The sequence below is a fragment of the Podarcis pityusensis genome (assembly GCF_964106645.2).
Source record: "Podarcis pityusensis genome assembly, chromosome: 8".
Classification (NCBI taxonomy): Eukaryota; Metazoa; Chordata; class Lepidosauria; order Squamata; family Lacertidae; genus Podarcis; species Podarcis pityusensis.
The window spans coordinates 22,666,708-22,909,851 of NC_138033.1; the positions used below are offsets into that span (position 1 = coordinate 22,666,708).

Below are 243,144 nucleotides of genomic sequence, written 5' to 3' on the forward strand. Positions count from 1 at the left end.
GATCAGACCTGAAGCCAAAATCGCATATAGTCAAAACACATTGGGTTCAATGCTGGGCAGGATTAAGCCAAATTATTTTTGTCCCAGTCGCCCACCACCTTTCAATTTTTCTTGCTTTCTCTTGGCAAGCACATAAAGCTGAATCCACATACGTTAAATGCGTATGATTTTAACGGGGGGGGGGTGAATTTCTTCTATTCAGTTATTGCATTTAATATCCCACCTCTTTCTCCAAGGAGCTCGAGGTGGTACAAGCATTCTTTCTCCACCCCCCAAACCCTCATTCAATCGCAGGTCATGCTGAAGAAGGCAGCAACTCCCACTCCGCCATTTCCCCACCCTTGAAATAAAAAACCACGCGGGCACCAGCGCCTCTGCAAGTCACGGGTCACTCCGCCCAGAGAAAGGAAAGCCCCTCCCACTCCGCGTGAGTGGCGTGAAAGGGAGGCGCGGCGATGACGCGCGTTGATACAGCCCGGCGAGAAACGCTGGAGCTGTCGTCATCGCCGCGCGCCACCCGCGGAAACGGTTGCTATGGGTTTAACGGCTGTGGCGGCGCGAGGGAGCCGTGCTCGGCCCTTACGGCCTCTGTTGAGCGCCGGTCTCCGCGCTCTGTCGGCGTCGGCTGCTCGGGCGCGGCCTCGCGGGCTGGTCTACGAGCAGCATGGGGAGCCGGCTCAGGTCCTAAAGTAAGGGAGGGAAATGTTTGGGCTGGGCCGGGTGTCCGCTTTGCCATGGAGACAGCAGGTGCGGTGGGGAGAAGCCACGTCCACACCGCCCAACGGCGCTATAGACGTCTGGTTGGATGTGAAAAAGTCCCGCTGTGTTCCGTAGGGTTAGTGGGGGCCTGCGTTATATATCTCAGGGCGTCCTGGGTTTGCAGCCTCAGAATGGGCAAGAATTAAGCTGGTGGAGCGGGAAACCACTACCGCACCAGTGCATCGCCCGGGCTGGGGGAGGCTGCACCTGTTGAATTTCTGCCTTTCGCGTAGGTATGGCATGGCATGATGGCAAGAAGCACCAGGGCGAGGGGAGGCTGGAGAAAGAGAATACAGTGGTGCCTCGGGTTACAGATGCTTCAGGTTACAGACTCCGCTAACCCAGAAATAGTACCTCGGGTTAAGAACTTTGCTTCAGGATGAGAACAGAAATCGTGCTCCGGCGGCGCGGCAGCAGCAGGAGGCCCCATTAGCTAAAGTGGTGCTTCAGGTTAACAACAGTTTCAGGTTAAGAACGGACCTCCAGAACGAATTAAGTTCTTAACCCGAGGTACCACTGTATTTAAGTCGTAGGGGAAGAGAGAGATTACATGCTTCGGCTGTTCTCCTACCTAGTGTGTTAAGTTTATTCAAAGCTAGAGCTTCTCCTGAGTGTAGGTGCATAGTATTTCATCACCTGTAATCATTACATCACTGAAGATGGCATAAAAATAAAATGCAATTTCAGAACTTATGGTTTTGTGTGTGCATTGGAACTGGCCTCTGTGTACTTAGGAATTTTCCTTTCCTCCTTGCACTCCCCGCTGCCCTGCTCTTTTTATTTGACCTTCTCTAAGATGTAATGGCCAAGGATATAGGACCTGGTAATTGGTGACCTAGCCTTGGTTTCTCCTTCTTTCGGGTAAGTGTCTGCCTTTGTGGCCGTGTTAAACTTGCAAAGCTTGATCAAGATTTCAAAGGACTTCCAAGAGGCCCTGAAGCTCCTGCACTGTCACAGCCATTGCCTTATATTCAAATTGGCTCTATTTCCTGAAGAGCAACAGAAGTAAAACAATTCAGAGGTATCCCCAAATACTTCCGTTCTCATGATGAGGACATGTGTGTGGAAGTTTCTTTCCACGCTTTGCAGTTGCAGATTTGCCCATCACGGATTGCTGTTTCTGAATTGGTAAGCTAAAGACCCCAACTGACAGATATTGCAGAGTAGTTCTCAGCTGCTGGGCATCAGCTCTCAGTGATAGTATGTGCAAAACATTTAAATAGTGAAATAATTGAAACAACCTTATGTAGCTTACGGTAAGATTTTACATTCTGGTCCTAGAACCTCATTCTTTAGCATCTTTTACTAGATTGTTGCAAACATTTTTCCATTCTTGTTGAAGGGACGTTGAATATACCGGTAGTAGCTTTGGAGATCACATCCTTTTGGAAACTGGACACAACACTCCTGTGCTGGATATGGGGATGTGTTTGCCATACCATATATTGGCCAAAATACCCAGCTGTTACAGTCTCCGTGACTATTTAAAGTTCAGGTTTTATTCTGGGGGTTTTGGGGGGTGGGAGTTGGCCTATATAAATGATTAGTCAACTACTGAAATCTTCCAAGTACGCAAGCAGGTAATGTTTGTGTTAAGTAGGTCTGACGTTAAGTCTGCCTTGTGTCAGATATAATACTCAATGGAGTGACATTTCTTCCTTCTTACTTTGAAGGAAGGCAGGGATAATCAAGCCTACAAGTATAACTTTTTAGGTGGGATTAAAAAGTCAAGGTCCAGCTAACTGTAGGATTTTAAATCCTTTTAGCAAAGTCATAGTAAGATGAATACTAGAGTGGCTGGGGAAACTCAGCCAGATGGGCGGGGTATAAATAATAAATTATTATTATATTATTATTGCTACATCTGATTTTGAGTGGGAGCTCTCTTGTTGTTCAAAATGCATGTTTTTGCTTCTAAAATAGTAGGTTAGACTTGTGGCAGAGAGACAGCTTGCTCCAAACACACAAAATCGTAGATATAAAGAGGAACTTCTGATTCTGCTCTAATGATAGCTCATTTCTAATTTGAGCCTGAGTTTTGAATTTCAGATTTTCTTACAAGATTATAGTATAGTATAGAAATTCTAGATCCAGTTGTAAAAAAATTAACTGCTAAATTTCTTTAGTTATCTGGAAATATGGATTTTAACTTCTGCTGTTTAAGTTGTAATGGCTTCAGGTTCCAAAATGTAGCATAAATAGTTTTTTTGAATCAGATCATACATTTTTGCTTTGAATATTTGTGGTTTTTATTACAACTAAAGTATGTTTTTAAATATTTAGACGTCACAAGGCTGAATTGGCTGCACAGCTGAGTTCAACATGGATAATTTGATCACACAAGAAGCAGGCTTGACGTTGATGGGTCTTTAAGCCTACTTCAAGCCTACCTTGTACAGGGATCAACGGTGCAATCTAGTCCCCACAGAGAGTCATCAGGTGATTGACAAGTGAATGACCTCACCAACATGTCAAATTTGGCCCACAAGGGGCAGGGGAAGATTGAGTGAAGGGTATCAGAACTATGACTTATGTCATATTGGGCTACTGGACAGTTGAAGTCAATAGAAATAAACTTTAAGAGGTACACTTGCTTAGTATGCAAGCATTCTAGATGCCTAGCAGGAAGGTATCTTACCTCCCACATGCTAGTCCAAGAGGAGGAAACATGGCTGATAAGGCAATCTGAGGGGCCTAGGGTGTAACTTGGGTTGTCATCATGGGCAACCTGCAGGAAGAGATTATTAGTGGTCTGACTGGGGATGAAGAAGGCTATAAATCTATTTGGGACAATAGGTGAGGAAAAATGGTGTCAGCAGAGGCTATGAGTGAAGCAGTGGAGGCTGGAGAAAGTTGTTGGGGGGTCTTGCAATGTTGATATAAAAACTTTGGAATGTGCTGCTAAGGATACTTATCCCTGTTTAGTTATGGTAAATTGATTCTGCACTCTCTTCCCCTGATTCCCGTGTTACTTCTTGAAAGTGCCACAGTGATATTTAATTTCTGTCCTGAAAGGAAATCAAATATGACAATTGGCCATAAAATTCCCTGCCCAGCATCTTGTAGATTAAGCAATGGATTTCTTACACAATTTACTTGATCAGTTGAAGCGAGTGACTATTATTCAGCTGAATGGCGTAATAAATTTGAGCAAATTTGGATGATTAGGTTCCTGCCATACTTTGCTGGCAATGTAGTAATTAATGGTCTGTCCGCATTTCCATTAGAACATCAATTTTTCAAGGGAGCTATAAATTTGAAAAAAGAAATCTGGTCTGTTCAGAAATGTTGAGATCAAGGGCTCAGACTAAACTGTCTTCTCTACTGGATTTTACTGTTCCTGGTTTTTCAGCACCAGCTACACTAGCTGCACATCTGGCATCTTATAAGATAAATATATTATTAACCACATGCCTTTAGTCACTAAAAAAATAGTGGCCTGAGAAGTCCCTTCTTGGTCCATGAAAGAACCATGTGTGCCTCTCAAAGTGCTATCTTGTGGTTTACAGAGGACTATGCTATGATAGCATCACAAAATGTTCTTTCTTTTCCTTTTAAAAGTTGGGGTGGCAAGCCTGTGGGATGTATTCAGTGCTGCCCCCCCCCATTTGCCTACTTTTTAAAATTACTTTTTTTAAGATGCAGACTGCTCACGTCAGTTCCCAACTGTACTGTTGTGGTGCAGAAAGGGTTCTTATACAACCACAACCCCCGCTCCAAATTTGTCCTGACAGGGATGTTACTGTGTGTCTTCTCTGTGTGCAGAGATACAGTGAATATTGGGTAGTATGTAAACCCTTCCTTCCTCTATTACGTTCTAGCGTGCAGAGAAGTGGAAGCTAAAATAGGAGTCTGCAAGTGAAGGAGTAAGCTTTTTTTTCAGTTAATCCTAGAGTTCTATGACCAGATGAACAACAGATGGCAAGACAGTTGAGGGGATGTAGCCTGCTGACATGCTGAAAGCTGACCTCCCAGAAGAATCTTTCTGTTCCATAAGATCGTATTCTGAGGTTTTAGGTGCCCTAACTTTCAGAAGTTAGAAGAGTCGTGTCCAGGGGTAGGGCCTCTTCTGTGTTGGCACTCTTAGTGTTGAATACATGCCCCCAGATAGCTGTTTGGCACCTGTCCTTTATATTTAAGACCCCTGTCAAACTGTGTTTCATGTTCTATTTAGGGCATTCAGTGGGTGATTCCTGCCCCTCTTATTTAATGCAGCTGCTATTTTTTTTTACTAGATTTTGCTGTTTGTTGGTTCTATAGAGTATTGGACTAGATAACTCTCAGGGTCCCTTCCAACTCTGATTTGGATTCTATGATAGGATGCATCAATAGGTAACAAGCAAGGAGGGTCCATCAGTTATTTTTGTGCTCCAGGAGATGATGCTATCTCTCCTTTCCAGGAAGGAAAAAGTCTTAGAGCTACACTCTCCCACAGTCCCCCTCCATCACACCACTGTGTGACAGAGTAAGCAAAGTCTTTACCCTCAATGGTGTCTCTGTGTACCCTACCCATGTGCTAAATGTAGAGTGCTGCTGTAAAGAAACCACTCCTATAAATTACGTTTATAAATCTTACCACTAATATAAACCCCAGATCTTCCTCTCCCCACCCCCTGTTTGAGGGCAGATAGGAAGTTGCTGTGTCTCAGTCCCTGTGCAAACCTGGGGAGCTAAAAATTAGAAAATCCTAAAGGAATTTTTGCTTTATCTCTGACATAGAATGAACAAGTCTCCAGGTGAAGGTGAGCTACTGCAGTGTCTGAGCAATTACTACGCTAACGAAACATTGCTGTGGTGCTCACACACTTTTTAAAAAGGGGGTGGGGCAAGGCCACCCCAAGTGTGTGACAACAGTTGAGAGGAAAGTTTGTGCATGAATCTGCAACAAAGGGAAAATGAAGCGGGCTCTTTGTGGGAGGAAGGAGATTAAATATCATGCAGGTAAAATACACTATGAATTTTACTACAGCACAAAGCACAAACAGAATGTAACCACTTGAGTCATGTGGATGATGGAGTCATGATGGATTACTCTGTTTCAGTTAAGTCCAAACACATGAGCAATAATTCCAAACAGAGCTAAGCTATAAAGCCTCCCTAACTGCAGCACAGATGCTACTTGCGACTTGAACAAGGGCCTTGGTATTTGTACTTAAGAGTCTATACACAAATTCCCCATGACATTAATGGCTGCAAATGAGCAATTGTGTTTGTGATCGGTTGTTTTAGAACACTAGGATCAGAAGCCTCTGAAAAGAGTTGTCATGCTTTCAGAGGAAACGGCTGGAACAGGTCTATTAAAACAGCCAAACCTATTTTAATTCCAACAGCTCCAGCTGTGTGTGGCTTGTATCTTTGTGGAAAAAGATTAAACAATGTTATCAGTGCTAAATCCATCAGTGATGGATAGCATTGTGGCAAACATTTCACTCTGTGTCTAAGATGTACCAAACGCTGCTGTGAAAGGAAATTATTTTACAACCTAAAAATGCATTTTTCAGAATCTGATCCCTATGATCTTATGTGGCAACATTAACTAAATGTATATACTATTTGTTAAGATTAAGGGTTCATAGTTTGGAGTGTGCCCTGTCCCTGCGCCGTATATGGGATCGTCTACATTGACCGTCATTGAGAGATGTAACAGATATATTCACACCTCAGTGGTTTATTTTATTGTAACTTCAGAACTTCTGACCTCCCCACAGTTTATTTTTATTAAGAATAATTTCCTGCCTTTTGCACTGATAGCAACCTTACAGTGGCAACAATAAAATGCCTTTCTAAACAACTGAACAGCAAAATAAAAACAGTCAGGACAACGTTATGCTGTAGGCTATATTGATTTACTCTGCAGTAGCCTGCCCTGCATTGGCTTCAAAGTAATGTGTGTTAGTAAACCGACCATAACATTTAAAAAAATGTTATTACCAAACTTAAAACCATGGAGAAACCTGGTTTGAACAAAGACATTGGATTCTTATCCCATTATACATGACTAAGCCATTTCTCACCTTCTCACCCCTTGCCTTTTCCTGTAAGACCCATTACAGTCGTTAAGAGTCGTCAGCAGGCTCATCCCAGCTATCTGCCTATCTCCCATTCCCACCACCCTTCTGAGTAATACCCCTCCCCACCTTCTCACTATATAGAAGGATCTGGCAACTTCTGTTTCAGTGTATCTGAAGAAGTGTGCTTGCACACGAAAGCTCATACCAAGAACTAACTTAGTTGGTCTTAAAGGTGCTACTGGAAGGATTTTTTTTATTTTAAAAAATGTAAGTCTGTTTATTAGAATGAACACTTGGTGCCTGACATGTTAACTCAAAAGTATGCGTAGGATTGTAGCCTTTGGTAAAAATGGGATGCATTGTCTCACTGCATTCATCCCAACATACATTTCATAGTTGTAATCTTATGTATGCTTTCTTTTAACTGTCTTATTTCTCTGCAAAAGGCAAAATCCCAAAGTGTTTTACCAGGGGCAGGCACCAGTAAATAGGGGCTACTCCTGTTTTAAAAAAAATAAAAAAATGAAGTGATTATGAGAGTTCAAGCTTGGAAACCGTGCCCAGAAATACCCACCAGGGAGCACAAACGACTTGGGGTGAATGAAAAGGGTTTTTTTTTCATCCTCTATTTACACAGAGGTTCAACACATATTTTCAGAGACCCTCCTCTGCATGATCAAATAATGCTAATGTCTAAAGTGCTAAAAAAAATTGAACATTTGTGTCTTCTGCTGTCTATTTCAAAAGTTACATTTCCAATATGTTTAACAGATTGCTGTACCTCAGATGCAGAGGGGGGAACCTGCAGTTCTCCAGATGTTGTTGCGCTACAGCTTCCATCATCTTATGACCATTGGCCATGTTGGCTGGGGATGATAGGAGTTGGGAGTCCAACAGCATCTGGAGAGCTACAAGTTCATCACCCTGTTCTAGCTGTTGAGATTCAACCTGCTTTCTAAATTGCCTTTTCAAGCATTTTTGTGTGTGTTTTTATCATGTATTTTATGGCTTTGTAGGTGAAAGATCTTGGTGTGATGTGGCTGCCTTTTCAAATTGTATTAGTCTGGTTTGTGATTTGTAATGTGGTAGTGTCATTTTTGTTGTGTTTTGCTATTGTGTGATGTTCTTACTGTGAGCTGCTTTGAAAGCCCTAGGGCAGGAAAGCAGGGTTAAAAAATCTAAATATAGACAAACTTTTTGCTGATGGGTTTTTATAACACTTCAAAGCCTTTAGGGAAGTCCCTTATTAGCTGGAACTAATTTTCATTATTGTGTTGTCGAATCTAACCTTTAATTACTGAGATGCTTTGGTCTCTTTTGAGGGCAAAAGAACTGAACTTTTCCACTCTGCTCTCTGGGGTAGCAATAGAATTGCTGACAGATCAGATGATGGACCAATTCATTGGGATGTAATGTTTGCCTGTTTGTGTGTCATTCTTCGATTCAGGAATCTAGTGTGTTGGGCAGGTGCTTCAGTGGAGATGCAGAGAATTAATTTGGCTGTCTACCGTGTCCAAGCAGCTGGAAGTCAAGGTTTCTTTTGCAAAGGGTATAAGGTGGCCAAAGCCAGTGCAGGGATCCCACTAATGCCAGGTAGCACATTTTAGGTCTTCCATGTGCATTCTTTAGAAGGATGTCGGTTGCTTCCTCACCGTAGCAATTTAGTGCTTCAGAGAAACTGCTTCTAACAAGTCAGCAGGAATTACAACATTGACTTCATATAGCACTTGACATAACACTATTTTTCCCCATGAAAAGTCTGTCAAATCCTAATGGATGAGAGCTTTAATATGGGTTTACTCAGAAGTAAGTCCCATTCATTAAAGATGCTGCTTCTCCCTGCCACTGTCTGCTTAAAATATGCTCCTGATTATTCCTTGGCGACTGGTGCCTTTTAAACTTGGTGCCAAATGCAAGCCCTGCTGGGATTGATTCCGCTCAGTAGCTCTGAATTGGAGTTCCCAAGTGACATCAATCTCTGCCAGAAGTGGAGCTTGAAGACAGCATCAATCAGCTGATCTGCATTGACTTCAAGCTCTGCTTGGATTGGCTGGTATCTTCCTTTGCAGCACAACTTGAGCTCAAAGAAAAATGGATCGCCTGACATGGTGATGCCACCAGATTGATGAGTGGGTAGCTGTGTCCACCTGTCAAAATGGCCCTCAAAGGGTGGGTGAGCTCGTGATTTAGCCTGCCAGCCAGATCCTGTTTCCCATCCCAGAATTAACACAGTATCCTAAATAGTGCTTTGCTAGTGTTATAGGGTGGTGCTGCAAATGCATTTTAAACAGAAACAAATGGCATAAGATAAAATAGGAGAATACAGAAAATACTAGAATGCAACAGGTTGGGAAAATCACTCAGTTTTCAGAAAATCTCAATGAATGAATGATACCCATTGGTCACATATAAAACTGGTTAGGAACCCACAAAGGGTCCACAACTGCTGCTGCAGAAGGATGCTAGCAGAAGGTTTGAATGGTACTTAAACAAGTTCTCTTTCGGATGAGAGGTTGAACCTGATGGATGAACACTTTAAAGACAGATTAAAATCCATCAAAATGCTTAAGAATCACATGGATGAGAAAGAGCCTTAAGCATAATATTGCATTTTTGTCTGCCTTTCCTTCCAGCCTAAAGGAGATAGATCTGGCAGAGCTGGGGGATTCTGGAGTCAATGTGAAAATGATTGCAGCCCCTATCAATCCATCTGACATCAATATGATTCAAGGTAACCTTGGCTTGCATGCAGACAGTTTCATTCTTGCTCCCCATATCATTTCTTCATATAATGCTGTCAGATGGTAATAAGGCAAAATAGATTGTCTAAATTTAATGATATACCCTGTGGAATATACCACAGGGGTTACATGGCCAACTTTCCTTCTTCTGCGCGTGCGCGCGCGCACACACACACACACACACACACAATTTGAGTCAGGTTGAATTCCTTTCCATCTCTGAAAACAATGTTTTCTAAGGGCCATGTCTGTCACTGTGTGCCATGCAAGTTATTAATGTTGTCTAAATACTTGGAATGATTTGGCCCCCAAATACATATAGGCAGCAAAGCTCCATAAAGTGCATAAATATTCATATGTGCTTTTCAGTAGTGAAGCTATCCACTTAATACTGAAGAGCGAAAGCAAGAAGTAGGAGGAAGAGATGTTCTCCTTACCCCTCAACTTTGCAGATTCTCTCCCAACATGCTCCCTCCCAGATTGGCTCTGACTGGTTTAGGCAGTAGCATATTCTAGAAGGCAGCAATTGCCATTCAGGTGTTTCAGCTTCCGCTCCCTGTTCAACAGCAACAAATTAAAATGATTGTGTAGGAATTGGCCCTTGTGCCTCTGGCATGGGGTGAAGGTCCCCTATGTGTTGTGTTTAGGAGCGCATGGAGGATATGAAGGTGCCAGAACATCCAAAGCAGGTGTGCAAAACCTGTAAACCCCACGCCCTCCAAACCCTCCAAACATTGGACTACAACTTCCATCATTCCTGACCACTGGCAATGCTGAATGGGACTGATGGAAGTTAAAGAAACCAATGACAGCTGGGAGGCAGCTGGAACCCCATCCCTGAACTAGGGACCTGGGAGAAGGATGCAACTTCATTCACAGAGACAGAGAGTGAGTGTTCCAACTGCTGCTGTGACAGATTTACCACCTTTCATTTACTTAAGTTGTAAATTGTCTTTTAGTTTATGTTCATTGTTCACCTTGTTCACCTTGGAAACTATTTTGATTGAAAGATGGCTGTTTCAGTCATAAGTAACGAATGCTCATATGCTTGTCACATGCTGGCATCTTGTTTCTGAATATGAAGAAAAAATGAAGCAAGTCTGAATATTGGCTTATTTCCAATAACTGCTTGGATGTTTTATGGTATAGTTGTCATCTTGCAGGGACGTATGCTACTCTGCCTGACTTGCCTGCGGTTGGTGGGAATGAAGGAGTTGGACAAGTGATTGAAGCTGGGAGTCGTGTGACTTCTCTGAAGCCAGGTGATTTGGTTATCCCAGCTGATGCAGGACTTGGTGAGCTTGAATAACTTTTTAAAAACAATTAACTAAGGAAAAATTGGCTCTGCAGCTAGATAGGAGAAAGGAAACATACTCATCAAGGGCCATAACCCGTCTGATAGTCTGATTCCCCAGTTTAAAGAAAGATGCCCTCTTTTGCTGTACATCTACAAAGACATGCACTTGAAAATCTCTGATGAAGATACAGTAGCGCCCACCTGCTTTCATCAATCAACTTACAATTTATGCCTAAGTGGGCAGAGTTTGCAGCATTTGGTGGATAGCCAAAAATTAATTATGTGACCTTCAGAAATAGTGCTTGTATTTTCTTCCCATGGGACAAAGAGAAACTTCTGAAGTCAGGGATTAATAAAATAGGGGGGGGGTGTTTTAAAAGTTGTGCACTGCAATGGTCATTGCCTGCTTCATAGATACCCATAGTGTGTTTACCTCTTAAACAAAACAGAAAATCAGGAGGTCCAATCAGTTCTCTTATCATACCTACTTAGGCCTGAAAAAAAAACAGCCCTGATGTTTGTGACCCAGCAACAGGCAAAAACTCAATTTATTTTCTTCTTTGCTCTTAGGCATGTCAGTAAACATTTTGAAACCACTAGCTTGCAGGAATTGAGCTATTCATAATTTTTGACCTATTTCTTGAACTGGAAGCTTCTAACTTAAGCTGCTTGTTTCTAGCTGCACTCTTTGCCCAAACTGGACTTTTTTCTTTAATCCCTCAAATCAGGAACATGGCGAACAGAGGCAATATTTGGTGAGGAGACCCTGCTGAAAATTCCTCCTGATATCCCATTAACGTGCGCTGCCACTTTAAGTGTCAACCCCTGCACAGCTTATCGGATGTTGTCGGACTTTGAGGTCTTGAAGCCAGGTGTGTACTGACAATGTGTTTTGTAGTATTTGTACATCATGAGCAACTTTACCAACTGGACATCATGCCCTGCTTTGGGGCTACACAGAGACATCTGGTTGACCATTGGAGAAACCATTGGCCCTTTGTTATAATCCAGCCGGTCTGTACTTGAGTCATAAGATGCATCACTAGACTCTCTAGGAAGGATGCAGGGAGGAATAGAGGTGAGGGATGAGCAAAAGAACTCTAACTTGCCTTGCTCATCTTAATTACCTTTTAGTCTGGACAGCATAATCATGTCGACAGGTATTCTCAATTATTGCTCCTTCATCGTGAATTTCATCCCCTGGGAGAATTTCCAAAGTTCAAGTCTGAGCCTGTTCGAGAAGCAGCATAAGATGAATTTTTGTTCTGTTTTTCCCAAATGACTTTATGTGGCCAGAAACAAGGAGGGGGAAGAGTGAAACTCGGGCAGTGGAATAATTGCAACTGAGGCTGTATGGTTCTTGTGCTTTCATTCCTAGGCCACCTCTGCCTTGCCACTCAGATTTTTGTCTTCATTCATATTTCATTATCATCCCTTCTTCCTCCACCACCAAACACTCTGTCTTCTTTGTTTTGTTTTGTTTTGTTTTGTTTTGTTTTGTTTCATTTATTACCAACCAGTAGTGATTTAGCACAGACATTGATACCAGAATCTATAGCTGCTGATGGAAATAACAAGATTTTAGCAATGTTCAACCATTTTAGCATTTCTAGAGCTAACCCTTCAAATTTGGACTGAAAGGGGTGATGGGTTCCTACTAATAACAACATGGATTGTGGCTTCTCAGAATCTGTTGTATTTATGTCCTGCTTGTGGGTTTCCCATAGACCACTGTGAGCAGAATGATGGACTAGAGAAGCATTTGGTCTGACCCAGCAGAGTTGCTCTTGTGTTTTATATTCTGTAACAGACAAGAATGAAAATTAGCAAACTCCACCAAAGGAAATGAAAGGGAATCTTAAACAGAGATGCATCTGTTTGTCTGCAGGAGATTCAGTCATCCAAAATGCAGCCAATAGTGGAGTGGGGCAGGCCGTCATCCAGATCGCAGCAGCCAAGGGGTTCAAAACAATAAATGTGGTCAGAGATAGGTGAGTGTACAGTGAAACTGCTCATTCTGCATATCTTTTCTATTTTGTTTTGGCCCAAACAGCTCCCCTAGTTGCTGCTTGACTTGGCTTGGCCAGGAGAGGATATTCTCTTGGTAGCAGTTCCCAAAGTTAGAGTTAAGCAGGTAAATGCATCACAGTCCTGCAACATGATCATAATGTAGGTTTTTTAAGGTGTAGCATAACTTTCAGCAGGTACAGACAAAACCAGGTGCAAATTAAGAGTTCCACAATTTCTTAAAGAAAAGAAAACTTTTAAGACTGCCACAGAGACTGTTTTGGAGGGGGTGTTAACTGGAGTGGTGTTGTGTTTAGTATGTTGGACTAGGACCTAGGAGGCCAGGGTTCAAATCCCTACTCAGCCATGAAGCTAACTAAGTGACCTTGGGCCAGTCAGGATGGCTCAGTTGGTTAAAGTGTGGTGCTGATAACGCCAAGGCTGCAGGTTCAATCCCCATTAAAGGGGGTTGGACTATATGATCCTCAGGGTCCCTTCCAACTCTATGATTCTGTGACTTCTCTATGACTGTTTCTCAGCCTAATCTGCGTCACAGAGTGGTTGTGTTGATGAAGTGGAGAGGGAGAGGACTATATATGCCACCTTGTGCTCCTTGGAGAAAAAGGTGGGATTAAATGTAACATAATAATAATTTAAAAAATAGAAGAGGGGAATCCCGTCTGTGCTTCCCCCCATCCCCTTCATTGAAATCTTTATCCTCAACCACTACTCAGAAATTGCTGTTATCCTCTCTGGGGGCAAAAGACAGTCACAGTTTAAGTATGTTATCTTTGTCCTTCAATGTGGTTAATGCAGCATGAGGAGAGGGCCAAATATATGCCCTACCCCAAGAATGTAAGAACAGCCTTGCTGGATCAGGGCAGTCAGGCCCATCTAATCTAAGGGAAGTGTTCTCTTCTCACAATAGCTAGCCAGATGTCTATGGAAAGCCACAAGCAGGACATGAGCACAATAGCACATTCCCACTAGTATTCTCCACAACTAGTATTCTGATACTGGAGGTCGTATGTATCCATCATGTTTTATCTTCCAGGATTTTGCCTAATCCCTTTTGAAAGCTGTTGAAATTAGCTGCCATCAATACATCTTGTGGTATCAGTTTCCATAGTTTAACTGTTTGCAATATTTCCTCTTCCCTGTTCTGAATCTCCCACCATTCAACTTCATGGGATGCTCCCAATGAGTTAGATGAGAGAAGAACAACTCCTTACCCACTAACTGTACACTAGGCATCATTTCATACATCTGCTTCACCTCTTTCCAGATTTCCCACCTCTTCACTGCTTCACATGCAGTGTTACATTAACCTATAGGTGCCTGAGTTTAATTAATAATAATAATTGCTATTAACTACTACATTATTATTATTTAAAGAAGCGTTTAATTGACTACATTTCTTCCAAACCCTCCCTTGTGTCTAGTCAATGAAAAGTGGGCATGTGGATGTCTGATTAAAAGGGATTTATTTTGGAGAAGAGTGGAGAAATGGAAGTGGCATGGCTGATGGCTCCCACATTATGGTTTCTGGATTGTAATCTACTTAGGTGTCTGAGCAATTGGCAAGTGGTTCCCTCAGCAACGTATTCTGAGGAAGCTGCTTCAGTGACTGACTGCAGGAAGAATAGCAGAAGCTCTTCCCTTTCTCACTAAATGAGGACTTGGGTTCACATGATGGCGAGTACAAGAAGATGTTCTCCCTCGCTACTGTGCAGCGTGGCATGGTAAACAGTGGGTCTTAACATTAACTAGATTTCTTTATCATTTGTCCTTCCTTCCCAGACCCAATCTCCAGGAGCTTGTAGACAGACTGAAGTCCCTTGGAGCAGACCATGTCATCACAGAGGAGATGCTGAGAAAACCGGAAGTAAAAGAGCTGTTTAAGGTATAAGTGAAAACCAGATTTCTGGGGGACAGAGATGGCAAAGGAAAACAGGGTTGCAACAGTGAATCACTACTGATTGATAATAAATGAAATAAAACAGACAGAGAAGACAGGGTGTTTGGTGGTGGTAGAGTGGAAGATAATGAAATATGAACAAAGACAAAAATCTGAGTGGCAAGGCAGAGGTGGCTTAGGACTGACACCACAACAAAAACCATACAGCCTCAGTTGCAATTATTCCCCTTAAAACTGAAGTCAGATTTTCTGCATTCCTTTCTGTTTCTCCTCCTGTCTGCCCAGAAGCTGCCTCCTCGTATTATGGGCCAAACCATGAATCTTTTGAAAAATTCAACTCAGTTGCATCCTAGAGATAAAAGATTCCAGCTCATAGGAGTCTTGATTATAGTTGTATTGAATGACACAAAATGAGCCAGGATCAGGTGTATGTGTCTCTTTGTGAGAATCCCTTCTGAAAGGTTGACATCTTGGAGCTAAAGCAGCAAACACATGCGGTGAGGGGGGAGGCAGTAAAAGAAGGAGCTTATTTTCTGTACAATCTCTTGTTCTCCAGAAAATCCCTAGGCCCATATTAGCTTTGAATGGCGTTGGAGGGAAAAGTGCCACTGAGTTGCTGCGTCACCTGCAGTAAGTTCAGCTATTTGTTGGGGGTGCATTTTAAGTGTTTACTAAATGCCTTTGTCTTACTGTTTTTAACTGCTTGTATATTTCATATTTTAAACATTTTAAATATTTGCATTGTGAACTGCTCTGGAATAAATATTTAAATAAATGTATTTAAATAGTATTGCTTGTGGCTGGAATCCTCTAGTTCACAGTGCAGATTTACAAAATCCTCTCTTGGGTGTCTGCACTCATGTTTCTTGAAGAAACAAGATTGTGGGTGAATTGAAAGTCTTTATTCCTAATGTAAAAAAAAGAGAGTTTTCCCAAGGATATGAGATTCCAGCTCCCAGCAGTCTTAATTGTAGTTATATTGATCATTATCACAGAGGTTCAGCATAGGTAACATTTAAGAGAGAAATTAAGATGCATTAAAAGACATAGAATACCTTACTTGTTGAGCTAGTAACTTTCAAATGTCTGTCAGTGCTAAAGGGTCTCTCCTGCTGAATCTTGAGCCTGCTTGAGTTTCATGTTCTGAGGGAATAAAGTTCTAAATCTGTATCTTCCATGAGAGACTCCTATGCCCAGTAGCTGTTTGAACACAGATCATGGAAGGACTGAAACCTACTCTTGAGCAAACTTAGCTGTCATCATGACTGGACACAGGAAGGGGGTTGGTATCCTAACTGGGACCCCACTAGTTTGGGGCTTTATTGATCAAAGCTGGCTTGTGTTCCATAATTTAGTGTAGCCGCTTGAAATTACCTTGAAGGCCTGCCAGGTTCGGCAGACGCACTGCCAGGAGCCACCCTATTATTTAAAGGCAGACAATTGCCCAGGGCCACAAACCTGCAGATGTTCTTTCTGAAAAGGAACAGATCTCTCTTAGTCATAGACTTTAGGCAATAGACAGGGTGGATTCTGAATGCCAGTTGCAGGAAATCACAGGTGAGGAGTGTGCTTCTGTGCTCAGGTTCTGTTTGCAGGCTTCCCATGGGCATCTGGTTGGCCACTGTGAGAAGAGCAGGATGCTGGACTAGGTGACCCTTTGACCTGATCCAGCAGGCTGTTCTGAAAGGGCCCCTATGCACTTACCCTAACTCACCTTCCCAATTTTTTGCTTGATCTAAATTTAAGACATTTTTCTCAGGAAAAGGAATGGCATTCTGGTATTTGTGCAGTACTGTTTACTGTGAACTATTGGGCTGTGCTGCTTACAAATTAATCCTGGTAAAATTAGCCAGATATCCAGGAGTTGAGAGAAGCTGGTCAACGAAGTAGACTTGAGTGCTGAAGTAAGAGGATATGCTTGTTGTCTGGAAATGGAAAAGCCCGGCCATTTAATCTTCTAATCTCACCGCTAATTCTTCCTATAGGCACAAAGGGACCATGGTTACCTATGGTGGAATGTCAAAGCAGCCTATAACAGCCCCTGTGGTGAGTAGCCATGAGATTTCTGTGGTTTACTTACTTTTTTTCTGCACGTTTCCATTTGTTAAGGGGCAATAGCTTATTCCTATTGTGTTTCTCCTTGCAACGAGTCATCTCTTTCCTTGGCAGAGTGCCAAATTCTTCGCATCTATGGGGCAAAACCATTCTCATGCCAGGTCATGTTGTCCTCCAAAATGTCCTCCAAACGAAAATATATTGCAGGGCTTTCATAATCTGTCTGCTTTTCTGCAGAGTGCACTGATCTTTAAGGATGTGAAACTTCGTGGCTTTTGGATGACCCAGTGGAAGCGGGACAACGCACAGAGTAAGTGATGGTAATGTGCAATGGTGAAATAGGGTTTGGAAGAAAAGAGCAGGGTGATGTGTGGTCCTGTATATTGATGAGAGAGAACTCTGCCTGAGACCCAGGAGAACCCCTTATCGTCAGAGGCATTAGCTGACCAGCTGGTTTCTGTGTATCTCTGCTATCCGGCTTTAGTGTTGGAATCTCTGATCTGTAGTAAAATGAATGTAAATGTGTAGTTGCACGTTATACCAGTAGTATGCTGTAGATAATTTGCTCTGCCCCCTGAGCCGCTCTTTGGCATCTTAGCCCACCTCACAGGCACCTCACCTCACCTCTCCACCTGACTCCAATTGCTCCAATTGCTGAACATCAAGCTCTAGTTTAAACAACGAAAGAAACCACTCCTGTTCTATCCAGCGCACAAAAGAGGTATCCTGAACTGTGTTAGAACAGAACATAAGAAGAGCCTGCTGGATCAGCCCAATGGCCCATCTAGTCCAGCATCATTTTCTCCCAGTAGCAAAACAGACACCTATGGAACTTGCAAGCAGGATCTGAAGGCAAGGGCCCTCTCCCCTTCTGTGGTCTCCAGCGACTAGTATTCAGATGCATTACGGCCTCCAGCTCAAGCTGGAATTTCAGTATCTCTGCCCTGAACAACATCCATGTGTTGTTTGTGTCGCTTTTGACTTCCATACTTCTAAACAATCAAAATCTGCTTATTAGTAGCAGTAGATTTATTAGCATCATTGCCTTTTTCATTCTCATGCCAGGACTTGTTCAATGTAAGCTCAGTTGTTTTTGAGAACGTTTTAATATATACTCTGCTTTGTTTCCTGTATACAGACAAAGAGAAACTGAGGGGAATGATTGAAGATCTATGTGATCTCATTCGTAAGGGTCAGCTCACAGCTCCAGCCTGCCAAGAAGTCCCACTGATAGACTACCAAGCTGCTTTGGAGTCTTCCATGAAGCCCTATGTATCAGCTAAACAGATCCTTGTTATGTGAAGCCGGTCTGATGGGGAAATTTGTACACAGCCTGTTCAGATGGAGGTCAGGCCCAGCTGGTTTGAGGGCTCCCAAGACTAGAGAACTGAACTTTTTCAAAGCTCCATGCCCTGCAGCTTGGCAGAGGGGGAAGTGTGGGGGGCAAATGGCCCAGACTATCCAGTAATAGTGGTGGTGGGAGCTCTTGTTTCTATATGACTAGGAAACACTGGTTTCATGGCAGAAGGTGGGGTGGAGGATGACCTAGGAAGACTTTCCCTCCGTGTACCCTGATCTAGATTTTCAGTGAAGGAACTGTAGAAAAGCTGCTGTGTGCTCAAATTTCTTCCTCCTATAGCACACTTTTTGCTGGCTTTTCTGCACTTCAGCTCTGCTTCTGCAGATCGATTGCATTTTCTAGGATCAGGTACTACTGCATAATTAGGTATTTGGCCTTCTTTAGATGGAGAACAGCTTTTGAATTATGGACAGCAAAACCTGTCCATTTCCTACAGATCTTTCTTTTGTTTCTTTTCCACTTGTAACACTTCCTGTGTTTGTCCTTGTCTTAAGTAGCAATGTGCTCCCACCATTCAAAATCAGGCATAAAAGTGATTGTACATTAGTGGCGTAGTTTTATATGGGAAGACAGATCTGGTCAAGACTTCAGGAAAAGTGAGGCTTGCCTACTAGCCCTCTTAATGTCTAGTGCGTTCTAATTCACATTGTTGGTCCATTAGCGATGGGCAACATGAGCTGTATCCAGCCTACCAAGGCTTTTCCCCTGGAGTTACCACTTACTTTCCGAGAGCGTTGATGTGTCAGATGCAGCCTGCAGTCCTCAAGTGTCATCCTCCTAATCTGTATATAACGCATAGAAAGACTAGTTTAAAATTGGTTATTTATATCAAGACTGTTGTAACTGAAATGAAGGCAAATTGTATTTGATTGCAAACCTGTTCTTGCAGAACCGTGTAATGACCGTTGAAATGCCAATGATTTTCGTTTCCAATAAAATTCTCTAGCTCTGATCAGTGATGAGATTTTTGCTGGAGCTTAGTAATAGCCTATGGCACTCTTGAAGCTGTTCAGTCACGTAGTGTTGCTATATCAGCCTCTGGGGTATTTCATGGTATTTTTTTAATAGCTTATATGGTGCTTTCATGCATTAGACTTGGGCAGTGTAGAAGCTTGTATGTTTATACGCATTAGCACACACACACATAAGCATAAAATGAGAACGGCTGTGCTGGGCTTTGATGAAAGTTATCAGTGCATGGACTAATTATGATGAGAAAGTATATCAGGCCCACAGAGATTGGAGATAAAACAATAGAAATGTTTTAAGCCCAGAGAGAAATTGTGTGATAGCCCTGGCAAAATCAGTCAATATTTCTTTTAATTCTAGAATATGAATTGATTTTCTAAGTGTTGGTGATACCATGAACTTGAAGAATTTGGGGTTTCAAAAGCGTTGTTTTTAGGGATCATTTTGAACATTTTGATTGCCCCTTTCCAGCTCTACAATATCTTTATTTTATTTTATTTTTTGCAGTGACCAAAACTACACCAGAGCTTTCCAAACTATGTGGCGCAATACGTTAGTGTGTCGGCTGCAGTGTGTAGGTGTGTCATGTGAACACTCCCTGTGCTCCTCTCAGGGCTGGGAAGGGGTTGGTTTAACCTCCGTTTGCTACTAAAAATGAATGACTGTGTCACAAAATGATGCATGTCTAAAAAGTATGTCACCAACGTGAGAAGTTTTGAAAGCTCAGCTCTACACAGTATTCCAAGTGTGGTCTCACATAGATTTTTATAATGGCAGTTTGCTTTTCCTAATGATCCCTAACATGGAATTTGCCACTTCCCACAGCTGCCCCACGTTTCCATTGAGCTATCCAATACAACCCCAAGATCTCATTCCTGGTCAGTTACTGCCAGTCCAGACCCCATTAGTATATATGTTGTAAGCAGTCCTGAGTAGTTGTTTTGCATCAGCAGGATATAAATGTTTTAATAAACAAAATACAGTGATATTACATATAGTTGTACAAAAACAGTAGTTCTAAGGGGGAAGAAACATTCATTGTTTCAGTATGTGTGTTTTGCAGCAGATGACACCATAGACTCCAGAGCCACCTCCCTTCTTGCACTGGAAGGAGTGCCTATATTAGATGGTGCTTGCCCTCTACAGTTTTTGTAAGGTATTTAAAATATTTTCTAAAGTTAGCAATTTGTTTGTTTAATCAAGGCCACATTGTAAGCTGATATTTGTAATTGATTAACAGCTAAATGCTGCCGTCTGCTTAGGCACCCTTGTCAGCCTGTCTTTTTCAAATGGAATGCTGGAAGAATCTGCCATATACTGCCAAAATCAGACTATAGGTCCATCTAGGTCAGCATTTTCTATTCTAGGGTCTCAGGCAGTGGTCCTTCACATTCCCTTCTACCTGGGATTCATTTAACTTTGGAATGGAAAACCTGTGATGCTCCAAGTGTTGGACTCAAATTCCCCCGATCTCTGACTATTGACAATGCTGGCTGTGACTGATGGGATTTGGAATCCAATAACAGCTAGAAGTCTGCAGGATCCCCATCCCTGATTTAACTGGAGAAACCTGAAATTGAAACTGGGACCTTTTGTATGCTCCATGGTCCCTTTCTGATGAGCAGGGAGTGCCTTGCGCTGCGTGTTGATGTGAAGAAGTGAGGCCGCTTTGAGCTTAAAGAAGGCTGTCTGTGTTGGAGCAGGCGAGGTAAGTCACGAGTTCTCCGCTGCAAATCATGATGAAGAGGCCGCTGGCTGCAGAGGGAAGGTAAATCAGCATATGAAATATTGTCTAAATTAACCTAATCCTCTGCTAATAATTTATTTAAGATTACATCATTCCTTTCTGACTGATTACAGGTTTCTAAGGTGGTTTACAGGAACTCGCAACCAAGTAAGATTGAGAAAAGAAAAAAGGCAGCTGGAGGGCATCACATACCCTACTGCAGGGGTCAGCAACCTTTTCCAGCCATGGGCCGGTCCACCATCCCTCAGACCATGTGGTGGGCCGGACAATATGGGGGGGGGGGGGAGAACGAATTCCTATGCCCCACAAATAACCCAGAGATGCATTTAAATAACCCAGAGATGCATTTTAAATAAAAGCACACATTCTGCTCATGTAAAAACACGCTGATTCCCGGACCGTCCACGGGCTGGATTGAGAAGGCAATTGGGCCACATCTGGCCCCCAAGCCTTAGGTTGCCTACCCCTGCCCTACTGCAAGATAGCCTAACAATACTCTTAATGTTGCTGCAGCAACTTCCTCCCTTTCAAAGCTTACCAATGACCACAGGGGGAAATCCCTAAAAGAAATGGACTACCTAGCAACCAGTGTCAGGAATTCTTAGGGCACTTACTCTTGGGCAGCTGGGTAACTTGTGGGTCCTGGCTCTTCCTTGCAGTGGTGACTGATGAGTGTATATTACTAGATGTTCTCTAACTTCTTTCAGGGGGTTTGATGAGTGGGGCACAGCTTTATGCAGATCCACTCTTTGCTCATGTTTTTTGTCCCTTTGCTGCCTGTTCATGGTCCTTTTAGTAGCAATTCCACCACTACTGGACATTGTTTTGCTCTCCTTTACCCAAGAGATGCCGGAATAAGACCAGGAAGCACTGCCCTTCTGAAGCTGACATAATCATATAACTAGCCAATGAGAGTTAGCAGATCGGAGTGAAGGCAGGAAACATGTTTTCAGGTTCTTCCTGACAAAATCAGCAAACTGGGTGGTCTGGGCACAGCACGGGGAAGGTGAGAGGGCCACCTTGACCCAGCCCTCAACACCCTGTCAGAGGTGTGAACTCCCAAACAAAGCAATGCATGTTGGATTGACTTGGAACACTGCAGACCTTACACTATCCCTTCGAAAGCAGAGTTGGCTTTTTGAAAATAATCTTACCAAGCGCCAGCCACCATTGCCAAACCAGAGGAAATTCTTTCATTACTGCAAAAGACAGGTCAGAAAAGTCAGCTGAAAAGTTGGAGATATGCCAGCGTCACTATACTGTAAAGCAGGGGTCAGCAAACTCTTTGGGGAGGGGGCCGGTTCAACATCCCCCAGACATAGTAACGGGCCGGACTGTGTGCGCAGGAGCACACGCACGCGGTGGAGGGGGCTTCTCTCTCCCCCAGCCCCTCCCCTCCCCCTGCCTACCTCCGCCGCCACTCTGCCTGCGGTTGGGAGTTGGCGGCGGTGGCGGCGCCTCTCCTTTTCGTGCCAGCTTTCCCTGGCACAGGGCCAGCAGACGCACCAAGCTCCAGCCCACAGCGCAGCCATGGGGAGAGGACGGTGGGCGGGCGGCAAGGCTTACTATCAAAGCCCAGCCCCCTTTCTCTGCAGGGTGGGGAGAAGCCGGGAGGAGGGAGGAGACGCTGCCACGGTGAGGGAGGAAGGGGGGCAAATCACCCAAAAATGGTGACCAGGGAAAAATGGCGATCGCACCAATCCAAGCAGCGATTGCAGAACCATTCACGGGCCAGATCCAGAGGGCAATTGGGCTGGATGCGGCCCACAGACCTTAGTTTGCCAATCCCTGCTGTAAAGAATAATTTATTTGGTAGGAAAGAACGTATCGGAGAAATGTGGCATTCCAGGGTCCAAGGTCCCTTTGCTGCCTCTACTACTAATGTTTTCAGTGACCTGAAGCACAGCTTTGTCTTACTGAAGGGTCAGGAAACTGTAGGCCTGAGGACCAAATGTGGCCTTCTAAGGTCCTCTATCTGGCTCTCAGAGCTCTCCTCAACCATACATCCTTCTGGTCCTGCTTTGAGTGTTTTTCCTAGTTGGAAAGAGTCCTTGAACTGTGACAGTGCATAAGAAGCAAGGCTGACTTCTGGGTTAGCATTGTTTGACAGCTGCCAAAGCCCATACCTCAGTGCAGGATCCACTACCAACTCTTGCAGCCTCCTGGCCTTGCTGCTGCTACCTATTCATCTTTCCTCTCCATCTTGAGTGACCCACCAGTACTCAGGATAACTGTACTTGCAACATACATACACAACAGAGGTGGGACGATTAGCATGAATGGGTCACTGCCCCACCTGTCTGCCTTCTTTTTTACAGTCAATCCTGAGGGTGGCACTGCCTCTTGGCTTCCTCCTCTTCTGTGTTCTCTGTCTCTGCCCTTTCGGAGGAGGATGGAGACAAAACTAGAGTTTATTGGTCCAGATCCTCCTCTTCCCTTCCAGTGCAGCATCTTCCAGCAAGGGGGCTGAGCTCCTTTCAGGTGTGTGCTGGACTACTAAAGTAGGTGGCTACCACCCTGTTCTGGCATAGCAAATCCAATAAACCTGACTCATCTATCTGTTTGCAAGTCCATTCATCTCTTTGTGCAGCTCTTCCCTGTTCCTCGCTTCGCTCATCAATCATCTCTTAATTTGCCTATCTTAGCCCTTTCATCCATCCATCTCAATCTTGGAGCACAGAAGTTTGCCTCCCTCCGAGTCACAATTTTAAAGGGGGGAGAGAGAGTGACTGCACCTTGCTTTGGCAGCAGAAGTAGCTGCAGTTTATCATGCCCGAGCCAGGACGCCAACAAATCATGCCCATGTTGGAGGCCGATGCAGTGGCCCTAATCGGAAAACACATGGGGACTGTGGCACGGGAGCAACACAATCCTTTCTACTAAAGCACATGTGTCTGGCTCCCATTTAGCAAAAATTGCTTTGCTTATGACTAAGCAATTAGTCTTTTCCATAGATGCCCCCCAGCAACGCAATTGACATGGGAAGCCGAGGGGGAGCGTTGCACCTCTCATGGTGACAGCGAAGTGATGGGTGCCTTTTTCCAGTCCATTAGCACCAGCAGGCTGCAGATGTCGGCGCCTGTCTTTCTGGCATTTCCACGTGCAAGAGAAATGGAAGGCTCTTCCCTGTTATCATTGCTGCCATGATGGGAGAGAAGGAAAGATGGTTCCACATGGCACAGGGATTAATGGGACAGAACAATAGCGGAGGCAGGGACATGAGAGAAGAGGCGGGTGCCAGCCATTTGCAAGCTATTTAAAAACAACGCTCTCTTCCTTGGTAATGTTCATATTTGCTTTAAAGCTGTTTTTAAATTTGATTTTGCAGGATCATTAGCTGTTACTGCTGCTTCTAGGGTGGTGGGGGCGGAGAGGATGCCTGTGGGAAGATGGGAAAAGTTGGCTTTGTCTGCTGGGTGAACTTTTTAGGCCAGGAGTTGGAGAACCAGTGGCATTGGACTACAACTCCCATCATTCCTCTGACTACTTGGCATGCTGGCTGGTGTGAATGGGAAGGTCACAAATTTACCCGTTTTGCAAAACAATCTCCCCTGATGTAACATATTTTATGTACCAGTAATTTTTGCTGATAAATGCATTTTTAATGCACACTTTACCCTAATACATTTTTGTACTCCTTGCTTAGCTGACAACCTGCACTGCAAAATTCGGATAAATGCAAATTTTGAAGGATGCCTGCCTATTGTTTTTCATCTTCTTTCATTAAGTGCAGCTTAGGTTAGTCTGCCTTTAAATACAAAATGAATTACATTTATCTCCTGCCCATAACCTGGATATATTTTGTTCTTTCATCAATAAATTCCTTTTGCAGTCAGTTCTTAGTTGTTTAATTATGTTAACTTAAAATGTGGAAGGTTCTAAGTCCTACTCAAGTAAACCCACTGAAGTGAAGACTATAGGTGGTCATGTTTATGTCAGTGGGTCTACTCTGAGTTGGACAAGCCTTAAATACCATCTGAAGTCATTATTATGATGGTGATTAGTAATACTGTTTTGCATTGCATGTGGAGTTTGTATTATACTCCCTTGTATTAACTTGCTTTGGGGGTGACTTATAAACTGCTTAGAAACGTTTGTAGAAATATGAAGCAGTATATAACTTAAATAAATAAACAAAAGATTTGAACATGACTGATACCATATTGGCCCAAATATAAGCCGCACTCGAATATAAGCTGCACCTTTAAAATTGGAGAGGAAAAAAGAAGAAGAAAAATATATAAGCCGCTCCATTCCTCACTGCTCCTGGCTGTTTATGGGGGGCAGGGGAGCCACACTGTGTTGCCAGTGGCCTTTCCCCTATCTCGCCCTCTCCCATGGAGGAGAGGACAGGGGAATACGCACGGGGCGGGCGCCACTTTGCCGTGCTCCTGGCACTGTTTGCCCCGTGCTTCTGGCTGCATACCGTAAGGTCACGAATATAAGCCGCACTTTAACTTTCCACGGTTGGAATTTGGGGGGAAGTGAGGCTTATATTCAGGCCAATACGGTAATATCTTAGCTGGACAGTTGGCTGTTACTTCACTGGTCCATGAAAGCTGCAATCCAGTGCCAAACGTTGCTACTTTTTCAATCCTTGAAAGGGTCCCTCCAACTTAGCACATGACTGCCTTGAACTCACCTGCAACAGTCAAGAGCACATGGACCATGGTAACAGTGATGGTATAATCCCAGACCCAGCGTTTCAGTAGCACAGCGAAGAGGAGGCCGCTGATCAGAAAGGTGGTCTCCATCGACAGCACGTTTGCTTAGGAAGGAGGAAAGGGGAAAGAAAGCCTTCAATGACCTGGTGTAATCCAGATATTCTGGATTATAAATTGGGGGGACGGGACAACAACAGCACCCAGCTAAAATTCTAAACTACAGTCGTTCTCCTGTATAGTAAAGCAAAATGTCTCTCTTTTTTTTGGAATAATTTTTTATTAACTGACCAATCACATCAAATCAAACCAAATTACATAAATTCCAAATTACACAGCCGAATTTTAAATTTTTGTTGGGGGTACCCATATTTCAAGTTCCGAAGGGGATCCAATCAACTTCTTGCTTCTTACTGCTGTTTTAATGTCCACAAATCTAACCTTATGATGTTCACAGTACTATCCAGTCCTTTCTTATTGTTTTTCCACATCTCTTGTTGTTATTTTCATATATTTTTCCTTTCTCTTTGTGACCTCTGATAGTCTCCACAAGCTGGTTAGAACATTTTGTAATCCTGCGTGGATATTTTTTTTTTTATCCAGTAGCCATATCCAGACGTTTTCCATATAACATCACTTCCATACATCAAAACAGTCTTAGCGTCATTAATCTTCACCAATCTGCTTCCTTTCTCAAAACCTCTGAGGAGATTCACCAGGAATGCAGTCTGAAAACAAGTCCGTTCTTCCTCCCGGCTATAAATCCTTTGGCAAGATGGCGACTCCGAATTAATTGCTGCACCATTCCAAAAGCTCTTATTGCTTCTCGATCTCCATAAAGCATACTTTTGGTTAAAGTTTATCTCCACACAGACCTTAATCATCCTGCTTGGGTCAGTTCAACCAACGATTCTAATGAGGAGGGGTTCTTGTAAATCACATAGAAGGAAAGTAAAAAAGGTTCCCCCCCCCCCCATTCAGTCCCGTTGTCAACATACCCAGCCTTTGGTGTATCTTCACCGTAAAATATTCCTGTTTCTCCAACCCGTCGTCTTCTTTCGGAGAGGTCACTTAAATTAGCAGACTTCACTCCCCTTCTTCACTTGAAATATGTGCATTTGCTTCTTTTGTAATTAATTATTCCAAATTGCTGCAGCTAGTGCACGATCAGAGACAGCGTCCAGGAGAGTCGAGGTCCACACGGGGGCATTCTGCCTAGGGCCCTCACCTCCTTCTTTCGAATTAGGGGGTGATTTATGGGCACAGCAGGCAAGGACAGTGTTCCCCATTTCCTTGGGGCAACAAGGGAGGCTGCCTACTCCCATAACAGCCTCTTAATTACCCCGTGTGGGTCGGAGAGATGGTATTGTCAGCCATCTTCCAATGTGCCCCCTAGTGACCCCCCTAGAGCAAAATGTCTTTGATGTCGTCTTCTATACAGAGGTCATTCATTTTAGACTTTCTAGGTTTTATCCAATGCTAGTCCTATTCAAAGTTCCTGTTTAGGGAAGTTTTTAATGTGTGATGTTTTATCTGTCGGGAGCCGCCCAGAGTGGCTGAGGAAACCCAGCCACATGGGCAGGGTATGAAAAATAACTTATTATTATTATTTATTATTAAAGTGAACCTAATGAAATTAATCGGCATGACTAACTTTGGTCCATTAATTTGAATGGGTCTACTCTGAGTTTTGCCTCATAGGCATACCTTGATGCTTCTGTTCTTCCCCCACCCTCAAAGGCACTGCCATCTCTATGAACACTAAAGGGTTTCCCCAACTCACCCAGATATTTGGGATTTGAATAAGATGGTTCCATGTTGAATTCAAAAGGGATAAGCATGCCAAAGTTGTTGAGCCTGGAAAGAAAAGTACTTGAGGTTAAACTTGGTAGAAGCTTCATGACAGTTATGATGGTGGCACTTGTAAATTCCACTGAATTCATCTAACTCTTGCTGATTCCGAGCAAGGTCCACTTTATCCTACATGATGTTTCCAAGTGCAGAAGCTGAGCATTTGAATCTCAATTCTGCAATACAGTGGTACCTCGGGTTAAGTACTTAATTCATTCTGGAGGCCTGTTCTTAACCTGAAACTGTTCTTAACCTGAAGCACCACTTCAGCTAATGGGGCCTCCTGCTGCTGCCGCGCCGCCGGAGCACAATTTCTGTTCTCATCTTGAAGCAAAGTTCTTAACCCGAGGTACTATTTCTGGGTTAGCGGAGTCTGTAACCTGAAGCGTATGTAACCGCTGTAAACTGAAACACCCCTCTTTAAGAGGTTAACAAATAAACTATGGTTGAAACGTGAACAGGTCAGGAAAGATGGGTTTACTCTGGTGTGGTTTAATTTCGTAACATATGCCAATATTCCAGAAAATGAATAACCTCGTCATCATTTGCTTCAATCGGATTTATCTAAATTTAATTTAAACATATATTATCTTCCCTTTGAACCCACCCCTCCACATTCCTCAATATACCAACTGTTTCATTGGTAACAGTAGGGGAGAAATGAATATGACTCATACTTAATCGAAGCACAACCACAAAGGCTCCTGATTAAACATTTAGCTATGCAATGTTGAACTTTAACTGTTAACTGTTCTGTCCTGCTCCCCTTTATTTTTGTTTAAAGCAATTCACAAACCAAGAACTTATACACTGACCGCTAATACTGAACCATATGCTGCAGATATCACTGAAGATTAATTATGCTCCTTTTGTGGTATACACATGGCATGAGAAGATTTGGTCTATTTATTTGTATCATTTATTATTCCTAAGATCCTTGTTTATAAACCCATTAAAAAGTTATAAAATAATAAGTAAATAAAATAAAAAAAAACCTCTGCAGCAAACTGTTAGTGACAATGGCAGTTTTAAGGGGTACAGTTTTATATGAGAGCATGGTGGGGAAGAAAAGATTCAGCCCTCTCCAATCCTGTATGACCCTGATCAGAGAGAGCGAGAGCTGCTATTTAACAAACAACAAGCCCAGATACATGAAATATAATTGTGCATTTAGCTTACTGTGTAGTTTGGCCCTCCACTATTTGCCTTAGGCCAGTGGTGGCCAAACTCACCCCTCCAGATGTTTTGGGACTACAATTCCCATCATCCCTGACCACTGGTTCTGTTAGCTAGGGATGACGGGAGTTGTAGTCTCAAAACGTCTGGAGGGCTGAGTTTGGCCACCACTGCCTTAGGCAAACTCTTCCCCCAGCTTCCACCCAGCCCTGGTGATAGGCTGTTGTAGGTACTGCAGAAAGGTAATTGTGTTCATGCACCCAGCTAGAACCCTGAAAAGGAAATTGCAATGTTTTGCTGTGGGTTCTGCTTGCTTCATGTAACTGTGATTGATTACTTTGTCCACTTTGCCCAAAGAGATCTACGGTTTCACCCAACAACTTTGTCAGATTGGACAACTTGGCAGAGCCACCCAGTACCCTTGAAGGCTTAAGTACCATTCTTCCCCAGACATTTTGTCTAAGTTATTACAGATCATTGCTCTTCTTGCCAGGCTGGGAGGTTAACCAACAATGGGAGTCAAGCTAAGCACTCATAAACCTGTCTATCATTGATGGATGAGTAATCACTTTGGTCTTAAATGTAGCTACACTTGGAAGAAAGCCTCATTGGTTTAAATCGGAGTGGGAAACCTTTGTTAGCCCAATGGCCAGCTACCTTCAAGAAGAAAGCTTTCCAAAAGAAAAAGTGTATTAGGCAAAAATGCATACTAGAATGTGTATATCAGGAGGAATGAGTCTTCACAGAGGGTGGTGAACATAGCACATGATATCATGGGCTGTCCCCTGAGCCCACTAGATGACATCGCAAGGGATTGTTGCCTTAGGAGAGCGAGAAAAATTATCAGGGACGATTCACACCCCAGCCAGCACGTTTTTAATCTACCCTCAGGCAGGAGATATAGAAGTATAATCAGTTGTACCAACAGGCTAAAAAAACAGTTTCTATCTGTGGGCTAAACAGAAAATAATATAGTGCAACTGACTTTCGGGGTTGGTGTGTTATGCAACAAGCACACAGAGTGCAATGAGATTTAGTGTTTGTGGGGGAGAGGCTTGGTTAATTTCATTGTACACAGGTTGTACATTGACAATAAAGGTATTATTATTATTATTATTATTACTAAAATGCTGGCAAACTTCTTTGAGGACTTAAAAAAAAATCACAGACTGAAGCAGAAGTGTGGCAAACTGAACTTAATGTGTGAAAATGAGAAACAGACACTAAAATTGAAAGAGATGTTTACTATTATTATTATTAATTTATTTTATATATTTATTTAAACAGATAAATACAATTAAAAAAACATAGAAAAAACCATAATTTTAAACAACCAGTTAAAAGACAATGGACAAGAATCAAAACTTTATGTCTGTCTGTGTGTGTTTATTCCTGGAGTACACCCACTGAAATTAATGGACCTAAGTTAATCATATCCATTAATATAGACATTAATAATATTATGTTCATTAGTTAATATTAATAGTTGCTTAATTTTCACAGGGTTGCTGTGGGAATTAAATGAGGAAGGGGGAAAGCCCTGTACTCTGCCTTCTGCAGCTTGGAGAAAAAGTTGGGATATGAATGAAATAAATAAAGGATGTCAATAGATCTACGCTGAGTGTGACTAACATTGACCACAAGCCTTAAGATTCCCAGGAACATGCTCTCAGGTGTGTTTTGTAACAGAACAAAGCTAAAGGGAAATTAAAATAAATGGCCTACACTGTAATTAGGCATTGTGTCAGGTGTGGAGGCGAAAAGAACATTCGCAAACACTTATTAGGAGCAGCAGCAGGAAGACTGAACGCTTGTGGGAGATGCTAACAGGAGAGGTTGAGAGTAACATCTGTGGTTCACAGAGAGCAGCCTCACCTGAATGCTCCACAGCAAATGCTTCCAGTCATGTAATACACTGTGTAGAAAATGAGGAGGCACAGCAGTATATGAAGAACAATCGTCTGGAAATCAAACCAGGAAAGAAGAAGAAATGAAATAGATTGGTACACATGGTTGGTACACATTATGTTGGTTTCCTGCTGAGCAAAGTTGAATGGTGCCACCTCAAAGGAGAGAAGTCATTCGAGAATTGGGTACCTATGTTAGCTGGCCCAATGCAGGTGATTGTTGAAGGTGCTTTGCAACCCGACAGAGCACTGGAAATGGTATTGGATTCGCCTGAGAAACAGCATTTCTGCAGCAAATAAATGACTTGGGCTTCTGTGTGGGAAAGCACAGCTTCATTTCTGTTGGATGTCCAGGTGCAACTCAGCTGACCAAAAGGGGATTCAGATTCCTAGACTATCCCTGTACCTTTGGCCTCTCTGCTGACCTCTCTCTCCTTTGAAGTTTAGATTGACAAGCCTTAGGTTGCATCCTGTTCACAACTTCCTCCTCCTCACTCTCTCAGACCTGCCTTTGTTTCCTCTATAGATTAGTAAACTTAGAGAGAAGCTTTTCTATCCAAGTTAAGTACTTCCTACGTGAAATATACTCAGAGTCGCAAAGTGATTTCATGCTCTTTATTCAGCTCATAGTGGTGAGGAGGAATGAATAATGTCCCCTCACAGTATCTGCTTTATATACATTATTTACACAATGGGCTGCACATGATTGGCTAATTCTGGAATTCTACTGTAAGCCAATCAGGTTGTGGATTCACTTCTATCTGGAGCAGGATTGGGTGGTTCCTGCCAACCAATCATACTGCTGCATTGTTCTAGGACCAATCAGACTGCTGCATTCTGAATCCTATTGTTCTAGGACCAATCAGACTGCTGCCTTTTGGATCCTATTGTTCTAGGACCAATCAGACTGCTACAGTTTGGATCCTATTCAACTCAGTACATAACACCCCTCCCCTCTAAGTTCCAGTCCTGCCCGGGAGGTCGCATTCATAGTCCTCAAGGTATGCCGGCGGCCTACGTGTGCGTTGTGGCCTGGGGTGTTCCCTGGTCCGGGCTCCGGGTTCTGGCTCGTGTTCCAAGGATGCTGGCTGTGATGCGGCTGTTTGGTCTGGTGCAACCGGCTCGCTCAGTCGTGGTTCTGGTTCCGGTGTCCTTTCGGCCTCACGGGTCCTCTCTGTATTTACTGATTCTGCCTCTCCTGCTGGCCCCTCCTGCTCTATGGGCCTCAATGCCCCGCTGTTCCCTTGGGACTCCTCTGACCTGTCCTCCTCCTGGTTTTCTCCCGGGAATCGTCGCCGTATCTGGTCGCAGTGGCGGCGCCAGCATTGCCCCCCATCCGTTAGCACCTCGTACGACACGGGGCCAGTGACCCTGGTGATTGTGGCGGGTACCCATGCTGGGCCTGCCCCAAAATTCTTTGCGTACACTGGGTCCTGGGCCTCGAAGGTCCGGGGGTTCCTGCCTTCCCCCACCACTACCTCATCCTGAGCTCTATCGGGGTGAAGGCGGTCCAATCTGATTGCAAGGCGCCGACCCATTAGTAGTTCAGCGGGGCTCCGGCCAGTCGTTGAGCTGGGGGTGCTGTGCTGTGCTAGAAGGAATGTGGCAAGGCGGTACTCCCAGTCCCCTTGCGTCATGCGGCGAAGGGTGTCCTTGGTGGTCCGCACCATGCGTTCTGCTTGGCCATTGGTGGCAGGGTGGAACGGCGCCGAACGGATGTGGCGGATGGCGTTCTGCGCTGTGAAGGTTTGGAATTCTCCTGACGTAAATGCAGTCCCGTTGTCTGAGACGAGAGTGTCAGGGAGCCCGTGGGTTGCAAACAGCCTGCGTAGTACCCGGATGGCTGCGGACGTGGAAGTGGACGGTACCAGTGCGACTTCCAGCCATTTGGTGTAGGAGTCCACCACTATGAAGAATGTTTTCCCCTGAAAGGGGCCAGCGAAATCCACATGCAGGCGTGACCATGGTGCTCGGGCGGACTCCCAGGACTGGACTGGGGCCCTTGGGGGATCTGGGCGGGATTCTTGGCAGGCCTGGCAGTGTTTGACCCAGGCCTCTATCTCTCCATCGATCCCCGGCCACCACACATAACTCCTGGCAAGGGCCTTCATTCTTACTACCCCTGGATGTGTCTCGTGTAGGGCTGTGAGGACCCTTTTGCAGAGGGGCTGGGGAACAACGACTCTGCTTCCCCATAACAGGCACCCCTTGTGGGCCGACAGTTCATGTTTGCGGGTTGTGTAGCCGGCGAATTCTGGCCCGGGGCTGCTGCTGGGCCATCCCCTCCACACCCAGTCCAGGACCCGGGAGATGACCCTATCTTTCTTGGAATGGTGTGCAACTTCTTGTGCCTGAATGGGGCGGTCGGGAAGCAGCTCCAGGCTCATAACCTCTTGTGCAGGTGCTGGGTCAGGGCCTGTTTCCGGTAGTGGTAGCCTGCTGAGGGCGTCCGCATGGCCCATCGCCTTCCCAGGTCGGTGAATCAGTGCATACTGGTAGCTGGCAAGGAAAATTGACCACCTGAGGACGCGAGGAGACAGCACTTGGGGGGTCTGCTTTTCGGGGGCAAACAAGCCGAGCAACGGCTTGTGGTCAGTCACCACGGTGAAGGGCCGCCCGTACAAGAAATCATGGAATTTTTTTACTCCCTTTACGATTGCCAGACCCTCCTTGTCGATTTGCGAGTAGTTCCGCTCGGTTGTGTTGAGTGTCTGGGAAAAGTACGCCACCGGTACCTCTCTTCCATCCGGGAGTTGGTGCCCCAGGACAGCTCCAATGCCATAGGGTGAGGCGTCGCATGCTAGCACCACCGGCAGCCTCTCGTCGAAGTGTGCCAAGACCGAGTTTGAGACAAGCAAGTCCTTGACTGCCTGGAATGCGGCCTCCTGGCGCTGGCCCCACACCCAAGGGGCCCGCTTGTCCAGGAGTCTGTGTAGGGGCTCCGCTACCGCCGCCTTGTGGGGAAGGAAGGAATGGTAAAAGTTCAATAGTCCCAAGAAGGCCTGAAGTTCAGTCTTGCTCTTGGGCGCTGGGGCATCACAAATGGCCCGTACCTTGTCCCCAGTCGGGTGGACCCCTTCTGCGTCCACCATAAATCCCAGAAAGTCCACCTGAGGCACTCCTAGTAGACATTTTTCCCGCTTCACCTTGAGACCCGCCGTCTGGAAACGGTGCAGAACGGTGCGGAGGCGGTCCTCAAACTCCTCTGGTGTGGGGCCGGCAATCAACACATCATCGAAGAAGGGGGTGACGCCAGGAATCCCTTTAAGGAGAGAGTCCATTATATTCTGGAATATGCCTGGTGCCACGCTGACACCGAATTGCAGCCGCTTTACCCTGAACGCTCCTCTGTGCGTCACAATCGTCTGTGCCTCTGCTGTGGCCTCATCTACTGGCAGCTGTTGATATGCTTGGGCCAAGTCCAGCTTGCCAAAAATTTTCGACCCAGCCAGGGTGGCAAGGACATGGCTGACCACTGGCACTGGGTATGCGTGGGCCGTGAGGGCCTTGTTTATGGTACATTTGTAGTCTGCGCAGATGCGGACCGAACCATTAGGCTTGACGGGTGTGACGATTGGGGTTTCCCAGGGAGCATTAGGCACCGGCTCCAGCACTCCTTGCTCTACGAGTCGGTCCAATTCCTCGTCTATACGGGGTTTCAAGGCGAACGGGACCCGGCGGGCCTTGAGCCTGACCGGTCGTACTGCGGGGTCAAGCTGTAGCGCAATGGGGGGGCCCGTATACTGTCCCAATTTCCCATCGAAAACCCCTGGAAATTCCTTGCATATGGCGTCCACGTCCACTTGTAAGCTAGTGTGGTTCACCCCGGTGACAGCTAGCCCCAGTGGTCCAAACCATGCCAATCCCAGTAAGCTAATGTAGGGGCCCTTGACCACAAGCAAGTCCAGTTGCCGCGTCCGCCCTCGGTATTGCACCCTGAAGGTCCCCACCCCCATTGTGGGGACCTTACGTTTCTGGAAGTCCCGGAGGGTGAATGGGGCCGGCCTGAGTTTGGGACCCCCAGTGGGACACAGTTTCCTTAAGGTCCTTGCCGAGATTATGGATAGAGTTGAACCCGTGTCAAGCTCCATGCGGCATGGGGCCCCCTCTATCTGTACCTCTACATAAATTTTCTCTATGTTGGGGTGGGGCAACTGGTATACCTGGAAGTCCGTGAGCTCCGTCGAGTTGCCTTGGTGCGTTGGGCCCCGGGACCTGGGGCTCTTGGATTGGTCATCTGATGCCTGGTGTCGGGTGGGCCGAGCCCGACACACCCGGGCGATGTGTCCCGATTTTCTGCACTGCCTGCACTCTGCGTTGCGGAAACGGCAGGTCCTCCTCTCGTGACTCTCCCCGCAGCTTGCGCAGTTCCCTCCTTCTCGTCGAGGCAGCTGTGGTCTGTGCGCTGCTTGAGTGCGCTGCTGTACTCGGTGCACCTCCTCCCTGTCGGATCCTGAGTCGTCGGTGAGGTCTTCATGGTGGACCCTCGGTTGGGATGGCAGGCTCGGCCGTGCCTCTTGGGTCGACCTCTCGGCAGCTTCTGTTGCCAGGGCCTCCTCCAGAGCGACCTGGAACGTTAGGTCCTTCTTAGCGTAGAGGCGCCGTTGCAGCTTCTCATCCTTCAGGCCACCGACGAGGCGGTCACGAAGCATGTTCTCCAGCTCTGAGAAGTTGCAGAACCGGGCGGCTTGGCGGAGAGAGGTCACAAACCCAGTTATGGTTTCCCCAGGGGCTTGCCGCTTTGCGTAGAAGGCATTTCGACGAGCCACCACTGAGGGCTGCGGCGAAAAGTGCCCCTTCAGCTGTTCCATTATTGTTTTGTATGGAACAGTAGCGACGTCTTCAGGCGCAAGGAGAGCCCGGGCGATTTCAAACGTCTCCTCTCCGCAGACGCTGAAGAATATCGCCCTCTTCTTGGCGTCTTCTTCGTCGGTGACCCCTTTGGCTTCTAGGAGGAAGGTGAAACGGGAGGCGTACGCTTCCCAGTCTCCAGATGCTGGGTTGAATGGCGAGAAGCTGCTGTTGGCTGCCATTCTGAGTTCCTTGTGCCCCGGAGCTGAAGCCTGGATACACGGTGCGAGGCAGCGGTGCGGCAGTTGGCGGTGCTGCGGTGCTGTGTGTGGCAGTCAGCTCAGCGGGATCCCACCTTCGTCGCCAGTGAAATATACTCAGAGTCGCAAAGTGATTTCATGCTCTTTATTCAGCTCATAGTGGTGAGGAGGAATGAATAATGTCCCCTCACAGTATCTGCTTTATATACATTATTTACACAATGGGCTGCACATGATTGGCTAATTCTGGAATTCTACTGTAAGCCAATCAGGTTGTGGATTCACTTCTATCTGGAGCAGGATTGGGTGGTTCCTGCCAACCAATCATACTGCTGCATTGTTCTAGGACCAATCAGACTGCTGCATTCTGAATCCTATTGTTCTAGGACCAATCAGACTGCTGCCTTTTGGATCCTATTGTTCTAGGACCAATCAGACTGCTACAGTTTGGATCCTATTCAACTCAGTACATAACACTACGATAGGCAACTTTATTATTTTTCTCTCCAAATCTCTCTGTGCCTGATTCCCATAGGGTAACGTCTACTTATCAGATTCACATGCCACATTCTGCATACAAATTTCAATAATGTAGGCTAGTAACAAGACTTTCCAGAACCATCCCTCCCTTCTTTCATATGTCTTTTGAAAGCTATAATGTTTAGACAGGCCTTTGAGATATGAATGTTCTCCTTTTTAACCAACTGGTATTTAATGAAGTTTATTTTAAATAATGTTTTTTTCACGGATACTTTTTGCTGATTTTATTCCTATAAATTGTATACCACCTTGATATATTTTAATGTTTGATGTTCTATTGTATTTTTAATATTTTGTTGGAAGCCATCCAGCCAGATGGGCACTGTATAAATAAATTATTATTATTATTATTATTATTATTATTATTATTCAAAATATAAATACAAAGATACATACATAGATAAAATAGGACTTCTGTCTTCCTGTAGTTTTTTCTCATACTACAAACCACTGAGAAATCTATCACTCAGTCAGGTTGCCACTTGCATTCGCTAAAATGCACCACAATATAATCCAAGTGATATTTAGTTAAGTATTTTTATTTATTTACTTGATTGGGGGGGAGGGTGAGCAGTTGCCCCCTTGCCTCCCCCGACTATGCCCATGGACCTTCTCCTGGCCCATGCTAGAGAATTCTATGCTAGAGCTATCTTTGGAATTATAGAGGTATTCTATTCTACAGTTATCTTTAGATACTGCAGTCTGACTTCAAACTGATAAGGAGCAGGTGGTGTGGGTGAATCCCTGCTTGACATCCCAAACCTCTCCGCAGCAGCTGACTCTGCTTCCCGCCCCCCAGCTCAGTAGAGGTACCTGTTCCCCAAGGGCTTTACCTTGATGGCTGCTGTATGGCTGCCTTGAGGCACCATGTAAGATTCATAACAGCAAGGGTAATATTTCGTGAAGCACAGCTGTAGCCCAGAAGAGAGAGCCTGGTCTTCTCCCGCAGAGGATTAAGGTCTGAGCTGCAAAGCCTGTTAGAGGCGAAGATCGGAGGTGGCAGAGAAAGAGGGAGGAGCAAAGGAAAGCAGCCAGTTCCTTGACTGGAAGAGTTGAAGACATTATAAGGACTGAGCAGAATCTTATGGACTGTGGCAGTCTGCCATGACAGTGGTCGGGGTGACTTACACCCACTGGGACAGTTATGGCAGAAGGCAGGAAGATCTACAGCAGAGCCTCTCTCTAATTGGTTGTAAGAAAGAAGACAGGCAGGTGGGGGCTGACTGGAGCTAAAGTGAGGTTGGTGGGCCAATGTCCCCATTCACCTTAGTAGAGTAGCCACCTGTGGTGGTGATTTTTATAGGCCTCAATATCTGTCATGGGATGGGATCACATTGTTCAGCGATGCTGAAGAAATTCCTACCCAGACATTCAAGAGTGCATCTATACTACCATAAAAGGTAAAGGTAAAGGGACCCCTGACCATTAGGTCCAGTCGTGACCGACTCCGGGGTTGTGGCGCTCATCTCACTTTATTGGCCAAGGAAGCCGGCATACAGCTTCCGGGTCATGTGGCCAGCATGACTAAGCCTCTTCTGGTGAACCAGAGCAGCGCATGGAAATGCCGTTTACCTTCCCGCCAGAGCGGTACCTATTTATCTACTTGCACTTTGACGTGCTTTTGAACTGCTAGGTTGGAAGGAGCAGGGACCGAACAACGGGAGCTCACCCTGTCGCGGGGATTCGAACCGCCGACCTTCTAATCGGCAAGTCCTAGGCTCTGTGGTTTAACCCACAGCGCCACCCGCGTCCCATATACAGCACAGATGGCACTAAACAGGGAACGGTAGCCAACACCTCAGAAAACAGAATAAAATTCAGAGTGAGCCTGACAGAATGTGAAGGGATGGCCTGGAACTATGAAAATGAAAATTCAACAGAAACAAATGCAAAAGTTCTGCATTTATGCAACAACATCAAGCGAGTGACACCTAGCTTGGAAACAGTGATTGTGAAAAGGGTCACAGCAGATCACAAGGTGAACGTAAGTCAGCAAAAAAAAAAAGTGAATGTGATTTTAGCCTAATAGAGCCAGAGTTCTCAAGTCATATGAAGTATTAGTTCCCCTTTATTCCATGCTGGACCTCCTACGTTCAGCTCAAGACACCATACTTAGAGAAATATGTGGGCAAGCTGGAATGGATTCAGAGGAGAGCAATGAAGATGGCAGTCAATACAAAAAGCAAGCTGACCAGTGGCAAAAATACCTTGGTGACAGGAGTGATCTGACAATGAAACTAATTGCTTGGAGGGAGATGGGATCAGAAGAGAAGACCGGGGGCATGGGGGCAGGATCATAGCACTTTTTAAATCCTTGAAGGGGCATTGCACTGAAGGCGGCAAATACTTGTTCTCTGCTGCCCCAGATAGCAGGTGTACATGTAATCGGCTTAAGGTACACGAGGGTAGATTTTGGGTGAACATCAGGAAGAACTTATTGATGGTAAGAGCATCCATGCAACCAATTGTCTAGGGTTAGTGGGCTCTCCCCTGATTGGAGGTCTTAAGCAGAGGCTGCACAGGAGGTTCCCAAGCCATGCATTGACTGCATGAAGGTTGGGCAAAATTGTCTTCTCCAACTCTCTGATAGGTGGGTCTACCATGGAACAACCCACTCACTGTTCACTCCATTTTTAAGGGGCATCAACATTTGCCGTCTTCATCAGATTGCCGTCCTCTGGTGCGGTAGTGGTCAGTGGGTCAGTGATGGCAGGGGAGAGTTTCGCACCTGACTTCTGAGGCATGAAGAGCTCAACTCAAGGTGAGCACAGCGCCAGCGCCAGGAACATTGGATTGGCTCTGACTCTGCTCACACCACCCTGAGCAGTGCCTGTCATTCTGAAGCCATATGTGCAATTCCACATCGCCTTCACTGCCCTGCTGACCACTTCCTGTCCTGTTCATGACTCTTCCAGGAGCATTGGTGATGTCATTTCCTGCCTCTTCCTCTCCAACCCTTCTTGCAGGGACAGTTGGCGTTGCACAGCTCTTGAGGAAGGCTAGCATAGCTTAGCCTACATTTCCTCTGCCCACATAGTATCTGGCTACTCTCAATTTATCTTTGACTTTTGCCCGCCATTTCATTATTATTATTTAGAAGAGGGAAAAGAAATCAAATCGAGAAAATATCATTAGTTAGAAAAATAGGTCCCTGGCTTTGTAGCTAATGAAGCTTGGTAGCCTGAAGCATTATGAAAGGAGATGGAAGCTTTTTACATATGAAGAAAATGGTTATTTCAATAGATTGCTCCCCCTACACATACATTAAAAAATGTGTCAAAAAATTAAGCATGCCAACAGAAGGCACAGCGCTCTATGCTCAGGGCCCAATACTGTCAACGTGTCAAGCTTAGGAGAAATGGTTTACTTGCGTGAAGACCAAAAATGAAGAGAGAATTTTTTACTCTGGAGTTTGGCAATTTCTACACGGTTGTCTGAGAACTCTTCACTGCAGAGGCAAGGAATTGGTGAGCTTCCAGATGTTGCTGGACCATCAGCCCTAGCCAGCCAGCTAGCGTAGCCAATAGTCAGGAGTTGTAGTCCAACAACACATGGGACTTAGCTACATAAATCAAAAAGCAATGATTTGAATGTGTTATAAACATGCAACACCAGATGGCACCAGAGAGCAGAAAATTTTTCTACACGATTTTCCAAAGGATTTTTATACTTTATTTACAGTATAGTGTTTCTTTCCTGTATTTCTTTCCAGTATAGTGTTTCTTTCCTCCCCTTGGAGTTAGTGATGGATGGCGCCAACTGGGGTGGAAAGCAAGGAGGTCAACTGTGGGTGGAGCCAGAGACTGGTGCAGCCAACTGATTTCTCCCAGTTGAGTTCTACAAAGGTAACACTGAGGTGGATCAGCAGCAGGAGGAGGAGGCTGACAGCCAGTGCCACCCCTTCAAAAGGCTGTAAGAAGGCAGGCAGATTGGGACTGGCTGATGGTAGGCTGAGGTTGGTGAGGCTGTGCCCCATTTGCCCTAACAGATCAGCTTCCACTGCCTGGAGGATCCACATGTCTGCTTTAGCACAAGCTTCAAGAGAGCAAGTAGTAATGCACAGTGAAGACAGTCCCTCCATTTGCTGTGTTAGCCTGATATGATATCAAGACTTGGCTCAGCTTCCTGTCCATGGAAGAACCTCTTAATGTGCAAGCTTTTTAGATAGGTCGTACTACCTGCAATGTTGGAGTTGCAATGTTTGCAACTCTGTCCATGTTGTGGAATCATCAGGGGATCATTTGCCCATAATACCAGGGATATTCTGTGGTACAAAATCCAGTTATACCCTTAACCATATTGAGAAGGGACCCCCTCAGATATGTTGTCCCTTGCAACAAAAGGACATATTGTGATGTTGATTGTGTGTGTGTGTTGACAATTGCTTGGTGTTTGTCGGTGAAAGCAATGAAAACAGAGCAACTACAATCTTTGGAAGCTGGGGCCCAAAACTCTGGAGCACCATTTCATTGGATAAACTTGGGACGCGGGTGGCGCTGTGAGTTAAACCACAGAGCCTAGGACTTCCTGGTCAAAAGGTCAGCAGTTCAATTCCCTGCGACAGGGTGAGCTCCCGTTGCTCGGTCCCTGCTCCTGTCCACCTAGCAGTTTGAAAGCACATCAAAGTGCAAGTAGATAAATAGGTACCGCTCTGGCGGGAAGGTAAACGGCGTTTCCGTGCGCTGCTCTGGTTCGTCAGAACTGGCTTAGTCATGCTGGCCACATGACCCAGAAGCTATACACCGGCTCCCTCGGCCAATAAAGCAAGATGAGCGCCGACTGGACCTAATGGTCAGGGGTCCCTTTACCTTTATAAGCATTTTGGGAAGGGAAGGGCTTATTGATTTTATACAATACTGGAATAGACCTACAGAACTTTCATTCCAATATGTCTTAATTATTACTTGCAATTAATTGAAGATATTGTGTTAAAGAAGGATGACCTTCCAGATGATTTTGGACTCCAAGTCCCATTGGCCAATGGTCAGAGATAATGGGAAATGTAGTGCAGTAACGGCTGGAGGACCAAAAATTGCCCAGCCCTAATGTAAAGACTTGGAAGACTAGATAGGTGCGTTAGATTTTGTTTGCCTTTTCTTCCTATTTGTGCGTTGAATAAGAGGAGAAAATAAAAAGTAGTATTCTCTTAGCCACACTGAGTAATTAGGGAAAGCTAATCTGGAGTAGTTGGTTAGAATGCCAGACTATGACTTAGGAGACCAGGGTTCAAATCTCTACGCAGCCATGAAGCTCGCAAGTGACCTAACTTACTGTGTTGTTGTAAAGATAAAATTGGGAGAGGAGAACAATGTAAATTGCCTTGACTTCCTTGGAGGAAAGGCAGAATATACATGTTGTAACAAATGAACATCTAAAGAACTTGACTGGATGCTACTGACCAGTGCTTTGAGCAGAGTAAGTGTTCCAAGTTCCCCTCTAGCCTTTATTTTAATATGGGCATTAGAAATTCAGAATCACTCCCAACAGATCACGTGTGCCGAGGAAATGTTAATATTATTAACACTTACTACAAAACAGAAGATCGCAGCCCTGTTAAAACTTATTCTAGAGAACGGCACACTGAGAACTAGCAATCATAGCTGGTTTGAGACATTTTTACAAAAAAAATTGCCACCTGCTCATTGCTAAAAATGTTAGTCCCCTCAAAGACTAGCCTGGAAATAGTTTCAGGAGATGTTAGATTATATGTTCTCAAGCCCCCTGGTAATAAGAGTAAAAGAACACATGCACTGTATCTTTTCCACCTTAAGTGTGATTACAGGGAGGACAGCTTTCTTTCAAAAGAACTCCAGCAAATCTGTCTGCACACAGCATTTATTTGCAGCAGCAGCAGAAATTAAGTTGAGTTAAGTGGAATCCTTGCCTGGTACATACCTTTAGTTGAAAGGTATTTACACTGAGCCTTGGTGTAAAATAAGCAAGCTTATGATCATTCAAGGAAGTTCATTCTTGAAAGGAAAGAGTTCTATACTCCTAACTATCTGGTTGGAGAAAGAAAGAAGCCATGCTTGTCCCTTGTTCTCAAAAGATAGATTCAAGATGTATAAGGAGCAGGAAGTTGTAAAACTGGATGCAACCTAAGATTTATTGCTCTAAATCAGAGGGGTCTGCATCACCCCTAGTGGCACATTTCTTAGGAGCCAGCTTTTTAAAAATGGCAGTGAACATGACTTTTTTAAACTATAGATCCCTCGAGTAACAAGTCTTATCCTTCCACCCTCTAGGTCGCTAGATGAGTGGCAACCAACAGATAAAGAATTAATTGTTGCCTTTGCTTGGGGGCCGTTTGTGATTTATATGATCAATCTCAGGGTTGGCACATTCCCACTAAATATGAATTTATCTGGCAACATTCTTGAAATTTGGTATGTTTCGTATTTCTGCCAATCTTATATTCCACTATGGAATTTATTTTATGCTATTCAAGCTCTCTATGATTATTACGATTACTATTTTATTATCTTGTTATACATTCTGCCCTCACAGATATAGGATCGCAGGTTTGGAAGGAGACATTGGGTTCCATCCAGACTAAACCCCCAAACACATAACAATATTTCATGCATCCTGAATTTGTTGTCAATAAAAAACTAACTTTACAGCCCTCTTTCTTCTCTAAACCATTACAGAACTTCTATACTTTCTACAAAGCAATGCAATGATTCAGAAACTCCTAAACTCTCTTCACTGGGTGAACGAGCAAAGTCCTGTTGTTGATTTAGAGGTCTTCTGATGTTTTTATTACGGCGCTGCCCGCTTTTAAGAGGCCTTCTGGTTGCCTTTTATTATGGTGCTGTCCACTAATGTGGATCATTGTCCGTGAGCACGGTAAATCAGGGGAAAGTGCAATAAATAAACGGCTAAAAACTGAAGGCCTCTACATCTGCGGAGGTACCGTTTGTGTTCTTAAGAGCAATTCTCTAAGAATAGAGTAACTGCTTTACTGCAGAGGTAGCCAATGTGTTGGCCTCCAGATTTTTCTGGACTTCAGCTCTCATTATCCTTGTCCACTGCCTGTTCTGGGTGGGGCTAATGGGAGCTGGAGGCACAAGCAGACCAAGATCAGTCTAATCTAGTACTCAAGAGTGACTAGCAAGATTTTCCAACCACCACTAGCAGCTCACAAAGCACACCAAGTGGGTATGGTGGTGACACACTTACTGGGAATAAGTCCCATCAGACACAAAGATTTTCTTCGGAGTACACATGTTGCACCTTAGTACCCAATTTCTGGCGTCCATAAAATCTCCCAAGATACAGTTTTGAGGTGCATTGATATAACCTCTATTGAATTCCTTCTTGCAGAAAATGTGGTGAATATATCTAGGGAAGAGTCATAGCTCAGTGGTACAGCATCTGCTTTCTATGCATAAAATCCCAGGTCCACCTGGCATCTCCAGGGAGGGCTGGGAATGTCTGAAACCCCAGAGAGCTACGACCAGTCAATGTTGACAACACTGAGCTAGATGGGCCAATGGTTGGATTCTGTATATGGCAGGGTTTTAAAAAAATGTTTCTATGATATAGATTGGTCTTAATATAATCAAGAGGGAACTGTCAGCGAGTGATTTCAATCACTATGATCTGGCAGATCACTTCTTGAAGTGAAGTACCATGTAACATTTTGATGCCTTAAATGCAAACACGGGTTTCTGGTGTCACAAGCTGTCACGCCTGTGAGCGTTATGGTGTGCCAGATCTTCTGCCTAGCGACAAAAGGGAAATTTAGTCTGCAAACTTAAACACATTTATTTAATCATTATATGCTTTTATTACGTTTTTAGATATGCTGTAAGCCATACAGAGTGGCTGGAGAAACCCAGGCAGATGGGTGGAGTATATATAATAAAAATAAAAATAAAAATTGGTCGCTTACTACATAAAATACCTTGGAGCAACTTACAGTGGTATTTATTTATTGTATTGTATATGTACACCACCCCATAACATGAAGTTCTCTGGGCAGTTTATAAGTTTAAAACCCACACAACTTAAATGCACAGGTAAGACATAAAAGCATTTTCTTAAAAAAGGAAAATCTACATAAATACAACAAAACAGAATTCATGGCACTCTCAGTGTGGAAGTTACTCCAGCATAAACTTCTGCTCTTTAATTAATTAGCATATGACACCCTATTGTGTAGATGAATAAATGCATATGATCATGCGGTTATATTGTAATCTTCAACATGCTTATTAGCAAGCAAGTACTTTTGAACTCAGTGGGGCTTAGTGCTCAGCAATGCACTCCAGCGAAGGTGCATCCGTTAGCTGCTTTAAAAATTAATGAATATAGCTGCGCCTGGTGGATTTATGCCTGCCGCCACGCATATAATGAAAGCACATGGGTTGCCTTCAGCTAAGTTCCGCTCCCCGAACACACCCACTGAAATTAATGGACCTAAGTCAGCCACGTCCATTAATTTCAGTGGGTCAGCTCTGGGGTATTACTAACGCGGGATAAAGCCCCGGCTCACCAAGCCATCATACTGGTGAAACTTTGTCCTTAAGCGATCGGAGGGAGCGAACCGCACCTGCCGAATGTCTGCCTGTTAAGACAAGCGCCTCCCCCCCGCCGGCTCATCTCCGAGCGTCCCCTTTAAGAGCCGCCGCCCATTCCGAGAGGCGAGCAAACTTCGAAAAGCGCCGCAGCGGACGCCTCTCGGGCCCGCCCGCCCCGCGGCGTCACCTGACGCGCCTACGTCAGCGCGCACGCCCTTGCGTTGCGTGTGTGCTTACGCCGGCGAGGGAGAGGAGGGAAAGAAAAAAAAAAGTCCGCTGCCGCCTGCCGCCCCTCCCCCGCCTTCTCTCTCTCTCTCTCTCTCTCTCTCTCTCTCTCTCTCTCTCTCTCTCTCTCTCTTCCCTCCCCCCCCGCCCTTCCCGCTCAGCGCTGAGCTCCGCAGGTCGAAGCTGTCGCTGAGGCCGCGTCCGCCGTCGTGCGCGGCGCCAGGCCCTCGCGAGGCTGTCGGCGAGGGAGATGCCGCGGGTCTACATCGGGCGGCTCAGCTACCAGGCCCGGGAGCGGGATGTGGAGCGGTTCTTCAAGGGCTACGGGAAGATCCTCGAGGTGGATCTCAAGAACGGGTAAGGCGTCTCCGCCGCCGCCGGGCCTAGTCCCCGGGATCCCTCGTTTCTTCCTGTCAGCGCGGCCGGGGCCTCAGAGCGCATGCGCGCCCTTTCCCCGTCCTTTCCCGCGCGCGCTTCTTGCTCGCCCGCCGCCTCCTCTCCCGGGAAGGGCCTCGCCGTGGCTGCCCCTGGGACCCTTCAGAATTGGCAGAGCAGAGGGGCTTCTCCCTCGGCTCCCGTTTTTAGGCCTTCCTTCTCCCTCCGTCTGGCGCCCCGCTGCCCCTTCTGCCCTCCCGGAGAGGTGAGGGGGCCGAAGGCCTTCCTCTTAAAATGAAGTTCGCTGCAGGAGCGTAAGGGAAGCCGCTACCACCGACCCCGGCCTAGCTCAGTATCGTGACTGACAGCAGCTGTCCAAGGTTTCAGGCGGGAATTCTCCCACTTGAGCTCTCCTGACAGTTAAGAGCTGTTCGTAAGGGAGACGGACTTCCTCGAAAGGTGGTGGTGGGCTTTCCTTCACTGGAGGTTTTCAAGCAGAGGTTGGGTGGCCCTCTGTCATGGATGCTTTAGCTGAGATTCCTGCTTTGCAGGGGGGTTGGACTAGATGACCCTAGGGACCCCTCTCAGCTCTTACGATGCTGTGAGGGCAGGGGTGCTTGAACCTAGGACCTTATCCATGCAGAGTGTGTGCTCCATAACAGACCCTTCCCCAAATTTGGCAGCAACTAGCAGTTCGAACAGGAGTGACTGGCGTGCTCTGGTTCATGGGGTCATGAAGAGTCGGACATGACTAAACGACTAAACAACAAAGCAGTTCAAAAGCACGTCAAAGTGCAAGTAGATAAATAGGTATCGCTCCGGCGGGAAAGTAAACGGCGTTTCCGTGTGCTGCTCTGGTTCGCCAGAAGCGGCTTAGTCATGCTGGCCACATGACCCAGAAGCTGTACGCATGGCTGCCTCGGCCAATAAAGCAAGATGAGCGCCGCAAGCCCAGAGTCGGCCACGACTGGACCTAATGGTCAGGGGTCCCTTTACCTTTTTACAGTATAGGGAGTCCCCCATATACAGTGGTGCCTCGCAAGACGAAATTAATCCGTTCCGCGAGTGTCTTCGTCTAGCGGTTTTTTCGTCTTGCGAAGCAACCCTGTTAGCGGATTAGAGCTATTAGCGGTTTAGCGGCTATTAAAGGCTTAGCGGCTTAGCTGCTAAAAGGCTATTAAAGGCTTAGCGGCTTAGAAAAAGGGGGGGGAGCAAAAAAAAATCTCAAGACTCGCAAGACATTTTCGTTTTGCGAAGCAAGCCCATAGGGAAATTCGTCCTGCGAAGCAACTCAAAAACGGAAAACCCTTTCGTCTAGCGGGTTTTCTGTCTTGCGAGGCATTCGTCTTGCGGGGCACCACTGTAATGTGTCTCAGACCATTTTGCAAATTCCTTCACTGAGGGGTCTTGGGAAATATGTTTCTGGGTGCAAGGAATTCAAATCTGCTATCCTTTTTTTGTGGTTGGACAGCATTTAGCTGGTAAGTCTACATGTGATGAAGCACATACAGTCGTACCTTGGATCTTGAACGCCTTGCAACTCAAAGGTTTTGGCTCCCAAACGCTGCAAACCCAGAAGTGAATGCTCCGGTTTGCGAACGTTTTTTGGAAGCCGAACGTCCAATGCGGCTTATGAGGCTTCTGATTGAGTGCAGGAAGCTCCTGCAGCCAATCAGAAGCCATGCCTTGGTTGTCAAACATTTTCGGAAGTCGAATGGACTTTCGGAGTGGATTCTGTTTGACAATCAAGGTACGACTGTAAAGTGCTTTTGGAAAACCAAATAATTTTAATTTTACCTTCTGAAAATTAGGTAGTTCTAAAGATTAATTAATAAATAAAAATGATAATAAAAAATATAACGGCAAGTACTTGGCAATCATTTTTAATGATTTCTATGCAGTTTAACACATTTTACTTACCAAGCAAAACTAAATTATATTAATTTAACAAAAACGTCTTTTGAATTTCCATGTTATGTTACAACTTTTTATCACTCACTTTTTTGGAAAATAGAAGTTGAAAATTTCAGCACATCCTAGTAGCAGTGCAGCCTCCACACTGGCTGTCAGCAGCTGTCTAGGATTTCCTATAGGGGTCTCCCTGAGCCCTGTCTAAAGATGCAGGAGAATGAACCTGAGACCTTATACTGTACTTGCAAAGCATTTTCTCTGCTCTGGTGCTCTGGTCCTGCCTTCCTTTAACACAAAAAGTTCAGTGCTAAGTTTGAATTTGAAATCATCGTCATCATCTTTTATTTATATCCTGCCCTCCCCAGCCAAAGTCGGGCTCAGGGCGGCTAACATCATATATATAACATTGGTATAAAATCAAACAATAATTAAATTACTTCCTAAAACCAGGTCAAAATCAAATTAAAATCTAATTAGATGGCTTTCCGTGGTGTTAGGGTTTTTGCACCTGTAAAGCAGCATAGTCCTATACATGTTTTCTTAGAAGTCCCACTATTAGTCCTTGCACAGTAAGTGTGTTTAGGATTGCAGCCTACGTCTTGAGATTGACACTTATATGTGCTTACTTGGGAATAAGCTCCATGAAATTCATTGGGACTCACTGTGTGTGTGTGTGTGTGTGTGTGTGTGTGAGAGAGAGAGAGAGAGAGAGAGAGAGAGAGAGTCTGCTGTGCTTAACAACAAAGTTCTAGGTGTATTTACTTAGGTAGAAAAGTAATAGCTGTACCACTGTGCTAATTGGGGTTCATTACCATGTAAGTGTGCAGGAGGGCACAGCTTTAGAACACTTTTTAAATGCTGCATTGTGGAAAGAATGATGCATCTGAAATGTTTCTGCTGTAAAGTTAACATGCTGAAACTCTTGCACAGATTTCCTTGCTTGAAATAGGCAAAGGAAGAGATTGGCCCTCATAGCTTATTGATTTAGAGATTGTTTCCCACGCCATAATGGGTATTCTGGGATGTGTGCATCCCAGGTTTTCTGATTAGTCTCCATGTGCTACATATGCAAGAAATGCAGTTTCTACAGGCCTTGTGAATATGGCATCATATGGGCATTCAGTATATTCCATGTATGCACATTTCGTCTGAAAACATTAAAGTACTTGCATGAACATCAGCTTTGTAGTATGGTATAGGTCAGGGGTCTGCAACCCGCGGCTCCGGAGCCACATGTGGCTCTTTTACACCTTTGCCACGGCTCCGGGGCAGATACTAGCGAGGGGAGGAGGCGCATTGTGCACCCCGACACTCCCCACTGTGGCGGGCGCTGTACTGGCTGTGACGTCGCATGGGGGCGGTGCGTGCGTTAGTCACGCACCGTCCCGACGTCACCTTCCCGGCTGCTGTCAGATCGGAGGGCAGCGGCGCGCATGCTTTAAATGTCGCAATGGTTTTGCGGCTCCCAGGTTTTTTTTCTTCGGAAACGGGTCCAAGTGGCTCTTTTTGTCTTAAAGGTTGCAGACCCCTGGTATAGGTATTACCTGGGTTGGGGAGGGAGAGTTCTTCCTTAATTAAGTGTATTGTTATTCATACATGTGGCTGACAACTGACAGAAATGGAAATTACTCCTGCCCTGACAGAATAATAAAAAAAAAAGCTTCTGCCCTGATGATCCGTCATAAATTTTCTGTGAGGTAAACTGTGAGGTAGCCAGTCATGGGAAACTTAATGCCTTGTTTGCTCACAGTGATGAAGGAGGTTTGTGTATGGCCATAAGGCTCCTTCAGAACTCAGCTTATTAAGCCAATGGGTTGTAGATCCTGTGGTCAGCATGGTCAGTGGTCAGGGATGGCAGGAATTGTAATCTATCAGCATCTGGGAAGGCCACAGGTTCCCCATCCTTGCAGTATCCAAATGTGGTCATTGATAAGCTCCAAAAAGACCCTTCCAAACTAATAAAATTAGTTTCAAAAAGCAAAAGGTGCATTGATGGATCTAAATTGGCTGAAACATACAGAACTTCATACTTTGGAACTGTACTGTTGAATATCTGAGAGTCATGATGGAAAACTTGTTCAAAAACTACAGTGCAGAAAGACTTATATGGTGCACAGTGCCATTAGGGATCACCCAAATTCAGGGGTAGCCAGTATTAATAGTCATGATAGCTAAATGGACCTTCTGTGTTAAAAACATCCACATAATCTTTGAACACCACATTGTCTGGCTTTGACTGGCAGCCGTTGAAAGCAGAATGCTAGACTTGACAGGTGTTGATCTGATCCAGCAAGGCAATTCTTCTGTTCCTAATAATTTGTTGAACAGTGGAGGTTTCTCAGCAAAGAGTTTAGGCACTGAAAAACTAGTTCTGTGACTCACTGCCAGGGAAAGTAATGTGTACTTTGAGCTGTAAGAATGATGAGTCTGTAATTCATTCTGTAGCAGTTCATTATATATGGGCAGACAGCAAATTGGCATTCTAGGAAGAGTTTATGGATTGATTCTCCTCTGGAACAAAAAGTATGTAACATGTAAGTTACACTTGTAAATGGTATCCCGGTGTTGATTTCTGGCATTCTTGGGGATAGAATGTGGATGGTTGACACCTGTAGATATGCTGCTAACCCATACAATTCATGCCCCTCACAAAACTCTTTCCCATTTTCAGAGATTGATGGCCCGTGCATCCGTAAACAAGTGGCTTAGCTGCCAGAGCCTTTGCACCACACGTAAAGGTGTTTTCATAGGCATGCTCTTGGCAGAAGATCTGGACTTGAAGCCCTTCTGCCTTGCCCTCGTGCCCTCTTCCTCCCCCCCCCCCCAAAAAAAAGCCCTCCTCCCATATGGAGGGCTGATTGGTGTCTTAAGGATAATTTTGTTGATCTGGTAACATGTAAACTTCCTAAGCCCCCTATATTGCTATAATATAGCTATCTGTTTCACAAGCTCACATTATCTTTCTTCTGTTCTCTGTCTTTGGCATTCTGCTGGGCTAAATTCATTCTTATATTGGCACAAAGAATCCTGTCTCAGTGCTGGAAGTAAAAGATGAGCTCCAGGTTTTGAGCACCATGTTATCAGTGCTAAATGCAGTAATTTTAAACTGATCCCACCTTTACTTTAGAATTCTGGAGTTATCTGCCTTTCTCTCTTTATATATGCTATTTCATATAGCTATCTAAAAATCTTTCAACAGACCACAGTTAATTTGCCCTGGATCTAAAATCACAGTTCTATACATTTTTTTTATTATTTTATGTAGCAGGTATGTTGTTGGACTAACAAGAACAATTTTCAGGTGTAGAACAATACTGCATTGTGGTTTTCCTCAGAATAACTGCGTTAGTTTTATTTGTTGGGGCTGTCATCTTTTTCATTAATGCTTAGCAAACAATTACAAATTAACTGCAAGTTGTAAGATATCTTGTTTTTCAGTTCTTCATTTTTCAGTTTATGCTCAGAATTAATGCTGGCCATAGGTGCTTAGTTTGCAGGAGATTTTAAATTCATTGTTTTAAGTTTGGGGTAAATTAAGCTGGAATGTGAAGCTGGAATGCTATACTACAGAGGCTGTAATCTGATGCCACACTAAGTGTGACAAGTACAAGCTGCAGTGAGGCTTAGGCTTGCACAGTGTTAGAAAATTAGATATGCATACTCCCCCTCTACCCTGAAACAGCTTTTAGGAACAGAGCACAAGTTTTCACTTCTGATTTCAGTTAGCCACAGTTCAGCATATCATCTGAATACAAACTCAGGTTAATTTTAATTCAGGTTTGTTTAAACAAGCCAGCTTCAAAACCCATGGTTTAAAGTTCGTCTGTTTCAAACAAACCATAGATAAACCAAACTATGCTTAATCTTGTTGGTTCGGAAAACCTGACAAGTTGCTGTTAATCTATGTGGAAGTGAAAGCTTCATAACTTATCACAGTCGTACGAGAAGAGGAGCAAAGGGCACACAAGTCTGAGGATCATTATAGCTTGTTTCTGTCATGCTGACCTATGGTTTAATATGATGTTCAAAGTGGGCCCATCTAAAATACTGTACCTATCTCGTCCAGAATTCTACAGATTCATCAAGCAAAAATTGTTAATCAACAGGACCATTCTCCTCTCTCAATGAATAGGGTCTAATTCCTGATCTCACCCATACCTTTGAAAGTCAGTCCAAGGTCAAGGACAATCACATACTCTTGTTTTATCTTTGCACTTGCCCTATAATCCATTCCTGAAAAGCACAGAGCAAAAACAAATCCTAGGTTTCCTCCAAACATTGGAGCTGCAGGGTGAGTGGGGACCACATTTCTGCAACTACAGGACTTGTTCATCAGAAGTTTTCCAAGCACTTACCATGACAAGTGTGGTGAGTGATATTGTGAATCCCTGATCCTAGTCCCATTTATTTTGATTAGTACTGCTGTCTTTACATTTGTGTGAACATAGACTCCTCTGAGAACAGTGAGACAGGCCTAGATCACACAAAGGGAAGATAATGGCAAGTAAGAGATCAGAAATTAGAGGAAGAGGAAATATGGGTCATACAACTAACAGACTGAGAGGAACTTTTTTTGACAAGGACTTAATTCTGTCCAATTAGTGACAGACACTTAACATTATCCTCCCCAATCAGGGGCTTGGGTAACATGCGTTTTTTTGTTCATGTTGTCAGTTGGGTATACTAGTATTTTTAATTGCTAAAATAGTGAAAGGTTGCCCATATTGATTAGAATTCAGAGTAATAACCCTTCTGTCTCTCTTATTCCACAACAGAGAACTGTGAGCATTAACAGTTGGGCACTCTTCTCTGCGTCACTAACCTCACAAGGTTGTTTTGAGGATAAACTGAGTGAAGGCACTTTGAGCTCTTCAGTAGAAGAGTGATATACATACAGATGTGACATGCAAGTCACTAAATGATAAAAACCAATCGTCATTTGGCTCCTCCGTAGTTAGAACTGCCTCTTGCAGTGGTAATGCCATCTGATCTTTATAGCCCTTAACTATGTTTAAGAAAATTGCCTCCTGGGTTTGTGTTTTTTCCTCTTCCCTCCCTTTCCCCTTTGTTGTTATCTTTATAGATTGCAAGCCTGCAGGCAAGGGTCTGTGTTTTTAAATAATTTATGTGCAGCACAAAGCATTAGGTGGTTTATAGATAAGAATAAAGTTCCTGGACTTCACCACTTCTAAAGCTTCCAGGAGAGGCCACTGGTGTTCACACTTGGAATGGGGATGCAACTCTTTTTGCACTTGACCCAACAGGCTTCCTCAGAGGAAGAACTGTGATATCATCCTGGAAAATGTAGTGCATTCAGTCTGTGCAAAGGCCTAAAAGGCTCGTTGTATGGACTGAAAATCATTTTCTTGTATAATGAGATAGTGTGCACATTGTGAAAAGTGTTTGCCCTATATTTTCTTGGCATTGGCAATGAGCTGAACTTTCCTGCAAAACCAAAGCATGTGTTCATCTTCTGTACCCACACTCTCACACTAGAGATGGATGCTAAACCTGCTGTTGTTTACACATTTGGACAATAACTTGTAAACTTGCTGCTTCTGGTTTTTTCCTTGTTCGTCTTTGGAGGCCATTGAGCATTTCATTTCTTTCCTCTTAATTATGTCTAGCAAGCATTATTAGAAGTTGCTTGTTCACTGAAATTGTTGATGCTTAGACATTGAGGGGAAATCTTACAATTTTCACTTCCTAAAAATCTTGCTGAATGAGGTCATTGTAGTAGTAAGTGTTTTGTTTTCATTGGCATGAAATAATTTAAAACCTCACTATATGCAAGCAGCAATCTGGATAGAAACACTTCTGCATCTGAATAATTCAGTATCAATATCCCTCCTGATTTGCAAGAGGAATATGTAAAATTCAGAGGTCTACAATGGAATGTTACTTGAATAAAACACTTAGGAATATGGTTTCTTCCAGATTTTCAACAATAAGAGATTACAATAGCAAAAAGATTACCAGCACAAAAATAAAAAAAAATCTGGAACAGTACAAACAATACCCTTTTTCCTGGTTAGAAAAGATTACTGCAGTTAATGTGATTATTCTCCTGAAAATTCTATTCCTTTTGGGAATGTTGCCTTTGGAAATAAAATATAATAAACTGACAAAAGAAAACCATGAAGTGTATGGTCAAGCAAACCACACAGAACTGCTAACACTAATCTTGGTGTTTTGATAGCCAGTAGAGGAGGCCTTGAATTTCCTGATGTTACAAGGTATAGTCAAGTGGTAAAATTGGCAATGATCAATAGTCGCTTTATCTAAAACTGATGCCTGCTCAAATTTGAAAATGGGGGAGCACCCATATACATGTATGCCTATAAATGTTACACATTATTTACAATATACTTCAAATAACTGGTGATGAATAATGAAGTCATGAAGAGATAGGAATAACACACTTTTGAGTGCTGTTATGGCAGGCAGTCATCATTTTCTACTATTTGCGACAAAGCTTTGCTTGAGGTATATCAGCCTCTTTTGCCCTATGGTAAGACTTGACAGCTATTCTTTTTTTTTTTTTTTAATCATATTTATTAAAATTTCCAATAATAACAGAATAAAGAAAATAGAAAAGATAAAGAAAAAGAAAAGAAAGAAAAGAGACCAATTTTAAACCCTTATGTTCATAACCTTCTTTCTGGGACTCCCTCCTTCCCCTCCCGACTGTATTCCCCTTTCCCTACGTTGGTTCCACAAGTTCTCATTCCCAATTTAACCTAATATGTTATGCCTAATAGCCAATTTAAATTACAATCTTAACATCACTCCTCACCTTTAACAAAGTAAAACAAAGATTTTTTTCCCCAAAATCTACCCCGTTTCCTTCCACGAATTCCCCCTTTTCTTTTTTTTTCCAAAACTTGTTAAATCAAAATACCAAAGTTATATATAAAAAAAAAAAAATTTAAAAGATAGAAAATAGAAGAAGATTCCAAAAGTTGATTACATAGCCTTTGGATTCTAGAATTCCCCCTCCCTTCCCCGGTTTAGATTCCCTATGTCCATCAGTCTGTATGTTGTCGGCCTGGAGGTCTCAAGTCCACAGCCAAACTTTCTCAATTCATCTTGCCGGTTTTCTTTAAATTTACTTATTTTGATAATATTTAATTTCAAAAGTCCAGTCTGATCGAGGCCTTTAATTTCCCTTGATCATTGTTACTCCTCCCATTGTTCTTGCCGTGGCGTAGTTGGTCCTTTACTCTTTTGTTTCTTACTTTCTCAGGTTTCTGTCTTGTTCAGCTGCAAAACCATTCTTATTCTGAAATCTAGTATCTCTACAGAGGTTTGTTATTCAGGAGCTTACTTAAATAGAAAGATTCTATTGTGTTGTCACCTCTGTAGACAAAACAAATATTTCAGTTTTGCTACTTTCCCAGGAGCTAAGACCAGTAATACACATCCCAGAGTAGTTTTCCATATACGCCGCTTGTAATGTCCCAAAGCCCCTCTAGAGGGATTGCAATAACTTTATGTCCTCTCATCCAAAAGTCAAATTGTTGTTTCTTTTTCCATCCGACATTTTGTATCCATATTTATATCCAATTGTATCAAAATCAACCAGCAAAATACTTGTAGCAAAGTCCTCTTTATATTCTCAAGATTTGACAGCTACTTTGACAGCTGTCAAACTCTCCATCTCTCTCCGCCAGGTTCTCTGAATCGCCCCGGTTCCCGGGGGGGGGTTGCCTTTTCCCTCTCACCCTCGACTCTCCTCCAGCACAATTCTTGTAATGATTCCATCGTGGAATTTGGTATTTTTAGTCAGCAATAAACTTCAGAATTGATCTTGGTTTCTCAGTCCTTGTTTTAGCATGTTTACAATCAGGGAGGGGACTGACTTCCTTTTTAGATCCCCCCCGCTCGTGCCGAATCCGAAAAAAAAATTCCTTTTTTTTCCCTCCTTTTGTACCCGGTTACCCAATTACTCACGGGTTTTTGTTAAATGTCCGAATTTCAAATGGAAGAAGCCAGCGCTCTCCGACGAATGGCATGCGGCTGCACTCGGCAGGGGAAGCGATAGACTCAAAGTACCACGCCACTCCCAGGCACCCGATCCGTAGCCTTTAAAAAGGCTCCTTCACGAGTCGGGAGGGCGCTGACGGTACCAGCCGAGTCCCCATGTCCACGGGCCCCGTGCCCGTGGTTTTTAAGGGTCCCCGCGTCGCCGGCGCGGTAGGACCCAGCCCCTGCCGAGCCGGCTCCCTCCGGAGCTCGGAGGGAGTCCGCCATTCGGCGATGGCGCCAACTTGGATGGGAGACTTGACAGCTATTCTTATGCCATACTTTTGTTGTTACCATTGAACTTCTAAGGCTACACTTGGAGAGAGATGCTTGTCAACAGCTCCCATTCTGCATAGATCTTCAAAGCCCATGCCACTGTTGGCCAGAATTGTGAAGGTAACTGTTGACGTGGTTGATGCTGGAACTGTTTTTGTCTCCCCTTAGGTATGGCTTTGTTGAGTTTGATGATGTGCGTGATGCTGATGACGCTGTTTATGAGCTAAATGGCAAAGATCTTTGTGGGGAACGTGTAATTGTTGAGCATGCCCGGGGCCCTCGCCGCGACAGCAGTTACGGTTCTGGACGCAGTAAGCACTAACATACCGTTGCATTGGTGCCTTTTATTCTATTTAAACACATTTAAAAACAGTATTTTTTAATTAAAAATGTAAAGTTTGATTACTGTAGATTTTATTAAAGTAATATTATTTAGATATTAATATATTCAACTTTTTAAACTGTAATTAACTAAATGAACTTTAATTTTCATTATTTTATTTTGTAAATATATGAATGGTTTATTTGTAATGTGATTGTTTAACATAGACTTAACAAAGACCTCAATGTTTCAATTAAGAGTCCTTTGAGGCTAAGATGACTGCCTGTTCCATTTGCTGACCCTGGGTTGCCTTTCCATGAGTGGCTCTTTGACCTTTGTGGCCCTTGGCTGACCCAAAAAGGAAGCCATGTGACGACCGCAACCTTTTCCCATTAGACGTGGGTGGTGAGGACCCCAAGGGTTAGAGACAGATGTGATTAAACTGAAATAGGTGCCTGAAACCTTTATTCATGTTATATATTCAGAAAGCTTTAAATCAATGTAAGTAACATTAGTAACTGACTATAGTGATTTGGTTTTTTTGTTTTCAAAAACATTATTTTTTATTAACTTAAACTTAGTTGCATGTTTAATTTTAATAGTAAATATAAAATATACAGTCTTTTAATTATGTGCTAATGTTCTAGACATATTGTATATAGACCTTTTTAAATGTCTGACTCTCATAAAATTTTTAACACTGAGAATGTAGTTTAGGCTAATGGGAGGGGGGAACTAAATGTATTTACCGGCTGTTGGGTAGACTAGTTTTTATTTTCTTTGGGGGTATAGATTAACCACCTGGCTCCACTACCTTACCTGAAGTATTCCATCTGCTTATCACCTCTAAAGGTGGATATGGTTATAGAAGAAGTGGAAGAGATAAGTACGGTCCTCCGACCCGTACTGAATACAGATTGATCGTTGAAAATCTGTCAAGTCGTTGCAGTTGGCAGGATTTGAAGGTATGCCATCTCTGTGCCTCTGCTAGTGCTGATAAAGGTTTGAAAATATAAATTGTGCTTCTCTTTTTAAGCCTTGCTTTTGGCCTGTGGTCCACGCAAACATATTTTCCATTTTTCATGGAAACCCTGGGTGGTATTCAGTTATGCTTTACTCAGAGTAAACCCACTGAAGTTTGTGAACATTACTAAGGTAATTAATTTCAATGGATCTATGCTTAGCTGAATACCACCACCTGTCCAGAATAACTGACATTGTGTTAACTCTTACTGCAGTCTACAAAGCACAACAGAGAACAGTAAAAGTGATAAGCTCCTTGAGCATGAGGGTTTCAGCCTGTGCAGTTATTGTGCACACTGAATATTTTACTATTTCAGATGTTTTATTTCATTTAGTTGTTTCATGAAAGTTATATAGACTGCTTGATGGTAAAAAAAAAAGGACCCTCATGTGCATAAATGCAGATAAGATGCTTCTGAAGTAATACAAGGTTTTGTACCTAAACTCACATGTTGCTATGCGTTTTGAAAACCTTCACAAACAGCCAGCTTGCAGGGAATGGGGGTTCTTTCCTCTGGTTTCCTGGCTCTTGTGGTTTACTGTCATGTTTCACATTGGCCTGCTTCCCTTGGAAGGCAGTGGACTAAAATAGTACTGCGGCCACTTTGAGGAGATTAAGGGTGATAGACCCCATAATGCAAACTGGGATGCAGAAGGATGTGTGCAGAGAAAAGGAAGGCTGAAAAGTCTGCTATGCATGCAGTCTATGAAGTCTTGGTTGAATTGCTTGAGCTAAGCAAATGCGTAAGCAGATGCAATAATATCCAAGCAGGATAGTCCCAGTTGAATTACACTATCTGCTTTATCCTTTCTGGCCATTTTCACCAGTAATTGGACAGTATTGTTCCTCCTTTGCCAGCCCAACAGTAACATCTTCAAACAGAATGTCTGAGGTTAGAATTGCTTCTGGTAATAGACCACTGTGCTCCTTGTATTTTAGACCAGAGGTGAGGCTTGGTGTAGTGTTCAGCTGAACATTCTCGCATGCACACTTTGGAAAAGAAATGCAGTCTAGTGTGCTTTTCAGTTGCAGCATCTAGGGCAGAGCTTTCCAGACTTTTCATGTCGGTGACACAATTTTTAGACATGCATCTTTTCACAACACAGTAATTCTGTGTTACTTGCAAACTGGAGGTTAAACTAAACCCTTTCCAGCCCTAGGAGGATCGCAGGGAGCCTTTGCACGACACACCTACACACTTCAGCCAACACATTAACATGTCATGACACACAGCTTGGAAAGCTCTGACCTAGGGGGGATGATAACAGACAGAATCAGCTTGAAAGCATAGGTGTATTCACAGGCAATGTTCTGTCTTCCAGGATTATATGCGTCAGGCAGGTGAAGTGACGTATGCTGACGCACACAAAGGTAGAAAGAATGAAGGTGTGATTGAGTTCAAATCCTATTCTGACATGAAAAGAGCCCTTGAAAAGCTGGATGGGACAGAAGTAAATGGTAGGAAGATAAGGCTAGTGGAAGACAGGCCTGGGTCCAGGCGGCGCCGCTCCTACTCCAGAAGTCGGACTCATTCGAGGTAAGTCTGTTCACAACACTCCTTGGCAGGGCAAACGTTTGTTAGAGCTGCTGGAAAGTAATGTATTGCACCCTTGCTTTGTTAACCTTGCAGGAACAGTGGTGAGTTGCAGAACTGTGAAGTTCTCTTGTTGGGTGATGGAAATAGAGGGGTGCTTTAAACTTAATTCCAACCATGATCAAACAGATGAGAGTTTAGGTTTACTCATTACTAATCTCCACCTCTGATCTTGGTTTGAGGCACAGCCAAAGTTAGCAATTTCATTCAAGCCAGCAAACTGTGTTCATGCCTTACAAATCACAGTTGGAAGCCAGAGTGAGACCTGGGTAGAGCCATAGCTCAGTAGCAGAGTAGCAGAATCCTTGACATCTCTGGATAGGGGTTTCAGGAGCTTTTTCTACCCCCATCTGAAGCTGGAGAGCTGCTGCATCTATTGATCTCTTCCCTGATATAAGGCAGCTTTCCATGGTCCTGTAGTTTGCCAGATTAGACAAAACAGCTACATATGCTTAGCCACAAGCCAGGATCAGACACAGGGAATTATTGTGCATGGGTGAAGGGAAGACAAACCTGAGGTATTTATACTTAATCAAAACAAAAACAAAAAGAACCCAGTAACCTCCCCCCACCCATTTGCTATGCCGTGTTTCATGAGTCTCCTAAAAATATGTAAAAACTTATAGCTACAACAATGATTTTTTTCTTTCTTTCAGGTCCCGCTCTCGAAGCAGACACTCACGTAAAAGCAGGAGTCGTAGTGGCAGTAGTAAAAGCAGTCATTCAAAGAGCAGATCACGATCCAGGTAGAGCAAACTCAAAGTTATATGATTTTCAAAATACTTCAGAGGATACTGATTAAGTGGTTTTAACCGATGTCAACATGAACAAACCTTGCGTACATAGCTGTGAAATCTAATCATTATAGATCCCTAATTTGCAGTGATTTTTGCTTTGATTTTTTTCTTGAATTCCAGATCCCATTATTACCCTCATTAGCTTTAAAATCTAGATACTGATCCCTTACTGTTCTATTTCTCTCCCCTTCCTGTGGGTTTCATTTATTAACAGCTTGTGTGATTTGTTTCTGTAGCAATAATACTCATTTGAGTGCTACAACACACAAGTCAGATTCTAGTTACAGTACAGTATAGGAAGTTCTTAAAATGTGAACAAACACTGAATGTCTCGCAGGGAAATGTGCAAGGAGGGAACATAATGAACATATGAGCGGAAACTGATACAAGTTCAATTATTTCAACAGGGTAAGACTTGCAAGCTTCTGTTTGAGTAACAAAATCACAGAGGCTAAATTTTATTCCTGCCGATAACTGCATGAAGATTTATATAAGAATTCCTTTGCTACTTTTGGTTTTGCTTCTTAGGTCAAGATCCCATTCCAGAAGCAAGAGTCGCAGCCGAAGCAAAAGTCGAAGCCAAAAAGCAAAAAGCAGGAGTCCAAGTAAAGATGATAAAAGCAGGAGCCGCAGCAGAAGTGCAGAGAAATCCCGAAGTAAAAGTAAAGACAAGCCAGAGGATGTGGTGCAGAATAATGACGATGTTGATGATGATGACCGAGCAAAAAGTAGAAGTCCTAGCAAGGAAAAGAGTAAGAGTAAAAGCAGGAGTAGGAGTGGCAGTAAAGAGAAAGCAGAAGAGGAGGAGAGGGGCAGTGTGAGGGGCAGTAGAAGTAAAGAGAGAGAGAAGAGTGTCAGCAAGGCGAGAAGTAGGAGCAAAGAGGGGAGTAGGAGCAGGAGCCGTAGCAAAAGTAAGGACAAGAGGAAAGGTAGGAAGAGGAGCAGAGAGGCCAGTAGGAGCAGGAGCAGGAGTCGCAGCAGAAGTGAGAAAAGCAAGAGGCGGAGTAAACGTGACAGCAAGTCTAGCAGCAAGAAGAAAAAGAGAGAAGACCAAGAACGGTCTAGATCCAGGTCTAGATCCAGGTCCAGATCTCAGTCCAAGGAAAAAGAGCATATAAAAGCAGAACCAGACACAAAGGAAGCAAAAAGTGAGGGTGAGGAAATGGACACCCGCTGTAAATCCCGGTCCAGGTCAAATTCCAATTCTAAACAAAATGTCAGATCAAAATCTCGCTCCAGATCCAAATCTGTTTCAAAGCCAAGATCCCAATCCAAGTCTAGATCGCGGTCTGCCTCTAGATCGCATTCCCGATCTAGATCAAGGTCTCGGTCCAGATCGTAAACTTGCTGCAACCACACTTAGAGCTCTATGAGAAGTCTTTTGTACATGTTTGGTAGTTGTAGCACAAGTGATTGGAGTAGAACACATGTCACTGCTGTACATTTTTAAAACCCCGCCCCACAATGGTGTGTCTTAAGTGTTCAGTCCAGTGCTCCCTCTCTGTCGCACATTCTGGAAAATGATACTGAGAGTCTCATCAGATCATCTTCCTGGATTTCCAGAATAGCCATAGAGAATGAGCACTGTGTTTCGATGGGCTTCTAAGATTGGAATGATGACTCCTAGGTAGGTATGGTAACTTCAACAATTTGCCCTTAAATTGATGCCCTTTGATGTACGCCATTTAGTGAAAAGTGCAGAGTCTTAAATTTCATATTACTTTTGTTTCATATTTTGGACTTGCAGAGTTTGTTAATAGCACAGTCAAGAAAAATAGATACCTACAGTAAACCATAGGAGGGGGGGGAGTAGAGTTCCACATTCTGGTATTGTGACAATATCCTTGTTTTATATTTTTTTATTTTTCCCCATCTTGCAAAGTACAGTGGCCCCTGTTTCCATTAAATTTGAATAAAGACTATTTTTGCTTGACCACACGTTGTAATGGTTTTAAGTTATGCTGATTTGTCCCTTTACATGTTCATAAGTTTTAGGCAAGATCTTCAGAAAACAGTATTTTTCCAACATATTAATTCCTGTTATCAAGACTCCATAGTACTATTATGTGGCTGCTGACAAGATCCCTGCACAACTTGGCTTACGGTTGAAACAAAGCAAGTATCTCTGACCTACACCCTTAAGGGGATATATGACCAGTTTATTATGACCTCTTTTTAAATGATTTTAAACAAATTCACTATCCTTACTTGCACTTCTCGTACAGCATTAGGGAGAGCAACAAAATCTAATTGACAACTATGCAATTGTGCAGGGGGCCTGTCAAGCGTGGTCCCTAAAGCTTTTAATAGACACATTGAAATGAAGTTGGTCTCGAGGGTGTTTGATGTTCTTATTTGTCAGTTGATGCATTGAATTGTACATGGATAAATGGTAACTGCAGTAAAGTGACTAATCCTTTATGTGGGACCCATTCAAGTTTAGATCGACGACACAGTGACAAGAAATGTGGGGTGGCCAGAACAAATGAACAGCTCCTCTATGAGGAAATGTTATGATATCTGGGGCTTTTTAGTTTAGGAAAAGGGTGAATTGGGTGGGGAGACATGGTAAGAAGTGTATACAGTTATACATAGTGTGAAGGAAGTGGAAAGAGAAGTTTTCCTCCATCTCTCAGCTTTCATTGGAAGACTCCCAAGTTCTAGTATGCTAGTATGAATGCTAGGAGATTCAGGACAGACATCAGAATGCATTTCTTCACACATTACATGGTTAAACTATGGGATTCACACACCCCGGCGCCACCCAAGATATTGTGATGCCCACAAACTAGAATGGCTGTAAAAGAGACAAATTCATGGGGGACAGGGCTGTCAGTGACTACTACCCATATCTTCTACGTCCCCTGTTGGAGACAGTATGCCTTTGTATGCAACTCACCAGTGAGGAAAGTGCTGTTGGCATTTAGTCCTGCTTTCAGGCTTCCCATAAACATCTGGCTGGCCATTGTGAGAATAGGATTAGGGCTAGATAGGCCTTAGTCTGATCCAGAATGGCTCTTATGTTCTTTACATGTGTGACAGTACTGCCTCACTGTTGGATACGGTGCTCAAGTGTCCTTTTGCAAAATTCACTTTTATCTGAACCCAGCAACCTGATCTGTACTATGTGGGTCTTGAATCGTTTCCAAGTGAAGACATACATTTGTGTGCTTTATTCACAGTTACAAAGACAAAAAAGCTGGCTGTCCTTGGGAACAGATGTAATCTGGCCACTGACAGCAGATAGTTAGACATATGAAGTGATCAGGAACTTAAGAGCATGCTGCCTAAACAATGATCTAGTACATGGCACAACTTCACCTAGATTTGGGATGTAGAACCTGTGGCCCTTAGACCAGCTTCCATCAGCCCCAGGAAGCATGGCCAGTGGGCAGGGGTGGTGGGACTTGTAATCATATCAGGAGAGCCACAGTTTCCCCATCCCTAGCTTGGATGCTGTTATGCCGTAAAACTGCTTGCCTACTCACACCTATTCATAGGGGAAGGTGATAGTCATCTAAGGCTTATTTTGTGCTGTGACACTGAACTGATGAGCTCAGGTGTCCTGGGATTTTTTCCTCTCTTGAGACTGATGAACACCTTTAGGCAATGTAATGAGCTAGCCTCAGCAACATGCTTTTCCATCTATTCTTTTTTACAAACATAGCTTGAAGGAGAGTTTTATGTGTCTACTCTGAGTAGAACTTAGTTGGATACACCTATTCAGTGGTGAGGCTTTTGGTCTTCTCTGGGTATGTTGCCATTGCTCCAGTGAGTGGATTAGGAGTGCTTCCTTGCAAATGCAACCAATGAAGTTTTGTTTAGGTTTTTATTCTACCTGGGAGCTCTTCAGCTTCTAAACAACCCATATGCTCAACTCCAGGTTTCAGTGCTTTGACGGCATGCATTTCTGGATCAAAGTAGGTGAACACATGCTACATCTAAAGCTCAAGAGTGCCTTAAACTCTTGGATACAGATTATTAAAGTGTGGAACTGCGATGATCCTCTGCAGTTGTGCTGGTAGGAATAGATTTTTTTCGGGAGGCACAAATATATATATTTCTGGTTTCATTTGTTCAGTTCACTTCTATCAAGGAACTAGCTAGAGTTGCAGTTCTGATGCAAAATCTTCAAGTGGATGGTGCAAGACATTAACAAGATTAATATATTTCTCCTGGACTATGGTAATAATATCTACACTTTGAAAACTGTCTGTAATGGAACTGAACTATCCTTTTATAACCTTGTGTATTTAGACTAGCAATAGAGCATTTGGAAAGGGATATACATGAATTTCTTGTCTGTCTCTGGACCAATACAAAAATAAACCATTTCCTACTGCTTATTGCATTGTAGTTTATATGCCAGATCTATACTGCATGGTGCACCACTAGGGGTTATTTTTTTTTAATGTTAGAATAAGCCTCGTAAATAAGTTTGCAGAGTTACCAGCCTGCTGGAGTGGCAGAGTAAGGATGGAGAGCTGCATTTTTATGCTATGTGCATCAGCCCCTTTTGTTTCTACACTGCATGCAGCAGAGAGCCACTGCGCCCTTTCCTTCCTCTTCCAGTTCACTCATTTGCATAGAATTCTGTTTGCCTACATGGAATTCCAGTCACCTGTGGCTACCAAACCAGTGTTTAAATACATGGCTGATTAAAATGTTTGCCCTGCCTTTCCTCCAGGGATCTGCCCATGGTCTTGTCCAGGCGTCCCCAAACTCGGCCCTCCAGATGTTTTGGGACTACAATTCCCATCATCCCTGACCACTGGTCCCGTTAGCTAGGGATGATGGGAGTTGTAGTCCCAAAACATCTGGGGGGCCAAGTTTGGGGGTGCCTGGTCTTGTCCTCTTACCCTTACCACAACCCAGTGAAGCAGGTTGAAGGTGAGTAACTGGCTCAGGGGCAAGATTTGTGACTGAGCAGGAAATTGAAATGGAGTCACCCTAACTGAAGTCAAAAGTTCCAGCCATTTCCCTGCAGTTGCTCAGTGGTTTGAAGAACGCTGTAACAGCAACCTGATGTGGCAGCCTTCCATTCCATGGCTATACAGGGCTGTGAGCAATACCTATCTAAAATCCAGACAAATTACTAGCAGTAAGTGTAAATACTGAGCTTGATGCAGGAGAATCATAGAGTTGGAAGGTGCCACGAGGGTGCAATGTCTCTGGAGCCTTTTCTCCCAACATGGATCTCAAAACAATGTCCCATGAGATTAAGAGTCTCATGCTCTACAACTGAGCTATCCCAGCTCTGTTTCAATATACAGAGCTTCCTATGATGTTCCAGCACATGGTTCAGCAGCCAAGTGGGATGTGTTCCCCTCCTTTCCTGAAGCAGCAAGACGATGGCAACAATAATGGTGCTGGACACAGTGGGCTAGAGGAGGCGCTACATTGGGGATACTGGAGACAAGAGGGTGTCTCAGAGAGGGAAGTGCATGTGAAAGAAAAAGGGGCCCTTGGCTTACGTTCCGTCTCCACCCCACTGGAATTTCATGTTACCCTGAAGTGGCAGCGCTATCAAGAGGCTTCAAGTGAAATTTTAGGAGAGACAGGATACATGTCATCCAGCCTTTCAAAGCATCTCTGTGTGAAAGACAGGAAGAGTGATGGATGGGCCAAATGAGTTTCAAGCAAATGTAATATTTGAGGAATTTAATGGGGCACAACTTCAACACATTCCCTTTTGGCATTCTCGGCAGCACAGCAAGTCTAGGTGTGAGCAATATTTAATCCTTTCTGTGAAAGCATAATGGGTCGCTGCTAGCCAACTGTTTTCCAAAGGGTCAACACAGCTACTTTGGTATTTTTTGGGGGGGGAAAAGAGGATTTTGCACCACCTGAAGGCGGGACTTGATTCCATTATGGGAAATCCTCTCCAGTCTCTAAGGAAAGCTATCCAATGTGGCTTCTATTGAACTTTTGCCTAGCACACCTCAAATTAATTTCTGACTTTGCTAATTGCAGGGCTACCTAGTTTGTCTTAATTCCTGTTTTTTGAGCTATCAAGGAACATTGATGTGCATCTAGGAATGGAGACACACCTGGGTAACAGCCAGCACTATGTTTTCAGGGATGGGAAATCACCCATTGTTAATTCTTCCTTTAAGCAATTCATATACTGCTTAATTACCAAAGTTTCCTAGAAGGCCTTGGCGCAACTTGATACCTGCATAGCAGCTAAAAGAACCTCACTTGAATGCCTGCTACCTCTTTGCCACCCTGCCTTTTTTTGTAAGACTGTGGCCGGCAGAGGGAGCACCATCCATCTGAGGCCAGATACAAGGAGCTCCATCCATCTTTCTCCAGGGTTCAGGCATGCTAATTAGCTTCTGTAGAGAGGAGCACAGGAGAACACAGGAATAAGATGTCCTCTGCATGATACCAATAAGAAGAGGGAACGCGAAGGAAGAGCTTCCCCTTAGGAAAACACCAAAAGAAGTATCAGACAAGTAGGAAGAGAACAATGTGAGGGCAGTATCAATAGATACAAAATTTAGAATGAGACTGACTTTCAAAATTAGCATCTCTAGGCACACTTGCGAGAGAGGTTATTCTGGCTCAATGAATTTGACTTTAAAAATAAAATGAAAATGATGCATTTGTTTTCAAAAGGGACACACTGATGCTTTGATCAAAGCACCTTCAAAAAAGACCGGTCTGGGGCTTAACTGCTAAATCACTTGCATTTGTTCCCTTCCTGTCAACAGAATTTTTTATCTCACCATTAAAAAAAGGTGAGGGGGATGAAAAGGTAATGCTTCCAAAAGACTTGCTGAAACGCCCTGATGAAGTGTATTTAAAAGGGTCCCAACCTTTCTGCCTTTTATACTATTCAGGACGTCACTTTCTTCCACTGCCACAAAGAAGCAAAATAAAGGACGGTATTAGCAGCCCAAAATCTCCCATGCGGGATTTAGCACATAAAAGACTTTATTTCTTTCTGTTTAAAGATTCCACAGACATTTATACACACACATATACAGGTGATTTTTTTATCATCATTTTTCCTCTTCCTTGACCTCTTATGTATTATGCAGCAAAATCATTCAGCGCAGCCTTTAATTCCCCCAGCTGATCTCCCACACCTTTGGGTCCCCGGCAGCATTTATCTTTAGTCCCATACGTTGTGCGCAACTTCATTCTCTTCCTGGGTTGTATTGAAATGCTTTTGGAAGGAAAATAATCCCTTTGTTACTCAGAGTTTCAGGCTTGGCAAGCTTAATCCTGGGGCAAATAAAGCAACTGGCTTCTCTATTCTCATGCTTTCTACCAAGGGACTTCCCTGTCTCAGGTTCATTCATTTGCCCAGGTCCCAAACTATCCTTCAGTGTGACAGAGGGCTCCTCCAGGTGTCCTATTAATTAGGAATTGATGACCATTTTTGCACATGATGGTATCAGGGCATTTGTACGTGACCCCTCTCTCAGTACTGTTTGCTCCTGCAAAAATTCAGATCGGGCACACTGCTTTGATTCCAATCGGTGTGTGCCCCTTAACTTCTTGTTGAAATACTATAACTATTTACACCACAGATGTTCTGTTTCTGTTTTATTTTGCCTTGCTTTTTGTGTTCTATTTATTATTGCATTTATATCCCACCGTTTTCTCCTAGGAATTCAAGGTGGTGTACATAGTTCTTCCCCTCCTCATTTAATCCCCACAACAAACCTGTAAGGTACGTAAGGTTGAGAAACAGAGACTGGCCCAAGATCGCCCAGTGAGCTTCATGGCCGAAGAGATTTGAACCCTGGTCTCCCAGGCTCTATTCCAAGAGGGCATCTCCAAACAGCAATACAGTCATACCTTGGTTTTCCTGATAAAATGTGTGTGCAAGCCAGTATAAATTCACCATTAATACACTATGATTGGGTCAATTATATGTTGCAACACACACACAGCCTGAGCTCATGCATGGTTTTCCTCAAGCATTTGCATTTTAGGTTGCGTCATAGTCCACCAAATCCATCTTTCTCTACCACCTTGTTTGCTAGTTGCCATTTAACACTAATTTAGTCCATGTATTTGGTTCATCGAGGTTTGTCTATATGGAGCAGGGGTGGGCAGAAAGGTTAGGTTCTGCTAGGAAACCTCTGGCCGATTGCAATTCGGGATAGAAAGATCTGCCAACTTTGGTTTCCTTGGTTTCTCATTTTATCAGCCTTAAATTTCTGTAAGCGCCCCACCTTGAGAACCGTCGCTCCAAACTTGGTGGTGATATCCAACGGGCAGCCAAACCTATAGATGTTACAGGACGGGCGGAGCTGAGAGACACCCCACCACCATGAGCCTTGCCTCACACATTACCAAAACCATTCATTTAGGCAGTGTTTTTTTCTAGGGGGGACGCAGGGGTACGTGTACCCCTAAACATTTTGTGAATCTTTGTACTTTTGTCCATTTAAAGTATTTATTTCTCCTGATTTGAACTATAAAATGGTGATTTTCTTGAGTCAAAATGAGAGTACCCCTAAACATTTTAGGGGGGGAGCACTGCATTTAGGTTCAAGACTCCGTTCACAAGTAAAGGTAAAGGGACCCCTGACCATTAGGTCTAGTCGTGGCCAACAGTGCCTGTCTAATCAGAAACTCAAGATCCCGACAGCAGCCCCTAATGTCAAGAAAATTAACAGCAACATATCTGCAAATCATTGCATCTGCAAGGGAAACTCAGCTCAGCTCAGCATGCAGGAGGAGCCCCAGCTGAGCCCCAGGTCTCCAACATAGGAAAACAGGGTAAGCGCCAATACCAAATGTAGCAATTCACTGATAAATGTATCCATGTACTGGCTCAATGGGAAAACTTTAGAAATTCATAAGATACCACTCGTATCAATCTTCTCAGTTCCAATGGCATTTAGGACCCAGGGAAGTGAGGTACAAGGTGAGGGGTTAGTGAGCCCACCATAATCCCTGAGATGTACAGTCATGTCAGCAGGTCCTTTGAAAGGAGTCATGACCGGGAGATATCCTGCCCCAAGAGCGTCAGACAGATAACCATCTCAATCACAATGCCTACTCACCCCATAATGGGATGAAGCCTGGACAAGACTAAGGGGTGTGTATGACTTAACTCAGGGACCAGGGAACTGTAAATACTTTCCTTTCTACTGTGATGGAGTACATGTGAAATACTATATTTGATTGACAGGGGCATTCCTGGAGACCACACCTTTTATGTGACATATCTATGATGTCTTGATGATGCTTCTGGAAATGTACTATGGGAAACTTTTAAAAAGCTGATGTAACAATTGATCAGGGCTTCTGCCTGCTTTGTCTTTGTGGTAGTGGGAAGTCTTGTTGCAACAATAAAGATTAGGCCGACTGGCCGCTGTTTTGCTTCAATCTCCTGGGTGAAGTCTCTTGCTTGTGATCCCCGATCTGAACCTGTGGGACTCAAGGTTAGGCAATTGTAGGACGGGGGTGGCGCTGTGGTCTAAACCACTGAGCCTAGGGCTTGCCAATTGGAAGGTCGGCGGTTCGAATCCCCGCGATGGGGTGAGCTCCCATTGTTCGGTCCCTGCTCCTGCCAACCTAGCAGTTCAAAAGCACCTCAAAGTGCAAGTAGATAAATAGGTACCCCTCCAGCGGAAAGGTAAATGGCGTTTCTGTGCACTGCTCTGGTTTTGCCAGAAGTATAAGAAGAGGAAGAAGAAGAGTTTGGATTTGATATCCCGCTTTATCACTACCCGAAGGAGTCTCAAAACGGCTAACAATCTCCTTTCCCTTCCTCCCCCACAACAAACACTCTGTGAGGTGAGTGGGGCTAAGAGACTTCAGAGAAGTGTGACTAGCCCAAGGTCACCCAGCAGCTGCATGTGGAGGAGCAGAGACACGAACCCGGTTCACCAAATTATGAGTCTACCGCTCTTAACCACTACACCATACTGGCTCTAAGAAGTGGCTTAGTCATGCTGGCCACATGACCTGGAAGCTGTCTGCAGACAAACGCCGGCTCCCTCGGCCTATAGAGCGAGATGAGCGCCGCAACCCCAGAGTCGTCTGTGACTGGACTTAACAGTCAGGGGTCCCTTTGCCTTTTAGGGTGCTCCAAGGACTCCCTTTTACATAGAGAACAGACAGACAGACAGACAGACAGACAAGCCGCTTTCCCAAATCTGTATTGGATAAAACAGGTGTATCTGTTTTCGCTGGAAATTAATGGAACAACAGAGAATGGGCTGCAAATTGAAGCGATTGTGCTCTCCCCAGTGCCTCCTGAGGAGCAAGAACACTGGAGGACATTTGCATCTGCCTGTTTATGTACTCCAAATCCCTGGGCCTATAAACGACCTGTGATAAGAATTTAATAGCTTCTGTACAGACAGATGCAAAGCTCACCCCTTATCTCTTGGCTCCAAAAATCCCTCTTTGAAAAAATATTGCTTGAGAAAGTACTTTCTCGATAGCGCCGGGAAGGTGCAGCAATACAGCTATGGCCAAAAATAAAAGGATGCCCCCCCCCCCCGGCAAAACAGAGCAAATCTGGGAGGAGGTAGGGAAAGCAAAATAATCATAATTGTGCTCATGTATCCCTCTACTGGGTACCTAATCTGCATTTAAAAGACTATATAAATATGTATTTTACGCTCGCTGTGCCTTCAAAAAACACCAGGAAATACTTTGCTATGGGTTCTATTTTTTCAACAAACCTGACATAATTTGGTATATTGAAAGAGCTGTTTCTCTTGGCTAGTTTGAAACATTTCTTTATGTGGGAAGAGGGTTTGTCATTGCCATCAGTTTAATTCAAGACCTTAGGCAAACTAGTTGAGCAAACATTTTCGAAAACACACAGGGAGTTCTGATCCTTGGAGTTCTTGATTTCAAATGGGGGTGTCCTACTGCAAAAAAAAAAAAAAATTCACAGCATGCAGCTTTAATGTTTAAGTGGCAACAGCACTTGGGGCACCTGCAGCAGAAATCTTCTAGTCAGTTAATCTGAAGGAGCCCTGGGCTGTTCCCATCAGTATACTGATGACAGACAGCTCTACTCCATAACATCTGAACCAGGAGAGGCTGTGCAAGCCCTGTACCACTGGTATGGCATGTCATCTTTATTTTTCAAAATTTCTTCAGGGAGGGGAGGGGTCTTAAGAATATGTTTTTGGGTGTGAAGTATTCAAATCTGGTATTATTTTTTGACTGGACAACATTTAGCTTGGTTAATCTATGTTTGATTAAAAAGCACCTAAATTGCTCTCGGAAAACAATAAAAAATAACAATTTTACCTTCTGAAAATTTCAGGTAGTGCTGAATTTTTTGTTTTGTTTTTCTGCATAAAGCATATCCTACTAAGCATGCAACATTACCTTGTAATCATAAAACAACATTAGAAAGCAATGGCACCAGTTAATTTAAACCAAACGTAAAAGAAATTTAAGCAACTTTCATCAAGTCTTGCTTTGATTCACTGACTTCTTTCTTGGCCTCTGATGTAGCCCTCACATTTCTAATTTCTCTTCATTTGACTTTTAATTTGTATGCCACCTTTCTATATTACTATGCACAAGACAGTTTACAGCAACAAAATGTATAACGAAAAGCACACACCGTATGTGTATACACCTACCTGCTTCCTTGTTTCGCACACCTCTCTATAGATTGAGCCTGACAGGGCCATCAGTTAACTTATTTACTTCCGCTGTTGTAAGTTTACATGTCAAAGGAGGTTCATAGACCCTGTCAGAACAGTCTATGAGCAACAACAGGGATGAAACACTGGAGTTGACGGAAGGTACAGGATGTACAGGAAGATCTGAGTTGGGACTTCAGAGAGCAACAACTCTCTGCCAGTTCCAATTAATTTGCTCATATGTGTGAATGTCCCCAGTCCTTAATATAACTGCAAGTACTTGGCAATCATTTTTAATGATTTTTATGCAATTTTTTCACACATTTTTTCACACAAAAATTAGTAAGACAAGTTTAAATTAATGGAAATTCCACAAAAAAACCCCTCAAAAAGTCACTATTTTAATGTAGTTATTTACCAAACCAAACTAAAATATGTTAATTTAACCAATACATCTTTTGAATTCCCAAGTCATGTTACAACTTGTTAGCACCCCTCATTATTGGAATTTGAAAGCTGAAAAATTCAACATGCCCTAGAAGCTGAAGACACAGAGGCGTGTCTTGCTATGTGCTGAACCTAAGCTGGGACTCCTCTAGAAACCTAATGGGGACGCAAGATCTGATGAAGTGTTCATGCTTTGAGCCCCTCCACCCTATGCTTAGGTTATACATATACATATGAATAAAACCATCTATCATAAAGAGGCTTCAGTGACCTTCATTCTAAAGAAACTGAACCTGAGGCATGTGTTGACACCCTGGAAGTCTTCCTCAGTTTGGAGATTGAGATGTGCATGACAGGATATTGAAAGGCGCAAGAAAAAGTGTCTTAACCTGTTGCAGATAAACAAAACTTTCAGTTGCCAAATATATTTCAACCAACTGAAAGCTTGCTTGTCTGGGAGAGTGTGTTTTCATCTGTCTTTCAATACATGCTGTAATTTGTCACTGTGTTCAGAAGCTGTTTTATCTTGCTGTTGAGCAACTGAAAGAGTAGTTTGCCTCATTAGAATAATTTGAAATAGTTTGCCTGTTGTATTCACTTCTGTCTTTTAATATACCTTGCATTTTATCATTGCGTATAGAAGATGGTTTACTGTGTTACTTTTTTGTGTGCACAATTATATATTGAATTGAATTTGCAGTGTTTGATGGTCCTAACTGTGCATATTGTGTTCTGGTCTGAATGGTCCTCATTCTTAGATTCTGCCTAACTTACACAGCACACAAGACATCCCTAAATCATGATAAAATCAAAAGGTCTCTGCATCACAATTACCATGAAATGAGAAACATCTCTCTAAAAATCGTGATTATTTTCCAGGACTGTGCCATAACATTCACATGAACCTTCCTGCAATTAATGGGAGATCCTTCTCTAGGTGCACCCCATGCCTGGGGTTAGATAGATGGGAACATGAATAGAAGTCCTTTCCAGTAGTGGCACCTAAATTCCCTCCTTTAGCATATATGTTCATGTCAACCTTTTAGGCAGTTTGAGGGTTTGACTGGCATTTGATTTGTTCTATATAGATTCTGGTGTGTTTTGCTGTTTTATTATGTTGTTTCATTGTAACATATTGTGGTATTCTTTTACAGTGGTACCTCGGGTTAAGTACTTAATTCGTTCTGGAGGTCCGTACTTATCCTGAAACTGTTCTTAACCTGAAGCACCACTTTAGCTAATGGGGCCTCCTGCTGCTGCCGCGCCACCAGAGCACAATTTCTGTTCTCATCCTGAAGGAAAGTTCTTAACCTGAAGCACTATTTCTGGGTTAGCAGAGTCTGTAATCTGAAGTGTATGTAACCTGAAGGTACCACTGTATATCCATCTTGACCCTTTGTAGAAACTGGGCTATGCATACATATATACTGTGACTTGTATCCAATGCAGTGTTAAGTATCTTGTCATCGCAAGAATTTAAGTGTGTGAGATGGGACATTCCCCTCTCCTCCCCCGTGTGCCCCTATATTTGTTCTGAGGTTCCCCCCAAACCTTTGGAGCAGATTTAGGGAAGGGGAAGGTGCAGGAATAAGTCCTGTTGCAGGAATAAGTCCTGTTGCACTAATAGGACAGTTACTTAGCACTGCACTGTATACAAATCATAATAAATACATGCATTTCTTGTTGTCTATTCAGTAATTTTATTGAAAGCATTTTTATCCTGCTCTTCAGCTGGAAAGGCTCCCAGAACAGCTTACATAAATAAATATATATTAGATTAGTTTGGAGAATGTTCCTGAAGAACTGTGATGTCTGCCATTGAAACATTTAAAGATAGAAGTGTATATCTGAGTATTATATCCCTACCCATCTTGTATCTTCTTCCATGTCCCCCCCCCCCCCAAAAAAAATTATCCCCCTTGATTGTGTCATAACGGGACAAAAAGGCAGGATACTAATCTTTCAAAACATATAAACAAATAAAATCTATCTGCAGATGTATAAACTGTAAAGCAACAGGAATGCTAAATCATCCGACAGACTTCGGTAGATTATGCATACTAGATATACTCATGGCAAGCCAGTTGTACTATTTCAGTTACAATCAATCCTTTCACTTATAGCACAAAAGATAAAGGAAGATCAGCTCCGGTCACTCCAATCAAAACAGGGCTCATTTGGGAATCAATTGGCTGGGGGAGAAATGGGCAAACAGAAGTTTGGACTCTAAAAGGAAGCTGCTTCTTTTAATTCAGTGATACCAAAGTAAAGGTTTTTTGCGGTAGCACCAGCTGAGGTGAGCGACACCGACTTGTCCATCAAATTGGATGCATTATGCTAAACTCTTATCACCACGCCACAGCTTTAAAAAGATGAAGCCTGAAGACATATGTGAGCAATTATTTCGAACAGCCGTTATGACATTGTTGCTACACCACTGTATAAAACCTCAGCAAGCACATTGCTTTGTACTATCCATAAAGCTGTCACTTTCCAGAAGATCTAGAATGGGCTATTTTGGACAAAATCATTACAACACACACACACACACACCACCCAAATTAAATTTTTCGTATTGTATTAACATAAACCACTTTGAAAACCTATCAAAGCTGTGCGAAAGTTCCACACGTTGTGAACTTCCTCATTAGAGTGGCTGCTGTTACGTACTTTGAAATGGCTTTGCAAACCTGGTTAGAAGGGTTGTACTAACCATAATCTGCAGGTTTGAACCACAGAATCATAGAGTTGGAAGGGACCCCTATCTAGTACTGTATAGGAAAATGCAGCTAAGTGGTTCTGTGGAGCAGGCAGGATGGAATATGGGGAAGGGCCATAATTCAGTGGTAGAGCATCTGCTGTAAATGCAGGTCACAGTCCTATCTCCAGGTAGGGCTGGGGGAGAACCCTATCTTAAATCCTGGAGAGCCACTACCAGTCAGTATAGAGAATACTGAGCTGGATGGCCCAATGGTTTGACTCGGACTGTGTATACACTAACCAGTTTGTAGAACAAAAATGTAGCTTTTTCTCAATCTGCAATCATTCATGCTAGTCCTCAACATACTGCTTTCAATCTAGATTGATTCTAGATCCTGCTGTCCACAGGGGTGGGTGTGGTTACTTGATACATACTTGAAATCCCTTCACAGGTGAATGAAGAAGGAAGTGGTGATTGTGATCTCCGCATGTGCCCAACCACAATGTCGTTGGCCAGGTATGAACCACATGCTTTTGTTTTCATCTGACTCAAGAGCCCTGTGGTGGAAAGTGGCACAAACCAACAAAACACACACAAATAGAAAAATGGTATAAACTGCCCTACACTGGGGAGATCTCTGTCTGGTTCAATGACAAATTAGCAACTTTGACATGGATAAGACTAACTCAGTTTGATGGACTTGACCGAAGGACACTGATGATAACTGCCACTAATAAATCCATTGTGGGTATATTTAAATTAATAAATGTTACAGCGCAATCCCACAGACCCCAGATAAACGGATACAGGATTGCAGCCTTAAGAGCAGAAGACACCATAAACATGTGTGCGCGCGCATGCAGATGTGTGTGTCTGTGTGTTGTATGAGTTACACCAGTGTGGTGCTATGCATGTTTTGTTGTTGTTGTTTAGTCTTTTACTTGCCAGTAATTCCTATTAAATTTGATGGGATTTTCCCCCATGTATAGGATTGCAACTAAAATGTACCAGCATGCTGCCTAACCATCAGCAGAATTATGATTCTAACATCAAATCAGATATGCAGATTAGGCAAAATATGTGCTCCCGTTTAGTGAATTTTAATAGCAGGTTTTAAAAGTATCTCACTCTAGCAATCAAGACTAGTTTAACATGTACTTCATGTGAGCCATTTAGCTTCTCATGTATCATCTTCCTTCGATCCCATTTTCATTTAAATTGTAACAGTTTCAGGCCTGCTTGAGGCTTTATTTTTCCCTGCATTATAGATGTGTCTTACAACTCCAATGGGAGAAAAATCTTTTTATTGGGGGAAAATATTGTTATTGTTTTAGCATTCAGACATAACTGAGCAATAAAGTGTTCCCAATTATGGAGGTAAACAACTTGAACAAATGGCAAGATAACAAAAATACTATGCATTAAAAGTGGCAAGACAATCATGACCGCATGACAAGACTTATTGAATCATAAAAGCTGCTGTAGATGCAAAAACAGCCTTGGGTGCAAATTTGGTAAGGGGCATTGGATGTGAACACATAAACCCTGCAAGTTATTTTCTTCATTATCAAATCCCAACCCTTTTAAAAGACAAGTAATACATCAGAACTCACAAGCATAACTGTATGACATGCATGTGGATACAATACCAGGGGAAAGAGGTCTAAACCAATCCTGTTGCCACATTAAAAAACTGAAAAAGGAGCTGCTGTTCTTGAAAGCAGGGATGTCGAACCTGCAACCAGAGCCGGCCTGCTCGTGAAGCAGCTGCTTCAGGCGGCAGAATCCCATGGGCTGGGGTCACACAGAGGCGGCTTCCGTGAGATCTTGCAGATCTCTTGCATAGGTGCCCATTCCTTGGGGCCCTGGGTGCCACAAAACTCCCCATGAAGGAGCTGGGCATTAACAATTTCAGTGCCAGGGCCATGCACGGTGCATGGCACCAACGACCCCAGGCACCCACGGTTGCGGGGCCAAGCCGGCACTCCTGATCTCTTGCAAGATTTCATGTAGCTTGCATGAGATCTCACCAGATCTCTGCCAGACCTCCCCTGAAAGCTGCCGCCTCATGACCCCAGTAAGTGAGGCTTAGGCAGGACTGGGCGATGGCACCTTCCCGTTTTGCCTCAGGCGGCCAAACAGGACGAGCCACCCCTGTGTGGGACACCCCCCCCCGTCTTAACACAAGATGCTGTTGGACTCCCAACTCCCATGAGCCCCAGCCAGCATGACCATGGGGCAGGAAGGATGGGAGCTGTAGGTCAGCAACATCCTATGGGCCAGAATCCCCATACCCACAAGATTCAGGGGTGTGTGTGTGTGTTTGTGTCGCAACTTGTGTCACGCAAAAAAAACTCCCCTCCCAAGTCGCCTGCCAAAAACATCCCCCTGCCGCCCCCCAGGAGCCGGCCGATGCGCGCGCTCCCGCCTGAGCCTCGCGCCCCTCCCACCCTCATCCTCTCGCTCGCGCGCCCCGCCGCCTCCACTCCGGGCCTCAATCCCTCGGGTTCCCTCACAAACCGGCCGGAACGGCCCGCGCCGCCCCAGTTATTACGCGCATGCGCCTTGGCCGCTCCGAGCACCGCTCCGGTAAGGGAAGAGTGGAAGGAGGGAGGGGGGGGGGCGGGTGAAGAATTGTTGTGGGAGTTTAAAGGAGAAGAGTCCAGCGAGGGGAGGAGGTGAGTAGGGAAAAGAGATGGGGAGTGCGGAGGGGGGGGGGGTGTCGGCCAGGAAGGAAAGAGCGGAGGCTCTCAACCCCTCTTTGTACTTCGAATTCAGTTTGGGGGGGGGGGTTGGAATGGGACGGGAGGAAAAGAGGATTACTTTGTGCATGGGGGGGGCGGGGGGCCCTCGTCTTTTGTCGTCGTCGTCCGTCCCCCCCGTCGCCGTCGCCGCTTCGCGTGCGCTGCACACACCGTTAGGCGGCGCTTCCTCCCGCCATTTTGAGAAGAAAGTGAGGAGGAAGGGGGGGTCTGTCCTATTAAGTGCGCTCAACACCCGCGCCCCCCCAAATCGGAGTGAGTCGGTAGGTAAATGAGCGAGCGACGGAGTGGGGGCTCCCAATCCCCCACCTCGACCCGGGACTCTGCCCCTTCCCCTCATTTAACTCTGTGGCCGCCTCGGACACCGCCGCGCTCCCCAAGTCCTGTGGGGAAGTTTGAAGAGGATGCCAAGTTGTCTTTCCTTTCAGCTCGCCACCCCCCCTCCCGGCCACCCGCCGCATCTTCCTTCTTCCCCATCCCATAATTTCTGCTTTGTGCTTGGGTGGGTGGGTGAGGTTTCCCCTCTCTCCCCTCCCCACCACCTCCGCCTCCCCACCCCACAACCACCCCAAAACAAAAACAAAGGTCTTGATGGGTGGCTGTGTTAGGCTTACCCTTGCTTACCTGCGAGTAAGTCCCATTGGAGTTCCCGGAGGTTGTTTTTGTTCATTTAAAGTTGAGAGGTGTCTAATGTTTCACAGTCAGGCAACAGCAAATGTCCGGTGGCATCTTCAAAGACTTATTGTGACAGGAGGTTTTGTTTACCCCTCCATCCCACCCACCCCCCGTATTTGCTTGATGTGTAAAAAAATATGGAGAGAAAACTATTATGTGGGGGGGGGGGTGAGAGAGAGTGTCTTATTCCTGGCTATTCCTGTGGTATGGAACTGTTGCAAACTGTGACCCCAGAAAGCTGCCTATATTCCTGGTCAGATTATACTGTCTGTTAATCTTGAATTGAAACCTGGGGCCTTCTACACGCAGCACTTGTGCTTTCGCTGAGCAGTGCTCCATCTCCTCCTACTTGCACGGATAATAATGCATATATGGCACAAACAGCCACAGGGCTGTTAGGAGGGGAGTCTTACATGCCCTCTAGACCAAATTGCTGCTCGCTGTAGGAAATCCAGAGTTAGAGCATCCCAATCAGAGGGCAATCCAGTCTTGAAGATCTCCAGTGAGGAGAGCTGCCCACTCCTCCATGTAATTAGTTCCATTATCCGACTACTTTTACCATTAAGAAGTTTCTCCTAATGGGTAATTGAAATCTATCCTTCTGTAACTTAAGCCCATTAGATCTACTCCTTCGGAAGAGCAGAGAACAAGTCTTTGTCCTCTTTTATGCGACAGCCTTTTAAGTATTTGAAAAGTGCTATCATTTTCTCCCTCCATCTTCTCTTTTTTAGGCTCAACATATCCAGTTTCTTCAACCTTTCCTCACAGGAGTTGTTTTCTCCAGTGCAATGTCCAGGACTGAATACAGTTCTTCAGATGGGATCTGACTAGTGCAGAGGTGTACAGAAAAAATGTAAACCGTGGGGCCAAACTGCAGAGCTCAAAAGTATACATGTCACAGATTGTACCTCTGGCATTTAATGGTCCTGTTGTTTACATTTTTTTTCTTTACACCTGTATATATGTATGTCTGCTAGCTGAGAATGGCAATTGATGAAATAAGTTCTGGGCCACAAAAGCTTATGTCATAATAAACCTGTTGGTCTTTAAAGTGTCACAGGACTCCCCATTGTTCACAACAAAGTGTATACTCTCTAGGGAGCTGTAGCCAATTCTGCATGGCTCTTTGATTAGTGTACAGTACTATGAAACATGGTTTTAAACAAGGGGTTGTCTTTTTCACATATTACATTATATGTACCCTTAAAGCATTTTAGATTTACAGCAAAAAAATATAATATATAATTTGTCCTTGAAGATGTCTCAGATGTGGATCCTGGCTGGCCAGCTGCAACAGTCTGTACTAATGCCACTGTGCACTTCTGAATTTCAGGAAAGGATAAGCAATGCATTCCTCATCCCCATCTCCTCTGCTGATAGGCCAGATAATTCCACAGAAAGGTCGCATTAACGCAGGATCTGAAGTAATGGGTGCAAATTTCACCAACTAACTTAATATGTAGTCATATACAAGTCACTATCTCTTAGCCCCCTTCCTGCAATATGATTATATGACTGGTGTACTTTACAAGGCTATTGTAAAGATTACTGAGAAAATATATTCTAAGCACTTTGAGTGCTTAATCCTGTCTTGGCAGGATTATTGACTTTTGGTGGAAGAAGTCAATAATCTTCAGCAGGCTCTGCTGAAACCATTGTAGTCCCTTTGGGAGTTAATATATAGCAGAATAAAACCTCTAATTGTACCTTTACACTCCGTAAGTGTACATTCAAAATGAATTACATTAAAGCAGGAGATAGGCCAGGAAAGCTGTTTTCTTTCTTGCAAAGATCTTTAGTAAGAATTTTAGAACTATATGTTTTCAGCCAAAATCATACTATGTTTTGAAATACTTGACCATGTTCCAGTATAGAGCTTCTGTGAAATCAAATCCTTAATTTCTATGGGGCTTAAATGCTCGTACATGTGCATTTGCATTGTGGCCATTTCCTCTTAAGGAGCCTCAATTGGCACTCTTTGGCAAGTAGTTACAGGGCTATGACAAAAATCAGGTGTAACTAAACTTTTCTTGAACTTCACTCTCATCCTGTAGAAATCATTCTTGCAATGAATGGGTTTACATGCATGCAGAAGTTCTAGTGTGGTGAAATAATTGTATAAGAATTAGGGTTGCAAGGGATAATAGCAGGTAGAGAGATGTATACAGGGAAATAGTAAGGCGCAAAGGCCATTCTAGCAGGACATTATTCCCACCCTTCAATCCCTATTGTTTCTGCCCATGTGAATGGCCTGTGCTAACAGAATCAGTACAGTAAATTGATTTTGCTGGTAGAATTGCCTGTTTGTGTATTTCCTGATTCTGTGGGAAGGGGTGGGGTGGGGGAATACAGTGTTCCTTGTGGCCTATGGCACAAAGAGCTGTGCAGAGGTTCCCCCTGAGACTTTCATTGAAAGAATATAAGAACAGCCCTGCTGGATCAGGCCAAAGGTCCATCTAGTCCAGAATCCTGTTCACACTGGCCAACCAGATGTTTATGAGAAGCCCATAAACAGGACCTAAGTGTGACAACACTCTCTTTTTGTGATGCCCAGCTGCTGATATTCCAGGGCATACTGCAGAAAATTTGATTTCAGAATTAAGATAAAAACTTCTTCACTTGTAGGATGGGCTCAATAGTACATGTGTAGGAGGAGCCTGTGTTGCAAGTTGGTGCAGGTAGCTACAATTTAGAAAAGTTAGTTGCAGAGTTCTCTGGATGGGGCCATGGATTGATTAGACACTAGTCTGATAAAAGTTTGGTTATTTAACTATAGCTATGTTAAGTTTCCCCCCCTCCCCCACGTATTGATGGTAGGAAGCATGTTCCTAGAATCCATGTTCATAGTGAAATACGCAAGTTACCTTCCGACCATGGTTTCAGATCATAGTTGGTGAGCTTAGTTGGGTTTGAATGTACAAACAATTCAGAATTAAGCTAAACAAATAATAGTTTAGCGTTCTGTCTGAAACAAGTTACTATGTAACTGCGTGTTCAGTCAGCACATCGTAATGTGGTCATCCTTTGTTCATATCCCTCACATAGTATGCTGTATGATAATTTCATCATTTCAGATTATTTCCCACCTATACAGTTATTTTGGAGACGTTAGAAGTATAGTTTCAGTGTTAGTTGTTTTTTTTGTCAGTGAATTATTCTTGAGAATAATGGATTTTTTTTATTTTGTAGCATATTTGTCAAACATTAGAAGAATGGAATACTGGACTGTGTAGTACAGGGATGGGGAGCCTGCATCCTCCATTATTTCTGACATCAGCCATGTTGGCTGGGGTTGATGTGAGTCCAACAGTGTATAGGGGGCCATAGGTTTCCTTCCTACCCCCACTGCAAAAGCTGAAAGACAGAGACTGCAATCCTTATACACACTTACCTGGGAGGAAGTCTCATTTAACTTCTGAGTAGACTTACATTGGATTGTGCTGTATGGCTTTGGCCCTTTATGTGCTTATCTGGAAATAAGCTTATTTCCCAGTTAACATGCATAGGATAGAATGGAAAGAGAGATGAGGCTTTGTGTTCAGTTTCTAATGTAACATTATACTGCTATTGTATCAGCACCTTCAAGTTATTCATAAGCAAAAATGGAAAAGTATACAGTGGTGGAAACTTGTTACGTGATAATGGGCATTTGTGATAAACAACTCATACTTCCTGTCAGGTTAACTTTTTTCTCTTATCTATCTTTTATGCTTTTTCTGATGATGTGACTAGGAAAAACCATGTTTCATCTGTTGATGGGCAATGGAATGTTTAATATGTACAAATCATAAATTATCAAAAGAATGGCCTTGGAACCTAGTGAGAGAGTTCTAGCAAAATAATTACATGTATAACTCAAAAGAGATGGGTATATGGGTGAAACTAACAGTTATTGCCAGTAAAGGAGTGCCAGTTTTCCCTCAGAAATAAATTGGATGAACAACCAACATATATATGTGGACATCATTGAACTGAGTAATTTCTCAATCTGCAAATGTTTCCTTCCAAAACTGACTACTTGTAAAATATGATTTTTGTAAAATATAGATATGGTTTCTATATTTGAAGCTCCAAAGAATTCCAGTATAAATTGTCAAAGTGCATGTTGCTTTTCATTTGCTCTGATTAGCAGGAATCCCTTACTTTATGAATGATATTATCTTTTATTGCCGAAGTAAATGACAGTGTTAATTTTAATGGGATGTACATGAGAGCACATTACATTCAGTTGTTATCATGGAAAGCATATTACATTCAGTTGTTATCATGGACAATAAGCATATTTCTCACTTAAATGTATTTTACCAGGTTACATTATTAAGGCTACTGTAGTAGCTGGTTATTTTACTCATTTCTCTATGACGAGATAAAGATATTGTCATTACTGGTGGCTGGGAAGTTGGTTGTTGGTTCAGTAGGCTCAGCAAGGGCTTCCAGGTAGCCTGAAGTATCTCAACCTATCATAAGCGACATGATTGTCAGTAGTTATATTGGGTCAGAAAGACCTTCAGACCTAGGGGTAGAGCAAAGAACTTTGTTCCCTTACTCAAAATAGTACAACTGAACTTTGGATAAAGAGTTATAATGACCTTCCAATCTTAGAATTATTTTAAGTGGACTGAATATAAGGTTATGTTAGCACATCAATTAGATGAAATAATAAGAGAATGTGGTGTTCAACTATGTATTAACTCGTGGTTTTAGTTTTTGGTGTAGCATAGCCCAATCCTATAACTGAGTTTTGTGCACCTAATCTCATTGATTTTAGTGGGCTATGACATGCCTAAATCAGTACTCTTACGTTCTTACTGTCCGGAAAGAAACATACTTTTGTGTTACTAACTTGCTTTCACATTAAAACCTGTCTGTTTCTGAAGTATGTTAGTAAGTGAAAGTCATCCCTTAACCTTAATGTTTGATCACTTCTGATAAGGTAGACAAACAAGTTTGGTGTGCATCAAAGAATACTATTAAATTTCAGCATTTTAATTATGTGATATTAAAATGTCAAGGGCAGTGAAATATGCATAGTAATGCATATATTTCTACCAACAGAAGTCCTGTAATATTTCCAAAATAACAATTGCTCTTAGGTTTGCAACTAAATCACACTGCCTCCTGTTGCAAACTATGTTTATACACTGTTCACATTTTGTTCTTAAAATTCCCAAACTCTGTTCCACTTCTATCCAAACCATTAAAAGTTGGTTAACTTCTATCCTTAACTGCTGATCAGCTGCCATGGAATCTTTTAGCTCCTTACACACATACTTCTTGTTTAACCTTTCTAGACTTTACATCCTTATGCTACAGGATGATGGTTTTTATCTGGCTGATTTGTATCCCAATAATCTTTTAGCCATGATAAACGTGTTAATGTCTAAATTGGAGATGGCAGGTTTTTTAGGGTATTTTCTGGTGGCATTTGTAGTTTTCACTAAAATCAGGAAGTGTCCGTTCATTAAGGCGCCTTGTAAATATTACCTGGTTGTGACAGCTGCTTAAAACACAAGTTTCAGGAATAAGCCAATACTTTTGTAATAATTTTTGTGGTAATAAAACAATGTTAAGGGAATTACTGTTGATTGAAACACTGATCATCATAACCAACTGGCCATTCTCTTAACTTACATTTTAACCTGCAGTTGGCAAAGATGAAATGATTGTGACCAGAGTGAAATAATAATTGTGTGAAGCTGGTTAATGCTGGATTACTTGATTACTTCTTCCCAATACCACTGATTAAATTTCCGTAATGCATATGACTAGGCTTCTCATTCACACCTAATTCCCACAACCACCTTTGTCATATTACCGTATTTTTCGCTCTATAACACGCACCCGACCATAACACACACGTAGTTTTTAGAGGAGGAAAACAAGAACAAAAATATTCTAAACGAAACAGTGGATGTATGAGTTTTTTGGTTCATGCTGTGGCCACAGACATGTGATCTGACAGTGAGTTTGGAGTAGCCCAATGCAAAAATCCTGAGGATCCATGTGGATCCATGCTTTGTAACCACGTTTTTGCACCACTGCGGCCCCAGGCAACAGTGGGTGCGTGATTTTTTTGGTGCAAGATGTAGCCATGGACATGCTATGTGATCTGATGGTGAATTTGGGGTGACCCAGAGCAAAAATCCTGAGGATCCATGTGGATCCGTGCTTTGTAACCACGTTTTAAGTGGGGAGGGAAGGGAAAGCACTCAAAGGACAAGGAGCACGCGTGGGGTGCGTGGAGAAGGATGCTGCTAATAATGCAGAAGAGGGGTATAAGGGGAGAAGGAACATGTGTGGGGTGGGTGGAGAAGGATGCTGCTAATAATGCAGAAGAGGGGTTTAAGGGGAGAAGGCTCCTCTCCTCTCCCACTTTGCTCTTTTAAAGCAAGCAGGCTCTGCTTTTCTCCCTCCTCCTCATCCCCGGCTTAGCGAGCTGAAAAACTTTGCTGCTATGTAGCGAGCTGAGTGGGGAGGAGAGAGGGACAGAGAGCCTGCTTGCTTTAAAGGAGCCAACCGGACAGGAGCCGCTTACACTTGTGTAAGCGGCTCCTTTCCTCTCCAGCTTTGCTCCTTTAAAGAAGCAGGCTCTCTGTCCCTCTCTCCTCCCCACTCAGCGGCTCTTCTCCCGCTTTGCTGTTTCAAAGTGAGCCACGGAGGAGGGAAGGAAGGGGAACCATGGATCCTCTGCTCAGGACTGCAGCAGACCCCCCCCCCGCCACCCATAGGCATTCCCTTCATAACACGCACAGACATTTCCCCTTACTTTCTAGGAGGAAAAAAGTGAGTGTTATGGTGCGAAAAATACGGTAATTGTGTGCCATCCAATGTACACTGTATGCATTGACTGTAAGGGCTTGAAAAGTCCCATGTAGATTTGTATACAAAAAGCCAATGCTTACATCAGAAATGGGGAACCCTTTTCAGTCTGAGGGGCATATTCATTTGTATGAAACCTTCTGGGGTCACATGCCAGTCGTGGGCACAGGTAGAAGCAAAAGTGGTCTGTCACTTTTACTTTTGTACCGTTCGGCTACATTCCAGCCATGTCAAAGTCAAAGTTTTACACCCATACAACACACACCTCTCCATTCTTCATTCATTATAACAGTTCAAACACATTACAGGCCAGATAAAAACATTTAAGAAGGTGCATAGCAGGACTAGAAAGGGTGTGGGGTGTGTGGGTTCATGGCCTAGGGAGAGTCTTGAGGGCCAGATAGGCCTGGAAGACTGCAATTGACCCCCAGGACTGAGGTTTCCCACCTCTGTTTTACAGGGTTGGTCAGATGCAGTTTGTGTCCGAACAACTACTTCTGCATGTGTTTATAACATGCAGTTTATATAACGTGTTTATAACGTTTAGCATAAGTGTGAGTATGACTATCATAATGGAAAAGCTTGTGAGTCATTCTGTTAGCAAACTGAGTATTGTAGGTATTATCTCCTTTTTCAGCAGTGAAAATAAGGTTATGATGTGTTGCCTTTCTAGTGGCAAACTGAAAAAATTGGCTGCACTATCAGTTCTTCTTTTATCACTGCACCGTGCCCTGGTCACCGAGTATATTTTTCTTCACTGATATTCCCATTTTTAGGAAGTGGAGGTTGTGGGGTACAGAAAAAAAGGATGACTAGAATAGAACAGAAAAAGAATTTATGCAGGTCTTTATTGAAAAGAAAGGTATTTTCAGATCATAAGTTCAAACAGGCAGTCTGCTACTAGATAAACAATATAAACAACCCTACTGAGGCATTTGAGAAGAAAGCATGTTGTTTGCAAGCAAGGTAGCCATCAAAGGTTTCTATTTCTGGCTTGAGGCAAACTCTTTATTCGGGGTAGGGGCAGCTGACTTTAAAATGCCTGCTATTTGCATTGGAGCAAAATGTTGATCCCTATCTTTGTGAAAGAGAAGGGTGCAAAAGGAAAATAATAGAAACAAGATCAATTGTGATATGCCGGAAATTCTGTAGCATACAGAGAGCATTTTATAGTTTTTTTAAAAGGAGAATAGACCCATTAAATCTCATTAAATATATCTTCATCTTTCAAGCAGCAGGCTGTTGTCTCTAAAGAAAGATTGTTCCTTCACAATATTCTGTTACAGATGTTGCAGGCTTCATTTCAATATATTGTCCTTGACAGAAACTCCATGATAACCTTTTCTGCAAAACATGGAGAGGTCATGACCTTGACTATATTCAGTGGCTACCATTGCATAAAAATGATGTATTACCATAGTTAGAGATATGGCTTGTCAATGTGGAAAAAGTATGTTACTATTATTATATTACATTGCAGTATCCCCTTATATGCCACCTTGGCTGTTAGCCCAGATCAGGGGTCAGCAAACTTTTTCAGCAGGGGGCCGGTCCATTGTCCCTCAGACCTTGTGGGGGGCCGGACTATATTTTTTTTGGGGGGGGGAATGAACGAATTCCTATGCCCTACAAATAACCCAGAGATGCATTTTAAATAAAAGCACACATTCTACTCATGTAAAAACACCAGGCAGGCCCCACAAATAACCCAGAGATGCATTTTAAATAAAAGGACACATTCTACTCATGTAAAAACACGCTGATTCCTGGACCATGCGCAGGCCGGATTTAGAAGACGATTGGGCCGGATCTGGCCCCCGGGCCTTAGTTTGCCTATCCATGGCCCAGATCATCAAAGCCTTCTGCCATAAGAATCCCCCCCCCCAGATGTTCCTGTTATTAGTTAGGTAAAGGTACCCCTGCCCGTACGGGCCAGTCTTGCCAGACTAGGGTTGTGCTCTCATCTCACTCTAGAGGCCGGGAGCCAGCGCTGTCTGCAGACACTTCCGGGTCACGTGGCCAGCGTGAAAAGCTGCATCTGGCGAGCCAGCGCAGCACACGGAACGCCGTTTACCTTCCCGCTAGTAAGCGGTCCCTATTTATCTACTTGCACCCGGGGGTGCTTTCGAACTGCTAGGTTGGCAGGTGCTGGGACCGAGCGACGGGAGCGCACCCTGCCGCGGGGATTCGAACCGCCAACCTTTCGATCGGCAAGTCCTAGGCGCTGAGGCTTTTACCCACAGCGCCACCCGCGTCCCTCTATGTTATTAGTTAAGATACTACAAATAAAAGCGGGAAATCACTCCATCATTACTTTGCATGTTTCTTCAAAAGTTCCTCTTCAGCACCACCTTTGACAGTACAGGAAGTTCCCGAATTGATGGTGATGCCACTAAGTCTCTTTTTATCAATGTATGTAGCATGAGCTGGCAACATTGTACAGTACTGATCCTAGGAAAACCTTGCCCACTGAGCTGGCATAGAGCTACCGCAAGAGAGTTGATAGGAAGCCTTCATGTTTGATCCGCTTCTAACAATTTGTGCATGTAATGTTAAGATAATGTAAAAGCAGAGCTTCCTGTTTCCGGTAGTGGGAAATGGCTGACTCCCATACAACTGGACCCCAGCTGTGCTGGTAGTTCAGGGCTGATATGGGAGTAATTAGCCCTGGCAGACTCCCCATGTTGGGGGAGGACTGTTTCGTAGACCTGCAGATTGTCCGAGAATGCCGACTTGCATCAAGGTGCAAGTGGCAGGACACTGGGTCGCAGAGCACGGTACGGCCGGCACTCTCCGATGCCATTCTCATAGCTGGGAATATCTGTTTGACAGATTATGCATTAAGATATATCCTTAGATACTATCAGCACATGGAGGAAGATAATATTGGCCATTAGATGTGCTAGTGGTTTGATTAAGTATGCCAACTGTTTTGTAAGTTTGGATTATGTTGTATAATGAGCAGTTAGTAATACAGATGGCAACAATTTTGCTCGTGTCCAGTTGATGCTCAATCCCTGATCCATGGGTCCTTTTGGAAGAGGGCATAATGGGGGCATAATGGGAGTTGTGAAGTGGGGATGGAGCACAGTGGGGCAGGGTGGGCTTGTTTGTGCTTCACTAATGTGTGCGATGGCCAGGAACAGAACCCCTGCATGAAACTGTCACCACAGGTGTTTTCCTGTTGTTTTGTTGAATATAAAGATACACTATGCCCATCAAGGGCAGTCAGAAACAGACTTCTGCATGTGAATTGCCATTTCAGATTAGAATTGATGTACATGAGGAGTTCACATATCATATGGTACACCACTGAACAGATGGCTAACTGTTAACTTAGAGGAAAGACCTTCAAAGTGTTGACAACTTGTACAGTACTGTATTTTAATGTGAGAGATGCTTATGCTTCCCCTACCCATAGAACTAGGTTTATTGTATAAATGTTGTTTTATAATAGCACAATATAATGGTATTGCTGTTGTAAATCAAAGGCTAGTGTTTCATTCATTTATTTAAAAGATTTAAATCTGTGGCTAGGTCAGTCTTCCCTAGGTAAGGCCATGGTTGCAAAACCAGCCCAAGCAACCTCCCATCAGTTGCATCTCCCTAGACAGTGCTGGGTCCAGGAGCATTCCCTGACCCTGACTGTGTACCTCATCGTTCAGAAAAAAAAGGACAGCATCTAGGGAAGTTAGATAATACCTTTTCTCCAAATGCAGCCCATAGGTTAAGCTGATGTGGACACAGAAGTGAATAGCAAGGCTGAGACACAAGGCAAAGGACAAGAATGAGGCAGAGTGAGGAACAGTATATGAACTGTACCTTGCGAGTGACTTTTTTTGGAGAGACAAGGGACTAGAAAGTATTTAACAGCTGTAACAGTATTTATTTATGCAGTGTTTATTTATGAGCTATTAACTATTAAATTAGGTAACAGTTAAAAGCAGAATTTGAGTGTTCTAAAATTTTGTATATAAAACAAAAATTGCTATGAAAGAGCAGCAGGAAGGTAGTTTTCTAAGCTTAAAAGCAACAGCAATTACTCAGGTGCTGGAATCTTTGTAAATAACTTGTGAGGAAGGGTTTGCTTGCTGATGGCATTGACTGTTCATATGACTGGTCTATAATTACAAGTCTAAATTGTTTATTTTACTTTTTTAATAATGTACAAATCTCTTAGATGAATTCATATCTCAAGTTATAATAATAATAATAATAATTTATTATTTATACCCCGCCCATCTGGCTGGGTTTCCCCAGCCACTCTGGGCGGCTTCCAAAAGAATATTAAAATACTATGATAATAATAATAATAAGTTAGTGTGAAATAAAAAAAAAACCCTACAGACTATAACACGTATTCATGTACATTAAAGAAAACATTTAGGTTTGCACTATTGAAGTGGATTAAAGCACTCTGGCACAACAAGCTGGACTAGAAAATACAGGATGACAATCAGGTGCCAGGAAGCAGTATAGAATGAATGTGTAATAAACAGGTAGTCTGGAAGTGATCCTAAAGAAACTTCGCCTGCCTCAGGATGGAGTGTGATGCCTTCAGATGCCCTTGCTGGAGGTGGTACTTGCTAGACTTATTAAGGAGTTATTTGCTGTGACTGTTTTAACTGTGTGTCCACAAAGGAGTTAATCAGAGAGTTCACTATAGCAGCTTGAATCATAAATGATTCTTCAAGGCAACTGACTTATTGCCTCTCAAAAGGTTTCCTTTATTAAATCAAATGGCATGAAGTTCTGCCAATGGATTGTTTTGTCTTGTATTTTTTTTTAAAAGAACCATACAAATGAAATGGCAGTGTGATTTCCCCAGAGCAATTTGTTTTCACTGGTTATGGGTTGAACTGAATTGACTGTCAATATTTTCCTGCCTAGATTAGTCTAGCATAGTTTTGAGGAGGAAAATGGTTAAAAATTCTCTGCAAAGGTATATGTTTTTTTAACCTTCATTGTTAAATGTTAGAAGTATTACATAATTTAATGTATTTTTTTGTGGAAAAGCTATGTAATTATTAAAGTAATCCAGCAGAAGTTCCCATTATGTTATAGAATTGGAGGGCCTTTATTCTGCAGCATGAAACAGCTGTTAGGGGGAAGTGAATAAAAATATAGCTGGAACTCCTGTTGGCTCCCCACATAACACAATTATCCGTGAGCTATAAAATTGAAGTTTGTGCAAATATGCACAAGTTCTTGCTTTGTTTATTCAAAAATATGAAATAGAGACCAGTATATCCATTATTCCCATACTCTTCCCATCCCTATTTATAGTTGGAGGCATATCTGAAAAGAATCTAAGAGTAGTGTTCACTGTTACGTAAAGTAGACTTACTGAAGTTTATCTATTTTTATTAAAGTTTTTCTTGGTTTACAAAAGTACATGCCTCTTTTCTCAAGTTGTACAGTCTTTTCTACAGATCAGTTACATTTGTTATGGGATATTAGTGTTTTCTAGATAGCTTCTCTTTCTGTTCGCTTGTTACGTTTCCTTGGTAGTGAGAGAGGTTGGGGGCCCAGGGTATGGTTAGTTGGCTGCAATGGGGTTTGTTTGCCTTTGTGAGGCAGGATGGCCTTGTTGGGTCAAGTAAGCCAAATTGATTTGCATGCTGTTAGTGGGTTCCTGTTTGGTTTTGTACGTGAAACAGGGGAGCCATACTGGGGTGAAGACATCCTCTTCTATTTGTCCCTGTGTCAGTTTCAGATTATTGGTTAGCTTTTCTAGTAAGGCTGTTTCCCACTGGTCCTTGTTCACCCCTGACAGGTCTCTCCAGTGTCTGACTGTGAGGCTTCTGGCTACTGAGCGTAGCTGGGTTATAAGCTCTTTATAATGTGAGTGTTCACTGTGATATTGGAAGATGTTCAGTAGGGGGTCATTCCATGCCAAATCACCTGGTGCCATGTGCTCTGACGACTCAGATTTTCTTAAAAAAAAATTAATGTGTAGAGATACCTATGAGAGAACCTTTTTTATTTTTAAAAGATTTTTTGGTCCAAAATTGGAGAAATTTTAATATTTTTTTTTTCATGTGATTTAGGCTAATGCAATTTCTGTGTCAGTTTAGAAAAAAAACCTCCCGTTTCGCTTATTTTTAAACCAATTGGGCTTATTTTGGTATCAAAATAAAGCTAATTTTTGTCTCTTTCAAACTAAGGTATAAAATGGTATTAAGTGCCACAGAAAAGGGTCACCGACCATTCAAAGTGAACTTTAGTCATTTCGTACCTTGGTAGGTTTGATAAGCCATAGCACGCAAACCACAACTAACACATGTATCATACTTTTTTTTGTAGAATGGGCTAATCATGAACTTGTTATGTTTTAAAAACAAGAAGGGTGTTTATCTGTGGTTATAAAATACTAAAAAAATAAGTTTTATTAATTATTTAATAAAAACAAAATACGTCTCGGAACCCTTGTTCATTTTATTGTGTGAAAAACAAAGCAATAATATGGTCAAAGCTATTTTGTTTCCCACACATATAATATGGTCAGTGATGCTGTTTTGGCCACTGTGAGCAATATGACCTTTCTGAATCAGCAAGAAAAAAATGTATTTTATTATTTTACTTTCCAATTACAGGGTAGTTTGACTATGGGAATTCAAGCACTGATAACCTAGACTATTATAATCCACTTGGTGTAAGGGGCTACCCATGAGATTAGTTTAGAAGCTGCAGATGATACAGAATTCTGAGGCCCAGCTGTTTCAAGGCATTTGCTACCAACTATATTCAAATCTTACTAATAGTATATAAAGCCCTAAGTAACTTGGGGCTGTTGTTGTTTAGTCGTGTCTGACTCTTCGTGACCCCATGGACCAGAGCACGCCAGGCACTCCTGTCTTCCACTGCCTCCTTAAGTACACTTGGGGCTAGTGTACTTAAAATATTTCCTTATACTTCTGCCCAATCTACAATCATTTGTTGGTGCCTAGCTGACCTCAACAAATTATGCATTTAGCATGGGAGCACCAGCATTATAGAACACTCTACCTAACATAATGAAGTCAGCATAGTCAGTAATGAACTTTGAGTGTCAGCTTAAGTCTTGGTTATTTCAGCAAGCCTTCTTATGAAAAAGATATATAGTTTTCATGTCATGATTTATAGTCAGATGAACCATTTTTGTAAACCCATTTCTTTAATGCATTCTGCTTGATTTTGTTATTTTGTTTTGGTTTTAATTGATATTCTCTTCACCACATGCATATGTTTTTATATGTGTTTGTGGTATAGAAATAACAACAACAACAGTAATAGTAGTACAGGTATAAGGATCTGCTTATACCAAGTCAGACCAACTGTTCAACTATCCCAGCACTGTCACCCTGACAGCAATTCCTCATCTAGATAACAGGCAGTGATTTTTTCAGGCCTGCTGCTTGAGAGCCTTTTAACTAGAGATTTGGGAGGGACCATAGTACAGTGGCAGAGCACAAGGTCCCTGGTACAATCCACAAGTCTCCATTTAGAAAGATGAAATAGCAGGTGATGTGATAGTCGTCTGCCTAGAACTCTGCAGCTAGTCAGAGCAGACAGTGCTAGGCTCAATGAACAAATAGTCTGACTAGTATAAGGCAGCTTCCTGGGTTCTGATATTCCTCTGAGATGTCACAGGCCTTCTCTCGGCAAAGCCTATGATTTTTCTTTAAGTCATGGCTATTTCCTAAAAAAATTAAGTATAGAGACCTCTTCTCTCACAATAAGGTAAGAACTGTACAAATACGCAGGTAGGCAGCACACAGTTAAGTCACAAAACACTCTGTTTCTTTTACACCAATTGCTTCAGTGTGAAGATGCACCTTATTGAAGGATGACATTTTTTCATGTTTCAAAGCCTCCCCCCTCCCTAAAATTGTTCATAAAATGTACACAACTGGCCTGTTGATTCTGTGCCTTTTTGTTTTGTTTTCAAGCCTAGTTTTGTTTCTTAATTTTTTTAAAAAAATCAAAGACTAAGCTGAAAGATGGAACAGAATATATCGGAGAAAAAACCAGCCATCGCCCAGACTGCAGACTTCGATGTAATGGGTGCCTTAGACTGGAAAGACGGCATTGCCACCTTGCCGGGTAGCAACATACAAGTAAGGAAAAAATATAAGGGATAGGGTAAGCAAAGGCCCTAACTTAGTAAGAGTTACCAAATGTTCTTTTGTCAGGGTAGAGAAAAGACGTGCTGTGAAATGTATTGCCCTCTGGCATTACGGTAATTGGAGCTCTGGTGGCAAAAGCAAACTTGAGATGCCATCACCAAACTAAGTTAAATTTTGCTGAGCTTTCTGCTTGCCTGCTGATTTAGCTATTTGTTTTTCCTGCTATGCAGTGAATCTGGAGTTTCTGGAAACAAAATGTCAGTGAAGAAGTATAACTCACTGTTTATGTACCAAAACAGAGAACTACTTTAATATATTTTCAGCCACATAAGTACACTTACTAAAGATAATCACCCTGTTTTAACTAATTTGTGAGACAGAGGAAAGCTCTCTTCTTAGCCGTGACTCCTTGGGTACCAGTATTAGACTGCAGAATAATAACTGTAGTAGAAAAAAACTGCAGCAGGGAAAAAAATAACTGCGTTACGTTGTCTGGACCTGGTGACATCTAAGCCTCTACCAAGATGTTTCCTTACACACCTGTGTATTATAAGAAAACTTGGAACCCAAGGCTGGTTGCTGGCAGCCAAAAGGACAACAGAGAATTGCATGGTGACAATAGGAAGGAGAGCAGAAGAAACTGTGGCTGGTTGTACTGATCAGAGAGGCTGGTCTGAAGACTGGTTTGGCTTGTGGGCCACCTGTTGAGGAACAGGGCCTTAGCTCCAGCTTTTGGGAGGAGAGAATAGCTCAACTTTGCAGTTAATCTGCATCTAATTTGAGAGTTTTAGGCAAATATGGTTTGTTGGAATGCCTCTTTTATATAGACTTTTTCATTACAGATTTATCCCCATCCCACCTGCTAACTGATCTCCATAATGTTATTTATTTATTTATTTATTAAATGTGTTAGCTGTCTTTTTAAAAATCTCAAAGTGCTATAAACTATTGAAGGATTTAATATGATAAATAGCTTTAAGGATGAAGACCCTGTGAAGTAATAACTGTGTTGCATCATGCTCAGAGGGCATTTTCCTTACCCCTGATCTTTTATTCTCTTTTCCTCTCTTGGGTTCTAGTGTGGGCACATAGCCCATGGGGTGTGATTTTAAAGATGATTTGAATTCTCTCTTTTCAGAAATTGAGAATGGGCAACATTGCAATCAGAAAATTTGTCAGTCATTGTTGGTATGATTTTTAAAGATACAAATTACATGCCCCCCAAGAGTAATGTTCTAATAAAATAACCACTACTTCATCATCAATATGAAAGTCTGCCCAGTATGTCATATCTAGGCCTTGGCGATATATCAATATATCTCCCAGGACCGGTATGAGGAGCTTCACTTAGTGGTATATCTCTGGTGGCACCGCCATCGCTCCTGAGTCTCTCTGCTACCAGTGTCCACTAGAGTTCCTGCCTCCAGTGGCACTGCTAGCAGAGGGACTCAGGAGTGGTGGCAGTTTCACCAGTGATATATCGCTGAGTGAAACTGCCATCACACTCTGCCCTCATACAATGCAGAGGGAGAAACTTTCCCTCCCTCTCCATCTTTAAACTGCTCGACTGAGGGCTGTCTCAGCTGGGGAGAGGGAACCTGTCCCCTGCCTAGCTGAGTTGCGCAAGCAAATTGCATTGTCCCAGCCCATGAGCGCCTGGGTGAATCCACCTCAGTTCCTGAGGTGATAGCTAGGGCAGTTTCACCAGGTGCCTCACGGGCAGAGGCCTATGCAGCTTGTTTTTCCAACATTGCAGTATATCACCAAACCACAATGTTTGGCTAGTGATACACCACAATGTTGAAAAGCTGATATCACCCAGCCGTAGTCATATCATCTTGCCTTTAATGACACATAACAACTGTAGTGAGGTTCACATTGTAACCACCTACGTTTGTGTCTATAAACACTTACATCATTCTTTTGTTGCTCTTCCATTTAAAAAGTAACAACATAGGTGTGACAATCTATAATTATTGATCAGCATGTTGGCTGGTTTGCATTTTTTTCTCAGTCAAGTAAAAACAATGCTGTATTATCCTCGGATTTGTAAGAATGGCTCAATTTGATTACAAAACAAATGATAAAATATTTTATTTATAAAATGCTTAAGAATGCTTAACAAATCTTCACTTGTTTTTTAAGGGTCTTGCATTATAGTCCTTTTTATGTGTTTTAAAATACTGTTCTGCCCTCTGTAATGGGTGAATCTCTAAATACATGGAGATGCAAGTGTACTGTGAGCAACATCCAGTCAAAAAGAAGCCCTTCTGACATCAGTGATTTCAGTTGGATAGTTAGGTACATGCTTAAATATTTCACACTGAATTCATTGGGATTTAGGGTGATATCCAGCTAAGTCATAAGGGTGCGGGTGGTGCTGTGGGTTAAACCACAGAGCCCAGGGCTTGCTGATCTGAAGGTCGGCGGTTTGACGGGGTGAGCTCCCGTTGCTTGGTCCCTGTTCCTGCCAACCTAGCAATTCAAAAGCACATCAGAGTGCAAGTAGATAAATAGGTACCACTCCAGTGGGAAGGTAAACGGCGTTTACGTGGGCTGCTCTGGTTCGCCAGAAGCAGCTTAGTCATGCTGGCCACATGACCCGGAAGCTGTACGCCGGCTCCCTCAGCCAATAAAGCGAGATGAGTGCCACAACCCCAGAGTCGTCCGCGACTGGACCTAATGTTCAGGGGTCCCTTTACCTTTACCAGCGAAGTCATACTTTGAGTAAGGTAAAGGGACCCCTGACCATTAGGTCCAGTCGTGACCGACTCTGGGGTTGCGGCGCTCAGCTCGCTTTATTGGCCGAGGGAGCCGGCGTATAGCTTCTGGGTCATGTGGCCAGCATGACTAAGCCGCTTCTGGTGAACCAGAGCAGCACACGAAAATGCGGTTTACCTTCCCGCCAGACCGGTACCTATTTATCTACTTGCACTTTTGACGTGCAGGGACCGAGCAACGGGAGCTCACCCCATCGCGGGGATTCGAACCGCCGACCTTCTGATCAGCAAGTCCTAGGCTCTGTGGTTTAACCCACAGCGCCACCCGCGTCCCATACTTTGAGTAGACCCATTGAAATTGCTTTGCAATTTGCATTGATTTTATTGGGTCTCCTCTACTAGCGGATATCAGTCTTGGTGTTTACCACTAACTGGATTGTACCCTGTCTGTTGAATAGTTTGGTGAATTGTGGCAGATACTGGTTAAGTGCTTATGGGGACTGAATAAACATAAACTGGATGATACAGCAGAAATGTTTACTAGTACCCATGTACCTTGCTTTTTTTGAAATTCAAATAATGTACACATCACTTCCTGAACTGTTCAGAGACATTCTCCTTCTAGGTTATAATTGCATGAACCATTTAGGGGGTTGGTGCTCTAGCACTATAGGTGTATACCAGTACCAGCTTGATGTGCTGAGACATCCCTCCATCCCTCCAAAGCAGCAGATACTGGCAACCATGGTTTTCACTTTTTAGATTTTGACTCTAAGCAGATAACATTATTAAGGAGTGCTTACTCTCCCTCAAACAGCACTATAGTTTTGTAGATCTTAGACTGTGTATGTAATCATTCCTCATTATATTTTTATATGTTTCATAGGTCTGAATCATGTTTACCGATGATGTCTTTCTGTATGTACATTGAAAGAAATGAGTACTCATTTAATCTGTGTCTGTGCTGTACTAACGATGCCCTAGAGATTATTGTCAATGCAGTATTTAATGCATTTTCTTTGCTATTAGTTCCTTTTTACTTCAGTCTACCTTGTTTCCTTGTTGACTCTCATATACTGTTTCCTTTCCTTCAAAAGGCTCTTTTGTTACATGTTTACTCCATTCACTTTTTCTTCCCTGCAGTTTCGTTTAACTGAGTTTGGGACACTGGAAATAATTACAGAAGTTGAAGCAAAGGCTACAAAAGCTCTCTCTGCATCATCAATCAATACCAGTTCAGCCCTTAACTTGTCTACCTCTTCTGTGCCCAATACCATAACTGCTTGTGGTACTGAAGGTGAGCCTTAGACTCATAGACCATATAATGGAACAAGAGCATGAAGCCAACATAAAAAAATTAAAATGCTTCAGTTACGTGTAGCAAGAATGGGTCTTTGTAGTAGCTTGCAATCTGGTGAAACATTTGAACTGCTTGTAATTTTTATTCATTTAGCATTATTTACAGTCACTGTTTATATTTGTCCTTAGGAACAGAAACAGTAAAACAAGAGCGCGACTTTGAACTTTGAAACATTGTGGTTTCAACCATCAGGACTCCTGTTCTACCACACGGGGGGGGGGGGGGACTGGAGTGCACAATTTCCCAAATTATGTCTTTTGTCCAATATTTTGCACCCAGAGCAATCTTGTGGGCAAGACATTGTTTCTGGAACAGGTTTGCTGGGATAGAATGAATATTTTATGTAATTATGGAATGCATTAACATCAACTCATGTTAGCAATCTTGAATTTTCACTGGAAAAGGGGAGAACATTAGCTAGCAACTTTCTGTTGTTTCTGGTGGTCAGATGCAGTTTCTTATTACTAATTCTTGTTACTTTTACATTTGTAAGACATTGCTAGGACTGTTTACTGCTATTAAATTCACACAAGAGGAATAAGTGCACTGTTTGAAAACCATTTAAGCTTATATAAATTTATGCAGTGGGGCAGATTCACCTTCCTGACACTGATATTGCTGCTACATGACACTGATGTCAGGAAGGTGACATTGCTGGACTTCTCTGGCCATTCCTGATACTTAGATTGGCACCATCTAAGTTAACCTGGTTGTATTGTCTCTATGCAGATTATTGAATATACTGCCAAGTTTTGTGATTTTAAACAAGGATTTATGAACAAAAATGAACTCATGCTGTATGATTACTAACTGTGTAATGCTACACATTTCCTCCTAAGCAAACTTTGTACAGTTGGGTACAATTTTCTGTTTTGTCCACATGCTATTGCTGAAGATTTTTGATCCAGAACAGAAGAATGAATCCAAGTAAAGTACACATGAAAATATGCTTAGATATAGGCATAATTTCTTTATTTTTTTATCAATAATTTTTTGTTATTTTCTTTAAACATACACATAATTTCTTTATAAAGTCATAGTTGCTTGCATATATTTACTATGTCTACACAAGTTTATTAAAATTTCAAAACAGATACACCTTTATCTGACATCCATGTAGAGAGTTACCGTATTTTTCCATCTATAAGACCCGCCCATTTATAAGACTCTTTTTTGGGACTCCAAATTGAGGAAATGGGGGGAATTGCCCCCATGTATAAGACAACCCAATTTTTAAGCTTAATTTTTCAGGAAAATAACCTAGTCATACACGGAAAAATACGGTAATTTATATTGTATTCATCATATAGTTAGACCAATCTCATTCTTTTTTGTTTAAGTAAGTAGATTATTATAAGACCAACATCATTATCAATTGATAAAATAAAAAATATAAAATTGTTCCCAAAGCCAAAACCAGTAACAACAAGGTGCATATAAACAATCTATATATTAAAATGTCATTTCAATACACATAGTTAATGACATTTTTAGCTGTTAATTTTTGTTTCTGTTTAGTTACAGCAAATCTGGCTTAAATGTAACCTATTCTTTCAGACAGAAAATACATTATTTTAATTACATCACCATATCTTTAAATCACTTTCTTTTATTGAATGTGGCCTTAAGGTATATGTTTAATGAGGTGCCTATAACTCATACTTTTTTGCCACAATACATTTTATTAGCCTATGGTGTTAAGACTCTTCTTGCTGTTTTTGCTGCAGCTAACATAGCTTCCCCCTCTGGAATTTGTCAATATAGATGAAGTTTTGAATTTGTCATTTCATGGGGTAGGTGCCTAGAGGCTTTATACATTTGACAAAATTCAAAACACTATTCTTCTCATCTCTAAAGTTCACCCACAGTTAAAATACCCACAGAGTCTTCATTTGTTTGTTGCTTTGGCTTAAATGACTTCACAGACTCTTTAAATACCTGCTCCATGGTGTTCAGTTTCCTTTCAGGAATGTAAAAAAATGTAAAAAGCTCCATGAAAGGTGTTAGAAGTCCCAAATAATTTTATTTTGAATTAATCAGTGCCTATCATCCTTTTTTTTGCAGTGTCCAAGGACAATATTCCCAGATCTGAACTCCAAACCTGTGAAAATATCAGACACCCTGGGAAAATGGACTGTTTTGAGAATTCCCGTCAGGAACCTAGAGACAGGTAATGTCTTTGGTCTCCTCTTTTGTTTCATGGGACACAAGTGGAATCTGGATTAATCTATATTTATCTCTGTATTAAAAGAGCAAGTATCAGTTTCAGTATTTTTTTTAAAGATGTTGGAAAACAGGATGGCTGGCTGCTGATGCAGTAACTAAATAGTAAGGCTGCAATCCTACACACTGAGCTGGGAGTCAATACCATTGAACTGAGTGAGGTTTACTTCTGAATGTAGGATTGCAGGGTAAATCACTTTATGAAAGAATGAGATAGCATTCAAGGTGGAGACTGGCCCCATGTATTGATGAGGCACTGACCAAGACAGATTAAGGGAGGTAGTGGTTTTCTCTTTATCAGTTAACATTATTCAAAAGAGAAAGAAATGCAGTTGTTGTTTTCTTTAAACAGTATTCTTTGATTAAATTTAAAATGTCTAATTATCTTTCAAAACATTTATTTCAGCATGACTGAAAGTTAATTCTCAATACTTTATTCTGAAAGCTAGAAAAAACGTATTCAGAAGGTGGAAAAAACGTATTGAACCTCTGATCATTTAACTGCCCTCTGCATCCCCATCTAATTTAAAAACACTGTAACTATATATAAAGAATACTCCAGTTTGTCTGAAATTCATTTTATTCACATATTTGTGATTGCTTTAAATAGATGAGTTATAATACTCAAAAAATTCATTAATTTGAGTAACTTCTCTAACTTCAGATAAATTATGTTTTGCCACCTCAGTTGTTTCCCACCATAACTTTCATACTCCAGTTTTGCATTTTTAGTAATGCTAAACATTGAAGTAGCTCATAAAAATTGTTAGGGTGGTAGCAAACCTGTCACTCAAATGGGGAAGTTATATTCCTATTTACCTCACAAGACTTCCTCTGCCACAGCAGAAAAATGAATACATATCCAGTTTCCTTAAAAAAGACAAAATGAAATGAAAACTCATCAAGCAAGCTGTGATAGGAAAACCGTTGGTGGTATGTCTGAAGCGTAAGAAGGCCACATTGCAGTATAAAAGTGTACAAGAGCTTTTCTTAAAGGAAATTAGCTCTGATGCTTTCATTGGCTCATATTGAATGAAAATGTAAGCATTGTTTCAACTTTGCAGTGCTTGTTTTCCTTGATGTGAAATATTCAGTGCTAATATGAATGAAGTTCAACATCAAGAAAACCTGCATGGTTGTGCAGTTGACCTGTGCTTCAAGAGAGGTCACTATTGTACATGATTTTGGTTTCCTGAAATTTGATTAATTGCTAATTAAGATGCCAGTTAGTACTAGCTATTAAAGCTTAAGTCCCGAACATACTTCCTAGGGAGTAAGCCTCATTGGTCTTAGTGAGACATGTCTGAGTAAACATGCAGCAGGTTGGTTTTCATTGAAGAAGCTGGTCTTTGAAGTATCCTTGCCCCAGACCATTTATACTGTATTGCCTTTTAAATCTGCCAGTCCAGATGCTTCACTGTTAACGGGAAGGGTAACTTTTTGTAACTTCACAGGGATACTTTGCACTTATTTTAGGTTTTGTCTCCTAGTAGAGTCTCTAAGGACACCCCAGCTGACTTCGGGAAACAGACAAGTAGCAGCCAGATGTATGAAACAGACAGACCTTCCAAGCGCCTACGAAAAAAGAGGAAGTTGCTTTTGGATTCTGAAGATGAGGAAGAAAATGCAGATGATGATGAGGTATTACAGGTTTAGTTGGAATCATAACCAAGAGGCTACACTTGAGTCGGGCAGTGATATATGTAAATCTTGAAAACTTTTTTGAATTAGAAGCTAATGTTAACATTTTACATTCAGAAAATATCACTCTGGAAAGTTTATAAATATATATATATTTAGTGTGTGTGTGTGTATCGTGGCAGGGATACACTATATGGCAGGTTATGCTTTCTTGTTTGTTTTTTTCATTTCTACCTTTCTACCAAGGTACCCAAGGTGAGTTACAATTTAAAATACTAAACCTTTTTATTTTTATAAAAGAATGAAAATGTCAATCATATGTATGAAAATCTCGGTGTATTTTCTTATCATTTAAAAAATATGTCTATTTCTAGGAAAAGAATAAATTGAATTTGAAAAACCGCAAGAATGCTAAACCAGTAAAGCAAGGTAAGCGGAAGGCTTAATGCTGAAAAGCTGCTGTATAGTGGATAATTTTGCAGCCCAGAAGGCTGGAGCTGTAGAACCCATAATATATCTAGAATAGTAGAATTAAGGGTTGCGAGTAACAGTATACCAACTTGCTCAGGTGGCCGCAAAGCATCTGGATCATTCATTCTGGCATCATCAAACTAGAGTCCCTCTTATGAACAACAAGCTGAATATGATAAATCCTGTTAAAATAAACACTGGAAGATAAAATTGAAATGAAACTGATAATGATTGATGGGCTCTTAAGGATCATCTTAAATTAAATTACATCCTCAAATATTGTTCATCTTTTGCATTAATTTGTTGAACGCCTTTACTAAAGTCAGAGCTGGAGACATTTACAGCACACTTAATTAAGTGGAACTTGGTAAATATGTATAAGATTGCAGCCTGTTCATATTCCTCATGATCTGTTGGCTGGCCATTTAATTTCTTTATTGCTGCTAATGGTTGCTCATCTTATATATATTTTGAAGGACTATGGGAATTTGTTGTTTTGTACTGGTCAGTAAGGGTCTGTTTGACCAGTGCACCATTTACAGCTATCTAGAAACAAGAAAACCATATTTAAATAGCATTAAAAGTCAGCCTCAGATATTTACAACACAGAAAATATTTTGAAATTTATGAGCAGACATTACAAAAAACACACCAATTCTGAGTATCCCCCCGCCGTTTCATTTAGAATTATTATATATGGTTAATTTTGCTGTGTTTTTGTATAAATAACTGTAAATGCGTAAATAATTAATTGTATGTGGTATGTTTGTAATTTTTTAAAAAGCAACACCAGAAACCAGATCCTTCCTGCAATTAGTTTTATTCATTTTTTAAATAGCAGATAGTTTTGCTTATTTTAGTTCCCTAATATATATTCTAGTAAGGGGAAGTTGATAGCATTTGAATTGTTGGACTGTTCTTGAAAGCTGCTTTCCATCTATTGTAGAAGAAACGGCTTACCTTTGGATACCCAATGTGGCAAATAGAAGCACATGTGTGTGGATCTCTGCTTCAGTGCTTTGCCCTGCAGAAATAATTTCCCTCTCATTCTGTCTTTGCTCAGTTACTCCTGGAAAGAAGCATGTGTGGAACTGGCTGTCATACTTAGAAGAAGAAAAAATGGCACCTGCTCCACTGAAACTCTTCAAAGAGGTTGACAGCTCTTGGATAATTTATTTATTTTGTTCATGTGACTATTTAATTACTTTGTGCATTTGGTTAACAGAATGGGGGGGGGGGGGCTGGTGTTGTTTTGGCATGTGCTGTGGTTCGTACAGGAGAAATAGAGTTTTCACCTTGTCAAACCAGCCTAGAGTTCTTGCACACAAAAGAGTTCTCCTACAGGGAGGAACCAGACAGGGTTGACTTACTTTATTTTGTGCTGCTGCAACACAGGCTAAAGAGCTAGATTTACTGGTGGTGTTGTGTTGGCTAGGTGGCTGGCTGGCTGGGTAGTTACATCTTGTCTAAAGGGTGGTTCCTGATGCCTTTCCGATAATATCCTAAAAGTTAACAAAGCTGCCTTTTGGGTCAATATGCAAGTTTGCTTGTTAAAAGGGAAAATGTGTAATCAAGCCCCACTTCTGTTTTGGTCTTAGGAAAAATGCATAAAAACTCCCTTGCTCCTTTCATTGTTTCCTCTTTGTAGTCAGGAATTGTTTGCCCATTTGGATAGGGAAGAGCTGTCACTACAGAGTGACCAGAGCTGTTGCAACAAGGTGCTGCTCCCCAAAACAGCTTGCTAATGAGATAGGTAGCCCCGGGCTTTCTCATTGTGAGGGAGTAGTAGACAAGAAAAGGGGAGAGCAAGTGCTGCAAGACAAAGGCCAACTGCCATGGATGCTTTTGCTGAGATTCCTGCATTGCTAGGGGTTGGACTAGATGACCCTTAGGTCCCTTCCAACTCTATGATTCTAAGAAATCTTCAATTACTGCCTATATTGGATGCCAGAGAAATGAACTAATATGGGCAGAGGAGGGTTTTATTTGTACTTGTTCCCCTGTTGAAATGGGAATATGTCAATCACTCACTAGAGAAAGTTTAATAGTTGTGGGTTTTTTTTAAGTTTGCACCCAACCCTTGTTTTAATTTGTGCCTTAAGTATGTGACATTGCTCAGCGCTAGGATCATATCTTAGCCAGTGACTGTGTGAAGCTAGCTTTAGCTTTGCTAATTAGCATAGTGCTTATATTAATTGGATCCTTGACTTTTAGCATGTTGTAGATTATCTGATTAAAAAATAATCATTACAAGTGAGGGTACAAGTAGCAACCAATTGGCATGTCTAAAAATATGCAAGAAGCCGACCTCTATAGAATGTGAATATAGCACGCATCCTGTCTGATACTGAATTCCCTCAATTTCCATTGAAATGAAAAAATAGCACCTTGTAACGCTGGGGAAATGTTCAGTCATCCTTTTTTTTCTAGCGGCACCTTTCAGCTTTGATCAGTTATGTCTATAAAGATCAACTTCTTGGTGGAAGTAAGCATTGGTTATAAAAGGTTGTTTCAGATTCCATCACCAGAATTCCTTTTAATTATCTACCTGTTCTTAGCCAGGGTTTGAGAGTTACGAGTCTTTTTATGTCAAAACTTGAAACTTTGTTCTTGGTTGATGTTTACAAAAGTCAGAAGAAGCTACGCATTTCAGGTATCGTACCAAGTCACAATTCAGATGTCAAACCAAATCAGTTTTGTGCTCACGATAGTTTAGAACTAAACCAATGGATTGAGTTTCCAAATGTTTAACAGTCAAATCATGGTGTGCATCAGGGTGGGGAACCTTTTTGACTGCATGGGCCAGACCCTTATCAGGATGCCTTTAGTGGGTGGGGCTGTCCATTGAATGGAAGCCACTTCTGTTTCCTTGATCAAGGTGTGCTCCTACCACCCATCATCTTAACATCAGGTCTAGGGCAGGTGGGCATTACTTCCCCCAAGTGGCTTTGTGGGCCAAATGAGGAGGCCTGGCATGCCAAGTTTGGCCCACATGCCAGATATTCCCAACCCCAGTCTACAGACAGTTTTTGCCTGCTTTTGTTTTCTGATCTGCTCAGCACTTAGCTCCTTAAGTTCATTTCTCTCTCCATAGAACAGCAGCCTCTGGAAGTGAAGTGAGGGCCATTACCATGGTTTGTCAGTTCTGATATCATACCGACTATAGCTCAAAAAATGGCTTGCAAATTAATTTCAAACCATGGTTTCCAATTCTTGTTTGCTGACTGATCACAAGCCATGGTTTTTCATTTCAGAGTTAGCTTAACTATAGCCAACTGATGTCTGAACTGAGCAGAGAAGCTGCTTGTCTGATGTGGCAGAACCACAATATTAGCTTTCTAGTAGTGACAGTGCTTCCAGTTGCCAGGAGATGAAGGGGTGGGAAGGTCAAGGTCGTGTGGGTGCACCAGCAGACCTAATCCAGTGCTCTCACTGTTGCACCCACTATGCATTGACCTCCCCACTGCCTCACCCCACTCCATCGTGGTAAGTGACAGTGACACTACTGCCAAAAAATTAGCATTGCAGCTCTGTCCCACTGGGCAAGCCATTTCTGATGAATCACTGTCTTCAAATCAATATATTTGTGAATATAATTCTGATATAGATGTCATTCACCTTCCATCTCTCAGTGTAAAACAAGTACAGAGTTAGCAATCTCTGAAGTTACCTCCATTAGAGAAAACAGATTACACAAAATAACTAGAGTTCATTTCCTTCTTATTTTCCCCATAGAGTATTAACACTGCAACAAGAAAGTCTTCGTTGAAATGTAAAATAATGTTTTCCCTCCATTATTTCCACTGCAGTCTCAGTCCTTTCCACAAAACAAAAATGGATTTAAAGTTGGAATGAAGCTAGAGGGCCTAGATCCTGAACACCCATCCTTATTTTGTGTGCTTTCTGTTGCCGAGGTATTTGCCTTTCTTTGTATTGAAATTAACAGTATTAACTTATTTTCTGAATAATAAGGGGGAGGGGAAAATAGACAGAGGGAAGGTCTTAAGGCATGCCCTGGATCAGTGAGTTAAAACGATGTTTAAAGATAATGCTTCACATTCTATTTAATTAAAAATATCTTCTGCCTAGATTTTGTTATTTTAAATTGAACAATTTTAATGGTTTTAAAGTCAGAAACAGATCCTGCCAGACTCAAAGGGTATTTTCAGGTAAACAAGACAATCTTTAGTGTGTGTGTGTTTTCTTGGGCGTTTACTTGAATTACTGTATTTTCCGTCTATAAGATGCCCCCATGTATAAGACACCCCCTATTTTTGTGGCAACAACCAATTGCTAGTCCACCCTCGGCAATATCCGTGTATAAAACGCCCCCATAATTTTTGACATTATTTTTAAGGGAAAAAACCTAGTTTTATACACAGAGAAATACGGTAATTTTGAGGCCTGAATGTGCAAAATGGATCTCCTGGTGGGTGGGTGGGAGTGAGTGAGAGAGAGACTCAACATCAGTGTGACTGGACACTGCAGCGTAGAGACTTGAGTTCCACTTTGACAATAAGCATAAAACAGACTTTGTGGAGGAGTCCCTACAACTATAGATAGTAAATTTTAAAAGAGAGCATTTCTATCTTTTGCCAAAGATTATAAGGAGATGGAATCAATCCAGAGTTAAGTTTAAAAAACAAACCCAAACAAACAAAAAACAACCCTAAGGTTCATTTGACTCATGAAAGGGATAACTTTGAATTGCTTCATGCTTACAGGTGCAAGGGTACAGAGTGAGATTGCACTTCGATGGTTATTCTGAGTGTTATGACATCTGGGTTAATGCGGATTCTCCAGAAATCCACCCTGTTGGATGGTGTGAAAAAACAGGTCACAAGCTGCTTCCTCCTAAAGGTACATGAACTTATTTTTTTGTTCAAACAAGTGCATTTGGATGTAATGCTATGCCACATTTTAGCACCTTGGGAACACACATGGATAAGCTTCAAGCTTTTATGCTCCCATCTCATGGGGTGTGTGTGTGTGTGTGTGTGTGTGTGTGTGTTTGAACAGAAAGTTAAAGGCATCCAGTTCCTGATTTGAGTTTGTTGTAACATCCACACTTGGAACTCTGCTTAGTTTAAACATAGGTTTGCTGAATCAAAGCTAGGATGTTTAATTTACTATATTGTGCCATTTCATATAAATTGTAGTTAGTTCAAACATGGATGTGGATGCTTCCAGTCTCCTTGCCAGAGGAGGGGGAAGTGAGGAGGGAGCTTGCAAACTCATGGCTCGCCTGTGCTCATTCTGATAGCACTAAAGTTAACATTGTTAAAAATGGGAAGAAGTAATTGAAATCTAAACCAATAAGTAGCCACTTCACAAAATAGAAATGGGTACATATTAAATATAACATTTGCACCTACCTTTGCTTGCTTGCCTTTACTTGTTTGTGTAAATGATATTAATATTTGTAAATAGCTTGTCAGGAAGGCAGTGCATAAGTGCAATAAATAATAAAATGAATAAATAATAATATGTGAGATGTTGAGACACCGTTTGTCCACCCTGTGTAGAGCATGGAAATAAGCTGCTGAAGCAGTGTATTGTTTGCAGTGGATCATGTATGGTAAACCTTAGAAGACAGAAATCTTACAGGACAGAAGAGAGTGCATTCACTTTTGCTGTAGTTTATGAAGCAGTTTTCTTATAAGAGAAAAGACAAACTTTTTTTTGATGGAGCCAAGCAATGGAAAATGTAAAATAATGAGAATTTCTTTCAGTAATGTGCAATATAGCAAATGCATTCACTACTTTTTCCCCCTTTTAATGTTTCCTAGAGACTTCTGAAGTTTCAGATTAATGATTAAGAACTGCAATAATGTATTTAAAAGACAGAAGAAAATGAGAGATATGTTAACTGAAGCCTGTAACTCCTGCCTATTTCACAGGGGCAGCTATTATGCAAAGTTCACATTCTTCCCACATCATTTCTATTTCTGAAAAACCAATCTGAATGTAGCAGCAGCCACTGTATAAAACAATACTTTTATCTCCCTCCCTCCCTCCCTCCCTCCCTCTCTCTCTCTCTAGGTTACAAGGAAGGGGAATTTAATTGGACATCATATTTGAAGAACTGCAAAGCTCAAGCTGCCCCCAAAGCTCTTTTCAGAGCCCTGAGCACGGTAAGAGGCAGTACTGATGTTTTAGTCTTTTAAATTCCAGCCATTTCTAAAGCTTCAGCCAGGATATTATTGTGCCTTTTTTAAATGCTTGGAACAGAGGCTGAATCACTAAGAAACAGGGGAATATCAGATGTCAAATGAGAAACCTATTTAATTTCTCACTTACATTTAGTAAACAGAGTTTATTGTCTGGCTTTTTATATATGTGCACATGGCAGACACCTACCCAAGCAAAGAAAGAATTCTATCATCTGACTACTTACTAGGTGATTTGGCACAAACTAGATTGTATTTTGTCATATTTCTCTGGCATTGGCTACATTTTACCAGAATACCAGAACTTGCTCAGTCCTTGAAGGGAAAATATTTGTTATATGTGTACTTACATCAAACACATTTCTGCTCATTTGAATAAATGCATTCATCTTCCCCATCTCCAGCATTTTTTAAATAGCTTTAGTTTGCTTCCCGTTCCACTCTGTCAAGTATCTTTGCTTGTACATTTGCATAGCACCTTGTCCAATCTGTAGCCTGGCAATGGTTGTCAAATTGTGTTGATTTCAATGAATGAGAAGGGCCTTTGTAACTCTTCCATGCAGAGTAGCCTTGTGGAGAAAGTAAGATCTGTTCCAGCTTTTCTTTGAATACAAGAGTCACTTTCCAGCAGCATTTTACATAGTCATATAATTGTAAGGTTGGAAGGGATCCAAAGGGTCATCTAGTCCAACTCCCTGCAATGCAGGAATCACAGCCAAAGAATCCCTGACAGATGGCCATTCAAGCTCTGTTTAAAAACCTCCAGTGGAGAGTCCACAACCTTCCGAATTTGTCTGTTCCGCTGTCAAAGAGCAAGCAACCCATTTTTCAGCCAAGAATTGTGCCAGGAAGCTGTAACTGTATTTGTGGATAAACTAGCCCAGACATTATTTCTTTCACATGATTGTGTCTGCAGGGCCACTCTATATGGAAACGTTTCATATATTTGAACAAGGTCAGGGTCTTTAGGTTTCAGTCTGAGTGATCCTCCTCTATTTATGGGGAACATCTGCTGTATTTCAGAGGATTTGTCCAGTAATGTGCCAGAACTTGCTGTTACCATAGTAGAATTGTCATAGGATTCAGCCTCTAGCACTGAATTTTGATCCAAGTGGAAAATAGCATTTGCATTCTGCTGTCTTGATGTCATAGCGGATTATAGTTTAGAGGAGGGAGAAGAGGTTTGGATCTAAAGGTTCTCCTCCTCTGGATGAATAAATCCTTCTATCGGAGAAAGGGAAAATTCAGAATGCAATACCACACATGTATTGCCAAGTTCGGTATTTAATATGTCCAGTTACAACAAACTCACGAACCATTCCTGGGAAGGATTTCTACCTGAAACCTCTTTAGATGGATAAATTTATTCAGCTGCTAGATTAACCTGCTAGTTTGACCTGGTATAGTTTGTTTTTTGATGAGACTTTCCCATATCTAACAAATTCTGGTCTTTAATGTCCACTGGAACATGTGATTTTTTAAAAAAAATACTTTATTAGCATTCATTATACTAATGAAGCTGTAATTTCAATAATCTAGCTAACTGCAATGTTTTCTCAATTTTCTCCTGTTCCTTAGCCAGTCACACCTTCTGGTTTTCGAGTGGGAATGAAGTTGGAGGCCGTAGACAAAAAGAATCCTTCTTTAATGTGTGTAGCAACCATTGCAGACATGTTGGATAATCGGCTGCTAATTCATTTTGACAACTGGGATGAAAGTTATGACTACTGGTAAGTAAAGAAATATCTCCTCTGTTCACGCAGCTAGGGTATTGCTTGGCATTGCCTAGATAGAGAATGAATTTGAGTTAGGATGAGGGGGGTGCTAGTTCTGAATTTAGAGTCATCAGGTCTTATTCACTTCCTGAATTTCTGAAGCTTAAATTTCATTTAGATGTGTGCACCTTTCCTCCAAGTAAATATGTTTGGGCCCAGTTGTTTGCTTGTGACATTGTCAAAACTTGCAGAACTGTGTACAGCTCACATCTCTTTGAAAATCTAGGGGGAAAATATTCTTTTACTTGCAAACTTATGCATGCTTACCATTTGTCATTATGATTTAATTATTTTAGAGGTATGTGTATGTATATATAACTATAGATAGGTATATTGTTGCAATTTTGAGTCACCCTGGGAGTCCTGTAAAGGACCAAAACCCAGAATATATATGTAACTGAATAAAATAAATGTAGTCAACATTTAAGTTTTTCTAGCTAGGTCTTAGCTAGTAGAGAAGGATTATACAACTTGCCTTAGGATCTACATACATCTGGAACTTTCTTTGTTTTGTAACACAGTTTTTATTCATTTTCATCTTTGAACTGTTTAACATGGTTGCATTGAGAAATATCTTTGTTAACATTAGAGTGTATGACATGCAACAATTACATAAAATTAAAAATTAAGCAATAAAGATACTGGGAACTTCTGAAGGTGCTCTAGACCCTCTAAAGGGCAGGCTGCCCTACAGTATAAGAATCATTGGCTTATCCCTTCCCATGCCTGCTGATTTCTCCATGAAAATCCAATCCCACGCCACAGCTGTATTTAGATCTGTTTCTCCCTGCCTTGTTTCTGACACCAGAAATACACCCAAATGGAGGAAAGAAGGTTACGGGAGACATTAGGAGGGGAGAATTGATAAGTATGTGAAAGGTTAAGCACTCTTTTCTCACATTCACCAATGCTTAACTACACATGTTCCTCATGCCCTTTCATTCACATTACTTTAGCAAGTGTGGGTTGGGAATGTTCCAAGTTAGGGTCGAACTACACATCAAGGTTTAGGAAATTAGTGAATAGTTGACAGGTGAAAAGGATAGATCGGTTGTTCCATGCAGTGAACTGCTACCCACTGAAGGACATCCAATCTATTCTCATTTCTGAACCTTTCTCATTGTATACAAATTTTAAGTCTTTTGCAACCTTGATTACTAGAAGCATGCTTGGAGAAAAAGAAAGAGCACTGAGAATCCCAGCATATCAAATTATGCTGCACATACCAGGTTCCTTAAAAAAAAAAAAATACATCCTGACTTTCTTCCAAGTGGAATTCAAGGCAGGTTCTTAGCACAGGTGTAAATGCTTTGTAGATCAATGCAAATATATACAGTGGCTGCTCACACGACAGTCACACCAAGAGAGGAGAGGAGGCAAAAAGAAAAGAAAAAGAATACAGGGGAAAGCTATTTAAAAAGGCCCGGAACCAAGTCTGAGAACCAAGCCTTCACTGACCACAGACAGTCTGGTTAGAGGGATGATTCCTCTCAATGGAAAGCAAGCATAGGGTCTGACTGATCCCTCCAGTAGGAGGCATCATCTTATTTTAGAAATGTCTTTCACCTGGATCTTCAAACAGAAATCCACATTTTTCCTGCCTTCCAAGCACTAGGAGGGATTATAACCCACTTGATACCTTCTTATGTTGAATAAGAAAAAACCCTTCACAGTAAGTAAGTTCCAGTGTTTTGGTCTTCTTGAAGACATAGTTTTATGACTTTTAAAGCAAGTGGCTTCCATGTGTGATCAGGTTCAGCAAAGAAACATCAGATTCATTCTTTCATGTACTGGCTGTGACTGGAACTAGTTCTCTCTGTTTGATCCAGGTGTGATGCTAGTAGCCCTTATATTCGACCTGTTGGTTACTGTCAAGAAACTGGAACTCCCCTTACAACACCAGCTGGTATGTTGAAAGTTCACAAGTCCCTGTCGCATTCTAAACATTTGCAAGATGTGATCTGCTCTATGTGATTCAGATGTCTATGTGGTCTGTTCTGGTTTCTCCTCTCCAACTAATTCTGTTAGATTTGTAGAATGGGAGACACCCCCTGCCCTGCCCAAGAGGATGGTCATATCCTAATTCCATTATGATAAGGGTAACTGCATGCTGGTGCTGGGTCACAAAATCAGGTCTTTGTTGACAACATGATGTATTGATGCTGGCTTAACAATAGGGGGGTACCTAACAACTCTCAGCACCCTTGGCAGCCTATAGTTCCCAGGAGTCTTTTGTGGGAGGCCATGACTGTTTAAAGTCGTATGATACGGCTTTAGACATAAAAGTACAGATGGAGCCCTAGACAGGAGTTGGGATGGGAAAGGAGAATTGAGAGCAAAAAGGCCTTGCTTAAAAGCTCAAAAGATCTCCACAGTGGGCTGGAGGATCTTGCTGGTGAGGACAGGTGTTATTACTCCTGACTGAGGTGACTGAGAACAGTGTGTCACACACTGCTTCAGGGAGGAACAACTGTAGATTCGGGCCATTTGTCGTGGATGCTTTAGTTTAGATTCCTGCATTGCGGGGGGTTGGACTAGATGATCCTCAAGACCCCTTCCAACTCTATTGTTCTATGATTCTATGAAGTCTGGAGGGCAGCTCATAACATTCACTTAAATCACCAAGTCTATTTTTGCCCAATCTCTAAGGGTGTAGAATTTCAACTTATAAGTTTTAGAGGTAATAAAGGTGCTTTAAAAGCCACTTTACATACAGAAAATGCAGTAAAATTAACTTTAAAATGAAAATGAAAACTAATGTAGTTATTGTTATGATGTGGACCCATTTAGTGAGTTTTCTGAGATTGCAAGAGTTATGAATGCTATACTAGTTTCTGTGTATTATAGACTCCATACCAAAGACTTTGAACTGGTTTAGGCTTGCACAATTACTCCCTCCCTCACACTTTCCCTAACTACTACTTTTGTGCCAAACCATAGTTTGCTTTTGCACAAACACTGGTAAACTCTGGTTTGTGCTTATCCTCCAGACCAGAATTAAAAGCCAGGATAAAAATTTGCAATGTTTGGAGGGCAAGAACAAGCTATCATTTGTTCATTTCAGATATGATGACAAACTATGATTTTCCATGAAAGGGATGGTATTGCAGTGCACATATGAAGGAGAGAGCAGCTCGTACACCAATTGATGAAGTAGCATAGATGTAAAACAAGCCTAGGCACATAACCTGAAGTGGAAGCTTACACTATATAAACATTTCTTAAAGTGATTTAATTTCTTATTTCAGTTCCCTTGCATAACAATGTATTGTTTGGTTAATGTACACTTCCTATCACTTACAGTTGTAGTTAAAGACTGATAATATTCCTAAACCTCTCTGCAGAATACAAGGATTTCAAAAGCTTCTCATGGGAGAAATACTTGGAGGAAACTGGTTCACAGGCAGCCCCAGCAAGAGCTTTTAAACTGGTTGGTCAACATCTTTTCTAGTTTTATATTGGTGAATCACAACATTAAAAGCTATGGTTTTACTTTTGTACAGCTCTTAGTTATAGATGGATGATTAGGATGATGATGGTTACTGCTGCTGCTATTTTATTTTATTATAATTATTTATGGAATATTGGGTGCAAGGCAAATTAGAAACCATGATCTAGATAAACTAAGTGGGTTACATGAAATGCTTTAAGGTAGCAGTATTTTTTAAAAAAAGCTGGTAAATGGAACTGGCTTTTTGAATTTTAAGAACCTAAGAAGATCAGCCCATCTAGTCCAACATCCTGTTTTCACAGTGACAAATCAGATGCCTGTGGGAAGCATGTGTGCAAGAGCATTCTGCCTACTGTGATTGCCAGTAACTGGTATTCAGGGAATTCAGATATTGTATTACTTATATGATGTTAGCCACTCTGAGCCCAGCTATGGCCAGGGAGGGTGGGGTACAAATAAAAACAGTATTATTTATTTATTATAGTGGAGGTAGAACAGGGCCGTCATGGTTAGTAGCTGTTGGTAGCCCCAATCCCCCATGAATTTGTCTGATCATCATTTGAAGTCATCCAAGTTGGTGGCCATCACTGCATTCCGTGGGAGCAAATTCCATAGTTTTAACTTCAGTAAGCCCACAACTTAATGGGGGTTAGGTTCTGGGGATAGAGCCTAAAACCAAAACTGCATACAGTGGTGCCTCAGTTTATGAACTTAATCCGTTCTGGAAGTCCTTTCTTAAACCAAAACCGTTCTTAAACCAAGGTGCGCTTTCCCTAATGACGCCTCCCGCCGCCGGTGCCCGTCCACCGTTTGGATTCTGTTCTTAGACCGAGGTAAAGTTCTGAAACCAAGACACTATTTCCAGTTTTGTGGAGTTTGTAAATTAAATCGTTCTTAAACCAGACTGTTATTAAACCGAGGTACCACTGTATAGAAAATAAAAATAAAAATGGGTGCAGTGGTGGGTGGGATTACTAAAGTTTCTTTCCCCAGACATCCACCCTCTTTTTATTTATTTTTTTAATTGCCAAGCACATACAGCTGAGTACACACAAGTTAAATGCACGAAAGTTGTGAGTGTACTGTATATGCTGTGTGAAGGAAGTATTTTACCTTTCGTCATATCGGTACAGAAACAAGTTAACAAAGACATATCTCAGCAGCTAAGCAAAAATTTTAACATGGATCAGTTAGACCTAGACTAATCTAGGCCTTCCAGACTAGAATTTCTACTCAGAGTTGGGTTAACTTCCAATTCTATATACAGTTACTTGGTAAGCTAAGTGATCATGTGTTGGATTGTGATTTTAATTGTAGTTACACACCCAGAGGTTGAAGGTGTTGATTACTTGGTTTGCAGTCAAAAGGAACGCTCCTGGAAACATGTCTGTGCCTCCTTCACATATAACAATAAACCATAGTTTAGCATTATGGGAACAAGTCAGCTTGAGCTCCACTCTCTTTCATGTCCTCCCCCAGTATGTGCCAGAGGACATTCACTTTCTAACTTAAACTAATGTCATTACATCTGAACCATGCCAAACTACCTCGTTTCAACTTTGGTCTATTGAAAAACGCCATTTGCCAGAAACCATAGTTCGAACTACAGTGGTACCTCAGGTTACATATGCTTCAGGTTACAGATGCTTCAGGTTACAGACTCCACTAACCCAGAAATAGTGCTTCAGGTTAAGAACTTTGCTTCAGGATGAGAACAGAAATTGTGCTCCGGCGGCGCAGCAGCAGCAGGAGGCCCCATTAGCTAAAGTGGTGCTTCAGGTTAAAAACAGTTTCAGGTTGGTTGGATAGATAGATAGATAGATAGATAGATAGATAGATACATACATACATACATACCTCCAGAACTAAGTACTTAACCCGAGGTACCACTGTAACTACAAGTTAGTTCAGATGTAAGAAATTGTGGTTAGTTAAACCAGAAAGCAACTTCTTCCAGAGACACTCTGGCATGCACTGAGGAAGCTGCTGATGGTGCTGCCCAAGCAATCTTACTTTTTTAATGCTAGGCTGTGGTTTATCATTACGTCCAGACTGCACCTTTAAATTATATATGGCTCACCTTACTCTCAGTAATGCTTGACTGCATTTGCAATGCATTCCTTTACAGCGCCCAGCTCATGGATTCCAGCCTAACATGAAACTAGAAGCTGTAGACAAGAGAAATCCCATGTTAATTAGAGTGGCAACCATAATTGAAAAAGATGACCATCGGGTCAAGGTATGTGCATTCAAATAAGCCATGGTGCTACTCTAAGATTATGAAAGGAACATTACATTTGAGCTTTCAAGAAAGAAAGCATCTTCAGCAGTAATATGACAGCTTGATCTTAGTCCCCCCATGAATTGCAATGCTCCTGCTCACTATTGCTGGATGCTATTGTAATGCCACTTATTCTGGAATGACATTTCTGAATTGATTTTTCTTCCCCTTGAGCAATTCTCTGTATGAATCTAACATAAATTTGCCATGTTAGAGCTCTCATACCTTGAGGGTGACTTGCAATACGAACCTCAACATCAGGTTAACCTCATTTTTTTTTAATGCTGAACGCCTCCACTCACCATCCTGTAATGAGTACATAAACACATCAACTTTGCATTCAACTCATTGTATAAAATGGAGGTTTGTCAGATACAAAGATTGAAAATCTCCCTCAGTTCACAGAATAGGTGAAGCAGCAGCAGATTTTTCTCAAGTGCTCCTTAGTGGGCTCCTTCAGTTTTTATTTATCAGAATTGGATTTAAGCTATAAGAGCCCTCTTGCAAGGTCAAAGCAATGATGCTTATAGACCAGCATTCTGCCTCTGAAAGTGCCTAATTCAAGATGCTCTAGAGGAAGCATATAAGAGACTAAGAAACTAAGAGTCTCCAGTTGAGCACCTACTGTGGTTTCATTAATAACTGTTGATATACCTGTTGACTATACATTTGTCGTTTTCCATTGTTGGATATCCACAGTAATTCTATTCTGTGTATCTGTCAATAAGGTTCTTCTAGTTCTAATGCTGTAGATTTTGTGTTATGGGTAAACATTCATTAGAAGTCAAAAGTGATGCCATAAACTATCGGAACCAACAACTTAGATTTACTGGGTAGTTAGCTTTACCCAGAATATTATTTTTAACCCAGGAAACTTAGCTTTACTGGGCAGTTTGTATGGTTCCCCCCCTACTTGGCTGACTGGCTCCAGAAGGCAGTTCTTGGGGTGCATTTTTTGACTCCATGAGTTTTCCAGTATGGAGTCCTGCAGGGGTCAGTCCCATCCGTCATGTTTAACATCTAAGTAGGGTCTTAAATAGTTTTGGAGCGTGTAATCAGTATGCTGATGACACACAGCTCTATTTCTTCTTTTCATCTTCTGCAAGGGAGGCAGTGGACATGCTGAATCAGTGCTTGGTTAAGACTGGATGAGAGCAAATAAACTGAAACTTAATCCAGGGAAGACAGGTGCTGTTAAGTGGGTGCTTCCTGTGTCTGGCTGAGTGGTGTGCAACCTGCTCTAGATGGGATCACACTCCTTCTGAAAGAGCACGTTCCTAGTTTGGAAGTTGTATTGGTTGCATTGCTGTCACTTGAGACACAGGTTGCCTCAGTGGCAGCATGGCGTTCCTTCCTCCAGCTTAGGCTGGTGGCCTAACTATGACCCTATCTGGACAGGGATAACATGGCCACAGTAATCTGCTCTGGTAACCTCAGGATTGGACTATTGCAATGCATTTTAAACGAGTCTGCCTGTGACATTTTATTTACTGGCTTTGTTTGTGTATTTATTAACTATAGGTGTATACTGCCTTTTTACACATATCTTCTCAAAGCGGTTTACATACTGTTTTAAATTAGTACATAAAATGATAAAACAGTTTCACAAATGATTCAAAAGCAATTCAGACTTATTTCCACGGAGCACAGTGGTGGCTAGTCCTGATGGTTATAGCAACCTCCAAGTTCAGTGGCAGTATGCTGCTGAATACCAGCTGCTGGGGAGCAAAAACAAAAGAGGGCTTCTGCCTTCATTTTCTGCTTGTAGACTTCCAGAGGCTCCAGTAGGAAACAAAATTGTAGACTAGATGTACCAAAGGTATGATTCAGCAGGGCTCTTATGTTCAAAAAGCACACATCCAGGTAAATCCCTGGTTGGGGGAGAGTTTCAGTTTTGTCTAAAGCAAAACTAAGGAAGATCAAAAGACTCTCCAGGGAATGTATTCCACAGCTCCAGAGCCACAACCAAAAAGATTCTGCTCCTGTTAGAAGCTCTTAGAGTTGTTACAAGAAACATTATCTTATGATAATGAAAATGAAATAAAGAGAGATGATGAAGCTGTTAAGAGGTATGGATATGAACATGCATAGAAGAATAAATAGACTATGTACGTAAATGTAGAAGAAAAGATGATGTCTATCTGTAAATTTTAAAATGCAATTAAAATTAATTTAAAAAGGGGAAAAAGAAACATTATCTTATGACTTTCATTCTTTCTTCCTCCAATATGGGTTTCCTCCTCTTTAGATACACTTTGATGGCTGGGACCACAGTTTTGATTTCTGGGTTGATGCTGACAGTCCAGACATTCACCCCATGGGCTGGTGTGCAAAAACTGGACATGCCTTGCAACTCCCACCAGGTGAGACAAAGAATAATGTTGTAGTTTCTTTCTCCCCTCCTTACCAAATTATTTAAAACAAGACTTTGAAATCTATTCCTGAACAAGTTTTGTTTTTCTAGGGACTGCGGACCCATCAGGGGCAGTAGGACAGGGATGCCCTACTCCTGGTTGTCAGGGATTGGGTCATGTCAGGGGACCCAGATATGGAACGCATTACACGTACGTGTGCCCAAGAGTTATGGGGTAATTGCCAGCAGATTGTAGGGCAATATGTACCAGTTGCCCAGCACCTGTTTATCAAGTAATGCAGCTTCAGTGAACTACAAATATGAATGCGTGTCTCAGTTATAAAATGCTGTGCTTCTAGCTCCCTCTTGTGCTTTGTATTTGGCTTCACTGACAAGCTTTATACTGACACCACAGAAAGGTAGCATCAGAACCTGGCTACATATTACAGCTACTCACATGAGAAGAGGCAGCTCTAGCTGTTTAGAATCTCATGGTTTCATTCCCGAAACTTTGCCAGCAGGAAGGGAAAGTTGGAGTGGCTTGAAGAGGTGTCCTACAACATTCTCAACCCACCCAGGAGAAAGTTGAGACAAAGGAGCAAAGCTTGGGAAAGGAATTGTGTTTCATAGCTGGCTGTGTGTGTGTGTGTGTGTGTGTGTGTGTGTGTGTTTAGGATTTCCAGTGTTTGTTGGGCAAAAAGCCATTAAATCGCTTCTCCCCAATAAACTCTGTAAGATTTAAAAATTAATAAGGCAAAGTCAGTAAGGCAAGGCAGGACTTTAAGCAAGGAGCTGTTTCTACTGCTTTGACTCATTGACACTCTCATAAGTCTTTCTAAACATGAAACTAAAACCAATCTGTGCAATGGGATTCTTGCCATTAAAATAGCTGACTGCAGATATAGGCTCTGGCGGGATACATGTTGCACAACCCAGGTGCAGCGCTAAAAAAGCACAAGATTACATGGACTCCTCTGCTTTGCATCTTGCTTTCTGCGTAATATTTCCTACATAAAAAAGAGAAGATTCATAGCCTACTTTCTCATGAATTTCGGGATTCTTAAAGACCTCCAGAGTGCTCCTTTCTGTTCTGTGCCACTAAGCTGGTGCGGGATTGCATATTAGAATGTTTCCCCATGTTAAAAACTCCTAGATTGTAAAAAGGTAGCATATTGGGATAAGGAGATTGTTTTTTCCTTCCTCCAGCCTTCTCCCTTGATGTGCTAACTGGCCGTTTAGAGGAAGCTCTTTATGTAGGGGAACAAACATGATGCATATGTTTTGCGGAGTGACAATATTGTTGTTTTGTTGGTTTTAGTTATTTTGAATTTTTATCCCCCCTCCACAGCAAAGCTTTCTGAGTGGAATTACATTAAAAATCATTTGAAATAAAAAAAAGTTTTCACCTGTCACCTGAAATCCAGAATGGAAGGTGTAAGTGAACTTTCTTGGGCAGATAGTTTCATGGCTGATACATATATACTGTCCTTTAATCCAAAGACCTCAGAGTGAGGGACAATTAACCTTCAGTAAATAATGGTACCAATAAAAATCAGGATACATAAACCAGCAGTAAAACAACCAGATTGGCATAAAATCAATCACACTTCCCAAATGCCTTTGTGAAAAGACACGCTTTAAGCTGGCATCTGAATAACATCAACATAAATGTTTGTCAAATCTTAAGGTGGATGAGATTCCAGATATGGGAAGAGGTGTTTGTTCAGATAGGCAAAAACTTGTGTTTATATTATTTCATTTCATTTTTGAGGGAGGCAAAGCTTGATTTACAGGAAGGAGAAAGAAACTTGTGTTTAAAGGTCAGAACCATTTGGGGTGGGGGTGGGGAAGAATAACCAACCTAAGTTTTCTCAGACCTGTATAATATGGTCCCAGTGTCCAGAACAAGTGATGCAATTCTATTGGAAGACTAGGTTGGCCTTGAGAATCTTAGCCATTGAAAAGGCCGCCGAAATGTAGGCATTTTTTAGCAGTTGCCTTTCTGTGTTTGTGCCAGCTCACATCCCCACCTGCTCCTTTTGCTTCCTTCTTTAATTTGTGTGCTTATTTTTATTTTTATTTCTTTATTTGTAAAATTATTTATATTCCACCTTTTGGGGCACAGCCCATCAAAGGTGGCTCACAATATCATAAATTGATGATTAAATACAGCGGCTGAAAACATGGACAAAGGCAGCAGCATTAACAATCATTACAAAAGTGGTTAAAACAAAGGCTAAAAAACAACTATGCAGAGCTACATTTTGAAACAGCTCCAAAGCAAAAGCCTTTAGGAAAAGGCAGTTATAAAAAAATGGGTGTTGGGTTTTTTTTTTTAAAGACTTGTTCTTTACATTAAGTCACTCTTCTCTTGAGCTGACCCACCTTACCCCCTGCCTCTGGCTAGCTTTTTATGTGCCCTGTTTCCTGAATTCTGGGCAAGATTTTACTTTCATTCATGTTGCCCCAAGCTCATTCAGCTACTCGGTGTTGTTGAAGAGCAGTCATTTTGGCAGCTGATGTCCTTCCCTCCTCCTTTCACTGAAAACTGCATCTCTCTGCAGAATTTCTGTTTTAGCCTGTGGCTGCTAAGCATTTACTTCCCAGGAGCCTTTATCTTACATGCCTGCCATTTGTTGCTCTTGCAGAGTTGCTGTATTATACTGCTTTGCTAGTTAGTATAGGCCTCGGAGGGAGAAGGTGGAACAATTGGGTTGCATAATATTTTTCTTGTGGAAACATTTTTCTGCTTTTGATGTAGATTAGTTGGCTGCCCATATTCTGAAATCAATCGCAGCAGGGAGAGTTCTTTACAAGATCGTCTTGGTGGAGAAAAACCTTCACCCAGTGCTAGTGTTCAGAAGCCCAAGAAAGCTGAGACTTCTGCAAGACTTACAGACCTTCAGGAAGACTCTCCACAGTCCAGGTGAAGTTTTAAACTAAACCTTAAGGCCTACTATAATATTGGGCACATTTATTAAGCTACTCTTACACTGGTCTTGCTTTCCACTTGCCCCAGACTCTCCAGAGAAGCTTGCCTAGTGCCAATATTGTGATCTTTTTGGTGCCAGGCAAAGATGTCCCTGTTCTCTCAGGCACTTGAACAATGATACTGTGTTGGTTTTGTGGCCTTTTCCTAACAGCAGTTGTTGTTAACCCTGTTGCTGGGTGGGGAAAGATTCTTGTTTTGTGACTGATTTTGGTGGGGAACCTTTTTGTGTATTTTTAATTGCCCCACAGAACTTAATTAGATTCACTGACAGCTCAGCCAGTCCTATCTGCATCACCACATCCTATCCTGAGGACTTTGCCAGGCTTTATCTGCACAATCACAACCCTTAATTTGTGAGGATTTGCCCTGAGTTCTAATTCATGGCTAGTTGGGAGTGTTGGGAAGTGGTTTTTATAGACATAAATATTGTATTCTTAGTAGAAAATCATCCACACAAGATGGGGAGAGATCGGGACGGAGCAGTGTCCACAGTCTTTCTGAGCAGTCTGAGACCAGCCAAGAGAAGGACTCAGTGGAAGGGGAATCATCTGCTGTTACTAAAATCAAATCAAAAGGGTAAGCAAAGCTGTTCAACTTGTTAAACCTACTCCCAATAAAGTTTCCCACTTGGACCATTTAGTTTTGAAGTGAAGGAAAAATGTTGGGATACTGATTACAGATGCAAGGGTAGCTTTCAAGGAGAATTAAACAAATTCATGGAGTATCAATAAATGTACCTGAACAATTCGAAAATCAGTTAAAAGTGACTGAGTCAATTTCCAAACCATTTTTTTACATTACAGTTGAGTGATCCTCAACTGGCATTGGACCCAACAATTTCTATTCCAAAGGGGTTAGCGGCCTGTGGCAGCATAAACTTAAAAAGGTTTAAAGGGTAAATTGTATTGTGACATAAGCATTTGTGAATCAGAGCTCATTTTATCAAATGCTGGCTAAACATGCTACAAAAAATATTTTGAAGCCTTTTATTCAGCTCCGTGATTTAAGCGTTCTTTGGAGAAGCATTTCTGTCTCTTCTGTATAATTGTTTGCCTTACTGCCCAAATCTGTGTTTTCAGGATTGGTTGCTCACGTAGCTATATACAGCTCCAGCTAGTGAAGCAGGAGGCTGATGGAAGAGGTTAGTTAATTTTGTGTTTGTGCTTTTTAAAACCATTGAAACAATTGTGGATTTACTGGAAATCTGGTCATGAAAATTATATATTTTGCTAAATGGGTGGTTTCAATGATAAGGTGAAACTATTTGTTTTGATGCTTGCTGCCGCTTACATTTCTCCCACCTCTTTTCTTCTGGCAAACCTGTTAAAATGAATGTTAATTGTTTCTGCAGAGATCGGATTACTCACTGGAGAGCCATAAGTGTTCCATCTCTTTCCACTGACCACTGGTCAATATAACAGAAAAATCTACAATCCATATAAAAAAGTGAGGGCCCACAACAAAAAAGTAGTGTATCCCCAGCCCGTAATTGCTCATCTTCTAGCAGGCTTATAGCACTAGCTCACAGTGGAGAGGTTTCAGGAAGTGGGAAAGGAAGAGGTTGTAGCTCCCCCCCTCCTTTCTCACCCTTCCAAAAACTTCAACCACTTGTGCTGTAACAGCACCAAACAGCTTTATTGTTATGTATTTGGGGGAGGAGTCATGTTGTTTCCCTAACAACCTCCTTGTAAAATGCAGGGAAGGGAGTTGTACAATCTCATCATAAGCAGCCCCTTTGAGCCCTAGTATTCCTCAATCATTTTTAAACTAGGGGAGGAGTAAGAACACATCATTTCGCAGACTGTTCAGTCCTTGCTCTCTTATAAGCAGTATATCTTAGTTATTTGAAAATGCCACTAGATGTCACTACAGACCTTTACAATAACCATGACTTAAAAGGTCCTGGTGTTTTGAAATACCTTTCTTTTTGTGTATGTGTCCCGGTGGAGGAGGGGGAGCGGCAAACATAATTAGCTAATGTTGTTAACCCAATAAATCATGCTAATGTTGTTAATCAAAGAAATTGTGTCACACGATGTTAATCAGTGGCTCCAGTATATGCTGCATAGATAGCCACAAATCTTTACTGCACCATGACACAGCAATAATCAGATGATCTTCTATATATGAGAGGGATAGAGAGGCAGGCAGGCGGGAGATGTTTTCTTGTTCTTAATGCCTCTATTGTTTGACAAATGGAGACTGATACTAACGTCTGGAAGGAACTGCCAACCTTCCTGACCTTGGAGTCATCTCTCCAGGGATGTGACCAGTGCTTGTCATTATCTTGTATGCAGAGTGCTCTGAACAGTAACTGTAAGCTGGAATGGTGCCATTAATTTCCATCTGAAGATGCAGTTACCCAACCTCCTCCTCCCTGGCAATCCCTCCTGTGTTAGCATCGGGGCATCTCTTCCCTGAGAGCATGTGTAACAGCACAGGGCTTTCTTCTTTACCTTTTTCGGGAGGGATGCTCTGAGCACATCCAGCCCTGCACTTCTAAATTGCACCTGAACAAGGACTGACTCATCTTCTTTCCTTCCCTGCCCTCCCTCTTCCCAGACACAGCATTTGCTCTGCAGCAGGCCCTCCACCAGTCTGTCTTCATGCCTTCCCTTTCTGCAAACCCTACCCACCGCCTCCATCTCTGCTGGGAGCAACACTGCAAGCTGCTGCCGGAGGTCTCTGGCCTCACCGCCAAGAATGTGGCCAAATGGAGTGTTGAAGAGGTGAGTTGTGCTTCCTGATTCCCCCCCCCCCCCGTCTAATTGGAAAGCATTTTTAATATAGTGGTAGTGATTCTTTTCTTCCTCTGCTTTACAGCTGTGGCTAATTCAGAACATTAGATCAAGACACATAGATTTGCACGGATCCTTCCTTGTGCAGCCGTGCCACTTTTACCAGCTGCCCCCTTTGGGGCCTCTTTCGACAATGGCCTTTTCTGTGCTTGTCTGCTGCTGACTCACTTTACATTGCAATTGTCCTGCGCATGCTTGCATGACTGTGACACAGAATACCCCCACAGTTTGCATGATTGCTGACAGACAGACCCATTCTGTTGAGACTATGGGTTTACAGTCAAAACTAACGTTGTGCTTTGCTGCAAGCCAATATGTTTCCCCTGCAGTCAGGGATTGAGTGACACAGCATATCTGAGCCGTGCGCTGTACATTTGCACCAGTTGCCTTGGGAGTTAGCAATCGCTATACCACAGGCTGAAAGTGGTAAAGAGTGGTTTTGTTTGAGCTGATTTGAGTGGGTAGATGAAAGTCCATTTGGTTTGACGGTCACTTGGCCCTATTTTGAAAATGTATAAATTATACTTTTTTCAAGGGTTATGCTTCACAGTAGTTGCAGTAGTTGTTCCTGTAAAATTTATTCATTTATGCTTCAAAATTTGGAGATGTTTGATATCATGAAAGACTGACACTTCAAAAGTTTGAGCCAAATGTTACTACTTTATCATTAACATGTTGTTATGATTATTATTTTGATTAATACAAATATATGAAGCCATCTTATACTGGTCTTGTTTTGATATAATAATATGATTTGCCATTACATGAATGAGACTCGAGCTCACACATTCACCTTTCTTGCTCCAGCAAGGCCATGAGGAGGAGATATAAAGCTTTCATAGAAACATAAAATTGCAGAGTTTGAAGGGGTCCCAAGGGTCATCCAAACCAACCTCCTGCAATGCAGGAATCCTGCCCACAGTCATCCCTGGGTGGGCTCGAACCACCAAACTTCTGGTTAACAGCCAGAGGCACTGACCCATTGTGCCACATTCAGTATTATGCCATACCCTCCAGATGCTGTTGTGCTGCACCTTTTATTGTCCCTGACTATTGGCCATGCTGTCTGGGGCTGATGGGAATTAGAGTCCAATGCTTGGAGGGCACCATGTTGGTCACCCCTGGGCTTTAACTATGATTTATTAAAACAAACCAAATGAGTATACTCTTGATTGCCATAGTTCTCCTTCCTAGGCCAGAGAGAAATTGATGTGAATATCCCTCTCAGTCCTTTTTAGCCAAAGAGAGGCAGCTGCAGTAGAACTGTAGCTTTCATTCTGGCCTAAGCCAGAATGCATCAGTCGGTCAAGCATTGCAAAAATATAGAACTCCAGATACAGTTTGCTTCATAGTTACATAGTGGTCCTTATTCTGGCCTGGAGAAAGAGAGTGAAGTGACTGGAGCTTGAAATATTTTGATTGGGAGGAGATTACTTCTTTGCATAGGGTACAGTCATAGTTAAACTGTGGAACTCACTCCCGCAGGAGGCAGTGATGGTACTTGGATGGCATTAAAAGAGGATTAGGCAGATTCATGGAGGATGAGGCTAGCAATGTTGGCTATGCTCTGCCTCCACAGTTCAAGGCAGTAATGTTTCGGAATAGCAGTTGCTGGAAGCCACAGGAGGCAAGTGTGCTCTTGGACTCAGACCCTGCCTGCAGGTTTCCCCCAAGCATTTGGTTGGCCACTGTGAGAGTAGGATGCTAATTGAGGGCCATTGGCCTGATCCAGCAGTTTCTTGAGTTGTTATGAGGGGGGAACACATGCTTGTCCAACTTAAAGCCTCCTCGACTAGTTTGACTTCTGAAGGAGAAAAGCTATGTATTCAGAATACAGCTCTTGAGACAACACTATAAAATAGTTGAGCTCTTTTTAAAATTGCTGATCAAACAATTCTTAACGATAATATTCTTTCTACCCACCATGCTCCTTTAATCCAGTTAAACTCTGTAATTGCAGGGGGAGAATATTAAACCCGCTATCATACTTCATTTATTTTCTTCACCTTAAATATCCTTGAGTTTATCTGTATTTTGGAGAAGAACATCTCATTCCAATTTCAAAATCCTGGCTGTAGAACTCCTACTTAGTGGGTCTGACTGCACAGACATTCCCTAGCCAATCATCATCCTAGGATAGGAAGTGAAATTCATTGGTATGTGGCACTTAATTTGCTTATCACAAATGCTGTAAGCTCAGAAGGAACAGCACTGTGAAATCATTGGGGAACTGCCCAACTTGCATTTTGATCTTATGCATGTTTTCTCAGATGAAAGCCTCACTAGGTTCAATGGGGCTTTCTCCCAAGTAAGAGGCAAAGGCTGCAGTTCTGTGCTCATTAGTATTTGAATACCGAATGTGTCATAGTGGTAGTGGAAGCAGCAGTGCTTCTGAATATCAGTTGCTGGAAACCACAGGGGGCAGAGTGCTGTGTGTTCAAATCCTGCTTACTGGTTTCCCACACGCATCTGGTGGGAAACCTGTAAGCAGGATGCTAGACTTGATTGGCTGTTGGCCTGATCCAGCAGCCTCTTCTTGTGTTCTGAACTTTGTTTATGAACTTAAAATTGGAACAAGGAACCCACAGCCTCTGTTAAAAAAGGGGGGGGAGGCCTCCAGCATTAAGTAGTAATACTAATGAAACCAAAGAGGACATTTTAAATTTAATTTTAGGAAATTGCTGCAGAAGTAGGAGTGTTTCTCCTTCATTGCAAAATCTCAAGGAAAGGCTCGTTCTGAATAATCTTTACCCTCTAGTGAGAACCTATCATTTGAGTGTTGATTATTTCTCAAATGCTTCTTAAAATGTTTTCTAAACGTAACTGGCTGGGAGGGTGATTTTGTATCATGTGTGACAGTTTTATCTCCCTTTTCGTTAATCCCGCAGAAGAAATTAATACATGGATGGGAATCCTGTCCAAAGCTTAGCAAGGCTGGTTCCTCTTTGCAGAATTTCAAAACAACAGTGTCAAATCCTACTTTCTTTTGTGCATTTTTTTTTTACTGCAAACAAACAGTTTAAAGCGTTTGCTGGGTGAACTGAGGGTCTTTTACAATAGGGGCACCATCTGCAGTGCAATGGGATGTGTTTAACAATGTCCAAATTCCTAGGTTTCACCTCCCCATGTCTTAATGGAGCATATGATGGAAATTACCCTTAGCAGTATCCATTGGAATTTAATCTGATCTTGCCCCCTACCAGCTAGGAGCAACTTTTCATTTCTATCCCTTCTTTTCCCTACATGGGCCTCCTCCTGGGACCATTCTTTATTCTCTTGTGCATGTTCCCATTCATACAAGAAAGGCTGGGGCAACTTTTGATACAGCCCTTGAGAAGGTGCCATAACTCAATGGCAGAGCACATGCCTTGCATGCAGAACATCCCATATTTAATCCCTGGCATTTCTAGTTTAAAATGTTCAGGTTGTAGGTGGTATGAGAGACCCCTGCAGGAGTCTCTCGAGTGTCTTCGTTAGTCACAGTAAGCTGTACTGTTCTTACTGGACAAACAGTCTGACCTGATGTAAGGCAGCTTCCTGTGCTCAATAATCTCATATTGTTGTCATTACTGTATCAGCCAGAGTTGCAGGTTTTTACTATATCTTAGAGTGAGACCTGCTTTCTGGCATAGGCTAATTCTTGTAATACCAAAATAAGGATATGCATAATAAACTAGGAAGGATCTTATGCAAAGAAACATAAGAGAGGAATTTATATTCATATCGGCAGTATACTTTTCTTATGCAAGCTGAGAGGCAAGGAGTTAGATAACCTATGGTATATAAAGGAAGAAATTGTTTCTGACAGTGTCCCTTGTTACTATTTGTCCTTTGGTATTGGTGATAGGAATGTCACATCTGTAACAGCTCAAGGTCTTTATAATAGAGTAAATCCCTTCAGGGAACATGAGGTTACTGAAAAATTGCCGGATCAGAGCATGTTTTATTTTGGGGAGAGCTATACAGGTTGAGAGTTGTAGTAAAATTTATACACTCCTTCCATTTTCTCCCATCTTCTGTCTCTTAGGCCCCAGACCATTGTGAAGATAGCCTGGCCTACACATGCAACAGAATGAGCCGGTAGAATACATTCTACTGTTACTCACCAAAGGTGCGGGGGGGGGTGCCACTTTTGTATGCCCCCCCATGAAAAGCTTTCAGAAAGAAAATTAGCAAAGCAGGGAGTGGATTAGGTTAAAAGCTTTGTCCTTGATTATTTTAAATACTGTCTACAGGGAGGTTTTTTCCAAATGGGGAGCACTGAAAAATGGAATCCCATTCCCCCTCATCTGCAACTTGAAGTGGTTAAGTCCATTCAGCTACCTCAGGACCCTACCTCATTCTGCTATATGTGTAAGGCGGGCTGATTATTCCTGGATTGATAAGGCTTTGTTGCTTCAAATTCAGTATTTGTTTTTAAACTCATCCTCATGTTGTTTCTCTTTGTGTTGCAGCTAATCTGCATCTATAAGTATCTGTAGTCCAATATATGTGTCCCTGCATCCTCTGCCAGAAAGCAAAGGATCCAGGAGCACATCTCTTTGACCGCATGCTGCTTTTCTGGTGTGCACCCATGCACAATTGAGTTGGCCCTAAGTTTGTCTACCTTCAAGGCTTCGCTTTCCTTAGTGCTTGCTACGCTTCTTGTCTGTGCTATATTACTGTACATATCTACGTCAAACCTTATATCAACTCCAGTGTTGTTTTGGTTAGATACAAAGAAAGAAAAATCTTAATGTTTGCAATATTTTGTTCGAATGAATGAAAAGTTGTTTTTTCAGACAGGACTTCTTTTATTATTAGGTTGCTGGACAGCCCTTTAATAATTCTGTCTGTTATTTCCCACACTTCATTAGGTGGCTGGATTTGTCCAGCGTCTTCCTGGCTGCAAGGATCAGGCTGCTCTCTTCCGACAAGAGGTAATCCAGTGCTGTCTATGTAATGCTAATGGCAGGCTACATCATCTTGCTATCTGTTCCATTTGGATAATTTGTGGCACTTGGAGGGGGATATTGAGAAGAAGAAAATCAAAACAATGCACCAAAGTTAGCCACAAGCCACATCAAGTTCTGAGAAAATTCTCATTCCATAAATGCTTTGTATTGTGGAAATTAAGTAGATTTGCATATTCTGGTCTTTCTATGTAATTCTGCTTTCTTAGTCATCGGAGGAAGATGTGATATAGAGCAGGGCTAGCTAACTTTATGCCATTCCAAAGCTGGGGGACTATACCTCCCACCATCCCTGAACTATGCTAGCAGGGACTAATGGGAGTTGGAGTCCAACAGGCATCTGGAGTCCAACAGCATGTTAGTGAGTACTGGCACCTTTCTTTCTAGAAGAAAAGCACTGCTCATTTGGCATGTACTGGACAGGTTTCTGATCAGGCTGAAATTAAACCAAATTGAAGAAATATCCTCTCTGCGAGACTTTGGCTAAGGAAAAGATGTTGGTGACAGAATTGCTGAAATCTGCTTTAATAGTCCATTAGCAGCAGTTGAGCTGCCCAGACACACCATATTTAGGTACATAATTCTAGAGATGGTAGACTGTTGTGCTTTTATTTTAATTTTTATTTACTAAATGGCCATAGTTGATGTGAGAACAAATTGTGCAAGCTATGTAAAAAGGTAGCCAAGTAGATTGGGTAAAGCTGCTAGCGATCTGCAGCCAGAGAATTATGCCGGTATGGGGGCCAACAGTCTGAAGAGATCTTTCTGAAACTTGAATAGCTTGGTAGTAGTTAGAACTGAAAGGAATGAAAGAATCCAAAAGCTTTCTGCATTGTTTTCTCAATATAAATAGAACTTGATCAAACATTCATTCTTTGTTTCTGAACACACACATTTTCATAGAATCATAGAATTGTGAAGTTGGAAGGGATCCCAGGGGTCATCTAGTCCAACCTCCTGCAATGCAGGAATCTCAGCTAAAGCATCCATGACAGACGGCCATCCAACCTTTGCTTAAAAACCTCCAAGGGAGGAGAGTCCACAACCCCCTGAGGGAGACCATTTCACTGTCGAACTGCTCTTAATGTCAGAAAGTTTTTCTGTATGTTTAGTCGGAATCTCCTTTCTTGTAACTTGAAGCCATTGGTTCAAGCCCCACCCTCCAGAGCAGGAGAAAACAAGCTAGTTCCCACTTCCTTGAGATATTTAAACATGGCTATCATATCTCCTCTCAGGCTTCTCTTTTCCAGGCTAAACATACCCAGCTCCTTCGGCCTTTCCATACGCTTGATCATCTTGGTTGCCCTCCTCTGTACGCGTTCCAGCTTGTCAACATCCTTCATAAATCATGGTGCCCACAATTCTAGAAACCAAGGAGCTTAAGTGACTTGCCAAAGGATAGTGTGGACAGAGAACTTTCTGACTCCTGGGCTGAAGCCTTTGATGCCCAGCTGTACTGTACAATTAAATTAGCATCCTATTTAGCTGATTACTAGTTTCCAACTTTTTAAATGCAAGTCAAAACTTTTTCATCGATCTGTTCAAAGCTTTAATCCTCTTTAAATAAATTAGCATAAGCTATCATTTGGGGGGCATTAAGCTCTTGACCTTCATCATATTGAGCTGCAGTAAAATTTCACTGTGTGTGTTGGGCAATGATTGTATGGATACTTATTTTTATATTACTGTTTTATATAAGCTCTTATATAAGAATTTTCATTGCTACTCTTCAAAGTCTTTTACAGTGGGTATTTTTTTTTTCATTTCCTCAGTATCATTTGCATCTTCCCATCTTTCCCACATATAGATGGAAAGTTGAGCTGGCAACTTAAAATATGTATTCGTACTCGATCCTGCTCAACTAAACCCCAATCGCACACTACCAACTTTAAATTTGCAGTCTTTGAATGTAACTATTCATAGTCTGTGTATTAAAAGAAAGAATTGCTGAAGATGTTATTCTGTTGTACCTCTCTAATCATTCTCTTTTGGGTATCTAACCTGTCCTCATTCCACCAGGGCAAGCTGCAGCCCAATGGTAGTTAAACTACACTGGTGCTTCTGTTGCTGGAAGACTAGTCACTGCTCTGTGCTTCCTGAGCAACACTTCAACAGCACATTAGCAACATGCTGGGCTTATATAGCTCAGTTGGTAGAGCATGAGACTCTATCAGGGAGTTGCACCAGATGACCCTCATGGTCCCTTTCAACTCTACAATTCTATGATTCTAACATTACAAACCAGTCATTTGTTTTGTTGTAAGCAATAGCCTTCAAAATATAGCATCAAACACACAAAACATGCATTATTTAGTAACAGCAGATAAAAACTAACCACACTGGAGAAGAAAAACGACAGGTCTTGGGTATTCTTCCTATCACCCCCACTGTCTACTACATTCCTGTCTACAAAGCTCCTTCTAAGTTTAGCCACTGAAACCGCAAACAAAGCTGCTTTGAAAATTATGCATTTGTCTACATCATTTAACAAATATGTAAACTTAACACTCCAATGGTCAGCCTATTATTCTGGCCAGAAAATGGATCCAGCAATTCCTTACTAGGAGTGATTTAGGAACAAAACAGTCCATACATGAACGGGCTCCTCAATAGCTGCTGCCTAAAAGGGCAAAGCTTTCCTTCACAAGTAGGGTTGCCATACATCCAGGATTTGGCTGTCGGAAACAGTATCTGGTCAGAAATCATTTAAATGTCCAGGAAAATCCTGATGTATGGCAACCCATGTCGGAAGTGTAGATTTTGGTGAGTTTCCTTAAAAATAGCTCAAAAACTTCTTTTTTGAGATCTTGCAAAAGAAAAGAAAGCTCAACTGCATGCACAAGGCGCATCACATTTCCGCCTTAACAATTGAAGATTGCATTTGAAAAGAGAGAGAGAAGACTTTTAAAAATAGCACTACAAGAAGGACAAATATAGCAAAAGTAGCAACCATTTCCCTGGACTCCTAAGCAATTGTACAACCACTGACAATTCATAATACAGTGGTACCTCGGGTTACATACGCTTCAGGTTACACACCGCTAACCCAGAAATAGTGCTTCAGGTTAAGAACTTTGCTTCAGGATAAGAACAGAAATCGGGCTCTGGCAGTGCGGCGGCAGCAGGAGGCCCCATTAGCTAAAGTGGTGCTTCAGGTTAAGAACAGTTTCAGGTTAAGAACAGACCTCCGGAACAAATTAAGTACTTAACTCGAGGTACCACTGTACAGTAGTACTTCTGGTTGCGGACGGGATCCGTTCCAGAGCTCTGGTCGAATCCCCGAGGTTTCCACTACTGGAGGGACCACTTCTGCACAAGCACGTGTGGCAAAAACCCAGAAATATACTTCTGGGTTTGCCACTTACGTGTCCCGAAGTTTACGTAAGAGGAGGTACGGCTGTATGTCTCATGGATAACGTTCCTATCAACTCTACATAGAAACCACCAATCAGCATCACAAATGTAGAGCGTTAGCAGCACATGTACTAAGGTTGAAACAGGGTTGTTCATCTGTGAAATATTGTTTCCTCATGTGGGTTCTTCCTCCCACTTGCTCTGGGGCATGAAAATTAGAAGATTTTATCCCTTCCACTAGAAAGCATCCCTCTCCATTTCTGAATGCTGGCAGAACTTGAGGTGAACTCTGCTTTTTGTTTCTTTTCAATGCGGATAGAAGTCCCACCCCCCCATTCCCCCTCCTATTTCCCCTGCTAGGTCCAACCATGGTCTGTCAGGAAAGCAAGGGGGTTATTGTTTAGGAGTAGTAACAGACATACCACCCAGTCACCTCAATGCAACACAGCCAAGTGGGGTGTGTAGTGAGGCACCTCTAAAGAGAATTTTGGGTGAACCCATGTACAACCACCTTAAAGTTAGCATAGTAATTTAGGGATGGGGAACCTTGGGCTTGGGGGCCAAATGCAAGGACTCTTCCCATGCTTCTGGCTTGCCTGGATGGAGGAGAGAGGAGTGTGTTTAAAGCTAGCCTACTATACAGAGGTAAATTTAATATTCGTTGCTCTGCCCACTTTAGCCTCTGGCCTGCCCACCACTGGTATATCACCCCTGGAAGGTTGCCCAGAAAGCATTGTGCAGCCCTCAGGCTGAAAATAGTTCACTGCCCCTTGCAGTAAGGGAAGGACCTTGAGACTGTTTCAGCATATACCATATATATAATGAAGCACCATTTCTCTGTTGAATTGTAAAGTACAAAAGCTTCTCAGACATTGGTTCTGTTCTTACCAAGCAATGTATGAAGCTCCCTTAAACAGGGTGGACCTATTGGTGCATCCAGCCCAATCTTGTCTGCTTTGACTAACAACTGCTTTCGGGTCTCCGATATATAGAGTTCTTCCCCAGCTTCTGCTTCAGCTGCTTTTGACTGGGGATGCCAGGAATTGAATGTGAGACCTATGGTGTGAAGGATGCTTGGACACTTCCCCACCACAAGAACTTTTTAAAGTAGCCATTTCTATTCAGGCGCTTAGAGTCTATATCCCTGTCCTCCCTTACAGAAAGCGGCCACCTGCAAAAGATCTGAAGTACACTAAAGGATACTGCTTGGAAAAAGCTTACCAAGGGTGTAATTGATTATCCTATCAAATGCCGTTCTTAGTGCCCTTCCCATGCTGTGTTAATTTTAAGCATATGGAAGCTGGATTGTCCCAGCTGTAATATTGACTTTCTTTTTATTTTTCCACCCACCAGCAGATCGATGGTGAAGCCTTCCTTCTCCTGAACCAGTCAGACATTGTTAAAATTCTGAGTATCAAGCTGGGGCCAGCACTTAAAATATACAATGCCATCCTCATGTTCAAGACTGCGGAAGAAGACTGAAGCAGCCCCTCCAGGACCAGTCTGAGCCAGGAGATCAGAGCTGGGAAAGGCCTTCAAAGAATAACTCAGCAGCAGAGATCCATGTTACTGAATATTGAGCAGGTCGGGACCTTGGAAAGGCAGTGGTCTAATTGCATTTCAGACTCTGGAACCTGCTGAAAGGATCCCAAAGAAGTACAATCCCTTCTGCCACTTGGAATGGATTTAGTGGCTTCCCTTCTAGGAAGAGATTATTAATTGTGTGTTTTTTCTAATTGAATATGGGTATGGTTAAATTGATCTTTTGTGAAGATCTTGATGATGCCTCCAGTTATAAGAGGAATCCTGGGTATTGCTATTGGTGGGGAGCCAAACTGACTAACCTGTTGATAGTGCCTAAAAGAGAATCCAAGTTATCACTGACGTCCATGACGACTTCTTTGTGTGCAGAACTTGGGGATAGGCTTTAAGGGAACAAGGAAAGAGACAGATTCTTCAAAGCACTGCTGTTGAAATCCTCATCAAACATCTGTGCTTTTTCCAAACTAGTTTTGATTTTTTTATTCTCTTTCAGCTATTCAAGCACTGGCAATTATTATTTTGGTCTAGCAGGATTTGGCAGGGAGTAAGGAGTGCCAGGAATGAAGTCTGACTCCATACCATTGATTATCAAGCTATTATACCTGCACTTCAAGCTGTGCAGTTGCAGAGGTTAAGAGATGAAATGAAGATAGGTCTAATAAAGGCTATTGGGAGATTGTTCCAACAAAAGATAAGTCAATCACTTGGGTGGAGGGCTCCCCTAATTGAACTGTAGGAAAACCTCTGGAGAGCCATAACGAAACTACTAGAGTATGTTTTAAATTTTTCCATCTCCCTGTGGCTCAGTGCAAGGAAAGTTTAGGGATGGCACATCCCTCTCTGTAGTGATCTTTCTGAGGCAAGAATTGTTGGAAAGAATCTGGAATCCCCACTCTGAAGCCTTTTGTTTTGAAAGCACAGTGGGTTAATAAACAGGAGTATGTAGTGTGGAACACTTAAGCACAAAGGAGCCAAACGTACAAGCTACTAAGGACTGCTGCCTCGCATCCTCCATTCAGTTCAGTAGTAGTCTTGGACTTTAGAATGATATCTGCATGCTTTGCTGTGCAGCAGACCAATCTCTGGGAGCTTTTGCTGAAATGTACAAGACCATATGGGTAGATGAAAAAATAGGCGGGGGGGGGGATGCAAGGTACCAAAAGAATATTAAAAGAGAGCAATTTGACACAGATCTTCACTGGGGAAGGCAGATTCTGAAAGTAAGCTCAGTTTGTCTATGGAGACATTGCCTTTACACCTGCAGCAGGTAATGGCCATGTAGTCCATATTTCTGTTGCTGTCCCCTAATTAGCAGCCCACACTGTACAATAATGTAGGCAGTCATTCTCACTTCTTCAACCCCTGGCCCATCAAAATACAGTATAACTTGGGAAGGGCACATGCTCTAATGTTCCTCCCTTCAGATGTGGAAGAGCTTATGAACCCTCTCATATAACTCCTCTCTCTTGCATGCACATCAAAGTTACCCCTCATTCGCTGCCCTGGTGTTTAGCAGACAATAGAATCCCTTGGACTAGTGTCTCATCTAAAGCAAGCCAAGCCTTCTGTTTATTTAATGTCAAGCCATTTTAAGGGTTGATAACTGTTTAAACTTGAGGGAGTAAAAGGGAACTTCTGTATAGCATAGCAAGGATACTGCTCTGTTGTTAGTGTCTTACATCGTTGACATGAAGAATGTGAGCTGGCAAAGGATGCTCTTCCTGTTGGTCAGTGGTGGTATGTCTTTCTCTCCTTTTAACTTACCTTATAAGCAAATGTGTGACATTTCTGTGAAGAATGGTGTCAAGCTTTCCGTTACATCCACTTCACATACATCTCTCCACTTTTGATCTTCCAACTATTTAAGAGTCTCTGTAACCTTCCTAAAGTCAAGATGACATAAGACTTGTAAATAGTCCACAATCCAGGCTGCTGAGTCTGAACAGTATTTAATAAATCTGCAGAGGCAATATGTCTCATAGCTTTCTATTTTTGTATAAGAAGCTAAGGAGTTTAAGCCTTCTACGTAGAAGAGCTATCATTGAAAGAGTGTGATAGAGAGAATCTCTATTAATACTTGAGAGAGACAACAGAAGACAGGATGCCACATGACTGTTGCTGTAAAAGAGATATTCCATATAACTTTTATGGTGCTGGGTAAGAGAGGCATTTTTAAAAAATACATAATCTTATTTTATAAGAGAGTATATTTTCCAAAGGACATTTTCATCTTAGTTTTCTCTATGTATACTTCTGGCAGATGAGAAGAAACAATGGGCACCTTTAGCAGGGCAAAACTAAGGCCACATATATGCAAATTGTAACTGCAAGTTGCACATTCATGCAGTAAAACAGTTCAGGATATTGGTTAAATGCAAGCAGAACTTTTGAGGGAAGCACTCAGTCTAACTGGCGAGCAAGAAACATGGAAACAGACTTCTTGGTTTTTTTCTTCTCTTGTTCTTGAACTGACTCTCAGGGCAACTGTGTACACCTTGTAATTTCTAAGCGCAGGAGCACTCCCACGGATCCCTCATGCAATTGGAAATGTAGCATGGAAGTATCAATTAATGAAAAAATGTGAGGACTGCCTAGCCGCTCCCAGTGATCAGATGGAACACTCCTGTGTTTGTCATGCAAGAGGAGAACAGCCCTTGATATCCATGACTGAGAAGATTCAGCAAGGTTCTGCAAGTTACTTCTCTGCATAGATGTGAGGAAGGTTTGTTTCTATTTGTAGGGCTCAGGAGCCAAGTGCTAATTTATCCAACAAAAGGGGGCTTTAGGTTGAGGAATGCTTCCTGTCTCACTTCTGTGGTCATTGCAGCAGTGCAACCACGTGGCACAAAAACCAAATCCAGGTTCTTTGGCAAAAGAGTGTGCTTTCCAGTCAGCACACACCAAAGCTAGTATATACTGAGCTTATACAGAAAACAAATATCAAGGTGTCAACATCTTTAAAGAGAGATGAATGCAGCAGCCAGAATCTAGGGATAAAATTTCACCAAACAGGAAAGGAACTGAATTGTTGGGGGGCTCTTAGGTAGGGTAGGAGAAAACATGAACCCTTTTATGAAGAACAAATCACAAGACAGGATGGTGAGCAGCAGAGGAATAGAAAAGCCAAGCGAGAATAAACCAGAAGGATTTTGTTCTACTCTGCTGTTAGCCATAGTTTTGCAAAATCAGACTTTTTAATCTGTTATTTAGTTGTTGCTCTTCTCATTTCTGTATAGAATTCAATTTACCCATATCTTGCCTATAATTCCTCTAGGCTGGAGCTGTCCTGCCAATGCACTTCTGGCATAGCATAGAATAAATCTTCTCCCAGGAGACACAACACGGAGAATATGTTGCCACATTATTCTTAAGCCCAGTGGCCACACAGTGGAGATAGGAAGTGATGGCACTGTCCTCATATCAGCCAGGGTGCCCTCTCCTTTTTATCTTTTTCTTTTTGTCAACCATCTGAATTAAGGTTTCATTCTCTACATGCTATTAATCCTATATAAATGCTAAGGTGGTTTCTTGTCAGCAAGGAAGTACTCTGGAAGTGTATATTTAGATTGCATGTCTCTACTTTTAAAACTCATTTGAAGAAGTGGGGAGACCTGAAAGAGCTTTTTCATAAAAGCTGCTGCTGCTGCTTGTTTCAAAGGTTTTCATTTCATTTCAGTCAGACTGGATCTTTGTCTTAAAGAGCAGCGATTTTTATTAATCCCTATGCATTCACTATGATACCTGTCACTCTGTAAGTGACACGGTTTAAGGATTGCTCTTCATGAGCTTGCTAGCAAGGACAGAAGGTCTCAATTCTAAATATTTATGTAACTGATGTGTCATGTTCTGCCATTCTAGCTTTGTTTTAGAAAACCAAACTTGGTTTCTTCCTTTATCATCACCACCACCCGTTCCCCCTCTCAGCAGGAAATTGTAGTTAAAAAATTTCCATGCCATCACAAACTATCATCCTCGTAATCCGACAGTAGTAGATTTCAGCTCAGGGTAATGAATCATACCAGAAGCCGCACAGAAGCGCTCAGTGACAGTGGTAGCCGAAACGTTACAAGCGAGGAATAAAAATATTCAGCCCAGGGGATAAGCGAGTTTGGCTGTGAGACTTCTTGCGTGCCACTTCCATGCCTTGGTAAGGGATTTATGCCAGAGAAAGCTTTAAAGTTTTTGACATTCTCTCCATCATGTGATGATGAGCAAGTTTATTTTTGAAACACTCTATTACTTGAATTAGACATGCATGCAAAAGCAGGGAAGCTCTTGGTGGAATTTTGATTTTCAGTGTTCAGAATTATTTCACTATTTTAAATCTTTTTTTTTAAAGGCCTTGAAATGTTTGCTGTTTCCCCCCCATCTGTGCATTGCTCTGAAGATGTGAATAAAACACATTGATTCAAAATGACTGTTCTGACTTGGACTTGTTCCATGGGCTTCTCTGGTCTCTCTTTCCAGGTCTGGGCCATATTTTGAGTGACCTGACATCACTTTTCTGCATCAGTATTATCTACACTCCTTGTACTTCTTACTAGTGGAAATGCAAGAAGCAGGGCCAGCCCTGGGGGCCAATATCCCCAGGTAGCTCCTGAGGCCCCAACATTTAGTTGCAACTCACTAGCACCATGCATCACTGCTCACCTGCTCACAACCTTCTCAAGCCACCAAGCAGTGAGTAGCAGCAGTGATCGGTTGGAAGCAGTGAAGATTTGACAGGCTTGTGGAATGGGGTAGCTCACTAGGGGCATCTTGCTGAGCATCCCACCCCCCTCTGCACTGCTGCCCAAACCCTGGAGCTTGACCCTGAGAAGCAACATCTCTAGAACAAGACTGTCACCAAACAACACGCTTTCAAAAGTTCCAAGTACGCCTCTACAACAGCAGGGTGTGAAATTACAGGCTGTGCACTGCATGGCCTGTTAGTGTCCATGTGTGCAATTAAGGATGCGGGTGGCGCTGTGGGTTAAACCACAGAGCCTAGGACTTGCCAGTCATAAGGCCGGCGGCTCGAATCCCCACAACGGGGTAAGCTCCCGTTGCTCGGTCCTTGCTCCTGCCAACTTAGCAGTTCGAAAGCACGTCAAAGTGCAAGTAGATAAATAGGTGGGAAGGTAAACCGCATTTCCGTGCGCTGCTCTGGTTCGCCATGCTGGCCACATGACCCGGAAGCTGTCTGTGGACAAACGCCGGCTCCCTCAGCCAATAAAGCGAGATGAGTGCCACAACCCCAGAATCGGTCACGACTGGACCTAATGGTCAGGGGTCCCTTTACCTTTACCTTACTGTGCAATTAAGATGTATCCTGACATTTTAGATCTTTAATTTTGAAATACAGTAGGGAGGGGGAGCTCAAAGTAAATACAGTGGTGCCTCGCAAGACGAAATTAATTCGTTCCGCAAGTTTTGTCGTCTTGCGATTTTTTTTGTCTTGCGAAGCACGGTGTCGGGAAAGTTTTGGAAAAGCTTCAGAAATCACCAAAGTCTTTAAAAACCTCAAAAAAGGCTACCACACTGCGTTCTATGAGTTGCTCCTCGAAGTCGTCGCAACTGTATTAACGGTGTTAAGAAAAAGGAAACAAACTTGCAAGACGTTTCCGTCTTGCGAAGCAAGCCCATAGGGAAAATCGTCTTGCGAAGCAGCTGAAAAAACAAAAAACCCTTTCATCTAGCGAGTTTTTTGTCTTGCGAGGCATTCGTCTTGCGAGGTACCACTGTATTTAAAAGGGAACACACATGCGCACCAAAGGCAAGTAATGACTCTGTTTACCAAGAGCAGTTACGGTTGTGGGGAACCTCAGGTTCATGAACCAAATAGTGCAGCTCTCTTTCTTTCTCTCTCTCCCTCTCTGCCTTTGCATCTCCCTCCTATTTTTCTCTCTTTCCCCACCTCCACCCCCTCTGTACTTTAAACCAAACTTTAAAAGTGGCTAGCACAATAATCCCTGGAGCTATCTGAAAGTTGTCAAGGCTAATCCCCTCTTGAGAGGTTACCATGTTTCCAAATGTCATACACGTGGGTGAAAAAAACAAAGTTACAGCTGTTTTGGCTTCCCAATGCTTGTGTGTACAATATTCAGATTTCCAGATCAGGTCTGGATCCAGATTGCAAACCAGCATTCTGTTAGGGGAAATAGCTTGCAAAAATATATATCTATAAGGCAAAAATGTATATATTGGGACAGGGGTGCCCAAACTTTTTTCAAAGAGGGCCAGATTTGATGAAGTGAACATGTGTGAGGGCCAACCAAAGGGCCGACCACAGTTGTTGGCCTTTCTTTAGGATTAAATTTGTTGAGCTTTTTTTTACAATTTTACCCCCAAGTTGCTGAGCATTTTTTAGGATTGAAGTTCTTGAGCTTTTTATAGGATTTTACCCCAGGAAATAAATTGCCACAGATTAAACCGACCGGCGAGATTAGGCCCCCAATTAGGCCCCCAAATGGACTTTGGACATGCCTGTATTAGAATATATATATTTCAGAACCTCATCCTCATCCTGTAAATAGCCCTCTGGTTTCTTTATGCTGTTTTCAATCAGTACCACAAGAGGGTATCTTCCTATTTTCTCCTACTGTACCTGCCCTCTGCACGTGTGGGCTCGACTTGGTGATAACAGAATAAACCATGCGAGGAGGAAACAGCAGTCCAAGATAGAAAAACAGGTGGTAAGGGGTGGAGACCCTCCTTCAGGTATACTGGGCCAAGGCTGTTTAGGGCTTTAAAGGTCAACACCAACACTTTGAATTGTGCTTGGAAACGTACTGGGAGCCAATGTAGGTCTTTCAGGACCGGTGTTCTATGGTTTTGGCAGCCACTCCCAGTCAGCAGTCTAGCTGGTGGATGTCATTTCCAAATGGTGAAAATATACCCCTAAAAAGCTTTTTAAAAAAATAATAATACATTGTGTGGTTTTGTTTCTCTTTTGTTGTTGATTATGATTATCATTTCCTTTCCTGACCCACATATTCTCCCAGCATCAAATCTATACTACTCTGGAATAAATCAAATACTGAGACATCACCAAAGTGCAAAGTGTGTGTAGCATAACAACTTATTTTCTGAAAGATGATCTGCATCCATAGGCTTTTATGAGCTGGGCCTGCAGCAAGCTAGGCTTTTATCCAAAATGGAACAATTCCACCCCCCGCCAAAAAATATGTCTAGACATTGCATCCTTGATAACTCATGTGGGAGTTCTCGGTTAAGAGTTCACTGAAATATGCTCAATCTGTGGGTGTTTCTAAGTTTGTTCTGATTATAACTGACTGGGGGGGGGGGGCTTCAATTTCTTTGTGAATCAATTTCTAGCATGCCCAATTCCAAACTGCCAACAATGGCTTTTGTCTTCTATGTAAAGAGACAGTCTGTATTTACTGGCTGGGGCAAAGTCTAGCAAGGGGAAAACCTTGTACAATGGTACCTCGGTTTACGAACTTAATCCGTTCCGGATGTCTGTTCTTAAACCGAAACCATTCTTAAACCAGCGCGCTTTCCCTAATGAGGTCTACCGCCACCGGTGCTCTTCCACTGTTCGGATTCCGTTCTTAAAACAAGGTAAAGTTCGCAAACCAGGACACTACTTCCGGTTTTGCGGAGTTCATAAACAGAATAGTTTGTAAACAGGGCTGTTCTTAAACCGAGGTACCACTGTATTACAGAATTGAAAGAAGCCCCAGACTGTCCAAATAATCTTTGATTAACAGGCTATGGCACCACCTTGGAAACAGAACAGGATAAAAATGCAAGGTGGATCCCACCCCTGTATATATGTACTCAATCCCACTGATACCATTTGAGCTTACGTTGAAGTGATTTTCACTTCACAACCTCAGTAAGGCAATTACTGACTCTGTGACAAAACACCAAGTATGGTTTCTAAAGTTTCAGTCTCGTTTCAACTTGTTCTCATGGTCTTCAGGTTTTTTCCTTTCTTCTTCTATCTCAGTTCTGGACTGCCACCTATCTATCGCATTTATATCCTATCAATCCTCAAAGTGTGCAAGGTGGCACACGTGGCTGCATAGGTGCCCTGGGTGCCCAAGCACCCACAAAATTCCCCATGAAGGGGCCGGGCACCCACAAATTTCAGTGCCAGGGCCATGCCCGCTGCATGGCACCCACGGCCTCAGGCACCCATGGTCGTGAGGCCAAGCTGGCACTCCTGCATGGTTGTCCCCCATATCATTTAATCCCCAGCAGCCACCCTGTGAGGTAATTTCGGCTGAGAGGCGGCAACTGGCCCAAGATTACTCAGTGGGCTTCATGGCCCAGTGGGGATTTGAACCCTGGTCTCCCAGGTCTTAGTCCAACACTCTAACCACTACACCACACTGGCTCTTTGTAACACAGTGTGCTTAATATATGGGATCATAGTCCAAAGAACAGTGGACACGTACCTCTTTTACGTACTTTAATATGTACTTGGTGTTTGACAAGTTTGACAAGTTTCTCTGCCCCATTAGGCTTTTAGTCTAAAAGCAGATGCAGGGAAGATGGAGCAAGCTTGTTTTCTCCTGCTCTTACCCGAACCAATGGCTTCAAAGTTACAAGAAAGGAGATTCCGACTAAACATCAGGAAGAACTTTCTGAGGGTAAGAGCTGTTTGGCTGTGGAAAGGTGATGGACTCTCCCTCTGAGTTTTTAAAGCAGAGGTTGGGTGGCCATCTGAAATTCCTGCATTACAGGGGGTTGGACTAGATGACCCTCAGGGTTGTTTCCAACTTACAATTCTATGCAAATATGCCATTATTTCAGTTAACACGGACTTTGCCAAGCCTGTCACTTCTTTTTTTAGTACACCAGTTGTGATGGCCTGGGACTCGGGCTCGGACTCGGAACCAGAGGAGTCTCAGTCTGCACCAGATCCTTTGTCTCAGGCATCATCTGAACCAAGTCTGGGGCCTGATCCTGAAGAGTCCCAGTCTGCACAGGTTGCCCTGCAACAAACACCAGCTAGGCCGAGTCAGGGGCCTGAGCCTGCCCTGGCTCCATATTACCTCGTTGCCTTCAGCTGGGCCATCACATACAGCTGCTCCATTACCGGTTTGGTTAGGGGAGGCTGAGGCGGCCCCTGGGTCTAGTAACCCACCGACGTCTCCCAAGCTGCAAAGACTAAGGTATGAGAGAAGGAGAGACCTGAGTACTTGCAGGAGGAGTGCTCGCCTTCGGGCGAAACAGGGAGGTGAGTCGCTGGGGGATCAGGACCGGCCATTACCCCGACAAAGATAAAAGGCTGTTGGACCCTGCCCCAGACTGTGGGAGCAACATTGCTGTATGCTAGATCCTGCCTGAGTTCCTGTACCTGTCCTTGCCTGGTATCCTGCCTCGTGTCCTGCCTTGGCCCTGTTGGACTGACTCCTAGTGGAACCTTTCGATTCTGGACTGGTCCTGTACCACGTTTCATAGGTTACCCCTGGGCCCAGCACACCAGTGGTGGCTGGTGGTCCATTAGGTCAAGTAGGACAGCCTGCCTTCCGTCTTGGTGTTGCCATGACAGAACTCAATATGGTAGAGGAATGGGGACAAAACTAGAATCAGATGGCTTTGCTTCTCATTGGTTCTGGCTCTAGCTCCAACTACTGTTGGGCTCCCTGCCTTCTTCTCCACTGATCCCAAAGAGTTGAGCCACAACCGTACACAGCACTTATTGTTCCCAGGACATGAGTCGAATTGTCCCTATCCAAGCTGATTATCTCACCCTTTCCCCTCACTGAAGTGGTTCTGTTTGCCAATATTCTACCACAAATGAGTTTGCCCTGAGCACGGTGTCTGCAAGCATTTCAGAACATCGCACCAGCCTAGCAAATGGTACCACTAAGGGCTGGGGGCATAGGAACCTACTTCTAGGGCTCAAGGTTCTTTTGGCCCCCCAATAAAATATTGGAGGGGGCTGCCCCCTCCTGAAGTCAATGGACATTGTCACTCAAATTGTGTGCATGCAGTGTCTTGTGATTGACTATGCAGGGTGGGGCTTACCTAGTGTCCCCCAATATTTTTTTCAAGGTGGCTCCTCTGGCTGGGGGAGAGGGAGTCAATGTTTGCCAACGACTAGCTTTTTGCCTATTAAGCAAGATGGCAATGGAAGGTTTTTTGTTTTTAAAAAGAGATCTGTTTGAAAACGAAAAGGAAAAGCCTGTAAATTCCCCATGAACCAGTGTTAGCTAGCAAGCTAATTTACATTTCCAATAAGCAAAGCATCTTGGGCTTGGGATCAAACTGAAAGCAAAGTTTGACATTATCTGATTAATAGTGAGACATTCTATATATACACAGGGGATTTTATATTTCCCATATAAAATTTAGATGAGAGCATTATATAACTTGCGCAGGGAGAAGAAATCAGACTTGGGTGCTGTTTCCCCCCCTTTTAATTTTATTTTAATACTGCATCGGTGTTATTATCTCAAAGGAAGTTTCAATAGAAGTTCTGCTTCTTCTATCTTTTTATGGCTTGTGAAACCTTAGTTATAGTACAAATTGCTAATTACCAGCCTTTACATATTTCATTTCTCATTAAATAAACAGCACATCTACTTTCTTTGCTGAAGAGATAGAAAGTGAGGTTAGGAAAATGAAGATGGGGAGGGCTGCATCTCTATCTCTCTGGTTCATAGTGGCTATGTAAGCTGGTTTTGGGTCCCATCTTGACCAGGGATGGGGAGCTGGTGGCCTTCTCGATATTACTGGACATCAACTCCCATCATCCACAACCAACATGGCCAACGGTCACGGATGATGGGTGCTGTAGTGCAACAGCAGCAGGAAGGCCCCATCCCTGATCTGGACTGTATAGAAAGCAAAAATATTGTTGTATTCACCCCACTTCTCCAAGTGGTGAGGAGGATGCCAGGTTTGGTTCCCCTTGGAAGGAGGCTTCTGAAGTCTTGTTGTCTTTTTGCAATATTTCTGCGTATGGTTGAGGATAGATGAAGGTGTGGCTTAAACCAGAGTTGGGGAACCTGTGGCCCTCCAGAAGTTGTTGGACTACAATTCACATCATCCCTGACCACCGACCATGCTATCTGGGGGTGATGGGATCTGGAGTCCGGCAACATCTGAAGGGCCACAGGTTCACACCACAAGTGTACACACTCAGATGGAGAGCCACTGCTTCCGTAGCAGAATCTCTCTAGTCAGCAGCACCCTAAGTTACTTATCCATGTAAGCCAAACTCAGGTCTCTCTCCCTTCCTCTCCCTCTCTTTTTGTCTGACGGTCATATATCTCAGCACTGGCGGAGGAAGAGGAGTGTGGGGGGAGCACACCGCCCTGGCAGCTCGATCCTGGCAGGGTGCCATCGTGGCTGCCCCCGCCCCCAGGACATACGGCATGCCCTGTGGGCGGCACGCCACTCCCCCAGGACGCACACCAGCCCCCCCACCTGCTCTCTGCCCCCCGGTGCTGGAGCATGAAGCGCCGCCACTGTCTCTCAGGTGGCTGGACCACAGCATCGTTTGCTGAAGCGTGATATAAGAAAGAGGCATCCTCTTTTAGGTCTCTCCTAGCAATTTAGAAGTCCAACTGCATATTAAAAAATCAGTCCGTCTCCCTGAGGTAGCTGGGAACGGGGCTAAGGTTGGTGTCAGGCCTTCTAAGGCAGTATGGCCAGCTCTATAAATCCTCTCCTACCCAAGTTTCAAATGCTAAACTCAATGAAAACACAAGCATTCTTTCAACTTTGCAGTGCCTGTTTCTCATATATCTCTCATTTTTTTGTCCTCAATTCAATTAAAGCTTTCAACACAGCCCCAAGCCAGGAAATATGCATGGCTATATGGTTGACCTGTGTTTCAAGGGATGTTCTTCTTGAGCATTATACTGGTATTCTCAAAAAACACGAAGTTGCTAAATAGTGCTGGTCAATTAATACTAGTTGTCTAAGGCAGCAATCCTGTTACTCACCTCCTAGGAGTAATCCCCCTTTGGACACATTGAGACTGCATTCTAACTAAACACTCATAGGATTGCACTGTAGGATTGCCTAGTCCTCTAAGGGGCACTTGGAAACCCAAAATGCTGACTTTCTTGGGCTACCATTTGAAAACGGCATCATTCTAAGAGACCTAGACAGTAAAGAGAACATCACCTCTGCCCATTACTGTGAAGGAATATTACACTGAAGTATGCATAAGCATCCCATATACCCTGCATTTATTACTGTGACACAAAATTACACGGGACGCGGGTGGCGCTGTGGGTAAAACCTCAGTGCCTAGGGCTTGCCGATCGCATGGTCAGCGGTTCAAATCCCCGCGGCGGGGTGAGCTCCCGTCTTTCGGTCCCAGCTCCTGCCCACCTAGCAGTTCGAAAGCACCCCTAAGTGCAAGTAGATAAATAGGTACCGCTTTATAGCGGGAAGGTAAACGGCGTTTCCGTGTGCTGCGCTGGTGCTGGCTCGCCAGAGCAGCTTCGTCACGCTGGCCACGTGACCCGGAAGTGTCTCCGGACAGCGCTGGCCCCCGGCCTCAAGTGAGATGGGCGCACAACCCTAGAGTCGGACACGACTGGCCCGTACGGGCAGGGGTACCTTTACCTTTACCTTATGCATAAGCATCCCATATAAAGGTAAAGGTAAAGGTACCCCTGCCCGTACGGGCCAGTCGTGTCCGACTCTAGGGTTGTGCGCCCATCTCACTTAAGAGGCCGGGGGCCAGCGCTGTCCGAAGACACTTCCAGGTCACGTGGCCAGCATGACGAAGCTGCTCTGGCGAGCCAGCACCAGCGCAGCACATGGAAACGCCGTTTACCTTCCCGCTATAAAGCGGTACCTATTTATCTACTTGCACTTAGGGGTGCTTTCGAACTGCTAGGTGGGCAGGAGCTGGGACCGAAAGACGGGAGCTCACCCCGCCGCGGGGATTCGAACCGCCGACCATACGATCGGCAAGTCCTAGGCACTGAGGTTTCACCCACAGCGCCACCTGCGTCCCAAGCATCCCATATACCCTGCATTTATTACTGTGACACAAAATTACAATGCAGGATAGAGTCCTAACTCCACTTATCCCACAAAGCAAATCCCCATGTTCATTTCTGGTATGATAAAGCCCTCATCTGGTGACTACCACTTGAATTTCACACAGTAAGATGTTCATCTGAAATCAACCGCGCATGAAAACCACCAGGCGTTACCCGTTGCTGAATGTTGGCTTGGTAGTCAAGACTGGCTGGAGGTTTCATTGACATTTCCATTGCACTGCTGAAGAGATGAGCCAGATTTCACTGCAAAATATGGCCTGCCTCTTCAGCATCACAAGTGACTTCATAGGCAACTGCAGAGAACTTCCTTGCTACATAAACCCACTCTCCCGTGCGTTGATGTCAGTCTTACAACACACAGAAGGAGATTCCACATGCAAAACCAAGAATTATGGGTACAAGTCAGGAACAAATTCAAATGTGCAAGTGAATGCAGGTTTCTCTGCACTATGTCCCATAATACGTGCATACACGTCCCGTAAGACGTGCTTGGCAGGGGGTTGGACTCGATGGCCCTTGTGGTCTCTTCCAACTCTATGAGTCTATGAAAGGCATGGATACTAATGCATTCCATTTAGGCTCACAGTTCCCGATTTAGCAAATGACGCATGACTGGAAGTTTGCCTTCACATGATGATCTTCCTCAACGGACTGGGGCATTTGGTCTTTATCACGCCGAAAGCCTTATTCCCAGCAAGACTGGTTGTTTTAATACAAAATTACTTAGAAAAACCACAGAAGCATCAGATAGGTAAAATACAGCCGTGGGCTGGACTGGCCCAGGCCAGCCATTTGCATTTGTTATAAAATATTCTGCATAAGAATGCAGAGCAAACAATCCCATTATTGTATTTTCCATAGCTTCACAACGCTGACACATAATTACATTATGTTATTTTCTTTTCTCTTTTTTCCTCTAAGTCATAATATAATTGAAAGCACGCCAGGGAAAGCAAGATCTGCTTGCCTCTCGAAAACATCCAAGTAGGTCTGGTCAAATGGTTCCCCGGCAAGAGTTTCCCAGCCCTTCCATTTGCTGACACTACTGAAAGCGATCTTTCATGAGGAGGTTCTCCACCTCTGCTCCTGAAAACTTAAATCTTCTGCCATGGCCAGTGGACCCCATTGTGCCCAACAAAGCTTACACACCCCTGCACCAAATTCATCTGAGTTTCATAAAAGATGAATAGCTTGGCTGTGTGCCAGGTTAGCCTGGGGCTGGTGGGAACTGGAGTAGAATTGTAGAATTGGAAGGGACCCCAAGGGTCATCTAGTCCAACCCCCTGCAATGCAGGAATTCTGTCCCTGTGTGGACTCAAACAACTAACCTTCTGAGAATTTAAGATTGAAAAAGGGACACGACAAGGTTGCCCAATCTCCCCATTGCTTTTTATTTCGGTCCTGGAGGTTTTGCTGAACATGATTAGAAGGGATCAGTTGGTTAAAGGTATACAGGTTGGAGCCAAACAGTACAAATTGAGAGCATTTGCAGATGACTTAGTATTGACGTTACAGGAGCCAGAATCTAGTACCAAAAGGGTTTTAGAATTGATTCAAGAATTTGGTCAAGTTGCAGGATTTAAATTGAATAAGGTAAAAACTAAGGTTTTAGAGAAAAATCTAACACCAATAGAGAGAGAGAGGTTTCAGAATGAGACAGGTCTAACAGTGGTTAAGAAAGTTAAATATTTGGGGATTAACTTGACAGCAAAAAATGGGAACTTATTTAAAGACAACTATGAAAGATGTTGGGCTGAAGTGAAAAAAGACTTAGAAATCTGGTCAAATTTGAAGCTTTCACTGCTGGGTCGTATTGCTGCTGTAAAAATGAATGTATTGCCTAGAATGTTGTTTTTGTTTCAAACATTGCAAATTGTGGACAAAATGGACTGTTTCAAGAGGTGGCAGAGAGATATTTCTAGATTTGTCTGGCAGGGCAAGAAGCCCAGAATAAAATTTAAAATATTAACAGATGCAAAGGAAAGAGGTGGATTTGCCCTGCCAGACCTTAAACTTTACTATGAATCAGCAGCTTTCTGCTGGTTGAAAGAATGGCTACTTCTTGAAAACACGGACATTTTGGATTTAGAAGGTTTTAACAACGTATTTGGGTGGCATGCATATCTGTGGTATGACAAGGTCAAAGCACATAAAGCATTTAAAAACCATATTGTCAGGAAAGCACTGTTTAATGTTTGGATAAGATACAAGGATTTATTGGAAAACAAAACTCCAAGGTGGCTGTCACCAATGGAAGCGAAAGCCTTGAAAAAGCTCAATATGGAGGTCAAATGGCCAAAATATTGGGAAATTTTGGAACAAGATGGAGACAGATTGAAATTGCAGAGTTTTGAAAAACTAAAAAACAAAGTGCGAGACTGGCTTCATTATTATCAGATAATGGAGGCATACAATTTGGATAAGAAAATTGGCTTTCAGGTGGAAAAATCAAAATTAGAAACAGAACTGTTAGAACCCAAAACTAAGAATTTGTCAAGAATGTATAACTTGCTGCTGAAATGGAACACTCAGGATGAAACGGTGAAATCTGCTATGATTAAATGGGCACAAGATGTTGGACATAACATCATGTTCGCTGACTGGGAACAGTTATGGACCACAGGTATGAAGTTTACGGCATGTAATGCCTTAAGAGAAAATATTATGAAAATGATATACAGGTGGTACATAACCCCAGTTAAGCTTGCAAAAATCTACCATTTGCCTGATAATAAATGTTGGAAATGTAAAGAAACTGAAGGTACATTTTTTCACCTTTGGTGGACGTGCTCAAAGATTAAGGCTTTCTGGGAGATGATATATAATGAATTAAAAAAGGTATTTAAATATACCTTCTTGAAGAAACCAGAGGCCTTTCTCCTGGGCATAGTCGGCCAACCGGTGTTAAAAAAGGATAGAACTTTCTTCATGTATGCTACAACAGCAGCAAGAATACTCATCGCAAAGTATTGGAAGACACAAGAGCTACCCACACTGGAGGAATGGCAGATGAAAATGATGGACTACATGGAATTGGCGGAAATGACTGGCAGAATCTGTGACCAGGGAGAAGAGTTGGTGGAAGAAGATTGGAAGAAATTTAAAGATTATTTACAGAAATATTGCAAAATTAATGAATGTTAGAGTGATTTTGGATTGAAATTAAGTGGCTTCTAGCTGTATAGGCTTTAAAGTTATAAATAGATTAAGATTAAGGATTAGGGTTAAAAAGGTTAAAAGAATGGAAAATTGGTTTTTAATAGGTAAAAATTTAATGTTATATTATATTAAGATTAAGGACTGGGATTAAAAAGGAGGGAAAGGAATTGCTGGACTAACAAACTGAATTGGAATACAAAAGAGGGAGGTATGAGGAGGTCCGGGAAACAAGTAAATGTAAAAGTAGTGATGAAAAGAATTGTTTTTTCTTTTTTCTTTTTGTATTTTGTTTGTGTACTTTTCTTTATATTCTTGAATTTTTCTTTTTTGTTGATGTGATTTTTTCTTTGTGAAACTTTAATAAATATCATTTAAAAAAAAAAAGGAAAGGCAAACAACTAACCTTCTGGTTATCAGCCAGATGCACTGACCCATTGTTCCACTCAAAGAACACGTGGACATCTGCAGGTTCCCCTAGGCTGGGTGATGCTCTCATTGGTGTCAGCAGCAGCTTCCCTCCTGGAACTAACAACAGCTTGGGGCAGGCATGGCCAAACTTGGCCCTCCAGATGTTTTGGGACTACAGTTCCCATCATCCCTGACCACTGGTCCTGTTAGCTAGGGATGATGAGAGTTGTAGTCCCAAAACATCCGGAGGGCTGAATTTGGCCATGCCTGGCTTAGGGAGATTTTGGTCATTACTGTGGTGAAGGTAAGGGTTAACACCACTTTCCTATGGTCCAATCTTGCTTGCCCCCCACCAACAGCTACTTAAATTTTACAAATATGCAAAGGAGTGACTTGCATATAATTAAACGTGGTTGAACCTGGGAGTAGATACAGACAGTGCAATGTGTATGCTGTCCAGGTCTTTGGTCTTCACAAGCCAGAACTGAGAGCACTGGTTAGTGATAAAATCATATTTCCCAGCCTGTCCAAAATTTATGGCTCACCAGGTTCAAAGTTGATGCAAACTGGCAGAGTTGCAGTAACTTCCCTGAAGCTCTGGAGAGTTTAAAACGACTCATGATCTTGGCAAAAGGCTGACTACTTCTCTGAACTGGCCAGGACCAAGTATGAAAACGCTTGTACTCTCCATCAACAAGCCAGGGATTGCAGGGCGGTTGTAATTTGGTCTGCATTTCACTTCCCAAAACAATACAATGAACTGAAGCACAGCTGTCCTTCAAAATACACACTTCTTTGCATTTTGTGATGCAGCTCTCCACCCAAAACATCTTTATCATGGCAAAGTACGTATAAAAATACTCCATGAAAATAAGACGCAAATATGTATGATATTGGAGAGAATTGCTTGCCGAAATGCCTACATAGGGCAAACTTGCTTACAAAAATCTTAGGGAAAAATGCACACGAGAACGTGTATGAATTTTCATGCCAATTGACAGGTTCATCCTTCCATCTAGCCTAGTATTGTCTACCCAAACTGGCAGCAGCTCTCTGGGGTCTCTGGCCCAAAGGTCTTTCTCAGGGTCTTCCCCATCACCAACCACCAGATACCTGGAAATGTCAAAGACTGAATCTGGGTCCCTTCTGCATGCCACATCTACTGACCCACAGAAATAGGCAACACCAAACACTTGTCAACCTAGCCTCATGTTCGTGGTCAAATGACTATGTAAAAACACTGCAAAGGACCAGACCAGTGCTGTCATTATTATTTTGTCTCATGTGATATTCTTTGCACGTTACCCGTAGTGAGTCGACCTAGTTTTGCTCTAGTTTGCCAAATTCCCCCTCGTCTCCTTTCTTTTGTTGGGATATTGGCAACTTGCCCTCTTTTGGCTGCCCAGCCTCAGCTGAAATCCAGCACCATTTGTGTAAGTAGCGCCTGCACTTCCTTTATCGCTTACAGGGCTAGAATGTGCTTGAAACTGGTCTGTTTCCATGGGTCAATATTCTGATCAATACAGAGCAACAGAGGTCCAGAGGCCAGATAAGCTGTTTGATTGGCTTCTCTTGCAGAGATCATTATGATCCCTCATTCAAAGCTACCTTTTATACCAGGTCAGACCATTTGTCCATTTACCCCAGTGTGGTCTACTCTGACTGGCAGCAGCTTATCGGGGGTCACAGGCAGAGGAGTTGCCCCACCAGCAGCTCCCTTATCCTTTTAACTGGAGATGCCAGGGTTGAACCCAGAACCACAAATCACTGGACAATGGTGCCATCACCGGGCAGACACATCAAGAGAAAGTGGGTTGCCTCTAGCATTACTAGTACAGTGGTACCTCAGGTTACATACGCTTCAGGTTACATACACTTCAGGTTAGAGACTCCGCTAACCCAGAAATAGTGCTTCAGGTTAAGAACTTTGCTTCAGTTTGAGAACAGAAATTGTGCTCCGGCGGTGCGGTGGCAGCGGGAGCTAAAGTGGTGCTTCAGGTTAAGAACAGTTTCAGGTTAAGCACAGACCTCCCGAACGAATTAAGTACTTAACTCGAGGTACCACTGTAAAGGTAAAGGGACCCCTGACCATTAGGTCCAGTCGTGGCCGACTCAGGGGTTGTGGCGCTCATCTCGCTTTATTGGCCGAGGGAGCCAGCGTACAGCTTCCGGGTCATGTGGCCAGCATGACTAAGCCGCTTCTGGCGAACCAGAGCAGCGCACTGAAACGCCGTTTACCTTCCCGCCAGAGCGGTACCTATTTATCTACTTGCACTTTGACGTGCTTTTGAACTGCTAGGTTGGCAGGAGCAGGGACCAAACAACGGGAGCTCACCCCATCATGGGGATTCGAACCGCTGACCTTCTGATCAGCAAGTCCTAGGCATTACTAGACCCACTCAAACTAATGGACTCAAATTTATCACGTCTATGAACTTCAGGGGGTCTGCTCTGAGCAAGATTCATGTTGGAGACAACCCAATGTCAATACAGAAGGGGGGAAAGCCATCTTGGATAGCTCAGTTGAAGGAGACTGGATCATTTTCGCTCTGCTAGGATCCAGATGACTCAGTAGCCATCTGGAGAGATCAGTTGTTGAAGCGCCTCGTTCCTCTTTTTGCATGACTTTATTCATGGCAAACTCCAAGAACGCCATAAAAACAACAACCCAGTGATTTTGAAAGCAGGACACCAGCACGCAATCTGCAAAACAAGGTGGTGGGCAACTTGGATTTGTAAAGCCATTCATTAACTCCCGCATGTGCAGCTCATTATCCATAAAATAAACCACTAGCTGCCCTAGGTCCTGGGCATGATAAAAGGCAGTTTCAGACTGTGCAAACAACCCATAATTGCTGCCATATGGGACCATTTATCCCAAGGAGATTGCCTTGCCTGAAACAGGCAGGAGACTTGTCCAAGTGGGGGGTAGCCAGTAAAACATACATGTGCTCAGGGAGGTGTGGGTCGCTGTCTCTCTCTCTTCGCCACAGCCTGGTTTTTTCCCCCTCCAGAATTAGGGTAAAATGGAATAACAGCTGCATCACAATGAAAAAGCACCTCTTGCATTAAAGAGTTGTCCATTTGCCCTGCAATCCTATGGAAAATGTGTGAGAGCAGGGAAAGAATGGATTATCTTGGAGTACACTGGGCAGGATCGACTTCACATTAACACTGCATTGCAGCTCCTATTTGTAAGATGTAAAATGGAACCATATCACCCTTGCATTTGGGGTTTCAGACATCAGTTCTTAGCCTGTCCAACTTGCTGAGTTAGCCTGTAAAGGGACCCCTGACCATTAGGTCTAGTCGTGGACGACTCTGGGGTTGCGGCGCTCATCTCGCTTTACTGGCTGAGGGAGCTGGCGCACAGCTTCTGGGTCATGTGGCCAGCATGACTAAGCTGCTTCTGGTGAACCAGAGCAGTGCACGGAAACGCCATTTATCTTCCTGCCAGAGCGGTACCTATTTATTTACTTGCACTTTGATGTGCTTTCGAACTGCTAGGTTGACAGGAGCAGGGATCGAGCAATGGGAGCTCCCCCCGTCGCGGGGATTCGAACCACCAACCTTCTGATAGCAAGCCCTACGCTCTGTGGTTTAGACCACAGTGCCACCTGCGTCCTAGTTAGCCTGTACATGATCACAAATCCCCTTATCTTCTCCATCCATTAAGAACATATTCAAAGCCCTACTGGATCATACATATATACACACTATTATTTGTATGCTGTCTTTCTACAGTTCAAACCATCCTCAAAGGCTGCTTACAACATGAAGAAGAAAAATGTTATGTTAATATTGCAGCTGTTGTATAAGGGATTATTATTTTGACCGGAATGTAATTGAAATTAATAAGATTTTGGAAAGCAGAAATAAAGCAAATCATCAAACCATCAAATCTAGCATACGAAGGACCACCTAAATTATACAATTCGGTATCTGAATAATTGGTATTAGTAACTGTATTATAATTTGGTATCATTATAATGAGGCTATTATTGGATTGCAATTGAAAATTAATAAAAAATTATTATCAAAAAATAAACATGAAAAAATGCATTACAGCAACATAATAAAAGTAGTCATAAGCAATAAATGAAAAATTTAAAAATACAAAACCAAATGCAACCATTTCCACATAAATCAATTTCTGCAGAATAAAAAAATAAACTGCATGGACTTTTAAACCCTGATTTTATTTAACAATGTGCTGCCTTGAGAGGAAGCGCCCAGTCCATGAAATACTTACCGAAACGTTTACTGCTGTTGAATTCTGCAGTTATATGGCAGCGCAAAATTACAGCTACATGGCTGGCCCTTGAGGAAGGAAATCAATCAATTTAGGGTTGTTGCTAAGTGGATTAAATCCAGCCAAACAAGTTTGGATGCTGTCAGCTAGCCATCAGGGTGAAAGGCTATTGGCTTCCTGCAGGGAATTTTCAAAACAGAGGCCTGGGATTGAATGAAGAGCCGGACTTCAGCAAGCAGCAATTCATATTGTTTAAAGTGGGCAGTGTGGTCAAATGCATACAGGTTAGAGCAGAGCTGGGGAACTTCAGTCTGGGGGACGGGGTGAATGTGGTCCTCCAGGCCTTTCTAACTGGACCTCAAAGCTCTCCTGATGCCACAAGACCCCTCACTGGTCCTGTGCCAGCCTTAACAATTAGGAATGGGTGAATTCGCCAGTTTCAGTTTCTCACATTTTTCCAGTCTTAAGTTTGGTTCTCTGCATTTCCACAACACTTTGTTGGGGGTTTTTGTATTAAAAATTCATTATGAATTTCTCATAATATGCATGAGTTTATATGCAATGTTGCCTTAAAAACACATTTTTGCAAAGCAATTTCCCCTGATAGAAAGTGTTTTTAAATGTTATTTTCATCAGTATGTACATTTTGTGCACACATAGCCCTACCCTACTACCTCCCCCCCCCAAAAAAACACACATTGCTTGGCTAAAGAACTGCATTGCAAAGAGGAGCAGCTTATAACAACAATAATTGTATTATTTATACCCTGACCATCTGGCTATATCCTGAACCCCTGGTTTACCTGGTGGCAATTCAGTATGTCAAGTCCCCAGTCCAGGGTCAATCCGAGTGTTCAAAGCCCTGCAAAAATCCTGGAGCAACCAAGCTGAGGTCCATCAACATGGGCAGTTGAGCAGACACAGCACCTCAGCTCTGCTTCCCTTTGGTTCTTTGCATGCTGGTTGCAGCATCTGGGCTTGAGGAGGCAGTTGACCCTCACCTGTTCTGAGCCTGCTCCATCTGAGGAATCACACCTTTCTTCCCAGAGCTAATGAGCCCCACCTGGCCAGCTAGGGAGCTGGGCTGTGGACCCTTGCCTGTCTCAGACTCCTAGAGCACCCTGCCTGCTGCTCCTTATGCCTCAGAGCCCACTGTGTTCAGGGAGACGGGGCCCCCTCTGGCTCTGGTGATGGGTCCTCTGCTCTGGTTCCTCTGCACTGACTCCCTCCCCTCGCCATCCTCTTTCACCCCGTGAGTACTTCCTACACCAACCTCTCCTTCCCCATCCCCTGCTTGCCCCGGTGTGTCCCCGTCCAGGCTACATCCCTTGCCGGGTTTCTCTTCCTCCTCCCCGTAGTCCTGCCAGTTCATGACAGGGTGGGTTGCTTTCGAAGGATAGCTATGTTTTGGTTTGCATGTTGTAGGATCGACATACATACGGAATTTACCAGACATGCCCAGAATACTGTAGTCAGAAGCAGTGTCCAGGCAGAAATCGTCCAAAAATGTCCGGGAAAATTTGGATGTATGGCAAGCCATGCTGACAGTGTTATTTTTGCCAATTTTCCTTAAAAAGCTCAACAGCTTTTGTATCTGGATTTTCACTTTTTGAAACACGGCAGCCCTAAGCGTATTGTTTCAGAAATCGCCAGTTAGGTACTTCCACCTTTAAATGTGAACTGAATCAAATTTCTCCCCCAACCCTACTAACAATATGAAACAAAACAAGAATGGAAAGCACAAAACGTGTGTACGCATGACAGACATCAAGCTAAAGATTGAGTTCCAGCCTGCGTTTGGTTTCAGAATTAATAAGCCCCCAGGCAGCCCTGAACCATACAGATTCCTCTGTAGACTCTAGCATCTTTCTCTCTCTCTTCCTGGTACCCTGGTGCTTTTACAACACATGGCTCGTGATGCTGGGAAGCAAGCCATTGTCTCCAGGAGTTCCTGGGCATGCCCAAACATCTTTAAAGGGGTCAAGAATCAGCCAGAAAAGGGAGGGGACCAGGAGGCTTGCCGGCCAGCAGTGGAGCAGGAAAGGGCAGAGGGAACACTCTGTTCAGTTCTCAGCCTCCCTCTGGCATGAGCATCATGGAATCTGCTGTGTGTAGTGGAGACGAGCCAATAGGCTCTGCTGGAGCCTGGAAGCATTTTCCATGATGTAGACTGCAGGAATGGGCAGGGGTGGTTTGGTAAGCACACAGGCAAATGCATTTGCCCCCCCCCCCCGGCTGAGCCCCTTTCAACGACTGAGGAAGGAGAACTGCAAGGGTGAGATGTGATATAGCTCACTTCTTAGCTCTGCGTGAACGCCAGTGCATAGGAAGGTGGCTTACCCTGAGTCTGTCTAGCTCAGATTGGCCTGAAAGCCTTTCATGTTGAGGAGAACTCATGAGTGGGTGGAGTTACTCCAGTACCCATACCCTCCAACATTTCTCCAATGAAATTAGGCACATCCTATTCAATGATGAAGGGACGCGGGTGGCACTGTGGGTTAAACCACAGAGCATAGGACTTGCCAGTCAGAAGGTTGGCGGTTCGAATCCCCGTGATGGGGTGAACTCCCGTTGCTCGGTCCCTGCTCCTGCCCACCTAGCAGTTCGAAAGCACGTCAAAGTGCAAGTAGATAAATAGGTACCGCTCCAGCAGGAAGGTAAACAGCGTTTCCGTGCACTGCTCTGGTTTGCCAGAAGCGGCTTAGTCATGCTGACCACATGCCTTAGAAGCTGTCTGCGGACAAACACCGGCTCCCTTGGCCTATAGAGCGAGATGAGCGCTGCAACCCCAGAGTCGGTCACGACTGGACCTAATGGTCAGGGGTCCCTTTACCTTTACTTTATTCAATGATGATGATATCCCATCTATCTGACTGGGTTGCCCCAGCCACTCCAGGTGGCTTCCAACACATATAAAAACACAATAAAACATCAAACATTTAAAAAATGCCCTATACAGGACTGCCTTCAGATGCTCGGGGGGTGGGGGTCAGATAACTCTGTACCCTCCATCATTTCTCCAATGAAATTAGGAACCTTCTAAGGAAAACTGGGGCATTCCGAGATGAAATCAGAAACTGGACAGCTTCTGTAAATCCAGGACTGTCCTGGGAAAATAGGGGCACTTGGAGGGTCTGAGTACCTAGGAACCATTCAGGCACAGGGATTGAATGTGGCCCCTCACACATCTCTATCCGGACCTTAGGATCCTGCTTGTACCGCACCCCTCAGTGGCCCCTCTCCTCTTGATTTCACCAGGCTAGAATGAGTCACTGAACTTTCACTTGTTTGGGATGGAGAGCAGTGTGGGTCCGCTCACAGCTACTTTTGTCACGTACCCCAATGGTATGCACACCCCCAGAAGATTGTCCATGAGAGCATGTGGGTTCAAAATGATAAAGGTTTCCCAAGCCTGCTTTGCTACTTGTGGCCCTGCTAACTCAGTACACGTGGCAATAGTGCCCAGAGAAGTAAGATCCTCTTTCCTATTGCAAAACCCTATAAGGGAAATGGTGCCCCCTTTGGTTATGTAATAAGATACCCCACCCTGGCTGGCTGGCTGGCTTGCTCAGGGTTCTGCCTTCCCTGATTTTAGCGCTGAAGTCATCTCAGACCCACAGCTCATTTTCCAAAGCGTTGACTCAGGCTTTGTCCGCGAGACATGATGGCCATGCGCTGCTGTGGACACAGCGATCTGTGTTTCTGCTTTAAGCGAGTGCCTTCTGCTTAATTAATTAACTGGCAGAAGCAGAGGTTGCTTCCACACATCTTCGACTTCTCCCAATCCGAAGTGACAGCTTAAGCCCCGACAAATGTATTTGAGCAGAAGTAACACAGAGGAGGAATCTGCTCTGTCACACAACGGCATGCCGTAGGCCACACTACTAAGACGGGAGAAGGGGAGCGAACGGAATCGATCCCCTAACCTAGCAAAAGGGCTGAGAAATTGACCGTGGTTTTTTAAAGCACGGTGCTACACACTCGGAAGTAAGTCGCACTGATTTCAGCAGGAACTGCTCTCTAGGAAGCGCCTGTTGTGTTGCAGCCTTTGGAAGAGGGCCTGTATTAAAGAAGGCTTTTCAGTATGTCGGAACTTCTGAATATACAAAGGAATGCTTAAATAAAAATATTTATTTATTTTTTTCACAAGAATAATATGTTACTTGATTGTCATGAAACCTCAAAAAATAAAACAATAAAATTATCAGTAAAAAAAGGGGGGGGGTTTAAACTACAGTTCCCTCCCTACTTATACATGGGTTACATTTTGGGCCCCTGTGCGCATAAGTGAAATTGCGTAACATGGAGAACAACCCACTTTAATACGGAGGAGAGAGAGAGAGAGAGAGAGAGAGAGAGAGAGAGAGAGAGAGAGAGAGAGAGAAGGGCAATATGCACCTTAAAGGCAAACATATTTATTGTAGCATAAACTTTCTAAAGGACTCAGGGCTTAATGGGCTTTGGTGACAGGAGGGTAGATTTTGATTTGATATTAGGAGACACTTATTGATGGTAAGAGCAGTTTGACAATAGAACCACATACTCAGAATGGGTGGTAGGGATGGGGGACAATCTCAATTCCATTCACATTTAAAAGTGGACCTACCTAATTCACCCTTCCCAACACAATACACAAACTGAAACACAGCCATTCTTCCAAATTTGGACTTTTCTGAATTTTGCAATGCAGTTATCTAGCCAAGTAACGTGTATAATGTGCTCAGGGCCTTGGCATTAAGCAATATATAGAATCATTTAATAATAATAATAATAATGACATTAATAATAATAATGACAATAAAATAACAACAACAACAACAACAACAACAACAACAACAACAACAACAACTTCAGAAGCAACTCTGGCTGAATTCAATGAGACTTACAGGACTCTTACCCATGCCTGCTCAGAAATAAGTCCTGTAGAATTCAGCTCCCAATGAAATGAGGTTAGGATTGCAGCAGAGGAATGGACCTGATTCTTACTTTTCCAAAATAGGCTGTGTTTCAACCACACAAATGTCAGTGGGTTCTATACACATACATGCCCATCCCTCCATCTGGGCAGGCAAGAGGCATTGCCACAGTTCAAGGACACATTTCAGCCAGGCAAAGACACTTGAGGTGTGTGTGGAACAAATGTGTGGTCTGAGGGGGGGGTATGAGGAGAGCCTGGGGGGCCACAAGTGGCCCCTGGGACAGATGTTCGTCACCCCTACTTTTTTCCATCAAGAAACACAGCAGCTGAGAGGGGCTGCCAGAAGCCACAAGGGACAGCCATTTCACAGGAAACTAACAACGTTGCCACCAACTTGGGTGGTAATCTGGAGCCACCTTCACAATTTATGCATTCCACTGAAGTAATCTGGCAGCGAGGCTCCTTACACCCCTTTTCCCACCCCACCTGGTGCTTCTCAGCTCCTTTCCCCCTGTACCCCAGCATTTGTCTTGCTGCACCCCAGAGGCATCTGTCTCCCTCTCCCAAATTTCTCAGTGACAAGAAGTAAATTCTGTTTCCTTAAAACTATGCTCAGCTAATTGAACCGTTTAAGCCATGGGTAGGCAACCTAAGGCCCAGGGGCCGGATCTGGCCCAATCACCTTCTAAATCTGGCCCGCGGACAGTCCAGGAATCAGCGTGTTTTTACATGAGTAGAATGTGTCCTTTTATTTAAAATGCATCTCTGGGTTATTTGTGGGGCATAGGAATCCGTTCATTTCTCCCCCCACCCGAATATAGTCTGGCCCCCCCATATGGTCTGAAGGACAGTGGACTGACCCCCCCCCCCGCTGGAAAAGTTTGCTGAACCCTGGTTTGAGCTTTCTGGTTGCAGGATGCATGTTTGGGGACCAGCAGAGTTTGCTAAGAATCTGCACCCTGATTTTAAGCGATTGACTCTGGACAACTTATCTGTCTCTGCTCGGCGGGCCCAAGATATCACTTGAGAAGCCATGGGCCACTGATGTGATGTGACATGCCTCCTGGGCATCCTTCCTGTATCCAGGACTGCGCTCCCCCTTGTTAAGGCATTTCCCTGTCGATGGTGCACATCCTACACTGATAACTCTGCAAGTATCGAGGGGAATGGGTGGGCGGACGTTCCCTCCATCAGCTTAGATTGAGCAACAAACTACGGTACTCTGATTATGAAGCCAAGTCAGAAGCAGGAGTTACATAAGGCCAGACGGGAATAAGAATCAAGGGGATCTCTAACGTTGTGTTTTATAAAGTGTATAAATTGTATCTTTTGAAATACTATTGGGGGGGGGGGAGTCTATCCTGCTGGGACTCTACCGGCTTCTCAGATCCTGGTGGGCTTGAAATCTGCAGGAGCTCTGCTGGCCATATACACAGCAAGGCTTCTGCAGAGCAGCAGCGATCAAGCCAGGAATCCCCTCTGATCATAAGCTGTACTAGTGGTAGCGGAGGAGGTATCCGGGCTCTGCTACTAGAATTTGGGGAGGGAGCATTAGCTCAGTGATAAAGCAGGCCTCTGGTTCAATTCCTGCTGTCTCTAATTGCAGACCCTCCAAGTGCCCGAGGGACGCTCCCATATTTACAGAAGCCCTCCCGGTTTCTGGTTTGATCCTGGAACATCCTGCTTTTCCTTAAAGGTAAAGGTAAAGGACCCCTGACAGTTAAGTCCAGTTGCAGATGACTCTGGGGTTGCGGTGCTCATCTTGCTTTACAGGCCAAGGGAGCCAGCGTTTGTCCATACTTTTTCCGGGTCATATAGCCAACATGACTAAGCCGCTTCTGGCAAAACCAGAGCAGCGCATGGAAGTGCCATTTACCTTCCCGCTGGAGCGGTACTTATTTTTGGCGTGCTTTCGAACTGTTAGGTTGGCAGGAGCAGGGACCGAGCAACAGGAGCTCACCCCGTCGCGGGGATTCGAACCGCTGACCTTCTGATCGGCAAGCCCAAGAGGCTCAGTGGTTTAGACCACAGCGCCACCCGCATCCCTGCTTTTCCTTAGGACTTCCCTGTTTCCATCAGAGAAATGTTTCAAGGTATGAAGTTATGCAATGCCCAATGTCAGCAGCATTTTAGTTGGCCCTAAGGAAGGCAATGCATTGCTGTGGGTGTTGACCAGCATGACCACTTTTTTTGTAATTAAAGGAGTGCTGCAATCCTGAACATGCTAATCCTAAACACCTTCCCTTGGAAGATTACGTTCTTCCCTTCACTGGAGGTTTTTCAGCAGATGTTGGAGGGCCATCTGACATCCATTTCTTCATTGCAGATGGTCAAACTAGATGACTCTTGGGGTCCCTTCCAACTCTCTAATTCAGGCATCCCCAAACTTGGCCCTCCAGATGTTTTAGGACTACAATTCCCACCATCCCTGACCAGTGCTCCTGTTAGCTAGGGATGATGGGAGTTGTAGTCCCAAAACATCTGGAGGGCCGAGTTTGGGGATGCCTGCTCTAATTCTATGATTCTATACTTATCTGAGAGTAAGACCCATTGGTGATAGTGGGACTTAATTCAGAGTAAACATGCCTAGGTTTGCACTGTAAATGCAACCCTCAACCTGTCTACTCAAGAGGTGAGACCTGCTGAATCTTAGCTTCCCCCAAGGCCATCTGCTTGCTGCTTATGCCCTCTGGCTCTAAGCCAGCCTTCTTCAACTCCATGCCTGGCTTCTGCTGTTTTGGACTACAAATCCCATCATGCCAGCCACCATGAGACTGCACTAGCTGGGGCTGATGGGAGCAAGGTCATTCCAACCAATATGCAGATTGACCTGCAGCAGGGGCTGGGGGCAGAGAGCAGGCAAAGGCTGGCCACAGGATGGGAGTTGTATTCCCAAGAGCACAAGGCTGGGAAAGGCTGCCGTTCAGAGAAATCGCTCTCTAGCGCCGCAAACAACTGCTGACATCTGTTCCCTATTAGAGTGAACTTTTGCTCCTTTTTCTTATGGGTAAGCTTCGTCAAGTGGCCACGCCAGGTCTTGTGACAGGCGTCAATGCCAGCTAAGAACACTTTGCTCATGTTTTCGCCTCCCCTTGGACTGGAATCGTGGAGATGTCATCATAAACCGCCTCTTCATTTGTTTCTGCCAAAGACACCCAGCACCAAGGACCCAGATGTCTCAGAGAAGGCTGTGGAGCAGCCTTGAGCAAGGATGAGGCACTGTTGAGTGCCTCAGCATCCCGGGGAGAGAGAAGCAGAAGGAGAAAGCCACTGTGACAGATGCCTGCTTCTGCTTTAGCTACCCTGGCTTCCCCCAACCTGGTGCCCCTCAGATGTTTTAGACTACACCTGATCAGAGGCACTGTGCTTCTGAATTCCCATTGCTGGTGTTATAGCATTGGGGTTGGCTCTTACAGGCCAACTCTCCATCAAGGGATTCTACGTCTTCTACGTCCATGATGGGTCAGAGAAGGATGGATGGAGGCAGGATCCAGTGAGAGCAAGGCAGCTCTTAATTTTCCTGTTGCAAAGAAGGTCCCCCTGTCCTCTTTGATAGGAGCTGAGGACACAGAACACAGCTGTGCAAGAACTTTGTCAGACTTTCAGAATTGCCCAGCCAAAGACCACCCCAAAAGCATCATGCATGTGTCACAGAAAGAGGCAGTCTACAATGGAAATTTGAGAGTGTGGCTTGTCTCCTGTCTGTGGCAATGTTTTACTGATTGCTTTACCTGGCCATGCTGGGTCAATCTTTTGAGATGGTAAATACCTTAGTTCTAGACTCCTGATCACAGGCCTACCCTATTCAAACACAAAATATGTCCTTAAGACAGGATTTGAGGGATTTGTAAGGGAAAGAACTATTGGGAAAGGTTTCCCCAAGATATTTCCTTCTGCAGAGGAAATATTTGGGGTCGTTAGGGGAGGCAATATGGCTTTGGGATGGTCCTGTGTGCTAAAGTATCTATTTATCAGGGAAATATTTCCTAATTCTGAAGGGTGAAGGATTGGTTTTCTGTGGAGTGCAGCCCACTATATGTGTACACCTTAAAATTGTATAACTCTGGAAGCCTTGAGAGGGAAGAGTGATTTTGTGCTCAGATCCTGCTTGCGGGCTTTTCAAATGGCATCTGGTTGGTGCCCCTGTGAGGATAGGATGTTGGATTAGATGGGTCACTGGCCTCATCCTGCAAGGCCTGCTTTTGTTTTTATAGAGCAGGCCTGACTCTACCATTAGGCAGAGTAAGGTGGCTCCTGAGGCTGCAGTCATTCTAAACATCTACCCAGGTAGCTCTGTTGGTTAGAGCATGGTGCTGATAATGCCAAGGTTGCAGGTTTAATCCCCACATGGGACAGCTGCATCTTCCTGCAAGGCAAGGGGTTGGACTAGATGACCCCCAGGGTCCCTTTCAACTCTACAATTTTATGATCTCACTGGGTGGAAGGAGTGCCCTCTGGGGTGGGGTGGGTGCAGGTGTACTGAGACCACCTGAATATTTCTATTTGTACCTGGAAAGCCCGTGTGGGAAAATGCCTGTGTGCATTGAGAGGAGCTGAAAATTAACAGCCTTGCAAAAAAAGGGGGGGAGCAGCTTGTAAGAGCAAATCATTTTAATCTCATCCTTGGAAGGCACAGATATTTGGATGACATTTGGAGTCCCTCCCAACCCCCCTCTTTCTTTCTCGCTTGTTGGCCGTAGCATAAAAATTTATCTACAAATAAATAATGGAGTGGTCCAAAGCCAAATAAGAATGAAATGCTTTATGCTGCCTAGAGAGAAATGCATGACTCAATTATGCCTCTTATTAATAATGTATCTTTTGCACGCTTTCCGCGATTATCTTGGGGGAGGTCTTTTATCTTCCCAAATAATGGCCACCGCCAAACAAAGAGCAAAAATCCAAACTGTACAGCCTGGAATCCTCCCAATCCTAGCCCAGGAGCTTTCAAAATGCGTTGTGGGGAGGTGGACTTCCAGCCAGCAAGAAAAACCCTATATTGCAGCCTGACAGTGGAGGCTGGTCTACTCAGGTGAGTAGCGCACTGGATCACCATCCTCAGTTTGCCCTGCAATCCCCACCTGCCTTCTTACTTACATCCAGTCCAGGGAGGTGGTCTGACTGTCATCTTCTTCTTCCTTAGCCTCGGAGTTGTCCATGTGGAGCTCAGCAGAGACCAGAGGTGTGTCGTCAGTGGACTAGGGGGTCTACGCCAGTCCCTTAAACATTCCCCTGGTGCCTCCTTCCCAAAGCCCATGAAGGTTCTGCCCAGTTTAGGGAGGGATGTGTGATGCTCCTACTGGTCCAAGAGCCCTCCCACTACCTGCCCAAAGCCCCCAAGATTTGGGATGGACGCAGGAGGGCTCCAGCATCCCATCAGAGACCTGGCACCTTCTTCCCAAAGCCCAGCAAACCTCTGCCCAGCTTAGGGAGGGAAATGCAATACTCATGTGTGCAATGTTGGGGCATTGCAATGTGCAACATTGCCCACGCCCAATTGCCCTTACAAGCTGGTGCCTCTGGCCCTAACTGTACCCCTATGAAAAATTTTGCCGCACGCCACCAGCAGGGACAAAGATGGGGACAAATCAGGCCACACTCCTGCCATACATGGGAAGCATGATGACACCACTTTAAACAGTCATGGCTTTCCCCCAAAGAATTCTGGGAGCTGTAGTTTGTCATGGATGCTGAGAGTCATTTGGCAGTGTGTCCCCATTCTCCTCGCCAGAGTTATAATTCCCAGGGTAGTTGAGCAACCAACTCCTCTTCACAGAGTGAGAGACTAGGGCAATGGCAGCAGGTTCCCTATTTGGGGTCAAATTTTATGGTGTGATCTGTGAGTTTGTTTGCACCCAGGGTGAGAGCCAGGAGGCTATTATTCTTATATATTAAATTTGCATACCACCCTTTATCCGTAGATTTCAGTGCGGTACGCAACATAAATTTATTGAGAGGTGTCGAGTGGGGAAGTGCGTCAGAGGAAGCAATTTGCCTCAGTTTTTATTTAGGGTACATAGTAAGCAGTGTAGAGGCGGTATAACAATAAATGAATAGTAAACTCATGAAGGTTAAGGCTACCGATGGCTATTAGCCGCAACAGCTATGTTCTGCCTCCACTACCTCTGAATCCCAGTTGCTGGGAACCACCAGTATATTGTGAAGTGCCCGAGATCTTTTGATGCAGGGAGGTACAGTATATATCAATCTAATAAATAATAATAATGACTAAGTAGGAGGGAGCTGCACTTGCTCTTGGGCAGGGGTCAGCAAACTTTTTCAGCAGGGGGCCGGTCCACTGTCCCTCACACCTTGTGGAGGGCCGGACTATATTTTGGAAAAAAATATGAATGAATTCCTATGCCCCAAATAACCCAGAGATGCATTTTAAATAAAAGCACACATTCTATGCATGTAAAAACACGCTGATTCCTGGACTGTCCGCAGGCCAGATTTAGAAGGCGATTGGGCCTTAGTTTGCCTACCCATGCTCTTAGGTCTTGCTTGGGGGAGTCTGGTTAGCCACTGTGAGAGCAGAATGCTGGACTAAATAGGCCCGTGACCTGGCCCAGTTGGACTCTCCTAATGCGCTTATGGTTCTTAGCAATCCTGCTCACGTGTCGCTTATGTTTGTGTGAAAGCAGCCTTCTGGACCCAAGTATGCTCATGACGAATAAGTCAGGCTGCGGCTACCAGCTGAGCTGTAGGTGTCCCTCCTCCTCCTCCTTCCTCTTCTTCTTCCACCTCCTCCTCTCTTTTCCTCCATTCCACATGACTCTGCCCACCACCGATTGCCATCTGCCATCTGCCATCAGCTGCCAGTCAAGATTCCACCCCTCCCCACTCTGGGGATTTCTAATTTGCAGAATAGAATCCCATGGACTTTCTCTCGTCTTCTTGCGGACGGCCGTTTCCGGGTAGCGAGTCACTAATAAAGTTAACCTTATATAATCGGCATAAGCCGCTGGTCCAGACCTCAAGCCAGAAAAGCACGAAGCGGGGTGGGGGTGGGGGCAGGGGCGGACAATAGGAGGCTGTCTCCTGCCAGCAGTAACAAGGGACATCACTTAAACCCAATCTGATCTGGCAGTGGGGCAATCCTACAACTGTTCTCCGTTTTGACATTTTCACAAGCGCACTCACAAATGGGAGGAAGAAGTACACATCTGCACTGTTGATTTAAAGTACAGCACATGGCTTTCCCAAAAGAATCTTGGGAACTGTAGTTAACCCTTGCAGAGCTACAATTCCCAGCACCCTGAACAAACTATCATTCCCAGGATTCTTGGAGACGTTTGCTTCAAGTGTGTGATTGGTATGCATCTTCCATATCTGGAGAAGGAGTTTCTAGGTTTGCATGGATTCATTGCTTTATGAGTTTGTGGGTGTCAGACCCACCCAAATTCATGGATCTGGTAAGTGTTAGAATTTAATCAAGGCTCGGGGTGTTTAGGTGGATGCCAGACACTTAATTCCTGGACTTGGCAAGTGTATCAAGCCAGGCGAGCTTCCTGTGTTCAGATGATTGCCTGGGTGATGAGCCATTAAGAGAACAAAGGAAATGTGAGGAGGCATTAAGAAAGCAATGGAGAGGAGGCTCTGTGCCAGATGGCAAATGGGTGGGCTCCCTCCTCCATAGACAGAGGGACACAAGTCGGAGTTTTAAAGCTGAAAGTTGGCTGTAATGTCACCTACAAGAAAAGCTGCAGGATGGAAAAGCCAGAGAGTCAGAGCACAATGTTCGATTTCTACCTGAATCCAAGGCTGTGATTATGGGAGAAACAAGACCCTCCAGCTCGTGAACCCCTCCATCGTAGGCTCAGATTGTATGCATGTGTGTGTGTGTGTGTGTGTGAATAAACCATATATCCTAAAGACACCACAGTCTCTGTTGTGCCTCATTCCCAAAAGGAAACACCTTATCTGGGAAAACACCTTGAACCCCTGGAATCTTGCACCGTTGGAGGTTGGTGTGGTTTGCAACAGTATGTTTGCCAGAGTTGCTGCAAATCCTTAGACCTCTGCTTTGCTTTCTATGGGCTTCCTCCATGAGAGGTCTGGAGGGTGGCAACACGAGAACGGGCTTTTTCTGCGGTGGCTCCCCATTTAGGAGATGCTCTCCCCAGGTAAGCTCTCCTGGTGCCTTCATTACATATCTTTAGAAGCCAGGCAAAAACATCCCTCTTCTCTCAGGCCTTTGGCTAATTAATCTGTGGCCTTTTAAGCTGTGTGTGTGGTGGTATTGTTTTTGTTTGTTATTTATGATATATATATGATATATATTTTTGTGTTTTTCTATTGTAAGCCACCCTGTGATCCATGGTTGATGGGCAGTATAGAAATTAAGTAAATAAATATAATATATAAATAAATAATACCCTAAAATGTTTAGCTGAACTCACTTGGGTTGTCCCTAGTGGAGAGATTTGGAGTGCACAGGTCCAGACATCAGAAATATTCCTTATTCCCAAAGCAAGCCTCATTTTGATCTAGAAATTAATGGGATGGAAACTATTCGTGTAAATTAATAACCATCTCGCTATCCTAGGAAACGTGTACGAGTTTCGCTCCACCCTACCAATCTTCTAGTATCTTGGGACTTTTAGTACCTGGGTCAGTTCCCAAGACTTATTAAAGTATTTAGAGATAATTATTTTCACAGTGACATAGAAAGAAGCTGTAGACTGTAATTGCAATACTCGGAAATAGCCAGAGCTTTCGGTTTTTAAAAAACACACAAAGCTATTTGCTACCCTTTAATATCAAGGAAATCTCTCTCTCTCTCTCTCTCTCTCTCTTTCTCTCTTTCTCTTTCTTTCCATCCATCCATCCATCTCTCTATCTCCCCTCTGCTTAACATTCAGTCCAAGGAAGAATTCTGGTGAACCTGAAAGCTCATACTTTGTGCTTCTTTTTGTTAGTCCTAAGAAAACCATTGGCCCTATTGTGGAGTTTGGATCCCTCCCCCCTTTTGGGTCAATGGGGCTACCATTGCCTTTGGGGCTCCTCCAAACCACCTATTTACTGAGCGTTCGCCCTGTAAATTTTCAAGGAATTTCCCCTGTAACTTTCCAAACTGTAAATAGCCCCAGGCTTGCTAGTTTTTAAAGGGCATTTGTTGTGCCATTGAAACGAATGGACCTTAGTCATGTTTGTCTATTCCAGTGGGTCTCCTCTCAATAAGAGCGAGTCACATGCCACCCGCTTTTCAGACAAATGATTTCCCATGCCTTGCTCAGAACTGTGGACTGCAAGTCCTGCCGGCGCCACCTGCTGGGGATCCTTCAGCCCCCAGATGTTGCAGCTGCTGTTGCGCTCATGTCCTGCTTTTGGGCTTCCCATTGTCATCTGGTTGGCCATAGTGACTGCAGAGTGTTAGACTCAGTGGGTCTTTGGCCTTTCAGAAGGGCTTTTTTAATGTTCCTATGACTTCTCAACTGCCATCATCTCTGGTTAGCATGGAAGCTCTGGTGCGGCAACATCTGGAGGGGATACAGGTTGCATCCCTATTTTCCAGGGATGGTCCCATAATTATGAAAGCCACCCAGTTTCTGATTTGATCCTGGAATTTCCCCATTTCCCTGCTTATACAACTGCAGCTGAGCTTGGGGAGGAGGATTGAGCCAGCATTTTCCCCAAGTGGTGGAAATGAGGGAGCACCCCATTGCCTCTCCCCATGGCTGCTGCTGCCAGCCTCCTCCCTTGGGCAGCTCCTAGCAGCTGCTGGAGACTGGGTGAGGATCAGGAGAAGCTGTGGCCGCCAAGGCCCAGCCCAAGAGACATATCGGCTCTGAGGGGCAGGCAGAAGTCAGGGCCGCCCAGGGTGGGAAGGGAGGGGGAATGAAGAAGAGCACAAGGAGTTTTGATTTTTTTTAAAAACCAAAAAAAAAACCCCCACAATGCTTTGTGCTCCTGCATCTAATCTTGCCCCTTGCTAAAATTTGTTGATTTATTGGTGTGTGGTTTTTCTTTTTGTAAATCTACCAAAGAATAAAACAAAATAAAATTGGGATGAAGGGGTTTTCTCAGGACAGTGTGCTGTGTCGCATTGGTGGCACTTGTCCGCCTTCTGAGAGGAAATGCTCTGCAGGGGGAGACAAAAAAATGGGGGTCAAGAAGGGGTCAGTTTGGAGGGACTGGAAAACGTCCGTACAGTGGTACCTCGGGTTACATACGCTTCAGGTTACATACGCTTCAGGTTACAGACTCCACTAACCCAGAAATAGCACCTCAGGTTAAGAACTTTGCTTCAGGATGAGAACAGAAATCGTGCTCCGGTGGCGCGGTGACAGCAGGAGGCCCCATTAGCTAAAGTGGTGCTTCAGGTTAAGAATAGTTTCAGGTTAAGAACGGACCTCCAGAACAAATTAAGTTCTTAACCCGAGGTACCACTGTATTTTCATCTGAGGAAAGTTGGAGGGTATGAGGTTGACCACCTCTTCTTTAAATCATGTGCCTCACTGGTTTCGTGCAATAGGTACACAATGGCTTTGTAGCTCCTTACTGTACTGCAGACAGCTAAATTTGTGCTCAGGGTGTAGTTGGCTCCTCAGCAATAGGATCTAAAAAAACCTCTGGACCATGGATTCCTGCAAAGAAGGAGATCTATGCTTCCCCAAAGTCAAAGCTCACTAGCAGCCATGTCTCTTTCAGCGCAAGTCATCTCTCTCTGAGCTTAGTGGCCTCTCCAGAACCGCATTCTTTCTCTATGATATAAGGACCTGGCTGCAATGAAGTGCTGTTTGCTTATATTCCTTACAGACATCCCACATTTGCAGGCTAGATGCCTAAAAAATCTCCAGAATGAAGTGTTACAGATTAGGCAGCTTAGCTGAGGTAGCCTGTTCCACTAAGGGACTGAAAAATGTACTGCAGATGTTGATTGACGGCCCTCTTTGGTTGAGGCAGGAGGGGGGGGCACCTGAGGTCTGGAAGCCTTCCACAAATTCTGTGCAGCTTCAAGCTAAACTGCCGGTTCAGAAATATCACACAGTGCACTTGGCCCCTTGGGCACTGGACAGCTTCACGGAAACTTCCAAACCGTAAGAGCTGTGGAACAGACTGCCTCAAAAGGTGGTGGGCAATCCTTGGCTGGAGGTATTTAAGCAGAGGCTGGATAACTACGTATCTGCCAAGGATGCTGTAGTTGCAGGCGGCACTGTGGTCTAAAGCACTGAGCCTCTTCGGCTTGCCATTCAGAAGGTCGGCAGTTTGAATCCCCTCGACGGGGTGAGCTCCTGTTGCTCTGTCCCAGCTTCTGCCAACCTAGCAGTACAAAAGCTCACCAGTGCTAGTAGATAAATAGGTACCACTGCGGCGGGAAGGTAAACGGCGTTTCCGTGCGCTCTGGTTTCCACCACGGTATTCCGTTGCACCAGAAGCTGTTTAGTCATGTTGGCCACATGACCTGGAATGCTGTCTGTGGGCAAACGCCAGCACCCTCGGCCTGAAAGCGAGATGAGCGCTGCAACCCCATAGTCGCCTTTGACTAGACTTAACTGTCCAGGGGTCCTTTACGTTTTACTTTTACCTAGTTGCATCCTGCATTGTAGATAATGCATTGAACAGGGGGTTGGACCGGATTAATAATCTGCAGAATATGTGTCCATTCATTTGTTTCAAGGTAATGTCCCATTGCACCAGATATATGGAACAAACTCATACAAAAAAAAATCTAGATCACTCACTTGCTCTGATTGCTTCCCCAGGGTCAAACAACAGTGTCAATGAAAGAGACCTGCTGCTGCAACTTGGGGGAGGGAAACAGTTTACCTCCTCTTTCCCTATATTCCATTGTATCACCATTCATCCTTCATTTTTGCTCTTCACTGATATAGGGAAATATTGATAAAGAGAGGCATTCAAAATTCTAGCACGCTCAGTATATTGTGTGTATTCTCCATTTCCAGGAGTTACCATATTTTTTGCTCTATAAGACTCACTTTTCCCCTCCTAAAAAGTAAGGGTAAATGTGTGTGCGTCTTATGGAGCGAATGCAGGCTGCGCAGCTATATACAGCTTTCTGTAATGTATGTTTATTGATAATACGCAAGCAGAACACAAGTGGTAGCAAAGAGATGTTGGGGGTAAGATGAGCAGTTAATGTGCAGAAAAAGCTGGCCACTAGGCACATTCACCAGGCATAAAGCAGAAATGGTCAGAGAATATACAAAACACAACTGAGAAATGCACATTCCCATAGTCCTGTTGGAGATTATGTACATTGACTGGGAAATGTGCACAATCACCTCCTCAATGATAGATCATGCACACATTCTCTATGAAGCCTGGTGAATGTGCACAATGACTGGTGGTCATGCACATTAACCACTCAATTTGCATTACCCTGAACAGAGACACCCCTTCAAGTCAGCAGATCCAATGAGAGACCCTGAAGGAGTCTTCACCTTCAGCCAACTCAAATCTATTTAACTACCAACTGTGACTTTTCACAAATACACACCCTACCTGCCCTTCTCCTCAACCTGAAGGTTGTCACCTTTCCCAAATCCTGCTTGGCAACTCAGTCAAAAACACAAATTTCCCCAGTCATCAGTAGACATCTCATACCATTGGCCTTCAATGACAGAACATCACCCAGTTATGTTGGGCTTCTAACCAGCAATTCGCTTAATGAAGGGATGATTGGGCAGATGTATGTGCATGTGACTAACAATATATCAAAATATCAATGCCACATAAGTAAAATTATAACTAAAATTGGTTTAGGAAAAGGACGAGGGGGTACGGTGCCACAGAGAAGATCCCCGGACTGCTTAGATTGCTTATTTCTGTGGAAAAAGCAGAAAGACCTGCAAACTGATCCATTTTAGCCCAATTGAAGCCGATCCCAGTGAACAGGCTTCAAGCCAAGTGCAGCCGTTTAATGCAATTGTGGCTCAAATTATATCTATAGCTAATGAAACCTGGAGCATCTCAGCACCTGAGAATGAAATCAAATCTGGAGTCGCTTGAATGCTGCAAAGAAGGGGCTGTCTGGTGTGTGCCTAGCGACCCTGAATATCAATCAACTTTCCCTTCCTTGAAGAACGGTGTTTTTCTTTTCCCTCCCTTGCAGCATGCAGAATGCAGACAGGTTCAATCAATAGAGGAAGGGGATTTTAATGTGTCTTGATGCTTTTTCAAGGCAAGGCCAGGGGAACTTGGAAGAGGCCAGGAATGCATTTCTTAGTGTGAAATGTACCAAGTGCCGTCCCTCTCTCCAAGCAGGGGGGGCTCCAGAGATTCCAAGTGTTTTTCTGGGGTTCAGTTTCCTTAGAACGTAGGTCAGTGCAGACAGTATATGTCTCTGGCATATAGGGTTTTGTTTACATATGTATACATCCAGAGGATAAGATGGAGGGGCTCACAGATTTAACACCCCAGCATCTTACCTCCCAATTTGGTTTGCAGGTGAGCCCCAGAGCCCAGCACAGAGCAAATATCTCCTTCTTTCTCCTGCTTCCAGCATCCAACTGTCCCACACACCACAACTCTAGCTATTCTCTTCCAAAGGAGAGGGGAGGGAAGTCCCACCCATTTGTTCTATGACACAGAGCTACTTCTTTGGACATGCCAAATTGTGGTACTTAACTAGCCAGCCAAAGCCATCACCTTGGCAAAGGAACTGTTCTGGCAAGCTTCCTCTTATGCATTCTACCCACGCAGATACAGGATCCTAAAAATTGGAAGGGACTCCAATCCAGACTTAGCCCCCCAACTCATAATGGCACAAAGCCTTCTCACCCACCCGCATTTATGATGGCACCCTTGTTTGTTCAGACTCTGCTTCTGTGTCTTCAGCATCAGGCTGGGAAAAAAAGAGAAAGAGAAGCTCTTTCTCATTCCTTTATCTCTTAACACCAGGAACAGCCTCACCTAGCAGTGGCTGGTGCCCAAGAGTTGGTGGAGCCAGAGGCAATGATGGGCAGAAAAATAATAATTCTTCTTTTGTTCCTGTCCGAGTTCTACAAGGGGCAACGCTGAGACTATAACAGGCTTCCTCAAACTTGGCCCTCCAGTTGTTTTTGGCCTACAACTCCTATGATCCCTAGCTAGCAGGACCAGTGGTCAGGGATGATGGGAATTGTAGTCTCAAAACATCTGGAGGGCTGATTTTGAGGAAGCCTGCTATGGAGGAAGAAACTGACAGGCTGTATGTAAGTAAGGACTGGGAGGGATGTAAATAGGAAGTTGGGCAGGTGGGAGTTGGATGAGGGTAGACTAAGCTTGGTGGTGCAGTACCCCACCAAGGGGGTGGGGACTAAAGATCTACATGGGGATCTGCTGCCCCTGTGGATCTTGCCACCTGAGGCAGTTGCCTCACCTTGCCTCATGGGTGTGCTGGCCCTGCCCGGAAGGCTGATTTGGCCCCTGGGACCTGAGTTCCCCACCCTTCTAATAGGCTATTTGTTATAATAATAATTTATTAGCTACTTTTTTCATAGAAAGTGGCTCAAAGCAACCTACAAAGTGTATGCATGGTGAACCTTTGACCCATCCCCACCCCAGATGCTGCCAAACCACAACTCCCATCATCCCTGCCCACTAGTTGCACTGTTTGGGGCTGATGGGAGTTGTAATTCAGCAACACCTGGAAGGCCAAATGTCCCCCACACTCACTCTAGTGACCTGAGCGAAGCAGGGAGGTCCAGGCTTTTTACAAAGGACTCTTCTTCAAGCATGTCCTGCCAGTCATTGCTGGAAGCAGAGAGAGCCTCTGCGCTTGGTGATGGGACCTCTCCGCTTTAGTCACCAAGGTAGTTCTTGTGTTGATATGAGGACGGAGAACTGGAATGCCAAACACTTGAGCTCTGCGGGAATGACGCCACAGACTTCTGCGAAGAATCTCAAGGGGCTTCTCTGAACAGCGCTGCAAGCGCACAGAGACAGACGCAAGGAGATAAAAATGAAGTGGCTGAGGTTGCTCACAGTAACTTGTGTAGCACACAGAAGGGGAATCTGGGGCTCCCCAGGTGCTGCCAGGCTTCCATCAGCCCCAGATTGCACAATCAAAGGTCAGGAATGATGGGACTTTGAAGACCAACAAATGGGCAGAACCACTCCATACATTTAAAACACATCTAGGCCAGGTTTAAAGGACATGACTCCATCCCCAAGAAACCTGCAAACTGTTGTTTCCTCCGCACAAAGCTGAAATTCCCAGCGATCATAACAAATGGCGATTATTTGGGAGAGGTCACGTGCATTAAATGTATGGCGTGCATCTGTTTACACATCTGGAGGACCACGGGCTCCCCATCTTTGTTACAGCAAAGTTTCCTAAATAACATATCAAATGAAAATTTTAAATTAAAAACTTAAAAGTTTAATGAATAGATTAACAGCAACAAAAAAGGCTTTCCAGCAATTATCAGGGCATTATAAGTTTTGAGGGATAGATGTTGAGGCAATTTCCCAGGGCTGGGGTAGCCAACCTTTGCAACCCCACGTCACATCTATTGCAAACTGCCCTGTGGGCAGTGTGTAAATCGTCTAAATAAAATATGCAAAGATATACATTGGCAAACTGGAGAAACTGTGGTGGGGAGCCACAACTCTCCCCAGCCCATCTGTAACCCCCACCGTACCACAGTTGGCCCCCTCCCATGCTACAATTAGACACTACACACATTCAAAGCACACACAGCCCTCCAAAAAAAGAAAGAATGAATTTTGGGCACTGTAGTTTGTTAAAGGGTGCAGGCAATTGTAACTCTGGGAGGGGTAAACTGCACTGCCTAGAATTCTTTGAGGGAAAAGATGTGCTTTGTGTGCCTTAAAGGTACAGAGCACACAAAGGCTTCTATTGGCTAAGGAAAGCTTCTTTCAAGCTCAATCTGAGCAGGGGTCAGGCAAGCCACAGGATCTTACACGCACCTGGAAAGACCTCTGTGGGCACATCTGCACCTGCAGGCACCAGGTTGGTGACCCATGTACTAGGATCTGTTTTGTTTTGCTTCTACGGATGCGAAACATGGGCCAAGGTGGTTTTCTTCATTTTGCATTCATTGTTGCCATGAATATTAAAGATCAGCTTCCTTTCAATTTAATAGCTTCAATTATTAATAATAGTTCATTACTCTTCTCATCTCTACCTACATCAAACTCAACCTGGCAGATTCCTGCAAGCTCAGTTAGCCTGGCTATTTGATGTGCACTAGCAAAGCATCCCGGTCCTGTCCATAGATCACTGCACTGATCGTAACTCTGACGGAAGCTGCTGTGATGTAAGGTTGTGGGTGGGTGCAGGGCTGTGAATGCTTCTATTGCTGCTATTTATAGGACGCCATTGTACATCTTGCCAAAGTTTTGGATCAAAGGCTCGCCATAGCTGGAAGCAACAGGGAGAGAAAACACTTGGGCACATTTAAGCCATTTAATCTGGCCTCCCCAATTCACCCTCGCAGGAAGAACAGCTTCCATCTGTAAATCGCAGGATCTGTTTCCATCGCCCAGTGGAAAAATAGGTAGGGCAGTATCCAATGAATGCCTCTCATCTGTGCAAGGGTTTATGCTTCTACAGTGGAACTCTTTCCAAATCTGCTATGGAAGGTTGGGAGAAACCCCTACAGCAGATGTAGGTAGTGTGCAGGCAGAAGAGAGGAGGAACCAGAGTAAATCCTTGCACTTACGGGATGCATTAGTTGGCTACTACCCCTAGATGGGCTGTAAAATAGCTTACACTGGAAGAGACAATTAGAGCCGATCCTACCGTTAGACAGCAGAGGGCAAGTGCTGCCTCCGGCAGAAGGTGCTGTTGGCAAGGGAGTGGCAACAAGGTGTTGGAGATTTGTGCGCCACATGTCTTGCCCTGCACCCTCTAAGCTTGCTTGCAGCCCCCAGGTGCAGTGCAGGGTGCTGTTCTGTTGCCGATACAAAATTCAGTTGCCAATCCGTTTGGTTTCAGCATCTCGAAGGAGGAAGCAACTTCTCCCTGTTCCCCCGTTTCCCCCCATGCTCTCCAACACAGAGAGAGCCTGTGTGGCATCGCGGTTAGTTACGGAGGTTGGTTCAAAAATCAGGCAGCATACTGGAGCGCGGGGAGAGGTTTTGTTTGTTGCAATATTTCAACCTGCTATTGTGGTATCTCAATCTGCTATTTTGCAGAGAATCAGTGTTTCAATCTGAGAATTGAAAAGACAGCTTCTGGGGTGGTGGAGTTGCGGGCAGCTTCCCTATCAGGAACATATACTTCCAGAAGCGGTTTAGTCATGCTGGCCATATGACCCGGAAAGCTGTCTGTGGACAAACGCCGGCTCCCTCGGCCTGAAGCAAGATGAGTGCCACAACCCCAGAGTTGCCTTTGACTGAACTTAACCATCCAGGGGTCTTTATTTTTCATACTGCCTATAATGGAATAGAGATGTTCTGCAGTAGTAGCTGGTGCCTGTTGAGATTGGTAGGGTGGGAAGCAGGGAGACGAACAGTAGATGGCGCCAGAGCCAATGACAGGCAGAGCCTTATAGTTCTGTCTGCATCCTCTTCTCTGAGAAATTCTATAAGGTCAACGTTAAAATTAAAGAGGAGCACCCTCTGCACTGGTAAAAAGAGAGAAAGCCAGAGGGTGGGGAGTTGGCTGAGGGCAGACAAAGGTTGGTGAGGCAGTGCCCCATTTGCCCTTAATGGACCTGCCTCTATTGTACTGCGGCCAATTATTTCCTCAATTACTGATATTCAGGTGGAAGTGCCAATAATTACCTAGCAATAATAATAATAATAATAATAATAATAGTTATATACCACCCTATACCCAGAGGTCTCAGGGTAGTTCACACACACGAAAGAGAGGTGAGGAACAAGCAGGGTCCTGTGAGCCGAAAATTCATGGAAGCAGAAAAAAAATGCACATACTCAATAGTTAGGGAATGCTGACCTGCTGTTGGGAGAGGAAGGGGAACTGGGTGACAAGGGGACTGTAATGGAAAGCTGTGGAGGAGAGCATGGCTGGCTGGCTGGCTGGCTGGCTGGCACACTGAACAGGAGCATTCCACGCAGCAACATTTTGTTGCAGCGCTCATCGGGACCCACTGACAGGCTGATGCATCCTATTTTTTAAGACACAAGAGCATTGTCTGCCAGCGAATCCCATATGTGAGTTATGTATTGAATGGAATAAAACCTCCTTGTGTTTATCCTGAGAGCACTGCCAATTAGTCTTATTGGACGGCTCCAAGTAAGCCACTTTGAAAGATGAGTTTGATACAAGCGTGAAGAGCAAACAGACAATGATTCATGTCCCTTCACTTTCTGCTCTAGAAAGTGTGTGGCTGCGTACATGGGTGCAAATAACTTTCTGGCAGTAAGAGCTGTTGGATGGTGAAATGGACTACCTTGGAAAGTGGAAGGTTTTAAACAGAGGTTGGATGGCCACCTGCTAGGGACCCTGTAGCTGTGATTTGTGCATTGCAGGGGGTTGGACTAGATGACCCCCCGGGTCCCCTGCAACTCCACACTTATATTCTATGAGTCTATTCTTTTCTCTGTGTGTTTGATTGCAACAGGTGAGGGCTGCTCTCTAACCAAGATTCACAGGTCAAATGCTGCTCAGTGTAGATGTGAATTTTAGATCAGATAGTACATATGAATCCCACTGACAGAACTTTGCTGCTGGTAGGTCTCTGTTGTTGTTGTTGTTGTTAAAAAGTTTGAAAACTACTGGAATATTCCATGTTCCTTGGACCTTTGAGGTTGCCCTTATTCCTTGAAGCATATGTTGTGTGCATGTGATGAAGAAGCATCTGGCCCTGAATGACTTGAGGCTGCTGTTACAGCACTGAAGGTCCCATAGAACAAAGTGGAATGTCTGCCATCCGGTTTCTGCGAGGGAAGGGGTGCTGGCCAGTTTGGCTGGGATTGAAAACCTTATTCAGCTTGGAGGGGTGGCAGCTTTGTAGGCAGACTGGCACCTAGAGAAGGGGAAAGGCAGACTGGCACCTAAAGGCAAGGAAGGAAGGAAGGAAGGAAGGAAGGAAGGAAGGAAGGAAGGAAGGGAAGAAAGGGGAGAGAATAGGAAAGGAACTAAGAAACAGAAACCAAAGTGCAAGAGAAAGAGACAGGTAAACAAGTGCCTAGGAAAGGGCTGGGGAACCTGGACGCCAACTCCCATCAGACCCAGCCAGGATGGCCAATGGTCAGGGACAAAAGGAACTATTGGCCAACAAAAGGAACTATTGGCCAACAACATGTGGAGCACCAAAGGTTCATCAGCAGTAGGATGGGAGATGTCTGTGTGGCAGGCCCAGCACCAGAATGCATTTTTTGGGGTACCAGCAACCTGATAGGGCCTTTTCCTGACATCTGCATTGGGTCCCCTTTAAAGCTTTAAAATGACCAGTGCATTTTAATCTCCCACAAATGTCCACACTACATGATGGGAAATTAAAATGTCAGCCACCTAGCACTGATCAGAGATCCTCAATGCTGCTGTCACCAGTTAAGCCTATTGATGTCTTCTTTTAATCTGGAGCCAAGCTCTGATGCCTGGCGTATATGAGTTTCATGTGTTTGGGTTGGATCCAGACTTAGGACTATATTCAACTCTAAGAGCTACCCAAAGCAGACCCACTGAAATCAATGGACCTAAGTCATGTTTATGGGTCTACTCTGAGTATTTCTAATGTTGGATACAACCGATTGTCATGCATAGAGTAGACCCAGTGAAATTCATGGGACTTGAGTCAGCTATGACCAAGTTTCACTGTTACTCTGAACAGGACTAGGTCTGCAGCGAGCCACTGGCTTGAATAGCCAGCCAATTATTTGGCTACAGGCTTTTGAGTATCCCCACTGAAATTAATGGACATTACTAAATGAGGACTATTAATTGCAATCGGATTACACACTGAGAGCCAGTGTGGTGTAGTGGTTAAGAGTGGTAGTCTCGTAATCTGGGGAACCGGGTTCGCGTCTCCGCTCCTCCACATGCAGCTGCTGGGTGACCTTGGGCCAGTCACACTTCTTTGAAGTCTCTCAGCCCCACTCACCTCACAGAGGGTTTGTTGTGGGTGAGGAAGGGAAAGGAGAATGTTAGCCGCTTTGAGACTTCTTAAAGGGAGTGAAAGGTGGGATATCAAATCCAAACTCTTCTTCTTCTTCTTCTGATTGAACTTAGTTGGCCACAACCCAATTTAGTTTTTCACCAGAATCTGTAACTTTGGTAGCATGCTGAACACCATACATTTAAAGTGCATGGCTTCCCACAAGGAATCTTGGGAGCTGTAGTTAGTCTCACAGAGCTACAATTTCCAGCACCCATAACAAATGAGGAGTGTTTTTGTATGTGGAAGATATGTGTCTTAAATCAATGGCTACTGGCCATGATGGTGATGCCCAGTGTCCAAAGTCAGAGTCTTCTGAATACCAGTTGCTGGACCCCGCAGGAGGGGAGAATGGTCTTGCTTTCCAGTCCTGCTTCCCATAGGCATCTGGTTGGCTTCTGTGAGAACAGGACACTGGCCTTGATGGGCCATTGGTCTGATGCAGCAGGGCTGTTCTTTACGCATGGTGTGCCTTAAAGAAGCAGATTACACACCTCACATCACAGCTACCATAGGAGCCAACGGTTCTAGGGGCCGAGGGAGTCTTTGCCCCCCACAAATAAAATATTTGAGGGGGCTGCCCCCCTAAAGTTGATGGGCATTGTCATTCAAATAGTGTGCGTACACCGCATCATGTGACTGACTGTGTGGGGCGGAGAGTATTTTATTCAAATTGGCACCCCTGACAGCTACACTTTCCCCAGTTCCTTGCCCTTTTCGTAAGGGCAATTGAGGGCACCCACCTACCCACAGAGAATATTTCAGAATCATTTCCCTAGGCAAGGAGTTGACGCACCTTCTATTCAATCCCACTCTGAATTCAGCTGCTCCGACACGTGTGTGTGCGCGCGCGCGTGGGGGGGACGCAACTCGGTTGATTCTCCGCCCCCTGTTTCTTCTTCGCCTTCCCCCTAACCCCTCCCCTCTTGGGCCACGAACTCTTTCCCTCTACCAAGTTTGAAGCGAGCGAGGGAGCGACCTACCTTTTCCAGTTTCAGCCTTGGGGAAGGAGAGCCTCTCGCTCCGCGAATGAACGCAAGGCAAGAAAAGAGCGGGAGCAAATCTCTTCCAAGCGCGATCGCGAGCACGACAATTAGACCTGAGTTCCGAGCAGAGTAACCCGATACGAGAGAGAGAGAGAGAGAGAGAGAGAGAGAGAGAGAGAGAGACTCCGGAGACAGAGCGTGTGCGTAAAAGCGCACGAGAGAAAGACTGCGGAAGGAGGCAAAGAACAAACAACGGACTTGGGCGCAACAGAAGCGGGATCTAGCAGAACGACGCAGAGGGATCCCCTTCTGGAGAGGGCAGAGCGGAGGCAGGTGGGCTGGGATCCAGCGGATCTGGCTGGGTCTCTGCGCCGCCGCCTCTCTCTCCCCCCTCCCCACGTGGTTGCTCCATTTTGCCCTAACTGCGCGAAGCCAGGAGGAGGGGGACCAAGGAGGAGGAGGAGGAGGCATCCACTGCGCTTGGGCCGCCGCGAAGGCGCCTTTGCGGGGGTGGGAAGAAGCCGGGAGCAGCTGCCGAGACTGTGGGGAGCCCGGCGGCGTGGCGCAAGGTAACGGGGGGAGCAGGGGAGAGTCCGCGCCGGGCGCTTCGTGCGTCCGCCCTCGGTTCCTGGGCTCGAACTTCCTTTGGCACCTCGTGGAGAGAGAGGGAGAGGAGCGGGCCGGGGCTTTGATGTGGGACGCGGTTTGGCGGAGCGAAGACGCGGCAAGGCTTGGCGACAGAGGAAGGGGGGCTGTTTTCGTGGGGAGGTGGGAGGGGGTGTCTTTGCCTCTTCCCGGCAACAGATCCTCCAGGCTGGGGAAACTCCTGCTGGGGAGCGACCCGCTTTGTGCCTTGCCCGCTATCCCATTATAAAAGGAGTAATAATGTTCATAATATGACCATATAAGCCCCAGAGAGAGAGAGCGCGCGCGACAGAGAACTTCGCAGGAAACTGGCTTTTGCGGAGTCAAACCATTGCTCTGCCCAGCTCAATATCCTCCACGAGGGCTCTCCTGGGTTTCAGGCGGAAGCCTCCCCACCCCCTCCCACCCTACATGCAGATGCCGGGATCGAACCCAGGAGCTTCTGCATGCGCAGCAGATGTCCGGCCGCTGACTTGCGGCCCTTTCCCCTTAATTTGCACGTGGGCGCCGTGGAACTGACGTGTATATGTGTGCATGTCTGTGTGTGTGAGAGAGAGAGACCACTTGGATACAAAACCACTGCTCCCAGTAAATCTCCATGGATTAAGCCCTCTTCCATTCCACAAACACCCCCCCCCCCGCAAAAAAGATGAAACAGGAATGCCCAACCAGGGAGGGGTGAACTCCCCTCCCCCCAAACAGTCAGCAACCCCCCCACTCCATCAGCCAATAAGGGGTTGTGTGTTGTTACACAGGCAGGGATATGAGAGGAACCTTGCTCATGTCAGGTAAGCCAAGGTCCCCATACATTTAAAACCCACTCAGCGTACATTTAATGTACATGACTTCACCCAAAGAAACCTAGGAACTGTAGTTCTCCCCCCTCACAGAGCTGCGATTCCTAGCACCCTTTATGAAACTATAGTTCCCAGGATTTTTTTTTTGGGGGGGGAGGTGCTTTAAATGTGCGTCAAAATGTGCTTTAGATATATATGGTGTGGATGGACTTCATTTTCATATGCACCCTTTTGGTTTTTCTTGCTGTTTTGTGCCCAAACAAACAAAACCAGAAACTAGTCTGAGAGAAACTCACAGAGGTTTTCTTCTCCCCCCCCCCCCCACTTTCAAGCTCACCTTCGCAAAGAGTCTGTGGCTGCAGCCTGCTCCCTCCCCCTTCCTGACATGTTTCTCTTCGGATGGCTCGGGATGAACCAGCAAGCTGGGATGCTCCACTTCTGAGCTCCTCTCTCTTCCTCCATCCTCTACGGGAGAGCAGAACCAGGTGCCGCTGGGGGAATAAGCCGAAGGCAAGGCGATCAGCCCACACACTTGAAGCAATGCGGTGGTGGACAAACGGTAGGTGGCTCTTTCAAGTTGATTCCCCTGTGGGTTGGGGTAGGTGGGTTGCGTCGCCGTTCGGGGGTGCAGCATCTCTGAAAGGGGTGTCGGGGGCATGCAAGATGTTTGGATGCGTTTGTTAGAAAGGGAACACCTTGTACTCGGAGGGAGTGTTAAACTCTGCACTTAATGTTCTTGCAGGGGGGCTCTTTCTTTAGATGCTAAGGTGTATTAATTACTCTGCTTACTTCAGAAGCTAGTAAGGCAACCCTACTGTGTTGGGGGGTATTTTGGGAGCAGGGCTGCTGGGGGGGGGGGGCTTTTTATGCTGCCTGCAATTCCTAGCCTGATGGCACCGCTGCCTGAATTCACTCGCAGAAAGCTTCAAATCTCTCCCAAAATGACATTCCTAGAAGTGTTATAAGGTCGGGGGGGTGACCCAAAGAGACCTGAAAACGGTTGAAGTTCTTGTCTGAACACAACACTGAGCTAGGCATTCATGCCAGACTCAGTGCAGACTCTTGCTTTCTCAACTGCTGTGCCTCAGATTGGCCAGAGGGCTAAAGTCAGACAGTTGGGGCTCCCCCCCCCCAGCTGTTTCTTTCATTGATCTAGGGATCCTTGGGGCAGTTCAGGAGGGGGGGGGGTTCAGGAAGAGAAGGAACATCCGTTGTTTGAAGCCCAAAGCTTAAAGCTCTGGAAGGAAGACTGGGGGTGGAAGCATGTCCATAAATCTAGATTCTTGGCGCGGTGACAAAATCATAATAATAATAAAAAACAACCCTCCCGGGTTTTATAGGACTGGTGGGGCTGCAGAAGTGCCTGTAGCATTTCATTGTTTTTAATCGAGGAGGCGGCTGTGTGCCTGAGCATGGCTATGTGCAGGGAGGGAGGGAGGGAGGGAGGGAGAGAAGCCCCTTGGCAGGTATCCATCCACTGTTGATAAAAAGAGATTTAAACGCAAGGAGACAGGCTTTACAGCCCGAGAGAGAGAGAGAGAGAGAGAGAGAGAGAGAGAGAGAGAGAGAGGAGATGCAGTGGGGTGAGAGTTCAAGACAGTGTCAGGCAATATCCTAGTAAAACTCGCTGGACTTATAATTCCTCCTCTGAAAAGGGCCATAGCTGAGTGGTAGAGTGTCTGCTTTGCATGCAGGAGGTCTCAGGTTCAGTTCCTGGGGCTGGGACTGTCTCTTGTCTGAAACCTCAGAGAGCTGCTGCCAGTCACTGTAGAATAGATCATGCTGAGCTAGATAGACCAATGTCCGACCCCAGTTAGAAATTAGCCACATGCGTTTTTCAACTGGCACGGGTCTAGTTGTGACCACCTGGAGATCTCTGGATGCCAGGATGGCGACCAGTGTAGCTAGTGATCAGGAACGATGGGAGCTGTAGTCCAAAACGTATGGAGGGCACCTGGTTGGGGAAGGATTATCTGAGCCACTGTTGTCAATTCTGACTGGCAGGAGTTCTCCAGATCCACTGGCAGAGAAGTCTTTCCCAGGCCGGTTATCTGATATCATTTTTTTAATTGGAGATGCTGTGGATTGAGCCTAGGGCTTTGCAAAGCATGTCCTGTGCCAATGAGCTGACTCTCAAGTGAGCATAGAATTGCAGCCTTAATTACACAGGGTGGGATTCAGTTAGGTGTTACTCAAAGTAGACCCACTGCAGTTATTGGACCTAACAGAGCTATGCCCATGAATTTCAATGGTTCTGCTATGAATTGCACTTCATTGAATTCCACACATACCTTAAAAGATCCATAGATGTCAAATATCCCCATTCACTTGGCACATTCTCACCTCGCTCCAATAATGTGACCTACTGTCTCCTGTTCTTTTACCATTGTTGGAAAAAAGTTATTAAGCACAAAAAACCCCTCTCTCCTCCCTTTGTGTGACCTTTCCTGTATGGAGTAGAGGATAATTTTCAATAGCTAATGGGGGATCAACATTTACAGTGCAATTCTGTATAATTGAGTTCAATGGGGCTTACTCCCTGGTAAGAAGTCTTTTCCCACAGTTTTGTTTAAGGAAACTCTCCCCCCCCCCCATGGGGATTTTAGACTGTGATGCAGAAAACCCCCACCTCATTTCAGAAGACTTTTTCTTTAGCAGTTGCTTAAGCAGAGCTCCCAAACTGTGCTTTAGACTCCTGTGTGTGATGCAAAACATGGATGAGCAGCGTGGAGGGAAATGGTTATAAAACCTCTTGAGAGATTATCTAGAACTCAAATTATGACTCAAGCCTTTCCCCACTGTTTATCGCACAGCAGAAATTATTATCGTTATGCTTCCATCAATGTAACATTCATTTGCAAACGTGAAAAGCAAAAAGCCACCTTAGCTCCATGCAGAGCACACACGTTGTGTTGAAAGGTCCCAGGTTTAGTCCCTGGCATGTCCAGCTAAGGCTGACAAAGGTCCCTGTCTCAGATTCCCTGGAGAGCAGCTGCCAGTCAGTGTAGAATGTGCTGGGTGAGATGGACCAGCTATCTGACTTGATAGTTTTCTGCATTAGTATGATACTCTTCAAATACATTTGTAATGTTCAGCTCTCACTTTAAGCAGTGCTGGTCCAAACTAAAAGTGGAGTTTCAAGAACATGTTGATGCCCCATCAAAGGGCAATCTCTTTTTTTTCAGGAGCAGGCAAAGGAATCCCAAAATGGAGTGGTGGGACGGAATATGTCCATGCAACACAGCAAGGCAGTGGATGTTTCCCTCGTGGCATCTGTTCTATCAGACTGCAAAGCAGGGGGAGAGAAGGAAGGCAGGACTATTATTCCACTGGCTCTGCTGAGAGACCATCTACTGCCTTGGGCTCTTCCTCAGCCTAGTGGTAGCATCCATTACATCAGGCTGCAGAGCAGAGAGAAGCAGGGTTCTTCCGTTGACTCTGCAAAGAGACCATCTGCTGCCTTTGACTCTGCACCCAAAAAATGTCCCTTAGCAGTAGCCATTCCATCAGGCTACCTAAATTGTTTCCTAGTTGTTACGAGAACGGTAACTTTCAGAACTTGTGCCTGCCTTTTTCCTTCTCCTTCTCCATCCTTGTTTCCTTTTGTGTTATGTCCTTTAGATTCTAAGCTTGAGGACGGAGGCTGTGTGACTTTGCAAGTCACCCTAGGAGTCTTTTTGCTTGTTGTCAAGGGAGCCTGTCTGCCATCCTAAAGGGGACCTTCCTTCCCACTTAAACATACATTCAAAGTAAGGGCAAAGGATTGGCACTGTTTGCTCTCATTGACATTGCCCTATAGCCGGACCTGATTGGCTCTGCGACACCGTGGTGCCATCGCGTTCACTGTGTGATCCCTAATTGGTTGGGATCACAGCAAAAAAGGAGAAAGCTTTTACAAATGGCACAGAAACAGCAGCATGGCATAAATCCCTAGTTGGAAGACTACTGCAATATTTCAGTAAAAATGAGATATGCCCCCTTGCGCCCATACTCTACTGTATCAAAGTAATGGCATGTAATGGCAGTAATCCTATACACTCGCCCTGTTCATTCCCTTTCCCTTTCAGTGCTTTGCATAGGAACATAGGAAGCTGCCTTATTTGGAGCTGGCAGACCATTGAGTCATCTAACTCATTACCTTTGTCATTGACTGGCAGCGACTTTCTCAAACGCCAAGTGGGCTTTTCACCCCCGTCCTACTTGGAAGTGCTGGACCTAGGGCTCTCCCACTGAACTATGACTGCTTGGTCTCCCTCGTGGCATTTTCCAGATTGTAAGCTTCTTGGGGCAGGGATCTGACCAACTTGGAATAAGTCTCGAATTCGTTCTTTTCCTAAGACAGTCTGCATTAGCAGATGGCATTTCATCAGTCCGTGGTAATACCAAGTGCTTTGGTGGTTTGGCATGGCAGTTAAAGGGAAATGCTGGGGAACAAATTGGCAACTGTTTTACTCTGAGGAACTCAGGCGACACACATGTAAGCCATTTGTTGAACTAGGGAGGCTGGGGAGTTCCATGGAGGAGAATTTAACATCATGCATTTTTTTAAAAAAAAAAATATGGATATGCCCAAGTGCAAAACATGTTGCTCTAGATTTCTGGCTTAATTATTAAGGATGGGAACCAGCTTCGCTTAAAGAATGCCAAAGTGCTGAGTAGAAATGCTTTGCAGGAGTTGGCCGCAGTGTGCTAAATGGTCCCACGGGTATGAGTCAGGGTGTATTTTTACTTTTTTGCTTTCTGTTATCCAGAGATTCCAATTACAGTCGTATCTTGGTTGTCAAATGCCCTGGAACTTGGACGTTTTGGCTCCTGATCGCCGCAAACCCGAAAGTGATTGTTCCGGTTTGCGAACGTTCTTTGGAACCCAAACGTCCGATGGGGTTGGAGCTTCCTGCAGCCAATCGGAAGCTGCTCCTTGGTTTCTGAAAATTTTGGAAGTTGAATGGACTTCTGGAATGGATTCTGCTCGACTTCCATGGTACTACTTTATATATATTATTTGTATTCAGATTTCTCGGGGGTCCCTTCCAATTCTAGAGTTCTATTATTTTCATGTCTCCTCTCCTCTCACTGCATGTCGACCCCTCCCTCACTGACAGTCTTAGTGAAGCGTGATGTGGGTTTTCAGAACAGAGCTGTGGCTCCATGGTTGAGCATCTACTTTGCACATGGAAGGTCCCAGGTTCAGTTCCCAGTATCTCCAAGTGGGGCTGGGAGAGTATCCTGCCTGAAACCCTGGAGAGCTGCTGACAGTCAGTGTAGGCCAGGCATAGGCAAACTTGGCCCTCCAGCTGTTTTGGGACTACAACTCCCATCATCCCTGGCTAACAGGACCAGTGGTCAGGGATGATGGGAATTGTAGTCTCAAAACATCTGGAGGGCCGAGTTTGCCTATGCCTGGTGTAGGTAGTACTGAGCTAGATGGACCAGTGAGTCTGACCCTGTATCTGATGTGCCTAACATTTCTGATTTGGTATGTCTGAATGATGTGCTTCTTCTGACTTTAAACCAGTACCTTATCTACCACCCCACCTATTTACAAATACATAGAATACATAGAACGTGTGTTTGCGCGGTGTATTTAAAATATTGCATCCAGCTACATTTTACTCAAGAGTAGACCTATTGAAATTAATGGACCTAAGTTAACCACACCCACTGATTTCAGCGGGTCTAGCACTGAAAGCAACCCTGTGCTTCCCAAAAAGGATAATTGCAACTCTGAAATGGGCTTTGCCTGTATCCATATAGGGTGTTGCAGGAATTAACGTTGTGAAATCGCGTATTTCTCTGACCCACATCACTGTAGAGTAGGGCAGCAAGTGAGGAAAGGGCTCCTGCACCTTTAATAGTAGTGTAGGAAGAGGGGGTTTCTACAGGCTGTCATGTGGCCCTCCCCTTATGTCTAGCTGCCCTGCCATTCAGTGCAGGGAAAAGGGCCATGGCTCAGTGGCAGAGCATCAGTTTTGCAGGCCGAAGGTCCCAGGTTCAATCCCCGACATCTTCAGGTAGGGATGGAAATGTCCCCCATCTGAAGCCCCACAGAGCCGCTGCCAGCTGCTGCTGCCGGTATGGAGGGAGATGAGCCCATGGTCAGACTTTGGCGTGATGCTGCATGAGGGTGAACAAACTGAAGCTTGATCCAGACAAGACAGAGGAGTTCCTTCGGAGTCAAAAAGTCAGACAGGCTCCCCCTGAAACCTCCGGTTCACTGCTTGGGTGTATTCCTGGATTCAGCCCTAAGGCTAAATGCCCACGTGATTGGGGGGTGTCAGCTGTACCCCTTTCTGAAGATGTCTGATCTGGCCATAGCGATGCACAGCTTAGTTACACCCTGTTTGGATAACTGTCATGTATTCTGCACTGGACTGCCTTTAAGAAGTGCTGGGAAACTTCAGCGGGTCCAAGATGCTGCTGCCAGATTGCTGACCAGAGCTGGTTATAGGGAAAACAGAAGCTCCTTGTTACAACAATTCCACTGTCCATTTCAATGGGCACAATTCAATGTGCTGGCTATGACCTACAAAGCCCTCTATGGCTTGGGTCTAAGCTACCCAAATAACCTTATCTCCCTGTATGAGCCTGCCTGAGCTTTGAGAACTTCTGGGGAGGCCTTTGTCTCAGTCTTGCCACCTTCACAGGCAGGTTGGTGAGGACACAAGACAGGGCATTCTCAGTGGCTGCTCCCAGATTGGGAATTTGCTTCCATGGAAAGCTAGACAGGCCCCCTCTCTGCTTTGCTTTCACCAGCAGGCAAAGACTTTTTTTGTACAGACACTAACTGGCTGTCTTCTGAGGGTGGGTTCTGTACATGTTGTCTTTTGTGTGTGCTTCCAAACAGTGTCAAGTGTATCTAAGGCTGTTTTTAAATAGGGCTACTTTTAAAAATATATATTTATATTGATTGTATGTTTTTAGCTGCATTTGTTTCAATTCATGCTGGGAGTCTCCTAAGATCCTGTAAGAGGGGGAAAGGTGGAATTTAAATAACATGAAACATAACATAGGCAGCTCCCTATGTAAGTTTAGCCAGATTTCTGTACAGTGGTACCTCGGGTTAAGTACTTAATTCGTTCCGGAGTTCCATTCTTAACCTGAAACTGTTCTTAACCTGAAGCCCCACTATAGCTAATGGGGCCTGCTGCTGCCGCACCGCCGGAGCACAATTTCTGTTCTTATCCTGAAGCAAAGTTCTTAACCTGAAGCACTATTTCTGGGTTAGTGGAGTGTGTAACCTGAAGCGTATGTAACCTGAAGTGTTTGTATAACCCAAGGTACCACTGTACATGTAAGTTTTCCCTTACAAGGCAAAATAGCATCTTTGGTGAAATTACTTTAGTTGGGGAAATGATGTAGGAAACAACAGCAGATCTCCCCTCTCTCAGTGCCACTGCCCTGATCAAGATGGTGCTCCCCTCCTTGAGGCAGTTTTTTGCCATTTTTAAAGAGACGGGAGATCAGATCTTCACCATCTCCTCTCTTCCTGCTCCCTTTTGACCTTTTACATCATTGTCACCAAAACCCAATGGAATATGGGTTGCGGTAAGTAGCTGGACGTTTGTAAGGTTTGTGCTTGTAGACTCTTTGCAGAAAGAGCTCTGAAAACATGGATGAGGAACCTGCGGCCCTACAAATATTGCAGAACTCCCATCACCATGAGCAATGTGTCATGCTGGCTGGAGCTGATGCGCAGTTCAACAACATCTGGACAGCCGCAGATTAGCCATCCCTGCCTTAAAATGTCTTCCCCTGTCAAGTATGGTTAACAGCATAAGAATTTGCAAGCTCAGAAGGACAAAGGACAAACATGGGACTTTCCAACGGTCCGATTCTCTTATGCCATCCCTCCAACTACAGGCCCATACAGAACTGGCTGTGCTATGAGTTACCCTAGCTTAGCGGTTCTCAACCTGTGGATCCCCAGATGTTGTTGGACTACAAATCCCATCATCCCTGAGCTCTGGCCTTGCTAGCTAGGGGTGATGGGAGTTGTAGTTCAACAACATCTGGGGACCCACAGGTTGAGAAAGGCTGCCCTAGCTTGTTGCAAGGATCTGCCCCATCGGTTCTATGCGTGCTCTGACCTTAAGCTCATCAGAACAGTTGAGCAATGCAGGTGCCCTGATTTCTGAAGATACTAAATGGCTGGAAAGTGTTCAGTGTGTTTCTGTAGTCTTTGGTAGAAACTGGATTGTGCCAAACGTAAAGGCTTCAGGCAGCCAACTCATTTGGTGACCCTTCTGCTTTATGAGAGACTGCGGTTCCCTTTCCTAGCTAGAGAGCTGAGTTTAATTAGCAGTGTGGAAATGGGGGCGGGAGACAGTAGACTCCGTAATCAGCATTTGGCCATTGCGCTGAATAGTTCAGCATGCCACTTCTGTCATACAGAAGCATTTTCACCTGGTGCCTAAAGATATGTAATGAAGGGCCAGTCGAGCCTCCCTGGGGAGGAGAGCATTCCACAAATAGGAAGCCACAGCAGAAAGTCTTATTCTAGTGTTGACACCCTCTGGACCTCTTGTGAAGGAGGCACACAAAGAAGGGCCTCAGAAGATGATCGTAGGGTCTGGGGCAGTTCACAATGGGAGAGACAGTCCTTGAGGTATTGAGGTCCTGAGCCATTTAAGGCTTTATGGGTCAAAACCAGCACTTGGAAACTTAAGTGGAAGCCAATGCAATCAGGCCAGGATTGGTGTAATATGCTCAAACCATCTCGTCCCAGTGAGCAACCTGGCTGCTGAATCCTACACCAGCTGAAGTTTTGAAACCTTCTTCAGAGGCAGCCCTATGTATAATGGTTTGCAGTAATCTAACCAGATACTCATGTAACTGTGGGTTTGATTCTGCAGTGATGCGCACACCTATTCCTATGCCAGGAACTGGTGCATGCACCCAAAATCAGCAGGATTTAACCTCCACTCATCAGCTGATGAGCAGGTATTAAATCCTGTTCAGTTTGACTGTCTGTGCCTATTCCTCTGCTGGTAGCAGGGGTGCCCAGCCAAAGCTTCTAAGGGGCTGTTTGAAAGCGCTTTTGCAAACAGCCTTGCACTGCTCTTTAAACCTCTGGGATTTTTTTTAAATTTTTTTGCGATTCAAAAAAGCAGTGTGGGATTGTTTGCAAAAGCTGTTTCAGAGAGTTCTGCACTGCTCTTAGAGCCCCAACAGCCGGGGCTTCACAGTGCTGTCAAATCTGATGTCGCTATGATGTCAGGTGTTTGACAGGAGAGAAGCCCCAACCACCTGCCAGATTTGGGCCTCCAGGGGTGGACAGATAAGGATCTGGCCTCCTGCCAGAAAAGGTTCTCCACCCTTGATATATAGTTTTGAACTAAGCATCTAGTTCTTCTTCTGCAGGCTTCTGGGATTAATGCACAGCAACGGTGCCAGGGCCATAAACTCTGACATTGTAACCCTAGTGGGCATTCTACCAGTTATTTGAGTTCATTTCTGTATGCACAATCTCTTAGCAGGCCTTCAGAATCAGTCTACGTGAAAGAGATAGATAGATAGAAAATGGAACTGAGCCCAGGAATTCTCGCTGCTTTTACGGAAATGACACTCTTCGCTTCCATCTCTCCTGTGACTCTGAGCTGATTGCTGCTGTGTGCCAACTTGTGGCTTGGGTCCAGCCCCATAAAAAGAGCAGTTCTGTTGACAGCTCTCTGGTGGAGAGAGCAAAAGTGCCAGTTAACGAAGGGCACATTCACAGATCACGAGCCCGCTGCCAGCTCTTCCAAACTGGAGCATCCTTACCATTTTCAAACTTCTTTTCGCATTCTTTTTGCTTTAATCTCATGCCACATCAGGCCTTGTTGCTGTGTTTCCTGAACAAGAGCGTTCAGTATGAAGGATGTGGCCAACATGACAGTCAAGTCTGGGCAATGGGATGGGCTTTCTTTAGTCCACAGCTCAGCGGTAGAGCAGATGGTTTGCATGCAGTTCCCAGGATTGATCTTTGGCATCTCGGGTTACAAAGAGCAGGTGGCAAGCAATGGGAAAGAGAACCTGAGACCCCAGTTAGGCTGCCAGTCAGAGTAGACAACACTGGGTTAGATGGACAAAGAAGACAGCTTCCTGTTTTCATGATTCTTCTGATTCCCACAATATCCATGTGCAGGATGCTCAGGACACCAAAATGTGGGGTGACAGGGTGGGGAGAGAAACAACCTTTTAAGTTTGTGTTTATTGTATATAATACCTTCCAACGCATGGTAGAGGTCAAGGCAGTGTTCATAGGACTCCTGAAAAGTCTCCCATCCAAAGACTGACCAGAATAAGACCTGCATAGCTTCAGCAAGGTGGCTGCATCATATGCCTTCAGACCATGTTGGCAAGTGCACATAGCTATACAGTGGTACCTTGGGTTACAGACGCTTCAGGTTACAGACGCTTCAGGTTACAGACTCCACTAACCCAGAAGTAGTACCTCGGGTTAAGAACTTTGCTTCAGGATGAAGAACAGAAATCGCTCGGCGGCAGTGGGAGGCCCCATTAGCTAAAGTGGTACCTCAGGTTAAAAACAGTTTCAGGTTGAATAAAGTTCTTAACCCGAGGTACCACTGTATTGACATAACTCCAGCTGACATAACTATAATGGCAGCAGTGTTAGAAACTGATATATAAAAGCTATTCTCCATATGACCCCTTACACCTAGCTTATGGCCACACTAACGGAATGTTTAGGCCCCTTTTGAAAAAAGAATATTACAAAACTGAAAATGAATTGTGTGTATTGTCAGCTCCAGCTAAAATCTGACTCGTGCCATAGCACAGCACCAAAAAAAATGCTGCTGTGTCCCAGCCAGTCAGATGGTGGAGATGTCAGGTGCCATCTTGGCACCCGGGCATCTTCACTTGGTTGCAAGTGACCAATAACCAGGTGCAAAATGCACCTGGCTAATTTCAAATACTGTTTGGCAAGGGGGGGGGGTTTCATTGGAGTGTCAGCGGCTGGCACGAAGTCAGTAGATGGCAGCGGGGCTTACCTGACCTCCCGTTGTTGCTGCTGCCTGCCAGGGGCAGAAGGGGCAAGGTTGGCACCGTGCAAATGCACTGGCAGAACCAATCCATATTCCTGCTGGTTCAATGGCACTGCTCCATCCTTGCTACTGCCTTCTCCCTGGCCCAGGAAGCTGCAGCAATGCTAGTGCTGGGTAGTCAGATAAGTGCCATCACCTCACTGACATCTGCTGTGCTAAGCCTACAGTCCTGTGCCAGCTTACTTGGGAAAATGCCTTATTGACTACAGCAAGACTACCATATTTTTCGCTCCATAGGGCGCACCTAGTTTTTAGGAGGGGAATAAAGAAAAAAAAAATATTCCCAGCCCCAAAGAGCAAAGAAGCCAAGACAGCGAGCGGGATCCATCAGGCTGCAGGCTGCCATCCACAAGCCTTCGGTGTGCTCCAAAGGCTTGCGGATAGCTGCCTGAAGCCTGCATTTGCTCCATAGGACGCACACAAATTTCCCCTTCATTTTTGGAGGGGGAAAAGTGCGTCCTATAAAGCAAAAAATATGGTAACTTCTGAGTAAACATGCATAGGATTTCCTTATAAATCAGGGTTCAGGGGGTGTAATAACATGCTCTTATGGGCTTTTTTTTTTTTTGCAAACAAGCATTACTGGTGTAATGGTGCACACAAAGGACATTTTCATGCGTGGGATTAAGGGGAAGAAATCTGACGAAGATCACTTGTGAAAGTGAACCTACGTAATTCACACATTTCGGAAAAACAGGAGAATTGAAACACAGCTCTGCCATTTTAATGAGTTATAATGTCCTGATGTAGCATCACTCCAGGCACTTTGGAAAAGTTAAACGATAGCTCTGAGCTTCTCACTGAGCATTGCAACGCTGCTGTTGTAGCGGTCTCCTCCCATTCTAGCCAGCGCAGGGGTTCACAAGAGGGCACTTTCCTCAGGGTCCTCTTAGTTTTGGAGCCCATCTTACTGAGAGCACAATGGGCTTCCCTTCACCTTCAGCACAGCACACGCTTCTTTTATCACTTGTGAGTGCACTTTCCAAAAGCTATGACTTGTTTGCTTATTATTGGCATTTTGTGTGTGTGTTTTACCAGTGGAAGGTTATCACCCCCCTTCCGTTCTCTGCAGATTAACACAGGTTACCATCCAAGCAGGAATTACCGTATTTTTTGCTCTATAAGACTCACTTTTTCCCTCCTAAAAAGTAAGGGGAAATGTGTGTGCATCTTATGGAGCGAATGCAGGCTGCACAGCTATCACAGAATCCAGAACAGCAAGAGGGATTGCTGCTTTTACTGCACAGCGGTTCTGGCTTCTGAGATTCAGAATATTTTTTTCCTTGTTTTCCTCCTCCAAAAACTAGGTACGTCTTGTGGTCTGGTGCGTCTTATAGAGCGAAAAAATACGGTATTTGCATGATGCAGTTAATGCGATTGTATCATTTTTATAAAACAGAACTGATGGTACTTTTTGTGCATGTCCATTTTCGAACATTTATGGGATGCATAATCTTGTAAGTCTGGTGAGGTGTTAAGGTTTGTTTCACATGCTTTCTTTTTTAAACAAAAAAAACCTGCCAGTGAGTGTGTGACAGGTCCTTTTTAGACCACATTCTGTTGAGAAACTCATGTGGCTGCTCTGACCTATTTATCTGTCTAACCTTGAACGCAAGCCTGGACAGGAAAGAGCAGTGGGAACAGAATTATAGGGATGACTAATAAGCAGCAGCGGAAACCTTGCTCCATGGGGTCTCCAGGTTTGGCTGCCCCCACCCCAAGAATAATTTCCTGGAGCTGAGAAAGGTGTGAGGAACAGGGTAACCAAGCTCACATTCACACCATCCAGTTAAAGCACATGACTTTGTGCCAAAGAATCACGGGAACTGTAGTTTGTTAAGGGTGCTTGGAATTGTAGCTCTTTGGGGGGGAGTTAAGCTAACATTCCTAGAACACTTTGAGGAAGTGCTCTAAATGTGCTTTAAATGTATTGTGCAGATGTGACTCTCAGATGCTCCAAGGTGCATTAAAAAAACCTCAACCTCTTCTACAAGGAAAAGTCAAATACTTTGGAGTTGGGTTTTTTTTATGTTTAAGGGGGAAAACCACCAGTAGAACCCTGTTGTATGTCTACTCAGAAGCAAGTCCTATTGAGTTCAATGGGGTTTACTGCCTGCTGAGTGTGTGTTCAGGGCCGCAGATTTTCAGTGGGACCTGCAACAAAATGTTGCGGTATGGAGTGCTCCTGTTCACTCTTCCAGTCCTCAAGCCATGCCTTCTCCCACAATCCTCCATTCCGCTCTAGTTTTCCTACCCCTCCACTGTCAGCATGCTCAGCCCTTTGAGAGTGTGCAGCCCTTACTGTGTTGCTTTTGGGGTAGCCCTCTTTATAAGTGTTTCGATTCCAGCGATTTTTGTATTTTTGAAAAATGTTGGGGTTTCTCCAAGCCTGCTGATATTTCCCTCCTGTGCATGGACAGTGCTGTTTTGGAGACAGTGCTCCAGTACAGAGAAGGTGTGTGTGTGTACATAAATATGGACAAGCAGATAGAAATCCTTTTTTCACTTTCCCATAATATTAGAGCATGGAAGTTACCCAGTGAAACTGATTCGTAGCAGATTCAGGATGAACAAGAGACACATACCTAATGGTGGGATTCATTGTGGCATTGACCACTAGCTGAGATGGCTGTGAAGTGGAGTGAGAGAAATTGGGGGGCGGGGAGAGAGAATCAAATTCCTCAAGGCTCTGTGGTGCAATGGGTTAGTGTGTCTTTGCTGTTTACCAGAAAGCTGCTGGTTGTGCCCACCCAGAAAGCCCAATGCAGAATTCCTGCATTGCAGGGGGTTGAACTAGATGACCCTTGCGTTCCCTTCCAACTCTATTATTAATTATTATTATTATTATTACATCTGAAGGCAGCCCTGTTTAGGGAAGCTTTTAATGTTTAATAGATTATTGTATTTTAATATTCTGTTGAAAGCCGCCCAGAGTGGCTGGGGAAACCCAGCCAGCTGGGCGGGGTATAAATAAATAATAATAATAATTATTATTATTATTATTGTTGTTGTTGTTTGTTATTGTCATCTACTGTTCTGTAGTTCTAACACTTACTAGCAGAGAGGGCAATATGGCGCCTCCATGTTCCTAGGCAGTATATCACTGTAGACCAGTTTCCGGGGAGCAGTTGTGGGAAAGGGCTATTGCACTCATGCACTTCTGATGGTATTCCCGAAAGCATCTGGTCGGGAAGTGTGGGAAACTGGATTGGGCAGACCATTGCTCTGATCCAGCAAGTTTCCTCTTATCACGCCTCTCATAACAAACTGGGTGGCTGAGTGCCAATCATCCAGGACCACAGAGGCTCTTCTTCTGATAGGTGCCACTTACAGTAAAGCCACATAACTGAGCCTGTAAGAGGTGAAATTACGCCAAAAGCAAACGTTCATTTGAAGGACCAAGGGAAAGCTGCTTACAGCGGACGAGATTTATCAGGGTTTGAGCCAGCGTTATTCTCAAAGCCAAAGAACCAGAATGTGCAGACAGCAGGGGATGATCTGGCACAGCCAGGCAGGTGACTCAGGTGACCCTTTAGGGCATCTTTATCCAAGAGACCCTGAACAGCCACAGAGGAAGAGAAAGCACATCAAACATTGTAGCTGATCTAAGGAGAGTTCCAGGTTCTTAGCTTCACTGGAGGTGGGGATGGGGGTGGTTCAAAGAGAGCCCCCAACTCCCTGGCCGAAAAGCGCCGCTGTTTGGTCTTTTGTCTGTAGACTCACTATATTCAGTCTCTGGACTCTCTATTCAGACACTGGGATTTCCCAAACAGGGCTTTGCTTCATAAGGTGCCAAGCGTTCGGGTGACCTTTGTGGCTTTGGCAGAACGGAGCCGGCGGTGCAGCAGGAAGGCGAGGCTCGAAGTGGGTCGGTTACAAAGGAGGCTCTGAAGAAGCTGGGCTTGCAAACAAAAGTTTGGCTCTGGGTGCCGGAGGCAGGAAAAATACGCAACCCTTTGATGTCTTACCACTCTCACAGTTTCTCCTTTTGTGCCTTTTCCCAGCCTGCCCTTAGCGCTGCCTCTCTGTTTCTCCCCCCCCCCCCCTCCAGCCACACTTTCTCTTTCTTCCCTGCTCAGCACCAGACTGAAATGTTTTTGGGCAGCCTGGGAGAAAAACAGGGAAGTTGGCCTTCTTAACTGTGGCCGGTTTGCGAGCATCCTGCTGGCATTTGCTATCATTAGCTGACTGGCTCAGACCATTGGTCCATCCAGCTCTAACTCATTAGCGGCGAATCTTTGGCAGAGTTTCAGTCAGGGGCCTCACCTGGAGATGCTGGGAATTGAACGTGGGACCTTCTGCATGCAAGGCAGTTGCTCTCCCACGGAACTGTGGCCCTTTCCTTTACTCTCACGGCAACATTACTCCCGTTGAACTTGACTAGAAGCTTGCATTCCATTTCCATCAGCTGGGTCTGTAGGTGTTTGAATCTTGAACTGCCTTCATATTACAGAAGCTATAAATAAAGCAATTACGGTTTTCCCTTTGGCTTAATGTGAGGCTGTAGAACACACAATTCAGGGCGCATTTAGTCTCTCTGGGTTTGCTTTGGAATCAGCCCCAGGGTGGCCCAATCAGGACTGTGCTGGGCTGGGCCAAGGGGATTAATTCTCTCCGCGGTCGGAAGCAGCAATGCTTCTGAATGCCACTTCTTGGAAACCACAGGAGGAGAGAGGACTCTTGTGCTCAGATCCTGTTGCTGGTTTCCTCACAGCTGGGCGCTCTGAGGACAGGATGCTGGACTAGATGGTCCATTGGCCCAATCCAGCAGTCTCATCTTATGTTTTTCTCCCCCCGTCTCCAACAAACCCAATGCTGACGAAAATCTCCCACACCTGAAGCTGCGGTTTGATCCAGGAGGGGATCTAGGCAGAGGACTATAGATCAGTGGTAGAGCCTTGCATGCAGAAGGTTCTAGGTTCCATCCCTGGCACCTCCAGGTAGGGCTGGGAAAAAGCTCCTTCCTGAAACCCCTGAGAGCTCCTGCCAGCAGGTGTAGACAAGATGGAGCTGGAGGAAGCAGGAGGCAGGTTCCTGGAGGGGTCCTAAAACTTGGCGTTAATGTCCAACAGGAAGTCGGAGGCTGCAGTGCATAAGCACCTCTCACTGAAACTCATCTTCATCTAAGGGGGGGGGGTGAATTGCAGCAATGGATAATACTGTGCACTGCATCATGTGGGCATGTTGTAGGAGACCCTGCAAAATAAAATAAAAAGAAAGCGCCATCCTTTGCATGCTCTATTTCCCCTTTTTGGAACACAAGACATTTTTGAAGCCAATTAGCAAAGTGAGAGCGCAGGAAATTAGACAATGTAGCCACCTATTTATGGAAAATCAGAGCATATTTGTAATGTGCTGATGTGATGAGCTACAAAGCGATATTCATCTCTGTGAATGTTGGAAGATTCAGGACGGATGAAGCAAAGTGCTTCCTCACACAATACATAGTTAGACTTGCTGTCCCAAAAGGTGGTGATGGCCGCCGGCTTGGACGACTTTAAGCAAGGATTAGACAAATCCGTGGAGGCTGTCAATGGCTACAGGCTATGTTCTTCCTCCACTGTTGCAGGAAATATGGCTCTGAATCACAGTTGCTGGGAGATCACGTGGGGAGACTGACATTTCGCTCAGCTCCTGCTGGTGGGTTTCCCGTAGACATCGGGTTGGCCCTTAAGAGAACAGGATGCTTGGCTAGATGGACCACAGGCCTGATCCAACAGCTCCTTTCGATTTTAATAGATACTACTGGCGAAAATGTTCTTTGCATAAGCAACTGATTTTGTATCTGTTGGTTATGAATTGCTTATGGATATTCTGCTACTTATTTTTACTTGCCTAAACTATTGCTAATCTCATCCCCCGCCTCCATCTTTTTCATCATCGTCTCCTTTCAATTATCTTCTTCTAAGTTGTTGCAGAACACTGAAATTAATGTCTCGTTTACCATCACATTTTTAAAAAAGATGGCTTCTTGCCACTACAGCAGTACAACATCGTGATCTTTTTCAGAACGTTCTCACAGAATCAGGAGAGTTGGTGGACCCCCCACCGAGGATACTGCAAAGTTAATCCTGTTTCTTGCCCAACACTGTTTACACAACAGTAACAGGGAACAGAAGGCAGCAGGAAGGATTTCAAAGCAAAGCCTAGTAGGGTGGATGGTAGCATTTTTACTAAAGAGTCTTCTGGGCACCCCAGCAGGTGCTGCATTTTTGGATGCCGTCCAAAATTAAAATCAGTGTGAATGTTGCCATTTACATCCTTTGGAGGTGATTTGCACCTTTGGGCGATTATCCTCTGAGCAGCTAGCATGGAGCTGAGGGGCTCTCTGTTCCTCACTTGCTGATTTTGCAGTCTGCTTGACATTCTGATCAAAATAAACCTCCTTTCAAGTCGGAACGTTGGGCTGTGTACACGTTGCGGTTCAATCTTGATCCAGTGCACACCCACTGCTGGTGTATAAAGCCGAGTGCGCTTGACATTGGCCACAATCCACCTGTATCCTGTAGTTTCTCGAGAAACGCTGCTGTTTGGTGCGTTCTCCCTCAAACCAGCTTCCGTCTGATTTGAAAACCTAAGCTGAGGTGTGTACACTTGAAACCGTGATTGCACATGTGCTGATGACAGCTACCATGAATAGACATTCAGACAGGGGAAGTCACAGGCACAGGAAACAGATCAGGTAATGTGCATCAAGTGAAGACACCGCTGCCTTCTCCTTGGTATGCATAGCAATGTAAAAATGTGACTTGAAACACAACAACCTCACTGTATTTGAAGCTGCCAAGGTGCACACAGCCTTGATCTCAAAAGGCTGGCTTTGAGCACATCCCACTGATTTCTCCTGTTTTGAAGTGAATGGGCAGGCCTCTACCTTAGGTCCTCTGGTGAACATGGCACCTAGGAGCACCCAGATCCTGTCCCATGAGCTCTCAGTGAATTTGACATGGTAAGAAGCAGCAGAAGCCTCTCAGTTTGCTTGGAAGAGTCTCCTTACATTCTCCAGACCCCAGCACAAATGTGAGGGAAAGCGCTTTATCTCTTAATGGCTTCTGACTTCACTAGAGAACTGGAGGGGGCTTGACTTCTTGGCTTAGTGAAGGGATGGAGAACTGGTGACTCCAACACCCATCAGCCATCGTCGACGTGGCCAGTGGCCACAGTCAACACAAAATGGCTGAAAGTCCTATTCCTTCACGGTGGGTGCATAGTTCCTCCATGCACGGAGGTGTCCTTGATTGGGCCAGGGTCCTCTCTCACACATGTACATTGCATGGGCTTTGGGAGGCATAGCCTCCAGGTGTGACCAGGTCATGCAGCGACATGGGATCTGCAACAAATACTGTGGCTTGCTATTCAAGATTCTAGCCTGCCAGTCACCCCTTCTACTTTATGTCACCATCCCCTCCAAAATAAACGCCCCTCAACATTCTGTGGCTACTGAGCATGCTCAGCCTTCACCAGGCTATTTTTGAATTTCCCCTCCTTAGTTTCTCCCTCTACCCCCAGTGTCTTTTTTTTGTGTGTGTGTGTGTCCCCCAAGCTTCCTGAAACCTCATTTTGGGCTATGGGCGGTGCTGTTTTGGCTACAGAAGCACTGAAACACACACCAGGACATCAGAAATTGATGGATTTGTGTCTGAGTGCTTAAGTAAATTATTGTTCCAAGAAGATCTGGGAAGGGCCTTCCATTTTTAGGATTTCTGAGGCATGGAGATGTAAAAGATTGGCAGGAATATGGGAAGAGGCAGTGGGGCAAGGAGTCCTTGAGGGCTGTTCCCTCCTTACCCCTACAGTGTAGGTGACACAAGAAGGCTGTGTTGAAAGGGGGCTATTTTTAAACCCCCCCTATCTCGGTGCAGCCTATGATTAAGATTCTTCGCCATCTCCACAGAAGGAGGTGACTGGAGAAATGAGTGCAGTCGCAGTCAAGAGTTCAGAGCTGCTGTTTCCTTTTCCATAGCTGCCAGTTTCGGGGGTGATGATGCCTCGCTAGAAAGTATGTTATCAGAATTAGCTGAGCCTGCAACAACAAGGGAGGAGTGTAAGGCCACCTTTTGACTCCTCGTACTTTTTAATATTTGGTCACATAAAGACATTTGGACAGGAGGTTTGCTGTTTTCAATCTGGTGGAGCTGCACTGTGACCTTTTTTTGCCATGTAGTTGAAAAATAATGTTTTCTATGTCCTCTGGCATGCCTTTGTTTCTGAATTAATGTTTCAGCAGTGTAGGGGATCAGATTTGACGATTCCATCCCCATCCCTGATGTAGAACCACCCACTTTCGGCAGCACGTTCCCCTCTCCTTTGGGGATGCGAATGATGCTGAGGGGTGTTATGGAGGCAAAAATAGTGGAAGCAGAGTTTGCTACCAGATTTGGATCAAGCAACACCCATCTCTGCCTCTTTCATGCTGGATGACGTGCTACCACTGCAGTAGAGTAGAGGATGCGGGTGGCGCTGTGGTCTAAACCACTGAGCCTCTTGGGCATACCAATCAGAAGGTTGGCGGTTCGAATCCCCGCAACGGGGTGAGCTCCCGCTGCTCTGTCCCAGCTCCTGCCAACCTAGCAGTTCGAAAGCACACCAGTGCAAGTGGATAAATAGGTACCATTCCGGCGGGAAGGTAAACGGCGTTTCTGTGTGCTCTGGTTTCTGTCATGGTGTTCTGTTGTGCCAGAAGTCGTTTAGTCATGTTATATATTCAGGCCACATGACCCGGAAAGCTGTCTGTGGACAAACACCGGCTCCCTTGGCCTGAAAGCAAGATGAGCGCCTTAACCCCATAGTCGCCTTTGACTGGACTTAGCCGTCCAGGGGTCCTTTACCTTTTTTTTTTTTTTTTACTTTTAGAGCAGAGGTGAGGAACCTGCCATCTTCCAGGTGTTGTTGCACTCCAGCTGCCATCATCACTGACGGATGAGCATGTTAGCAGGAGTTGATGGGAAGCTGCCTTATATTGAGTCAGATGCATTTGCCCCTCCACTTCAGTACTGTCTACCCTGACTGGCAACAGCTCTTCAGAGGTTCAGTCTGAGCTACCAAGGACGGAACTTGTGTGGTGTAGTGGTTAAGAGTGGTGAACTCGTAATCTGGTGAACCGGGTTCGTTTCCCTGCTCCTCCACATGCAGCTAGTCACACTTCTCTGAAGTCTCTCAGCCCCACTCACCTCACAGAGTGTTTGTTGTGGGGGAGGAAGGGAAAGGAGATTGTTAGCCACTTTGAGAATCCTTAAGGCAGCCTTTCTCAACCTGTAGGTCCCCAGATGTTGTTGAACTACAACTCCCATCACCACTAGCTAGCAAGGCCAGAGCTCAGGGCTGATAAGAGTTGTAGTCCAACAACATCTGGTCACCCACAGGTTGAGAATCGCTGCCTTAAGGGGAGTGAAAGGCGGGATATCAAGTCCAAACTCCTCTTCTTCTTGTGGCATACAAGCTCTGAGCTACAGCCATTCCCCCGAATTACACAAGTAAGGACTGGATTTTTAAAGGGCTCTGTGGGGGTCTGGCTGCATTGCTCCATGTTGCCTGTTTCACATTCTGCTGGTGCCCAGCAGGCAAATTCCAAAACCCCAAGATTTATTTATGTTTTCTCAACAGGAAAGATCACTGGAAATGTACCCTTTTCTTCCGACTGGTATAATTTATTCCGACTGCTGAGTTGGTATCTCGGCAGTCAGAATCACAAATGCGCACTTGCTCAACCTTTCTAGGGTCTCCACTGTATAACTGGTACCTTGGAGCAGTTTCGAGAATGGTTCGGTTCCAAGAAATCTTAAGTGTTTCCTTGTAGCTGTCATGTTGCAAAGAGGTCTCAGTTTTCCAAAAATAGCTAGCCTTCCCTCTTGAGAAGAATCTGCTGAGTATGCTAATGCACATGATCAGACGCAAGGCTAGTAGGGAGCGAAGGCTCTGTCGAGAACCCCAATGGCGTTGTATATTTTTCGTGCTCCTGGATACCTGATTAATGCCCATCAGCTTGGAGGAAACGTCTCCATTCCAAATGTAAAAAGTTAATGCTTTTTAAAAAGCAGAATACCGCACTAATTGCCCAGTAATGCAGTCAGGCTTTGGAGCAAAGGTGCAAGTAGTCGCTATAAAGCTGCAAACGTCAGTGAAATTGCACTTAAAAACTCCAACTAAAAACCCTGTTGAATCTCAACGGAGCGTCGGCCAGCACAGTTACCATTTTGCCTGGGATGTCCTGTGTTCATTACCTCCATCATTAGGCATACATTATGCTGCTTTCCGTAGCTACATTTATATATTTGCCTTTCTGCCAATGCACTCAAAGCCATTTGTAGCTCAAAATAAGACCTTCCCATTTAATAGATGTTAGATACATCACAAAATGGGGAAAGGATAGGGAGGGGAGATGGGATGGGATGGAGGAGAGGAAGCAGACGCAGGTATCGACCTTTCCATACTGTTACAGAAGTACTAGGTGGTGTTTATTAAATGTATCTCTTGCCCTTCCTTGCAAAGGAGCCCAGAGTACTTAAAACACAACCAAAGCTAAAACAGAAACCTATTTAAAGCAAACCATCTAAAAAACAGTAAAACTCAAGAAAACATATGATGTAAATTTAAGGACAGAGAGTACTAAATCACATGTCTTGATAGGCCTGCCAAAACAGAAAAAGTTTCAGCAGGTGTCTATAAAGAGAGGACGGTGATGACCGGTGGTGTGTGGTCTGTGGATTAACCATCAATAAAATCTCCTTAAAATGTGTTAGAAATAAAATGTAAAGCAAATGCTGCAAACAGCAGTATTTACGTATAGAAAAGTGCTGTTGCTTGATATGCTAATAATATTTTCCGTTTTTATTATTGGTATCATTAGCTAAGTAAGGTAAAGGTAAAGATACCCCTGCCCGTACGGGCCAGTCTTGCCAGACTCTAGGGTTGTGCGCTCATCTCACTCTATAGGCCGGGAGCCAGCGCTGTCCGCAGACAGTTCCGGGTCACGTGGCCAGCGTGACAAGCTGCATCTGGCGAGCCAGTGCAGCACACGGAACGCCGTTTACCTTCCCGCTGGTAAGCGGTCCCTATTTATCTACTTGCACCCGGGGGTGCTTTCGAACTGCTAGGTTGGCAGGCGCTGGGACCAAACGACGGGAGCGCACCCCGCCATGGGGATTCGAACCGCCGACCATGCGATCGGCAAGTCCGCGTCCCATTAGCTAAGTACCACGTTGCTAATGGCATCCCATGTGCTCCACATGATTACATTTGACTGCAACTTTTGATTATTATTTTTAAATTTCTGGCCGCTGTGCTTTTCAATTGAGTAGGATCACTATGGTTCAGACTGGAGACTCCATAGCGGGCACAATGCAACCATCCTTCTGGAATGCATTGCATTGACTCTGATCCACTTTTTGCATTTCTGCAAAGCGTGCCGCCATCATTCACACACATTAGTGAACTCTTAGGTCCTGCATGATGGTAACCACATCACAGAGCACAAGGAAAAGTCAAATTAGAACTAATTAGGTTAAGAAACTTCTTGGGGGTGGGAATGTCCTGATGTTGATTTTGGACATTCCCTTGGCCAGAGATGGGAAACCTGTTGCCTGACAGATGTTGTCAGGCTCCCATCACCCCCAGTCTCCATGGCCAGTGGTCAGGGATGATGGGAGTTGGAGCCCAGAAACATCTGGAAGGAGAACCAGGCTCCCCATCCCTGCCGTACAGCATATGGATAGATGGAGCTACCTGTATCCTTGAAATTTACACCAGCAGGCTTTGGAGACCTTTGGAGCTCTGCTATAGAATCCTAGAATTATAGAGTTGGAAGGGACCCCAAGGGTCATCTAGTCCAACCCCCTGCAATGCAGGAATCTCAGCTAAAACATCCATGACAGATGGCCAGCCACCCTCTGCTTAAAAACCTCCAGTGAAGAAGATTCCACAACCTCCCAAGGGAGAGCGTTCCACTGTTGAACAGCTCTTACTGTCAGAAAGTTCTTCCTGGTGTTTAGTTGGAATCTCCTTTCTTCTAACTTGAATCCATTGGTTCAAGCCCTACCCTCCAGAGCAGGAGAAAATAAGCTTATTCCCCTTTTTCATGTGACAGCTCTTGATCTATTTGAAGATGGCTGCTGTATCTCCTCTCACTCTCCTCTTTTCCAGGCTAAACTACATATCAAGTCTGTCTCCTCCTCTGACCCACCAGACTGTAAATATGGGATGTGCTTATTCCCCTTATGTCTTCCTTTTGTTCCATATCAAATCTAACCCCTACTGCTATTGATCTAGGATGGATGTAGGTAGGCTCGTTTCCACAGGCCAATGTCATCTAGGGGAGGAGGGATTCCCACGGGAGCATTTGGCTCATAGGAGCTTCCTAGGAGAGAAGCACTGTTTGAGCAGGCCTATCCCCTTAGCAATTCCTGTGTTCAATTCCAACCATTTGGCTGAGCAGCCATAGGATAGCAGCCTCAGTGTAATCAGTCCCGGGAGATAAGAGAAGCAACAAAGCAGAGGGAAAGCTTCTTGTCTACCTCTCCAGACTTGTTAAAAGCAGCATGGAGAACTAGGGGACACACACACATACAAACACTTACTGGCGAGCAAGCGAGAGAGATTCTTGCAAACCATCTTACAAGCGCTTCAGCTCTTTGCCTTTTTCTTGAAGCGCACTCAGAAACAGTGTACCCCAGGGCTCAGAACTTTGCTCACTTATTTCCAGGATTGCAAAACATTAGGTACAGTGGTTTTGAAGGTTTGAGGTTGGTGCGTTTATATGTGTTGAGAGGTGCACTGGAGTTAGATTAATAGTCACCTTCCTTTGTCTTGACCTCTGCAACAAAGAGCCACAGATGGATTTATGCAAGCATCAAAAGTCAGCTGATCTGTCAAATGTGGAGAGCGGAGGGGGGCAGGGATCAGGTCCGCCAGCCCAATCCAGTTCCCTTTGTCTTGCTATATAGAGCAGGACTGGGAAACCTGTGGCCCTCCAGATGTTTTGGACTTCAGCTCCCATCAGCCCCAGCTAGCATGGCCAGCAACATCTGGAGTGCCTGAACTTCCCCAGCCCTGCTGTTGAGGAATCTGAATAGCTATTAAACTCCTGCTTGGGTGAAATTGTTGCAAGTTCCAAACGCTCCTAGATCCTCTCCAGTTTTGTATATAAATCTGAAGGTTCTCCCCCACTCCAATGGTACGTCAGCTATCAAAACTCTGATACATTGAATTAGGGAAATAATTCCATTTTATTAAAAAAATTGAAAAATGCTATCTTACAAAACCTGAAAGCTTAAACTCTCAGAGTCCCAGCCAAGGCACTAAGCTGTCATAATGTTCTATGATGCTAATAACACATACATTTCTGGAGCATTTCTCTTCCCTTGAGCTGTCGCAAGCCTTAGCGCCACCCCCACCTCCCCAAAGCTGAAATGAGGTGGTTGGGGCAGGGGCGAGTGGAAGAGTACTTTTTAATAAGAGGTGGGTAGATTCTGGAACTGGATCACAAATGGTCATTGAAAGCAACCTCCTTTGCTGACTTTATATTTAGCTAAGTCGAATGTGCCTTGCTGTAAAGTATAGAATTAATCAGTTAACTTGAGCGACAATGTCAAAGAGTCCTAGACATATATATCTTACGCAACCTTTCTTGGGAATTCTAATAATAAAGCCATGCTCTTGAACTCCATACAAAGAACAGCCTTTCCCAGCTCTGCTTTGTGTTCCCTTTTTCCTCGGCTTTTTAAATTCAACTTTGGCTGATGCCAGACGAATCGAGGTTGTTTTCAGATGACATATAAACGCTGCCTTTTAGCACGGGGCCAAATTGAAAGTCTAGGCATTTCTTTTTATTTTTTGCACCAGAGTTAGCTAACTATATCCTTCCTTGATCTCGACCTATTGACCTTTGGTTTGTGTGCCTAGGGACCTGGTCTCAGCCCTTTCCATGTATTTAGACGTCATAACATTAAAGGAGGACCTTGAGTGGAGATCAGAGTACTTGGATTTGCCCTCCTGTTTCCCACAGTTCAGTACTACTCCTCTCCGTAGTGGAATAATGTAACCACAACTTCAATGGTCTACACGGGAAATAGGGTTGGGCAATAGCTGGTTTTCAGCATCGTGACATGCCACCAGCTAAATATCGCGATATGTTACCAATATATCACGATGTCTGAAATATGTAGGGACGCTGGTAGCGCTGTGGTCTAAACCACAGAGCCTAGGGCTTGCCGATCAGAAGGTCGGCGGTTCGAATCCCAGCGATGGGGTGAGCTCCCATTGCTCAGTCCCTGCTCCTGCCAACCTAGCAGTTTGAAAGCACAAAGTGCAAGTAGATAAATAGGTACCACTCCGGCAGGAAGGTAAATGGCGTTTCCGTGCGCTGCTCTGGTTTCGCCAGAAGCGGCTTAGTCATGCTGGTCACATGACCCAGAAAAACTGTCTGCAGACAAAGGTCGGCTCCCTCGGCCAGTAAAGCGAGATGAGCACCGCAACCCCAGAGTCGTTCGTGACTGGACTTAACAGTCAGGGGTCCTTTACCTTTTTTATGTAGAGGCATTGGCTGGCTTTGGGTTTCCCCCACATTGTGATTTTTGCATAGCACACACAAACATAATAATTCACAATATATTGCCAGGTCAAAAATTATGAAACCAATAACACTATATGGACTACAAACCAGTTTGGGACAATATATCAATCTATCACCCAGCCCTAGAGGGGAAATGGTGAAGTTGATTCATTGCTAGTTAGGAAAGGCAGAAATCAAGGTAGACTTTGACCAGAGCATGCAGGGAAACTTAAAGTCAAGCATTCAAGGCTGTTCTTCGCAAAAGAGGACCAGCTGATTGTGTGACGGCTAACAGCTGTACAACAGTTTATTGCCACAAGGCGTAATCCCAACAGCAAGTCCTCCTGAAACAAACGGGAATTGTGCCAGAGCCCGTGTGCTTTCAGCTATCCCGTTTATTTCAGTGGCTTGGGTAGTGCCCTGTGGCAAGCTCCCCTGCTCAAGCTCCATTGAAATGACTGGAAACGCTAGAAGACCATGAACTCTTCCACAATACCCTGGGGCAAAGGGTTTCTTTCTGTGAGTTAGTGCAGTGGTGGCTGATATAGTTGCCTTTTCTGTTAACGGAGGGGGGGGCATACCTGCATCCATTTTGTGGTCCTGCTCCCCCCCCCCCACTCTTTTAGATGTTGCAGTTATTTTGGGCACGGCAGCCATGTTGCATTCCGCTGTGCCCTGCCACGGCAGCCATTTTGCGTTGGGCCATAAACACCGCGGCAGCCATTTTGTGACCGGCGCCCACAGTTGGTGGCCGCTGCCTGAAAGGGCCCTGGCAGATTCTGGGATCGCATCCTCCTGCATGCATTTGGAACAGGAGAAAACTATGAGAGGAGTCTGAGAAGAGGCAGGGCAGTATAGAAGCAGGCACTGAGAGCTGCCTACACCAATGGGGGTGGCCTGTGAGTGGGCTGAATCTGAGCCCCCCCTCATGGCGATGCTTAGACCCTGACGCCAAGGACCCCTTGACAGTGAAATCTTTCAAGGAAGAGGCTGTCCCTGCTTGACCCAACAACATGTGATGGTAATTTGCAATGGCGCCTCATGGGTTTTGCAAAAAGAAAAAGTTTGGAAGGGCTGGTACCACCTACCTTGTCAGCAGGAGATTAAGCAGCTTACTGTAACGGTTTAAGGTAGGTCACATCTGAGATGGTAATTAAAGTGAGTTATTCTCAGCAGCAGGCTGACGGGACAAGCACATTTCAAGCCACTGCAGGCTGAAGTGGGGCAGGCAGCGGGAAATAATCTCTGGAAAATTTGAAGGCAAGCTTAGAAACGCCTGTTATGGTGGATTTTTTTTCTGCTGGCTGGCACCTGGAAGAGACAAAGGTTAGCTGCAGGGGGTTGCTCCGTCAAGAGGAAGGGCTTAAATTCATGTTGCCAAAAGATTAGCTGAGTTTGAAATGTTATCTTGCCTCTCCCCGACATCTTTTCTCTCTATATATAAATAAAAAAATCTCCTTCCTAGAAATTGTCGTAGGTTGACAGTTTGGGACAAGAACACATTTTACATTCTAAAGTTCAAACACTTAATTCCTTCCTGGGAGACTCATAATACCTTCAAATGAAGAACATGGAAAGGAGGAGTTTTCTGTTGGATTTTCTGGTACTCCTTCTGCCTCTTGAACAGAACAAAGTGGTGCCCCGATGGCTTCTGGCCTGAGATCCACTTTGAGCCCCCAACAACTAAAATAAGACCCACTCCTGAAATTTATTAATAAGAATGTGTTGGTTCAGAGGTAATACTTAACCATAATTAGTGTTATGTGAATGAGCCTAGGTAAACCCTGAGTTTACACACCCACCCACACCTATATCTTCTCCGGTACAGTTCAGATGCAAGGAGGTCTGAAAGGTTTCGTTTCTGATTTAGACCAACCGCAGCTTGCCATGTTGCTTAAGTCCCAACGCACTATAGTTCCTCTTAACTATGGTCATTGAATGGCATAGATATACGCCACCTGTTGAGTTGTTTTGGTACGGTTGGTTGCTGCATTTGGGAAGGACATTCCTCATAGGTTAGTTTGGCCAGTGACTCCCCTCACTTCCCTCCTGTAAAACGCAGCTTGGCTCACTTGCCTGAGCTCTTTTGCTATTTCATTCTGCTGGCATTGCAGCACCTCTTTTCTCTGTTTGTGCCACCCTTGGTGGATTGGGTAAATTGATGGGGGGGGCTGGTGGGCGGATGGCCTTATATGCAAAGATTCTGCAGAGAACTTGCCTTTATGTTTAAAACATAAGCCTAGAGAAGTTTCAATTTGTAAATATCTTCTTGGGGGATGCAGCAACATAAAAAAGTACCTTTTAAAATGGAGTCTATAACACTTATTGCACTGTTATTTATATATTATGCATGCTATGCAGAGATAATGTGTATATTATATCCCACGTTTCTTTAGTCATAGAAATGAAGGTGGTTTATGCTTTGTGTTCCACTGTGGTTTTCCCTCCAGGCAGTGACCAGTTCAGGACTTGCTTAGCTTCAAGAAGGTGGCAGCATCACATGCCTTCAAACCATGACCTGGGAATATTGGGGGAGGATTGTACTTTAGGGGCAGGGCACCTTGAGGACACCGTGTTTGGATAAACTTTGCCAAAGGAAAGGGAAGTGCCATAGAATCGTAGAGTTGGAAGGGACCATGAGGATCATCTAGTCCAACCCCCTGCAATGCAGGAAACCTTTACCCAATGTGGGATTCAAACCCACAGCCCTGACATTAAGATGCTCTATAGCTCAGTGGTGGAGCACCTGGGAATCCAGAAGGTAGCAAGTTCAATCCCTGACATATCCACCTAGGACTGAAAAAGACCCTAGGGGTTATTGGGTTGTTGTTTTTATTTTGATTATATATTTTGTGGTTTTATATTTTGATTTTGTTCTGTGAACCACCCTGAGACCTCCGGGTATAGGGCGATATATAAATTCAATAAATAATAATAATTATAACTGCTGCCAGTCAGTGTAGACCAAGGACAGGTCCCTCCAGATGTTTCTGACTACAACTTCCATCACTGCTTACCATTGATCACTCTGGCTAGGGCTGATGTGAGTTGTAGTCCAACAACATCCGGAGGGCCACACATTCCCCATCCTTATATTGAGCTAGGCAGATCAATCATCTGAACTGGTAGAAGTCAGATTCCTATGCGCCAGGAAGTAGGGTGGGGTGCGAGTGTATTATTGCTACTATTTCCCAGTGGAGGGAGAGTTTGGACAAGTGACCTCTGCTTCTTTCCCATGCCTCCCTCTCCTTAACACTTTCTCTCTTTGTTGTCAAGATGGCTGGCGGACGACGTGGGGATGGTGACAGCCAGAGGCCCTGCTGAAGCCACAAGAGCCATGAAGAACCAGCCCCCTTCAGGGAACGCACCCGCAACACCCGCCAGCGCCCCTTCCCGATGGCACCGGCGCAGGTTCCGGCGCAAGGCCCCCTCCGAGGTGACCGTGAAGGGCCAGCTGCGCATGCGCTCTACCTCGGGAGCCTTTGTGATGGTGGGCGTCTCAGTGGTGTTGGTGGGCATGACCATCGCTGTCATCGGCTACTGGCCTCACCGTGCCAGGTCCGCAGGAGGCAGCCGGCCGGGCAACGCCAGCGCCACCGATGAGATCAAGAAGGAAGTGAAGGCCTTTGCCCACCCCCGCCCCTTACCTCACAGCGAGAAGCTTAAGCTCATTGGGCCTGTCATCATGGGCATCGGCCTCTTCATCTTCATCTGTGCCAACACCATGCTATACGAGAACAGAGACATGGAGACCCGCTTGCTGATGCAGAGGGAGCTCTACTCCATGAGTCTGAGGCTCCCACAGGACACCAGCCAGGCAAGCAGCTACTTTCAGAGGAGGCCTACCTTGTCCTCTGTCCAGGCGAACGCAGACTGCGTGGAAGGTTGCTACGAGGTGGACCTCTCCTCCAGTGGCTTCCAGTCTTGCTCCAGCCCAGCCGCCAAGTGGCCCAATGCTTACGACTCAAACAGGCTACAGGCCACCACCCAGTTCCACAAGAGCATCTCGCCGTCCCTTTCCCTCCTGAGCGTCCGCTCGGATTCTGGCAATGCCGCGCCGGATAACCGTGGCCTCCCTTTCGCCCATGGCGCGGAGTCAGTCATCTCAGCCGTCAATGCCCTGTCTCTGCCTCTCATTAAACTCAACAACTGTCTCCTTGAAAGCCAGCAAGTTTCTCGAGCAGCCATCCGGGACTTGGAAGGCAATTGCCTCCGCTTGCCAGAGGAGAAGGACGAGGTGTTGAGGCTCTCGTGGACCGTCCTCCCGGGGTGCAATGCCACGGCTCCCCGGAGAAGCGAGCTCAGAGGCAGCCACGTGGTTATCGATATGGATAATGTTGAGCCTTCCTCAGCCACCTCGGTGGAAAGACTTCTGAACCCCGAATGCACAAAGAGGGGATTCAGCTCAGACACTCAGATCCCTAATGCGGGTCACTCCAAGTCCCTGGATCTCGGCCAGCCAGGGGTAGTGTTGGTGGCGCCAGTCAAAGACAGGAAGCACAGGAGCTGGCCTAGACTCGACCACATTGGCCTGGTCAACTATGCAAAACTGGAAAGCCGGGGCGAGTCTTCTGATAGGCTGTTGGAGCCAGCGAGGGAGCCTATCAGTGGCTTGAGCAGGGAGCCTTCCCAGGAGGTTGTTGCGGAAACGGGTTGCGGAAACTGACTCTGCATTGGAAGACTGCGTGTGCTGTTGGGATTTGCCATGTCATGCCTGGCGTTGCCAGGAGCGAACGTGTATATAGATATTTTGAAATGAATGATTTGCAGCAGCGGCTGCTTAGTCAGTCTGCCAGTGGCCAAGCCCAAGTCTCCTGCCAGAGGAGAGATGCCTTTGAGATGCTGCTGAACAGATTGATTTCCTTCTCAAGGGCCTGTTCAATTCTTGCCTTATAAAGATCCCCTCTTCAACTTCCCCCACTCTCTGTGTGAAAAGAACTATTTGCCTAGAAATGGAAAGAAGACTTAGGATTGCAATGGGGCGGGTGGGGGGGGGGGTTGGTGGGGGCTGGTACTCCTCACTACACCCAAACCCACCTAACCTCCCTTGGAAACACAGGTGGTAAGATTGCGGGGAAGAACGGAACGATTGCTAAGGTTTCAGAAACAATAAACTGGTGCCTCCTAAAATAGCACAGGTCTAGTTTTAAAAGTCACGAGATTATAATTTTTATACACAGATGCTAGTTTCAGAGCTCTTTGGGGCTAAACATCAGACCTTGCCTGCGGTATTTACCCCACCCCAACCCCGGTAGTAGAACAATTTTTATTTTTTTTAAAAGAGATTCTTATTGTTTTATTGCCAATCTCATGTTCTGGGCTCTGAGAAAGCCAAAACATTTTAAAGTCAAAATCTTGCAAGTTAATTGGTGACTTTTTTCTCCTTCCTGCCTCATCCTCTGTCCTGAATCACTGGGTATGTACATGCCAAACAAGGTTATTAAAAAAAAGTTTGCCTCACTGCTTTGAAGACCTTGAGTCGTTTGTTATGCCTTAAACATTGTTTGGGATTGCTCTCTTTCCGAGGGAAATTTATCAGCTGATTTCAGCTAGCCCTTGACCAAAAAATGATAAATAAGCTTTTCCCCCCTCCATGGATGGTGAGAATGTTTAGGGTAGGAGACCATCTATTTCCTTAACAACATCTGCAAACTGATCTGAAGGCTCAGAGAGATGCTTCTTCCCAACCACTCCAGCTGGGAACCCCAGTGCCTCAGCACACACACCCCCCCTCAAGTGCCGCTTCCCAAAAGCTGGAGAGAGAAAACTCTTGCAGTTCAAATATAGCCTGAGAACGGGATTCGGGCTGCAGGCATTTCCCATAACTATGAGTGGCTGTTGTGATGCAGATGCTGTAGTACAGATGCCAGGCACCGAGCCAGATGTGAAGAGGAGGCCTTACGGGGCTGGGTGGTGGAAGGCAGAGAATCACTGCCAAACAGCTGAGACCATAAATACAGGTAGCCAGATCCGTTTCAAGCAATCTCATTGTGCGGCTTCTTAATAAGACTTTGTAGCAGCATCCTGCCTGTATGGGTTTTCCTTGTATCTCCACAAGTGAGAGGGCTAGAAACTTACTTTAAAAACAAGGAGAGTTAACAATTCATAAGAACATCAGAGGGTGCTTTATAGCAAGTCTGACCATGGGGTCCATCTAGCTCAGTATTGGCTACACTGACTGGCAGCAGCTCTCCAGGGTTTTGGATAGGGTGTCTCTCCTAGCCATAGCTGTCAACCTTCCCTTTTTTTGTGGGAAATTCCCTTATTCCAGCGCCGTTTCCTGCTGCTTCCCACTGCTATCCCGGATTGTTAGATATCCCGTAGACTGTCCCCGGGACAGGTGAGGCTGCTGATCCCTTATTTTCAAATCTGAAAGTTGACAGCTATGCTCCTAGCCCTTCCTGGAGATGCTGAGGATTGAACCTGGAACTTCCTGCATGCAAGGCAGATGCTCTGCCGCTGAGCTATGGGCCCTTCCATACATCACCCTGGAAATCCTATGTAAGGAATAAGACTTATGCATGTCCAAAGAGAGAGAGCGAGAGAAGCATCTGATTTTCATTTTGCTCCCTTTGATTCTGAATGTCTTGCCACATTCCTTTCACATTTTTTCCAGTTCTCTGCCACGACCTCAGCTCCCCTCCAATACTGGGCGTGTGTTAAGCTGAACTTTTTGCCTCCTGGTTCGTTTCAAGAGGAAGTGACCCGAAAAGGAATACTCCTGCCGTTCTGACCCCACAGGCGAGCCTTTAAATAGAAAAATAAAGCGGTGGTGCAGGCTGCAAGCCAACACATCCCTAACCTGGGAATAAGGCCCAGGGGGCTTACCTCTGAGTAAATATGCATCAGATTGCCTTGGTGACTGATCAACGAGAAGTTAGAAACAGGGACATTCCATTGACATCAGTGAGATTTCAGGATCTTCTTCTGTGTACTTGCAGCAAGGTTTGGGAGCCACCTACCTGCAGTTGCACCCACACCATGCAGAGAATCCTTAATGTGGGCTAGAAACTTAAAAGCCCAAGTTTTGTCTTGCTAGATCATCTCGGTGTGTGAAATCCAGCTGCCGACTCCTCCAACACTGCAGACAACAGGTAGTCCAAAAAACAAAACAAAAAAATCACCACCTATAGATCTGTGGTTCCCAACGTGGGGCACACACCTCACAGGGGGGCAATTTGATTTTTAAGGGGGGGCAATTTGAGAATGAGTTATTAACAGTGAATGGCCTTTTAGGCTTCCTCCACGTGAACAGGAATTCACTTTTTGAATAATAAGAATAAAAAACGGGGGGAGGGGATCAGGATTTTAGAGATGCTTAGGTGGGGCATAGCCAAGAAAAGGTTGGGAACCACTGCTTATAGATAAACAACCAATCCAATAGCCCATATTCTCTTGCTGATGGGTGGGGTCAGACTGACCTCACACATCCAGGGCAAGCAAAGTGACTTCCCCGGGGTGTGAGCCTGGCCAGTGTGTATGGAAGTCCTGGTATGCCCAGACAAGGCCACCCGGGCAACATGACAGGCGGACCCTTGTGCTGGACAGGGACAGGGTGCGGAGAGTGCTCACCCTCTTCCCACCCAGCGGCGGTGGCGAGGGCAGGGTTAGTGTGTTCTGTCCTGCCCTGGGTGCCGGCAAATCGTGCTACGCCACTGCTCTCCTCCATGAATTTGTCTGATCTTTTAAAGCCATCTAGGTTGGTGGCCATTACTGCTTCCTATGGGAATGAGTTCCACAGTTTATGACTATGCACAGCATAGCCTTCCAAAAGTCAGCTTCCTTGGAAGTCCATGAGTGCTATGAAGCACGGCCATCCTTTGAAATTCACACTTCTGAACTTAAAAATGCAGACATTTGACCAAGAAATGTGTGCAAAAATGCATATGATGCAGTAAAGGGCATATAAATCAGTGAAGGGCATATATACAGTATATATATATCAGTGAAAATTAACAGACAGAAATGTATTGCATTATAAGAAACCACTTTGCAAAAATGTGCAAAGTAAGACTGCATACAAAAATGTGCAGAAATTCACACTAAAATGCTGGCAATTTTTTCTGTGGACTTTTAAAATGCAAAATTTTCTGGCTGATTTATAAAGGTGGAGAACGGAGCTTAATACAGTGGTACCTCTGGTTACAAACTTAATTCGTTCCAGTGGTCCGTTCTTAACCTGAAACCATTCTTAACCTGAGGCACCACTTTAGCTAATAGGGCCTCCCGCTGCCGCTGCACCGCCGGCGCACAATTTCTGTTCTCATCCTGAGGTAAAGTTCTAAACCCGAGGTACTACTTCCGGGTAAGCGGAGTGTGTAACCTGAAGTGCTTGTAACCTGAGGTGTTTGTAACCCAAAGTACCACTGTATAAGAAAAATGAGAAACTGAAATAGATTTGTCTATCCTTATCAGTTGCTCATACAGCCCTTCATTTTCATTTTCCCTCTTTTAAATGGCAACATCACTTTCCCATCCTTGGGGCAACCTGGCCAATTTCTGTGAACTTTGTTCCTTTGGGAGGAGGGCTTCCTCCCAGGGATCACCTCCTTCTAATATTGATTTCAGCAGGTGAGTGCCGAAAGGACCAAAAGCAGAAAAAGGAGAGGGAGAGATATCTGAATGCTAGGCAAATCACAGCACTGGAGAGGTATCAACAATAAATGGGGGAGGGGGTAAGGGAGAAACAAGCAAAAATGGAACTGGAGATTCATGGGAGCTGGCAGACTGTACAAGAGAACACTACACTTCAACATTTTGCTGCAGCCCCAGCTTCTGGTTCTTTGAATGCTGTGCCTTCCAGTTCTCCAGCACTGCGACAAACATGGGGGGGGGGGACATAAAACACAAAACTATGGTGATTTTATGAATATCCCACCGGCTCACCACAACACACCCCTTGTTTACAGCAAGATCTACCACATAGTGCTGCAGCCGTAATGTGGAGATGGGATATCATACAGCTGAACAGGATCATGGCTAGCTCAAGAGCCATGCCAAGGGGAGAACATCCATTTTATTTTTAAATCAGCAAAGCCCGTTTCATTTCATTTTAATTTCCAACCAGCAGCGAAAACCCTTCCCCTCCTGGAAGCTCAAGAGTTGGCTTAGGTAGTTGGGCAGGTTGCCAGCAGACTCGGGGGCTTCGCTTTACTCCATCTCGAAATCAAATAAAAACAGCGCAGTCAAAACACAGGAGTCCAGCTGCATGATTGCTTGAGAGTATAAACCACTGTAGAAAGAGGTTTGTACTCTTTTCTGTGAAGAATCCACAGCTACCTCCTTATTGCCTTCCCACCAAGGGCCCCCAAACACATCTTGTATCTGTATACCTTTAAATATCAAAACGCCGGATGTGAGTACCAACAGGACCCAAACCAGGGCCAATGAGAAGCGGAGGGATGTATCAGGTTGAAAAAGTGGGGAAGGGGAACTAGGGGAGCAGCCCCCCCCCCAAAAAAAAACACACACCTCAACCTACCGGTCATGAGAACTGAGCATGCTCAGTGACAACAAAATGCTTCTTATCTGTTAGGGGAAAGAAACAGAAAATCAAAGGGAAGGAAATCATAGAACTGAAGAGTTGGAAGAGACCATGAAGGCCATCTAGTCATGTGGAAACCAAGCCTTATGAGCAGGGATCAGCAACCTTTTTCAGCAGGGGGCCGGTCCACTGTCCTCAGACCTTCTGGGGGGCCGGACTATATTTTTAAAAAAATAAATGAATGAATTCCTATGCCCCACAAATAACCCAGAGATGTATTTTAAATAAAAGCACACATTAACACCAGGCAGGCCCCACAAATAAGCCAGAGATGCATTTTAAATAAAAGGACACATTCTCATGTAAAAACACACTGATTCCCAGCTTCCGGGTTGGCGCCTCCGGCAATGGCGGAGCTCCTCCGATTGGGAGGAACTAGCTCCGCGAAAATCAGGGTCTGACCGCCACGGCAAAGGCGGAGACCCACTGAAATCACAAGCGGGAGAAGCTTGTGAACTTGGGATCCGGCTGGCACCTTTGCGCCTCCCCTACTCGCGGGGAAACCCAGTTTCGGGGTTCCGGAGCGACGTGGGGTGAGTGGCGCGGTGCTTCGAATTGACTGCTTTTTTCGCGGAGTGAAGCCGCATTGCTGTTGCCGGAGAGCGCTGACTTTTTCCTGTGGACAATTGGACTTTAAACAACTATCCGTGAGTAGAACGTAAAATTGGATCTTCAAATAATTTAATTTGGCACCGAAACGGGGAAGGTTTTAAACAGGAAGTCCGCCTTCCCCTTTTTTGTAAATAAATTGAAGCAAAGACGTTATAAGCTAAAGTCTTTGGAAGCTTTTGGCAAAGGATTGAATTTTCATCGGTTAAAGTTACAAAAAAAACCCTGGAAGCAGGAGAAGGGGGGGGGGGTTGGACTTAGCGAGCCTGCAGGAGGGAGTGAAAAATCAAATTATCACTGCTCCGAACCTGGAAAAGGGCGGCCAGAAAAAGGGAAATTTTGGGAGAGTTCATTGACTGTGAACAGAACATTTTTGACAACTAGTTATATAAGAGAAAGATACTGTTTCCAATGACCTCTTCTGCGTTTAAAAAAGAGGAAAAGTAACTGGAAAGTGAAACTATTTTTATGGTCTGAATTGTGCTTGAAAGGATTGATACAAGTGGAGACTGTTTCCCTCTAGAGGGAGTTTTGAAACTGTCACAGGACTGCACCAGCTGTATGATAAGTAAGTGTGAGAACTAGAGTTTGACCTTGGACCACTCAAAATGTTGATAGGAGAAACCATTGTGACGGTATTATGTAAGATAAGCTATTCGCTGGAACAGCTCCATAAGAAGACAGATGACACTTCTTTTAAAATTGACAATTTGGACCAAAAAGTAACTAATTGGAGTCAAATAGTGAGCATCAATACAGGAACAATTCAGGACTTGGCACAAGAAACTACTTCGGTTGGACAGAATGCGGAGGAGAAAGAGAAAGCTGTGGTGACTGAGCCTAAAGTAATACAAGTGGGATTTTCAGCCACACAGAAGCAAATTGAGGACTACAAGTTGAGGCCTTCTACGATTGAATCTAGAAAAAGTCAGATTTTGAAGATTGGATCCCAGCTTGGACGGAAGAAAGAAAGTTGGAAAGATCCTTCTATGCAGGGATTAACTGACTTTTGGGACATGGACGTGGGTTTGGAGGAGACTGGAGTTTTGGGGGCCTTGGACTTGGAGGAATATTGAAACATGTCATGAAACATCTTATAGACCTCAGCCTTAACTATGGAAATTTGGCTGACTTGTCCGGAAGGAATAAAAGTATTGCTAGGTTGGAGTTTTCTCGAGATTTGCTTTTTGGCACTAAAGAATATGAAGAAGACCTGCAGAAGGGACCTGGAAAAGACTTAAGAGCCTCGGACATAAGATCTCCAGGTTGATGGACTATATGGATTTGACGGAAAGGACTGGCAGAATCCGAAACCAGGGAGAGGAGATGGTGGATGAAGATTAGAGATTTTAAAGTTTATATATAGAAATATTGCAAAATTAATGAATGATAGAAAAATGGTGGAAAGAAATTTTATGGCTTTAGTAGAAATGTTATAAGGAGTTAAGGATATATGAGTATTTAGTTTTTAATGATAAAAAATATGTTAAGATATTTATAATAAGACAGAAAATAGAGAAAGATGGAAAGGGTTTGCTGAAACAATTAATAGAAGTGGAATACAAAAAGGGAGGTGAGAGGAAGTGGAGGAAACAAGGGAATGAAAAATAGAGTATGGAAAGGGTGTGATTTATGTTTTTAAATGGTGATTGTTTTGTTTTGTTTAGGGTTAGGGTTTTGTTTAGTTTAGTTCAATGCGATTAGGTTGTGTTTTGTATTGTTATATATTGTATTGTATTGTTCTTTTTTTTCCTTTCTTTGTTCTTTCTCTTTTGTTTCTTTTCTTTTCCTTTTCTGTAATTTTTAAAAGTAATAAATATTATTTTTAAAAAAATAAAAATAAAAACACACTGATTCCCGGACCATCCGCGGGCCAGATTTAGAAGGCGATTGGGCCGGATCTGGCCCCTGGGCCTTAGTTTGCCTACCCATGCTTATGAGGAATGGTTGAGGGTCTTGGGTATGTTTAGCCTGGAAAAGAGGAGACTGAGATATGATAGCCGTCTTCAAATATCTATAGGGCTGACACATGGAAGATGTGCTTTTTCTCCATCTGTCATGGATGCTTAGCTGAGATTCCTGCATTGCAGGCAGTTGAGCTAGATGACAATTCAGATCCCTTCCAACTCTACAATTCTATGATACATAATAAATTAATAATAATAATAATTTATACCCCGCCCATCTGACTGGGTTTCCCCAGCCACTCTGGGCAGCTTCCAGCAGAACATTAAAATACAGTAGTCCATCAAACATTAAAAGCTTCCCTAAACAGGGCTGCCTTCAGATGTCTTATAAATGTCAGGTAGTTGTTTTTCTCTTTGACATCTGGTGGGAGGGTGTTCCACAGGGCAGGTGCCACTACCAAGAAGGCCCTCTGCCTGGTTCCCTGCAACTTGGCTTCTTGCAGTGAGGGAACCGCCAGAAGGCCCTTGGTGCTGGACCTCAGTGTCCAGGCAGGACAATGGGGTGGAGACACTCCTTTAGGTATACTGGGCCGAGGCCGTTTAGGGCTTTAAAGGTCAGCACCAACACTTTGAATTGTGCTCAGAAACGTACTGGGAGCCAATGTAGGTCTTTCAGGACCGGTGTCAGTCGGTCCTGCCAGTCACCAGTCTGGCTGCCGCATTCTGGATTAGTTGTACAGTGGTGCCCCGCAAGACGAATGCCTCGCAAGACGGAAAACCCGCTAGACGAAAGGGTTTTCTGTTTTGGAGGTGCTTCGCAAAATGAATTTCCTATGTGCTTGCTTCGCAAGACGAAAATGTCTTGCGAGTTCCTGCAGGGTTTTTTTCCTCCCCCCCCCCCTTTTTCCCAAGCCGCTAAACCGCTTATCAGCTGATGGCTAAGCCGCTTATCAGCTGATCTTTAAGCCGCTTAACAGCTGATGCTAAGCCGCTTATCAACTGATCTTTAAGCCGCTTAACAGCTGATGCTAAGCCGCTTATCAGCTGATCGTTAAGCCGCTTATCAGCTGATCTTTAAGCCGGCTAAGCCGCTAATACTGTAGCGCTAAGCCGCTAAACCTCTAATGGGCTTGCTTCGCAAGACGAAAAAAACCCGCAAGACGAAGAGACTCGCGGAACGGATTCTTTTCGTCTTGCGAGGCACCACTGTAGTTTCCGGGCCACCTTCAAAGGTAGCCCCACATAGAGTGCACTGCAGTAGTCCAAGCGAGAAATAACTAGAGCATGCACCACTCTGGTGAGACAGTCTGCTGGCAGGTAGGGTCTCAGCCTGCATACCAGATGGAGCTGGTAAACAGCTGCCCTGGACACAGAATTGACCTGCGCCTCCGATAGCCATGGACAGCTGCTTAATGATAGCCTCCCCACCTCACCTAGTGCAGAAAAACCAACTCCACTTGATCACAAAACAGAAAAAACAACAACAGTACAACTAAGTAATAAAACCGGCATAAAAGAGTTTAGCAGAACAGAAAGTGTTGTAATACATGCAGATCACAAAACAGCATGTAAAGAAGAAAGCCAAGACGGGCTTAAAAACTGCCGAAACTTAAAAATAGGAAGGCTTGGGAGAAAAGTTTCCAAGGCACTTGCAAAACATAACAATGTGGGAGGGCCTGCTTCCCTTCTAAAGGAAGAGCATTCCAGGGAACTGGAGCCATTGCTCTAAAAGCATGTGGAATGGCAGCATGTTTTACCGCAGGAACACGTGGCGTGGCGCCACCCTCCACAGATCTAAGTGACCAGTGGGCGGGAGAGGCGGCTTCCCAGATGCCCTGGATTAAAATCATCTAGGCAGCGGAGGCTGGTCCATAAGGGCGACTGAGGCGCTGCTGCACCAACCTCAGTCTGCTCTTAGTAAAAGCCAGTCCTGAGGGTGGCACCGGCTGCCAGCACCCTCCCTCTGCTGCCTGGTCGCAGGCCCCAGCAGCAGTTCCACATTTAAAGCTGCCTCATGCCACTCAAACTGTCATGGCTTCCTCCTCACAAAGAATCCTGGGAACTGCAGTGTTATGTACTGAGTTGAATAGGATCCAAAATGCAGCAGTCTGATTGGTCCGCAGGAGCCACCCAATCCAGCTCCAGGTGGAGGTGATTCCGCAACCTGATTGGCTTACAGGAGAATCCTGGAATTAGCCAATTGCGTGGGGCCCATTATGTAAATAATGTATATAAAGCAGACACTTTGGGGGGACTTGCATTCCTCACTACTATGAGCTGAATAAAGAGCATGAAATCCACACTCGACTCCGAGTATATTTCATGCAGTTTCTTAAGCAAGTTGTTGGCAGAACCCTATTCCTCTCAGCCCACTCGCTGGATCATCACCTTGTCGTGGTGAGTGGACTTGCATGTTCCTATGACCCTTGTGAGCGAATCCATCAGGAATCTCTTACTCCCTTGCAGGGTCACCCAAGGCGGTAAGGTCAAAGGGAAGGAGCCAGACAAAGAATGATTCAAGAAGTCCTCAACGGCAGAACAGGCAGATGATAACAAGCGGTGTGTTACAACGGCTGTGAAGGTGGATGAGGGCTGCAGCAGATAGGAATCTACCGGTTTGTCGTGACTACTTCATGCCATCAGAACAGAGCCCTACTGCGAAGACTGTGCGTTGGTCAGCGTGCACTGATCTACACACATAAAACAAATTCACGCACAGGCGTCTTCCAAAAACCCAACCCAAACAATCTTACTCGGCTACAAGTGATCACACTATACATTTAAAGCAGTATCATACCACTTTTAAAAAGCCCTAGCCCCAAAGCATCCTGGGAACTGAAGGGTGCTGATCCGGAAGGGTTTAACAGTCAACCCCTCTTCCCAGGGAACTCTTGAGAGTTGTAGCTCTGTGAGGGGATAGGGGTCTCCTGACAACTCTCAGCACCCTGATCAACTACAGTGGGGACATGGGAGAGGAGGACCTTCTTGGTGGCGGCTCCCAGACTTTGGAACTCCCTCCCCAGAGAAGCTAGGCTGGCTCCCTCCTTGTTGTCCTTCTGTCAGCAGGTGAAGTCTTTCTTGTCCCAATGGACTTTGAGGAACTGACTGCTTTTAACAGCCATGCTGTTTTTTATTGTAATTATTTGTATGGCTTTAATAGATTTTATGTATGTATGTAGTTTGACTTCTACCTCTGTTTAGTTGTTGCTGGTTGTTCTATGTTTTTAGCATTTTTATATGTAAGCCACCTTGGGTCCCGTAAGGGAAAAGGCAGGGTATAAATAAATATATGCCTATTATTATTATTATTATTATTATTATTATTCGCAGGATGATCTGGGGAAAGTCACAGCTGGTTAAGGTGGCATGGTAGTGCTTTTGGCGTCTAGGGCAGATGGTGGTCATGGTGCTGCCCCTGTAGAACTCAGCAGGAAGGAGGACAAAGAAAAACTAAAGTCTATTGACTCTGTCGTTTGATCTGGCTCTGCCTACAGTTCGCCTCCTTGCCCTTTGCTCTGATGGGCACCAGCTGCCACTGCATAGAGGGCTTTATACACCAGTAGGGAAACTTTGGAATTAGTTAGGTGGCAGATAGGCAGGCACCCAGCCAAGCCCGTCCCTTGATGCCAGCCCTGCCCTATCTCACAACAAAAGAAAACGTTCTTTTTCAAAGGTTCCCAGAAAAAGAGAGTTGCTCCTTCTGATTTCTCCTCCCTACTGCTGTGTGTCCTAATTAGACCCAGAGCGAGGACCATGCAAGAAGAAACAAATTATTTCATAATGACAGTTGTTTTCATGATTAAAGGTTGCACTAATTTTGTTACTTACTTGGCAGAAATTATGTTTTGTTATTATTAACTTGCTAAGAATCCATTTGCTTCCTTTCCATTTGTTCTTTGGTTCCCCCTCTCCCCTCTCCCCAACCCGTTTACCTTTATTTCTCCTTTTTTGCTGCCATCTGTATAGCAACAGCAGAGGGAATTGAATTCAGCAGCCACACCTAGCAACCACCCATTTCCGTTTCCCACAACACCCAAGACATTTGGGCTATGCACACACCATACATTCAGAGAACATTTAAGGCACATGATTTCCACCAAAGAAACCCTGGGGGCTGCAGCTTATCTCCTCACAGAGTTATAATTCCCAGCACCCTCCACAAACTACAGTTCCCAGAATTCTTTCGGACTTCTTACAGTCATGTGCTCTAAATGTATGGCGTGTGTTGCTCCAGTGCCTAAGGCCTTTTATTTCAGCATCCTGTGCTCACAGTGGCCGCCCAGATGCCTATGGGAAGCTCAGAAGCAGGACCTGAGCACAATACTCTCCTGCCTTGTGATACCCAAAAATTGGGATTCGGAGACATATTGCCTCTGACAGTGGAGGCAGAACATAGACATCATGGCCAATAGCCTCCCTGAATTTGTCTAAACCCCTTTTAAAGCCATCCAAGTCTGTGCCAATGGCTACATCTTCTTAGAGCAAATAATAATAATAATAATAATAATAATAATAATAATAATAATAATTTATTTGTACCCCTCCCATCTGGTTGGGTTTCCCCAGCTACTCTGGGCGGCTTCCAACAAAGATTAAAAATACATTAAAATGTCACACATTAAAAACTTCCCTAAACAGGGCTGCCTTCAGATGTCTTCTAAATGTCAGATAGTTGTTTATCTCTTTGACATCTGATGGGAGGGTGTTCCACAGGGCGAGTGCCACTACCAAGAAGGCCCTCTGCCTGGCTCCCTGTAACTTCGCTTCTCGCAGTGAGGGAAGCACCAGAAGGCCCTTGGAGCTGGACCTCAGTGTCCGGGCAGAACGATGGGGGTGGAGACGCTCCTTCAGTTGTTTAACTCTGCGCTGTGCGAAGAAGTGCTTTAATTTTTTGTCCTGAATCTTCCAATATTCAGCTTCATTGGATGGTCCTCAGTTTTATGAGGTGGGGTGGGGAATGTCTCCCTATCCACTTTCTTCACGCCATGCTTAATCTCGTGCACACCTCTCTCATGCCCCCTGCCCCCAATTTTTTCTAAACAAAAAAAAATCCCTTGTTGCTGCCTTTCTTCATGGAGGAGGTGGGAGAAAGATTGCAGCATTTACAGTGGTACCTCGGGTTACAGACGCTTCAGGTTACTGATGCTTCAGGTTACAGACTCCGCTAACCTAGAAATAGTACTTTGGGTTAAGAACTTTGCTTCAGGATGAGAACAAAAATTGCGGGAGCAGCGGGAGGCCCCACTAGCTAAAGTTGTACCTCAGGTTAAGAACAGTTTCAGGTTAATAACAGACTTCCAGAACGAATTAAGTTCTTAACCCGAGGTACCACTGTATCTCATAAAAATGTTATTGGCATGCTTCCAACCTGTCGCTGATTTCAGGTGAGATTCAGTCACATGCCTGCAAATTCAGGCTGTGCAATCTTAGTCGACTGGGAGGCCTCGAGCAACAAACTTGTTTCTCCAGAAGTCTGGACGTTTGTGGTAACAAAAGTGACAGGGGGGTGCACAGGAAAGTATGTGATCAGACTGCCTTTCATGCAGCGTCATCTAATCTGCCCACAAACAAATCAGAAGGAATGCTCAACTTAAGAGGACACTGGGATGCGCTCTTAACTTAAGCACTGTTTCTGCCATTTGCACAATATACAGCCTCTCTCTCAGGCTTGGATTCACTCCCTGCAAAAATGGGAGTCATGATTTACCTAATAAAGCTGTTATGAGGGAATGGGCAAGGGCTGGAAGGCAGCTGGAGCTATGAAAGCGTAATGTAAACTGTTCGTGGGACTTCATGTTTTTGGCAGAGTTTTGTCTGTCAGGTTTAGGAGATCGGAACATCTCAAGTGCTTTCCCTTGCCAAGCTTTCCAAATAAACTTCTAAGAGGCATTTGCCAAGCAGAAATGTGCTCAGCAACCCCACCTCCGCCCCTCAAAACAGGCAACCCAGTCAAGCAGCCTAACGGAACAGAGGGACAATGCGCTGACACCGCTCTGCAAGAAATTAATCCACTTGCGTTTACCAACCCAATATATTTTGCTGCCTGAGTGTCATGGACTGGCTGGATGCAGAGGAGCTGGGGGAGGCACCAGCTGGGGGACTCCAAAGGGAAGAAGGCACAAAGCCAGGGGAGTCATGGTGGGACGACAATGAGTGGTCAGAGGGAGAAGAAGGAGCAGACTAGGAGGAGGAGGTGTCGGAGGCAGAAGTGGTAACAGGGTTTAGTGAGCAGGAAGATGTTGTGGCAGAGAGCAGTTCAGATTCAGAGGCAGAAGCAGAGAGGGACCAAGAGGCAGAGTGGAGGCAGGCTGCTGAAGAAGCCAGGGAATCGCCCCGATCCTGCTGTGACCAGCCCCCTCCCCCCGGTCTCCCAGAACACGGAGAGGAATGAAGAGGGTGGAGTAAAGAGAGAAAAGACGAAGGAGCCTTAGGCTGCTAGGGAAGGAACCAGGGGAGGAGGAGCCTTAGGGAATGGTGGGAAGGCAGGGACCTTCAGTCCTTGCAGCTGCCTCATTGGGGGCAAGGCCTACTGCGAAGAGTTACTGTACTCACCAGGCCTTTTTTGTTTCATTGAATAAAGCATTAACTTCACTGGCAGCTTGTGAGTTGTTGCTGACCTGCTCCTGGTTCCCACCTAGAAACTGAGGTGAAGAATAGGGCACCCCCTTGCACTGCAAGTAAAGAAGCCGACCAACCTGGCAACAGGATAGGGCATCCAAGGACAAAAGACTCATTAAACAGGCACAGAGCACTATTCTCCAACACCTTCTCTACCTCCCAACACCTGCTGCACAGGTGGCTATCTCACTCCACCCTGGGTGCTAAGATCAGCAGAGGGTACCCTCTTGGCTGTTCTGCCACCTTCAGATTTGGCGGTGGCCGAGGAGAGGGCCTTCTCTGTGGCAGCCCCAGAGGTGTGGAGCTCCCTCCCCACAGAGGTGCGCCTGGCACCTTCAGTATACAGCTTTCGGCAAATGATAAAGACACACTTCTCTACCCTGGCTTTTGACACGGGGCATATGTTTTTAGGACACACTTTATGCCTTTAATTTTAAATTGTTTTAAATTTTAAATCTAATATTGTGTTTAAGTAGAACTTGTTTTGTTGTTTAGTCGTTTAGTCGTGTCCGACTCTTCGTGACCCCATGGACCAGAGCACGCCAGGCCCTCCTGTCTTCCACTGCCTCCCGTAGTTTGGTCAAACTCATGCTGGTAGCTTCATGAACACTATTCAACCATCTCGTCCTCTGTCATCCCCTTCTCCTTGTGCCCTCAGTCTTTCCCAACATCAGGGTCTTTTCCAGGGAGTCTTCTCTTCTCATGAGGTGGCCCAAGTATTGGAGCCTCAGCTTCAGGATCTGTCCTTCCAGTGAGCACTCTGGGCTGATTTCCTTCAGAATGGATAGGTTTGATCTTCTTGCAGTCCATGGGACTCTCAAGAGTCTCCTCCAGCACCATAATTCAAAAGCATCAATTCTTTGGCAATCAGCCTTCTTTATGGTCCAGCTCTCACTTCCATACATCACTACTGGGAAAACCATGGCTTTAACTATATGGACCTTTGTTGGCAAGGTGATGTTTCTGCTTTTTAAGGTTTATAATCACTTTTCTCCCAAGAAGCAGACATCTTTTAATTTCGTGGCTGCTGTCACCATCTGCAGTGATCATGGAGCCCAAGAAAGTAAAATCTCTCACTGCCTCCATTTCTTCCCCTTCTATTTGCCAGGAGGTGATGGGCCCAGTATAACTAGTGTGTTGTTATTGCTGTAACCCATCCCGGGACCTTAGGGTGAAGGGCAGGTAATAAATTTTAATAAAACTATAATAATAATATAGCTGTGCATGAAAATGCAAACTGGGGCACAATTTTCCTTCACCCCTGGCCCTAGCAGCTTCTGGGAAAGGGCAGTCCTTGGCTCCTATTTATATATTATTTATTCCTCTGTTGATCTCTTTCCCAAAACTCCCTGCGGGACAGAGACCACCTTTTGACATGTGCCTGGTTAAATAAACTTGAACTGCCACAAATCAAGCCAGATCCTCCTGCTTCTTCAGGAGTGGGAGAGACATCAACTAAAAATACACAGCTTTGGGATTTTACCTCTTTCAGAGTTCAAGATCTCCCCCTCTTCATCCGAGTGATGCATGCTGCTTGGCAGGGACCAGCAGTTTGTCTCTCTGGAAAAGCTGATTAATTTGCTTGGCTTTGGGAGCGGGGGCCGAATCATGGCTGCTTTATTAGCTGGAGAAGGAAGAATGCAAGACCAGGCCCTGCTTTGGTGCAAGGCGGGGGTCAGGAACCTTGGGCTTAAGGGGCAGAGGTCCTTTCTGGCCTTCAGGACTTTCCTTAGGTCCCACCTGCTTCCCAGGAAACATTCAGCAATGCGCCCTCTTCAAGCGCTTTGGCCTGGCTAGAATGTGGTTCTTGAGCTGTGATAATACTTCTTGCTTGGCTGGGTAGACAGTGGCATGCATAGAATCTGCTAGTTTTTCCCTACTATGCAGAGATTAAGAGTTACATTCCTTTGGGGCAGGTTGGGGGAATTGGGGGGAAAGGAGCAATGTCGAGATATCAATTACCAACCATCTCAGACCCTACGATTGGCAGGTGATGCCTTGTTGGTGATGCCAGCACTGGGAGCTGCCTGATTGCTATTGACCCATGACAGGGCCTTTTCAGTGCTGGCTCCCCAGTTGGGGAATGCGCTCCCAAGTAAGGTACACCTGTCTCCATCATTATTCGTTTTCAGGAGGAATTTGAGAATATTTCCTGTTTACTTAGGAATTTGGTGGCTGAAGAATACTATTCCCAGGAACTTCAAGATCATCGGATGGAAGAATGTTTCAACTGCAATTGCAATTTTAGAGTGTTTTTAATTGTAATTGCTTTTAGAGTGTTCCTGCTTTGCTTTTGTTTTTAAATTGTGTGTCTGTTTGTTGGCCTGGGCCCCTTGGGGAGGAAGGAAGGCAGGATATAAATTCAAGAAATAAATAAATATGGTCTCCCACATCAACTCTGTTGTGGACCTTATGTGCCATTGCTTAAGGTAGCCTTCCCCAACCTGATGCACACTAGATGTTTTGGACAACGGCTCCCATGATGCTTAACCACCAGGCCATTCTGGCTGGGGCTCATGGAAGTGGAGGCCACAGGTTCTCCACCTCCCTGGTTCAAGGGGACCAGAGGTAAAAGAGGCTGGGACCCTATTATTTTAATGGTTTCCTAGAAAAGAGAATTGGAGCTATTGCAGCTCACCATGCAAAGGTGAGATAAGCAGTGATTGCTGAAATCCTGCCCCCATGTGGAGCTATCATGACACCTTTAAACCTGGTAAAGGGTATGGCTAAAAGGTAAACGCAGTTCTAAACGCAGCATAAGGGGTCTCTATAGTACAGTGTATTTTAAAATGGGGTTTCAGAGTTTTTAGGGGTTTTTAAATGTTTTATGTAGTTTTTATGTAGTTTTATGTAGTTTTCAATTTCATTGTTCTGCATGGGACAATGACAATAAAGATATCGTATATCGTAAAGGGACCCCTGACTATTAGGTCCAGTTGTGGCCGACTCTGGGGTTGCGGCACTCATCTCACTTTATTGGCCGAGGGAGCCGGCGTACAGCTTCCGGGTCATGTGGCCAGCATGACTAAGCCGTTTCTGGCGAACCAGAGCAGCGCATGGAAACGCTGCTTACCTTCCCGCCGGAGCGGGACCTATTTATCTACTTGCACTTTGAGGTGCTTTTGAACTGCTAGGTTGGCAGGAGCAGGGACCGAGCAACGAGAGCTCACCCCATCGCGGGGATCCGAACCGCCGACCTTCTGATCGGCAAATCCTAGGCTCTGTGGTTTAACTCACAGCGCCACCTGCGTCCCCAGGGTATGGCTATCAGGAGCAATAAATGCAGCCCCTTTGCTCAGATGAGCCCAGCTTCTCCTTGTGCTATTTGCCGCTGTTTTTCTTAGCAGAGAGGAGGAGGAGGAGGAGGAGGAACCAGCCTTTTTAACCCTGCCAAACCTCTGCTGCCCGTGCCCTTCCCTACCACTACCCCTTTCCTCCTCCTCCAGCACGGGCCCCCCATGGAGATCTTCCCTAGAGTCAGACAGCTTGATCCTTGCAGCTGGCTCCAGGCCTACTCCAGACTGTACGCATTAAGCTGCAAATGACCCAGTTGCAAAGGCACTTGCAAACTGCAAGCAAAGGAAAAACAGTGGCTGAGAAGGAGGAGAGGGCTGCAGCCCCGAAGGCGGAAGGAGCAGCCAAAAGAGCTTGTGCTTCTTTGACTTTCTTCCCATATTTTTTTTCCAGGTGTGTTGGTGAAGTCACAGAGCCTCTTGGTCATGAATGAGGTGACCCACCCTACTCCACAGAGCAGGTGTAGAGAGTTTGGATTTGATATCCCGCTTTATCACTACCCTAAGGAGTCTCAAAGCGGCTAACATGCTCCTTTCCCTTCCTCCCCCACAACAAACACTCTGTGAGGTGAGTGGGGCTGAGAGACTTCAAAGAAGTGTGACTAGCCCAAGGTCACCCAGCAGCTGCATGTGGAGGAGCGGGGAATCGAACCCGGTTCACCAGATTACTAGTCCACCGCTCTTAAACACTACACCACACTGGCTGTGTAGGGAATCTTTGGCCCTCCGGATGTTGCTGAACTACAATTCCCATCCCTGCTGTGTGATGTGGGGTGGGGGGGTGGTCACATCTGTCAATGGACACAAGGCTCTGTGTCTTCAGCCATGATCCACTAGCCCAAACTAACAGGTGCAATTCCCCTGCATCCTTTTATATCACTGCTGCCTAACTAAAGAATTTTAAAATCTAATAAATGTAGATAAAACAGAAACACTGCTGGACTGTGAACACTGAATTTGTAACAAAGCCACTAGTTATTTGGCGATGGTGTTTTAAGATTTAAAAAAAAAGATTTATACAAACTGAATTAGGATGGAATCTAGGATTAATGAAGAGAGGGCTGGAAAAAGCTGAAACTTCCTTTTTTAGATAAAACAGCCATTCTCAAAATGAAAATACTTCCAAGAATTTTTTAATTTTTTTACTTTTTTACTACAGCACATGCTGAATGAAGGCACGGGGGTGGGGGGAGCCCAACTGAACAAATGGCAACAAAACATTAGTGGCTTTATATTGGATAGTAAAAATAAAATAGAACAAGAGTTAAATTAAAAATAATGTGTACCCTTAGAGAAAAGGGTGGATTTTCTTTCCTGGATTTAAGAGCTTATTTTTATGCCAATGGTCTGATGTGATTATCTGGCTTGATCAAGCTACAAGACATTGTATACACAAATTAGAACAAAGTTTTCTTAAAGAGTGATCAATGAAATATGTAAACAATCTTGATGTGAATTACATGCTCTATACTGCGTCGTATTTTGTACTATTATTTGATGTTATAAAAACGGGGGGGGGGGGGCTATTTTTTAAAAAAGGTTTTGTTAAAGAGCCTCTGAACAACTTATTATGGCTGAAGCCCATCAAAAGAAAATTGTCAACAGATATAATTTTTCAACAGATAGGCAAAAAAGGGAGAGGCAAAAACGAAGACGTTCTTCTCCAGATTTACCCCGACTCTGCTTTATACGATTGAGATTTAATTTGAATGACATTATAACGATATTTTCTTTTTAAACGACAACAAAAGGTAAATAACAAATACACTGACTAGATAAGAGAGATGGTCAGATTGCCAACAAATGACAGAGACGAAATGGAGAGTGCAGTACCCCTAATTTTTGGCACACCTATGTCACAGGTGATAAAAACCTTTTCATCCTGATAGCATCCAACAGCCATACCTGACAGATGTATTTGGTAAAAAAAGGTAAAGGGACCCCTGACCATTAGGTCCAGTTGTGGCCGACTCTGGGGTTGCATCGCTCATCTCGCTTTATTGGCCGAGGGAGCCAGTGTACCGCTTCTGGGTCATGTGGCCAGCATGACTAAGCCACTTCTGGCGAACCAGAGCAGCGCACGGAAACGGCGTTTACCTTCCCGCCGGAGCGGTACCTATTTATCTACTTGCACTTTGACATGCTTTCGAACTGCTAGGTGGGCAGGAGCAGGGACCGAGCAACAGGAACTCACCCCATCGCAGGGATTCAAACCGCCAACCTCCTGATCGGCAAGCCCTAGGCTCTGTGGTTTAACCCACAGCGCCACCAAAAGAGGCATTCTCTCCTATGTGAGAGAAAAGGGGAATGCCTTTTTTAGCACAGTATTATCATGTGCAGTTTTTAATAAGCGTTTACAGCCCTTCACAGCCTGTTTACTCTCATATTTCTCACACACGTGGGACAGGAGGTTTACATTTTAATTTAGTTAATCCTCAATCCATCTCCATCAATCACGAGGAAACAGAAGTGGGCAGTAGCGTACCCGAATATACCATCTGTTCTCCAATCAACTCCGAAAAGTTGGAGGACTTTCTGTTCCTGAACCTCCGAAAGAATTTTCCATTGGTTCAGACAAGGGAGGCAAACTGACGTCAGGTTCTCTGCAGCCTTTGTTGTCTAATGATGATCCATACATCTACCACACATTCTTACACAAGAACTACCAAGCAATCTTGTTCGCAATCTGGAACTGTCCAAGGCCAAAGCGGAGTTACCGGGATCAAGACTTCAGCAATGGAATCGTCAAGGAAAATGCCTGAGCGGCTTTGTTTCACGCTCGTTCTGAGCAGCTTACACCTTACTTCAGAGTGTAAGATGGCCTTGTATTCTGCTATGATGTAGATGGCCTGATGAATATCCTCGGAATCACACATGACCCACAAGAATGGTGACTATTCATAGACTCCTCAAAATTGAGTCTCCAGAGTCAAGGCGGTGTTGCTGCATAATGGAAACAGACCTCCCTCCATCCCAGTCAGACACACTGTCTACATGGAACCCACAGCAACCTAAAAACAGCTGTTACGGCTGTATTCAATACAGCAAGTAAGGCTGGCATCTCTGTGGTGACTTTGTGCAGCTGGAATATATGAAGTACGGTGGAACCTCGACTTACGTACGGCTCGACTTACGTACGATTCCAGTAGGTGCTTCGACTTGTGAACATTCCTCTAGATACGAACAGAGGCCTTGACAGCAGCCCAGAGCTCGGCTGGCTGGCTGCGGAGCAGTGCTGAGGCCTCTGCTGCCGGGGAGAGGGCCCCCATCCCACCCCCGAAGCTGTGGAAGAGGTGCCGCCTGCAAGAGGCATAGCAGGGCGCACTGCAGCCCCAAACCCCACCGAGGAACTAACCTGAGGAAGTCCAGAGAAGAACCTGGCAAGAAAAACAAGTGATCCTGGCCGAAGTGAATCAGCTCTTTACTGACCCTTGCCCCACCCCCAGCTTGTAGCCAGGTAAGCCCACCCACCCTCAACGCACATAAGAAAATGTTATTTTTTTAATCTACAATACTGTCTTATTTATTTTATAGTACAGTACATTGATTATTGCCTTCATTTTATGGATCTATGGTCTCGTTAGACAGTAAAATCCATGTTAAATTGCTGTTTTAGGGTGTGTTTTTCATTGTCTAGAACCAATCAATTCATTTTTCCGTTACTTTCTATGGAAAAGTGCGCCTCTGCTTATGTAAATTTCTACTTATGATCGGACCTCCAGAACAGATTATGGTTGTAAGTAGAGGTTCCACTGTTTTTATGGGAATGGGGCAGCCAAGCAAAGACTTTGCACTACATGAAGAGGCTGACCTCCAAAGGTCGGAGAGAAGAATGTGCAACAGCCAGCACTGGCAGAAATGCACAAAATCCTACTATTGCCCCTATACATCAAACTCAGTCTGGTGAAAAACTTTTTAAAAATCAATGGCCAAACTGGATCAGCTTTCAAGTACCTGGCTGACAAATTCTCTTGACTCAGCAAAGTGAAAATTAAAAACAGAGTTTTTGTGGGTCCTCAGATCAACAAGCTCCTCAAAGATGAGATATTCAACAACCTGCTTCAGAATGACGAGGAAAAAAGCTTGGTCTGGTGTCAACTAACTTCCTTGGGAATGTCAGGACAGAAAACTGGAAGGAAATGGATGAGGACATGTCTCTGTATCACAAACATGACTGCAAACTTGGCTTGGCTTTTACAGTACATGATGTATGTATGTAATCCTCGATTATACAATAAACTATTGCAGATCTCTAAGAATGAGTAGCCAATTTTGTGTTTTCAGTGTCATATTCGTGTTCGGCACCTCAAAATCTAGAGGCATGATTTTTGTCAACATTTGTTGTGCTGCGCTACCTCGTCCCTCCCAAGGTGAGCTAAATCTGGCAGGACAGCTTTCTCTATGGTTTTAACCCCTTCATGCATTAATTAGATGCATGCATGTTGGTTATGTGAGGCTGGCTATGCCACAGTAGTAATTGTGTCTTGCCAGTTTCACCAATACTGCACATTCCAAGACTGAGATGCACATAGAATGATACTCAGAAGGATCACAGTCTCAACAATATGGTGGTCAACTAAACCATCTCCAATAAAGAGGACAAAAGAGGATAAAGTGCTAATTCATTTGGAAAGATGCAAATGTAGACATAATTGCTATAATTTTATTGAGTACATCTCACTATAATGGGGAAAACTGTGACCAGGTAACCTGTGTACCTCCTCAGTCTGTTGTTCAGCTGCAACTTTGAAGCCCCTTCAGATCTTCCTGAAGATTAAGGTAAAGGTATCCCTGACCATTAAGTCCAGTCGTGGACAACTCTGGGGTTGCAGCGCTCATCTCGCTTTACTGGCCGAGGGAGCCAGCATTTGTCTGCAGACAGCTTCCGGGTCATGTGGCCAGCATGACTAAGCACTTGCACTTTGATGTGCTTTCAAACTGCTAGGTTGGCAGGAGCTGGGACCAAGCAACGGGAGCTCACCCCGCCGCGGGGATTCAAACCGTGGACCTTCTGATCGGCAAGCCCTAGGCTCAGTGGTTTAGACCACAGTGCCACCTTACATTTAAAAATTAGAATTGGACCAAACAGCCCTTCAAGTAGCGGTCCTAACCTCCATAACATAAGTCACATGGCTGCCCTACACTACTCATTGGATGACAAAAATTCAGTCTGACCGGACTCACTGCTCAGTACATATGTAAGAAGGTCCTGTTTTCCTTTCCATCCTGCATTCATTGCATGCAGCAATATTTTCATTCAGCTGCGGTTCACCTTCTGCCCAAAGCTATTATCAGTCTGCTATGACAAAACTGCATACCTTAAATATTTTACATAATTATTACTTTGTGTTGCTAATACTTTATTTCACCACAATCCTTTCAATGCAAAGGAAACCCTTTGCATGAATTGATTTTCATTCCAGACATGGGACAAATAAGCAGTCCCTGTTTCTTTCAGTATTCTTCAACATCTGTCGTGCTGAGATGAAGGAAAAACATTTAACATTGCTGAGTTAAGGGGGAGAAAAGATGGCTTCCGAATGAGGTGCTTGGTGGCTTCAGTGAACCATGTAGATTTCTCCCAGATGCTGAAGATAATTTGCAGGCTGCATTAAAAACTGTCCCCTTGAATCTAGGAGAAAAACCCTGACAAAGCATCACCAAAAAGTTAAGAGACAAAATGTGGAAACAAAGACTTCAAAACAGAAGTTTCTCTAGATTGTGGTGTGCTTTAGCTCTCGAAGAGGAGCCCTTTACACTATGGAGAGGAGACATGTGCACTTTTCCAGGTTTGCAAAGAACCATAGCATCCTGTTTGATAGATCCAAACTTTGCAGTGTGCTCCCCCAGGTGGCTCTGCTGTGTACAACACTGAACCAATTTGCAGCATTCAGGGTCGTGCATGAAATCTGATGTCTGCGCAGGAAACATCATTCAACAGTGATTGCTAAAGGGAGTGAGATTCTTAAAACAATCATTTTCAACTGCAGCAACTGGGAGAGCACTGTTGCGCTCAGGTTCCGCTTGCACGTTTCCCCTGGTCATCTGGTTGGCCACTGTGGGAACAGGATGCTGGACAAGATGGGCCTTTGGACGAATCCAGCAGCAGGTTTCTCATATTATTATGCAGCTGCAGAAATGATGACTGATACTACTGCATGACCTGTGGCATCATGCAGTGGTACTACTCATTTATTTATTATTATTTATAAAATTATTAGTTGCTTGTTACCTAAAATGTCTCCAAGCAACATTTATTTTAAAACATAAATCATAGAATCATAGAGTTGGAAGAGACCACAAGGGCCATCGAGTCCAACCATGAAAGATCTTAAATCTTTCCATGAAAGATCTTAAATCTACCATGCTGACCAAGAAATTGGAGATATCAGTGCTATCAACAAACACCCCTGCTCAAGCTGTATGTGCAGATAAAATAATTAAGATGCAACAATATATGAGTTCAGAATGTGCTGGAAAAGTAGAGCTTCAAAGGAGAACCAGAAATGCCATCTTTTATTTGAAAATTTATTGAAAAAATGCAATACAAGTAGCAAGATTGAACACGTCTAAATGCTACATCTACTTTCCCTTTGACTACAAAAGTTCAAAATAACAGCTACTTAAGCTATAAAGATTTGCTTCCCCACCCCCTCTGTTCCTATCCCCCACCCCCAAAGAAAGTAATAATCGGCTATTCTATACAATTCACCATTGTCTTAAAATTTTTACAAAGCTCCTTCATATCTGCAGTGAAATAATTTGTGACTGAATGTGTAAAAAAACAACAAAAACCCCGTCAGAACACAAATATTTAATTGTCCATTATAGGAAAATGGCAAAGCACAGTTTATGAACACTCCCCCAAATAAAACCCAGAAAACTTTTAATTGCTGGCTGCCCACTTCTGTCTGGCAAGTGAAGCTACAATTTTTATTCCCAGTTTGGTCAGTATAGATTACCATCCTGCTGCCCTTCCTTCTGTACACACATTCATACATAAATAGCTTTCATTTACTATACAGTTAAGACAGTTTCCGGATAATCTCATAGATGAGGGAGGAAGTTACTGGGAACATATTGCCATCTCAGCATTATAAATAAATAGACCATATTTCATTTACTGCCCTAATGGTGGCACTGGCCCCAGGAATTCCGAAGACCTCTAGAAACCAAATTTATTCTACAGGCAATTAATGTGATGGTGGTGGATTTGAGGGTGCCGGCAGCTCACTCACAAGAAACAGCAATTCCCCATGTTGGTGGCAGATAAATCAGAGGGATGCATCTCTGGTATCTTAGTCCTAAGTAAGGAATACAGAACCTGTGGTCCTCGAGAAGTTGCTGGACTACCATTCCCAAGAGCGCTGGTTATGCTGGCTGAGGCTGATGGGAGTTGGAGTCCAACAGCATCTAGAGGGCCACCAGTTCACCATCCTGGTTCTAAGTGGCCTTCACAGCACCGAGCTTGAAAAAGTAAGCCAGCTCAGCAAATAGTTCAAAAGAAATTTGTTTTGTTTCCACTGGTCTGTCTGCACCTGCGTATGTGGGTTACTTATGGCACATAAGCAGCCTGAAATGGAAAAGAACCAACTTTGTCTATTGACAAAGGGTACTCTCTGCCTGGTAGCCAGGTGTTCCTTCCTTACCACAGGTAACCATGTCAGTGGCTATTTTTAAGCACATATGCTAAGGGAGCCCTATAGCAAAGGGAGCATATTGAAGGCTGGGGGGGGGGGGCGTTATGTTGTGATTTTGCTTTCTAAGAAGCCCAATAATAATGTGTTTTTTAAAAAAGCAAGCTTTTGGACTTATGAACGCTAAGTTTACAAGTGTACGGGTAATGTCTGCAGAAATTTAGAAACCAGGGGAATCGTTGAATAGGTTTTCTAGTCATTAAAGAAGGGAGTACCTTGTAAAAGCATTGTGCTTCTCTCCCTACAATGATCAGAAGCAGAAATGATATAGTGTGAGAGTAAATAGCAAAATACATGGCACAAAAGTAATATGAATCTGCTTGATTTGCATAATTTATACAAGTAGCAGAATTCAGCATTTCTTGCCACAGAATTGGGTTACTTCAGTGCAGACTTATTTCTTCTGTTTTGTGCAGCGTACATACAGTCTTGAATGAACCTAAAGGAAGGTAGGGGATCTTCTGTTGGAGACGGAAAGCTTACTACTCATCAGACAAAGCAAGACCAACTTCCATCACCTAAGGCTGTTAGCTCTAATTGCCTTAGACTTTTGCCAAGAGGGTTTGTGATGGCTTAAAAAACTATTTCAAAAAGAAACTTGGGTGACCCTCAATGAGTTATTTACCTTCAGAGTTACGTCTGCCCAGTTGCATTTATATTGTCTCCTCCCAGGATTGTTTCTCACACTTGCTTTCTTCCCTAGTGATTCTGAATGATTGAGATTTGAGTAGATTTTTAAGCAATGCTAAATATTTACACCCTGAAGGGGAAGATGGGGATGTGCAAAAGAAGCTAACATCAGATGTCCATATAGGACAGGAGAGCATTGGGGTGTATGGAAAGTCGGAATCACCCCCACTTAAACACACTCTATGCGCAAAACCAGTGGGGAGGGGCAATGTGTCTGCTGGATGAGGTTCCTGCACACAAGGGGTGGTGAGCTCTTAAACTGAAAAAGCAATAGGTAGGTCAGTGGTCAGAAGAGACAATCTGAGATTCCTGTAGATTCCTGTTTAATGGGAAATCCAAACTTCATGCAAAAGAAGTGTCTGAAAGTAGAGTTTTAAAATAGAACAGGACTTCACCACCTAGTTAGCCACAGGATACAAAAAGTTAAAAATCATGCTGAGTGACAGCTCAAGGAAGGACAAGACATACCTTCAAATAACATACTGAAAAAGCAATAATTCCATTAATAAATGTGTAACAGTGCTGCATTTGTAGTAAGGTTTGAGATTTGATAAAGATGCCTTCTTTAGAATTATGGAACTATTTTATAGCTGGTGCTTAAAGCTTTTAATAGCAGAGGAAAAGGAAGCTGCAGAAGAATTATGCACTAGAGAAAGTGACACAACCAAAATTGTCTTCCACAATAAATACATTTTTAAGTGCTATGGGTTGATTTTTTATTTTTATTTTTAAAAGTTCAGTCGAAGATTTTTAGGACGGTAGCCCATTAGTTCTATTTGTAAAGAGAAGGGCATATAGAAACCCACAAACAGTGTTACAGCCCAAGTTTGTTCACTTGGAAGGAAGTCTATTGTTTCCAGTTGGGCTTTACTCACAGCTAAGTGCATCAGATGGCAACCACTGAAGGCTTGTTGTGGCTGACGGGACCCCAGAGCACATTGGAGCAAATTTGATTGAGCAGTGCTAAACTCTTACATGTCCATAATGCTTTCAAACTCTAAATAAGACTGTATTAACTCCCTAACTGAAAGCTACTAAAAACTGAGGGGGAAAGTAAACATGCGGTATGATAATATAGCTTCCACACAACTGCTCGTTTTCACTGAAATCAGATTCTTTTCAATGTGTGTCCTTGTTTTCTGTAAACTTTCTTTAAACAGAGGAGCATTCCTCTTCACTTAAATGCTAGAATCAGCCCTCATCCCACCCCTCAGCTATTAGATGGTACACTCAAAAGAATTTCAACTTCATACCTCTCAGAAAAAATATCACTCATAATTCTACAGAACTTTTACATGCTGCTGGAAGGAAAGAACAAGCCTGCAGTTTTTAGTGTTGCCAAGGAAATCTTTCAACTAAGCATGGAGAGGAAGTTCATCTTATTTGTGATGAACATGTTGCATCCCAATTTGGAATCCTTTCATTCTTCCTACATGGGGAAAACATTTAAAGGAAATGAAACTGCTTCCCAGTTAAGAGTACTGATACCAACTACCTTTCGCGAGATTTGTTTTAAAAGTGTACTTTTAAAGTCATAAGGAGAAAAAGTTATTTTGGATAGAAACAAACCCACACAGAGAAAAACTCACTTACATCTGCTCTTGTTCTGATTTGGATCCTTTTTTAAATGGCATTTGACATTCTCTAGTGATAGCCAACCAGAACACACCTAGGTTAAGATCCTGAGAACTGCAGCCAATCCTGGGGCTTGTTATTTCATTTAGCATGGTAGCAATGCAGCGTCCACCATTCATTTCAGCAGCCTTATGCAATAAGTTTTGTATGACCTCAATGACTCAAAGGAAGGAGGTGCAACAGTAGTATGCTCTATGGACTGTGCACAAGAAGAACTACAAATTATTATATTGTCTTATAAGGAGCATTAAGTGACTTGCAACATGTACAGGCTTAGTTTTTAACAGCAATCATTGGAAACAATCTACAATACTGATGATGCCTTTGTAATTGCCTGCTTAAAGAATACAGATTTAGGAATGCTGGATTGTCTCTAAGGGATGACTTGTGCTTCATTTATCCCTTCCTGTGATATGTTACCAGTGTGCCAAGTTTAAATAGTGCTTTAAAAACCAATGATTTTAAAACTATGCTACCAAAACCACAAAAACTCAAAACACAAACAATTGGGAAGGAGAAAAAAGAAAATAAATGAACACCCCATCCTATTGTTATAAATTACAGCCTATTTCATAGCATGTAGAGCCCACACCTCTTAAACACACAATTCTAATAGGCTTAATTTAAGGGAGAACAAAAAGAGGGGGGAAATAGGAGAGTGAATTTACAAGAGATTTAGTATTCCAAGGAGTGCAAAAAAGAAAAAAGGAGAGAGCTGGAAAAACATGGTGCCTTGTCACAATTGATTAAAACCTCTAGAATTCACAGTATAAAAGGTGAAGCAATTTCCATCATTTCTGAATCTAGACTACTACTGAAATACCTGTGCAAATACCACAACCCCCTGCCTATATTCAAGCATCTAAGGGTCTGACAAACCAACAAAAAGCAAGGGAAATCCAGAGGAAAAGAGGGCAGGCACATTTGCACCTGGCATATATAAAATAGCTGTGATTAGGAAACTCTGAATATATCTCAGATCCACAAGAGCCAAGACAAAGCATTGCACAAGTGTTTTCCTGACTTCTCAGGCAAGAGGGGTCACTTCTAGGTCACTGAGACCCCCACACTATAACATGTTCAAAGTTATGTGAGAATGCAAACTGCTTGAGGAGGAAAAGGAGGAGGAAGGGCAATGCAGTTCAATCAAAGGCAATCACTTTTGATAAGCTCTACATGTTCTTTTTGTGTGGGCCTCTGACTTCATAATACAGATCCAGAAAATGTGGTGGGAAAGGAAATGCAAAAATGCAAAAAGTGGGGTGGTGGGATTGCAAAACTGTAAAAAAAAAAAAAAATCAGTACTGTGAAAAGTATGGCATACTGTCGGTCACAATATAAAAATGATAATCAAAAAGGATCCACTGTGTTAAGGAGAATCCGAAGTAAACATCAAAAAGCACAACTTCCTAGTAATAAATGATAGAATGTTTGACTGAGAGTAAATCTGGCAAGTTTGAGGTCATGGTGCTCCAAGGTAGCTTCCTTGTAGTTTTGCTGGTATATGTCGGGTGGCCTTCGCAGACTGAAACAGACATCGCCTAGGGAAACACAAATTTATGCTAAATTACCAATCAGTAGAAAACAAGTCTGAAATTCTGAAACATCTAATGGTAAATTGTCTGTATCTTCCTGCCCATCGCCATATGCACACATGCACACACCTTTCACACACAGCAAGAGGTCTGTGTATTTAGGTATCAGCACCAAAGTACACACAGAGAGATAAGAATTACCGTATTTTTTGCTCTATAAGACTCACTTTTTCCCTCCTAAAAAGTAAGGGGGAATGTGTATGCGTCTTATGGAGCGAATGCAGGCTGCGCAGCTATCACAGAAGCCAGAACAGCAAGAGGGATTGCTGCTTTCACTGCACAGTGATCCCTCTTGCTGTTCTGGCTTCTGAGATTCAGAATATTTTTTTCCCTTGTTTTCCTCCTCCAAAAACTAGGTGCGTCTTGTGGTCTGGTGCGTCTTATAGAGCGAGAAATACGGTAGTCCCATTCCACTCCATCAGAAGTAGTAATGAAACCAAGCTGCCATGTACCCCTTGTTATATTCTGTGCACATACTACTCAAGTGCTTGAGAATGACTTGTAAGTTTAAATATGCTTTTCAGACGCCAGTTTTATAAGTTTTTGATCATTGCCTCATTATCGCATTTTTTTATTTTGAACTTGTTAGGGTCCCTGCCCTAGATGCTTCCTCAGTAAATGTACTTACATTTCCTGTCTTGCAATGAATATGCAGTCCAGGAAAGTTTGCCGAATGCCACTTTCCCACAAACCAGGTTCCCTAAGCTGACCATGATATACCTTTTTGGGTGCATTAATGCATACCTCAAACCTGAGCATCCTGCTCTGTGAATATGTAGCATTAGGAGGCCTCTTTCTACAAGTGCTTAGTTCCTGTTCACTCACAGATTTAATAAGCTCTGCTGCAGCCAATCAAAAGTGACTAGACAGAGTAAGCTGAATTTCACTGGTGGAATAAAGTTGGCAAAGCTGTGCAGTTCTCAAGTTAACATTATTTGAGTGTTGGCAATGTACCCAACAGATAAGGGGAACACCCAGTGGGAAACCTGAGCAAGCAGTGTCAAGACTTGTGGAGAGGGCTCTCGCCACACTGAATAGCCCAAGGCAGGAAAGGCTGCTAAAAGGATGGGGCTCTCCCTCCTAAATTCAGGATCCAACTACCAAGCATGGAGGTTCAAAATTACATGTGGGTGGTATGTGATTGTTTGTGGACCAAGGGAGTTCAGAGTTCAGTTCCACAAAAAGCAGTTAGCTTGCAATGGGCACCCAAAATCGTAGTTAAGTCTACAGCAAGACTGCAAACTCAAACATCTGTGAGGTCCATTAACTGCCCATGCACTCATACCATATTAACTATCCATGGTAATAAAATGCAGACACTTGTGATGTATTTAAAAGATACATGACAGCATATGGAGAAGGAAGTGGAACTTTCATTAGCATCCGTTGCAATGTCACGGCAATTGTGGGACAGACCTCTGACCCTGTGAACTTCTTCTAGCAACAACTGTAACAGCACATGAGCTCTTTAAGCAAATCCTTCAATTAGTCACTTTGTGGCTTATGGGCCACATGTAATGGTTTGAGAGCAAGCCCTAGAAGGCTACAAAAGCGGAAGTTACACATTTTCCCTGCTGGCTTTATGTTGTGCAGGCCCAGCCTATTTAAGTCTACGCATTTAGTGTCATTGCTCTAGTCTTAGTGGCAGCTAACTTTCAAGCAGATTTGAAAAGTTACAACCAGAGCCAGGCTGACCTCTTGCACATGGAAGCACTTTGTCATATATTGGGGCTGGAGTGTTGACCTACGAAACAGGAATTAAAAGTCCAGACCTGGCCCCTCATCTACCAGCTGCTGAGCCTTCCCTGTTAAAAGTCCTGCAAGGACAGAGTCAAAATGTACCAAGCACAAGTTATGAAAAGGCTTTCCTTGAAAACTGCTAGAAATAAACAACCTTCAGTTGTGACTTAGGTGAAAACCTTGCAACGCTTCATGATGCAGCAGTGCTAACAAAACAAAAAAAGAAGGAAAAAAGAAAACTACCTGATAATATATGTAGCTGGTCTTGTTATTTATTCTGCAATCTCAGTCTCCTGGTGGACAACCACCTTGGTCACAGACATGTCTGGGTGTTGCTCCTTTGCTTCTCTGATGGCCTGTACCAGAACCTGAAGAAAGATGGCATAAAGAACAAACTATCTTGAATCGAGTTTAGGGCAACAACATTTTGCTTCCTATCACGATCTAACTTTACCAACTATTTTCCATATAGTAATGAAGGTTTGCAACCTATCATTAGGGAAAACATTTTTGGATCAATTTAGGGCAACAAGGTTGTGGCTTATTTATTGGGTTCTTTTTCTGACCCACCGCAAGGTCACAGGGCAGCTTTCAATATAAAAATATGATATTTAAACCAGTTAAAACAGTTTACAATACAAAAAAAATAGGGAAGGTCTTAAAAATGTATTTCAGATGTCAAAGGCCAGGGTAATGCAGTGTCTCTTCAGTATAGAATGAAAGCTATGCACTAAAGGTTGGCAGAGTTCAGAATCTGGCTAGAATCTTATCATGGGTGAACTTTCAAATCCCTCTGGAGACCCCAAAGGTCATGCAATATATCTTGCATATTTGATCCGCCAACTGCTCCATTGATAAAAGTGCCAGAAACAATGTGCACATACTCAGAATAGTCACTAAACTAAAAGTCTTACTTGATCATGATCAATGTCTGCATCTCCTGTGATGACAATTCTTTTTTCAATTCGTGTTTCTGAAATTCCACCTTTCACAGTCTATGAGAGAACAAACAGCTTACAATGCAACAATGCCAAAACGTTAAAAAAATAGTTTTAAAGAGAAAAACAAGCCTAGTTAATCAATCAGAGCAACCAAAAGGTCAAATCAGCAGGAATGGTTCATAATTAGATCTAGATTAGATGCATATCACTCTTTGACAACCAAATTCCTATGATTGTAAGCTTAATAGATATGCAAATGATTTTCCTACTGCTGTCACAGGCCTGGTTTGCACATCATGGTGAACATAAGAGAACAGGGGCTCCTGGAGAAGAGACTGCAGTTGTTTCACTCCTTCCTGGTCATTCTGCTGCTGAACTGTGCTGAGCTAAGCCATGGTTTGGTTTAGTGTCATCTGAACCCTGGCTCGTGGCTTAACTCTTCCAGGCAAACCATGAGCCATAAGCAATAGGACAAGCTTTGGTTACAGCTCATGCTTAGTTTGAAGAGACATAAACCACAATCCCAATTTCCAATGATACTCTATACCAAGCTGTTGCTCAGCTCAACTCAGCACAGCAGCAGAATGGCTGAGAAGGAGCAAAGAAGCTGCAATTTCCTTCCCAGAAGTCCACATGTTTATGCTAAGCCATGGTTTAGCTTAGCAAGACATGTGAATCAGGCCATAGTGAGAAATGTGAATGGAGTGTGTGATAACTGCTATCACAGGTTTGTTGTGCTTATATGGCTCCCAATGGTAGCTGCGTTTTACACAATTCTTAGCTTGTTCAAA

At 44.0% G+C, this 243,144-nt stretch overlaps 6 protein-coding genes and 1 long non-coding RNA gene across 40 annotated transcripts in view; 5 read left to right on the top strand and 2 right to left on the bottom strand.

Moving 5' to 3' along the window:
• Nucleotides 1–517: 517 nt before the first annotated feature.
• Nucleotides 518–19,100, top strand: MECR (mitochondrial trans-2-enoyl-CoA reductase). Of its 3 annotated transcripts, none has more exons than XM_081018087.1 (10): nt 518–689; nt 9,404–9,501; nt 10,675–10,806; nt 11,537–11,680; nt 12,697–12,799; nt 14,616–14,718; nt 15,290–15,363; nt 16,719–16,779; nt 17,026–17,098; nt 17,927–19,100. In XM_081018087.1, exons 1-10 carry the CDS (start codon nt 535–537, stop codon nt 18,088–18,090), a joined length of 1,107 nt encoding a protein of 368 aa, XP_080874213.1. In that variant the 5' UTR covers nt 518–534; the 3' UTR covers nt 18,091–19,100. The 3 variants fall into 3 exon arrangements, with proteins under 3 accessions (XP_080874213.1, XP_080874215.1, XP_080874214.1); XM_081018089.1 differs by lacking the exon at nt 518–689 and adding an exon at nt 736–988; XM_081018088.1 differs by lacking the exon at nt 518–689 and adding an exon at nt 3,043–3,198.
• A 1,027-nt stretch (nt 19,101–20,127) lies between these two features.
• On the bottom strand, nt 20,128–79,582 carry LOC308482395 (putative transmembrane protein 244). Its single transcript, XM_081015478.1, has 6 exons — nt 77,244–79,582; nt 30,428–30,513; nt 27,309–27,382; nt 25,507–25,632; nt 22,019–22,063; nt 20,128–20,872 (listed from the first exon to the last, which is right to left on the bottom strand). Exons 2-6 carry the CDS (start codon nt 30,457–30,459, stop codon nt 20,793–20,795), a joined length of 357 nt encoding a protein of 118 aa, XP_080871604.1. The 5' UTR covers nt 30,460–30,513; nt 77,244–79,582; the 3' UTR covers nt 20,128–20,792.
• SRSF4 (serine and arginine rich splicing factor 4) lies at nt 44,835–61,057 on the top strand. Its single transcript, XM_081015436.1, has 6 exons — nt 44,835–45,157; nt 55,556–55,698; nt 56,562–56,674; nt 58,056–58,270; nt 58,984–59,073; nt 59,653–61,057. Exons 1-6 carry the CDS (start codon nt 45,051–45,053, stop codon nt 60,464–60,466), a joined length of 1,482 nt encoding a protein of 493 aa, XP_080871562.1. The 5' UTR covers nt 44,835–45,050; the 3' UTR covers nt 60,467–61,057.
• Nucleotides 46,239–53,626, top strand: LOC308482399. Its single transcript, XR_013989251.1, has 3 exons — nt 46,239–48,285; nt 48,624–52,213; nt 52,256–53,626. It is a non-coding gene; the product is annotated as an uncharacterized lncRNA (long non-coding RNA).
• Nucleotides 76,255–134,276, top strand: LOC308482365 (lethal(3)malignant brain tumor-like protein 4). Of its 3 annotated transcripts, none has more exons than XM_081015407.1 (21): nt 76,255–76,446; nt 96,085–96,238; nt 98,366–98,471; nt 100,015–100,165; nt 100,540–100,594; nt 101,700–101,788; nt 104,446–104,550; nt 105,361–105,496; nt 106,679–106,770; nt 108,385–108,536; nt 110,411–110,487; nt 111,926–112,011; nt 114,161–114,271; nt 116,562–116,676; nt 116,778–116,877; nt 119,428–119,592; nt 120,097–120,234; nt 120,738–120,799; nt 122,221–122,387; nt 127,313–127,375; nt 132,116–134,276. In XM_081015407.1, exons 1-21 carry the CDS (start codon nt 76,270–76,272, stop codon nt 132,242–132,244), a joined length of 2,430 nt encoding a protein of 809 aa, XP_080871533.1. In that variant the 5' UTR covers nt 76,255–76,269; the 3' UTR covers nt 132,245–134,276. The 3 variants fall into 3 exon arrangements, with proteins under 3 accessions (XP_080871533.1, XP_080871534.1, XP_080871535.1); XM_081015408.1 differs by having other exon boundaries at nt 120,100–120,234; XM_081015409.1 differs by lacking the exon at nt 76,255–76,446 and adding an exon at nt 90,714–92,212 and having other exon boundaries at nt 100,018–100,165; nt 120,100–120,234.
• Nucleotides 134,277–179,017: 44,741 nt separating this feature from the next.
• On the top strand, nt 179,018–211,544 carry TMEM200B (transmembrane protein 200B). Of its 3 annotated transcripts, XM_081015442.1 has the most exons (4): nt 179,018–179,621; nt 180,827–181,053; nt 206,899–207,214; nt 209,361–211,544. In XM_081015442.1, the coding sequence occupies exon 4, from the start codon at nt 209,383–209,385 to the stop codon at nt 210,748–210,750; it is 1,368 nt and encodes a 455-aa protein (XP_080871568.1). In that variant the 5' UTR covers nt 179,018–179,621; nt 180,827–181,053; nt 206,899–207,214; nt 209,361–209,382; the 3' UTR covers nt 210,751–211,544. The 3 variants fall into 3 exon arrangements, with proteins under 3 accessions (XP_080871568.1, XP_080871567.1, XP_080871569.1); XM_081015441.1 differs by lacking the exon at nt 206,899–207,214; XM_081015443.1 differs by lacking the exons at nt 179,018–179,621; nt 206,899–207,214 and adding an exon at nt 180,464–180,485.
• Nucleotides 211,545–234,565: 23,021 nt separating this feature from the next.
• Nucleotides 234,566–243,144, bottom strand: part of EPB41 (erythrocyte membrane protein band 4.1) — a 94,061-nt gene continuing 85,482 nt past the window's right edge. For all 28 annotated transcript variants that reach the window (XM_081015720.1, XM_081015719.1, XM_081015721.1 and 25 more), the window contains 3 exons: nt 242,327–242,407; nt 241,656–241,780; nt 234,566–239,618 (listed from right to left, as the gene is read on the bottom strand). In XM_081015720.1, coding sequence (XP_080871846.1) covers nt 241,685–241,780; nt 242,327–242,407 — 177 coding nt within the window. In that variant the 3' untranslated portion in view covers nt 234,566–239,618; nt 241,656–241,684. The remainder of the gene's footprint in view (nt 239,619–241,655; nt 241,781–242,326; nt 242,408–243,144) is intronic.

Coding starts and splice junctions, on each gene's coding strand:
- TMEM200B (XM_081015442.1), top strand. CDS start 209,383: ATGGTGACAGCCAGAGGCCCTGCTGAAGCCACAAGAGCCATGAAGAAC.
- SRSF4 (XM_081015436.1), top strand. CDS start 45,051: ATGCCGCGGGTCTACATCGGGCGGCTCAGCTACCAGGCCCGGGAGCGG. Junction 45,158..55,555: donor GAGGTGGATCTCAAGAACGG/GTAAGGCGTCTC, acceptor GTCTCCCCTTAG/GTATGGCTTTGTTGAGTTTG. Junction 59,074..59,652: donor AAGAGCAGATCACGATCCAG/GTAGAGCAAACT, acceptor TTTGCTTCTTAG/GTCAAGATCCCATTCCAGAA.
- LOC308482365 (XM_081015407.1), top strand. CDS start 76,270: ATGCGCGCGCTCCCGCCTGAGCCTCGCGCCCCTCCCACCCTCATCCTC. Junction 119,593..120,096: donor GAAGACTCTCCACAGTCCAG/GTGAAGTTTTAA, acceptor TTGTATTCTTAG/TAGAAAATCATCCACACAAG. Junction 120,235..120,737: donor ACTAAAATCAAATCAAAAGG/GTAAGCAAAGCT, acceptor CTGTGTTTTCAG/GATTGGTTGCTCACGTAGCT.
- MECR (XM_081018087.1), top strand. CDS start 535: ATGGGTTTAACGGCTGTGGCGGCGCGAGGGAGCCGTGCTCGGCCCTTA. Junction 12,800..14,615: donor ATAAATGTGGTCAGAGATAG/GTGAGTGTACAG, acceptor CTTCCTTCCCAG/ACCCAATCTCCAGGAGCTTG. Junction 14,719..15,289: donor AAGTAAAAGAGCTGTTTAAG/GTATAAGTGAAA, acceptor CTTGTTCTCCAG/AAAATCCCTAGGCCCATATT.
- LOC308482395 (XM_081015478.1), bottom strand. CDS start 30,459: ATGACTGGAAGCATTTGCTGTGGAGCATTCAG. Junction 22,064..25,506: donor TGTGCTCTTGACTGTTGCAG/GTGAGTTCAAGG, acceptor TGTCTTTTGCAG/TAATGAAAGAATTTCCTCTG. Junction 20,873..22,018: donor GCAATGGTGGCTGGCGCTTG/GTAAGATTATTT, acceptor TTCCCTCTGCAG/CCAGCGGCCTCTTCATCATG.